General features: G+C 44.2%; 2 protein-coding genes and 3 long non-coding RNA genes across 9 annotated transcripts; 3 read left to right on the top strand and 2 right to left on the bottom strand.

Annotated features, from left to right (window-relative positions):
• Positions 1 to 600: 600 nt before the first annotated feature.
• Positions 601 to 22,635, bottom strand: KLF9 (Kruppel like factor 9). 2 transcript variants are annotated; one of them, XM_042912556.1, is made up of 2 exons: positions 21,909 to 22,622; positions 601 to 901 (listed from the first exon to the last, which is right to left on the bottom strand). In XM_042912556.1, exons 1-2 carry the CDS (start codon positions 22,411 to 22,413, stop codon positions 672 to 674), a joined length of 735 nt encoding a protein of 244 aa, XP_042768490.1. In that variant the 5' UTR covers positions 22,414 to 22,622; the 3' UTR covers positions 601 to 671. The 2 variants fall into 2 exon arrangements, with proteins under 2 accessions (XP_042768490.1, XP_042768491.1); XM_042912557.1 differs by lacking the exon at positions 601 to 901 and adding an exon at positions 18,693 to 19,490 and having other exon boundaries at positions 21,909 to 22,635.
• Positions 22,636 to 23,332: 697 nt separating this feature from the next.
• LOC122204830 lies at positions 23,333 to 54,432 on the top strand. Of its 2 annotated transcripts, none has more exons than XR_006195795.1 (3): positions 23,333 to 23,463; positions 44,284 to 44,442; positions 54,211 to 54,432. It is a non-coding gene; the product is annotated as an uncharacterized LOC122204830 (long non-coding RNA). The 2 variants fall into 2 exon arrangements; XR_006195794.1 differs by lacking the exon at positions 54,211 to 54,432 and adding an exon at positions 49,036 to 49,338.
• Positions 54,433 to 69,814: 15,382 nt separating this feature from the next.
• Positions 69,815 to 97,747, top strand: LOC122204460. Its single transcript, XR_006195678.1, has 4 exons — positions 69,815 to 69,910; positions 76,834 to 76,945; positions 97,024 to 97,113; positions 97,584 to 97,747. It is a non-coding gene; the product is annotated as an uncharacterized LOC122204460 (long non-coding RNA).
• A 10-nt stretch (positions 97,748 to 97,757) lies between these two features.
• Positions 97,758 to 122,741, top strand: LOC122204459. Of its 3 annotated transcripts, XR_006195677.1 has the most exons (5): positions 114,335 to 115,288; positions 118,372 to 118,514; positions 119,391 to 119,516; positions 121,533 to 121,670; positions 122,151 to 122,741. It is a non-coding gene; the product is annotated as an uncharacterized LOC122204459 (long non-coding RNA). The 3 variants fall into 3 exon arrangements; XR_006195676.1 differs by lacking the exon at positions 114,335 to 115,288 and adding an exon at positions 97,758 to 97,922 and having other exon boundaries at positions 121,533 to 122,741; XR_006195675.1 differs by having other exon boundaries at positions 121,533 to 122,741.
• LOC122204457 (transient receptor potential cation channel subfamily M member 3) lies at positions 116,137 to 205,460 on the bottom strand. The gene is made up of 16 exons (XM_042911958.1): positions 205,188 to 205,460; positions 203,433 to 203,567; positions 199,992 to 200,042; positions 191,438 to 191,578; positions 188,195 to 188,224; positions 187,037 to 187,326; positions 185,905 to 186,133; positions 183,337 to 183,504; positions 178,585 to 178,725; positions 171,241 to 171,369; positions 166,539 to 166,790; positions 160,234 to 160,408; positions 128,079 to 128,229; positions 127,753 to 127,952; positions 125,732 to 125,864; positions 116,137 to 117,672 (listed from the first exon to the last, which is right to left on the bottom strand). Exons 2-16 carry the CDS (start codon positions 203,544 to 203,546, stop codon positions 116,220 to 116,222), a joined length of 3,657 nt encoding a protein of 1,218 aa, XP_042767892.1. The 5' UTR covers positions 203,547 to 203,567; positions 205,188 to 205,460; the 3' UTR covers positions 116,137 to 116,219.
• Between the last annotated feature and the right edge of the window lie 34,535 nt (positions 205,461 to 239,995).

The following is a 239,995-nucleotide window of genomic DNA, read 5'->3' on the forward strand; positions in this document are numbered from 1 at the left end:
ACAGATCATGCTGGAATAGGTGCGCTCTTGCTTGCGTAAAGACAGCTGTGCTATGGCGTGGTGGGTGGGTGGGTGGGTGGGCGGCTGGTTGTTCTTTGTCTCAAAGGTTAACGTGATTCAAGAGAGTGGTTTTGCTAAAGAAACCGAAGCACACTCGTCATTACATCGAAGAGGGTAAGAAAACAACTCTGAGAGACAGCAAGCAGGAAGGGCCCAGGATCACTGTGTGATGCCACAGGTCAGCTCACCCAGTCCGACATATGTACACCAGTGTTGAATCTTTAAAAGTCTACCCCGCTCCTGGCCTTATCCCCCCTCCCCCCGCCCCCCTCCGCCCCCCACCCCACCCCCCCAAAAAATAAAGGAGAGAGAGAGAGAGAGAGAGAGAGAGAGAAAGAAAAAAAAGCATTTGCCTTCCCTCCAACAGTCAGAGACGGTCAGAGTGCCTCTGCTTGGGGACCAAGTGTGGACTTTGATCTCAGGCTACGCTGTGCTTTTTAGAAAACCAGGCGGGGGACAGGGGGCGGAGGGTGTGACCGCGGGGCGGTGACTGGGGGGGGGGGGGCGGGCGCGCCCCTCCCGGGGTGGAAGGGCGGGGTGGTGGTGGCGGGGTTGGGAGGGTGCTGGGGGGAGGGGAGGTGACAGTCCTGTCCGGCGGGCGCGCCCGGCCCTCACAAGGGGTTGGCCAGCGCCTTTTTGGAGCGCTTGATCATACTGGGGTGGAACTCGGTGTGGCGCCGGGCGTGCTTGGTGAGGTGGTCGCTCCTCATGAAGCGCTTCTCGCACAGGGGACAGCGGAACTGCTTCTCGCCCGTGTGCGTCCGGTAGTGGCGCGTCAGCTCGTCCGAGCGCGAGAACTTTTTAAGGCAGTCTGGCCACGTGCAGGGGAAGGGCCGCTCACCTGCGAGAAGGGAGGCAAGACAGGGCGCGGTGACACAGCACATCCCAGGAGTGCGCGCTCCCAGCCGCCCCTCCCCACCCCCGGGACGCGCAGGGGGGACCCCCGGGACCTCAGACAGTGACTGCCTTGGGACGGGCATTAAGCCGCCCGCCCCGGGGGGCACCGAGCAGACGGTTCCGAGAAGGTTCCGAGAAGCGTCTTCTCGGAGCACGTGAACTTGCTATTTTATGCCCCAGGGATCCCTGAGAGCCTTGGACATTCTTATTCGGTTGCTCAGGTTCTCTCCCAGAATCAAAACCCTCAGCTCTTGGCACTGTGCCAAGCACTATGGACCTCAGGCCCGCACTGTGGACCTCAGGCCGCACGTCCAACCAGCCCCCCACCCGGAGCTGCGACCCCCCTCCAGCTGCTGAGTGCCCTGGCCACCCAGCGTCTATGTCCCCAAGCCTGGTGACAGCCCCCTCCCCGCCCCCAACAGGAAAGCTGGCTTGCTCCTGAGCACCTCGGCCAGGAACACTTTCAGGGACATGAAATCTGCTTCCGTGCAAAAGGCCTCGCTTTAAGTCCTATTGCTTTAACACAAAACAGCTGTGTGTTCCCTCCTTTGGGTGTCCGAAGACAGCTATCATGTCTTTTTCTGATCTCTTGTTTAGACTCAACAATCCCAGTTTCTTCCATAGAACAATGAACCTCATTCTAAACTGTTAAAAGAGAAGGGCTCTGCGTGAGTTAACTCACTGAATGCTCACAGGACTCCCCGCGGAGGTGGCCCATTTCACAGATGGGGAAACAGGCTTTTAACACCTGCCAGGTGTTTCCAGGGCGCCCCTCCCACCCCCCTTGTGGTCGCTTTCCTCAGATTCAGCATATTGTCGCACCAAAAATGCAGCGAAGCCTCACCCTCCAGACGTGAGCAGGCCACCTCCTGGCCCCGGAATGGCAGGAGAGGGCCTGTGCCCACATTTGCCCGGGTTGCGCGCAAGCACAAAGGCGGAATGAGCTGTTTAAGAGGAGAGTGTTGTGTGCTCCTCTTGTGAGCGCGCCTGCGTGCCTGCTTCTCACCTCCTTCTAGCAGAGCCCAAAGTGGATGCTTCACAGACCCAGGGCTACAGGCTCCTGCCCTCCACAGAACTCTCCAGAAGAGTACATGTTTTCTCACTCCCGTCCCCACCTTCCTGGCTGAGAGCTGTCCAGAGTGGTGCATCTGAGTCATCCAAATATTATTCATCCTTCCCCTCCCCCCGGGCCAGCTTCTCCTACCCGGTGCCAGAGATGTAGACATACTGATAATAACCACAAAACCAAACCTCTGTCAGCTTTGTGACAATTTCCACATGGCTAAGGTTTTATTTGCTAGTCTCCCCGCAGAACAATGGTCCTCACACCCTGTGCGACCTCCTTGTTCTTATGGGAAGCCCGGCATGGGCACAACGAATCTGTGTAAGTAGATTCGTTATATGTGGGTCTGTGTGTAAATCCCCACGGAGCCGGGGGCTGAAAAGCCACAGCAGCACAAGGCAAGAGCAAACCAGCGAATGCCGAACCAAGGTGGATACGGGTGCTGGGGTGAATGAGGCATGAGGATGCTCGAAGTCTCCAGGAGGGCCCCCAGCCCCCCAAAACAAAACAAAAAGAAACCTCGCTTCAAACCCAAACCCTCTGAAACACTCAACGACGTGGAATCCAAAACTACACTTTCGCGTCTTCTGCTGGACCCAACGGCATCCTACCCGGTTCAGAACTTTGGAACAAAAGGTGGAATGCAGTTTGCCACAGCCCAGCAAGGTTGAGCCTCCTAGGACAAGGACAACATCATGTGTGGTCGTGTGCTGTTTATACTGCCGTGCATTGAGTAACTGCCCATGCGCATGCTACGTATGTGTGTGCATGTGTGTGTGCAGAGCTGAGTCTGTTCATCCTCCAGATCGCTCACATGACCAAAGCCTGCTCAGAAGTTCCCGGATCGCTGGGGGGAGACAACTTCTGCCTGTTGCAGAATGAGACGGCCACCAAGTCCTCTTAATCCCGTGAGGGGTCTATGGGAGAGATGTTCTCTTAAATATGTTCTGTTAACATATACAACAAAGGGTCAGAATTCACACAGCAATGAATTTTATAACTATAAAAGCAAACCAACCGAGACCGAAGTGAACAACCCTCTCTTATCTCTCCGTCCGGGAGCTGTTCTCTCCACTGCTTTATGATTTGGTGGTGAGGGAAGCGACCGAAAGGAAAAGCTCAGTGTTTTCTCAGTGCTTGTTAGGACAAAAACTCATTGGAGGGATTTTCTCGGAGGAGTGGTAATGTGGGTTAGCTTACTCACTGGCACATGTTTCTTTCAAGTGAGTCAGGAGAGGAGGTTAATTTATTGGAAAGGATCTGTGTCCACTGTGGGGAAAAATGGATCAGAAGACGTCTCTGCTGTGGGCTGGATTGGAAAAGAAAGAAGGCACTCCTCCTGTTTTAGGAAGATGGCTTTGTGGAAGCGATACTCAACGGAAAATTGTCATGAAGCCTGAATCGGCTGTAAGTACAGAACTTACAAGCATTTATGCTTACAATTCACAATTCACGTATGTTTCAAGTGTAATCAGAGTCCCTTCCCATTGAATTCACCTTTGGTCTAGCTTATGCCTACCCTGTCTTCACTGCCCTCCATGGTTGTCACCACGTGACTGCTCTCTTCCTTCTAACCCAGATGCTGCCATTGACCTAGCATCTTTATCCCTGTTGCAGAGAAGAGGGGACCACCTAGTGAGCCCAGAGCAAATCAGAGCCAACAGCAGCGTTTGTTAGACTCATATTACTTGTACAATTCAACCTTACAGTTTCTAAGCATTTAAAAAAAGATCTACTTGTCAGTGACTTCCTAGTGTAAAGGCTCCAGGATCATTTTGATTCTTCTTGGATCCCTTGGAAAAACATTAGGAGATTTTTGGTCAGTGATCTAAATCAGGGGTTTAGCAAACTACAGCCCACAGGCCAAATCTGACCTACCATCTATTTTTGTAAAATTCCATGAGCTAAAAATGGTATAAACACCATTCTTCTATTTGGTTTTTACCAAATAGTTGGGAGGAAAAAATCAAAAGAATAATAATATTCTGGGATAGGAGAAACTTTGATGGGATTCAAATTTTCGCGTCCATATACAAAGTTTATTAGGCCAGAACCATGCTCATTTGTTTCTGTATTATTATCTCCGGCTGCTTTTTCACTATAACAGCAGTCTCACATGATTGCAACTGAGACTGTATGGCCCATGAAGTCTAAAATATTTGCTATCTGGTCACTCGTAGACAGTGGGTGGACACATGATCTCAGTCTGAAAATCTGAACTTGTAGCTGGTGTGCACCAGAGTTTGCAAATCCAAACATCTTCAGGAGTCAGACACATAATAAAAATGGGTGTGGCGCGCGCCTGGGTGGCTCAGTCGGTTAAGTGTCTGACTTCAGCTCAGGGCATGATCTCATGGTTCATGAGTTCGAGCCCGCGTTGGGCTCTGTGCTGACAGCTCAGAGCCTGGAGCCTGCTTTGGATTCTGTATCTCCCTCTCTCTCTGCCCCTCCTCTGCTCATACTCTGTCTCTCTCAAGAATAAATAAACATTTTTAAAAAATTAAAAAAATAAAAATGGGTGAAATGCCAGGTGTATTAGAACATGGATTGTAGTGGAATCCATGGCCGACTGGACGGCTCTTTGTCCCCTCAAAGGCATTCACATTCAACACTTTATAAAACACTGTGCCAGTCAAACAATGCTTGCGTGCAGGAAGCCTGGATTCTTCTTGGAGACTTACAATTTGTATCCCTTTGAAACCACCTACCTCTTTAACCCAGTGAAGAGTTTGCACACAACCTACTTTGGGATACATTTCAGCCTGTTAGCTAATAATAGACACATAATAAGGTATCATCCAGAAAATGATACACGTTTTGCACCTAAGAAAGTATGGAATGGAGAAATCGTAGGTAGAGAAGGAACAGAATTTAAGGCTGCATGGGACCAGAGATGGTGGGCAGAGAAGAGAGGCCTGCCTGTCATCTTGCAGCCAAGGGGAAATCAAATCAGGCCTTTCTTTCAGCTCAGCGCTAAGGCCCACAAAGAACAGGTAGCCTTCTTCACACAGAACGAATCATATGGCAAAGCAACTATCAATTAAAGAATCTTTAAACTTGTCTTTAGTATTAATGAGCGAGCTACCATCCTCCAGGGGGGTTGTGGAAAAGGAACAGACATGTACTAGTGTTTTATTTCTGGCCTTTACAGGAAAACATAGCCAAAGGCAGTGACACAATAAACTCTTGCTTTACTGGAGCAGAGCTGTTAACAGCACAAGTTCCTCTGCGTTCTCATTATTTATACACCACTCCCCTCCCCTTTCAGCAACGCGCTAAGCACCTCTCGCTGACAGACTCCGCTCAGAGTATAAAATAAACTTGATCAGAACGGCTACTGAATACTGCACCTGGTGTGTAAAAGACTTCCTTTGCAGAGGCAGGTCAGGCCTCCAGAAGGCTCCTGGGCCTCCAATGGGTTCAAGAGAAGTGGAGTAGAGCCTGCTGGCTACGTGCTTGCCTGCTTAGCACAAAGGACAGAGCCTCCACCCCGCTTCATGATTAGTCGACAAGCCAAGTGGGGAGTTCTCCATACAGAGGGAGAAAGACTACAGTGGGAGGACTGCTAACTGGCTATACTCAACCCCCCTCCAGGCTCCCCTGAGTTCAGACAGGCTGCCCCTGGGGTACTGGCCTGGGGTCCAGGAGACCCCTGCTCTCAACGCACTGCTTTCCCACCTGGTTCTCCTTCCCTTCCACAATGCCACAGAAGGACCTAAAATGGGCTAAAGCAGGAAGGTTAAAAGTACAAACTCTGAACCTCCCAATTGCTTCTGACAAACGTAACTCCATCTAGTAAAACCAGAAGGGATCTCTAAAAATGCCAATGAAGAAACACAGCTTCTCGCGGATATACAAAATCAGGGCCACTTCTTCAGGAAAAAGTAGTGTTTTTTGATCGAAAAAAGCAAGTAGGATTCCAGAGATAAAAGGATAATTTGATATTAGAAAATCATATTGATATGGTTCCCTGTTTGAACGGACTAATACATCCGCTCCTACCCTCACACACAGAATCTCTTGAAAAATGCAAAATGGCGTTTGATAAAATTCAACATCCATCCCTAATAAAAAGCTTTTAGGAAAATAGAATGATTCCTTAACAGGATAAAAAATATAGATCTGAAACCTTTTCCTAGCAAGGTCAATAGTAAAATAAAGGTAGCATTCTATTAAAGTCAAGCTCAAGGCATGGATGGACACTGCCCCATCATTATAGCTACTTAATGTTGTTTAGGAAAAGTGAGTGAGCACAATTAGATAACAAAATAAGACGTAAATCACTGGAAAGAGAAGGTCGAATCAGAATTATTTATAGCTGATACAACTTTCTATCTGGGAAGTCTCAGAACAATAACCAAAAAACTAATATAAATTAAAAATGCATTCACAGGTGTAAGTATACGAAAGAACAATGGTTTTCTTACATGCTAACCACAGCCAATCAGGATAAGCCTACGCTAAAAGTTCAGGACCTGCATGAAGAAAATCATAAAACTCTGATATAAAGGAAAATGAATATTGGAACATTTCTCATGTTCTTCGATGGTAGGACTCAATGGCGTGAATGTGGCAATTCTGTGCAGATTCATCTATGAATGTAACACGTACCATAGAAATTCTTTTCTCGTGAACCTGACAAAATTATTCTAAAGTTAATTTGGAAGACTAAATACACTCAACTCGCCAAGAAAATTTTGCAATAGAACAACAATAAGTGAGCACTTGCAATACCAGTGATTAAAATGTATGATTAAAGCTGCAATAATTAAGATAGCACGAGACCAGCACAGGAAAAGACGAATCAGTGGAACAGAGTCAAGTCTGAAAATAAACCCAAGACTCGACAGGGATGGGGGTCTTTCAAATTAGTGGAGAAATGAATGTTTAATTCAATAAATGGAATAGACATCTGGTTAAAAACATTAAATCTGGATCCCTGCCTCATACCTTTCCCTTCAATAAATTCCAAACGAGCTCTATACATAAATGTAAAAAATAAAACTGCAGAGGTGAGAGAAAATATAGGCGACTATTTTTAGAATCCTGAAGTGGGGAGAAGACTGTATAAATACGAAACCAAAGGCAAAATCCTATTTGAAGCACAGTTTTGAGATACAATAAAAAATTTTAAACTTCTGCATAGTAAAAATATATATAGGTGAAAAATTTTAAGAGCCAGAACACTGAACTAGTAAAGGAAATTCCAGCATAAGACAAAAAGTTAAAATCCGTAATATGAAATGGACACTGAGAAATCAAAATTAATAACCCAATTTAATAAAATTGGGCAAAGATGCAAACAAGTAATTAATAAAATAAGACCTACCAATGGCCAATAAGTAAATATATGGCAATATATTCAATCTCACAAGTAACCAAAACATGCCAATTAAGACTCCAATGAAATACACATCAGGCTGGTGAAAATGTAAAGAAGTGTGTTCACAGACCTATTGCTGATGGAGGCATCAGGAAACTGACCTTTTACTGCATGAGTGGGACTTATAACTGATCTAGTGCTATTTGGCAATGTATTCATCTAGGAATTATTTTTGGTAATAATAAAGAACACGGAAGTATACAGGGATACCAGCATTGTTCATAAAAGCTAAAACTTGGTAACAACTTAAATGTCTGACAATAAAGAATGGGTTTGATACATTATAGTGTATCCATAAGGTGGGATAATATGTACTTGTTACAAAGATACTAGATCATTACAGAATGAAATGGAAAAATGTTAGCAATACCCCACTAAGTGAAAAGGACAGAGTATTATCTGCTGTATAGGTATATGGAACATCTATGGAGAGAAAAAATCCTCGAAGACTATACACAAAATAGGAGCAGTAGCTATCTACAGGTGGGGCGGGGAGGGGAGGATAAAGAATAACATTTTCTTTCTGTAATTTTCCAGTATTTTCTGATTATTTTTGTAAACAGTTAAGTACAAATTTATGAGACAAAGTCAGAAAAAAGTCAACAGAAAACAAAGGAAGCATGCATTTGAGTTTAAATGTTTCCACAAATGGGTGGATCTTTGATCAAGAATATATTCTACCTGGAGAAGTGGGGGCCGGGTATTTATTTTCTATTGAGAAATTAACACTCCCGTGTCCGAGACCAAAGTAAGAAGGATCATTGTTTCCTTCTCAAATTGTTAGAAAGTGAGAAACTTTCAGAACGTACTTCGTGTGTTTTTTCTCACTCTTCCTTCATCCCCTCCTCTCCTCCCTTTTCTATATATGAAGGGAAAACTGCCCTCCAAGGACAGACGAGAAGGCCCCTCCAGATGCAGTGTTAATAGGACAGTAATGGTAAGGCTGCCCCACAGAGGGGTGAGTTTGTTGGGAAGCAGGGCAGTGAGCGTGTGCAGAGGTACAAATCCCGGGGTCCAATACAGGGTTCATGGGTGAGACTGGCTGGCCGCATACCCACACAGACCTGCCCAGATCCCAGGCCTTCGGCACCCCCATCCAGTTGTCCACTATCATCTGTCCTCATTCCCCACGGGAGAGTCAAGTTGACTTGTGGGTATAAGATGGGAGCCTTTGCTCTATTGTTTTTCTTGTGTGCTACCACCAAGGGTGGAAGTGCCCATGGACTTGACAGAGGAGGTATGTAGGCCATCTTTGGGAGTAGACAATTCTATGCTTCCCTGCGTAAATCGTTCCAATTAATTATGACCTCAAAAATCAAGAAACCAAAAGCCTCTTGTTTGCTCCAGAAAATATTGCTACCTACATATGCATATGTAGATGTTCTGAAAACACAAAAGCACTTGACCAGGCCTAGAAGCATGATCCTGCCCGAATGCCACCCCATCATACTGCCATTTGCTCTCGGCCCCTCTTTGAATCCCTCTTGTGATCTGGTTTCTTTTTATATTTTATTTGTTGCTACCACAGAGTCATTTTAGAGTCTGAATGTGAGATTTTACTTCCCGGCCCCTGTGTTTTTCTGTGGAGGGAAGCTTGCCTCATTCTTTAGGTTCTGAACTGGGAAGTGTGTCTGTAACATCTGTCACATGGCACTTCTTCAATGCAATGTGTTGGCGTCCAGGAAGCAAGCCCGTCCGAATATTGTGTGTGTGTCCCCAGCCTCAACTGATCTGTCAGACAGCTCACGCGCTGGGACCTCAGACGTGGAGACGGCACACAACAGATTCGGGACTCTAGGCAAAAGGTATGTCCCGGCATCTCGGTGATACAGTCCCGATCTCAGCAACTCTGCATCGGCACAGGTGGAGTGACCTCCCCACAACCACATACACCGAGGTCCAGGCCCAGATCTGCTGGTTCCCATGCCCACATCCTTCCTGCCATCCCAGAGCACACCGCTTCTGCCCAGTTGTTTGTGGGAAAGAGAACTAATAAATGAACCCACTAAACATCGAACAGGATGGAAGTGTTTAATGGCAAAACTATCCTGAGAACACAGATCCTTGAATCTTTGCATTCTGGGTGCCTTTTGTAACCATCGAATTCAAACCTGTCATGTTTCAGATCATACTGACTCAGGGCAGATTACTTGCCCAGAGATGAGAACCGGTTTTCTTTTTCTTTTTCTTTTTCTTTTCTTTTCTTTTCTTTTCTTTTCTTTTCTTTTCTTCCCTTTCCTTTTCTTTCTTTTTTAAATGTTTATTTTTATTTTTGACAGAGAGAGAGACAGAGCATGAGCAGGGGAGGGGCAGAGAGAGAGGGAGACACAGAACCCGAAGCAGGCTCCAGGCTCTGAGCTGTCAGCACAGAGCCCGACACGGGGCTCAAACTCACGGACCGTGAGATCATGACCCGAGCCGAAGTCGGACACTCAACTGACTGAGCCACCCAGGGGCCCTGAGAACCGGTTTTCAAATTCCTCCTTCGGTTTGGAGCACAAGACAAGATTGGATGCAACACAAGAGCAAAGGCGCTAACTCAAGGCAGAGAGAGCCTTCTAGTACGTGATTCTCTCATTCTCTTATTCCTGGGCTCTTCCTTCCAGCTGGATTGGCTTGAGGGGCAGGGGTGGGGGTGGGGGGGGCAGGCATTTCGGGTTTAAAACAAGTAAGTGCTGCTGAGCTTTAAGTTTCAAAATAGGGTCTGAAAAATGGAAAGCAGACCTTGAAGTCCTTAAATTTAAAGTCTCTTGATTGGCCAGTGCTTCCTACCAAGACCTGAGCTATACAGAGAGGCTGGAGGGGCTGAGTTTGGAGAACAGAAGTAGAGGTCTCTAAGAAGTGCCCCGCATTCTCTATTCTGCTAATAACAGGGGTGGGCAGTCCCAAGGGGGCTAACCACTGCTGCCCACACCAGCCCCTCTGGAAGGTCCCCACAGGCCAGGACACCTGAGGGATCAGGCCCACGACCCCACAGTTGGGAGAAGGCCACAGGGGTCCTTAGTCACAGAATGCAAGGATCTATCACCTGCAGCCATTGTACAGCGATCCTCTTCAGCAGAGGATGCCCGTGCATGAGGACCAAGACCCAAGCTAGAGCATGACACCCCAGGGGAGACCACCCAGGTCAAAGGACGGTGCTCAGCGGACGGTGTGCAACATCGACAGCCCTTTCCTGATGCCAAGATGCCAAAAAAAGAGGTGGGCCTCTTACCGACCAAATGCTAGATCACTCCCAGGAGAAAGAAAGGCAAAGGGAGAGGGAGAGACAACTCTGATTTTGCAAACACTTACCCAAAGAAGAACACCATTCAATAGAGAAGTGATGGGGACACGCTGAATAGGATCAAGAGGAAATTTCTCAACCAACAGCACAGATGGGTGGGGGTGAGGGTGGGCTCGAGAACCCAGTTCTGACTGCGGACAGTTACACTGTGCACACCCCGGGTTTTAGTGGGGAATTCGTGCCCAGTGCACACAGGCACTTTGGAAGGGCCCCTGAGACTTTCGGCATCCTTAGCGGACACAAAGATAACCTTTCCGTTTGTGCACTTAGGTGAAATCATGTGGCATCCACAGTTTCCGGTCTGGAGTGGCCGCTATCCAGAGGGCCGGATCTCGGAGAATACCATGGGCCGGCGACAAAAAATACAGGAGATGAGACTGCCGTCTTGTTAGAAAACTGTCTGGTCTACCTGCCAGCCAGGCTGTGGCACTCGCCACGACTCAGGGGGCCTAGTGATGCTGTGGCACTGTTGTCAGCCTCTTGTCCCTGGGCTCAACCACTGTAGGACACTGCCGGCCCCACAGGAGGGCTGCGATGACCACAGGCCATGTGGGCCACTGTCAAATCATTTTTCAAGCTTTAATGGAGTGAGCCATTAATTCATATTGCCTGGGTCCCTGGGTGGCTCAGTCAGTTAAGAGTCTGACACTTGAATGTGGCTCAGGTCATAATCTCACGGTTCTGTGGGTTCGAGCGCTCCACTGGGCTCTGTGCTGACAGCATGAAGCCTGCCAGGGATTCTCTCTCTCTCCCTCTCTCTCTGCCCCTCCCCTGCTCATGCTCTCTCTCTCTCTCTCTCAAAATAAAAAAAAATCATATTGCTTGGTGTTTGGTGACCACAAAGCTTGGAGGGACTCAGCCATCCGAACTTCCCCAAGGAGTCCCCCTGCCCGACTCCCCCCACATCTTCCTCGGGAAGAAATAACTCAGGTTAGAGGGGGAGAGCCCACGTTTCTGTATGCTGGGGACCCCCTCCTGCCCCCCACCACCCTGCCGTCAGAGGGATAATGCACACCAGACAAGCCTCTGGTGGCTGGCCACTGGTAAGATTTATGACACGAAAGAGAGGAAGCCAGCTCTTTCTGCTTATTTTCGTTAGAACAGCAGTGGTACAAAACTACCGTAGAATTATGGCAGCATAGGGATTTAAGTCATTTTTATGTGTTTTTTGTAAGTTATTTTTAAGAGCTAATTTTTGCCTCTTACAATTTATTATGGTGTTTTTGTTGGGCATCACACGCTGAATAGACTCCTGAATCCCAACGGGAACTGTCGTATAAACAGCCCATCTTTGTAAAGATGGGGCCTTTATCTATTAACACACAGGGTGACAAACGTTCACGTAAGCACAACTCATTTCTCTGGGCATTAAAACAGACAGACGGCTGGAAATCAGACCAAGCAAATGGCTCTGCTTATCACACTGCTGCTGTTAACCTTATTCCACGAGAGGCTTTGGGTACTGGCTTCTAGAATATCCAGAGAAGAGGACATACAGGTATGAGCCTGAGCACGTGAAATAACATGTTGAAATAACCTATTTCCTGCAAAGACCATTTAGTACATGCACTGGTGGCCTTTTAGGATGAATTCCAGAGACAGTTCAGAGTCCTTTCTATTCAAAGAGGAGGGGAAAAAAGTGCTGTCATACTAATCTGTCCCTCATTTTGTCAAACTTCTGCTCTTTGGACCATCCTGTCTATAGTTCTACGTGGGCAGACAGAGTGGGTATCTGTTGGTTTTGCCTGTCTGGCATGCATTGCCTCTTTTGGGTACTAAATAGCACACCTTGAATTTCCTTTTGGAAACCACCCCTTCCCCACTCTAAGTCTATGTGATTTCGGGGTGGGGAGTAACCCCACACCCCAAAGCTTGATTGAGTTCAGGGACAGACACAAGGTTCTGACTCCACTGTGAAGATTGAAGCCTGTGACTTTTGCTGGAATCATTCGGGAAGGAGAACTTTCCTTCCACAGGGCTTGCTGAATTGGCAGGATGGGAGTCTGCTGATGGCCACCTTACCGCCGTCCAGAGACAGGCTGCACACGGATGAAGCCAAAGCAGAGGACAGCAGGGCTGAGCCAGGGAGGGAGCTAGACACTGAGTAGTCGAATCCAGAGATACCAGAAACTAGAGCTACCCCAGATGTGTTGGCAATTTGAACCCGTCAAATTTTATTTTTTATCGAGCCAGACCAAGATTGGATTCTGTTGTTTGTGACCAAGAGTCCTAAGACAGCTGCAGACCCAGGACGAGGTTCTTTTTCCATTGGAAGGAAGAAGGCTCTGAATAACTACTGGAAAGTATAGGATAGGTCTGGTCAGAGTCCAAGATTTCTACAGATATTTCTAACCAACGTTCACAAATATCATCCATGAGCCAGAGTCAGAACACAAGAGTAGAGAGCTAACCACTGGTAGCTTTGGAGCCAAGTTCAGGAGAGCCATGCAAAACACAGGGTTGCTTCCCACCGGTGGAAGGAAGCCCCAGGGGTCCAAATGAACAATTCGGGCGTGACTCCAGCAGCTAGAAACATGCTAGGAAAATTCCAGAGTAACCTTGGGGCTAAGGTAACTAACTCCAACTCTAATTCCTCCTATAAAATGGGAGTAAGAGTACTTTCCTATCTCATAGGACTTCTGTGAGTTTATACAGGACAATGCATGTAAACTATTTGGCTTAGAAGTTGGTATATAATAAATGCTGGATGTTACTGCTATTACTGATATTATTACTAATAGGACTACTACTAATATTAATAATTTTCTACTATTGCTGTTATTCACAACATTGGCAGTGCCTGCTTTCTGCATGTAGCCCAGCTCTACGGGTGGAGCGGTCGCTCAAGAAATAAGTATTATTCAAATAAATGACCTGCTGCTGGACAGATCTGGAATTGTAAACAAAAATTCTAGGAACATCCAGGGCTTCTGGGCAATACCTGTAACTTATTTTTTTACTTTTTCAATACATTTTATTTTTATTAAGTTTATTTTGAGAGAGGGGGAGAGAGAGAGAGAGAGAATGTGTGGGGAGGGTTGAGAGGGGCAGAGAGAGAGAGGGAGACAGAGAGAATGCCAAAGAATCCCAAAGAATCTGTGCAGTCAGCACGGAGCCTCCCACGGGGTTAGATCTCACAAACCACAATATTATGGCCAGAGCTGAAACCAAAGGTCAGACACTTAACTGACTGAGCCACCCAGGTGCCCCCTAAATTATTTTTTAATTATAATTCTTGATGTGTGGAGACAGTGTCTGAAATGTTTTAAATACCTCATGTGATTTAACTTGCAGAGCAATTTCATGAGGCTAGAATCACTGAAACCCATTTTATAGATGGGAAAACTGAGGCTCAGAGAGTTTTCGCTGTACCAGAGTGGCAGAGGCGGGACTCAAGCCCAGGTCTAAAGGCCCCGAAGCCCATGCTCTGCTCTCCCTACTGCAGGAGAGCCCCCTCCTGGAGCTGCCCTGCATGCTAACTCTCTAGGATGGACTGGTCTCCCACCTACTCTTCTGACTACCTCCATCCCATCGGAGCTGGCCCCCTGAAGGGAGGGGGTGAAACCTTCTTTTCTCTTTCTTTGAACCAAGATGATCCATACAGTTCTTTCTAGTCTTTCTAGTTCTGAAATGTCCATAAAGCTTTTTTTTTTTTTTTTTTTTTTTTTTTTGTCCGTTGCCTGCCCCTGGGACTCTGGGAGGCACTCACTTCCAAAACAACAGAGACTTGCCTTGGAAAAATGTTCACACTTTGTTTCAAACAAAACACTGCTGCCTGCATTTCAAATCCCTGTCATTAATTTTGCATGGCTTAAGCTCCTGTCTCTTTATTTTCATCTATGTAAAGAATGTCCTCATTTTTTAAAAAGGCTCAATCAGAGACGAATTCCATTCTCCTGTTCAAATCTGTGATCATTCTCAATTTTATATTTAAAAAAAAAAAAAAAAAAAAACAAGCAAAGACCCACTGGCCCCAGGCATAGATAGCTAGTGAGCTAGCTGGGTCTTGCAGTTCTAGAATCTTTAGATTTCAGATTCAGACGTTCATTTCCAGGATCCCAGAGGCTCACATACCTCACGATGAACCGAGACCCAAAGAGAAGCCTGTAGGTAGACCCTCGTGGACATGGGTTCTGAGCACAAATGGAAATGAACGGCTGGTAAGATCCCACGCCTAAAAAATGGATGCACCTGACTCCCTTAGAGGGGAAAGCATTCTCTATGAATAATAATGCGAGTCCTATTATTTGCTGAGGGGACTGCTTGAGGCCAGGATAAGACAAATGTTTACTCTTGGCCTTAATGCACCAAAAAGGTATTAAAGTTTCAGGAGGGCTCCGGGAAGGGCGGAGTAGGAAATCTCACTGGCACTTGGCCGTCAGCTGGTTCACACTGCGCGGCTCCCATAATAAAAGGGCAGAGGTCCCCAGGCTGACTCCACCTCTGCCCTTTCGCTGGGTTAATTTGGCTAATGCGAAGCAGCTCTTTAAACCAAGATTTAAAAAATGTTAACCGCAGATTGAAATTCTCAGGAGACCGTGGTGGGGGTGGGGGTGGGAAGAATCAAATCAAAGCACTGCAAAGAATTCACAGCGAGGGAAGGTCTCCACGTGGGCCATGCTCTGGCCTTCCGCACTCGTCTTAAACAGCCCTTCAGAGTACGTGGCGCCCTCTTGTGTTGCTGAGGAAACCGAGGTTCCCGGAGACCTGGCCGGCCGTGAGCCCAAAGTCACGTGCCTGTCAAGGCAGCCGGCTAGCCTCCCAACAACCGTGGGCTGAGCTTCCAACCCCCTCAAGGGCCCCAACATGCTGGCATGGAACAATCCCCGTATCTGAGAGGGTGGCCATACCCTCTTACACAGGCCACACGATGGATGTGATGCCCTCTCAAGGTCACTTCCAACCTCCAAGTTCTATTCTTTTGATACAGACAACTGCTGCCGTCAAGTGCTCTGAGCTAGGCCTTGGCCTGTGACTAACTTCCCAGCAAAGAGTGGGGCGGAGCCAGAGAAAGGACTGCTCAGAGACCACTGCAGAAGATCCCATTTCTTTTCTTTTAACCATCTGTGGGTTTTTTTTTTTTAATTTCCCCTTCCTGTTGCCCCTCCTTTTTGCGTGTGTTGCATGGAAACAGAAAGTGCCTTTGTACCAATTACTAGGCACTAATTTACGTTGTTCAGTGGGCGCTGGGCTTGCTGGAGAAACACTAGGATAAGGTGGGAGGGTCGGATGTGGGGGAGGACGGAAGCAGCAGAGGCCTGGAATGTTGCTAGCTTTCCCTCCGAGCTGGAGAACCGGCAAGGGGAGGGGGGAAAAAAAAAAAACCCTGAAAATTTGGAAGTCAGGACTAACGAAAATGATAAAGCTGTTTTTTTGTGGGTTTTTGTTGTTTTTTAAATCAAGGACGCTAGTGATCATAAGGCATTCAGAAGTCCAAATAGAGGGGCTAGAAAGCCAACTCTAAGCAGGGCACACCAGCTTGCTTCAGGGGCTCTTGGAAACGTGAATACTGGAACCCACCCGCCCACTTTTCTTCTCCATGGACTTATTAAGGAAGACCACGGTCAGCCACTTTCCCAGTGTCATAGATGGTTGTCCCTGGGAAGTTGCATCTGGGAATTTCCCACAGACGTTGGCAGGATGAGTAGTTCTTGGGATACGCGGCGACAACTGAGACAAGAGTGTTAAATCTGACCCATAGGTTCAGAATCCAAGGATTCACTTCCCTCAGGTCTTTACATCTGAAGGTAATGGGGTGTGGCCATCCAAACGTCTCTGGGCTTGCTCTGCTGTCTTCCCCCGACCAGCCCAGCTGCTTGTCCCCTCCCCTCTCCTCCCTGCTCATGGAAGATCCCACAGGAAAATAGGAAAACAGGGGAATGGGGTTTTCACCCTGTAATTGTACTCCATGTGTATTTGCTGTGGTGAAACAGTAACCCTGCCAGCAGCAGCAGGTTTTTAAGGCAACCCCACTTTGCTTTGGTTAGGACAGCTAGAGGAGGGTGCCTGAGGACATGGGGTGTGAGGAGGAACAGCCTCTGGTCCTTCCCAGCTCGGGGACTGGCAAGGAAGAGCTGTTGGGTCCCCCAAAAGGCCTCAGTCCCCAGGGTGAGGTCTCAGCAGCGGGCTGGGGTTTGGGCAGCCTTCCGGGCCATCCTTCCTTGGAATCGAGGAAGTTTCAGCCTCTCATCTGCAAAACCCAGAAGCAAAGTCTCTACTGCCTCCTAGGAATCCTCAGAAATCTATCATCCTCTGCAGCTAGAGGCCATTTGCAGCTTTTTGCCCTCTTCTCGAATGTGGACTGTCACTTTTTTCCCCGACAGGATACATGAGATTGTGTCTAGACAGTCTCACTGGGAAGCAGGGTGGATATCGCCCCAAGGGGGCAAAAATTGGACCTTTGGCAGGTGAAAAAAGTCTTAGCTATGACAGTGGTCTGTGGCCTTCTAAAGGGGCACGATATGCGGACAGCTCTGTAGTACACCTGAGGCGCTAAAATGTCACGGGAGGGGAGGACAGTTATGGGGGAAAAATGTCTAAAGCTCCTTAGGAGAGAGAAAATGGGGGGGCGGCGGGTAGAAAAACAATGACCTGCAAGCTCCCACTCAGGCGCAGCTGTGAAAGTATTTTGGATGCAGCATGTCAGGTTGTGAAATACCAACAATCCACATCACTGGGGGAGCCCTGTGGAAAGAACGTGACTGAGAGAATGTCCCCTCAAGGACCAACACACACAGGGCCTCCCTTCTATTTATGAAGAGAAGAGCAAGAGGCAAAGACTGGACAGGGGCTCAAATTAACAGCCGGGCCGGCCCGGCCCAGAGGCCACTTCTGAGCTAAGGCCCCTAGTCTAGGGCCTGTGGGGCCTGTGGCCAAAGCGAGACCTTGCCCTGTCCCTGAACGCCTGCCTGTCTCCTGGGTCACGGAAATAGGTCCTTTCTCATACCTCTGATGGCATTAGACTCTCCTGAACCAAACAGTTGACTCTAAACCTTTTGCAGTAATTATAGGAGAAGCTCCAAGCAGGCTCAGAACAGGCCAGGGCACCTGTATAAGCACAATTTTAAAACTTTGGTCTCAGGGAAGGAACACCCTGGCTCAGGGAAGGGACATTCCTAAAGAGGCCAGAAAATCTATTTCCAGTGTTGGAGGAGACCTTCTACAGTGGGGCTCTTCGGATGCCTTCTGCCAGATATTCTCAAGTATCCTGGGAAGACGTTCAAACGGGATAAGGAGAAAGAGAAGCAACCACTCTTGGGAAAAGTTTTGTTAAGTCTCGTGTCTCGTTGTTATACATGAATGTTGTTATGCTCTATTAAAAAAAAAAAAAAAAAAAAAAAAAAAAGTACTGTTTTTAAAACTCTTTCTGTAGAACCGAAGTGTGATGATTGGAACTTTGGCCCTTCTGGTTTTCAGAATCCCATAAACAGTGTCCTCAAGTCAACCCACTGTCACCATTTGGGAAGAGTCGACTTAAGTCTTTCCAAAAAGAAAGTAAAATTGCGCTTGGTGTGAAGTAAATAGAACCTAAGGTTTCTATCACTGAGATGTCAACGGAGCATGAGTCTGATTACATCAGCTGGTTCTAAAGACTTTGATCTGGAATTTGGATGTGGTTGTTTCCTTCCCCCAAAGATATCCCACCGTCCATAACTGTTCAAGGTGACCGAAAAGTCAGGAAACTTAGGATAAACTTGTTTTTTTGTTTTTTGTTTTTAGTGTTCATGGAAGGGTTGGGGACGCGTGGGTGTGGCAAGAGTGTCTGGGGGGTCAGTGGGTATTTGTGGAGCCAGTTGGGGGTGTGTGCTCAGAGGTGGTGGGAGTGTTGGTGTGAGGGCTGTAAGGGGACGTTCGTGTGTGTGCCTGTGCACGTAGGGGAGGGCAGTGATGTGGGTGTGGGTCTGTGGGGGGTGTGCCAGGACAAACTTAAAATTGGTTGCATTAAAAAAAAAAATGCTCCATACATTTTCAGGCCAAGAACTCTAATGGATCTAATTGTTAAGCTGAAACATGACCATAAATACCTTCTAAAGTGTATTTAGATCCAAAAGTCTTGAAACCAAAAGGAATGTATTTGTGGCATTTTCCAGATTAACCATGGAGGTACTGCTTACACTTTAGAGGCACACTGCGTGAGAAGGATATCAGACCTAAAGACTGAAGAAAAGCAAATTGAGCAGAGTATCATAAAATGGGAACTGAAATGTGAACTGACTGACATACTACTTAAAAATATGTTTATTCTGGGTTCCTGATTTTTGAGGATGCCCTCTCTGTTACACACAAACAATAAGAGCCAGAATTTCTTGAGGGCTTTCTGTACATGGAATCCTATTAGCTGCTTTGTCTATGTTATTTAATCTTTGTTCAAGAACCTCTGGGTTCAGAGGTAATACCCTAGCCAGTGGATTAAGAAACTGAGGGTCACAGAAGGGGTAGTAAACTCGAATGCCAACAGAGATGATGTAAATGATTAAAATAAAGGTCACTGCCCTCTAAAGAATGATCAGTTCAAGCCAGTTGTTGCTGGGTAGGAATTCAGGCCTAGTTTTGCCAGATTGATCCATTTTTCCAGAGAAGCCAGAACTCTGGATTTGTGCCGAATCTTCTGATTTTTAGATGTTAGTAACTGATTCCATTTTTATTAACTCTGTGTTGGCCAAGCCAAACAGATCTGCAAAGCACATTCGGCAGCAGGCCTCTAGTTTGAAAAATTTTGAATTCCAGTAACCTACTGAAGTTTTCTTTCTTTCTTTCTTTCTTTCTTTCTTTCTTTGGTAACTTGCTGAAGTTTCTCACACCTGGGAAACAATCGGACAAGTGAGAACCCAACTCCAAATCGAGTTCCTCTCTTAGGACCCTACGGAGGTAGCAGCCCTGGATCAAATGCAATTTCCTTTAAATGATTCAACTTCTCAAGCCCCTGGTTCTATGGAAGTCGTGGCCCTGGGAGGGGAGCAAGCAGCAAGCAGGAAGGACTCTTACTGGGCCACGCTGAGCAAGGGGGTGTGGCCGGAATTTTAGCTGTTAAAACCTTCACAGAATGCAGACTTTCCAAGGGCTACCTCCTGTCCACCTCCTGGACTGAATACCAGCCAAAGCAAACCAGGAAGGTCCTTCCCTCGTTTCTCCCCCCCTCCCCGAGACAATCTAACTAGAAGCCGTATCAGAAACTTCCAAATGCGCAAGACCTACACATCTCTTAGTTAGAGTATCCTTTCCACATGCCTTCTTTCGTGGGAGTATGCTTCCCACCATATTTACAGAGGCCGAGGTTTTTGTTCGACCATGTCCTGGTATTACAGAGCCCCCAAAACATAAATAAGACACCTGCTATCACCATATCACTAGTTCCAAAGGACTGACTGTAGCATTTAAAATGGGATTAACATTTCACTTGGTTTTCCACTCCTGACTGTGTAAAAGGTTCTCCTGGAACAGCTGAGCCGACGTGCCTTATGGAGAATTAAAGAGCACCACGCATGCACGCACACATAAGCAGCCATTTCTATAAATGCCTGACAAGATCACTCAGCTGAATGGTTCAGAACTCCGGGATTCTTTTTTTCTAAGTCGCAAAGAGTCGGGTAGCTCACACAGAAACACTGCAGGTTCCCCAGCTACCCGCCTGGGCAGCTCCCTGAAGGAGAAAGTGCCTTTGCTCAAGGTGGCAGGCAGTGAGTGTCCCTGTGAACAACTGAACTCCGGGAACATGGCTGACGAGGCCAGGCCCGCCCAACAGCTGTTGGTGAGTAACACCCTCGGGTTAATATACCCCTACTTGACCCTGGGGAAGTCACGCTAAAGGTCGCATCCCCCAGCTCAGGCACACATCTGCCTCTCAACAACCTTACAGATACAAACTTGAAACTGCTGTTTTGTGGCAACTTGGGGATGACAACCCCAAACAAAGCCTGATTTTGTATTAACCATGGAGGAAATTCAGCTTTACTCCTTTGCCAGCAGCCACCTCCACAAGAAACACGTCCAGAGGAAATAAAATCTGAAATGCAGTTACGTGGCCTTTCTTTTAAGAAGCAAAACCAAAGCAGACCAACCAAGGATCATTTTAAAACCACAGGCCCAGGGCCTCATCTTAAAAGTACCAACAATTACACCCCAAAATGACAATACTTTTCTAAATAACTCCAACAGCCTCTTAAATATGGTGTCCTAGGATAGAAGGAAAAGAAGTTCCACGGAACGAATGAAGCCCTGTGCTTCCTTATCAGAACAGCAGTTGTAAAAAGAACCTTACTAAAGATGGTGAGATAGCAAGGCCCAACCCTTCCCAACTTTTTCCGAGTGTGTTAAACAGAACCAGCAGAATCGGCTGACCGAGGTTCCCCCCTTAAGCCTCCAAGCCCCGTTCCGTACTGCATATGGCTTTCTGGCCACATTCCTTGGGTCAGCCCTTGCCTTCTGCTGTCCCTGGGAGACACCCTTGCACGAGGCCTCCAGGCGTGTTCTTTACAGAGCCTTGACCTCAGACAAGGGCCACACCTCCTCCCTAACTATTCAGGGGAAGGGTGCCACCAATCATGTGGAAACGAAAAATCAGCCCTCAAACCTCATTACAAAGGCCAACTAATCATGAAGTTAACCCACCGACCCATCACTTGATCAAACTCCGGTGCTGCCTGAAGCGGTGTTATTTTAAACCTCCCCGGGGACTCTTGGCCAAATTTAAAACCACCTTGGCAAGCCCGGAAAAGTAGCAAGCATACGGCTAAATGAGTCCTTAGTCATCCCTAAAAGGCTCCATGTAAAGTGTGCCCTTCTCCCCAGGTTTTGGCCATTCCGCTGCAATCCCTCCACAGAACCAAATAAGAGATACGCCACTCGACCTCCCCAGTGCCAGCGTCTGCCCGGGTGGGGGTGGCCCCACCGTCGCGGGGTGCGGGAGTCCTGGGGGGGCGGGGCGGGAAGGGCGGCACCACACTCCCCGCGAAGCCACGCACAGGGGCTGGCCCTCGACACTCACTCTGCCCGCCAGGTTAATGCCCTCCATGGCTTCCAGAGGCTGGAGACAATTAAGGAGAGAGCGAGCTTTCCGTCTCTCTACACGGTTCAATTATTTAAAGAGTTAAACAGCATCTCATCCAAAATGTTGGCACCCTTGAGGCCGAGCGTGGTGTCCTTAACGCCCAGGAAGGCCGCCCGGCCAAAGGTTAACTAACCCCAGAGCTGGGTGGGAGAGAGAGGGAGACGCCGCTAACCTGTATGCACTCTGTAATGGGCTTTGAGATGGGAGGATTTTCCATAGACTTTCCCACAGCCACTGTAGGGGCACTTGTGCCTCTTTTCGGAGGCGTGTTTCCCCTTCGCAGCCACTCCAGGGTGGAGGAGGGAGAGCGGGCTGGGCGCGCTGCCAGGATCCTGTCTCTCCTCCGGGCTGTGAGAAGGACTCGACCCAGATTCGGTGGTCACGTCGCTGTCGGATCCCATATCCTCATCCGGACTCTCCAGACTGTCGCTGCACACCGAGGGGGTCTGGATGGGTCGGTACTTGTTCAGGTCCAACAAGCTCTTGGCGATGGTGACCAGAGTGCAGTAATCCTTCCAGGTGTCCCCCGGGTCACCGTGCTCCTTGGTCACCTCGCGCTCAGGTAGTCGCAGTCGCTCGGCGTCCGGAGCGCCCCCATGCTCCGGCACCGCAGCGCGGTTCGAAATGGAAACCAGACACTGGGCAGCCACGAAGTCCATGTAGGCGGCCGCGGACATGGTGCGGGCGACAGCAGCCCCGGCGGCGCGGCCGGACTTGGCGGTGGCTGCGGAGGTTCGGCTCGCCCTGCCCTGGCCTCGGACGACGAGCGCGGCGCGGCGCGGCGGCCAAGGGGGCGGGGGCGCGGGGCGCTTCCGACTCGCAGGAGCGCGAGGCGACCTCAGCCCCTCATCTTTACGTAACCGGCAGCGCCTCCGCACGCAGCATCCACGGCCCCGGGCTCCGCCGCGCTGCCGCCGCTCGCTCGCCGCCGCCCGCGCCCCGCGCCCGGCGCGATCCCCCCGACGGGCGCGCCGGCCGCTCCGAGCCGGCTCCCTTGGAAAGGTGCCACACGTGGCGGCCGCAAGTTTATGCGCTTGAAAACGCCCCCGAGGCGCTGGGAGAGGAAACTGCAAGAGAGGTACACGCCCTCGGCCGCCTCTCCGTCGAACCGAAGCCGCGGGACATTCAGCCGACCACCCGGGCGCGCGCGGCAAGGGCCGGACCGAGCGCGGGGTCTAAGAGACACTTTTCCCCCAGTCCGCGGACGCCTTCTGAGCCCCTGCTCTGGCCGGTCCGCACCGTTCCGGCATTCTCTTGCTCAGTAACAATTTCGCAGAATCCCATCACGTCACAATCCAAACCCCCTCCAATTGGCCAGCGGGGAGGGTGATTCAACTCTGTTTACTTTCTCCCCCTGCCAGTCAGAACGGCCTTTCGGTGGAGAGGTGCGTCTAGAACTGAGGCGTGCGGCCAATCCGACTGTTCCGTTCCGCTGCCTCGTGCTACCCCTCCAGCCTCGAACGCTGACATTTAAAAGGGTAACAGCCGGGAGGCTGGAAGGGGGCCGCCGCTCCTCCTCGGGAGCGCCTCTCGGTCCCGGTGGCCTCCCCGGGCCTCCCGGCTCGAGGTCCAGCTGGCGGGGCCGGGGCCGTGGCGCACACCTTCCCTAGTCACTGGCGCTCGTCCTCGTGACAAAAGAAAACTTCAGGCTCGGTTTTCCAGCTCGCAAACAGTTAAGTGACTTCCTGCAAACGCTAGAGTCCCAGCAACCAGCCTTCCAATCAAAAGTAAGTTGGTTGATGTCACTGACATGGGCCCAGCCAATCAGAAGGGCGTTCCGAAAGCTAGCGCTCCACACTTGTGAACGCGGGAGCCGTAGTGGAAGTGGACAACATCCCTGTTATTTTGTGCTGCTGGTAGTAAAAGTGTGATATGTATGGGAAGGCAGGGGTGACGAATAAATGCAAGGTGAATCAATATATTTTTTTAAATCTAAGTATGTCAGGACAAGTTGCCCAAGAAGAAACGCAAATGAGAAAGGATCATTTCTCTTTTTTCTTTTCTTTTCTTTTTTTTTTTTTTTCAGTTTTGAGATGCAGCATACTTTTGGGCAGATTTTTTAATACTCCTTCTATCCAGTGCATTAATGATGACTAATTCATTTTTAAAATGCTGAGCTGACAAAAGTTCCGTTTAAACCAGTCTTTTTCCGTCTCACTATTCTTACACTGAAACACCCCCAACTTTGCTTTTGTGATACCTACCATTCCTCTCCTTCCCTAGCGCAATTTATTCTAGGTGAGCTATTTTGGTTTGTTCTGAAGCTACTGTAACCCACCTTCAATTAAATGGAGACCAAAACAAAACAAAAAAATCCTTCATTTGTATAATTTTTAAAAACATCATTCTTAGCTCATTTTCTTTCCTCAGACCCCTGAACGGTTTTCGGGGCTTCTCTCTCTTCCCTCACTTTACAAATGTGGAGACGGAAACACAGAGAAGTGACCTGTCTACCTTATCAGGTAGATAGTGACAGAGCTCAACTGAAACAATAAATCTAATGATTCCAAGCCCTTTGGGCTTTCCAACATCTGAGCTCTTCGATTTTGTGAAATATTAACTGTGCTAAACAGATTCTTAAGAACTGGAACAAGCCAGAGATCCTTAGCCATTGAAAACTGTGGCATTACTTGATCAATGATTAGCATGGGTCTTGGAGTCTGATTAACTCAGTTTGCCTCTCCCTCTGAATGGTTGACAGTTGTTTTCCATCTTGATAGGTGAGAAAGGAATCTAGGACTCATGGCTCTTCAGGAGGCTTGCCATCAGCACAACTGGTTAAAAACACATTGATTGTCCTCACTGGGTGTGAAAGGTGCCTGCCTCTCTGTGATGCAGATCCACTGAAGTCCAACCATGGCCCCACTGTCTGGTAGCCTTGGTGAAGGGTTGGGAAAAACTAACACCAGTTTTGTGGTCTCTAAAGGCAGAGTCCCAAATTAACCCTCCCAGCTTGAAGGCCAGTGTAGTTTACTTTGACTTTGCTTTTGAAGCGGTACAGAAGATATTGGTTGACTATATGGAAAAGGAAGTATGGAAAGGGGGTGGCGGTCAACCAAGGCTATCATCATCACCATCTTGGTAAAGTAGGTGCATCATGGTGTGTAAAAGTGAAGCCGTCTTAGAGTTCTTGAATTCCAATTCCCTTAATTTTAGAAAAGAATTCACTGAAGCACAGGGGAGTTTGCCTACTTCATAATTTTTCTGGGACAAACTCTGTCCCCAAGGATACATGATCATTTAGTAATTGCACCTTTGCTTGCTTCTTTAAGGTCCGGCACAAATACCAGTGGGATCTCTCCACGGTCTCCATGATGACTGCCTGTACAGTCTCTTGGATTTGCATGAACTGACATTGCACTGGGCACCTTCAGATAGCCCTAGAGTTAACACTGGGATTATTCTAGATACGAAGGAAAACCTGCATCTTTCCTTGGACATTGTAATCAAGGAACTTGAATGAATCAACCATCATAGTTTTTTTAAAAATACAAACCTTCCCCTCCCTTACTTCTGGTCTTCTTCTCTTTAATTAATTATCTTTAATTTAATTTTGTTTGGACTGGACATAACCCCTGAATTCTTCCAACTCAGTCATTTCAGAGTTATAAAAGAAAGTAATGAAAGAAAATCGAGATTTCGCACACATGACTTTCTCTCAGATATTTATAAGTGTATCTGCTGCTTTGCTTTAGAATAGCTTTTTTAACCCAGAAATTCTAGAATTATAGAATGCTTTCCCCTTTATCTCTTTTCCCACTCATTTCTGCTCCAGATCCCTATGTTTCTTTCAGGGAGCTAGGTATGGAGGAATACAGAAATGAAAAGACAGTCTAGCCTCACTGAGGCTTATATGTTAAAAACAAACACATATATATCACAAAATAATATATATTACAGGTAATAATTCCAACATCAGGATGTGTGTGTGTGTAATTTAACAACAAGGTCTCCTTGCCGTATTGGGATGTGTATTATAATAGTTTTATGATTAAAATCAGCTTACACGGTTTTGCCAGCATGTGGTTGTCCCAATTAAATTCTGGGAAAGTAAATTATCCCAAATTAATATGAATCATTCCTAATTACAATGAATAATTTACCAGGAAAATATATATTATGCCACATAAATATGAGAGGTCTGTTTTCCCCCAATTTAATCTTTGTAAATACACATTTCAAATCCACACAAACCAATGGGGAGGAGCACGGGAATTCAAAGACTGTAACTGTGCTTCTAGTTTATAAGTATGTGTTTTCCTCTCTATATTCTGTCTAAGGCTTGGATTTATTATTCAAGTTCTTGAGAACAGTGGTTTATGGGCCTGTAGCTCAGTCTTTATTTTCTGTGCATCCTGAAATAATTATCATTATCACCTCTAGAAGAGATAGTGCCTACAGAGAACTGATTATTTGAGCACGTGTTTAGGCCAGTTTGGGGCAGAGAACCCACCTCCCAGGGCCTGAGATGAGCTGTGTGACCCCAGGCAACCTCTTAGAGCTCTTTCCTCATCTGTGAATTCACGGGATTAGATGCATACATCTCCATAGTCCCTTACAAACTCCAAATTCTGTAGGGACCCCCCCCCCCCCCCAAATAATGAGAAAAGCTGGGCAAGACTTGGGTTCTTTAAACAGCGTTTCTGCTGTGCATCTACAAACAGGTCTTTATGGCAATCAATATTTAAATTAAATCAATATTTAATGGGATAGCAGGCACAAATATCAATTTGTCCGAATCCCTTATAGTCTTTATTCCTTAATTGCATAGTCTCTCCTTTTCTTTCTGCAAGCTGGTTTGTGCAAATTTTCCACCCTAGCGCCAACTGAGGTATTTCCAGGGGGAACACAGCCCATTCCGTCACCTCCCCAGGAGATTTTTAATCCAAACTTAGCCCTGGGTAGAGTTTCCCCCGCTCACCGGGTGGAGCTAATCACCTGGGGCTTAATCTAAAATTCATTCTGCCTAGTCTCATCTCTGTCCAAGGCCCAGGGAGGTTTAGGTTAAAGAACTGTACTCGGTATGTAGTGGGTTCCGCCAACTCTGGCTTTTCTCACTCTTTCCTGCTGGGAGGCGTGGAAGGTGCTGGGCAGAGCTGCCTGCCTCCAGGCGGGGAGGAAGGAGAACAGATGGCCCGCTGGGGGTAGGGGGATCACGTGTCGGACCTCACTCTGGGCTGGATCCAGACCTCTTTCAGGACCCAGGCCCTTAGGCTTTCAGCGACTCCACCTAGGCACACGGCACGGCACGTATCTGGGGCAAAGCCGTGTTCATTTTAGTGAAAGCTGGGGAATCAGGGGAAGGCGGCTGAAGGTTTGGGGAGGGGGAGACGGTTTGGGGAGGGGGAGGCGGGGCTGAAGGGATCTGGCTTCGAGCAAAGGCAGTGTTCTGAAATTGAAATACAATTAGGTGAAGACCTGTCTGCCCAGACGCCTGAGGCCCTAACGTGGGTTAACTCCCAGGGGCTGGAGAGGGAGGCGGGGGTGGGGGGTGGAGGGGGCTCAGGCCCGCGCGAAAACTTGCACGACGTCCTACTTTGCTCTCGCTCCACTTAGCAGCCTTCCGCAAAACTCCAGGCCTCTCCTTTGCCGAGCAGAAAGGCCACACGTTCATACATATGCAGGAGGATAAGTTTAGCTTGCAGCCCCCCGCGCGCCGAGAGGCCCTGCGCGGCGCACCGTGCATCACCCGCGCTCGGGGGCGGGCTCTCGGCTCCGGCCGCAGACTGGCGGGCGGCTCAGCCACTTGCGGGCTGCGCGCCCCGGCCTGGCATCGCCCTTTTAAAAAGTCTTCCGCAGGCGGCCGCCGCAGCGGCAGCCGGAGGAGCCGAGTTCATCTGAGGACAGCCCCAGTTCTCAGAAATCCCTTCCCTGCTGGAACATCAAGCTCCCTTTACTGCAGTTGAACAAACTGCCCTAGATTGGGGGATGAGGAACCCGCCCCAAACTCGTGCAAGGAGCTCCGGGCGCCCGCGCCCACGTGAGCTAACCTTGAAATTAGCCCCCGCACCCAGGCGGGAGGTGGGGAAGGCTGGAGGGGGCGGGGGCCGGCTGTCGGCCCCTCGAGGCCCAAGCCCTTGGGTTTGCGCCCTCCGCTGGCGCGCACCGCCCCCACCACCCTGTTTTATAACTTATGGGGTTGCATTTTTTCTTTTTAACTCTTCGGGGTTGGGTAGGTGCGTATGTGTGTGTGTTGGCGGGGGTGGGGCGGGTAGAGGCACCTTCCCCATCCCCCACGCCCGCGAAGAAGGGGAAAACCTGCCCTGCGGGCTCCCCTGGGAGCACTGCAGAGTAGGGTGTCGGGATGACATAAGCTTCTAAACATAGCCGCACCGCACCCCAACTCTGCGCGCCGCGAGCAGGGCTGGGGCGGGAGCGAGGGGAGAGCAGGGAGGCGGGTGCTGCTGTCCGCGGGCGGGGCGGGCCGGCCCGCCCGGCTGTGCGGGAGGAGATGACTTTGCAGGAATCGTGTTCGCAGAGTTTGCAGGCAGTCTCTCCCGCGACGGTCGGGCCACGGGGTTAGGAAGCATTCCTGCCATTCCGCGCTCTCTCCTGCCTCACAAAAGCCACACACACACACACACACACACACACACGTGCGCACGCACGCACGCAACCCTGGGATCTAAGGTGTCTTTTTTATGTAAATCAACCCAAACCCCCAGCCTTAGCGCCCCGGGTGGATTTGCCCGGGGGCATCCGCGCTCTCCAGCCTCCCAGCCTCGCGCCTGCCTCGGGGCTAAGCCCGCGAGGGGGTCGGAGCGGCCCTCCCGGTGAGTCAGATGGGCTGTGTTTCCTGTGGTTGTTGTGGAACAGTTTGTCCTTTTTACCAACCCCCCCCCCCCCCCCGCCCGGTCTCCACCCCCTTGGTAAATATAGCGCTCACGTTTCATCATCTCTTTGTCCAACGAGCGCCAGACACCCCGGCCCGCGGCCCCCGCCGCCTCCCTCCTCCTCCCGGCTCGCAGTTACCTCGTGTAACCCCGCGCGGGCAGGAGGCGGGCAGCAGCTCGCCCCGCGCCGGCTCTGCACCCCCTCGCTTCCCGCGGCCGTACACTCCTGTCCCCTCCCCTGCTGCCAATTCCAGCTTAAGTTGTGCCCCCAAGCCACCGTCCCACCCCCTCTGGCCCGGTGTCCCGGGGGCCGGGTCGGGATGTGTGCAGGTGCTGGTGGAGGTAGCCCTTCTTCCCAGCCCCGGGCGTCACCCGGCGCTCAGGCCAGTAGTGGCTCTTCCACTTACCCAACCTCCCCTCTCCCAAGTCCCAAGGCCGCCCCCCTGTTCCCCTCCTGAGCGCAGGTGACGAGCTGCTGAGACAGTGTCTGATTCACAGAATGCTGAACCAGCGACGCGCACTTGGGGGTGGGCGCTCCGTGAACGTCCCCCTCCCACCCCCTCACCCCAGAGGGGAGTGGGCTGGAGGGGCGGGAAAAAGCGAGGTGGGTGGATAACAGCTTACCCTTCCCTCTCTCCCTTCCCCTCCCGGTTTCATTTCCACACATACAACCACCCACCGGGGACCGGAGGCGGCTGGTGTTCTCTGAACACAGGGAACTGGCTCTCTCTCTAGTCGCCTGTTTACTTCCCTGCTCCTCTTCGCCCTCCCTCCTCCTCGCCCCCACCGCCCCACGCTGCCTCCCGCCCCGGAGCAGCTGGGAAACCTGCAGGAAAACACTGCAGTCATGAGACTTCCCTGGACCCGCCGAGCTGTGGCCTGGGTTTGCCCTGCCTGGCCCTGCCTTGCCTTGCCTTGACCTGGGTCCACTTGGGGCACTCGGCCCTGGAAAGAAAGGCTTTTGGGGCTCCCCATCCAGGAATGTGGAAGAGGTGACAGCCTCTATCCTTGCCGCCCTTTTCCTCTCTCCTCTTGGCACCAGATATCATCCTGTGGGGGCCCTGCCTGGCTGCCCTTTTGGCTAGGGCTCTGGGCCACCCCCATGAGTGGCCACCTGTCCAGAGATGGCTAGTGAGAGAACTGACAGTGTGTAAGAACTCGGCATCCAGGATGCTGCGGGGCTGTCTTATCTGCCATCACAGCCTGTCCTGGTCAGAACGGGGCACCCAAAGTTCCCTGCTGACCAAGGTTTTCAGGCAGAGCCCCTAAAGCCCGCTCCCAGGGACACACCCTCTCTTTATGGAGTCCAGGCCAACAAAACCTTCTCTTTCAAAGCTTGTTTCCCAGCAGCGAAGAATTCATCCTGTCTTCCTAAGTGAGCTGAGTGAACAAAGAGCTCCAGGAGGCCATGAGGGTGAGCTGTGGGTGCCGCCTGCCTGAAGTTCACCCCCCGTTTAAAAGCCACCTCTTCACCACAGCTCTCTGCTTCACTGCCATGGTTACCAGTTCCCTGTCCTCCGCAGCACCAACGCTGTACAGAGGCAGAAACAAACATGGGCATTTTAAATGTTCTTTTAAATATCCGAGACACAGCTTTGGTATTTTGGTAGAAGGGAAGGGGGAATGCACGCCCTGGAGGTTTGGTGGTTTCCTTCCGACCCCATGACCCTGAATAAATCTCTCACCCTGACTGGCCTCTCAGCTGCTCAAGGAGGGAAAGAGGCTTACTGAGATACTAGAGAGTGGAATTCACAACAGAACAGGTGCACCCACGCTGGCGAATCTTACTCAAGGCAGACTAGCTCTCCCCTGTCCACACAGCCTCAACCCCCAGCTGCTGGGACTATCCCACCCATCAGACTACGCCATCTGCTGCTTATTCTGTACCTGACTCAGGGCAGTCCCCCTCCACCCCACCCCTGTTAACATTTTTGGGGAATTTAGCAGCCTGGTGGAATAAGGACCTGAGACCCCAGTACATACACTGTAACCATTTGCCCCCTCCGCCCTGCCTTGGGCCTTTGTCCTACAGGTTCCCTGGACCTTTTTCACCTCTAAGTAACAGCACCACCGCTGCTATTTTCATTTCACGTGTCATGTTCCCTGACCAACACGTCTTTCCTTGCCACCTTATTTAGTCTAATAACCCCATTTAAGCCATTCTTTCACCTTAGTTTGACCTTCAACCTACTTTTTCACCGTTCTTCATTGCCCTTAGATTCTCACATCCCTCCTATCCAGCTTAGATCTCATGGTCTATCCTCTATCACTGTATCATCCACACCCCTCACTTTCTTCTTCTTGGGGCTACCCATCCGGCAAAACCCTGAGTCTGTCCGGCTTAACACACTGGACAAAGACAACTGTGCTGTCTGTTGTCACTAGCTCTCTGATCCTAAATCTCAGGTGGGCTCTCAACACGGCCCTTCTGCATTTCCCTAGTCGGCTTCCTGTCCCACACTCTGAAATGACACCTTCTATCCTCAAACACCCCCCCCCCCCCCCAACCCACCTCTCCCCTTCCTCACCCGGAGCTGAAAACCTTGCTTCTTAATCACTGGGAAAATAAAAAATACAAGCAATTTCACAAGAACTGCCTCATCTTCCCATGGCCATGGCTTCCACCCTACCTGCCTCTGACTCTGCCTTCCTTCCTGTCACATGAGAGGAGTGTCCCTGCCCTTCTACTTGGCACCATGATCCCTTCCCCTCTTGACTATTTAAGTGGTCTCTCCTGAAATTATCTCCTCATCTTCTCCTCATTGGTTGTCCCCCTCTCCTAAATAATTCACGTTGATACAGAAACATGATATACTCCTTCTTTCCTTTATATGTAGAAGTATGTAAATATATGTATCTCCTTAGCCCCCAGTTCCCCCTCCAATATTACCCTTTTGCCATTTTTTTCTTGGCAACAAACATCTCAAAGTTGCCTGTATGTCTATGCTTCTTATTCTCTCTTGATCTCATGCCAATCCAACTTTCACTGTCCTTGGGCCACCAAAATCGCTCTTGGCAAGGTCTCAAATGACCCCTATCCTACTGCATCTATTAGGTATTTCCCTTCATGCAGCTGGAAGCAAAGAAGTCTAAGGAGTGGGCCAGGAAAGTACGAGGGAAACAGAAAAATATGGCATCTGAGAAGCAAAGAGAAGAAACTGTTTAAGGAGGGGAAAGGAGTTTAATTCTCTCTTCATCTCCTTTGCTGTTTTCAGTTCTTCTCCTGGCTCTCTAAACATTGGGGTGCCCCACGGCCCTGTTCTTTGGCTCTTGTCTCCACCTATGCTCATTCTCTTGATGATGGAATCCTTAACTTATGTCTGCCAATAACTTCCATTTTTGTTTGCTTAAGTAGGCTTCATACCCTGCACGGGGCTCGAGCTCATGACCCTGAGATCAAGGCCTGAGCTGAGATCAAGAGTTGGAGGCTTAATTGACTGAGCCACCCAGGCCTCCATGACTTCAAATTTTTATCTTCTGTCCAAACCTCGCTCTTGAATCCCACACTTGACTCTCCAGCCGTCTACTCATCATTTCCACTTGAGTTATCTAACAGGCATTTCAAACTTAACATATTAGGATTGGACTATTGATTATTTCTCCCCTCAAGGGCTCCATAACAAAGCCCTCCTATCTTAGAGAAGGGCATTCCAGTGCTTCTGCTTGCTCAGGCCAAAAACCGAGGAGTTATCCTTAATTATGCTCTTTATGTATACCCCACAGCTAATCCATCAGGAACTCCCCTCAGCTATATTTTCCAGACGTATCCAGAATCTGGCCCCTGTCATCACTTCCTCCACCACCTTCCTCTCTTGTGTTGCTAACTGCAGTAGCCTTCTAGCTCCCACCTTGCCCTCCTTCTTTTCTCAGCACAACTGCTAGAGTGCTCTTCCTGCTGTACATATCAAGTCACATCACTGCTCTGCTCAAAACTCCCCAGAGACCCCCGTCTCCCTAGGAGTAACTGTCCAAGTGCTTGCAATGGGGATGGGGACGAGGCCCATTCCATCTGCCTGAAAAGTGACTCTCTGATTTCCTCTCTTGTTTGCACCCCACCCCTGCTCTGCTGCGGCCACTCTGCCCACCTTGCTTATTAGGGAACTTACGAGCCACACTTCCACTTTATTTGTCACGGCTCTTTCTTCCACCTGGAACCTCTTCTCCAAGAGGGGTCTGCATGGTTCACTCCCTCACCTGCTCCAAGCCTTTGCTCAGCTCTCCCCCTCTAAAAGTGGTCCGCACTGGGCACCTGGGTGGCTCACTCAGTTGAGCGAGCGACTCTTGATTTCGGCTCCAGCCATGAGCTCATGCTTCATGGGTTCGAGCCTCATGAGGGGTCTCTGTGCTGACAGTGGTAAGCCTGCTTGTGATTTTCTCTCTCTCTCTCTTTCTCTGATCCTCCCCGACTTGTGCATACACACACTCTCTCTGAAAATAAATAAACATTAAAAAAAAAAGTGACCTGCCCTGGCTCTTCTACTACTCCTGTGATTGCCTTTGTCTACATTTTCTTTTTTTTCTGTGTCACTTATCATATGCTGATCTGCTACACATTTTGCTTATTTATTATATTTGCTGTTTCTTCCCTGTCTCCTGCTAAATACAAACTGTTTTGCTGGCTGATGTATTCTGTTTTAAATTTTTATTCTTTTTTATTTTTTGGCTGGAGTATTCTTAGTGTCTAGAATAGGGCCTGGCAGTTAATACGCTTTCAGTAAAATTTGCTGAGTGTTGACTAAACACAGGATAAGCAGCCCAAAAAAATTTGTTTTGAACTCTGGCTAACTATATGTCAGGTACCCCAAAATGCACTGTGTGGTCTTAGCACTCCTGGTTTATAGGTGAGGAAGTTAACGTTCAGAGAGGGTAAGTGGAAAAGCCAAGCTCCCACCGTGGCAAAGCTAGGATTTGAGCTCAGGACTCTTGAGTCCAGAGCTCGTGTTCCTACTCTCTCCATTACTGTGTCCCTGTAAATAAGCTGTCAGGCCAAGAGTGAGTTCTTTCTGCTGTGGCGGCAGGTAAGCTGTGGAGATGCACGGTGGCTTGTGACATCTCCAGATGGCACCTGAGTTTGTGTGTGGGAGTAAGAGGGGACACATAGGTCCCTTTCCCTACTCTAGACTGGTGCTGAAGAAAGGGTGAGGGTGATAGGCAAGGACATAGTCAAGGCTTGCCCCGGGGTATTTTGGCCACTTGTGAAGATGCTGGGCATATTTGTATAAAAGAGGCAGCATGGTGCGATAGATTTGTTTCTTGCATTTTAAATTCAATGCATTTTAAACAAGGATTGGCTGGGGTCTCTATTAATTTGGGACCCAGGTTGATGGCACAGCCACCCTTTGGAGCACTCAAGTCATAATTTCTACTTACATCTCATGTCACCATCCCAGCTGTAAGGGGAGCTGGAAGCACGCTCTTCCCAGGCACCCAGAAAGTAGAGAGCCAGCAATCTTTCTTGGGCCCACGTCCAGTGGGTAGCTTGAGGAAGCTCTTGCTGCAGCAATCCTTACAGATGGCAGCCATAGACTCTGGACAAAATATAAACAACAATCACCTGAGGCCCCTGAAGGGTGAACCAAAGCACACAGATAGTTGGCATTTGGAAGATGGGAATGACCTGAGAATTTCCTGTCTATTATGGATTTTGACGTGGGGGTCCTAATTTGACGTCCTAATTTGTGCCATTTAAAAGAGTTAAAAATATTCATAGAAAGCCGACAGCATTATTGGCTTGAAGGGCCACAGGATACGTTTTAGAGTGACCACAAGGGCTGGAAAGTAAGGGAAGAAACTCGAGAAAAGAGCGCGGGAGGAAAAGTCCCAAATTCTGGGAGTAAAGTCTGTCCACATCTCAGGCGGATCCCAAATGGATGCCTAAGACGGCATAAGTGAACTCAAGTACACACATCTCTACATTTTATTTTGTCTATTTATGTTTTTAATGTTTTATTTATTTTTGAAAGAGATAGATGGAGTGTGAGTGAGGGAGGGGCAGAGAGAGAGAGACAGACAGACAGACAGACAGACAGACATAGAATCCCCAGCAGGCTCCAGGCTTCAAGCTGTCCACACAGAGTCCAATGTGGTGCTTAAACCCATGAACCATTAGATCATGAACTGAACCGGTTGGATGCTTCACCAACTGAGCCACCAGGCACCTCCACACATCTCTACATTTTAAACAAATAAAAGTGAGATCAGGCTCTACTTTTTAAATCTCATTTTCAGCTAGCAATTTTCTGTGGATGTTTTCCATATTCCTCATTATGTTCTTCTACGGTATTGAAAACGAGAATATATCTTTTGAATGAGTAAGCATTCACGTGGTTCAATTAAAAAAATATAAAAGGCTATATAATGAAAAATCTCTTTCCCAACCCTGTCCCTTAGCTATCAGAAACAACTATGTATTACTCCCCACCTTTTTTTGGGGGGGGTAAATCCTTCCTATTTTATGTATATCCAAGCAAATACATGTATCTTGCTCACATTGTACACAAATGGTTAATATCCTAACAGTGCTCTGTACCTTATTAGCTTAATATATCTGGAGGATCACTACAAATCAATACATATAGGTTCTTCATGTTTAAGGGCTGCCATAGAATTCTGATATAAATGTACCTTTATTTAACAAGTTCCCTGCTGCTCAGTTTTTTGGTTACTTTGAGTCTTTTGGAATTCAAAAACTTATTACCATAAATAACCCTCTTTTGCATTGGGGCAATGCGGCTGTGGGATGAGGTTCTTGAAATGAAATGCCGGATTAAAAGATAACCTGTTCTTGTAATTCTGAAAGATGTCAAATTGCTGTCCCCAACGTTTGTACCAATTTCTACATGCCTATGAGTGAGTGCATAGAAGTACCCGTTTCCCCACATTCTTATCAATGAGTGGGTTAAAAACGTTTCTGATCTTTTATCAATCAATCTGATTGATAAAAATAATACTTCAGGGTGCTTTTTAAAATTATTCTTTTGAGAAAGAGAGAGTGTGAGTGGGGGAGGGGCAGAGAGAGAAGGGGAGAGAGAATCTCAAGCAGGTTCTATGCCATCAGTGCAGAGCCCAATGAGGGGCTCAAACCCATGAAACTGTGAGATCATGACCTGAGCCGAAATTTAGAGTCAGACGCTCAACTGACTGAGCCACCCAGGAGTCCCTTTCAGGGTGCTTTTAATTTTCAACCTCTCTCATTATAGGTGAGGTTGAATATCTTTTCATATGTTTGATAGCTTTTGCTATTTCTATTTTTAATCCATAGCCATTACCCTTTTTCATTCAGACTGTAAGCTTTTCCCCTATAGAGTCTTTCTATATTAGGACATTAGCCTTTTATCTGTGAGTAAGGATCCAAATATTTTCCCCAACCCATCATCTGCTTTTTAACTTTGCTTATTGTTTGTGCTATGCAGAAATTTTTTTTGTGGTTGTTGTATTTTTCAGTTTTCTATACTTCTAGATGTCATTTTCATAATTAGAAAGGCCTTCCATATTCTTATTATTAATTATCTCACGGCTTTCTCTAGAGCCCTTTATGATTTTATTGATCTATTTAAAATTTTTTCCTGGTGTAATTTGTGAAGTGTGTACCCCATTTAACTTTTCTCCGAGTGATATTCAGTTATTCCCACCCCAGGTGTTGATCTCATTTTTTTACATGTGTAGTCATGTTATCTCTGAATAATGACAGGTTTTTTTCTTCTTTTCTGAGCTTTATGCCTTCTCTTTCTTCTTCTTACCTCACTGTACTAAGCAAAAGTTCTAGTAAAATGTTGTCTAAAGTAGGGGTGGTCATGGGGGGTGCCTGGTGGCTCAGCTGGTTAAGTGTCCGACTTCGGCTCAGGTCATGATCTCGCGGTTTGTGAGTTCGAGCCCGCATGGGGCTCTGCACTGACAGCTCAGCGCCTGGAGCCTGATTCTGACAGATTCTGTGTCTCCCTCTCTCTCCGCCCCTCCCCTGCTCGTGCTCTGTCTCTCTCTCAAAAATAAGTAAACATTAAAAAAGATTTAAAGTAGGGGCTGTGGGCATCTCTTTGCCTTGTTCTTAATCTTACCCACCAGCAAATGGGTAAACAATCAGCTGGCTGTGCCTTGCCACGTTCCTCTCCACAAAGTTGATGCCAATTTGAACTACTCTGTAGTGCATGGAGTTGCCTAGGAAACTATAACCATTAAGTCTGATATTAGCTGTAGGTTGTAGATGCCCATTATCACATTTAGAAAGTACCCTTCTATTCCTAGTGGGGTGAGACTTTTTATCCTAAATTTTGACAAATGCTTTTTCTATATCTACGGGGATGGTCATATGCTTCTTTAGGGCCTTTATTCTATTAATGTAGTGAATTACATTAATTTATTTTTGAACGTGAAATCAACCTTGCATTTCTGGAGTCCACCACCCTTGGTCGTGATTTATTATCGTTTTTATATATCTCTTGATTCTATTTGCTAATAGTTCGTAAAGAAATTTTACATTATGTTCATGAGGGATATTGGTCTGTAACTATCTTTCTTGTACTGCCCTTGCTATGTATTGATTTGAGATACCACTTTAGCCATACACGAAATTTCTGTTTATATTTGAGTCCTTTTTTGGATTTTATATTACATTCTGCTCCATTAATATTTGTCTTTCTTATTTCATTATTGTTAATGGGCGCATTGTTGGCTATTTCGGAATTAGGTTATTTCCGGCTTCTTGCCACCACAGACAACACTGTAATAAACAGTATTTTGGCTAGATCTTTTCCAACTCCTTGGTTATACCCTGAGTATAAATCCTTAGAAGCTGAATAACTGGGTCAATGGGTAGATGTAATTTTTAGAATTTGGCTACTCTGTTAACTGGTATCCCATCAGGAGAATAGAAACCATGCTAATTGTTTCAATCAGGGGACCTAATTTAGGGAATGATTATTATTGTTGGAAGGGCTAAAGGAACAGAAAGGGGAAGTTGAGATAACCCCTAGATTAGTAACTGTAGGAAGCCACTACCAACCTTCGGATTGTGGAGCAAAGAGGAGAAGGTGGGGGTGTTGCCAGAGCCCAGGACACATTCACTGCTGACAGTGCTGATGACTGTGCTTGCGGTTGAGAGCACTGAGGTCACTACCGGAGTCCCTGCAGAACGGTGGAACCATAGTCATCCCGCTGTTGCAACTTCTGGAGAAAACAAAGGGTGCCCCACTGCTTCAGCAGATGTAGCTGGAAGCAAGAGAAGTATACAAATGCTTTCTTCCTTCCTGCCTTCCAGTCGCCCCTCCCATCCACCAATGCCTCCCAGACTGAACCTAATCAGAACTAAGATGCCAAAGAAGTCTGGAAAAGTCGTTTGCAGAATCCAGCTCCAACTGAGAGAAGCAAGGCCAGTATCAGGGACACTGGATCTGTATGGTTGCACAAAGCCCCATCCCTCGAAAAACCCCGTGCTGTCACTGTCTTGAAATTCTTCATACTTTCCGAGCAAGGGGTCTTGTATTTTTATTTTTGCATCGGCCCTGCAAATTATGTGGTTGGGCCTGCCCAGCCGAGCTTCAAGGGAGGAGAATGGAGCTGAGAGCGAAGAGGAAAATGCCAGGGCCGCTATGTTGCCAGAATGCTCTACCACAAAGTTTACAACAGTTTGAATTACTTACCAATGAGGGAGTTGCCTGGGAAACCACAAATTAGTTATGGTGCTGATAGGGAAGTTCTTAAGAGTTCCCCTAAACAGTCCAGTGGTTCCAAAAACAAGAGCAGAGAAATCAACAGATTGGTGTTCTGCTCTCCCAACTTAGGGAGTCTGATTAGAAACCCCCCACCCCCGCCTGGCCCTGAGCTCGGATTTGTAATGTCCCTCCCTCACTCCTAAAGGGGGAAACAGATCTGACCGGTGAGTGTATTGGTTGTCATAAAATTGACATATTATTGCTTTGCTTTTGTACATCTGGCCTATCCATCATTAAATTAATCTTCCATTGTTCTTTCTAGAACTTATTGGTGCAGGGGAAATTTACTCAGCATTAGGTGGGTCAGGCTCCTGGATCTATCTGCTCCTGGAAGCAGACACCGGTCCTCACATTGGCCCTGAAGAGCCCAGCAACACAAAGGGAATGGAGAAGATGTTCAGAGAAGGGCCTTCAGATTTGGGGAGGGTAGTTATATTATAGCCAGGATCAGAATGTGGCCCTGTCATTGCAGGAGTTAGGGTGGCCATGTGGAGAGGAAGCAGAGGGACCTCAGAGGGAGCCCAGACTTGTGCTCCAGCCCTTTAGGGACCAAGAAGGGCCCACTTTCGGATGAGGCACTTTCAGATATACCTCCCCACCTGCCTGCCACTGTTGTCTACAATGTCCTTCTTAAGGATCCATTTCCTGAGTAAAGTTACCCGTAGGTAACTTCCTATAGTTATTCATAAAGGAAGTCATTCATTCATTCATTCATTCACTTGTTCATTCTTCAATAGACTGGGCCTCCACCCTATGCTAGCACTGGACTTGGTAGCAGGGTTATAGTGATGAGTAGGACACCCATGACACCTGCCTCCCCAGTCCTATGGTCTAAAAGGGGAGGAAACTAATCAGTTGCAATACCCTGTGATCTAAGCTCTGACAGGAGAATTAAAAGGTGCTTCAAAAGCAAATGAAACAGGGGTCCCTCACCGTGTCGGAGCATCAGGGAGAGATAGAACAAAGCTGAGGAGAAGTGAGGTAAGCAAGGAGGGGAAAAGGGTGGAGGGATGTTCCAGGAAGGGGGGATAGCAAGTACCAAGTCCAGAGGTGCGAGAACAAGCTCCTGTAAGAAACCGAAAGAAGAGCAGCTTGGGGGAGAGCTGAGGTCATGTCGGAAAGGGCTGTGGATATCCATATGGCCTTGATCCTGAGGGCAGTGGCAAGCCCTTCAGATTTTTAGCCTGGAAGGAGACAGAGATTTATACTTTAGGATACCACTCTGTCTGCTTTCTGAAGAATGAACGGAAGGGAGTCATGCTTAGAGGAAGAGGAGAAGAGCCCAGGGGAAGAAGGGAAGAAAGTAGCTTGGAATAGGATGGTCGTAGAAGGATGGAGAGAAGTAGGCAGATTCTGAAGTTTAAGATGAAAAACTGACAGGGCTTGGGAATCAGATTGGGTGGAGAAGGGCAAAGGAGGGGCTAAGCAGGTCCCCTAGGTTTCTGGCTCGGACAACCGTGGGACAGACCTGTAGGCGAGGACAAAGAATTGGCTTTTGGGTGAGCTGAGCTGAGGTGTCTGTGGAGCTGCCTAGCAGACAGTTAGTTGGATGGCTCCTCACCTTGAATTACTTTATTATAGATTAACAACCAACCTTGCAAAGTACTAAGGGGATAAGACACAAGAATCTTTGTTTTGCTGAAGGAAGGAAGACTAAGCAAAAGCCCTGAACTGTCTCCCACCTTGAAATCATAGATCCATTGAGAGCTCCCCCTCTCCTCCTGGTTGCACTAAATATCCTGCACTTCTGCTAGAACATTCCTCTTACTGCTCAGTTGCCTGCTTACCCATCAGTATCTCTTATTAGATTATGAGCTGGTGGCAGGATGTGGGTTCAATTCATCTTTGGCTTTCCAGTGCCTTCTAGAATGCCCTGAACATAGTATACTCATATCCCAATAAGTGACTTCAAAATGTACTGAAAATTCTGCAATTAACTGAAAAGCTGTTACATGGAAAAAAACCAAACAAACCTCTATTCATTTTAGTGGGAAAAACCATGTTGTGTGCCATCCCAAGATACCAAACAACTTTCACAGATAGAACACTGTATCAATTGAATAATGGCAACAAATGAAGTTAAAGAATAAGCACAATTTGGGGCACCTGGCTGCCTCAGTCCATAGAGCATGTGACTCTTGATCTCGGGGTCGTGAGTTCGAGCCCCATGTTGGGCATAGAGATTACCTAATTAAAAAAAAAAAAAAAGAATAAGCACAATTTCAAAGTTAAATCAATACAGTGTATACAGAAAAGGTAATGTAGTACAACTTTATTGTACTTACTCTTTTTTCTTCTTGCTCAGTATTTTAACCTTTTGATGACTTCTGTATCCACACAGGGTTAAAAATAAATTCATAGCCCAGAACAACATTTCTAGGGTAAAATAAATTTAAACATGGGAGTGCTTGGAAATAGTTCAGGCGCACAACAGGTCACAGAGTCACAGATGCTGTTGTTTTTCAATCCTCTCATGGGGCATATGTATACAAAACAAAATGTTTTGGGTTTACACAAACATGGCTTATGATTTAAATTTGTTCCAAATAAGGGGCGCCTGGGTGGCTCAGTCGGTTAAGCGGCCGACTTCGGCTCAGGTCGCGATCTCGCGGTCCGTGAGTTCGAGCCCCGCGTCGGGCTCTGTGCTGACAGCTCAGAGCCTGGAGCCTGTTTCAGATTCTGTGTCTCCCTCTCTCTCTCTGCCCCTCCCCTGTTCATGCTCTGTCTCTCTCTGTCTCAAAAATAAATAAACGTTAAAAATATAATTAAAAAAAATAAATTTGTTCCAAATAATATTCTCTACAATAAACTGCTGTGTCAAGAAAGTTGGTGAATGGTCTTTGTTTGAAACCCCGATGAAGAAATATGACTTCTTGTTTATTATCTCTGTGGTGAGTTTTTGAGTCCAAGAGTTGTCATTTATATTTATATTTATAAAGAAAGAAGTCACAAAGTGGTATAACTTTCAAGAGGTGTAATGGTGCAAAGTTGCTAATGCATAAAAGGAAGATAGATGAATGAAGGATGGATGGATGGATGAATGAATGAACGAATGGATACCTAGCAAGGCCCTCTGGTAAGGTCAGAAGGAACCCTTGTTGTATGACAGAGGTCTAAGAACACTGAGGAGCATACAGTGATGGAGAAAGTGATGAGAAACCCAAGGAGGAGCTGAGGCAGAAAACAGAATATGGAAGAATTCTAGCTACCCCTTCGTGATCATTCAGTATGTGCTATGTGTAATGACGAAATTATCTCTGCTGGACACTTGGGCTCTGTAGGGAGCCAAGCATACAGTCTAATTTTCCCACCCTGAGGACCTTGCCCTGCATACCAGCCCTGAAGGCCTTCATTTCGTCTGGGTTGCAAACTTGAGGGTGGCTCCTTCAAGTTTCTAGTCCACTCGGTGGAAAGACCCTCACTTGTTTTGCCCAGTGGGCCTTCTCTCTCCTCCTACAAACCGGCCTGGGTTCTGCCATCGCCTGTATTCCCTATGGACTTGGAAACTAGGATGTCAGATACTTTGTGTGCAGCTGGGCCGCCATGTTGAAGCTAGTCTGTCAGGTTGGCCTGACTTCACCTGGGCCTGGAGCCTACAGCCTTGTTGGTCCAGGGTTGTGTTGGGCAGTTAGCACACGGCAGTCATGACTTTACTCTTCCTCCCAGTCAGCAAAAGCATCACCCCTCACCTCCACTCCTACTGCCTCAACTTAAAACAATCTGGAATGGAGAACTGTTTCTTGCATTTACCATCTACCTGGCATATGCATTCTTTGACATGTAGGTATCTTCTTCCCCATCCCTTCTCCATCCCCATTGTCTATTTTTGCATTTGTTTCTCTGGTTTCCATACACGACTTTATTGTTTTACTGTGTGTCCACTTTGCTCCTTCTGCTCTGTCCCAGTGCTCCATTTTTTCCTGATCTCTCTTTCTTTCCCCTATATTTCTGCATACTTGTTCTGTCTGTGGCTTCGCACTAATGTATGTGAAGATCAGTGAGAGCTTTTCATCCCACAGACCAATGGAAAAACTGGAGAGCTCCGAGTGTGAGCATTACGTGGATAGAAGCGGAAGAACATACTACATTGCAAAAACAACTTCAACATGATTGGATCTTAAGTCTCAGGAGATGGTAGCCATTGAAATCCTGTACATCTATGTTAAGTTTTATCCAAGGTTTTCTTAAGCTTTCAGTTCTACTGCAAGGCATTCTACTAAACAAGCCTGTGTTTCCCATTAGCTCATAGATGAGCAGGGGTTTGGGACAAAGGTGGTGTAGAAAGCTAATGCGGTGGTTCTGCAAGGGGTCTGCAATAATTATAGGAACCTTCTTTGCATCACTAAGCAATTGTCTTCAGCCAACTCTCAGTTTCCAGCTTCTTGCATCTGGTGTTTATAGTTGAAAAGGTTTGTGACTTTTCCCACGGAGGCACCTGCCACGTTGGAAGGTCTATAATGGAGTTTTGGCTTTGACTGGAGACGGAGAGAAATGAACTGACATGAGAAAGTCGTATCTTGGTGTTAGGCTGATTTCAATAAATTATAAATTGAAGTGGCCACACTGAGTGAGGCCACCCATTCAGCCCAAGTTATATGAACAGGGGTTTAAGATGTCAGTGCTCTCATAGTTCATATTACCATGCTGGATCTAGATGGAAATTTTACTCGACACAACCACTTAAGGGGGAATATCGTGTCTGAGTTATTTTAAAAAGGCAGTCTGTCTTCTCTTAACACTTTTATACTTTCAGTGTTTTATAAGCATCTCTGTCACCTGAAATGGAGGCAAAGCATTATCGCTCTCATGTCATGGGCGAAGAGATGATGCACAGACATTAATCGACTTTCACCTTGCAGGGCAATGGCTGAGTCATTCAGGGTCACAGGTCTCCTTTTTGCTGCTTATTCTATAGGACAGCATCACCTCGTGGTCAGCAAGTTAAAAGTCCTGCTCTCCTACTGATGGAGGCAGTCTGTTGGTGACCTTGAGTGACTTTCATATTCTCTCTGGATGCCTGTTTTCTTGCTGGAAGTCTAGATAACACACCCACACTTCTGACTGTATCTTTTTTTTTTTTTTTAATTTTAACTAGGAATGATGGAATCACACATGAGGGATTTCATATTATACATAAGCAGAGAATCTCCAGGTTAGAAAGGACCTAGAAAGGGCAGCTGGCGTAGGGGTCCTAAAAATTTGCCTTACAAGAAATAGTGAAAGTTTAAAAACTACAGTTTCTCAAGGCCCATCCTACTGAAATGGAAAACCTCAATATGAGGACCAGGATTCTGTGTTTTAAAAAAATCACTCCAGGGGCGCCTGGGTGGCTCAGTCGGTTGAGCGTCCGACTTAGGCTCAGGTCATGATCTCAAGATTCGTGTGTTCGAGCCCCACATCAGGCTCTGTGCTGACAGCTCAGAGCCTGGAGCCTGCTTCTGATTCTGTGTCTCCCTCTCTCTCTGCCCCTCCCCCGCTCATATTCTGTCTCTCTCTGTCTCAAATATAAACATTTAAAAAAAAGAATCACTCCAGGTAGTCTGGCGCAGGTTTAGAAATCATGGCTTAAGTGGAACCACTCCATGGGCACGGGGGCAGGACACATGCTCCTTAGGTCTGGTAAGGGGTGAGATGTGCACTTTAAATACGTAGGCCACGGGATCAGAATCCAACCCCCTTAAAAGCAAGGGGACTGAGAGGGGATGGGAGATGAGTTGGGAGGAGGTGTTGGGGAACCCTGGACTCTGCTTTTGCCACTAAATCCTTGAGCTTAAATATGGAAGCTGGTAAAATCCCTGAATGGAGCCAGCCTCGGCATTATGCAGCTGTGTGACCTTGGACAAGCCACTCCCCATCTCTGGGCCCTGGTTTCCTGTCTGTAAAATGGGAGTGTGGGCTTATTGATCTCTAAGTTGCTCCTATGACACTTTGACACTAACCTACTATCCTTTTTGATGTGGGCATGCTATGATAATAAATGCTCTCCATTATCTTAATTTTTTAATAGAATGCCTTATGGACCCAGCACTTGTCCCACTGAATCTGTTTTCAGTCACAGGCTCCCCTGAACAGTATGAAGGCCGTGCCCGGTCCCTGAGACGGTGCGACTAAAGCATTCCAAGATGTTTCTTTGCCCTCTTCGGCTGGAAAAGCGACCTCCAAGAAGGTGAGATCTAGAGAAGGGAGACAGAAATCTAGATTGCAAAGGTATATGGAAGAAAATATGATTTGGTCTGCAGGGAGGTAAGTATCCTAGCAGACAGCTCTGCGGCAGGTGAGGGTAATTCTACCTGCTGTGTGCTGCTTCAGAAGGTGACCAGAGAAGGCTCCATCAACTGGCAACGACTGAATGTTCTCCAGTGACCATGCTCACCTTGCCCCGGGTCATGGCCGCTGTTGGCGGGAGATGCGCTTAATGGTTATAGTAGCTGGCACCAGTATTGGCTCCTCAGGCTCAAGTCTGGCCAACTGCAGAAGCTCAGCAAGGAAGGCTGTGGAAGCAGCAACGTCTTGCAGGCCAGAAATGATCAAGTGTTCACCACGACTGGAAAGGAACCAAAGGAGAACAGTTTTGGTGAGAGAGCCAAAGCCGAGGAGCCAAGTAGTAGGTTTTATTGGGCTTTTGTTAGAGTCAAGGAAATTCAACGGAGGGACATTTATTGAGTACCTCCCGTGTGTCAGAAACTGTACAGGGCTTTAGGAATTCACAGACAAGCAAGGCACAGTACCTTTCTTTAGGGGTTTATAATCTGGGGAAGTAGTTCTCCCTAAGAACAAATATCATGTCATTCTAGTGGTGACAGCATCGTGGGGGAGGGGCTTACAGGGTCTTGGGCAGCAGGAGAGGAAGGCAGGTGAGGTGACATCTGAGTAGGAGTTTGCCAGGAGAAGGGGGTAGATAGGCCAGCAAGGCAGAGAAGACAAAATTAGCAAAGACAAGCATGGTGCCCTTGGGAAGGGAGAGCAGGTTGGAGGTGTGGGGGCGATAGTGACACACAGGGGAGAGGAGAATGGGGAGGTACAGCTTTGGACTGAGCTATAGAGTTGGGCTTAGTGCGTGTGTGCGTGCGTGTGTGCGTGTGTGTGTGTGTGTGTGTGTGTGTGTGTGTGTTTGCATAAGGGCTTTAGCAAAGGGAGTCTCTTGTTAAATAGTTGCACTGGTGTTTAAAAATATTGAAAAATATTGAAAAGAATATGGAGGATGAATGGGTGGAGAGCAGGGTGGAGCCAGGGGCCATATTCAGAAGTGAGCTGGGAGAAAGACAGTGGGGCACTGGGTCCTGTTGTGTCTGGGTGTGAGCAGTATGTGAAAGAAAGGTGCAAAGAACCCTTCTTGGTTTCCTGGCTTGGTCCAGGGCTCCAGAGATGCCACCTCCCTCTCCCCACTCCCTCCTGCTCCAAGTCTGTATCAGTTGGGCTGGTGGCCTCCTGCTCTCTGTTTCTAGAACAGTCTTGCCAATCTTCCTCATTTTCCTATTTCCAGTCTCAGTTAATCTTTCTTCATCTGCACCTGATTGACTTTAGGGGTCCTGAAATCATCACGTGGTTCGATACCTACAGTAGTAACAAAACTGCAATCTGGGCTGCCCCTTTCTCCGTGTCTATATAAGCTAAGTTGCCGCCTTCATCCATTAATCACCTCTGTAACTTTTTGTAGCTTATACAGCTGTGAGCTTACAGAAAGTCCATTCATCTTGACAGAGGCATTTGCTCTTGTGTAAACAGTGGTGAATACAGCCGGCACCATTTAAAGGAAGGGAGGAGAAGAAAATAGGATGAGTTGTTGTGTGCCTGGAATCTTAACATTTACTTATTTTAGGTTCTGGGTGTCTTTTATGGGCTCGAGGAGCTATATCCAACCCCCTTTCTAGAGCTGCTGTTTCTTCCACAGGCTGTTAGGTTTGCACGCTCCAGGCACCTCGTTATATACGTATATACGCTTCCATTCACGGCAGGAGGGAGTTTTGTGTGGGAGGAAGGTCTACCTAGAGAAAGGAGCGGATGGCCCAGATGTTTGATCCACTGGGGTGAGCCCCTTCAGGACAGGCGTGGGCAATGGGGCAAGGCGCTAGGGACATCTGGAAAGACCTGAGAACTGGCCAGGAGGCAAGAGCCTCCCTCCCTCCTTTGCCATTCCGAAGGCAGGGTGGGCCAACCTCTCTCCAAGTTCACCTCAAGGTTTACAAGGGTCAGCGTGTTTGTGCTGGCCTTGACATTTTCACAAATTGCTCTGTAGTTGTTTTCATTAGTTTTATTCCAGCTGCTGCTCCAGGGTCCTTCTGGCAGCCTGGCCGTCCAAGCCGGCTTGGAAACCCTCCTTAATTGACTCAAGTCATGAAAAGGTGCCATCTGCTTCGAACTCTTGCCTGTTCCAATGCCGGACAAATCCCAGGCATGCACCATAGGAAAAGCAGTAATGAGGTTCACACCTCCAAGTTTACAGTGCCTAACTCTGTCTGGTCAGGTGTTAAGTGCAGAGGTGAAGTGCAAGCCCGGGGGAGGGTCTAAAGAGTAAACAGGCCTGGAGAATGTGCTTCCTCCTGGGTCCTAAGTGACGCCAGCTTGGGGAGGAGATTTCACAGCCATCCTGTCAAAACCCTGCGGTTAATAACATCATGATGACCTAAATAAATTCACAGATATCAGTTACTCCCTGTGTTTTCACTTCACACCAGCCCTCCACAGATGCGCCTCAGCTTGGGAAATACTGGGGAAAAGGCCTTAGGGAGAACTGCCCTGTGAAGCTATTAGTTTTATCCCACTTCATAGAAAGAAAATAAGAAACTTAAGGAGGTTTAGGAAGAAGAGCCACTGTCGCCATGATGCAGCCGATGAGTGTTGCCGTCCAAACACTTTCTCGTTTCCTATTTATTATTTAAAAGAGATACCAAGGGCAGTGTCCGTGGAGCAAAATATTTATTGACTTTCGTGGAACATCCCCCAACAGCGACTTTTTTTTAAAAAGTTGTTATACCAACTGTAGTGTGAAATTGACTTCTATCTCCTCCAGTACTTCTATCTCCTGCAGTCAGAGTGCCTTTCTTTGACACATTCCGAGACATTAATATGGACCCAAGTTCAAGCATGCCTCAGAAAGTTACATGCTAAAGAGGGGCTCTAGTACACTGCTGTTTGTTTATCAGGAGAGATGAGTCCCTACTGGAAATCAGGAAGCAGCAGGATGGTCTAAAATGTACTGCTAGTGTAGGGCATGGGAGGTGGGGGCCAGTGGCAGAAGGGGAAGCAGTAAATGAAACCCAATTTAAGATCTGGATCAACCAAGAGCTACGTGTAGACCTTGTTTGGATACTGACTTGAACACACAGAGTAACTATAAAACAAACAAACAAAACCTGAGGGGTGTCTGGGTGGCTCAGTTGGTTATCTGTTGGACTTAAGGTCAGGTCATGATCTCATGGTTCATGGTTCCTGAGTTTGAGCTCTGCATCAGGCTTTCTGCTCTTAGCCCAGAGCTGGCTTCAAATCCTCTGTCCCCTCTTGTCTGCCCTGCCCCCACTCATGCACACATGCTTTCTCTCTCAAAAATAAATACACATTGAAAAAACCTGAGATGATGGTGGGGGGGAGGGGGGGTAAGATACTGATTGGATATTTGGTGACATTAAGAGTGTATTTTTTTTATGTCATTGTGATTATGTTTTTTTAAAAAGAATTCTCATCTTCCTATCTTTTGGAGCTATGTACTGAAGTATTTACAGATGAAATGATATAATGTCTGAAAATTGTTTCAAAATAACCCAAAGGGTCAGGGTGGGGGTTAAGTGTATGGCAAGGGAGGGGGGGCAGGAGATGAAAAAAAGAAACTGGCCTTGAACTGGTAATTGTTGAAGATAAGAGATGCTTACAAGAGTTATGGGTTTTGCATATTATTTTCTCTACTTTTCTATGATGAACATTTCCATGATGCAAAGTTAAAAATGAAAGCCCTCAATGGCTCTGATCTCTGCTAGCTTTTCTTTGGAGGGGAGGGAAAAGGTATTAAGGATCCCATCTCCAACCCAGCATGGAATTCTTACTTTTTTGAAATTTATAATCAAAGAAATCTCAATGGGCTCTTCCTAATGTTATGAATCTTTGATTATATGATTCTGTAAAACTCTGTTCAATTGATATAGTAGTCACAGCAATCATCAGTGCTGTCCCCCACTGGGATTGGGGAGAGGCAGAAAAGAAAGGGACTGCTTCCCACTGGGATGTGGTTGATTTTTTTTTTTTTTAATGTTTATTTTTAACAGAGAGAGAGAGAGAAAGAGAGAGACAGAGACAGAGAGAGAGAGAGAGTGAGTGTGTGTGTGTGCACGAGTGGAGGAGGGACAGAGGGAGACAGGGACAGAGGGTCTGAAGCAAGCTCTGTGCTAACAGCCGAGAGCCGAATGTGGAGCTCAAACTCACGAACTGTATCGTGAGATCAGGACCTAAGTCAAAGTTGGACACTTAAACCGACTGAGCCACCCAGGTGTCCTGGAAGTGTTGGTTTTTTGCTTCCACAAAGTCAGGACCTGGTCTGAATGGCCATGATGGGGTGGGGTGATGTGGGCTATGCTTTTGGGAACTCATATAAATGATGTAGGGAGAATAGTTATGGTTTAGGTGATAAAGCTCATTTTAAAGAAACTGCATCCTAGGTTCAAAAATAACTTATACCTTAGCCTGGATTTCTGATGCCATCACACCTGTATTAGTTATCTGTGCTGTGTAACAAATTCCCCCCAAACCATTAACCTTTATTATCTTACAGTTTCTTTGCAAGGTGGTTCTGGCTCAGAGTCTCTCTCTCTGTCAAAGCTGCAGTCAGGCATCGTCTGGGGCTGTAGTCATCTGAAGGCCGAAGGGAGGATCTGCTTCTGATTGCATTCACGTGGCTGTCGGCACACTTCAAATCTGTTTCCAGATTCACGCCCATGGGCCTGTCTGCAAGGCTGCCCCATGACATGGCGGCCGGCTTCTCCTAGAGCAAGTGAACCGAGAGAGCATGAGAGAGAGCATGTGACAAGGAAGCCACAGTCTTTGTATATCATAATCTTGGAACCAATCACTCATCCTTTCTGCTGTATTCTATTTTTTTTTTAAGTGAGTCACTAAATCCATCGAGGGGGAGCGATTCATCCTCATTTGCCCGGGACTTTCCTACGTTAACGCTGAAAGTCCTGCATCTTGGGAATCCCCTCAGTCCGGGGCAAACCACAGTGACCGGTCACCCTGAATCAAGGCTACACTCAAGGGGAGGGAATTACACAAGGGTGTGAATACCGAGTGTGGGGGATCGCTGAGGGTCACCTTGGAGGCTGCCTGCCACAGCAACCTTTCTAAGATTTGCTTTTCTTCATTACTGAAAAAATCAGGCCTGTGAGCCACTTTGTGATTTATAAAATACACGTCTCAGTTTTTAAACGATATAATGAATCATGTTAAAGTGAATTGAATAAATAGACAAAGCAACTTTAGAAACAGAATTTTATTTGAGGTGGGTTCATGAGATTTATTATATCCATTGTATTTTTTATTCTCCTATCTAGTCATTATTTCAAAGCAAATATTGAAGTTGGCACAAACCAGTTCTGTCTTTTGCTTTGATTTCCAGAATTTCTGGTTAGATTTATGACCTAATTTTTAAGAAAAGTTAACTTCTGAACTATAAAAGTATCATGTTTCATTATAGGCTGTGTGGAATCTAGAGGAGTGATATGAAGCAAAAAGAAAAACATCTGAAGATTTTTGCTAATTTCTGTACTTTGTGTGTAACCTGAATAGTACATTTTCTATCTTTTCAAAAATTCTTCATCCATGTGCTCCTTAGGGTTCATATTTTTCCAATTAAGAGGATGTACCCTGATTTTCTTCACATTTTCTCTGTGGCTAGATATTTTAATAATTATTATTTTTTGATAGTTTAGTTATTTTGAATTTCAGAACATGTTTTAAAAATTTTAACCCATGTTTGACCATTCTGACTCTGACGTAGAAGTCAATTCATTCATTCATTCATTCATTCAGTCAGTCAGTGACCCTTATTTGTGAAGCTCTGTGCCTCCAGGAGAGGAGTGGTTGCATAATAGAATGAGGAATTTGAAAGAGGGGATTGAGTTCTGGCTCAGTTTTTCCCTCTTTCGGGACTGACCTGCCAGCAGAGAGCTCCCGTTCTGCTCTCCCAAGGCATCCTCTATATAGAGCAGACTTTGCCTCTGTTGAGGGCCTTGTAATCATTCAGTGCTGCCCATCACTGGGTGGGTAAGTTGGCCTAATTCTGGAATCCGGCATGAGAAAGCTCATTTTTGCTACATCCCTAAGCCACATCTTCCCACCCAACCTTTTGGGTGATGTCTTAGTCAGTGAAGGCTTCTATAACAAAAATATCATAAACTGGATGGCTTAAACAACAAGCATTTACTTCTTACAGGTCTGGAGGCTGGGAAAGCCCAAAATCAGGGTCCAGCATGGTTGGCTTCTGATGGGGGCCCTCTTCCTGGCTTGTAGCTGGCCGTCTGCTCGCTGTGTCCTCACATAGTGGAGGGCAGAGAGCTCTCTTGTGTCTCTTCTTACAAAGGCACCAACCAACCCATCATGAGGGCTCCGCCTCACCTCCCAAAGGTCTCATCTCCAAATACCATCACGCCAGGGATAAGAGTTTCAACATGTGAATTTGGGGGAAACACATTCAATTTACAGAAGCAATAAGGTTGTTACCTTCATCTCCTTCTGTCTGACTCCTGTGACTTTCTCTCAGTCGGTTCCAAACTTGGGTGAGGAAGGGACACCCTCAAATATCAACAGCTGAGGTCTAGTGTTTGGGTGTGTGTGTGGGGGGGTGGGAGGGGGAGTGGGGCTGATTTGGCTGAAAGGCCAAAGCACTAGGCCATGTCTGAATACATATATGCCTATATATAATATATACATATGTATATAAAATATATACATACATATATAAAATATATACACATATATGCATATCTATGCCAAATAAATACAACAATGCTATATATAATATATATAATAATATACAATAATGCTGTGCACACTCGCCTTAGGATTTAATGCTGCAGAGGGATACATATATGCACATAGAAACGTGTGTATACACATACATTTGCTACATATAATAGAACAAATTTTCCCCAGTAGCCTTTAAATTCAAAGTCAGTAAAGACAAGGAAGGGACTGTTTCCATATTTCTGCTGTCCTCACTCAAGGTTAGCTTTTTTTTTTAATTTTTATTTATTTTGAGAGAGAGATAGAGAGTGTGCTCATGCGGGTGTGGGGGAGGGCAGTGAAAGAGGGAAAGAGAGAATCTCAAGCTGGCAAGCAGGCTCCGTGCTATAAGCCCTGAGCCCCAGGTGGGGCTCGATCTCATGAACTGAACCGTGAGATCATGACCTGAGCCCAAACCAAGAGTTGGACGCTGAAACGACTGAGCTACCCAGGAGTCCCAAGGTTAGCTCTTTGAATCACGCCTCTCTTCCAACTGGGGATTTAAATTCCTTGGAAAGACAGTATGTGGATGGCAAGAAGTTTAGGACCTGGTCCTTCTTCTGACCACATCACTGGCTGTGTGACCTGGAATGGTGTGGTCCCGCTTCACTGCCTGAGTTTCACTGCAGCTAGTAGGGTAGAGGCTGTGCTGTACTGGCTCTCTCAGTCCTTCCATAGGTGTGTGCTCTGAACAAACAGCCTATGATGTGTAGGTAGCCAGAGGGAGATATGATGGGAGGGAGAAGGTGGGAACGTTTGAAGACACAGGAGATAGGGTAGCCCCCACCCCCTGGAGAGTGGTAAACTATGCAACTGGCAAAGGATAGAGATCCAGACATTTCAACTGAATGCATTGCCTACCTCATCAAATAAAAGAATGATAGCGGTAACTGTAGTCGATTTTTGCACCCTTTAAAAGAAAGGTAGCTATAGGTGTAACCGTGCTTGGCACTCCCATTGGGTGATGTGACGGACACACACAGTGGTGCACCAGCCACGGACCCTTCTCCATGGCTTGCCAGCTTTGGCAAGAGAATTCACTTGTGAGCTCCAGAGAAACTGCTGCCTAAGGGTGGGACGGGTCAAATGCTATGGAACTGGATAAACCAGAAAATGACATCTGAGCCTTTCTGTTTAAGTTGTCAAGTATTTACCAGATGAATTCCATCCGGAGAGCTCCCCTATGATTCATGTTTGGTTCTCTCACCTGGCCTCTCCTACAGAAGGCATGATAAATATTTATTGAATGTACTGGCACATATTATTTATAAACCCCTGTGCTTGGGTTGTGGTTAGGTAGGGACACATTTAGAGAAGATTTTGTGTTCGCTACAACTCTGTGCTAGAAAGATCTGACTCAAGATGCTTAATATGGGTTGCTTAAGTATTTACCTTGTTCCCTTGTATTTTCTGCTTTTCAGTTCCTACTCATTCAAGCACTTCCCCTCCCTTCCCTCCACCCCCACCTGTAGGCTGTCACCTGCTTTGGAGGACAATTTTCCTTTTTTAAGCTTATTTATCTATTTGGAGAGAGAGTGAGCAAGTATGGGTGTATGAATAGGGGAGGGAGAGAGAGGATCCAAAGCAGGCTCTGCAGTCAGCGTGGAGCACAGTGTGGGGCTCGATCTCACGAACTCTGAGATCATGACCTGAGCTGCAATCAAGAGTCGGACGCTTAACCACTGAGGCAGGCTTAACGGATAGAGCTTACCAGGCGCCCCTGGAGGACAACTCTTTTGGAGAGTTCCTAAAGCCTTGGATTTTCCAGACTGTTCCATTGCCTCTCAGACACCAGCTCACCAGAGTTTGCCCTGAAATGCACACAGTGATTTCTGTGCTAGATACTGACTTTTTGGTATTTCCTGCTGGAGCTTTGTTTGGGTGGAGTCCCCTTTGGAAGTGCCAGGGTTTTCCTGTTTGTGCAGTTGCTTTGCAAAACCTTAAATAAACTCTGTTGTGGTGTGTTCAGAATCATAACCACTCAACAACTATTTATTAAGTAAGCACCTACTAGGAGCCTGGGCACTGTTCAAGCAGCTGGGTATACAGTGGTGACCTCAGGGGACACCGCTTTCAAAGAGCTTTCAGTCAGGCCCAGGACACAGACTGGTAAACAGGCATTTGCCCTCTCCACGTGGTGAGAGCCGCGAAGGATAAAGTCCAGGGTGCGGGAGGAGAGGCGAGGTGCAGAGAGCAGAGACAGCGGACCCAGGGTCGGGACGGGCAGGGCTTGGGAGTGTGGGTGTGTCAGCACAGCCTTCCTGGGGCCAAATCCAGCTAGGCTGCACCCCAAATCCAAGAAACTAATTTTCATAGAACCTTTTCTCATTTATCTGCGAGGAGGTGACTCAGCTTGATTTGCAAGAACACTTTTTCAAGTCTTTTTTTTATTAACTTGTTTTATTTTCTATTTTTTAAAATTTACATCCAAATTAGTTAGCATATGGTGCAACAATGATCTCAGGAGTAGATTCCTTAGTGCCCCTTACCCATTTAGCCCATCCCCCCTGCCACCATCCCTCCCTTGACCCTCAGTTTGTTCTCCCTATTTATGAGTCTTTTTTTCAATAGCTTGAGCATCTCAACTCCCTCTGTTTACGCTGAGCTGCTTGTTAGCACGGAGGCACCAAATCTCCTAGGGGCAGAAGCAGGGACCAAGACCGCCCGCTGGAGGGAAGGTCTGGGACAGGGGAAGCATTGCATTTCCTGCTTGGAAGGAGAAGGGAGAGGTGGGGTCAGGCGGGGGCGGGTGTGGGGTTGTGGGGAGGGAAGTGAAGTGCTCCCAAGATTCCAACAATTCAGGTCTTTGTAGGGAACTTCATGATTTCATTTGTAGTGAATTTTAGGGATGTCAAGCAGGCACATCTCTCTTCAAATACCAGATAGGCAACCAAACCCTGTTCCAGAGCCCCCGGATGTAAATGACTTCTGCATTTTCTCTTTTTAGATCATCCAGACCATTGTTCCCCTCCATTCGTGCAAATGATAAAGACCAACTTCTTGCCAAAAGAAAAAAAAATAGGGTGTGTGAGATGCGGAACGGTACAAAGGATTCTGTGCGTCTCGCCAGAGGGATGGAGTGGCCTGCAATTAGTCTTGGATCTGCTTTTGATCTCTTGGTTGGGCAATAAAATACCTATTTACTTAATTTTAAAATGTGTTTCTTCAGGAATGATTTACACGCGATAAAATGCACTCGTTTTAAGCATACCATTCTACGAGTTCTGACAACTGTGTATACAGATGCCGCTACCTACCCATCCAAGACACGAACATTTGCAACCCCCAAAGCTCCCTTAGGGCTTTTTGTAGTTACCCCAGCCCCAGCCCCAGGCAACCACTGACCCACTTTCTGTCACCAGAGATTCAGGTTGCCTGTTTCAGAATTTCCAATAAATGGAATCACACCATAGTGTTCTTCTGTGTCTGGCTATTTCACCCAGGATAATGCTTTTGAGATTCACTCTTGTTCATATGTCCTTAGCTCATTCCTTTTTTATTTAAAATGCCGATTTTTGGAGCAGCAAGTAATCGTGCGGCATATCACTCAGTGAGATGAGCAGATCGAGGAAGTCCCTCTGGTCTAAAAATTCTATCAACGTGCCCAGGAAGGGTAGGCCTGGGAACTGCATCAGGTTAGTCCAGATCACGTTGGAGAAGCAGCCAGGCACACGAATTTCTGAGCGGCAGGAGCCCAGGAGAATGGGGAGTGAAGCCCTCGGTGAACGACAAGACGTATTAACAGAGGATGGCAGGGCTATTTGTTCGGTTCTGTTATGAGCTCAGCAAAATGTGACAATCCCGGGAAACATAAACATCTATTGCTGTGTTTCTATGTGTGCTTGCCTCAGGAGACCCAGCAGGGAGTGGCAGGTGGCAGGACTGGAGTCAGGCAGAGATTACCGGGTAAAGTGGAATCGCTACTAAGCTATGTCAGTTGCGTAGCCTATAAATACGAATTATAATGAGAGTTAATATTCATTGAGCTCTCACTATGCACCTAGCTCCGTTCCTTATACCCACCATATCCTACGAAGCCAACGCCTTTAGTTCTGCCCGCATCCATTCTGTCCCTTTTCCATATCCCTGCACACTTATCGCTGCAAGCTGTGTGTCCCCAGCAGCCGGTGTGGCGGTGGCTCCACGTTGGGCAATAGCCCTCGAGCTACGCAAACCACTCCCTCGAGCTACGCAAACCACTTTGCATCCCAGCCCGGAGAGCAGAAGTGCCTGGGACTTCCAGGTAACCAAACAGGGCAGGGACAAGCGCCCCAGATTCCCATGTCACCTGCTTTGTCTCCCTACTTCACGGTATTTTGCGTGACTCAGTGTTGCTGGGCCTCCCTCCCTTCGTCGTCCCACACTCCTCAGCTTCTGGAGCTGTGCTTTCTGGGCCACTTCCTAGTACATCATGTCCACCTGAGTCTGTTTCTGGGGACCCCAAACTTAGACAAAGCACTGTTACTACAGTTGTTTTACAAATAAGGAAACTGAGTGTCTCTTTTTCTCTCTCTCTCTCTCTCCCCCTTCTCTCTCTCTCTGTCTCTCTCTCTCTCTCTCACACACACACATGCACACATGCACACACACACACACACACACACACACACACACACCTCCAGTTAGCTCCTACTCATCCTTCAGATGAGAACCTGAACTTCACGATCTCAGGCAGCCTTTCTGGACTCCCCAGCCATGGGAAGTCCTCTGCTAATGTTCTCAGAATCATCCTATATAGTACAAATCTCCATGGTCACTTTGTCTGACTATTTCACCAACGACCATCTCCTCTGCTGCCTCCAGGAGGTCAGGGGCCCCATCTCTTAGCGCCCTCACCTGTATCCCCAGCACTCGAGCAAAGTTTCTAGAACATAGTAATTGCTCAATAAATTTTTTCTGAACGAATGATTTGAAGTTCCTTCAATTTTCTCACAGGCACTCACTGGCCTTCCAGATACATCTCAGCCTCTGCATGGGCAAGAAATGCATAATGTATAACCCCCAGGGGTGATACAAGACCTCTCACCCACATCTATTCTTCTGGGTATTTAGGGAAGCACAATATCCAGGGCAAGGTGACATTACTTTGCTCCGGGGGACCGAAATTTAGCATCAACTGTAGAGTTGAATCCAGAGGTGAGCCTCGAAGCCTGGGTAAAATTTGAATGGATTATTAGGAGGAAATTTGAATACTATTTTAATGAACTATAATGCCATTTAAATACACACACATTGTGAATAAAATACACATTCTTGGATCCCTGTACTTCTCCTCCAAAGTACACTTAGTCCCAAGTCCTCATTAGGAAGCTGATAAGGTTCTATTTCCCTTCTATTCCGGCAATGCTGATTCGCCAGCTATATAAAATTTACAAACTGCTTTGGAAGCATTTGTGGAGAAAGGTGCTATATGAATGTATGAGATTATTGAAATGAATGCCGATTTAGAGATGTCCCAGGTGGATAGTTAAAATATACCTGGGCACACACATACACTCATACCCACGCTCAGGGTACTTTCTGCTCTGATCAGCGAGGATAGATTTTCCTACCTGACAGGTGACTGTAAGTCAAGAAGTGTGTTTTAATAGTTGCCAGCTTTCTGCTGCTGTGGGCTGCTGTCTCAGGCAATCCTTCACTTCCCGGGACACAGGACCTGAAGGATCTTGACACGTTCTCTCCAGTGTGCATGGAGAGGTGGTGTTCAGCAGAAAGGTAAATATTGGCATGCTGTACATGAGTGATGAGTATAAATAAGGCAGGATATCCTTGGACAAGTTCACCACTGGACCCGTCAGGTTTCTTATCAATAGGCAATAAAATAAGAAATCACGAGTTTCCCAGGTTTTTGCCAAATCAGAACAAGTTACTTTTGTAAAAGCTGGCAGGTATTTGAGAGTCAGTAAATGCTGAGTAAATAATTCTGAAGGTAAACACATGTCCTTACTTCTACAAACCCTGATTACTGGATTAGATTACTGAACTTGCTCCTTTTGACTTTATCCCTCATAATCCTGCCCATCAATGTTTGCTCAGAGGAGCTCAAATAAACCAGGCTGCTCTATACCCCAGTGCCTTTACACGTGCTTTCCTTCGTGCTTGGCCTGCAATGCTTTCCATTAATCCAGGTGGGCTGGGGGCACTTTTAGATATTTTAATACCCAGTACTAGGAAAACTTGTAATTTCCTTTATGAAGCTTTTCTCGACAAATTGTCCTTCTCCTAAAACTGCCATTTTTGGGCCCATACAAATGCAACTGCACATATCTATTTAACATAAACAGGTCTGGGCTCTCTTGGGAAGTCCCTGCTCACACTCTGTACCCTCTGAGGCCATAATCAATACTTCATTGCCATCCAGTTGCCCCCTTGTGACCTCTCAAGTCTCTTCCCAGAGCATTTTGAGTAATGTGTATTTTACTCAAATGTTCAAAAGGGAGAAAAGGAGAGACATTGAACAGAATGCGGCCAAACTTCATAAAAATCGCCACCATTCCCAAAGCCTTTCTCGTTTTTTTTTAAATGTTTACTTATTTTTGAGAGAGAGAGCGAGCGCACGTGCATTGGGGAGGAGCAGAGACAGAGGGAGAGAGAATCCCAAGTAGTCTCTGTGCTGTCAGCATAGAGCCCGACACAGGGCTCAATCTCACAAACAGTGAGATCATGACCTAAGTCAAAGTCAAGAATCAGATGCTTAACCCACTGAGCCATCAGGTGCCTCCAAAGCCTTTCCTCTTATTACCAGTGGCCTTCTCTCCTCTCTCTCCTCCATTCTCCACTGTCTTCTGACCTCCTTCCACCCTGGATGCCTCACTGTCACCTCTATTCCATTTAGCAATTTAGCCCTTATAACCCTTTCTCCTGCATAAAGGAGGAATCCTCAAAATCCTTTGCATCCTTGAAATTTTAGTTCCTCTCAACAGACTAGCTCTTCGAGATCTCTCTTAAAAGGCAAAGGTAAAAAAATATATATATTTCTTCTCTTTCTGCTAAAACCTGGCACAACTTGATGGTAGGAATCGAGCCGTATACACTTCTGTGTCTCCCATGTAAAGTATTTAAAGTATTTTGTGAATGAAAGAATAAAAGAATATAGCCACAGATTAAAATCCCTCAAGATCCATTGTGATCATGACTTTCTTCTGCTCAAACTTTCTTCTACTTTCTCAACTCATGCTCTGGCCAACTGTCACTTCTCTCTGACTCTAGAACTCCGCTCAGCTGGATGGGCCCTCTCTCCTCAAGGCCCCCATGCGTACACAATAACCTTGCCTTCAGGTGTTCATTTGGGTTGTGTCTCCAAGGCCTGGAATAGCCTATGTCATTGATGAGAGCGGTTGGTGGTGGGGTACCTTCACCATATTGAAGGCCAAGGTGAATGCAGTTGGTCTAGTCTTGTAGGTCCATTCAAGTCCTTCCTACTCCTAAAGGCTCAATACCCAGCCTTCCTCAGGACATTTCACTGATGTCTTCCGGCCAGGTATAATTCACTCTCTTGAGTCCTCAGGATATAAACCTTGAATGCAACCACTCTGATGCACTTAATCATCCAGACGTACATTATCGTGGAATTTTGAAGTGGGAGGTTTTGAGATCATTCTTCTTCCCAGAATGTGGTCATGATTAGATCTATTTACTAAAATTTCAAGGGTTTCCTCCCCTGCCCCAGTTCCAGGCTTGGGGTAGGTGTGTGCTTATCTAACCCCTTCAAGTTATGTGGTTATGTGAGCGTATTTAATTTGCTTTGCCCAATGAAATGTAAGCAGAATTGACATGAGCCCCCTTTGTGGAGGAAGCTTTCAGAGGAAGAAGCGTTAAGAGCTGGTGAGTGATCAATCACTCTGTCTTTCTCCTGACATAGTGACTGGCAGTGTTAGAGATATCTGGTGGATTGTTTATCAGCATGGGTTCTTGAGTAAGGAAGCGTCCAGCAGATTCATAATGGAAACACGACGTGAGCGAGAAGTAGACCTTTGTTGTGTTATATCACAACATTAGCTTTAGAGGTGATTTGAATAATTAATAACATAAAGTATTATTATAGCACAACCCACCCTATCCAGACAGACTGTAAGTTCCTTGAAGGCAGCACCCATGCATAACTGACCCTTCTATCCCCCAGAGAACATAGCACAATGTCCCCTGGAAGCTCAATAACCATTGCTGATTGAGTATACATACTGAGAGGAGGTAAATACATGAGACTGGAAGGTGGGGCTTGATGTCAAGACTTCTACTTGAGACTTTGCCCTCTGTAAATCCTAAATAAATGTGCAACATGATTCCAACAGTATTCTAATAAGATCCTTACACGCGAGGAGGCAGAATAGCGCAATGATAGGAACCTGGGCTCCTATGCTGGAGAGGCTTGGGTTTAAGTACTCTGCCAGGTACTTGGCTGCATGACGGTGGGCTCATTACTGAAGCTGTGTGAGTCCGAAATAACACCACTAGCTGCTGTATAGAATTATTGTGGGGATTAAATGAGAGAATGTATGTAAAGTGCCTGGCACATAATGAATGGGCGACCAACGTCATTCTCTTAGGCTCTTCTCCCATCAAATGTGTGTGGGTTGTATGAAATCTTGCCTAATTCTCTGGGAACAACTTCCCTTCATTTCCTCCCTCTGAGATCTTGGTCAATTGCCTAGTCCTCGAATTTATTTAGCTTGGTCTACCTCAGATCCCTAGGGTTTTGCTTTTACTGCCCCATGCACACTCTGGTATTCTGAGAAATTCCATTTGCAACTGGCTAGAGTTGGCAGTTGCTTTTGGCAAAGGACTCCAATGGAGGCGGGGGTGGGGGGGTAGCACTTTTGCGACAGGTTGCCTGCTGCCGAAATTTTAAACAGGGCCCTCCATGTGGTGGGTCTAGTCAGGGAGGTGATCTTCATGGGGGAGAAAGAATGTAGGATGTCACGGTGACCAGCTCCAGGAGAGCCCCACCTCAGCCTGGGCCCTGGCTCTAAAGGCAGATGATTCTTCCACTGAACTCTGGGATCGTATCTGTGATGGTAGCAGGGATGTCTGTGAATTTATCAATGGCTGACTCCTTCCACAGGTTGGGGCTTGGTGTGGTACCTGAGGGCTTGTGTTTCCTGAAATCCTAGCCTGGCGAGCCTTGTGTTTTTAGGTTTATGTATTGCCCCTGAGTTCCATGGGGCTACCTCTGTCTACACTGTCTACACTACACCCCCCTCCCCCCGCCTCCCCACATAGCAGCCGCCGTGATGTAGCATGTCCAACCTCTCCAAAGGTGCTTGTGTAACTTGTTTTTCAAAGTCTTGGCAGGAGCTCCAGTCCTGAAGTGAGAAAGGCTGTTTACATTCTAGAAGGGCAGTCCCGAGAAATGTCTTGCATCAGGGCTGTTCCCGGCCAATCCCTACTCCCCAGAAGCTTCTTTCTCTCTGGGATGGCTTGGGACAGCCAGAGAGATGGTGTGGAACCCAAGGAAGGCGCTTGAGCATGAAAAAGGGAGGCTACGAGGAAGCATTCATCCAACCCCAGGGCTCTGCCACAGCCCTGTGTAAACTATGCTCCGTTGAAAGGTGGGCAAGTATCTCCAAGGCTCTTGTTGCCTCATTGTCTGGTGCAGTGCCTCGCACAGAGCACAGTGCTAGGTGTTGGTGCTCAACAGACGTTACTAAGTCAATAACTGTGCAAACGCGTGAGCAAGAAAGTCCGAGAGGGCACACTGGTGGAAGTTCTCAGCTGACACCAGTTAATAGCTTTCTCTCAACAGGACTTGCATTAAGAATCACAATCATTGCTATCTATTATCTAGTCTATGCCATGCAAAGGCATAGATAGTTTCCTTAAATTCTACAGTAGGCAGTAGTTCTACAAAGCCGGTGGTCCTGGTTCTAGTTAATAGCTGAGGAGGGCGCAGAGACTCGTGGGCACAAGGTCAGGGGATCTTGCCTGAGGTTTCCCAGGATTCAAAGCCTCTGGCAAGCACCGGAGTCCGGGTTTTTCTACTTGCCATCTCTCTACCCTGCCGCTCAGCCCTGCTGGTCTCTGCATCCTGTAACAGCACAGAAGGGGACCTCAAGGGGCACAGAGGCCACACTTTCCTGCCCTGCTGTGGGCAGCTACTCATTCTCGTTGTCATTCCTTCCTGCAGCAGCTGGGCCTGGATTCAGCAGGAAAGAACACTGGGAAGCAGTTTCATTCCAGGCTTCTGTGTTTCGTACTGAAAAACACCCACCTGTATTCAGGCCTTCTGGTACCTCAGTCTCCAGACCTTCCCCAGAAAACATCCTATCCCTCTCCCTGACACCTTCCCTCTTCTGATGGGCTTCATGGCCAGGTTTTCTCTTCACTGGAAAAAATCTTGCCATGAATATTATTCTACGGACAGTGCCTGACACCGTATATACCCTCCATAAATATTTACCGAACTGCACGCTAACCTCCAGACAAAAGAAGAAAAAAACAAAACAAAACAGGGATCCAGAAGGAAATGGAAAAGCTTAGAGGGTGGGTGAGGGGGCCCAGCAAGCAGCCAGCTCTCCTCTTTCCCGGCCTCTCCCTGCCTGAATAAAGAAGCGGGGGCAGATTCAGAGTTAATGCTGTCGTTTGATTACAGTAACATCAAAACCGGCAGCAAAGCTCCAGTCAACGCCAGAGCACAAGCGAACACGCAGGGGCTTGTTTCCTTGGAAATGTTTCAGCGGTAATTACTCTCCCCAAAGAAAGACCCAAACGACTTCCTTGACCCGCTGGGGAGAAGAAGTAACAATGGGGCAGAAAGTCGTTTCTGCGGCCTCTGGCTCCGGGCGGGTGTGAATGTGCGCGCGGGGAGCCTGCGGTGCGCATGTGCGCGCGGCTGCACCTCCGGGGACCGTCCGCGGGGCGCCTTTGACAGCCGCTCTATTCAAACGCCGGGGCCGTGGGTTGGCGGCGCGGTGCCTGCCGCCGCCGCGGCTGAGATCATGCTGTTGATTTTGTTTTACAGAGAGCAGCCCAGCCTGTTGTGCAGAGTACAGAATGTTCTCTTCTGTGAACTGAGCTTGAACTTCTCCAACCCACTTTGTCTGAGGAATCACACAGACACAGAGGGGAAAAGGCAGGGAAGATAACCCCCAAATTGTTGAAATCCTTGTGTTCTCTCTGGTTTTGGCTCACATCGTTGGCTTTGCACTGTGCAAAATGACAAATCCCAAGCATTGCAGCTCTTGGATGAACAAAATGCCTGTGATGTCCTTTGTCTTAAGTCAGGACTCTGGGCTTCAACTCTGGAAATTAACAAGTCTGTCATTATCTCTCCTTGATGTTTTTCTTTCTTTTTTTCCTTCTTTTTCCCTTCCTTCTCTCTCTTCCCTTCCCTTCTGCACCCTCCCTCCTTCTCACCATCTCCCCCCTACCCTTTCTTTCTTCCCTTTAAGGCATTAAAGGGACAAGGACAACAAAAGCCATTTTCCTGTAAGGGAAAGAAAGACTCCCCCCCCCCCCCGCCCCCCCCCCCCCCCCCCATGATGCCTGTGACTTCTCTTTCAGTTGTTCAGTTATCATGTTGTTACAAATAGTGCTCCCTAATGTGTTGTATGGTCTGAGAGAATTGATAGCGAAGGCTTTGGGTTGATGGCCTTCATTAAATCACCAGCTTGAGAAGCTGCCAGGGGTTGGTAAGGTGGTTTGAAATTTCTCTTTGATACAATCTTTGCCTGGTCTTTAGGGCTGAGTCTCCAGTTGTGGGGCACACCGATAAATGGTTTAGGGGTCCACTTGGAGGATCTGAGCATGAGACCTCTATAGGACAGGCAGCAGTACTTCCCAAAATATTGTTATTTTTAATAGTGGGGGATTCCTCTCTCTATACTAAAATTTACCCCAAACTCATTGGTGATGCAAAAGAGCACAACTTTATGTGAGTCATGGATTTGAAGTGTGAGTCTGTCTCCTACTTGTGAGCGCACATATGATATTGGGTAAGTCGTATCTTCTACAACTCAGATGGTGAAAGGGGCACAAGGCTTGTCTTGTGGGCACGTGCAGCCTTTTGTAAGTGTTGAGTGCCATACCGCTACCCCACAGAAAGAGATTCTTCTCTTGAATTTGCAGCTGTACCGCCTACCTCAGAGCCAGGGGGCTGCTGTCTTCTGGATCACTGATGGAAACTGGGAGATTCCCACAAGAGTGTCTATTTCTGAGAGGATTCCAGTTCCCTGGATATTCCATGTGACTTTCTGACTATTACGCCATCAGAATATTAGTTAATTAATTCTTAGTTAATCAGTTCTTATATCCCCTAAAATGCTATTGAATATTTGCGATGTCTAAGTTAGTGGATGGGATCTAGGGGTTGGGAGATAAGTAAGATATGTTCATTGCCTTCAAAGAGTTTTTCGTCCAGTGGGAAAGGCAGAAATACACGCATACATATACACACATACATAGACACACATATAATACTTATGTGTTACTATAATACAAATGAGGTTGATACATATTCAATGGAGGGATAAGTTATAAAATGTGAAGGTAGAGTATTACAGGAATAAGGTGAGGATTCTAATGAGTGGAAGTTGAGCCAAGTGACGTCTAGACAGCAGAAGATAGGAATCATGAAAATAGATGGTCTTTGTGGTTAATAGGATTAGATAGTGTAGTTGAGTATCAATGAGTACTTTGTTTTGACTGAGCAGTTGATGCTAGAGGATGTAGGAAAAAGCAAAAAAAGTGCATTGAGCCTAGATTGAAGATGTCTACTTCCCCCTCTTATGCCCATTGCTAACCTTTCTTCCTGAGTTTGTATGAAGTCTCAGAATACTGCTCAACACAATTCTCTAAGAAGCCACCACTGATCAGGTGGTGTTGACCCTTGAAATAAAACCATTTGCCAGAGTCAGGGAAGATGGTGGAGTAGGAGGATCCTGAGCTTATGACCTCTTGTAGATACACTGAGCCAATAACTACATGTATTAGAACTCATTCTAAAAACCACCTGAAGACAAGAAGAACACATCTTCTACAGCTAAAGTCGTATAAAGAGAAGGTCACATTGAAAAGGTCAGTAGGGAAAAGATGCAGTTGGAAACCAAACACCCAGCATGACTACCTACCAGTGGGAGCAAGATCACAAACATGGAGGAGTGAGTGAGGGGACCAAGCCCCACACTGGGCACCCGCAGCTCTGGGGTCCTGGACTAGGAAGATGAGAACCCATAACATCTGGCTTTGAAAATCAGTAGGGCTAAACTCTGGGAAGACAGAGGACTATGGGAAACTGAGTCCCTATCCTTAAAGAGCCAGCAGGCTTTATCACTCAGCCTGGGATGCAGCACGGAAGCAACAGTTTGAAAAGTGCCTGGGTTATACATGAAAGAGATTTGTTGACTAATTTAAGGATATGTGCCAGAGGGGCAGGGATCTGTAGAGCTTTCTACAGGAACACAAGTGTTGGTGAGAGCCATTTTCTTGCCCTCCTTCAGTATAGATAGCTGAAAATTTGCACGAGCCAGTCCTGACACTCTCCATCTACCTCACTAGCATTGTTTCCCCAGCCCTGGTGTTCCCCGGCAGACCCACCCTGGCAGGCTCCCCTCCAAAGAAGCTCCCACCTTGCCATATCTGGTGGGCAGCCTCAGTGGGGTCTGATGGCCTCTCCAAAGCAGAATACACATTCCTTTCAAGTGCATCCTGGAACATTCTCCAGGATAGATCACATGTCAGGCCACAGAACAAGTCTCAATACATTTAAGAAGACTGAAATCATGTCAAGCATCTTTCCTGACTGCAACAGTATGAAACTAGAAATCAGTTACAAGAAAAAAACTGGAAATGCAGAAACACGTGGGTGTTCAACAACACAGTTACTAAACAACCAGTGTGTCAACAGCGAAATCAAAGAGGAAACAAGTAATACCAGGAGACAAATCACAATGCAAACACTGCAGTTCAAAATCTTTGGGACGCAGCAAAAGCAGTTCTAAGAGGGAAGTTTATAGTGATAGAAGCCTACCTCAAGAAACAAGAAAAGTCTCAAATAAATAATCTAATAATATACCTAAAGAAACAACAAAACAACAAAAGAATAAACAAAGTCCAAAGTTAGTAGAAGGAAGGAAAAGTAGAGGTGAGAGGGGAAATAAACCAAATAGAGGGTAAAAAAAAATAATAATAAAAATAAATGAAACTAAGAGCTGGTTCCTGGAAAAGATAAATAAAATTGATAAACCTTCAGACATATTCATCAAGAAAAAAAGAGAGGCCTCAAATAAAGAAAATCACGAATGAAAGAGAAGTTACAACTGACCCAAAGAAATACAAATATATTGTATATATATATAATATATAATATAACATAATATAATACAAGGATTATAAGAGACTACTACAGAAAATAATATGCCCCAAAATTGGACAATTTGAAGAAATAGAAATTTCTAAAAGCATATAATCTTCCAAGACTGAGTTTTGAAGAAAAAAAATCTGAACAGACAAAATTGAATCAGTAAATAAAAAACTCCCAACAAACAGATATCCAGGACCAAATGGTTTCATGGGTAAATTCTGTTTTTAAAGTTTAATTATTTATTTTGAGAGAGAGGGTGGGGAGTGGAGGGGAAGAGAGAAAGAGGGAGAGAGAAAATCCCAAGTAGGCTCTGCACTATTGGTGCAGAACCCTATGTGGGTCTTGAACTCATAAACTGTGAGATCATGACCTGAGCCGAAATCGAGTTGGACACTTAACCAAGTGAGCCACCCAGGCACCCCTCTACCAAACATTTAAAGGAAAGTTAGCATCTATCTTTCTCAAACTATTCCAAAAATAGAAGGAGAAGAATGCTTTTGAAGTCATTCCATGGGGCCAGCATTACCCTGATACTGATATCCAAGGCACTCCAAAATTAAAAAAAAAAAGAAAAGAAAAAAAAGAAAAGAAAAAAGAAAAGAAAATCACAGACCAACATCCCTAATGAATAAACATACAAAAATCCTCAACAAAATATTAGCAAGCCAAATTAGAATGTACATTAAAAAGATTATTCACCATGATCAAATGGGATTATTCCAGGAATACAAGGATGGTTCGTACCCACAAACCAATCAATGTGATACACCACATTAACAAAATGAAGGATAAAAATCATACGATAATCTCAACAGGTGCAGAAAAATCATTTGAAAAAATTCAACATCCATGAGTTTTTATTCATGATAAAAACTCTCAACAAAGTGGTACAGAAGGAACATGCCTCAACATAATAAAGGCCATATATGACAAACCCACATCTGGCATCATACTCAATGGTGAAAAGCTGAACTCTTTTCTTTTAAGATCAGGAAGAAGACCTAGATATCCACTCTCACTACTTTTATTTAACAGAGAGTACGGAGGTCCTAGCCACAGCAATGAAACAAACAAAGACAAATAAAAGTTACCCAGATGGGTAAGAAAGAAGTAAACTGACACTATTTGCAGACAACAAATGGTTCTAGATATACTTGGAAAACCCTAAAGATTCCACCAAAAAGTATTAGAACTAATAAATGAATTCAGTAAATTATAGGATATAAAATTAATATACAGAAACCTGTTGTGTTTCTATGCACTAGCAATGAAATAGCAGAAAGGGAAACGAGAAAACAAGCATCAAAAAGAATAAAATACTCGACATAAATTTAACCAAAGAGGTGAAAGATCTCTACTCTGAAAACTATAAGGCATTGATGAAAGACATTAAATATGACACAAATACATGGAAAGATACACCATGCTTATGGATTGGAAGAATTAATATTGTTAAAATGTCCATACTACCCAAAGGAACCTACAGATTCAGTGCAATCCTGGTTGGGTTTGCACCAGAACAAACAAACAAACAAAAACATCTAAAATCTCTATGGAACCACAAAAAAGCTTGGATAGCTGATGCAATCTTGAGAAAGAAGAACAAAGCTGGAGGCAGCACGCTTCCAGATTTCAAGCCACACTACAAAGCTATGGTAATCAAAACAGCATGGTACGGGTACAAAAAGACACACAGATCAATGGGACAGAGCTGAGAGCCCAGAAACAAACCCGTGTTTATCTGGTCAATTAATCTCTGACAAAGGAGGCAAGAACACACAATGGGGAAAAGACAGTCTCTTCAACAAATGATGTTGGGACAACTGGACAGCTATATGGAAAAGCATGACATTGGATCACTTTCTTACACCAGACACAAAAATAACCTCAAATAATAATAATAATAATAATCCTCAAAATGGATTATATAATCCTCAAAATGGATTAAAGACCTAACGGTGAGACCTGAAACCATAAACCTCCTAAAAGAAAACACAGAGAGTAAGCTCATGGACATTGGCTTTAGCAATATTTTTCTGACTATGTCTCCTCAGAAAGGGAAACAAAAGCCAAAATTAATAACTGGGAGTACATGAAAATAAAAGGCTTTCAAGGGGCGCCTGGGTGGCTCAGTCAGTTAAGCGTCTTGCTCTTGATTTTGGCTCAGGTCATGATATCGAGGCTTGTGAGTTTGAGCCCTGCATTGGGCTCAGTGCTAACAGTACAGAGCCTGCTTGGGATTCTCTTTCTCTCCCTCTCTGCTGTTCCCATGTGCACTCTTCCTCCAAATAAATAAACTTAAAAAAAAAAAAAAGAAGAATATGTTAAAAAAAAAAAAAAGTCTTTTGAACAGTGAAGGAAACCATCAACAAAATGAAAAGACAGCCAGTGAATGGGAGAAGATATTTGCAAATGATATATCCAATAAGGGGTTAATATCCAAAATATATATTTAAAAAACCTCATGCAACTCAACACCAAAAAACCCCAAATAATCTGATTGAAAATGGGCAGAGGACCTGAATAGACATCTTTCCAAACAAGACATGCAGATAGCCAGGAGATACATGAAAAGATGCCCAGCATCAGCAATCATGCGGGAAATGTAAGTCAAAATCACAGTGAAGTATCACCTCACCCCAGCAGAATGGCTAAAAATAAAAAGACAAACAAAATAACAAATGTTGGTAAGGATGCGGAGAAAAGAGAACACTTGTGCACCGTTGGTGGGAATGTAAATTGGTGCAGCCACTGTGGAAAGCAGTATGGAGGTTCCCCCCAAAAACTAAAAATAGTACTGCCATATGCTCCAGTAATTCTACTTCTGGGTATTTACCCAAAGAAAATGCAAACACTAACTCGAAAGGATATCTGCACTCCTATGCTCACCGCGGCATTATTTACAATAGCCATGATATGGCAGCAACCTACGTGTCCATCTGTAGATGGATGGATAAAGAAAGAAGATGTGGTTTATATATACAACGGAATGCTGCTCAGCCATAAAAAAAAAAAAAAAAAAAAAAAAAAAAAAGAGTGAGATTTTCCTGTTCATGACAACATGGATGGAGCGTGAGGGTATTATGCTAACTGAAATCAGTCAGAGAACGACAAATACCCTATGGTCTCACTTATGTGTGGCCTCTAAAAAACAAAAGAAACAAACCGCAACAAAATAGAAACACACTCAAAAATACAGAGAACAAAGTGGTGGTTGCAAGAGGGGAGGTGGGCAAAGGAGTAGGCAGAATAGCTAAAGAGGATTAGGGGGGATAGACTTCCAGGTATTGACAATTAAGTCACAGACATGAAAAGTACAGCATAGAGAACAGAGTCAATAATATTGTAATAACTGTGTATGGTAACGTGGTAATTACACGTATTGTGGTGGGCCTATCGTATGTAATGTATGTAACTGTTGAATCACTGTGTTGTACACCTGAAACTAATATAATATTACATGTCAACTATACTTCAACTAAAAAAAAAAAGATTAAAAAAAAGACAAAAGGCTACTTGTCATTCTGTGCTTGGGCTTTAAGTCTCACGCTTACAATTTTTTAATGTTTATTTATTTATTTTTGAGAGAGGGGCGGGGAGGGAGGAGAACAGGACGAGGAAGTGGCAGAGAGAGAGGGAGGCAAAGAATCCAAAGTGGGCTGCACACTGTCGGTGCAGAGCCCGATGTGGGGCTCAAACTCACGAACTGTGAGATCATGACCTGAGCCGAAATCAGACGCTTAACCAAATGAGCCACCCAGGCGCCCCTTGTGCTTACAAATGTCATTTGCATGTTCTTGGGGGGAGTTATTGCATGTTTTTAAGAATGGAATGATGTGAGTCAATGTTATGATTCAACCGGTGCTTCTGTAAGGTTGCTGCTGGCCAGGAGAGGGGTCCCTGGGAAAGGTGGGAGACTGGGGACAGAGAGAGAAGATGACTACACAAATCACCCTGAACAGTGTGAGTAGGAGGGACAAATGTGTTGGACAGATGGGGCACTGGGAAGGTAGGTTACGTGATCATAGAGGAGGGTAAGGACACTTGACTTAACTGAGTTTTCTCATCTGGGTTTTACTGAGAGGCAAGAAGGGTTGCTCTCGTCTGAATGTGTCCCTCCCAAATTCATATACTGAGAAATCCTAACCCTCAAAAATGATGGCATTAGGGGGTGGAGCCTTTAGGGGGTGGAGCCTTCACAATGGAATTATTTCCTTATATAATAAGAGACTCCACAGAGCTTCCCAACCCCTTCCACCTGTAAGGACACAGCAAGAAGTCTCAGACCTGGAAGAGGTCCCTCATCCGACCATGCTGGCACCATGATCTTGGACTTCCAGCTCCCAGAACTGTGAGAAATATATTTCTATGGTTTATTAGCTACCCAGTCCGTGCTATTTAAAAAAAATTTTTTTAATACTTAGTTTTTTGAGAGACAGAGCGAGAGTGAGCAGGGGAGGGGCAGAGAGAGAGGGAGACACCAAATCTGAAGCAGGCTCTGAACAATCAGTGCAAAGTCCGACGTGGGGCTCAAACCCACAAACCGTGAGATCATGACCTGAGCCGAAATTGGATGCTTAACCGACTGTGCCACCCGGGCGCCCCCAGTCTGTGATATTTTATTATAGCAGCCTGCACAGATGAAGACAGGCCAAGAGAAGGAACACAGGAAGAGATTTTAACTTTTCTCTTTATAATTTTTTTTTTTCAACGTTTTTTATTTATTTTTGGGACAGAGAGAGACAGAGCATGAACGGGGGAGGGGCAGAGAGAGAGGGAGACCAGAATCGGAAACAGGCTCCAGGCTCCGAGCCATCAGCCCAGAGCCTGACGCGGGGCTCGAACTCACGGACCGCGAGATCGTGACCTGGCTGAAGTCGGACGCTTAACCGACTGCGCCACCCAGGCGCCCCACTTTTCTCTTTATAAAGGGAAGATTGTGCACTGAGTTTCAAACAGACTGAATTTTAAGGGAAAGAGAATGGAGAGAATTCCAGCCATCATTTGGAAATACAGATATGGAGGTAAGAGCTAAAAAAGTAATTCAGAATCAGCCACACAGAGGAACCAATAAACGTCCTGAGAGTGGATGTTATCACCTGGAAAGAGCTACGCAGGTCATTCATAGGCCTGTGAGAAAAAGGGGCCGAGTTAGACCTTGAGAGGTGCTTATATTAGTGAACACCAGAGGAAGAGCATTCTAGAAATAATTCAAATTCCTAACAATATGGGGCACCATCTAGTCCTCCACTCCTGTATCTGATTTTTCTTTAATAGAGAACAATGACTGGGGCGCCTGGCTGGCTCAGTGGAGCACGTGACTCTTCACCTTGGGCTCATGAGTTCGAGCCTCACATTGGGCATAGAGTTTACTCAAAAAAAAAAAAAAAAAGAATAATGACTCATCTGTTTTTTAAAATTCTTTAAATGTTTATTCTTGAGAGAGAGACAGAGCATGAGCGGGGAGGGGCAGAGAGAGAGAGAAGGAGACACAGAATCTGAAGCAGGTTTCAGACTCTGAGCTGTCAGCACAGAGTCCAATGTGGGGCTCCAACTCACGAGCCATAATCATGACCTGAGCTGAAGTCAGACGCTTAATTGACTGAGCCACCCAGGGCCGGGACTCATCTTCTTTAATACAGAATCTGTTTGGTGTCTGTCTGAGAATTAAAGAAAATAGGTAGCTTTTTCCTGCATAAGGATACTTCTTTGCAAAGGCAGTATTTTGCAAACTCTTTGCTGGTTGACCGTGACCCACAGTGAGAAATTCAAGTTATATATGCATAGATATATATGCATAAAGACAAAAGGCTTTATGAAACAATATCTACCTGTAGCTTCTACAATTAATGCTATTTTCTATTTTATTCTATTCCTGTAAGGAAAACAAAACAAAACAAAACAAAACAAAACCATGCCTGCTGGGTCCCAGTGAGTTGACATCACAAAAGACAGTGGGATTTAGGGCTGTGGTTTCTGGAAGTCTACTCTCCCTCTAGTGGTTGACATCTTTCAGGAGAGATCAGAGCTTGAGGCTCAAGCTGGAGACCCACAGAGAAGAGCATCACTCCATCTCCAAAGGCCCCCCGCCCCCTTTCCTGGAGGAATTTTTAGCTTTGGGAGGAAGTCTAGGCAGGTTTGACCCGCAGTTGCTCGGATTGTTTCCAGATGCAAATAATAATGACAGGCATTGAATCAGGCACTTTCTGTACATTATTAACAATTCTCATAATAAGCCTCTGAGGGAAATGTAATTATTACCTCCATGTTACAGAGGGGAAACATAAGGCTAAGAGAGAATTTGCCCATGATCGTACTGCCCGCGAACAGTGACACGCAGATCCAAGCTCAGTCGGCTTGCAGGACAGTGATGGTGAGCTGCAGCTTCTTGGCTTTACTGTGCCTCATCCCCATTAGTCCCCTAGCAAGTGTCCCTCAGCAAGACTTGGTCTTGACTCAGAGCAGTTTTTATTCCTTCTCTTACGGAGACTCTGTGCATTTACAAGTTTCTTGAATATAATCGAGGATCTGAAATGTGTTCTGGAAGCCCAGGCGGAAAGAGAAGGAGCGGGAGAGAAAGAGAAAGGGTGGGGTAGGTCGAGGAAGGCCCTTTTGAGGCTGGGCTGGAAAAGGCGATCTGGAGGGGGAGAGGCCGGGTTCTCATCACCTTGACCTCCCTGCCTCTGTCTTTGCCCTGACGATCAGCCACCTCCACGTCTCCACCAGGCTTATCTCTCCAAAACAGCTCTGTCCTCATCACTTTCCTACCTCGTGCTTCTTGCTGACATGGCCCACGCACCTGTCCGGAACTGAAAGCCTCCTTCTCTCCCTTCAATGCCAACTCAGTGTCTCCTCCCCAGACGGCCATTCCAGACTTGTAACTGGCCCTGCCCGACCATCCCCAATCCTCGCCCACTCGCTCACGACGTCTGCACATGAAGCCTGGCAGGCTTTCCCTGTCCCTGAATGCACGCGGCTTGTCTGATCTCAGTGCCTGCGCTCATGTTGGGCCCTTGCCTGGAATGCCCTGCTTCCTCTCTCCCTGTCTATACCCACCCATCCTTTAAGACTCCATTCGGGCCTTGCCTCTTCTTTAATGCCTTCCCCTGATTCTTCTGTTACCTTTGCATCTCTGCTCTTGTATCATCCACGGAGGGATATTACCAAATACTGTAGAATATTTATGTATTTTTTAAAATTTGCTTAATGTTTATTTTTGAGAGACAGAGCATGAGTGGGGGTGGGGCAGACACACACACACACACACACACACACACACAGAATCGGAAGCAGGCTCCAGGCTCTGAGCTGTCTGTCAGCCCAGAGCTGGACGTGAGATCATGACCCGAGCCGAAAACGGGTGCTTAACCGACGGAGCCACCCAGGCGCCCCCAAATACTGTAGAATATTTAAATGGTTCATGTTTATGCCTTCAGCCAGATACACTTATTCATTAATTTTAAAGTTATTGATCGAATTGCTTATTATTCAGACACGGGAAATTCTAGGACAAGGAAGGTAAGAGGAGCTCTCAAGACGCGAGGATTCGCAGACAGGGGCCGGCACGGTGCAGCACAGAGCTGCTGCTTTTTTTCCTTACTTCTGGGAAAGTACCCCAATTTTCTTCTGGGCAGCCCCTGAAATCTAAGCCTGTGTTGCAGGAGCAGGGCCAGACTCCACACCTTAAAAGAGGAGCGGGCATGTGACAGAGGGCTGGCCACTGAGAACTGCACTCCCCTGGTCGCAGAGATGGGGTGCGATGGGCTAGGCCGGTGGGAAATTAGTCCCAGGTGCCCGCTAGAACTAGGGGGGGTGTTCAGCTGGCGGAACACGAGCCCGGAGTCACTGGCAATTATTACTGCCACCACTTTGAGGGGGTCTGTCTGAAGGGGAAGCCAACATGGGGGACATCAGAGTTGGGGGATTCTGGAGAACACCGTTTAAGCACCTGGATCCAGCCTCTACCGTACCAGAAAGCCATTGCATTCTTTCCTGCTCAGGCCAGTTTCTGTTAAGATTCCGTAACGTGCAACTAAACGAGCCCTCACCATTGTGGTGCATCCGTTGCGATCCGTGCTCCGTGGTTACCTGTAAGCGGATAACAGCTCAAGGCACAGCCCCCTGGCATCCGGCCTGGAACTGCTCACCGGCCCTAAGTAGCCTAGCTAGGTTCCCAATCCAGCTCAGGTTGGTCCGATTAAAGCGAGTCAATTGATTTCTCATGGCTCTGGTCACGGAGGAGCACTGCCTTTTCCCCTGAATGAAATCCTTCCCGTGGCACCTTGCCCGGCACTGCTATGCTTTAACTGCTCAGCGTGTTCCTGGAGCTTCTGTGCTGCCTCACGTCGGCCCACAGGTGCATACAGTTGGTTCTGTGTCTCTGCAAATGGTCTACACGATCCTCTATCATTTGATAAGATAGGCATATCTCAAAATGAGATGGGGTCCTCATGTTGAGCAAGCGTTAGAGGAATGAGTTTATAAGTCTACAGTGGGCTTATCAAACTGTAAGTGGTGGTGATGTAGTGAGAACAGGGCAAGAAAGAGAGTAGTCACCACAGTAATGCCTGTGGGTGAGTGGTGGCTACTGAGTGTGTGCTTTGTCCATTCTCTGGTAAGTTCTTATCAATCAATTGGCATGTATTTAATAAGTGCCGGCTAGAAATTAGAGTCAAACCCTTTCAGTCGTGTTCCACAGCCCTCAGCCAGTACCCGCCTAATAATTACCTTTGGTGATTGATAATGCTTTACACCCTTGACGTTAGTTAGAGACAAAGTCTGAATGCAAAGAGAACAAATTCTTGGTTCCCAATACAGTGTTCATCTCCAACCCTGGGTCAAACAATGACCAAATATTCCTGAGCTCGTTATCAGAAGTAGTTTCCTTTCCTCTAACGTTTCGCTCTGGATTCTTGGAAGACTGTCACTCCCCAAAGTCAGAGGCGGCGGAACATTTGAAAATGCTTTTAACAGAATAGGTTATGCCTTGAACTAAATCGCTGCCTTACCTTCAAAGTCCTGAGGCTGCCCGAGTGGACTTCCTGTGCCTGTGTCTAGTCTCCGGCCAAGGCCACATGCGGACACACCCTTGGCTCGGGCCCGAGTTGGAGCTTCTCCAGCTGAAGGTGTCCCTCTTGCTTCCGTGCTTCTGCCTGGCAAATATTTGGAATATTTGAATATTTGGAACATTCCAGGTACCCTCTCTGGCCCCTTTTAGTTAAATCCTTTGTAAAGTCACAATAAAATAATTACGGTGACCTTCTACTAGGGAGCCCAGTAAATAGCTCCTGTTAGAAGTTCATCCAGAAGTAAGACTGGCCTCTGGTCTGCGTGGGAGATGGTGGGTCATGGGCAATCCTACAGAGCATGATTTAATTAGAACCTGTTGGGAGCCAGACTTTCAATGGAGCTAGTTCCTATTAAGAAAGCTCAGAACCCTTTCTGAGAGACAACAACACTCCCCTCCTCCAAATATCCCAGGAACCAGTAGACTGTAAAGATCTGGTAACAAGTTTATTTTTCCCTGTAGCCAAGAGTTGGGAAGTACATAACTTACCTTTCTTCCTTCACTGAAGTTGGGTGGCCATTGCTAAGACCAATGGCAGACGCTAAGGCAGTGTCTCCTGGGCAGTGGTTCTCAGCTTTGAGGGCACGTTAGAAAGCTGGGGATTTTAGGGGGTGCCTGGCTAGCTCGATCAGTAGAGCATGTGACTCTTGATCTCAGGGTTCTAAGTTCAAACCCCACCTTGGTTGTAGAGATTATTTAAAAATAAAATCTTAAAAAAGAGAAGAAACCTGAGGATTTTAACAACTGTTGATGTGTGCTGTGCTACCCACTGCCCCCCCCCCCCCCCCCCAGGGTCTGAGTTATGTGGTCGGGGGTACACCTGGCATCAGGATTGAAAAATCATGCCAGCTATTTATAATAGTGCTATAGTTGTATGATTTGACCGGGCCCAGAAGAAAAAAGAAAAGGCAAAACCCAGCCTTTGTTTATAAAGGTTATCGTTGCTTAGAATTTATTGTTATATGCCACAGAATATGACTTTGTACTAAAGAAGTTTGGAAAAACCTTTTGCTTTTTTTTTTTTTTTTTTTTGTAGTCGGGAGGAGTAAGTCTCCACCTTGCAGGCTCCACGGGACTGACTGTCCCAAAGCCTAAATGAGATTAGGCAGTAGTGGGACACGTGTGTGTGTGTGTGGGGGGGGGGCAGTGCTTAGTAAACCAGGATTTGCACACCTGCCCAAGGTGGGGTGGGGATGGGTGAGGCCAGGAAATGCTGAAGGAGATGAACAGGGCATAGGACCACGAGGAGTGATAGGCCTGCAGTGAGGCAGGAGTCTCATTTCAAGGTGAGACATTGACTCAGCTGGGGCCGATCCTTTTTTTTTTTTTCTTTTAAAGACATACGTTAAAATTTGTATATCAAATCTCTCAATTTTGAGAACACTCAGTGCCAAAAAGCGCATTTGGGAAGTAGACACATGGATCCCACACTTTCTTTGAAAGTCACCTTAGTTCCCTTCCATACTCATTTATAAGACAGCTTGCAATGCTCTCTCAAGTGTGGGGACACATTGGACTTCTTCAAATACAAAGCAAACATCAAAAAATTCGAGGAGTAATCAGTGTCCTGATTCTGTTCCCTTCAGTTTGCAGACAAGCACACAGAGGCTCAAAGAGTTGGAGGCATATGCCCAGGGTCACAAGGTCAAGTAGTGGCTATAATGACATTCTTGATCTAACCCAAACATCTAGTCTGTACTTCTTACTTTTCAACAGAATTCCAGTTTGGGGATCTATCCCTCCCAGAGTGACTCAAGGATACCCAGTGCAACACCATTTCCAGCTCTAGGGTAGATCCTGGTCAGTCTAAGCCAATCAATGCATGGCATTCTCCTGGTAACTGCTTTGATCCAGTGGTGGGTACATGACCAAAGGTGGCCCAGGCAGATTGAAGGAGAGGACTTATGTCCCATGCTGGAGGGAGAAGACTCCCTTTCCTGCCTGTAGCCTCCATTACCAATGGGAGCCATTTTTTCACCATTAGGGATCTATCCTATGCAGGTGTCCAAGCACAGAGCACAGCTGAACCTCTAAGTGAAGTGTACTTCTCATTATACCAGGCAATTGCCTCACAATTCCCAGTAGGCTAGGCTGCTCCAGTGGGTATCTGGGCAACGGGAACACTTTTAGCTTTTCCAGGCTGCTGCGTAGAGCTGGTGAGTAGCCACAGAATGGAACTGAGAGAATTTCTGTGGCTCTGTCTTTAGCAGGTGAACCTTGGCTGGTCCCCACTGCTGTGAATGACGTTGCCTGTATCTGCACATGGCTGTTGAGACTGAAGAGGAAGAAACTACCCAAACCAGCCAAGATATTTTAATGGTAAGAAATAGATGATGCAATTCAAGCTGCCTAAATAATAAAAGAAATGTATATTCTCAAGTAAATAAAAAGTACTTCGGTGTGTGTGACTCAATCTATAGGCTCAAGTGCTATCACTAGGACCCTGCCTCTGGTCATCTCTTGGCTGTCCTATCACCCACTTTGTCTTTATTTATTTTTATATTCCACCTGGGCTGAGTTGACAGCCAGAAACTCTAGACACACCTTCTTTCCTGCTCAAGACCAATGGAAAGCAGGTGGGTGTCCTTCCTGTGTCAGGCAAGGCAAAGGTCTTTCTTGCTTCTCATTGGCTCTGGTGGATCACATGGCCATTCCTGCACCAATCACTGTGCCACGGCCCAAAGGGTGGGGCCTGAGCTGCATGTCTCTCCCTAGAAAGAAGAATGTCTACTGAGAATGGCAGCAGATCCTCAGAGGAAAATTACTGTTCTGTCACCCAGGAGACTGGCAAATTGGTGCTGGCTGTCCAACTCAATAACTAGAAGCTTTTCCAAATGTGTAGGTTTTTTGGGAGGGGGGGGGGTTATATTGTGCAAAGAGCAGAGAATGTGAAATCAAAGGAGTGAGATTTCAGTCCTGGATCTCTGAGCCTCATCTCAGTCCACAGATGTTCAGTGGGGAAGAACACCTTCCTGTGGCTTGACTCCAGTGTCGTTCTGAAGATTGAATGCGATCCTGTGTGGCAAAGCACTTTTTAAAGTGTTAAAGGCTAAACCCAAATGAGGGACTGTTGTTGTTTGTCATTACTATTATCGTCTTTTCTGAATTTCTCCCACTCATGCTCTGATTATAATTCAGTGCTATTTCAGGCAAGATCTGAGTTGTAAATGCATCAGTAGCAGCTAGAATGAATTTGGCCAAGGTGGCCATAAGCATACATGGCTTTTTTGTGAGAATCAAAAATAGACCCGTCCTGCCTCCTCTGGGTGGTGCAGTTCCCAGGGAACATGGCTTGGCAAGTGGAAAGCATACTGGATTTCAGCTGTTGTTGCCCCCTTGGCAGGAAGGGGAGCAGGCAGGGGTGGAGGGTTCTGTGCAGTGCACAACCTGCACGGCTTTACTTTGTGGCCCTGACTTTGATGATGAACCACCAAGCAGGATGAACTCTGGAAGCCCAGCTCCTCCTTTTCCTGGCAAAGTTCATTTAAGCCTCTAAGATCATTTATCTTTTTCCTCTCTTCTGAGCATTTTCACTCAGGCTGAATGCAGCAGCCTGTGCTGTCTCTTTTAGTTAACTGCCCACTGGTGATCCAGATTCTGCCGGCCTTTTCAGAGGCTCATTGCACACCGTTCCAACTGCAAGGAAGAGAAGCCTTCCTTTTTAGTGACGCTGATGAGTGATGTTGCAGACAGTGGCTAACCCTTTAAAATGAACACAACACATTGGTGGCCCACAGCGGGCTGTTGCTGGAAAGTCAGATGCTGATTTCCCCAAAATGCCCAGGAAGGAAGGTTGAAAGACACAGGCAGCTTCACCTAGATTGACCACCACTGTTTGCTGTTCTAAATCCTCCTGGCAACAGCAACTCCGGAAAGAAATTATTTGAATTGGATCCAGCCAGCCTCCAGGGAGCCAGGGATGCAATACAGTAGCCTTTGTGTTACTGTGACTGAAAGTCTTCCTCCTCTTAAAAGATTATCCTTCTCTTGTGTGACAGATGGATAGTTGGAGCCAACAGGAACTCGCAGTGTTGTTGAGTTGTGAATGTGTTGCCCCATTCACTGCATCCTTGGTATCTTCTGGGGCACCTGAAATGGCAGAGCCTTTTCAGCGTGTTGTGAGCCAGGATTAACCCATCGCCATGACACCAGTGGTGTGGTGTAGGTGAACTGAGTCTCAGCGTAAAGCATGCCCAGGTCTCTTTTGTCTAGAATGCTCCCTTGATTGACACCACTGTTCTTCCCTCATCCCTCTCCTGGGACCTAGAGAAAAGTCTGCCACCTTCGCTACAGTTTCCTCACTGCCTCCCTGTTTTACTTCCTCCTTCCTCCAAGATGGCGGCTTTTCTGTTTGTTCTCCTCTCCCCATACATGCATTCTCTGCCCTTTCCTGCCCCTGCTGAGCTCTTTACCCCCAGGTTTCTAGTTGGTTCACCCAGTGGGAGGCACGGCAGGAGACTAGAAGGTGTGAGGGACGTGTCATGAGGTGTTGGCTGGCCCCGCCTCTCCATTGAAGCATCAGGCTCTCCTGTCCCTTGAGGCACAGGGATGCAAACAGCTTCCAGCAATCGTGAGTCTCCAGGTGCCTTATTAACTCCAGGCGTTTCTGGCTCCTTTCATCCTGCCTACACCTTACAGAGTCCCTTCATTAAATTCTTTTTTTTGAAAACTGTATCTTTATTTTTTTAAGTTTATTTTTTATTTTTAAAAATTTACATCCAAATTAGTTAGCATATAGTGCAACAATGATTTCAGGAGTAGATTCCTTAGTGCCCCTTACCCAATTAGCCCATCTGCCCTCCCACAACCCCTCCGGTAACCCTCAGTTTGTTCTCCATATTTACGAGTCTTTTCTGTTTTGTCTCCCTCCCTGTTTTTATTTTATTTTTGTTTCCCTTCCCTTATGTTCATCTGTTTTGTCTCTTAAAGTCCTCTTATGAGTGAAGTCATATGATTTTTGTCTTTCTCTGACTAATTTCATTTAGCATAATACCCTCCAGTTCCATCCACGTAGTTGCAAACGGCAAGATTTCATTCTTTTTGATTGCTGAGTAATACTCCATTGTATATGTATATACCACATTTTCTTTATCCATTCATCCATCGATGGACATTTGGGCTCTTTCCGTACTTTGGCTATTGTTGATAGTGCTGCTATAAACACGGGGGTGCATGTGTCCCTTCGAAACAGCACACCTGTATCCCATGGGTAAATGCCTAGTAGTGCAATTGCTGGGTCGTAGGGTAGTTCTATTTTTAGTTTTTTGAGGAACCTCCAAACTGTTTTCCAGAGTGGCTGCACCAGCTTGCATTCCCACCCTTCATTAAATTCTTTACAGTGCAGGGGTGCTTGGGTGGCTCAGTCAGTCCGACTTTGGCTCCGGTCATGATCTCATGGTTCATGAGTTTAAGCCCCATGTTGGGCTCCTCCTGGGCTCCTCCCCGCTCCCTACCCCCACCCCACCCCCCCAACGTTCTCTGCCTCTCCTCTGCTTGCACTCGCTCTCTTTCCTTCAAAAATAAACATTAAAAAAAATAAGTTCTTTACAATTCAACCCTTTGAGTGTCCATCCATTTCCTGCGGGATGCTAACCAATTCAGACTTCATCCTTGCCACTCTTCTGGGGTATCTCCCTGGATGGTCACCAGGGACACCAAGAAAACTCCCAGCCCTTCTCTTCAGCCACCTGTACTTGGGTTAATTCTTCTTCTTGATCCTCTTCTTTGGTCTCCTGGATGCTATTCCACCCTCCTTTCCTTCTACCTTTCCATTCGCTGTCTGACAAGAACCATCATAGTTGTTTCTTAAGTGGTCCTCTTATGTCCATTCCATCCTGCCCCATCTGGAACATCGGTGATAAAAAATAATCTCCCTAGATACGGGCCTCCAGTTATGATGCAAATAACTCATGGGGGTGAAAGGTACAGCTTAGGAAGTACAGACAATGGTATTGTGATCCCGTTATGTGGTGACAGACCGTAGCTACACTTGTGATGAGCATAGCATGACACCTGGATATACAGCACTGCCTTACACCCGAAACTAATGTAACATTGTGTTACATTAGTAACATACAACTACACACACACACACACACATATATGTATACATATATATATATGTACATATATATATGTCTATTTATTTTGAGAGAGAGAGAGAGCAAGCACATGTGTACAAGCAAGGGAGGGGCAGAGAGACAGGGAGAGAGAGAGGGAGAGGGGGAGAATCCCAAGCAGGCTCCATGCTGTCAGTGCAGAGCCTGATGTGGGACTTGAACTCATTAACAGTGAGATCATGACCCGAGTCAAAATCAAGAGTTGGATGCTTAACCGACTGAGCCACCCAGGCATCCCAACATACAGCTATATTTAAAAAAAAAAAAATCTCTCCCAAACACCTAGAACAAATTTAGTGAGCACTTTCACTCAGGATATGGAGCTTCTTGATAGCCTCTGTTTTCCCCTTTTGATTAATCCCCCACCCTGCTCCCTCCTGCTTTGAGCCTGGAGACAATCTGTCACGGATGTGTCAAAGGGCTCCCTTGACCGCTAGTGTCCTGTTGGGTTCAGCCAGTTAGAAAGCGCTGGCAGGAGACCAGAGGGCAGGAGGAAGATGAGGTTGGGGTATTTAACTCCCAGACTGCCTCCCAGATGGGTAGAGGGTTGGCAGTGGCTGTGTATCTCTCACATAAATCACAGCTGCTGTCACATGACCCCTCACTAAGTTCCAGATACATCCTCCCTTTAGGGCTTAGGGAGGATAACATCTCCCTAGGCTGCTAGCCTTAACATGTGCACCACTTTGTACATAGTCCTGTCCCATTAAACTGTCCTAGATGACCTCCATTTGAGGGTGCCTTCTGCTTCCTGCTGGGACCCTGACTGGCGGGTCCTGGGAGCCCAATCATTGCCTTCAGTCAAGTTCTGTAGACTCTCCCTTTCTTGTCCCATAGGGCGCTCGCCCTGTGTTCTGGTCGTTCCAGTTTATCACAGCTTAGTCCAGCCTGGCTCAAAATTTCATCTCCTGATTGAGTTCTCATTTCTTCTTCTCCCCTCAAGGATAGGGATGTGAGGAGGAAGGCATGGTCTAGTCTTTCACATCTTGTCCTTCTATCAGGCAACTTGTGTGTGTTGGGGGAAGAGGGAAAGGGACAAATGTCTCTTTTCCCATCCAGCTACTGAGACAGTATCGTATTTCTTGTCCACGAATGTCTCTGGCTGACACCGAGGGCCTGGTGATGGGGCAGGAGTCCCAGTGCCAATTCCGCCAGGATGGACAAGGTTATGCTGTGGTAACAAACCACCTCTGGATTTGAATAACTCGGATCAGCAAAGCCTTACTTCTCTTTAGGCTACATATCCACTGCAGGTCAGCAGAAGCTCTGCTCACCAGGTCAGTCAGGGACTCAGGCTGATGGGACAGCCCTGGTCTCCATCATTGCTACTCTACCGGGAGGACGAGCGCTCACAGAAGATCTCGCATCAGGACTGAAATGTCGTCGCCAGGAAAGACTTACCCTTGCATGCATTTCATTGGCCAGAACTAGTCACCTGGGTCCACTCAGTTGGAAAGGGGCCAGGAAGTACAATCTTTCCATGTACCCAGAGGGAATGGCCTGAAATATTTGGGAACAGGACAGCGCACATGTGTGTGAGTTCTTCAGAAGATTCCACATGGCCTTACTCTTTGGATGGGGAGAGCAGACTCCAGCCTGAAAATCACTGATGCTCCCACTGCCCCTGCCCTGCGCCACCCCTCCTCCCCCACTCCCCACCACTGTCTCTTATCACTGAAAGTCTACTCCGTGGCACATTGCTTCTGGGTCCTACTCCTCACAGGGAGTCCCTGGGTGTGATGATAACTGACAAGATGTTTGAAGCTCAGATGCCATTTTTTTTTTTTTTAAAGAAGATTATTGTGGTCAGATGCACTTAACACGAAATTTACCAATCCAATCCTTTTAAAGTGTACAATTTAGTGGTACTTATTACATTCACAGTGTCATGCAACCATCACCACTGCCTAGTTCCAGAACATTTCCTGTCACCCCCAAAAGAAACCCCAGACCCAGTAAGCAGTTACTCCCCATTTCTACCCCCCTCTTCAGGTCCTGGCAACCACTAGTCTATCAAACTGCCTCTTCTGGATATTACCTATAAATGGAACCATATGATATAGGTCTTTGAGCACATCTACTGTCTGAGGTGTCCTTGTGGCCCACGGGAGGCTCACTCACTGTCGTACAAAACGCTGGCCAAACAGGTGCTCCACAGATGCCTTCTCTCTCCACCTGCTGTCAGGCCAATTTCCTTCTTCCTGGCTCAGAGAGGGAGAAGCACCCTGCTGTCTAAGCAGGGAATGGATCGCCCACCTTTCCTCAGCCTCTGTGGGTGCATCACTATGGGAATCCCCCCACCCCCACCCCGAGGTTGGGGTGGGCTGGAGAAGAAGGCGCATCCCTGATGCACAGAGAAAAAGCCACTGTCTTCCCTGGCCAGCTCTCCTGATTCCCACCGCCTCCCCGGCAGAAATGCTTACATGGCTTGAAGTGGGCTGATTGCAGTGGAACCGCAGCTAATAAGCCCTGGGGGAGTGTGGCATCTGGTCCCGTTTTCCCCCCCGTATTCTTTACCATGCGTGTTATTTAGCTGGTGTTGTTTTCAGCCGCGGGCCCCACTGCCAACCTGCCACAAGAAAGGTCCTATTTGACGTCTTCTGAGACACCGTTTTGATAATGTTCCTTCCCCACCCAGCAACTTGCCACGTCTCTGGCTCACGAATGGATAAATTCCAAACTCTCGACTTTGCGTTCAAAACCCGCTCCGAACTAGCTCCAACGTAGCTTTTTTGCTCACTGCGCCCCGCACAAACTCTCTGTTCCTTTCAGGCTGGCCTGCTCAACCCACCCCCCACCCCCCACCCTCCACCCTCCACCCTCCACCCTCTGAGATGGCCATGCTCGGTTTGGGGTGGGGCCCTTTACTCTGCCGGTCCCACCTGGAATGTGCTGTCTCTCTTCCTGGATGGGAGGCTCTTTGCCACCGCCTCCTTGTGGTCCTCCTGGGCCTCCAGTCTCTTCTCTCCGAACTCCTGTCACCTGCTCAGCAGCTCAGCACCTGCTGGGCGAGTGTGCTGCTGCTTTGTGTGGCTAGTGACCTCCTATGCGTTTCCGTCTCCTTCTGTGCTGGGGGCGGGGTGAGTTGAATGACCACCTGATTGCAGGCAGCACCCATCCCCTCACCCCATGTGTCTTCAATAAGGAAAACTAGCAGAGCCAGACAGAAGGGGGTTGGCCAAGGCCACGGGACCCAATCCTTTTCCAGGCTGGCTAGTGGGAGGTTAGGAATGCGTGAGGAAGGTGGCTCTGGATAGCTTTGCCATCTTCCAGGGACACCTGCCCGGGTCACGCTGGGACTGGGCATCGGGAGGCGATGGCCATACATGTTCTGCTTGGGGTACTTGCGGGTTGAGCCAGAAGTACATGCCGTTGTGGCCAGGTTTAGGTGGAGGGATGAGAAAAAGAGAGAGCAGAGAGGCAGCAAGAAAGGCAAATTGGGGAGGGGCGATGAGGCAGAAACAGAGAGAAAGGGCAAGTCAATGTTGGGGAGGAGGGGGAGAGGGGAGGGGAATCGATTTAGGACCCCCAAACCTTGGCGGGAAGAAGCAGGATCTTTCTGATCTTGCCAGAGCGAGGAAGCCCTGCTCAGTGGCTCCTACTGTTTTTATGCTTTTCCCCACTCTTCCCCCTCCCGTCCCCTCCCCCCAGGGTGTACCATCATTCCATTATCCTCAAGTCACCTGCCTGAACAGTCAAGAGCAGCCCCAGCCTGGAGTGTGTGCCTCCTTGGCAAACCTCCTCTCTGTGCTGTGCCCAGCTTTGTTTTTGTGTTTCTGGTTTAGCTCATTTCAGTGGGGGAAGCTGACTTATGCCTTGGAGGAATGATTCCGAGACCTGGAGGAAAACCCAGAGGGATGGAGCCAGGCTGCATCCTCAGTGCAGCCTGACCTTTGTCAGGATGGCCTCGAGCCACCCAGATACCACAAGGTTCCCTCTGCCTTGTGGGCGCCGGGAAGTGGGCATATGCCCAGTGCCCGCTGCTCTAGGCCCGCTGGTTATTCCTCTCTTCCTTTTAGGGTCCCCAGCCAGGCCCTCCCTAGCCCAGGCCCCACTGGCGGTACTCTGTTTTGAGGCACCCTGACTTTTGCAAATCCTTGCTTCCTTCAAAGCGAAGGCAGAGGCTACAGGCACGGAGAGTTATCAAGAAAGTTTGTCCTAGTCGGGCTTCTGCGAGGCCTGTGGCGTGGCGAGCAGTCAGGGGAGGGTGGCCTTAGGCTCTCTTCTGTTGTCTCAGTTATCACGCCTGCATTCATGCCCACTCGTGCAGGCTTCTCACACGGACTGCCGCAGCAACTCTGGAAAGACGCCTCCGTCTGTGGCTGCTGGATTCGTCTTGTTAAAGACCCTCTCCTATGTTGTCATTCTCCGCTCAAACACCATCAGTGGCTCCCACTGACCACGGAATAAATAACCAATTTGCTCCATAAGACTTTGTGTGCTTACTCCAGAGGGCGCAGATCCAGAAGGCCCACCACTCTCCCCGAGGGCAGGCCTGGGAGCTGGGGGAACAGTGAGGACCACTGTGCTGGGGTCCTATAACCTGCCTGTCTCTGAGTCCCAGGCCCCGGCGATGCCACTTGGAATGTTGGTCCTGGGATGATCCTGCCTCCTCGCCAAACATCCTTTATACTTGGGGTTCCTTCTTATCCTAGGCTTTCTGTCAGGCCTTCTGATACCATTTGCTTATCCAATCTGGAAGAGGAAGGTTCCAGAGGAATCTCCAAGTTTGCAGATGACAAGAAGTGATGGCTAGTTCTTGGCATTCCTGCTCTCCCATTTTTCCTCCCTCACCCAAGGCAGATGCAACTAACCCACTTTTGCCTAGCAAGCCCAGATGAGGCTTTAGAACATCTCTGAACATGATTCGGGCCACCGTTACCAATCAATTGAACTTGGCAAAGGAGATGAAACCTATTTGTAACCCTACGCACAGTTCTGCTGCTGAATGACAATTTAAACCTTGTCAGGACTGGATATAAGAAACCACGAAAGTGGACCCACAAGTGGCATGGGGGGAGGGGCCTCACTGTTGTGGGGTAAGTACCTTTTGAGATTTCACCAAAGATTTTTTCCTCATTCTCCTGTCCTCCTAGCCCTTCCCTGAATTCAGGCTAAGACCTTCTGCTTTTATTCTCTTAGTGAGTGAATGACTCAGCAAAAATGCAGAGGGAAAGCTAAGAGTCTAAACAGACTTTTGAAACTCCTGGCAGAGATGGTAATTCGGGGGGGGGGGGGGGAAGAAAAGAAAAAGAAAAGCATTTGACGTTCAAAAGCTTAAGTTTTGGAGTTTCAAAAGGATGGCTCCAAAGGGGAGCTCAGGGCATAGGGAATATAGGATGAGTAGAAAAAGAAATGAGAGCAGGCAAACAGGAAAAAGAGGTCCTAGAGTGGAGGCTGGGGGCAGGGGAGGAGAAATTCTGGGGACGAATGAGTCTTTGAGAAGGATTCCTGTTCCCCTCCAAGTTCCTGGGTCAAGTCTGGGTGAGGAATGATGGCTGTCCAGGTAGATTTGGGAAACTGAGGCAAGAGGGGACCTGTACCTCTCTTTCCTGGGGTGAGCCCAAGAGGGGGCCCAGCATGGTGTGGAATATGGAGATCCTCAGACAAACCCTCTGGGGTTCTTGAAGCCCACGGTGGTGTCAGAGGCACAGGCATCAGAGAGGCAAGGATGTGGCACAGAGAGACAGTGGACACAAGAAAGAACCAGAACAGCATGGCAGAAGGCAGTGAGGGTGGGGGCCCCTCTGACACCAGCACGGTAGATGATGACGGGGGCGGGGTGGGGTGGGTGCTGGCCCGGGGACCCCTTCCCCTGACATCTTGGGAGACCTGAGGAAATGATAATCTATAGTTTACGGAGTTTATGGAGATAAAATGTCTGCCATTGAGCAGAAGGGGAGCCGAAAAGGAAACTTAAATTGAATCACAGAAAAGGGGAGAAAGTTACATCGTGGGCACATTTTAGCTGACATTTGCATGCACTACACACACAAAGGTGTTCCCCAGATAATTCGGAGGTGACATTTTCTGGCTCTTGACTGGCCTGGGAAGTGTACTGGTCGTCTCTCTTCGGAAGCATCCAGTTCCCTGCCAGGCTCCCCCATATTTGGGGTACGGGGTGGGGATGTGGTCACTGCACTCCAGGAAGGACCTACTGTCTGCAAGAAGATTCAGGATGGGTGGTCCTGAGAAGAGGAAGTTGGCAGGGACAGCGCTGACATGCATTGTAGCTGTGTGATTATGACTGAGGCCTGGAAGGCACATGGCTCACGGGAGATTTCACCAGAGTCGTCGAGGGTGAGGGCTGAGCCCCCTGGATTGTGTGTTAAGTCCTGGAGCACCACACAGTTTAAGCCAGGCCAGGTACACGGAACTGGAGGGAAGAAACTGTGGAATCACAGAAGAGAGTTTATCTCTGGGCCTGTTAACCCTGTGAGAATATAAATAATTAATAAAAATAGAAATAATTTCAAAGAAGGATTAGTTAGGGCTTAGTTTCTTAACCTCAGCATTACTGGCATTTGGGTCGGGTAAGTCTTCGAAGTCCTGTGTATTATAAGATGCCTAGCAGCATCTCTACCCCTAGATGACAGGACCACCTTGATCCCTGCCCCGCCACCAGTCATCGAGATAATCAATAGTATGTTCAGACGTTGCCATAGGTCTTGGGGCAAAATCACCGCCCCCCCCCCCCGCCATTGAGAACACTGGGTTAGTTGGTTTTTTGTTTTTCTTTTTTTTAGTTTTTCTATTACATTTATTTATTTTTGCGAGACAGAGTGAGACAAAGTGAGAGTGGGGGAGGGGCAGAGAGAGAGGGAGACACAGAACACGAAGCAGGCTCCAGGCTCTGAGCTGTCAGCACAGACCCCGACACGGAGCTCGAACCCACAAACTGTGAGATCATGACCTGAGCCGAAGTCAGACGCCTAACCGACTGAGCCACCCAGGCACCCTGAGAACACTGGGTTGGTTTAATGTTTCCAAAAGATGCATCGTAGATTGGGGTCACGCAAAAGGGAAGTGAGGTCATAAGTAGTCAAATAAGTCTGGAAATGCTGAGTGAAAATGAGCTAAAAAGAACATTTTGTTTGTAGGACTTCCCGGGCCTGCAATAGGCCAGTGGACACATTAGAGCTCCAAGAGGGAACACGTAAGATTAGCATGTATCTGTACACGTTGGGCATTGCTATGTTAGACACATTCGTGACCTGTAAAACATGAGGGTTAATAACAAACACATCATTAGTGCTTTACAGATGAAGTGTCTGCCCAATAGATTGTTTTCCTCTTCACAATCGTCCGAGGTCAGTCTAATTATTCCTTCTTACCAGGACTCAGAATTAAAATACTTGCCCATGGCCACACGACCAACACATGGGGAGACTGAGACTCGAACGGATTTTAGATTCTCAGTTCTGTGTTCTTAATAGGGTTCCATGTTGCCTAATGGGCTCTGCTCTAAGCTTCTGAAATTCATGTCCTGCCACAAAGTTTATCCTCGCTCTTGGGGACACTGACCATCTTAGTTCTCTCCAGAGACATTGTCCACTGGATCCACATTTACATAGGAAAATGGAAGGCTCAATGGAAAAACATTAGCGCGACGCAGTTTCTTTTAATTGCAATTCTTTTTTGAAGTTTATTTATTTATTTTGAGAGAGAAAGAGAGAGAGAGAGCCAGGGCACAAGCGGGGGAGAGACAGAGAGAGAGGGAGAGAGAGAATCAGAGAATTCTAAGCAGACTCCATGCCATCAGTGCAGAGCCTGATGCGGGGCTCAATCTCACAAATTGTGAGACCATGACCTGAGTCAAAATCAAGCGTCAGACGTTTAACCGACGGAGCCACCCAGGCTCCCCTTGGTTACAATTTTTAAGTAACGTTTCTTTCTGAAAATGAAAATTATGTAATTGCATTGTTTCATGTTTTCCTGGGTTGCCAGGAAGCTCAGATTTAAAATTTCTATCTTGTCTGACAGTGCTCTTTCCTCTTGGTTCTATTATTATTTATTGCATATACTTTTATACAGTTTGTATGTAGCCTCCAGCCCTTGGTGGATAAGAGGAAATATATAAACACATACAATTAATAAATGGCAACTCTGCAACATATTCATCCCTTAAAAAAGCCCCACAGTGCTTCAAAAACCGTTCCATCTGATTTCATTTCCTAATCACGGTGAAATGGCCATGTGTGGCTTGCAGCCAGGAGTGGTTACATTAGGGTGAAAGATACGCAGTCATCTATACAGGTTTCATCCGGGTGATGTGCCATCCAACTGATGTTTGGGTTTACAAAGCCTTTGCATAATCATTATCTCATTTGAGCTCATCGAATGGCCTCTCAGAGCTGGAGCAGGTATCACTAATGACTATTCTCATTAGACTGCTGCACGGTAAACCCAGGCTCAAATAATTTTAGAGGACTAATTTTTTTGCTTTCTAATGTTTCTGACGCAGGCTAGCTAGTGGGAGAATTTAGAGGTAGAGCTGGGTCTTCAGCCCCCACACAGGATGTTGAACCTGAGCGGGGGTGGGGGGGTGCACATCAGCCATACCTGTAACTGACACATCCCCTCCCTTGCCCGCCTCCTCCCACCCTGCCCCACAAGCTCCAAGGTCCAAGAGGGGCAGTAGAGCCCTGACTGATCTACGCTCTCTTCCCAGTGAGCTCAACCTTTGCCAGAGTCATCCACACAATGCCCCAGACATGCATCGCCAGTGACACAACCCAAGATTGCCCAAGACTGGACATTTTTAAGAATTCTGTTAAACTCAGGAATCCTCACATTGTATGACTGCGTACAAGATTAGAAACCTGAGGTTAGAACACATGATGGATTTAGTCCGTAGCGTCTGCACGGCAATTTTATTTTATATAGTTTTTTAATGTTCATTTATTTTTGAGGCAGAGACAGAGCAGGAACCGAGGAGGGGCAGAGAAAGAGGGAGACTGAAGACAGAATCTGAAGCAGGCTCCAGGCTGTCAGCACAGAGCCCGATGCGGGGCTTGAACTCATGGACCGTGAGATCATGACCTGAGCCAAAGTCGGATGCTTAACCGACTGAGCCACCCAGGCGCCCCATGCACGGCAATTTTAAACGTAGCAGTACACGAGTCAGCTCCGGCTGCATAATAAAACACCACACACTCGGCGGTTTGAACAAGAGAAACTTAATTCTCACCATTCTGGAGGCCAAATGTCCAAGTTCAAGTTGCTGACTGGTTAGGTTTCTGGTGAGGACCCTCTTCCTGGCTTGCAGATGGGTCACCTTGCTGTGTCCTCACGTGGCCTTTCCTCCGTGTGTGCCCCAAGAGCACGAGAAAGTGAGGACGCGAGAATGAGAAAGCAAGAGGCCTCTTTTCCTCTTTTGTAACGCCACAGTCCTCCTGAATTAGGGTCCTATCTTTATGAGCTAATTTAGCCTTAATTACCTCCTCAAGGCCCTATGTCCAAATACAGTCACAAAAGGGGTTAGGCCATTAGCATGTGAATTTTGTGAGGGGACACACTTCAGTCTACAGCAAGCAGATATGGCATTTGGGAGTGAACTTTATTCCCAAGGGTTATTCCAGTTTGGATGGTGTGAACTTTTTTTTTTTTAAGTTTATTTATTTTGAGAGAGAGAGAGAGAGAGAGAAAGATAGAGACAGAGCATGAGTTGGGGAGGGGCAGGGAGAGAGGGAGAGAGGTAGAGAGAGAAAAATCCCAAGCAGGCTCCGCACTATCAGCACAGAGCCCGATGCGGGCTCGAACCCAAGACTTGTGAGATCGTGACCTGAGCTGAAACCAGGGGGTGGGACGCTTCACCGACTGAGTCACCCAGGCGCCCTTGGATGGTGCTAACTTCTAAATCAGCCATTACTAAAGGGCTAAAAATAGCATACACAGAACACCTGGAGCAAATACTCTACCTTTAAAAAGGTTTGGTGGCTTCAGCTCTATTCCCTCCTTAGCTGATGTTTGGGATCCTGCACTCACGGTCATTTCAAATCATGCTCTAGGTCCCCAATTTTAACATGGGCCAGCACCACAGGACAGTAGGTACAGTTAGCTGCTTCAGGGAAGAGGGGAAAGGGTCTTCCTTCAGTTTTCGAGAAAGGCTCATGCAGAGCCCGCTTCCCTATCTTGATGGACACCATGATCTCAGGGCTTTTGGTTTAAAACAATCATTACTTTCTCTGAAGTGTTGTTGCCTTGTGTCTGACTTGCAGTATAAATTCAGGGGAATTAAAATCAACGTCACGCTCCTTGCAAGGTATTGTTTATCAGTAAATTTGCTTCCCTTGCTATCTGGTCACAGATGACGTGAGATCTCTGTCATCATGGGTGAGTTAAGATGGTGGCATGGCCGTCTGGCATTCTTCCTCTAAGGGTTCTGTGTAATTTGAGGCCATGCTCCTATTCTTTCTGATTGCATTTCCTTAATTTCATACGCACGTGCTAGAAAAATGGCCCAACGATCAAGGAATCTTTGGACCATCGATTGACAGTCATGGACCACCCTACTTGCGATCTCTCTCCCTCTCTCAAGTCTAAGGGATCCTGAGCCTGGCATGATAAAGCCACAAAAGGAATCAAATTATGCTGAGCCAAAATAAATTCTTTTACTGAGAATTTCCCAGGAGTTTTGGTATTTTTGACTCTTGCTCGCTAAATATGGAAAGATTGAGACACCATGAGAAGCAGGGGAGCTGTTCTGCTTTTTTTAGTCTTCTGTCAAGAAATCATTTCATCTCTTTCATGCTATGTTTACAACATATCAGAAGTCCCCTCCCTGTAGAAAAGTCACAGCCCTCTGCATGGTAACAGTCTCTGGAGATGTTCTCTAGCTTTTATTTTTGTATAAAGAACAAAGCTCTGTGAATCCTAATTTATATTTCCTGGTGGTCTGATTGCTGCCCAACCTATGGGAATGGGGAAAATGGCCATTCCACAGCATCTTTTATCTTGAAGGAATCTTCTCTTTGTCCTCCATTCAACACAGGACCACAGCGTTCTCCAAATTCCGTGGGCATGTCCGTGGTACTGTGGTGTGAACTTGTGTACAAGCACAGGGGAAGGGAGCTTGTACTTCCTTCTGAATGCGTAGGATGCCTTTTTATGAAGGAACGGATGTGATCAGGAACTTCAGTGAATGGGGTTTATTTGAAGGTTATCACTGTGGAAGTCAAGAGAGGTGGAATAATCCGAGCAGTCTGGTGGCTCAGGTTCTCCGGAAGTGAGCGAATTATTCCACGATCATTAAGACTCATTAAGAGCGTTAGTACGTTGATAGTGGTATTGGTCCAAGAGCAACCTGCTAACTTGCAATACTGCTGACTCTGTCTTACACCTTTGCCTGCTGTCATTTAATGTATTTCTCTCTCTCTCTCTCTTTCTTTTCTTTTCTCTTTTCTTTTTTTTTTTTTTTTGGTGGCACGTGCAAATTGGTATTTAGAAGTAGGGGTTTGGTCAGATTCTTCTTTTTTGTTAAGAGCTCAGAATTGGTATTGTATGTTCTGTCTGGGTATCTCTCCCTGAGGACTGCTTGCAGCCACTGCTATTCATTGCCCGGATACGTTAATTCACTGCTGTTGAAAAATGGTGGTCTTCTGATTCCATCATCCTTTATTGGCTGGAAGACAGCTATGAAGAGAAACTTTCCATGTCAACTATTTGCTTGCCTTGACATACAGTTCCTTTGGAAAGCAGAAGAGATGCTGGTTTCTTTTGTTGCCTGGTTTTCAAGATAATGAGGTGGTTCTCTGAGTAGCATTTGGAGATTTTCTGCGTTCCTATAAAGTCATATTTTTAACTGTGTTCATGGGCTATCCAGACCTTAACAGTGTTCAGGACAGCCCAGGGCAACACAGACCGTTTTATTTATTTATTTTTTTTATAGTTTTTTAAGTTTATTTATTTATTTTGAGAGCTAGAGCAGGGGAAGGACAGAGAGAGAGAGAGAGAAGTAGAGAGAGGGAATCCCAAGCAGGCTCCGCACTGTGAGCACAGAGCCTGATGTGGGTCTCGAGCTCAAGAAATGAAAAATCATGACCTGAGCTGAAAGCAAGAGTTTGACGCTTAACAAACTAAGCCACCCAGCTGCCCTCAAATAAGACCATTTTAGAAGAACTTCTCATGCACTGTTAGCGGAAATATCAATTGCTGCAACCACTTTGAAAGGCAGTTTGGCAAAATCTAGAAAAGATAAGAGTGTCTTCTACAACCCAGCAACTCTTTTTCTAGAGGAAATCTTACTGTTGAAGGCATACAATATCAGTTATAATAGTGAGAATAAAAAATAAACCCAAAATGTCCATCGAAAGGAGCATGGCTAAATTAAATCATTATATGTTGAAGTGATAGTGTTCTACACAGCTGTTAAAAGGAATTAATTCGATCCATATATAGCATCGATTTCAAAATAATAATATCGAGTAAAAAACAAACCATAGAATGAATATAGTAACATCGTTTATGTAAAATGAAAATCTACCAAACGGCGTTGGGTGCTGTTTATGGCTACGTAAATAAGACAGTAGTTAAAACATGAACAGAATGCTCCTTTCTAAGGAGCTCCCTAGGAAGAGAGAATTGTACTGTGTAAATAGAAGTGTTTCTGTAGTTATTTTCCTCTGTTTCCCTACCCTTTGCTCTGCCTTGCCTTCCGGTTTTCCTCTAGGATTTAGGTTTGATTGACCGATTGATATTTCTACTTGGACTTCTCCTTGCCAAGGCATCCCGAGGAAAAGGCATTGTCCATGTTGGGTCCCCACCTTAGGGGACCAGGGTAGAGGAAGCAACGGTACTGCAGTAAGAGACAACCCCAAGATTATACTTACTCGGTGATCCCTGAAACCTTCCAGAAGGAGGAATATTATTGTGTAGACACGTCAGATCTGTAAAAAAGCACAGGAAATCAGCTCCTGAGATTGCGAAATATTAGTTATAGGGCTGCGTGGTCTGTGGCAGTGTGAAGTACAGATTTGCATCATCAGAGAAGACAAAAACAGAGAAAAACTGAGCCCTGGGCAATGTGAGGCAGGACCCACAGTGTCCGGGGTTGGCAGAAACAGTCTTGCACTATGAGCAATGAGACCGTGGCTTACAGGACCCAAACTGGCAGCCCACAGACATTTTTGTTGAAATTGTTTTGGAAAAATTGTCCTGTTGAATTTTTTGTTGGAAAAAAATTCAATTGTTTAAAAATGTGGAAACATTTAAGGGGCGCCTGGGTGGCTCAGTCAGTTAAGCGACCGGCTTTGGCTCAGGTCATGGTCACGTTCGTGAGTTTGAGCCCAGAGTCAGGCTCTCTGCTGTCAACAGGGAACCTGCTTTGGATCCTCTGTCCCCCTCTCTATCTGCCCCTCCCCAGCTTGCTCTCCCTCAAAATAAATAAATTAAAAAAAATTTTTTTTAAATAAAGATGTGTAAACATTTAAATATTGGGAGATTTCACATTAAAAAAAAAAAAATCCTGATTCTGGATTCCCTGGAAAAATCAGAAGCTTTGGCATGGCTGGGCTCACCGTGTAGTGCGGAAGGCAGCAGTCAGCTGGAGGTGCTGCCCCCTATAGGTGGAGCATGTGCTCTGCCACAGAGTCCCCACCTGACAGGCCCCTTGACTGTCCCTGCCTGCTCCATTATCAGATTGGTAATGCCTGCCGGAGGGCAGGGTAATACAGATAATGGCATCTGTTTTCCTCCCCTTGCCGCATTTCCCTCCCTGCAAACATTTTAGTCACGTGTTTCCAACTATATTCAAATCGAAACTAAGAGCACTTGAAAATCAGGCCTGCTAGGGCCACACCGGCCTTCCTCAGAGCTTCCTTTTATTTGGGGTGGGGCAATGTGATTCAATTAAAGTGCAAGTCCTGGAAAGCCTGGTTCCTCACTGGCAGGACTATGACCTTAGTGCTCGTTCTTGGTCCTACGTGGCTGTGAAAGATGGCAGAGTGCACCAGGCAGCCAAAAATAAATCTTACAGTTCTGAATGCAGACCGTTCTCTATTATTTATAACACCCACAGCAACAATTCCCAAAGAACTAAGTCTAATTAAGAATTCCTTCTCATTATCTCGTGAGAAAATAGATTGAGATGGGTCCCAGACTCCATGCATGCCTGTGGGTTGGGGTGGGGGTGGGAGGGCAAGGGCTCCCCAGATGGGGAGAAAGAAAGGCCCAGGTTCAAATCAAAAGGTCATTCAATCAAAGGACTCATCTCCAGGGGGCAGCCTCCCACAAGACTTCCTGTTCAGGGCGGTGGGCAGAGGTGGTTTCAGATGAGTCAGTGTGGATTGAGACTCAGATACAATAGCTTCTGCTGGACGAAATAGAACAATGTGGCCATAGCTCAAATTTTTCCATAAAGTGGGCACATGCATGAGCCCAGGACCAGGGGATGTCGGGAACAGGTGACCTAAGCGATACCCACCACCACCACCACTTTCCAAAATTCACTCTATCTCTGCTTCCTTACCTGTCTGATAGTTCACCATTAGAGGGTCGTTCCTTTGTATTCAGACACCATCCCTAGGCATGATCTCTTTTCATATCAATATCTTTGGGAGAAGCTTAAAAAAAAAAAAGCTTTTTAAAGTCCATTTGCTGTCTGTGTCAGGCTCTTTCTTATGCATGAATTCATCCCCAAGGTCACATAGCTAGTAAGGGGTCACAGGAATGGGGCTCCTCTCAAGCGCCAAGTTTATTGCTCCGTGTAGTTTTCAGTGTATGTTCCCGGGACACCTGCGGGTCCTGAGGTCGGTCTGTGAAGTCAGAACTATTTTCATAGTAATACTAAGAGAGTATTTGCCTTTTTAACTCTCGTTGCCTCCTGGACGTATGGTGGAGTTTTCCAGACGCTTCACGACGTGTGATATCACAACAGATTAAATGCAGAAGCAGATATGAGAACCCAGCTGTCTTCTAATAAGCCCGACACTAAAGAGGTTTGCAAACACAAAACAATGTTGTCTTACTCGCTAATTTTGTCTGTGTGTTTATTTTGGAGCTTTTTGGAATTGTCAATAATTTGAGGAGTGCAAAGCCTTCTGAGATCAAAATATTTGAGAACCACTGTTCTGTGGGTTCTAGCGGGGTGCCTAGCCATCTTCATCTGAGTGTGGGCCGAGTTGCTTTTTCTCTGAGATAGCTAGTTAAGAAAGGCAGTGGGGCAGGGGCGCCTGGGTGACTTTGTCCGTTGAGCACCTGACTCTTGATTTCAGCTCAGGTCGTCATCTCACAGTTCCTGGGGTCGAGCCCCGCATCGGGCTCTGTGCTGACAGTGTGGAGCCTGCTTGGGATTCTCTCTTTCCCACTCTCTCTCTGCCCCTCCCCTGCTCACATTCTCTTTCTCAAAATAAAAAATAAATAAATAAAATAAAATAAGAAAAGAAAGAAAGGCAACAGGGCACGGAAGTCAGGGGAGGAGAAAGTTGGACTCTACCCAAGGAGGACAGACTTAGACCTGAGAAGGTAGCAGGAGGGTCTTCAGGGAGAGAAGAGGGCATGGAGAGGGGAGCCTGGAAGCGCTAGGAACAAGACTGTCCTTGCCCAGGGACTGGTAGTCAGCAATTATGGTGTAGTGGTAGGAAGCAAGACCTGGTTCAGAAGACTTGTTTTGGCCAAACCAGTTAGAAATGGTGTGACCTGGGCAGATCACTTCACAGAGCTTTACTCTCCTTGGCTGTTGGTTGGACTAAATCAAGATTTTCAACCCAGTATTGAGACAAAATGACAGATAATAAAACATATGGCAGTAATGAAAGATAACAGCCAAAATATCAGAGTTTGTAAATATTGATTTTATAAAAAATTAAGGCATATTTAGCATTGTCTCCTATCATAATGCTGCTCTACTTATTTGAGTTCTGATGTGTTTTCTTGAATGGGACCCCAGCTAGCGCAGAATGGCTTTGCCCAGGAAGCATAAGTCACCATGGCAGAGGAGAGAGGCTAGGGGCCATTGAAAATAGATGACTTAGGGACGCCTGGTGGCTCAGTGGGTTAAGTGTCTGACTTCAGCTCAGGTCATGATCTAGAGGTCCGTGGGTTTGAGCCCTGCATCAGATTCTGTGCTGACGGCTAAGAGCCTGGAGCCTACTTTACATTCTGTGTCTCCCTCTCTGTCTGCCCCTCTCCTGCTCATGCTCTGTCTGTCTGTCTCTCTCAAAAATAAATAAACATTAAAAAATTTATGAGGATTGATGACTTAGTAAGGTTCTCTTTCAGCTCAAAATCTAGAGGTCTAAAACAGTGTTTGGTGCCTATCCTGTTGACATGTGTCCTCAGAGAACAGAAGAGAGAACCCGTGGAAGAAGAATCAAGAGTTACTAGACTTTCTGGCCACATGGACCTGGGATTTCCCAACTCTGTCACCTGGTATTTGTGTATTCTTTTTTTTATTAATTTTTTAAAAATGTTTTATTTATTCTTGAGAGACAGTCAGAGCATGAGCGAGGGAGGGGCAGACACAGAATCCAAAGCAGGCTCCAGGCTCTGAGCTGTCAGCACAGAGCCCAACTCGAGCCAGTGAGATCATGACCTGAGCTGAAGTCAGATGCTCAACTGGTTGAGCCACGTAGGCGCCCCATATTTGTGTATTCTTGAGTAAGACATAGAATCTCTTTGTAAAAAAAAAATCTCTTTGTAAAAATGTAAAAAACGTATTCTTGAGTAAGACATAGAATCTCTTTGTAAAAATCTCTTGAGTAAGACATAGAATCTCTTTGTAAAAAATAATAAAGCTCACCTTCTAGGGCTGTTGTAGCTGTTCAATGAAAAAACATATCAAATTGGCTGGCTCAGAGCCAGCAGTGGATAAACATTGGCTTTCTTCTCTTTTCTCAAAGTGCATAAACAGAGAACTGAGAGACGACACGGATGGTTGGTCTTTTTTGGATGGCTCTTGATGACAGACAGGGAGGGCTGCTTCAGAGGAGTGAATTTCAAGCACTTAGATGTTGAATAACAGAGGAAGCAATTTGGTAATTGTGTACATGAAGCTGAGAAGATGCCATCTTGGTTTCCTGTTCCTTCCTGGTGGCCACAGGGAATGTGTATCTTCATTCATGTCTCCTCCTCTGGTCCTACTTCCTGGGAGCCATGATGGATGAACCACAGCCAGTGAAGATTTTGCTCCCCATTTATCATGTTCTGGCTTGTTCTTGGAGCCATTTGCTTTCCAACAGGTGAGTTGGAAGATATGGATTACATGTTGTTAATATAGTAAGTAGTGGGATGTTGTGGTCATTTTCTTTGGGATGTACAAGTGGGACTTAGCATAACAAAAGCTCAGGAAACAGAAATTTGTGCTTCCCAATCATCCCTCCTTGATTCTACTTACTGACTTTAAAACTCCCACAAAAAGTACCTTATTTAGATTAAAAAAAAAAAAAAAAACCTATTTCCTTGGTGCAAATGTATTTGCAAAAGATAAATGCTGGTTAGAATTAAACACTGTTTGACAGTACTTTGCACAAATAAATATGATAGGCAGACATCTGAGAAGATGTCAAGACTCATCGGTTAGCACCATCAAATGAGCTCCAGTAGAAGAACTTCTCTTTAGCATCCAGGAACATGAAGAGTTATAGAAATCCAAGCACATGGTTTGCACACCATCTGAGGAGTAAGGGAATGGAAAAAGCACAGGCCTTGGAGTCTGAAAGATCTGGGTTTGAAGTAGGGCTCCCTATCTCCTAGGTGTGTGACTTTGGAAATATCTTTTAACCATACTGAACCTCAATCTTCTTATCCGTAAGTTGGACATAATAAAATCTACCTTGTAGAGCTGTTTTGAAGATTAGACGTAAAGCGTCTTATAATAACAGATGTCTAATAAATAGTAGCTCTGATGACAATGTTGTCTTTAGCGTGTGCTGATAAACCTAGGACACCTACTTTAACTGGAGCTATTTGCTCCATAGAGTTGCCTCCAAACATTCCTTTATATACCACATACTTTACAGTTCTGCCTGACAGTTTGGCTGCAAATGACTAGGTGTTGAGAGAGGTTAATTCATCAATGGCCTGGCTTCACATATATAGTTATAAGCTGTAAAAATAACCTTATGAAGGAAGCACATTGACTTCTATAAAAGCACACGAATATATGTACATTGTGTAAGTACACAATCAATTGCAGGTACTTGTGGATAGAGAGTAGGTAGGAGGCATCATCAGGTCCACTCTTTATAGTTAGAGTGGAAGAACCATTTGCTTCCTAGTGGGGGTCTTTGGGAAAGGAACGGAGCCAGTTCCATCACGGGGTCGGTGAGGGGGAGGGTGACAGAATCATTTGTGAATCAGCCATCCTGGGGTGGGCTGACGTGCCGAAGTGAGACTGTGTGTGGACCCCAGAACTGGAGGCCTACGGAGAGGAGCGCCCATAACTTCATTTAGCACTGATGCGCAAAGGTTGGCTTCCTCTGCAGATGCAGGAGTCTGCTCAGGGATCTGGACTGGAGTGGCACAGTCTCAGGGTGGACCCAAACCATTAGGACTGTTAGGGCCAGGCCTCAACAGTGACACTGTGTGACAGCAAGAAGCAATGGCATTGGCAGGTTGATCAGACTTAATGTCACCTCACTTGGTGAGAAAGTAGGATTGATCGTTTGGATTGAGTAATTCTAGAAGGGAGGGTAGAGCGTTGTGCAATGCAACGACCGATTCAGTCAAGGACTGTAGCAGTGGATATTAAAGCCATTAGGTGAAAGGTTGCAGGGGACCCCACAGGTTGCTCACAAATTGTAAAGTTAAAATGTATCTTTACCTTTCCTAGTGGAAACACGTGGCATTGTGCGCCCCTTGGTGTGAGGCAAAAGCATGTAAGATACTTGTGAAGTATTCTTGCCAAATATGTTTAGGCTGAATCTGATAAAGCCTTTAGACTGAACTTCCAGTTTCTAGGAAGTAAAGGGGAGAGAAAATCATGAATAGGACAAGAGGAAACAATCACACAAATTCAGAATGTGGCACATTCTGCAGGACAATTAGCCTGGACTCCTTGAAATCAATGTCGTGAAAAATCAGTGTGCGTGCTGGGGGATTGCTCTAGACTAAAAGGCTAAAGAGATCTGTCAACTGAATGCAGTGGTTTGGAAAATAAAAATTAGCTACAGAAGTAAATTTGGAAACATTTGGGGAAATGTGAATACGACCTGGATATTAGATGACATTTAGGATCATTGCTATTTTTCTTAGGCATGATAATGGTATTGTGGTTACCAATGAGAGGAGAATATCATTTTTCTTAGGAGATAAATTTTGTAGTATGTGTAAGTGAAGTGTTTTGAATATTGCGACTTACTTTCATGTAGTTTGGGGAAAAATATAGACAATAAAGCAAACAGCAAAATAATTGGTGAAGGTAGGCAGAGGGAATAGAAGTGTTTATCATCCTATTCTTTCAATGGTTCTGTATATTTGAACATTTTTGGGGTGCCTGGATGGCTCAGTTCAAGGTTCGTGGGTTCAAGCCCCACATCAGGTTCTGTGCTGACAGCTCAGAGCCTGGAGCCTGCTTCACATTCTGTGTCTCCCTCTCTCTGCCCCTCTCCCCGCCTCAAGAATAAATAAACATAAAAAAAAAACTGTTAAAAATTTTTCATAATTCGGAGGGCAAAAAGAGAAAGGGGGACTCAAGGGTTGGTACTAGACTTTCCGCTAACATACAGGAGGATTTAAGAAGTCACTGGAAAAACTAAGGGATGGCACAACCATTGTACTACCCGCTTATGGAACAGCAGCCCTTACTGGTTAAAAAAAAAAAAAAAAAAAAAAAGGAGACAAAGCCTGCTCACTTAGACTCTCCAGTGTGACAGAGAGGAAATCTAGTTGTATGTCAATCTTTTAAAGTCAGGATGAGAAATCCCCGTGCTTAGATGTGGGTGACTTTCGTTCTCATCCGCAGATAGTCCTTCATGTTGGGAAGGCGGGGAGCCTGCTCCGAAGACAAATTGAGGTAATTGACAAGACTATTAGTTAACCTTCATTTGTCGGAAGAGCTTATCGTTGGAGGAGCTTTGGCTTGGAGGAGACTTGGAGGTGTACAGGCTGTTTGCATTGCCTTTATCAGAAATAGTTTGGTTTACTTAATTCAGGGTCTTACTGTCTCGACTTCAGTGCCTTTGCTCAGCAGCTGTGGAGGAGGACAGGTGAGAGCCGGCCGCTCGCATCATAGCTCATCCAGCTGTCAGCTTGATTTCTTCCGCCGGTCCATGTTTCAGAATGACTGTGTATGCTTTTTGCTTTGCCAGCCTGCATGGAGTCTCAGAGCTTTAGACCTGGAGAGACATTCGGTTCTTAATCTTAATCTAGATTCTTCCCTTCGTGACTGTGGAGGGGCTTTGGGGATTCTGTGAACCCCTTTAAATGGTCTCCGGGATCTAAGCTTTCTTCCCTAGGAAGGGTTCCTATCTTTCAACAGATTCCAATAAGTGGTCATACGTCAAGAAATTTAAGAGCCACTGATCTGGTCCAACCTCCAAAGCCCATGTAGCAGACAGAAAAACCGGGAGAACAAATTAGGGAAAAAGCAGTTATTGAAATTTTTGGAATGTCTGTATACTTTAAAGAACTGACCTGGTTTCCTGCTACTGCAGACTGAGCTAATGGGCCAGTAAAAGCGGTTGAATGAAATAGAGCCACTGGGGAGCTTTTGCTGTCAGCATAGAAACCCCAAATAGCAGAGACACGTCTGGTTGAAATCCCCAAGAATGTAACATAATTTGGGAGCAGGCTCTGCAGTCTAGAAGCCAGGGTCATGGGGGAGACCAGTTGGATTCTTTTGCATGGATTACATCTGAGCTCTGACAAAGAAAATACTGTTGAGAAATATTAATGCCAACAAATTCTATTGCCCCACCCACTTTCCCCTCCAACCCATATAAAAACATGTGGGTTCCTTGGAAGAACTGAGACCTGAGAAAGCTCAGTTTTCTTTCTGCAACAGAGAAAGCACTCTATTTGATGAAGCATTGTGGTGCTTATCTGGTGAGCAAGATAAAGACAGAAAAGACTCTTTAAATTGGACCCTGAGAGCAATAGGGGTAGATCAAGGGGTTGGAGGGTAATTATAATCAAGCCAACTAGGTACTTTTATTTTATTATTTTTTTTAAATTTTAAATTCAAGGGTAATTAGCATACAGTTTTAAATTAGTTTTAGGTATACAATAGGATGGTTCAGCAATTCTATACATGACTCAGTGTTCATCGTGATAAGCGATCCCCTTCCCCTATGTCTTCCATCTCCCAACCCACTTCCCCTCTGGCAACCACCAGTTTGTTCTCTATACCATTTAAGTAATTTTTGAAAGGCTCTAAACTTCTGGGTGCCTGGTGGAGGGTCTAGTGCATCCTGAAGCTGCCTCTGTCCCCACTGGGAGCGGTTCATGATCAGGCAGGAAGCTTTGCTCTGCCTCCAATTTCCTTTCTGCCACCTTTTCTTGCTGTTAGCTCCTCCTCAGCATCCAATGACCCAGGGGTTATGGCGGACCTCTCTGTTAGTAGCATCTTTCCACGACTGTACCGACTTTCATGCCAAGTTCTAAATTTTCCTTACGGGACATCTGTTGGACTTTGTATATGTTTCTGCTAAATTGAAACGTCACTGAGGGCATACTCAGACATACCACAATGGGGAACACTACCTTGGTAGGTCAAGTGTCTATGACCACGGTCTCCAAAATACCTTTCAGCCCAGATCCAGCATTCTGTAAAAGGCCCCATCTGTCTTCTACCTCAACCTTATTCCCACTTGCACTTTGCACTAGGCAAGGAACCATCATTCATTAGTTCAATTTGTTTTGCCATTAACTTATGTGTTTACTCAGGTATTTGATGAATGCTGATTGGCTTACAACTGGAATATACAGTGGCTCTCCCCCACCCACCGGAATATTTCTAGGATCCACATTGGAGAATCAAAATGTCAGAGTCATCTTCAATGTTCCCCTTTCCATGGGGTTGTTTCCATCATCACCCTATCATGTATGCCCTACATGATGCCCTCCTGTTGCATTTAACCCTGTCCTTGGCCCTTTTACCCCATTGGCAAGTCCTGCCCCTTTTCCACTTTGGCTTCTATCATTTCCCCTTTCAGGTCATCTTAATCTCTCACCCAGATCAAATTTTCTGGGCTCACTTCTGTCCTTTTATGACACGCTGGTATATGCTATAGCCTTAGTGAATTACTTACCAGTTTTCTGGTGCTTTATTGTATCTTCATTCCATTGTATCTTTTCTTGATCATGCTATACTTTTTGCCTAGAATTCATCCCCCCTCCCCTTTTCTGTCTTTAAAAATCCCACCCATTCAAGGCTGAGATATTTGAGCTGAAATGTCTATCACCTCTTCAGAGAAGCCTTCTCAAACTTTCCTTCAACTCTACCCTCCAGTTATTGCAAATTTTATTGCATATATAAAGAGCACGCTCTGTGCTCCAGAATGTTTGGTTCATGTAATTTATTCATGGGGCTTTGAAAACTCTGATTTGTAGAGTGGCATATCGGTTTCTGTTGGATTGGAAGCTTGCTGAGGTCAGAGACTGTCTATTCATCCATTTCCTTATTCATTTTATGTGCAGGCACACCAGACACTCTGCCAAGGTGCTCATGGTTTATCTGGAGAAACAAGTAAACCTCCCACTATCAAGTAGGGTGACAATTGCTACAACAAAGGATCCATGTAAGGCTTGACACATGGTCAATAAAGGAGAGTTTATTACGGTAAATTAGAGAAGTCTTCACAGAGGTGGAGCTGGTTGAGTTGTGACTTGAAGGATATATCGCCTTATTTTGTTAATTCTGAGTGACACATTTTTTTTCTTTTTGTTTCATTTCATTCCATTTTCATTTTTTTCCAAATCAGAACGTGTCTTTTGGTCAAAGTATACATATAATGTGGCAGTGTGTCTTATAGTTTGTGGCCTCCAAGTATTAAGATATGGTACTTAGGTATTGCGGTTGTGCTTAAAAGACACCAATTTAATTTTAAGCAAAAGTGTGTGTAAGGGAGGTGTATTAGCTCCCTATTGCTGCTGTAATAAATCACCACAAATTCAGTGGCTTTAAACAACACAAATCTATTCGCTTACAGTTCTAGCGGTCAGAAGTAAAAATGAGTCTTGAGGGGCTAGCATCAAGATGTCAGCAGGTGTGGTTCCTTCTGGAGACTAGGGGAGGAATCTCTGCCTTGTCTTCTCCAGCTTTTAGAGGCCTCCTTGGCTCGTGGCCCCTTCCTTTATCTTCAGCATGTGCCACTTCCATCTCTGCTTCCATTGTCACGCTAACCCCTCCACTCTCTTACAAAGACGTCTGTGATTACACTGGGCCCAACTGGATGATCCAAGATTATCTGCCTATCTTGACGTTCCTAATTTATCGCATCTGCAAAGCCCCTTTTGCCGTGTAAGGTAACGTGCGGGGTTAGGATGTGGGCATCTTTGGGAGGTCATTACTTAGCTTACCACGTGGGGAATCTGTTTTAAGGATACTGATGTGCTTTTAGAGTCCAAAGTTGGTTATGGAATTTTTCTGCTTCCTATGTCAGCTCCTGTCTCTGTATCAATATTCCTTCTCTCTCTTTTTTGTGGCAGACTGATTTTCTCTGCAACTCAGCCATATGCAGGAACATGATTGTCAAGAATTCCTGAGTCTGTAAGTTACGGTTTCACTGTCTAGAGATTGCTATCTGCATTTTGTTCCATATTCCCAAGGAAAGAGCTCCAGTTGGCGCTCTTGAGTCGATGTCACCCTTTGCCAAAGATCTAGCCAAAATTAAGGCTGTTTGAAGGGTACAGCTCTTTCACAAGTACAGAATGACTGCCACGGAGGAAGCATCTCCAGGGGTGCTCAGCTGGGCAATACACTAAAACACAGTCTTCTGTAAAGGACAGCTAGTTGTTCACCAGGGAAGTAAGAGGGTGACATTTCAAATAGAGTATGCTGGCACTTGGTCAAGCATTCCTCAAAAAGTGAGTCTCCATGAAATATTTGTGGAATTAGGTTGAGCTGTAAAACTTCTTTAGTGTCTCCTTCCATGGGGTTTTATCACCTCTTGCCTGGAATCCTGTGGTCAGGCCAACCACACCTCCTCCTCCCCTGCCGCTTCACATTTTTGCCTGGAATTCTTCAGTCGCTTTCTTCTTATCACAGAATAAAGTCCAAACTCTAGTCTGGCATTCATGTATAAGATGATGAATAATTTCCGCCCCCCTCCCCTCTGGGACAGAAGAAGAAGAATGTTGATTTCATAGATGTGTTGAGAAGATTAAATGAACATAAGGGATTGTGATACTTTCCCACAAACCTCCAATGTGAGTCTTCTGCCCTGATCAGGATGGCTCCTGACTGTTCCCTGAGCAGGACTTCATTGTTCTCATGGCTATGTCTTTATTTTCCAACAGCCTTGGAAATGCCTGGTTCTCACCTCCTGTCTCCCCTAGTCCCCTCTATTCCTTTAGGCCCTGCCAGGCTACAGATGTTCATTCTTTCCTCTCTTTAAAAAATGTTTATTTTGTGAGAGAGAGAGTGAGAGACAGTGAGCAGAGGAGGGGCAGAGAGAGAATCCCAAGTGAGATCTGCACTGTCAGCACTGAGCTCGACATGGGGCTTGATGTCACGAACCATGAGATCATGACCTGAGCCAAAATCAAAAGTTGGACACTCAATGGACTGAGCCACCCAGGCACCCCCATTCTTTCCTCTTAACCTAAAAGCATCTCTAGTTTGTGCTATGCAGTCTCAGAGTAGATTATGTAGTCCAATTTCCTACACAAATTGTGGGAAACCGTCCACACATCGCTTTCCTGGTGGCCATTTTGCTGCATGTGAATACTTTCAGTGTTGATGAGCTAAATTTGGGCTGCTCATCCCCATTTCTTCAACAGCTCTAATTAAATAACTACACCATGTAATTATCTTTTTAGTCATGACAGTCTTGCCTTTTTAATAAAATTTTCAGTTCTTCCAGAAGAACAAAGTAGCTCCTCGAAAGATATTGGTTGTATTTATGCCTAAAATGACAATTTCGTGACATTAGTAGTTAAAACATTGCTACCACTTTTCTTTGCTTTTATTTCAAATTTGCTATTCCTCGCAGAAGCCAAGTTGCCATTCCAGGCCTTGTGGTTATTGTCATGACGTCTAGAACAGGTGTCTGAACAGAAAGAAGGCAAAGATGTCGGTTGATCGTCAAACCAACTTTTCTTGGGCCACTTTAAGTTACTCTTCAACAGGACTTGAATATTTGGGGGGGGGGGGTGTTCTGCTGCAGAACTCTCTCCTTTCTGGAGCATTCTTTCAGTCTTTTCACTCTTCACATACAGATATCTGTATAATCGTATCTAAACACCTGGTTTAATTTTTACAAAAATTGGGATTAGACCCGACATGTTGCTCTGCATTTCCTTTTAAGAAGGACTTGACAACATACCAGTGGCATATTTTTATGTAAATATACAAAGACTTAATTGTTGTTAATGGCTCCATGGTATAGCATGATCTATTTTTTTCTCCTATTGCTCAATACATATGTTGTTCCCAATTGATTCCTCAATTCTGATTTCTCTACTTTAAAAGATATTAAAAAGATAACTCACCACCACACTGTTACTCACAAATTCACCCAGTGATCAGGGTTGAATTTTGTCTCTGCCACTGTTTCTTGAAATCCTAGCCCCTTGTACCACAGATTGTGACCATTTTTGGTGAATGGCCTCATTCCAGATATAACTAGTTCAGCTGAAGTTGTACTGGAGAGTAAAGTGGGTGCCATAGTCGTGTGATTACAAAAAGAGTAAATTTGGATACATGATAACACACAGGGAGAGTGTCATGTGAAGATGAGGCAAAGATTGGGGTGATGCTTCTATAAACCAAGAAATGCCAAAGATTGCCAAAAAATCACTAGAAGCTAGGAAGGAGAGGTGTTGAATAGATTCTCACAGCCCTCAGGAGAAACCAGCCTTGCCAACATTTTGATCTTTGAACCCTGGCTTCCGGAACCATGAGACAGTAAGTATTGTTTAAGCCACCTAATTTGTGGTATTTTGTTAAGGCAGCCCTACAAACTAACACACCCAGTCTTAAATAAAAATGAATGTTTAGTGCTTGAGACAAAGAATATTGGGGCAACAGTTCATGATTTTCTAGGGTGACTGTGTTATGTCATAAGATAATGACTGTGATACAGCCCACGGCTTCTGAGAAATGGCTAAAACTGTAAGAAAGTAGTGTCCCGAATGTTAGGCTGAGACCAGGTTAACAACCATAGACCGGGAGGGGTAGAAAAGAAAGAGTTGCTGCGAACTTTCCATGTCTAAGGATATGGTACTCTAGGGCTTTATACAACAAGCCACGTTCTGGCTTTTAATCAAATAGGGTAATGTAAACAAGTAAGTAATGACAGATTGCTTTTAAATTAAAATTAGAATTAAAATTTAGCTCTAGGGAATTTAGTCTTCTTCAACCTTCATCAATTATCTTCTTCAAGGAAGCTCTATGTTGCTCTAAATCTGAGATGTTGGTAGCAAATGATGGTTGACCTGGTTTTCCAGGAAATCTGAGGGCACATGGTTGAATCTTGTGTGTGTTACATAAATGTGCATATTTATAAACAGACAAATTCCTATGCCAACCATTCCATTTTCAAAAAATTGACTAGACAGGGCCAACGGGAAAGGTACAGATGAAGATACTAGTTGGAGCAAAGCTCCATTCTCAAAAGTGGGGTCAATTCTGGAGATGCCATGAAACTGCCCAGAAGTTCTAACCAAGATGAAGCACTGTAGCATTTGAAGGTTTATCAAATGAGTGTTCCCCTTACTTGGAGTGTCCTCCTCGTGCTTATTAAACCCTCCCTGTTCTTCAGGACACATCCCAAGGTAGCCTCTTCCACAGAGACTTCCTTGCCCTGAGTCACAGAGCGTTGTGACTTCTCTGAACCTCTAGACTTTGTTCCTTAAGCAACTGAATGGTAATTTCAAGACTGTGTATGATTACATTTCATTACAGCTAGATTCAAAGCTCCACAGGGGAAGGGATTTCACCCACTTTATTCACCTGGGCACACCAACTGGGACATAGTAGGTACTCAACGAGTATTATTTTTGAATAAAAGATTGCACGTATGTATGTTCTACAATTTCTCCTCTTTGCGGCAGAAGCTGCAACCAGAGTTACTTAATGGGGGTGGGATGGATACCCTTTCTCCCATCCCTCAGCACTCTCAGAGCTAACCCAATTATAGATCATAATATGCTTTACAATGGGTCATGAAAGCATGCCTGCCAGACCTTTAGTGTGAAGACAAGTCTGTCATGTGTCTCTCATGCAGCCAGATTGCTACCCTCAAGCCTTTCCTACTTAGAGATGCTAAGGCTGCCACTGCTTTTTTACATCCTTTAAGATAGGGTCCAACACTCCAGCGCACATAGGAGCTTTCCATGTTACTGAGGGAAGGGGACCATATGTAAGGTGCAGAACAGAGTGCTGGGGACTGTGGTGTGTTGAGGAGTACATTCTCCTTTTATTCACTTATTTTTTAAGGTTCACTTCTTTTGGAGACAGAGAGAGAGAGAGAGAGAGAGATGGGGAGGGGGAGAGAGAGGGAGAGAGAATCCCAAGCAGGCTCCATGCTATCACTGCAAAGACTGATGGAGGACTTGAACTCATGAACTGTGAGATCATGACTTGAGCCAAAACAGGATGCTTAACTGACAGACCCACCCAGGTGCTCTGAACGCATGCTCCTTTTAAAGGGGCAGCCAATGCCTGGGTGGCTCAATCAGTTAAGTGTCTGACTCTTGATTTTGGCTCGGGTCATGATCTTGCAGTTTGTGAGTTCGGGCTCCACACTGACAGGGTGGATTCTCTTTCTCTCTCCCTCTGACAGGGATTCTCTTTCTCTCTCCCTCTGCCCCTCCCATGTGCTCTCACACGTTCTTCTTTCTCAAAACAAATAAATAAACTTAAAAAAAAATGAAGGGGCAGCCAAGATGCCATAAGTCAGGTGACTCTTTTCATGTGGGAATGCAGGTCTTGTTTTAGCAGATCTTCAGATTTTTCAAGGGAAGCCAGAAATATGAAATTAGATGTGAAATCTATCAATTTTTAAATGTTTCACACTTTTATTTTTTTAAATGTTTATTTTTGAGAGAGAGCGAGCAAGCACAAGTGGGGGAGGGGCAGTGCATGAGAGAAACACAGAATCCAAAGCAGGCTTCAGGCTCCCAGCTGTCAGCACAGAGCCCAACGCGGGGTTTGAACCCATAGACCACAACATCATGACCTGAGCTGAAGTTGGACACTTAACCGACTGAGCCACCCAGGTGCCCAGAACGTTTTACATTTTTTAAAAAACACCTCTTCTCTGCTGGCTAGATGTGACCCACAGACTACCAGTTTGCAACTTATGCTTTACAAGTAGCTTATGGGGCCCTGGGCAATTATCTCCACGTACCCCACTGTTCTTGGCATGAAGATGGTGGAAATCAAGTGACGGCAAATAAATGCACAAGGAAGTCCAAGTCATGTTTTAAACTACTAAGTTTTTTTTTTTTTTATTGCAAAACATTTGTTACAGAAATTTCAGAAAGTTTTTCCCATGGTATCTGCCAACTTCTGCTTCGAATTATGTATCTAAACAAACAAGCCAAAGTGCATTGTGAATCCAATAATAGACCTTTAAAAAAGAACAATTCCTCTAAGGATTTATATATATTTATAATGTCGATAGATATGCAAACCGCTGTCTATCCATACACAAAGAAGGAAAAGATGTATATATATTTAACAAACCCAATTTCAAAATTGTTGTATTTATAGGAATTCATTTAAAAAGGATATTTGAAGAATTTCCCCCATTATAAACTATGGTTAGAATGTTTACAAATGAGAGCCTAAGTTCTAGATTATGAAATGATTATGAATACAGTATACTGCATGTACTGTTTTGCACAGCAGAAACAGCAATATAAACTCAAGTTAGACGCTGTAGTGACAGGAAGCAGATAAGCCTCGATACAATGCTACGGTACTCTTCTTCTGAATCTCCCTCACAAAGATCCTACGTTTGGGTCCAGAAAGATGCAGCTAAGCAAATACACACACATACGTCATTCGGGAGAACGGGAATAACCCTGAATAGGGTGAGTTCCTCTCCGCCCCTGCCTCAGTTCTCGCTGTATTTCTTGTATACACTAAGTCAGGATCAAGAATATGATCCTGGTTGGCCCTAAATCAGAGGTCCCAAACTAGTGCTGTTGGGACTGAATGCTGCTGGCAGACACATTTGTTTGGCTAGCAGAGTGTTTACAAGTCTGAATGTGAATGTTTTTGTAGCGGGACACGTGTTCTCTCATGCCCTACAAACCCCACTTCTTCCTGTTGTCTTTCAACATCCAACGGGCACATTTGCGTCCTGGCTCCAGCCCCTGCGTGTATTTGAGGTTGCAGCCCGCAGTCTAGATGCAGATGGCTGGTTCTGATGATCTGGGGAGAGCCGGGGTGAAGACAGGAGGGACTCTTTTTGGGATTCAGGCAGGCAAAGAACTGGAAGGGGCTGATTCAAACGCCAGCTGAGTCAGGGGCATGGGGGAGAGTACGGGGAGCAGCCTCGGTTAGCGGGAAGATTAGGGCGGGACAAAGTCTGAAAGCTGGACTTTCTCCAAGTAGCCACTGTTTCAGCTTATTGTGCCAGGCTCCATGGGGTACTGAGGTACTAGGAGCAAGGGTCTGTTGGTCTGGCAAAAAAGCGTGTTGTGCTGGGCGAAGAGAAAGGAAAGTTAAGGGGGTGACGAAGGATGCATATTCAGGCGTGAAGCTGAACTTCCCTCTGTGACCCAATGCTCTCAGCAGGCTGCCTGTTCCTGAGGAAGGCCTGGGTCAAGGTTGGTTCCGATGCTCTGCAGATAGCCCGTGGACTCGTGGCCATGTGTGCCCTTTTCGCTTTCCAGCTCACAAACATTGTGCAAATAGGCAAGGGCCTGGAGGCTTATGGGGACCCGCAGACAAGGTGAATTAGGGAAGGGGAAATTCACCTCACTCTGACTGCCATGTGGATTATGTGGCCACTGAAATCCTTCCTTAGACGACATGTAGAAATCGTCATGTTTTGATTTCATTAGCAGCGATCAGTGCAAGGAACTCAGAGAAAAGGCAACGCAGGGACCTTCTCAAGTGCATTAAAAAAGAAAATAAAAGAAAAATCTTGTTTTCCTTAAATCAGAACCAACGCCTCTTTGGCTGACCCCAATCTGGGAAAGAGAATGTTTGACATGTAAAAGGAAGAGAAAGCTTAGGCCAGTGCAGGCTGAGAGAAAAGTTTTCTCTACCCGTTTGAGGAACAGTCATTTATAAGACTGTGCAAACTGGCTCCTCTCTTTTCCAGATGTGGAATGGCTTCTGATAATGACATGGTGATTTCTTTAAAGGGCAAACTCTTCAGACTCACCTAGTTCTTGATCAGACACGGAGTCACCCACCCCTCGCTCTCCCCCCAGCCCAGGCTCATACACAGGTAAGAAAAGCCACCAAGTAGGAGGGAGGGCACCAGCATCACTGGACCACTCATTCACCATGACCTGTGGATTTCTGCATTGTCACCAATGGACTTCTCACTCTCATGTCTCATTTAACAATCTGTACCCAGTGGCCCTAAAGAATCAGAAATGGGTCTTTCCTATATCACAGACGCGCCAACACCTGGACTGCTGTTGGCTAGCCATCTCTGGGTCCCCTAGCTATACACCCTGTGGTTAATACTTTCTTTCATATTATTTGTTCAGAGCTTAAAAAAAGATTAAAAAAAACCCTTGGTTACTTTTTTGTTTTTAATTTTGAAAAATTGAACATAATCCCCAAACAGTGTAAGCAGCCCAACAGCGTGAGCAAGTTCCTAGCTGGTTTTTAAGTGCTACAGCAGGCAATAGTAAAATGTTAAGTGCCCTTAAAAAGTCAAAAGAAACGCATAAAGCAGTGCATGCATTTTGTTGCCACAAAATTAAGACTGGATTTGGGGGAGGGTTACTTCATTTCAGTTACATTGCTATTGTTAAAGAATAGTGAGTAATAATGCAATATCTAGAACATATATAACCACCTACACACTAGCATCACTTCATCTAGAAACAAACGTATCAGTGTTACTAAATGAACATATTTATAAAATACTGTACCCTGCTTCCACATGGGGTTAGCAGATGTAAACAAACAGCTAATTCAACTGGAGTTTAAAATATTATTTTAAGTTCATTTGTCATATAGTCTTTTGCATAACATGCCAGCTCGTCTTTCGCAAAACACAATTCACCTACCAAGGCTCACAGGGCTGGTTAGAGGGTGTACATCAGCTTATACACGTATTTCCTAGTGGCCTACAGGATTGTGAAAAACAGAAAGCAGCTCGGGAACAAAAGTGCTCATTTTACGAGGAGGCTAAATAACATGGAATTGGGAACATACTTAATCCCGGCAACATGTGCTTCTTTATTGAATGTTACAGATTTGTCAATGATTAGCAAAGCTGTCCTGTAACGTTCATTAATACAACCACATGCTACAACTATGCTGGGTTAAAAACATGGGTTACATATACATGTGCATGTGTTTTATAATACAGCATTGCCTGACACGTTGAATGGTATAGCCTATAGATACAGCATGATGGATGACTGGATAATATTGATTACCATTACAGAAGTTAAACAGCCCAAACATTCAGGAAGATTAGACTGTAGAGCCTCAGGAAGTAGAATAAATGTACTATCCAGTTATCTACCATAATATTATCTATAGAAACCATCTTTTAGAGTATCTTAGAAACATTCAGAAGAAACACACTTTGTGTTTTTAGAAGTACAGTTTTCCCACTGGGTTATTCATATATATATATATATATTTCTTTTTTTTTTTTCTTTTTTTAAAGGGGAAGTTTCAAAGTGCTAAATAGATATCCTAGACCTGGAAGCTCAGACTTAAAAAGAAATCCAGCTCCGTAAAGTGCTGCATTCTGCCTGCTAACACACCTTCTGGCTTGGAGAAATATATAACGTAGCCATGACAATTGTGCCCAAGTTTTCCAGCTTCTCGTTCAAATCCATCAAGGAGGAAGTTTCTAACTATAAGCATGTGGGTCAATCAGGGAATTTCCATGGCTATTTTCATAAAACAATTGTTTTTCAAATGGAACAAGCAATTTAGAACGAATCATTACATATAGTAGTATATAAAATTGGCACCTCAAAAGCAGAAATGAAGCCAGAGCTATTAATTCTGTGAGCTCTCTATGACTTTATTTATGTTCCTCAATGATGTGCTGCCCACAAGCTACTTAATTCACAGAGACAGGTAATTAACGTCCCCTTGATCGGGGACATGATGGGATAAATGATCTGAACACAAGCTGACTGTACAAGGCCACAGAATCGATGCCACATTGGTGTGCAGAGAACCCAGAAATGGGAAGAAATGGGTTGAAACAGGACACACATGTAGGCGCACAGGAAAGAAATGGCTCATGAGAATTGCACAGCTGAAGTCTAAAGATTGAAATTTGGCTCGTATATTTTGCACACTTCACAGAAGATGTAAGAACTTCATTTTCCTGCACAACAAAAGAACCAGGCAGTCACAAGGTCAGGACTGTTAAGTACTGTGCTTCCCAGGTCCTGTTCTGTTCTCTCCAGAAATCACGGTGAAGGGAAACACTTGTGCACATAATTTCTCTCCCTCACTTTCAGTCTGGTCCAGAATGGGGCCCTGGAGGTACAGTGATGTCCTGCTCTGTGGTCAAAGATTAATGGTTTCGCCTCCTTCTTGGATTCCTCTACAGACTCTCTCGGAGAGCCTTCCGGCTTTTTAAAGTGTGCTCCATACTTAAAATCATCAAACATTAGGATACAAGTATATCACGCTAGCAAAATAGAATCTAAGGGACAAAAAGAACGAAATCTTGGTTCAAACTCTGGTGTTGAGACTTAGCCTTCCTGAGAATCACAGAGAAATGGTCTCAAATGTAAAGTGCCTGTTACAACTATTGATTATGAGCAACCACGATTCCTCTTCCTCGTTATCACTCAAGATGGAACCAGGGGTCCGTGGGCCCTTGCAGGTTATATTGCAACTTTGCACCTATGTACATTCTTTTCTGGAGGGCCCAAAGATTTCACCAGATTCTCACTGAGATTCATGACTCAAGGAAGTTTAAGGGCAACTGATTTATTCTCAGACCAAATACATGTTTGCTGAAAGGGAAACAGCCAATGTGGGGCTCAGTAAAAATGTAAGCCTTTCTAGAGCAATTGCATCCGAGGGAGGCTGGTTGCTTGTTTTCGATTCACCCACATACCAAAGAGTGAAAAGGAATTATTTAATTCTTTGTATGTGTCCTCATAACTATTTCCATAACCAAAAGACTGGTTCAGAGGGTTAAAAAAATTTGAAGGCTAGAGGTTCTGTCCATGTGTTTACTTGATTTCACATAATGAGAAAATCTGGAGCTCATAACAACAACTAAACAGGAGAACCACATAGTGTTGGGGGGGCCAAGAACATTAGATCATTTTCCTTAAAGATTTTATTCTTTTTAAAAATCAGTGACACAAGTAGGAATCTGAAGATTTGAGGGTCAATATTTATTTATCTCCCTTCAAATCCAGATTCTGATCTAGTAGTAGCCTGTATTAAAGAGTCCGTAATACTATCCGGCTAATAATTGCATGTCTAATTTGGGTTGTACTTGGCGTAATCACTTTGTGCAGAAGAAACCAGACTAAATAAGATGTCATCACAGCATGTGCTTCTGGACAGAAAAGCAGAGGGCGGGTCGCCAGTCATTTTGGCCAGTCTAGTTTGGTACAAGGAGGAACTAAGGTCATAGGGATTTAAAAAGTCATAATTTTAACACCTGTCAAAATCCAACACAATATAATGAACTCTTTCAGTGGAACTCTTGGATATTAAAAAATCCTGGTTATATCTCAAGGTGATAGAAAAGGTCCAAGCCTCTTAAGAAAGCTCCATATGCCTGTTTATATACTATATATAAACATGTCTGTGTAAATGCATATATATGTATATAAGCAGCATATACTATAGAAGTCTTTATGTGGTTTATTTGCTTTCCATTTTAGTCTATTGTATCATTTTTATAGCTCTGTATATAAGAAAAATATTCATGGTATGCCTGCAACTGATGGCTTTGGGTTGATACCAGATTTGCAGTCAATTCTAAGGTTATTTACGATTTGAAACTTCCTTAAAAAGTACTTTGGAACATTTCCATAAAAAAGATACCAGCCCTTGGAAAATCTCCAATTAAATTTATGCTGAGCTCAGATTAAATGGCAAAACTCTAGGTATGAAAATATCCACGTGTGATCAGGTCTTCATATACAAAATGGTCATGTGATGAGTAGTGTGAAGAATTTCCAGGTACATCTTGGAGATGTTCAGAAGACATGGCAGAGTCATGCAAATGATGACAGCCACACAGCAGCATGGCACATGACACTAATGGCGAGAATACAACAGTATACCATATGGCAATTTTAGGTGAGTTCTGCCCACTATTTTTGTTTTCCTTTGAGTTCACTATCACATATTCAGTGAGTGGCTTCCTTGACGATGGGTGAGGTACAAAATAAATTAAAAAATATAAAGTTATTTAATTACATTCATCCTGAGCTTGCTTGACTATACTCGAATGCTCACTGCATATAATAAACCACTTGACACTTGTGTTTAGCCTCAATTCTTCTTTCATTTTGATTGCAATACAAAAAGGCATTTCTTTTCCCTTTATTTGCTTCAAAAAAGATAAACAGTTGTGGCACCAGAAGTGAATATATAAGAGACAGGCGAACTATGACTGTTACCTTGTGTTTTCTTTATAATGATCAATTACAGAAGTGTTGGCATGAGAAGGAGTTGGGACGTTAGGTAGAACTGCTTGCTGCCGGCTTATACTGAATAAAAAGGATGCTCTTCATCAGTCACCAGTGATGGAGCCAATGTGAAAAGAAAACAGAATTGAAGTTTAGAATATCTCATTTGTATGCTGGCTACTTTATTTTATCTTAGTTTGCAACTTAGCCCTGTATCCTAAAACTCTTGATCATGGTCAGAATTGGAAAGATGCCTCCTGGCATGGAGAATGCTTGAAGCCCCTTCATTCCCAGAGCTCATGGCTTTCAGAAGTGACTACTGACACACATTCATCTCAACCCTGCTCCTCCCTCTGTCCCCTCCCTGCCCATCAAGTGGGAGCATGACTTAAAGCCCCTGTGTTTGGCGCTGGGCCAGACCAAAGGCTTTCTCGATCAGTGGCCCCGAAGTCACCTTTGAGTTAACACCTCCCGAGGCATTGCTTGTTTTGCTCAGCTAAGAATAAAGCAGGGATGTGTCAAGGAAGGGGAACAGGTAGAGTTCGGGGAGGATTTTAGGGCTGGATTTTTGAGCCTCCTGCAATGCGTATTAGGAAGGTTTAGTTGTGCTTGCTTTCAAAGCTGTGGAAGGCGGACGTTCTGGACAGTCTCCTCATGGACAGGCTGTCCCCTCGTCCTTCTGGCTTGGAGGACTTACTCCTCTGGAAGGGATTGCGCAGGCTTGCTGTGTTCCGCTGCCTGTCGAGTTTGTCACTGATGGAGAAGCTCTTCCTGGTGTGTGCATATGGCGCGCTTGGCTCCTCTGCCGAGTAGCTGTTGGCGCGCTCTATCTTGGGAACTGTGATGTTATTGGACACGGTTCTGTCTGAGTTATCACCCTCCTGGGAAGGTATCGCGATGGTGGCTCTCCGGCCTCTGGCCTCGTTCTCCTCACTGTCAGAGCTGGGGTGGCTCAGTTCTGCTTCTCGCTCAGGATGGCAGCAAGATGAATCCTCTACTTTGCCTCCAAGACCTCCGGGGAAGGTGGCCCTGTCAGCAATCGCTTGAGGGGCATTGACACATCTTGTGTCAATACAGTCTGTAATACTTGTGTATTCCGCTGTTTTCATGGGTACCCCGAAGTTGGCATAATAGCTCCTCGAAGGAGAAAACATAAAGCTATGAGATTTCACCATGGGGGCCTCTTCTAGAAGAAAGGGTGTGGTGGCTATGTAGCGGCTACTTTTGGAACGCTCGATGCTCTGGTACATTGGAGGGTCAGTGTCCCAGGGGTTTTGGCATTCTGGGAGGTGGGTATAGTCTGAAGAAAAAGATCTAGTGTCCATGGAGGTGATGTCCTCAAAATCAATGCTCCGGCTCGGGGGTCTGTCTGTGGGTGCAAGGGTTGCATAGGCACTGGTTGAAGGAGCCGTGGAAGGTGCCGTAGCCGAAAAGCTTGGCTCGCCTAGCCCGAGGATGTTCATGGAATTGTCCAGAGGGTCTATATCACAGTGGAGTTCATCCATGGCAGAGACATAGATGTCTATACATGAGGACGGTCTTCTGGAGTCTGGAACAATGGCCAAGGTGTTTGCAGGGGCTGCAGGAGCTTTGGGTTCTTTTGCTACAGAGTGGGAACTAGTAGCCCGGTGGAGGCTCAGGGACCTTTCTTTAAAAAGACTTTCCAACTTTTCTATACCACCTTTGTCTTTCATATTGACTGAATAGAAAGAATGGCTTCGCATACGGGGCATTAGGGTTGGAGAAGTTGGGGACATGGTCTCCTCACCTGCAGGGTCGATACTCTCTTGGAGCTTGAAGGTATTTCCTTCCTGGCTGTTGAAGCTGCTTTGGCGCACGATGTAGGCGGCATCCGTACAGTCCGACGAGGTCCGGGAGCGGATTTTGTTGGACTCAGCCCGCTCCAGACCCGTCAGGCGCTCCAGGGCCGTGGCCATGCGCCCAATAAGGTCCTCGAGCTGCGCCAGCCGGATGTCCACGGTCTGGAGTGAGGCCTTCATGCAGTGCTCTCTCTCGTTGACTTCCTCCAGCCGCATGGACATGTTCTCCACCCTGGGCAAGAAACAGAATGAGGGTCACTCAAGGCCGGGTTCCTCTCTAGAGAATCTAAATCTCTTTGAGCTGGAAGAGGCTTTAGAGATGATCTAAGCTAGTGGTATTTATCTAGCAAACCTCTTTTCCCTCAGTAAAATTTAACGCACGATCCCAATAAACACCAAAGCTGAGCAGTTCTTATTGGAGTGGAGTGGGGCCAAAGCGCCTCATGACTTAGTTGTGACTTGGGGCAGGGTTTAATAACCTAAGCAAGGCTTAGGGCGTTGGCTTAGTCAGCACCGAAATGAGAATGGTGCGTCTTGATGACTTTGCTCAGAACCGTGCAATACGGTTTGAGAATGCAGCTATTCTCACTGCAGAGCATGCCTAAGGCTTATAGCATGGACTGGGATTATTTTTATTTTGCATTACAAACGATTTTTAACATCTATTTATTTTTGAGAGAGAGAGAGAGAGAAAGAGAGCACGAGCGGGGGAAGGGCAGAGAGAGGGAGGGAGACCCAATCTGAAGCAGGCTCCAGGCTCTGAGCTGTCAGCACAGAGCCTGACATGGGGCTCGAACCCACAAACTGAGATCATGACCTGAGCCAAAGTCGGACGCTTAACTGACTGAACCACCCAGGCACCCCTTATTTTGCATTTATATGATAATCTCTTCTTGTTGCTGCTGTTCACAATAATCTTTTCAAAATTTAGGGCCTCCATAGGAATTGATACGGTCCTGTCACTGAGGCACCTGGCGTTGATCTAACCCAATCCTTTCTTTAATAAAGGGAAAGCAAACATCAAGAAATTTAACCAAGATTATGTAATTTGTAGTAAACCTGGAGCATCTATCCGTAAGTCAATTACCCAACTCCTCTCTCTCTCTCTCCGTGTCTCTCTGGAGAGCTGATCATAGATACCTTATATTACAGTTATTTCTAGATGTCTTGACCTTCCCCACTGGAAATTCCTAAGGGCATGATCTGTCTCATATTCCTTTTTCCATTCCTGGGCTGCCAGGTGTCAATAAAGGTTCACTGAGTCAATCATGGTTATGAACTCGATTTCGTTTGTTTAATAGGCTGCCTGGACATTTTTTTACAAAGACAGAGGCCACGTATTTAAAATAAAATTGTGCCATATTTTTCTGGGATTGACGGGAAAAGGGCAAACCAGAGCCAAGCTTTGGTTTGAGCTCCAACTTTCACTTGTAAATGCCCAAAGGCAAAACTTTTGGAGACTCGAAATGAGATCCACTCACAACTTTTCTGGAGAGGATAAAGATAAAGATACTTTTCCAAAACTCCCAATGTGCACAGTAAACCACGTGACCGCTGACCCTTAAAGAAACATGTCTGCATGTATAAGATGTGCTTTACAGACAGTGGTGGCAATTGGAGCTGGGTCCCCCCAGCTGTTGTGATGGTGGCGAAGGGGGATGGGGATGGTAGCAGGGGTGGCATGTTACTAGTAGTGACACCTCAATCAGAGAAGAATACATTTCAGTGCCATGAGGTACAAGAGGCACGTGGCTTCCCTTTCTGAGGATCTGTAGGCTTGCAAAACCAACCAACCGACGAACCAGTCAAACAAACAAACAAACAAAACCCTCTTCTGGCCAGAGTGGGGGTGTGTGTGATTCTCCTGCCTTGGGTCACATCTCTGCCTCTTTCAGCAACAGCTGGCCCCACTCCAACTCACCTCACCCATTCTGCTCTCTTATCTTTCAGGTTGCCTTCACCCAGCCCAAGGCTCTGGACTGCCCCCCTGAGCCCTGCTTTAGAGACATCCTCCTGATGCTCCATACCCAACCCAGCACTTCCCGGGGCCCAGGAACAGTCTGCCACCATGCCCAGGTGTCTGCCTTAAAAGACTTGAAAATCTAGCGATTGCGAAGCTGGCAAACTCAATGCTAATCACTCAGTTAACACAGCTGATTCAGAAGGAAACTACCACTTTACCCTGTATCACTTCATTTTGTGATATAAACACAGCTTGAGAAACAAACTTACTTACAATAACAAGTTTGTGTGTCTTATAGACTTCCAATTCACTTGGTCACCATCTAGCCTATGCAGTTTGATTTTGCAAGTACTGCGATTTCCTGTTTTGCAATGCAATAAGCTTTGAGCGAGTGGATAAAATACTTCCTCATTAAAGTCAGGAGCAGGAGACATGCACTTTTTTGGTAGAACGGGACTTTCCATTTTGGATACTCTAGGTACTGGAGTGTTTTAGTGTTGGCAGAGTAACAAAAGACAGGACCGTTTCCCTCCTCCTCCTTGTTTCCCTGGAGCCTGGTATATACAACAAGGCGGGTATGGAAAGAGATAAAGATGCTCTTTTAGCCTAACTGCTTGGGATCACTGGGCTGAGCCCTGTGAAGGGTCTCCCTGCCCTGTGGGGAGCTCCCTCCCTGTATCCCACCTCTCTTCAGCCCGAGGATCCAACACTGCAGAGAGAAGTATCAGATAAGAGGCAGAGCTAAGGCACCATGAAGCAATGGAAGAGTCAGGAGCTGGCTGTGGACAGTAAACCGGACACAGAAACTAAGGAGCCCAAGGGGATGGGAAGAAGAGAGGTGGTAGGAGGAAGGGGGAAGAAGGCAAGCAGAGAGGTGCCTGGGGGAACCTCGAGAGTCAAGAAAAAGAAGCATGGCCCCAGGAATGGAATAGTTGGAGGTAGTGAGGAAGACAGCTAGAACAGGGCCAAGGAGCTATTCTTCACCAAAGTTCTCCTTCGTAGGCTCTCCTGTGGGCTCTGAGGTGTTTTGGAATGTAGTACTTGGTGGGGTGGGGGTGGGGAGAATGGACGGTTTCATCCATTTTCTTCCAGATTTCTGGATGTGTTTAACCACATAACTGTATGATCATTTAAGTCATGAATATAACTGTAGGGGTGGAGTGTAGGAGTTATAAAAGAATAAAAGATCTTAGAGTTAAACTCCTATATGTTTGTTCCATAAACAGAGTGCTTCCCTTAATCTTAAAAAACAAATTTTTTTTTTTGAAAAGTAATTGTAAATGGGTGTGCATCACAGATATAAATACGTTTGAGGACCAAGCCAAGAGTTTTGGGTCATGATTGTAGTCACTAGTTGCTGACCCTGGTCAAACCACTCAGGAGAGAAAAAGGAGGTAACAATGGTAAGAATTTATGGATCAAGAGGAACGCTTAAGACAGACACAGGAAGTGATAAGCAAGAGAAAAAAGTTGGGGAAGGAAGATGCTGTGTGGGGAGAACACTTTATTTTTCTTTCCTTCTTTTGCATCGCTGGGCCTTTCATGGCTTCTTCAGAGTAACTTGGGAGGCAAGCACATTAGCAACACGATGTGGTCCTGGAAAGATGTTAGGTCACTCCTGCCTCTGGATGCCCAAGAAAGTGACAGCCAGGATCCCACCAGAGGAAATTCCTAACTCGATAGGTTGGGGGAAATCCCAGCTAAGAGGACAACTAGGCTCTAACGGCCAGTATGATGAAGAAAAGAAAGGACATTCCAAAGAAGATCCTAATGGCGCAGAAAATTTCAGCCTCAATACGCAATTTCTTAAGAACTGTTATTTTCTACAAATTCATTTTCCTTCCTGATAACCTCAAAATGTGGCTAAAGGAAAAGTAGTGAAAGGAAAAAAGAGGCTTGGCAGGCCATGCCTGTTTTAAATCTCAAATATTCCCTGGATAGCTAGCAGCAGGATGGCTATAGGATGGAGGGCAAAAGCAATCCCATTATCACAGGAACCAATCACAGGGCCTCTTGTCGGGGAAAGGGCAGACTTGTACAGGGTTTCAAATGCAAGGGGATGACACAGAACAGATAAAGTGAACTCTTGCTTATCCACAGACTGACATCTAATTTGTGACTTATTTAAGTCTTTTAGAGTCACCTCCCCTTCCCTTTGGTCCAATTATCCTTCTCATCATCCTGGGAAGAAAAAAGGGGAGAAATTGAAATCCAGCTCAATCATGGAGACACCAAAGATCAGCACTGGAAAAAGATAGGGCTGGGAGGTGAGTGAGGCTCATCTTTTTTGGCTTACCCTGTTTTTTGATTATTCATATATCCTAAGTTATTCTTGTCTTCCTTTGTTATGAAAATCAGAAGTGGAATACACTATTCATAGTCACATGACTATTCCTGTTTTTGGATCTAGGCGAAGTGACGAAAGGGCACAAACCCTTTGGTTGGGGAAAGATAAAGTTAGATAAATGACACCAGCGACCATGTATATTCTAGTTTGCTTCAACTGTTACTGGAGAGAAATTCAAATGCAACTTCTTCTGACAAGTGGAACTTGAGGGAGGGGAGGAAGGCGTTGGGGAGGATGATCTGGAAGCTGGAAGTCAGGGGTCGGAGAACTCAATGCCTATGGCATTGTATGAGGACAGAAGCTGGGACTCAGTGGCAGCAGAGAGCATGCCCAGTCCAGGGCATTCAGCATGGATTTTCACAATCACTGTAAGCCTTACCCAACAACCCTCTGCGTGCAGGTGTGTACAAGTCACCAGTTTGCAAGCCCTGCTTTAAATGAGTGAAAGGAACCAGAAAAAAAAAAAGTTCCAGCTGTGATCACCAGAAAACGTAGGTAACTCTTAAGAACCAAGGGGAAATTAACAAGAAAAGCCAGGATACTGGAGATGGCAAAATGTTTTTCTGATATTAAAAGTTCCCAAATTCTAGGAATTATGAAAGCTTGACATAAATTCTAGGCAGTACTTATGGAATAGCTCAGGAGTATGTAATTAAGCAGATGTTTTGAGTACTTTGAAAAGATAGGGCTCATTTACAGGTGACTTTATGGGCTCAATATTAATCTTGTCTTGATAATCTAGACCAATACAGTAACACAGATGCATAATGTTAGTGATGGGGTATGTTGTGATTTTAGCAGGGAGGTTGACATGCTGGGCTGACTGGAGAAATGTGGGTACCTGGCTGGTTTTTAACCAAACGAAAGATGGGTCAATATTGTGAAACATGGTATTTTTGGAGTCTTGGTTCTTTCTGTCTTGGTTTACCTGATGTGTGCTGGCCGGCATCTGACGAGCTATACTGAAGGCATAGCAAGTACATTTATCAAGCCAACAATGAGATAAAATGAATAGAATTATATATATATTACGTGTATATACATGTATATACATGTGTATATATTATATATATATGGAAAAACAAGGTTTTTTTTTTCAGGAATCAGTTCCTATGAGGTGTTAATTTTCAGAATCGGTTCCCGTAAAGGTGTTAATGATCTCCTGAATATTGTATTGCTCTCTTTAGATACCATTTGGGTACAAAAATATGACTTCAGAATGATGTATTTAAATTGACAATTATGGAAGGATCTTTGTATTTCTAAAAAAATTCATGCAAGTAAAACTTATATAAGTAAGTTATAGTTTACAGGCAGTGGCAGGGTGAGTGGTATGGGGCTCAGAACATGAAGAAACCCTTTCCCCAAGTCTTTGATCCCAGCAGAACCAGCTCTGAGTTTTTCTGATTTCAAATCTCTGTATTGGGGCTGTCGAACATAACAGGAGAATTATATAATATCCTATATAGTTAACAGAATGTATGTAGTTAATTTATATAAATTAAACATATGTACCTATCTGAATGTGTGTATATTATCTTCTTATTTTTATATATTATCTATAGATAATAGATTATTTATTATCTATTATCTATCTATCTATTGAATGTAAATAGGACAGGAGATTTCACCTGCCACTCCACTCAGAAACGATATGTCCCAGGGAATGTGTGAGACGGGTAATACAGATCCTCTATTTCCTTGGTTGATATCTGTTCTCTCATGTTTGTAGTGTTTCTGTTGTGCTGAGCGCAATTCTAGTGTTAAAGATTTATTCTCCGGTACACTTACAAATGCAAAACAGCCACTGCCACCGCCACCACCACCAAAAACCAAACCCCAAACAAACACAGACAGAAGCAACAGAAGGAGAATGAGGCCTGGGCTTAGATTCACTTCTCTGGCACCTGGGCTTGGTCGTGAGGTTGTCCTGGTCCTCCAGGCCCCCCTTATTCCAGAAGGCCAGCTAATGCCTAAGACACAGGGAGGGGGTGCCTATGATCTGTCCTGGATTTCTGGGGATTGCTCACCTCGGTCATCGTCCTTGAGGGCTGGGCTTTGAAGCCACTCAGAGAGGAACAGGGTCTTGGGGAAGGAGTCTCCTGGAAATGCTTATAGCTGTGGGGTGAGGGGCTCAGGTGAAGATGCTGTATAGTTCCTTCCTATTTTCATTGAAAGGAATTGGTGACATGGTTCCCAACATGTTCACATGTGCTGGCATCTGTACCCCTCATTCTAGTTCCCCAGAGAGGCAAAAGCTTCCTTGCATCTTAACCCTCCTTCCTCCTACCTTTCTGTGCCCCCAGGTCTGTTGCTTTTTGAGTTCAAAAAGCATTTCAAAATCTCCTCTACATACGCTTTGGAAATATGTTTGAGTAATGGGGAACGTGTCCCCACAGCACAATTTTCTGGAAACCACGTGGCTACATGTCCATCAATAAAGTGTTTTCAAGGCCTTTGAATGACAGAGATTTCTAGATTTGCAGGTCCTTCCTCTGTTTGCCAGCATATCACTTCACATCATATCATCACAAAATGCTCTATTTTGCAATGACAGATGAGCATAAAATATGCTCACAGCTTTAAGCTTTGCTAATATTGGCTGAGTACCAATGGATACAATCACTCAGTGGCATGTGTATATATACCTACTTAGGTAGACTGCATTCTTTAAAGACATGAAGAGCCAGAAACAGAAAAATGCCACTTATGTAATTTCCACAGAGCCACTAGAGAGTGTATGAAGTGGGTAAGCAGACAGAATGTCATTTCTCGAAAACTTGAGGTCACTGACTCATATCTTAGAAGTCTGAATCATGTCAACTAAAATCATCAATATATTATGCCCTTTCCCACTATTTATAATAGTTGCATCTTCATATTTCAATGCTTACAATCTAAAGTTACACCATACTTCGTAACAGTCTGCACGTTCTTTATAACAGTGGCTCCCAAATGCTGTGTATTTAAGTTTATTTATTTACTGAGAGAGAGAGAGAGAGAGACAGTGAGAGAGAGAGAATGAGCAGGGGAGGGGGAGAGAGAGGAGAGAGAGAATCCCATGCAGGCTCCATGCTGTCAGTGTGGAGCTCGATGTGGGGCTTGATCTCACAAACCACGAGATCATGACCTGAGCTGAAAATCAAGAGTCAGATGCTTCACCGACTGAGTCACCCAGGTGCCCACCCCAAATTCTGGGTTTTGAACGTGCTAGCCCAGAATGAAGTTTTTATTAGTCCACAGCAAAATGAGAAAAAGAAGGAACTATAAATGCATTTGCATGAAGCTAGGTTTATTAAACTTCATGGACTCTCCTCTTTGTATTTGGGGATTTTTTTTTTCTTTATAGTCTTACTGGTCCACAAAACTGGCCAGTGAGATCTAAAAGTATATCACCCCTGGGTAGAAGAATCTGCTTTTACTCCTTTGCTTTTATCTTGTTCTATAAAAAGAATAAAACAAAAATAATTCTGAAAAAAAAAAAAAAACCCTCATCCATTATTGTAACTAATTGGCAGATCTCTCATTGCCGTTGATTCGGAAGGTGCTGAATACCCATATGTGCCAGATGCCAGGACTGTTCTCCTTCTCCCCAAAAGATGCCCACTGATCTACATGAAACATCAACCTGCTGGAAGCCCTCGAGTTGGCCTGGGTCTCACTTGGTTTGCATCTGGGCTGGAACGTTCCAATTCCTGGTCTGAGCCAACAAGCCCTGCCCTGTCCTAGCCTCAACAATCTCGTCTCCAGGAGGGCGGGTGCTACTGCCCCCTGGGGAAGTCCAGGAAGGGTCTGGAAGTCTGGAAGTTTGCTCTGTAGTTGCTTCCGACAATGTTCCACCCTCTCGTAAGCTTGACGATTTCTTGGACAATACAAATAAACACAAAGGGGTCTGTTTTGGGGGCTGGGCAAGGAAACACAGTGGATAAGTCACAGCATGACACAAAGCACCCCCAAGAGGCATGTGCCCATGGAACAGACCTTTCTGAAGTCACGCGTATCCTCTCATCATTGGACGAGTTGAATCGATCATCCTTTTCTCTGAAATACTCCTCTATGCACTGCTCTTCGAAATCATGTACTTTCTTGAGCTCATCATCAGTTATGAACAGTTCTGTGGAAAAAAGTGACAACAGGAGGATCAGCAATGACATCTAATCTGCGGGCCTAATGACTACTCTTCATTTCATCAAGGTTAAGAAAAGGAGCCTAGATTCTTCACTAAGTCTCAGGCTAAAGCCAAATCCAATCGGGCGACTCATATCATTGTCCTGTTTCTGTGCATTAGAGTCACGATGGAGCCCTAAAGTTCACCTGGGTATATCTGGTTTACTGCAGTGGCTGGTTAGAATTATACCCATTGTGAGGTTCAGAAAGTAGCTAAATCAAAGAAAATGGAGCTATGCAGGGAATGGAGGTTACTTACAAGTTCAGTTACTGGTCTGAGGAGTGTGGCAGACAAAGAATGTTCACTGGTCTTACTACAAGCCCATGGCAACCCCATTCCCTCTTTCCATCTGCCCACAACTGAGGCTGGAAAGCCAAACCCATACATTTCTCTGCTGCAGGGAGGGGTGGTGGATTGGGAAGAGGTTCCACTTTCCTGAGAAACTTTTCAGGTGTAGCTCCTTCTTTCTATATTTTCTCACCTTCCCTCCTCTTCCTGCCTTGAACATGAATGTGATGGCTGGAAGTACAGCAGCTATTCTGTAACCATGAGATAAGACAGGGCAAGAAGGAGTTGCTGAACTTAAAAGACAAGACTTGGGGTCTTTGACTTCAGGGAGCTATTGCTGAGTGATGGGCTATTACCTCTTTGCTTTGAGTTATGTCAGAAAAATAAAGCTTTATTGATTTGTGTTGTTAGCCTGGTTCTCTGTTAATATCAGGTAGGCTGATTCATAACTGATACAGCTGTATAAAGAGCCCAGTGGAAATTTGAACTTTTTCCCTCTAAGCTTTCTATGTGCCTAAATTTGTGTTTCTGGTAGAAATAGTGAATTCTGGAATTTTCACTTCCCTTCAACTCTGTAATTTTAATGTCTAGAAAGGAGTTGGGCATTGTTTTGTCAGAGAAGTTGTTAAAGGCTCCAGACTTAGAGAGAGTCAGTTGATGAGGTGGCTTTGGTTTAAACTTTAGAGCACTAACTAGTGTCACTGAGAGGTAATTCCTGGGTCACAATCCTAGAGGCTCTGGCTCAGTAGATTTAGTATAGGTAGTCTAATTGACACACTTTGAGAAACCACAGAAACTTGCTTGAATGGGGCTGGATTCCCAATAGTAATTAACTCTGGGTCGTACTAAGGGGGCATTTAGGAAATCTGCAGGAGCTATTATATTCAATGTATGGAGGCCGGAAGTGCTAAATTTTCTGCCATGTGTAGGACAATCCCATACACTGAAGAATTATTCTACCCCAAAGCCAACAGAACCTCCTTCTAGAAACACTGGGTAGTAGGTGGATGGTGAGGGGTTTTCTGTTATTCCTTTGACTAATAGAAAGCAGAGCAAACGGCCATAACCTCTAAGGCCTGAGGAATGTTTAAGCCCTGAAAAAAAAAAAAGATAGGTCCAGAAATGATAATGAAAAAAATCAGACTTAGTCAACTACAACCCAACTGAACCCATGTAATGATTCTTACATTATACCTAATGTAGCATTGGGAGCATATCACTATGGTGCATATATTTTGTGGTGGGACCTCTGGCCAGTAAGAAGCTTAGAATCTATGGAGGTGCTAGAACAGCCCTGCCAGAGACTGGTTTTGTTCACTAAGAAAGATGGGAGGCTAAGATTGCTCCATTTCAGCCTCTAGTGTCCTCACACATCACTGTTTCCCATAGAAACAGACCCTCCCACGCCTTCCCAAGTGTTCAGAGCTGCCCACAGTCTACTGGACGCAGAAGGAACCAGGTGGGCACATGGTCCTACATGACCGTCTGCAGGATGTAGTAGGAGTTCCTGCTTTGAGGCTGCCCAGGGCTGTCCCCCGAAGCTTACTCAAGCCATAGTCCCTCTCATCTGGGTCGCTCTCATGTTTTCTCCATCGGCAACACAGATGCTGGAATATCATGGTCATGTGGCTAAAGATGATCAGAGGTGGGGGCAGAACTGGCCTCTCATGGAAGGTCATGATGAGCTGATACCTCTGAAACTTCCACACTTGGTTGGATATTGACTTCACCTCAAAAAATGTATTGCTGAAATAGAGATGGGAGAGAATCAAGAGAGAAACCCCACTCCTTTCTGAAGCCCCAGTGCCTGCCCCCCCCCCACCCCCCTGCTTCTCCCTCCACCCCATGTCCTCTAGGGAAGGACCCACTTACTTAAAGACGGCGATGAGCAGGTTGACCAGCAGGATGTTCGCCACTAACAGGTAGCAGGCCATGATGGCCGGTACAATCCAGGCTCCTGTCTTGCAGGGAGGCAGCTGGATTATTTTGCCATCCTCCCGTGTCTCATTCTGTCCACAGGGAGCTAAAGAAAGCAGCACAGGCAAGAAATGAGAAGCCGTGGCTATGTGATTTAAAAAAAAAAAAGACTGATTTGAATGAGAGAAGTTTTTTTGTTTTTGTTTTTTTTTTTTAGATGGAGGAAAAATACAGCCATCTCAAAACAAACAGAAAAAAAATAAAAGAACTCTAAAAAAGCCAAAAGAGAGAAATGAAAGCGTGGTGAATATCTCAAGGGATACCAGACAGGAGCTGCTTCTGCCATCTGTCAAGTTGTCACGGGACCTGAAAGAGGTGACGCACCCCTGCTCGCCCACTCTGGCCCTTGCCCCCGACGGACACTTAGTAAAGGGCACTTGCTGTCGTGAGGAAGCCTGGGGAGGGCTTTTCTGGGGACTGGCCGGGGGGTGCAGAGTCTCACTGCCCCATCAAGTTACTTCCAAAATGTGCTGTGCAGGCTGCCGCCTACAGCTGTAACAACAGCAGCAGAAGGGCTATTGATTGGGAATTAACACACGGGTGGCAGTTAATCGCTGCAGGCAACAACTCCGGGGCTCTGAGCTAAGGATCTGCAGTCTCAGTGTGGTAGGAATAAAACAGGGCAGAGACGTGGGAAGTATTCCCTGGGCTGGTCGCTCAGTGCTTCTGATGGATGGTATTTCACCCAGGGTGGGGGTGGGAGGGCTGATGACAGGTGATGGGCTGGGACTCTGGAGCTCTTAGCTCCCTACTTTCTTCCAGGAGCATTTCCTTTCCAAAAATGTGCTTTTCAGGGCCCAGGGCACAGAACCCAACTGCACTGAATAAATGGGCAAATGGACAAAAAGTTCTGGAGTTGGGGGTGATGGGGAAGGTGACGTGTGGGGTTGGATGAGCGTGAGTAACGTGCTAATGAAGCCTGCTTGGGGTTTCCAGTTAAATTCAGGGGAAAAGCAAATCCCTGACAGAGCTCCTTAGTGCTGCACAGACAACATGGCCTGGGAGTGAGACCATGCCCTTAGGTGCCAAGGGGTAGGGGAGGTCCCCCTCCCTCTTTAGCTGCCATATGTTGGCTTTAGAACAGGGTCTATCTGGGGGCGCCTGGGTGGCTTAGTCAGTTAAGCATCAGACTGTTGATTTCAACTCAGGTCATGATCTCACAGTTCATGAGATCAAGCCCTGATTCGGGCTCTGAGCTGACAGCAGGGAGCCTGCTTGGGATTCTCTCTCTCTCTCTCTCTCTCTCTCTCTCTCTTCTCTGTCCCTCCTGTGCACATGCACTCTTTCTCTGTCTTGAAATAAATAAATAAACATTAAAAAAAAAAAAAAGAACACAGTCTATTTGTAAAGAGGGGCAGGGCGTGCAGTAGTCTCCGTTGCCACAGGCAGCTTCTGAAGATCTGCTAGGAAGGTTTGCAAAGTTGACCCAGAATCTCAGCTGGAGTATCTGGCAAGGGGAGTCCTTTTCCTTCTCAAGAGCTACCGTTGCTACACTGTGTGCTCCATAGTGGTTCTCAACCCTGGCTGCACAGAGGAGCTTTAAAATATGCCAGTGCCCTGCTCCACCCCAGACACTTGAATCTGAATCTCCGAGGGGGGGTCCAGGTGTTGATATTTCTTATAAAGTTTCCCAGGAAATTCTCCAGTGCCCCTAAAGTGAGTCCAATGAGCTAGAATTAGGCTAGAAAGATTATATGATTTTTGACATGCCATCAAGTCCAAAATGCATGCTCTTAGCCTAAGAGGGTTTTACTAATGTTGAGACACCAAGACCCTGTTTTTAGGGCTGGAAAAGATGGCCAAAGTGCTTCATTCAGATCTGCCTGCAAGGTGATCATGTGTGGGAGTCAGGTGTGTTCAAACAGCCGGCATCATTATTATTATTGGTAGTTGTGGCACTAACCACCCAGGAGAGCCCTGCAGAAGGTCCTGTTCATTTACTCCCTTGGGAGGAGAACCCAGTGATGGAGGCCCCCACTGGCTCCACGAAGAAGTCCAAATTCTGAGAGTGGCTGGCCCAGGGTCGTCTCTTGCCACTTCCTGCCCTTCCCTCACAGCACAAACTGGCATGAGTCTGTTGCAGTTCCTAGAAATGTCATGCTCTCCCTTCCTGTCAGCCATGCTTCTTTTGCTTTCAGAAGGCCCCTCTGAAACCTCCCTCTCTGTCCCATGCTCCACCTGGGTGAATCCTGTTTGGTTTTCAATGTTCACTTGGCCTTCTGGAGCCCACCCCAGCTCACTTTCTGCCCCCTTTCCAGCCAGGACTGGGGTAGGTATTGACAGGGACTCTGCCTGGCCAAACTCCACTCAGGCTGGTCTGGGTTCTTCATCAGCTAGCCCCCGACCTCTGTACCTTCCAGGCTTGTCTCTTCATTGCCACTTTCAGCAAGAATCCCGCTGAGTCAGTTCAGCCAGAATTCCCACCCCTCAATATCTCATGACCGTCACTCTCTGATGAGTTTTCTCATCCTCCACCATCCCCCGGCTGATGTCTTGACCACCTAGCAGCCTGGTATGGCCAGAACCCCCTTAGCCTGGTATTTCCTGTTTGTGATTTTCCATCTTCTGACCCACACCCTGCTCCCAGCTATAGATTTCTAGTCTCCCTTGCTGCATTCAGAGTTGGGCACGATCTCTTTCCTATCACAAAACTGCATCGTAGTAGCCCTCCACTCCCTCGAATAAAGTCTTTCTTGCCATCTTCCTCAGGAAACGCTGACCCTAGTTCTTCATCTGGGATCCTCCAAAGTGAAGGGTGGTAGAGACTGGGGATATATATACATGCGGGGAAGAGCACAGCGTGTGTCAGCCTCGGTGCTGGGCACTTCACATCGGCCACTGCATTTAAGCTTCCCCACAGCTCCATAAAAAATGTATTCTCTTGCCTTCATGGTTGGGAAAACATGTGCCAAGGGGTGACATATCTTACCCAAGATCAAATAGCTAACAAGCCGTAATACCAGAACCCTTCAAACATTCATCCAAAAAATAGTGACTTCTTGTTACATGCCAGTGGACCTGCTACAGGAGAGGCAGTTACGGATGAAGCAGAAGTGAGTCCTGTCTTCTCTCCGACCCCAGAGCCTGTATGTACTCTGATGGATCTCATGTGGCCTTTCCAATGTAGTAATGCATAATGATAAGAGTGACCACCTATTACATGCTTAAATATAAGGCCCTGGGGCACCTGGGTGGCTCAGTTGGTTAAGCGTCCAACTCTTGATATGGGCTCAGGTCACGATCTCACGGTTTGTGAGATCGAGTCCTGCATAGGGCTCTTTGTTGGTGCTCAGTGCCTGCTTGGGATTCTCTCTCTGTTCCTCCCCTGCTTACTGGCTCTCTCTCTCTCTCTCCAAATTAAAAAAAAAAAAGGCCCTGTGCTATGAGCTTTACTTATATTGCCTTATTTTAATATTGACAATATCTTGACACAATAGATATTCTTATCCCCATTTTACAGAACTGAGGTTCAGAAAACTTTAGTACCTCCATCAGGATCTCAAAGACAGAACAGTCAGGAGGTCCATGAAAGCCTTCTTACTACAAAGTTTCCTCTGTGCCTCTGAAGAAAGAGCCAACACAAGGTTGAGGGGAATCTTTCATTTATGAGCAAATGTAGGGGCAAGCTGATAGGCATCTAAATTTTTCTTGTTTCCATCAACATGAATAATGGCTTGAGCTGTTCAGATGAGGTAACAAATGTACAGAACACTAAAATTCAGAATGTGGAGAAAGAGATTTGATTCATACTATGGGTATCAGGTGTAGGCACCCATGTCACAAAGATTAAGATGCATGCCCTTTTGATTTCCTCCTATAATATATGGGGAAGAGAAACATCTTTTTAAAGGCACATAACACCTTTTCCCCAAAGAGTAAGAGAAATTTAAAATGAAACACTAGGCAGTGTTTGATATAATCAGCATCTTCCTTAAAAATATGTTGAAGAAGAATATTTCTTGAAGATTGTCCCTTCCCCTCCTGTCTGAAGAAGCGTCTCAAAAGCTTATTCCAGATCATAGGCAATGGAATAAAGAGCTTAGTTGAGTATATGACTACATTTATCCTATTTTTTTTTTAAAGCAAGGATTTTCAACTAAAAATCCATTTTGAAAAGATAACAGGACAAAGAGGATTTCTCCACCTTCTTTTGAAAATCCATATAGTTTGCTGGAGGATTTAGAATTCCATTAGCACAGCCCCTGTGGCTTACTCCAAGAATGAACTAGATTTAGATGGCTGTGCTCTTGGCCTTTTCTGACACAACGGGTTTTTGTTTGTTTGTTTGTTTTGTTTTGTTTTGTTTCAGAAGGACAACTGGAGATGCCTCCCTTCCCTTCGTATGGCTACATCTTTCTAGAAGGTTCCTGATCTAAAAGTCTTTGACGGTGGTGGAGGCAGGCAGAGGTTTTCTTCATGGGAGTGTGAGGCACTTTCCATGCCTTCCAGTAGGCTACCATCTATGTCTTCTAGAAGCGGAGGACCGCAAGAGCAGAGGTCATTGAAAACCAGGGAAGCTCCAGCATTGTGGCGTCCAAATACCATCCTCCAGCTCTGCCCTTTACTTCTTTTGTGGTTCATTTCTTTTCCTTCCCCCTAACCCAGCTGGTAGGTAAGAGGCAAAGCAGTAGTGACCAGGCACTGAGGCCCCCACCGGGGAGAAGGGAGAGGCCTCAGCTCCTCCATCTGTGAAAGGAGGGACCAGGACCACTGATATTCCCTACAGCGTGGTGCCCACACCCCAACGCAGGAAGTCCGAGATGATTTTAGAATACAGGAACTGGGCACTAAATAACACTGGACAGTGAGAAACTGGTGACCTTTTCAAATCCCTTCCGATCTTCCTGACTCCATCAGGGAGAATACGTCACTTTGAGGATCATATTTCTTTAACACTTCCTTCACGTTTGCTGAACTCCCTTATTAGTGAAAACTGGGCAGGCCTGAGGCTCAAACATCTGGAGAGAATTTCCTAACAATGTGGTTGTCATTGTGTTTATTTTACGGTTATCTTTTATTTATGTCAAATCATACTGGTTTTTCAATTTATGGCTGTGATAAATTTTTAAAAATAATTTAGGTTTTAAAAATAAGCCAATTTCACTAAAACCATTAAAGAGTAGAGCACATTTTTACAAAACAATGAGTGGTTTATGTGACTAACAGTTGGAAAATGCTGGGCTAGATGATCTCCAAGCCCATCTAGTCCTGATCTTCTACTACGTTATGGTTCTGTGACAGGGAAGAAAAGACCAGAATAACTTCTAGACCAGATCATCTATCCCTGGATAGTGACCCTGGAGGTCACTTGAAGAAACCTTATTCTTTTCACTCCTGGCACAAAAGCAATCAAATAATTAGCCCCCACTGCCATACATGGAAACCAGTCACCATGGGGGAGGAGGGATACAGATGACAAAGCCTTTAACTCCTTAGGGCTTCTGGTCTACTTGCTATTTGCACACAAGTTCAACCTTGAGCTACCTAAAAAGCACTATTAAACTGAATATGCCTCATTTTTTGATCCAGTGAACTAGAAAGCAGGATGTCACAAGCCTAGGCATGTTGTGTGTGAGATGTGGGTGGGGGAGGGGCAGGAATTATGGGGGAAAAGGGAGAAAAATTCAATTCCCTCTGCTATCCTGGTTCTGTGGCTTTGCAACTCTATACATGTAGCTTTATCTGGAGACAAAATTGTCATTTTGTTGCTATTATTTGAGAGGCTTCAAAACTCCAACCTTGGTGGTTCATTATTTGGAATCAGGAACTAATATCAGAAAAATTCTGCACACCTCTTGCTGGGGAAGGGCACAGCCTGTTGCACACGTCACTGAGTTTATTGCCGTGACACACTGGATTGACTCCAATTTAGCTCCAATTTCTCTCCTCCCCCCATATCCAAGCTCCTTATGATGTGACAGTTTCTCTTACTAAACTAAGTCTTTGCTCCTGGATTCTGAGTTTGGCCATGTGAGTTCCTCTGGCCAATGGGATGTCAGCAAATGTGTTCCATACAGAACCTAGAAAAACGAAAAACAGAACCTCGAGTGTTTCTGTTTCTGCTCTTCTGCCCCAGTCAGAACCATGAGGAACATGCCCGAGCTAGCCTGCTGGAGGAGGAAACACACGGGCCTCTGATTCCAGTCACTTCTGTTGTTGGAGCTCAGGCTCTTCTGGATCAGCTGAAAGCCAGCTGATTCCCTGGCATGTGACCGAGCCCAGCTAAGACCAGAAGAACCTTCCAGCCAACCCACATCCACCTGAGCTCAGGACATGCTTATCGCTTCAAGCCACTGCCTTTTGGGGTGGCTGGTCCTACAGCATTATCAATAGGTAATGTCCATATCGATGGCCAATAGATAATGTCAGTACATATATACATGCTCAGCTTCCTCTGTGCTGCTCACAGCTAGGAGAGGCAGACTAAGTCTTTCATTCAGGTGGACAAAGCCCCAGGTTCTTCACCCTCCCCCTCCCAATCCCCAGTTCAGGGCCATTCCCATCATTACCCAAGGAGGAGCAAATTCATTGAATGGACAATGACTAATCAGACTCTGTCTTTAGAACTTACACTTCAGGGAGATGATGCCGGGAACTTAACTGTCACATCGAGTCAGACCATGTTAGGTATGTGAAGCAGGCCATCTGAGAGAGGGAGCAGAGAATGAGGGGAGGAAGGAAAGGGGAGAAATGGAGATAAATGGATCGAGACTGGAGGGACGTGGTGAGAAAAGCAGACGAGAGTGGCCGTGTCTTTGGACTCTGGCTTCCCCAACCACTTCCAGTTTTATTTTCAGTCAGCTCACGTCATGCTTTGTTTCCTGTCTTTGAATGTCTCTGAGGTTTCCTCTTACACACTTACAGCCAGTCTTTCTTGATTTAATCTGGCTTGAGTGGTTTTGTTTTCTTGAAGTTAAACATTTTTCTCTAGTTGAGGATAGTCGTTAGCACCTTAGAGAGAATCAGCATCTCAGGCTAGTAGTTTCATCAGGGGAGGCCATGATCCAGAGTGCCGGGAATTCATGGCAGTTGGGGAGGGAGCTCAGGGAAAGGTTGGAAGGACAGAAATAAAAAGAATTTAACCTAAAATTTTACTGAGGGAGCACCTCATTCCTTTTGATATTTGCCTACACAAACTACGATTAGATGAGCTTTTTTCCTCTTCAAACCAACAACAGTAAAAAAAAATTCCAGAAAAAAATCAAATAAATGATTTATTCGCCCAAATCTTTGTGCCACTGTCTACCTCCACTGTAATGCTTGACTGTGAGGCTTTTTTTTTTTTTTTAAATTTTTTTTTTAACGTTTATTTTTGAGACAGAGAGAGACAAAGCATGAACGGGGGAGGGTCAGAGAGATAGAGACACAGAATCTGAAACAGGCTCCAGGCTCTGAGCTGTCAGCACAGAGCCCAACGCGGGGCTCGAACCCACGGACCGCGAGATCATGACCTGAGCCGAAGTCGGCCGCTTAACCGACTGAGCCACCCAGGCACCCCGACTGTGAGGCTTTTAAAAAAATGTTTATTTATTTACTTTTAGAGAGAGAGAGAGAGAGAGAGGAGAGAGAGAGCGCCTGTGAGTGGGGGAGGGGCAGAGAGACAGGGAGAGAGAGAATCGCAAGCAGGCTCCATGTTGACAACGTGGAGCCCAATGCGGGGCTCAATCTCACGAACCGTGAGATCAAGACCGGAGCCGAAATCAAGAGTTGGATGCCTAACTGAGCCACCCACATGCCCCTTGGCTGTGAGGTTCTTGTCACAGCTTCTCATGTTGCAACAATACACCCTCTAGGAGCACACAGGCCAGAACAGGTGTTCCTTCCATTACAGGTGCAGGGAGCTTGACTCCATTCTCACTGCCTTAACAGTGCAAGGTCTCCCCATTGGGTCCACCCCACCTTAGCTATCATGCCACATGTTAAAGAATACGCTTCTTGTTTTTGTTTAAAAACAGATTGTGTGATTTTTCAGAAACCCGCACATCTGTTCTGTACGGTATCTGAAGGGGGAAGATCCAGGGACTTCTTCAAGAGGGAGTGTTTTATAAAAAGAACCAGCAGCCTCACATCGGGGATTTCTGTGCTGAGAAGGATTAGTCCAGTGAGCTGGACTGTGCCTATCTCTGTGTGGACATACATCATGGACACTAACTGCTACCAGCTCCACAAAAATGATCCATGGTTCCTGCCGATTCCCATTGGATTGTGCCCCCAGAGTTATATGACATCAAGGCAAACAATCAATGTGGCCCCTAATATTTAGTAATGCATTTCTAAGCAAACACAAGTTCCTGCTGACATTATTTATGAATTCCCCGGTAAGCGACAATGCAAGAAATCCATTTATACTCACAGCTCCTGCTGGCCCTGCCTGCTGGCACGCTTCCCTCTCAGGGCCCCCAGATGCTTAGTGCCCAGGTGCTGATCTCCCTGCCCCCTCTCCTATCACTTTAGGGCCAGGCTTCCCACTTGTCTCTGTTTACTGTTAAAACCTGAGCTTTTCACACTTCAACGGATGCTCCTCAAACAGCAAAGAATCTGGATCGTAGTCCGTCCACCTTCTGCTCAAACCTAAACTCCTGTGGGCGAGCTCACTGGTTCCCATCACTTACTGCATGGCAGTGAGTCTAACTGTAGGCTGAATGTAAGCATCACTATGATTCTAATACGTGGTGGGGTGGGAGCACATCTCCATGGAGTGGATTAACAACTTTTTTCTCTCCCAGGCCGACACTGACACACGCCTCATAGGCGTGTTAAAAATAAGACACTCAGAAGTGGATCAAATGGAGAGGCAAGGTGGGGGGCACAGAACAGGGCAGGATGGCAAAACCAGTTTGCTCTTGATCATGGTTTCCATATTTTAAATAATCACATTACCGTACATTTCCCACTAGGGGATCTACCCATAACGGATCCATCTTATTGACTTGTTCTTTGAAGTCACCGAACACAAGGCACTAACCAAGGGTGGGTGCAGTGTGAGTCCTAGATCTGATATTTTGCCATCTGGGTACTACTGACTAGGTCAATTAATGTATCTGAGCCCCAGTTTCCTCGTGTCTAAGCCTGACATCAGAATAACAGAAATAATATTAATGATGATGATGAAGATACATGTCCAGCTTCTCCCATCATTCAAGCATTTATAGAGCCCCTACTATGTGCCAGGGCAGTGTTCTAAGTGCTTGGGATACACCAGTGACGACTCACCAGAGATCCCTGCCCTTCCGCAGACTGTGCTGGGAGAGCAGTGGTGGTGGTGGGTGGGCAGAAAATAAACCATGGCATAATAAATGAGTAAAACAGGTGCTATGCTAGTAGGTGATAAGTGGTATGGAGGAAGAGAGAAAGTAAGGCAGGGCAAGAAGGGTCAGGGGGGCATGTGGGTGGCTGGGAGCCACACTGAGAAGGTACGGGGGAGCAGGTGAGGGTGTGGGTCAGGAGGTTCTCTGAGGACAGGGTGCTCCAGGCAGCAGGCACTGCCAGGGCAAAGGCCCTGGGGTAGATGCGTGCTGCTGCATTCTGTGAGCCACAGGCAAATTCTTGTGTCTGAAGCAGTGCAGGGCACAGTATCTGGAGAAGAGGAAAGAACATTAAGGGGGGGCGGGGCGCAACACACGGGGCCTTGGCCGAGACTTCCAAGGATCTAATCAGATAATGATGAGTGCAACTATTTACCGTAATCCTTACTGGCTCTACTAAAGAAACAGTAATTCCCCTTCACCCATTTTTAGCTCCTGCTTGACGGTTTCTTGTTCTACTAAGTAACGCCTCTCTTTGTGATTTGTTTTTTTTTTTTCTTAATTGATCCCCAATGTCCTGAAATGAAATAGGGACCAAACCCCTGTCCCCAGGTGGGAGGACTGAAGCCAGCTGAATTTTGGTCCCCCACATTCTGCAGCAGAGACTCTCAGACTCCCCTTTGCACCCACCCGTCTGAAAGAAATGGGTGATCATGAAAGCAGGTGCCTGGGCTCACAAGTTTTCTCTCAATCCCACCCACGTGAAGAGTTGTCCTGCCTTTATGGGCCAAACAGCAGTCTGCTTAGGGAAAGCTGATTCTAATCTGACTTGAGCAAAACCACCTTTTTTAGACAGAAGCAATGCTCACAGTGTGAGGCTGGGGGGAAGGGAGCAGGGTTCTCACTGATGGCTTCAGAACACAATCCTACGTTTTCCCATTACCACTACACTGTTCCATGGCTGCTTCCTTGTGCAAACTGCTGGACCCACTGTGTCAAAGGACAGGAAGCTCAGATATGGGAAAATCACCTCTGTTCCTTAAGTATCTTAACCTTTTCTGGCTCAGGACACCCAACCAAAAGCTGTAGCTGGCAGTCTGAAAGATGTGTAGACAGTTTTACTGAGCAGTGGTAGATTTAAATTCACATTTCCTTTCTTTGTGAAGATAGGAAGGTTCTTTCTTTTTTTTCTTTTTTTTTCCCTTAGGTGAAATAGATGGTTTATTTATTTTTTTTATTTTGAGAGATGTGGGGGGAATCCCAAGCAGGCTCCGCACATCAGGGCAGAGTTTGTGAACTCACAAACTGTGAGATCATAACCTGAGCCAAAACCAAGAGTTGGACGATTAAATGACTGAGCCACCCAGGTGCCCCAAAATAGATGGTTTATATCACATCCACATTTTCCTCTTAGACTTGGATGCTCCCTTCCCCCTACCCCTCAACCAAGATGCTGCTGTTTTCCCAAACAACTGAATTGACTATGTTGGTCAGAGTGCTGGAAAATAAGATGACTTCACTTGGTCATTGCACAAAATGCAAACTAGTGATGAGACAGCTCATATATATATATATATATATATATATATATATATACACACACACACACACACACACACACACTAACACACAGATATTTTATATATATACACACATACACACACACACACACACACACACATATATTTTTAAAACACACAGTCATCATTTTTTTTAACAAGCTTATGTTTCATGAAGTTCCACTCTCAGTAATGCTGTGTGGTGGCATTTCCTTGGGCCATGCTGGTCTGAATAGACCTTCAGGGACATCTGAACACTAAACTACAAACAGTATAAAACTGGCTAGTTTCTGAGTCCTACGTACAAAAGGAACACGTTGGGCTCTCCCCACTCTCTCCCTTGTCTGATTGTGAAACAAAGGCTGTTCTCCGGGCTCTGGTGGACCAGCTTGTGGGCTACAAGCTTGGAGAATTTGTAACTGAATGTTCTGTCTCTGTGTCCCTGTATCTTGTACAGCCGATTAGTCAAAAGAGGATGATTAATACACAGGCTCTGTGCTGCATGCTCAGTGATGACACATCTACATGTGTGTGTGAGCACAGCCACACCTGAGAAGACAGAAGAGAGAGGTGAGCTAAAAGAAAGTTGTGGGGTCAAGTGGATTGCTTAATTGCTAAGTTAGCTATATATGGATATAGAGGAGTAGCCTCCTGTGTGCATTTAACATCTGACCTGTGATCAAATCCCAGTGTAAGATGCAATGCTACTTAAGTGACATAAAACCAATGTCCGGTGGGGTGAGTGATGACAGTGATCTTTGTTCCTTGAGGCCACGCCAACGTGGACATACATAAGGCGGATGGTCAAGTGTTTATCTATGACCTTTCAAAGAACAGGGTTGATATGGGTCTGATGAAACAAGTTTGAAACTCAAGTACGGCAAGGATTTAGAATTATATCTCGAGAAAATTGTAGTTCAATCCCTCTTGGAGACGGGTGTGTCAGATTCTATGCCAGATGCTCTCACATATATCAGCTCATATATTTCACATATATGAGTTAATACTTTTAAATGTACGTTTAAAAATATGTGTTTTTTAAAAAGGTAGTAAGGGTATAGAGAGGCTGATGGCTAAGACAAAATAGTGAAAGTCCTGTAAGAAGCACTTGAGGATTTCTTATCTATTCATTTACTTTTAAGATTTCATTTGACAATTGGGGCGCCTGGGTGGCTTGGTTGGTTGAGCATCCGACTTCAGCTCAAGTCATGATCTCATGGTTCATGGGTTCAAGCCCCGCATCGGACTCTGTGCTGACAGCTCAGAGCCTGGAGCCTGCTACGGATTCTGTGTCTCACTCTTTGTCTCCCCGTCCCCTGCTTATGCTCTCTCTCTCTCTCTCTCTCTCTCTCAAAGGTAAGTAAACATTAAAAATTTAAAAAAAAAAAAAAAAAAAAGATTTCATTTGACAATAAAATTGCAGGGACTATTCTGCATGTTTTATAAATTTCAGCTCATGAAAAATAAGACAAAAAAAAAAATATGAGGTAGTGTCTTAGTGAGCTCAAAGTGTCCCAACAAAAAGCAATAGACATTAATTTCTCCCAATTCTGGCGGCTGGGAAGTCTAAGACCTAGGTATCAGTGGAATTGGTTCCCCAGTGAAAGCCCTCTCTCTGGCTTGCAAATGGCTGTCTTCTCCCTGTGTCCTCCTACAGCAGAGAGAGAGGAAGCAAGCCTTCCACTGTCTCTTATTATATGGGCACTAATCCCATCTTGAGAGTCCTCATCTCCTCTAAATCTAATCACGTTCCAAAGCCCTCATCACAGTCACAGTGGGGGTTAGGAATTCAACACATGATTTTGGGGGAAATACTTTAGCCCATAACAGGTACTATTATGTCAATTTTATGGATAAGTAAACTGAGGCACAAATAGGCAGTAACTGTCTCAATGACACATGGCTAGTAAGAGGCCTCAGAGCCTGAATTCAAACCTAAGATATTCCATCATTTTAGCTACCACATTGTCCCCTTTCTCATGATGAGGGAGTTGACAGCTATGTTAAAGTTGAATGTCCAGACATCTGCATATAGACTTCGCTTGTGTTTCATTCTTTTGTTTGGGTCAGTGGCTCCCAGACGGTGATGTCCACAGGTAATACTGTGTATAAAGACTCTGGAGAGTAAGTTTGACCATAAGTAATTTTTGGCCAACATGCTTACTTTAAGCTCCGCATCTGTGTGGATAATATACTCAGTGTAAATGGAAGATGTGTATTTATCACCACAAATATGGTGAAAGAAATGACAAAGCCCAGTTTTCATTTTATTGATTACCCAGTGTTGTTTATGGAAATGAACAAACCGATATTCTTTGGAAGGGGCATGAACAATTAATTCCAGGTCAGGAAGGACAATTCATGGGGCATTGGACAAGATACTTCATCACACAGGCTCGAAGACTCAGTTTAAGTCCTCTTCAATTTAAGAGGCTGTTTTTTAAGACATGGAAACAGAGATTTCCCATTTCCTCCGAGTGTGTCGATGGGCCCAAGAATAAGCTGTTTGCTCAGACATCGCTGTTTGCACCCACTGGGACTGATGGCTTCATTTAGCAACATAGTGTTAGGTTTGGGATCTCTGTTGAGAAGAGGTTGAGGACAGGCCTAATATAATGCATAATCCAGGGAAAAAGCCAAATCTTGTTTTGCTGTGTGTCATGAACAATTAGCCTGTTGTTTCACGTTACTAGGTGAGTAAAAGAACTGGTTATATCGACGGTTGCCATGGATATGCCCGGCTGCAAATGGTCCCAGATTACAATATGGTGTTGAGTTGAGGAATAGCAGGCAAAGGGATTTGGCTGTACCAACTGGTGGAAGTGTGTCAGCATCTGAGACCGAGTGAGATGTTCACAGTCATGCTCATGTGCTTCAGAATCAGAAAGAATTGCCATTGTTATGAGCCATATACAGGGCCAAGTGGGCAGAATGGGGCCAACAATATATTCATTATGGTACCCTTTCCATTTAACTAATTAAATTTTCATATTAATGAATTAATTTTGGGGATACCTATACCTTGTTTATGTCTGTCCCAAGTCTAAGCTATATTTCCATGGAACTGACCCAAAATGTTGATCCATGAACAATGGTACTTAAGTTGCTCCATTTTGAGATTTAAAGAGATAAAGAGGTTTCCATTGTTGTGTGGAATTGGTGGCCTGAATTACTTAGTGCTCAAGATTGGAGATATTTAAAAATCTTTTTTAATGTTTATTGATTTTTGAGAGAGAGAGAGAGAGAGAGAGAGAGAGAGACAGAGCATGAGTGGGGGAGGGACAGGGAGAGAGGGAGACAGAATCTGAAGCAGGCTCCAGGCTGAGCTGTCAACACAGAGCCTGACGCGGGTTGGAACTCACGGACTGCGAGATCATGACTTGAGCTGAAGTCGGACACTTAACCGACTGAGCCACCCAGGTGCCCCAAGATTGGAGTTATTTTAGATTCTGAAACTCTTTACTTGTATAGAATCTTCTTGCCAGCCAATCCACAGCTAGCTCAAGATGTTGTATACATGTAACGATAATGGCATTGCATTTCTTAAAATGATGTAGTATAGATTTTTTTTTTTTTTTTTTTTGCTAATTTGGGTTCATTGGACATTAACATTAGTAAAGGTTTAGGTCATATTATGAAATGGAATTGTAAAAAGTTAACTCACCAGACAAACAACCTTTGACTATTTTTTCTTTTCTGCCTAAGAGAATCCTGGTGCACATTAAGTAGATTAAGTATAGGGCCATTCTGACATGACCACAACACTGTTGGATGTGGTAAATCTGAGCACCAAATTCCATGGGATGTTCCGCATGTCATTTAGATGTTGACAGAAGCCAGCCAATTGCAACTACAGTACTGGATTCCAAATACCTCCATCATTGGAATGCTTCTTCCAATCTCTCAACATTCTTTCTCTTCTTTTGCTCCCTTTTATTCTCTTTTATTTCCTTGCTTATTTTTTGAAGAGATTCTGAGGTCAATTTTCTCTTCCCCCAGAACAACAATGTCATTCCCTCTGAGCTGGCCAGAAGATACAACATCCCCCTCCTGCATGTCCCAACAAATGTAAAGCCCTGGGCATCTGCTTTGAGGTTTGACAGGGAAAGCCTCTTCTCTCCAGACTATCAAACTGCTGTGAAAGCTTGTCTCAGTCAATTCTGCCATACCACACCCGTAAACACGGGAGAGGCAGAGAGCACTGGACCAATGCTCTGGAGCCACCAGCTTGGGTTTAAATCCCAGCTCTGCCATTTGTTAGCTGTGCAACCTCCGGCAGGCCACTGAAGCTCTCTGGGCCTCAGTTGGCTCAACTGTAAATTGGGTGATATTCATACCACCTCAAGAGTGTTGCTGCAGAGGGAAATGAGTTGTCGAGACACGTAAAGCTTTAGATAGTTCCTGATATGTAGTGAGTACTCAATATATGCCAGTCATTTGTGTAAGAGGCCCTCTAGCTCAGAGGCCCCCAGCCCAGGCTGCTGAGCCAGCTACCAGGTTTCAAAGTCCGGGTCCATCTTCCAAATAGCTGTGCATCTGAGGCCAGTTACTTATTAGGTCAAACCATATGACCTTTCTACAAAAGTGGAGACGTCATAGCACTTAATCTAATATATACATTAGGACATTAGTTCTCCGTGCCTCAGTCTACTTGTCCATTAAAAACAGGGGCCATAGGGGTGCCTGGGTGGCTCAGTTGGTTGGGCATCTGACTTCGGCTCAGGTCATGATCTCGCAGTCCGTGAGTTCGAGCCCCGTGTCAGGCTCTGTGCTGACAGCTCAGAGCCTGGAGCCTGCTTTGGATTCTGTGTGTCTCTCTCTGCCCCTCCCCTGCTCATGCTCTGTATCTCTGTCTCAAAAATAAATAAAAACATTAAAAAAATTAATTTAAAAACAGGGGCCATAATCCTACCTCATAGGATTGTTACAGGGAGCAAATGAGGGAGCATCTGCGAACATGGGAGACAATGCTTGATATATAGATTCTATTTAAGTATTTGCTATTATTATTTTTGTTACCCTCACATCTCATTACTGCTTGACACAAACTGTCCCCAAGAATAGCCTGCTTATTAATCTCTCTTTTTGCTTCTGTCAGTCAGCTTTTCAGTCTTGCCAGCAATGCCCCTCTTCTTCAAAGCTTGGTCTCAGTTCACCTGATTGACCCGCCCACTGCATTCTCTCCATTTCTACCATGTCTCCTGGCATTTGTATATTCACTGAAGACACGATGTTTTACATTAGTTTCCCGTGGTTCCCATGGCATCTTTGTCTTTTTCATATATTGACCCTGGAGTGTGAGGGTCCAGGGACATTGTGACATTTGTTTTGTGTCCTTTCATGTGATGATTATTTTATATCTTTAGAAAAAATCCTTAAGTTATAACTAAATGTGGGACCCCTAATGTCTTCCTATGTTTTTTTTTAAACAAGTTTATAAAAAACTTGAATACTTTTAGACTTACATAAAAGTTGCAAAGCTAGTACAGAGAATTCCTGGATGCCCTTACCCAGTCTCCTCTAATGTTAAAATTGTATACAACCATTTTACAATTGCCCAAACAGAGAAATCTGCATTGGTCCATTACTATGAACTAAACTTCAGATTTGATTCAACACTTCACCTGTTTTCCAGTGATGTCCTTTCTTTCCTGCAGGATCCCATCCAGGATGCTATGGTGCATTTAGTCATTATGTCCCCTTAGTCTCCTGTGGTTTGTGACAGTTCTCAGTCTTCCTTGCTTTTCATGACCTTAAAGGTTTTGAGGAATACCAGTCTGGCATCTTGTAGAGTGTCACTTGATTTGACACTGATTCTGATATCATTTGATATCTGATTCTCCCTTCCACCTCTCCCCCCCTCCCCAGAATGATTAGACTGGGGTTGTGGACTTTTGGGGAGGAACACCAGAAAGGTCAAGTGTCTTCTCATCATATCATCTTGGGGGCATATGATACCAACATGGCTTCTCACTGGGGATGTCAGCCTTGACACCTCTGGTCTACAATTTTTACACAGAATTCTCTGCATGTTAAAGTTACCGAGAGACCATCCAAACATGGGAAGTAGGTACACTGTTAAAAGCACAGCATTTTGGAGCAATGAACGGGCTTGCTCAGTTGTTCCCAACCTTATCAGATGCAATGCCTTTTTTTTTTTTTTTAATAATAAATATCTTCAAACGCTTGTTTACTATTCTGAGAAAAAATGTATGGGTGGTATAATTTATCAGTACTCACAATCACAGAAAAATCAATAGAATGTCCTAATTTTAATATAAAGGGGAAATAAAAGGACAGTAACATGTAATAATATTATAAATGTTCCCAAATATAAGTGCTCCAGTCTAACTATTCTGCAAGCTATAGTGCCAGGGTCAGATGCTTACATCTATATGAAGACTTCACGAATGACATAGCCACAAACGTACAGGCTGATCAAGGACTCAAGTACAATGAGTGGCACTGTCCTTGGTGAGCTGGTTTCTCAATGGTGAACCACCTGTGGGAAAGTTCCAACAAAATACCATTGCCCTCAATTTTCATGGTGTTTCATTCCTGGAAGAAATTCACTACTTACTAAAAACATGCAAAAATATTGTGCTTTTAAAGGTAAAATGGAGTTAGGCTCAGATAATTGGAACCGGGTTTTTCACTGACATGGAAGCGTGTGGGAATGGGGCAGAGAAAAACACTTCATTGTAGAAATGTCCTGTGCATTGTAGGACATGTACCCTCCTTGGGCTCCACTTACTAACTGCCAGTGGTACCCCCGAAACAGAGAGGGCAAAAAGAAACACTCTTTGCATTTCAAGATGAAATTTCCAAACGATGGGGGCCACACTGCCCCAGTAGGGACCACTAGTGGTCTAGTTTAAGTCCATGTCCTTCCTTTCACACCTAGGAGCTGGGCTTGGGTCCATGTAGCCAGCACAGGAAGGTAAAACTTCGCCTGGAAGTCAGGTCTGCTAGCTCCTAATGTGCATGATCTGGTGCTTGCTGAGCTCTCAACAGGACCCATTGGTAACCGTGGTATTGATGCTGATTGATCAAATCATACAACTCACGTCACCTACACACATGCCTACACACACCACCACCATCACCACAACTCAATTCCTGCACCAAACCCTTCACAGATTTTCCATTGAATGTAGGAGAATATTCATATCTTTACATTGGCCTAAAAGGCCCTGTACAACGTCACCCTCATTTGCCCCTTCAGCTTTATTTCATACGTTTTTGCCCCCTTGCACATTATGCTTCTACAATGCTGGGCTTCTCTCAGTTACTGGTTAAGCGTTACCTCCTTCCTGCCACAGGGCCTTGACACATGCTATTCCCCCCTCCCTGGCTTTTTTCCTACTTGTTGCCTGGCAAAATCCTACTTATTGTGCATAGCATAGCTTAAAAGTCACTTATTCAGAAAGCCTTTTCCTGAGTCTCCTTGTTCAGATGTTCTAACAGCATCCTGTATTTCTTGAACATACACTTATCAGAGCTTATGATTCAGTAATTGCATGATTCTGTGTTTGATATCTGCTGCCTCCACTAGGCTCCTCAGGAGGCAGGAGCTTCACTGGCTTTACTCATTATTGTGCTCCCAGTACACAGCCCAGGGCCTGGAGCGGAGTAGGTTCTAAATCTCTGCTGAGCACATGAATGGATGAATAGCTGGGTTAGCTGTCTAGAATGGTTTTCAGGTTGGCTCAAAGGCAGGCGCAATGGGGCAAACAAAATCATGCTTTTTCACGACAGGCAGGAGCAACAGAACCTTGGTTCTAGTTTGCTGTGATGATAGAGAGCCATGCTATTTGAGACCATTGGTTTTGGCTTGTTTCAACAGGCTGGTTTTCAAAAGAACATAGTAGAATAGAGGAGGCTGGAAGGTACCTCTCTGTTTAGACAATGCTGAGCTCCTGCATCTATCTGGAGCCAGCTTCCCTGCTGGAAGAAACTGGAGGCTTAAGTAACATCTCTGCAAGCTTTGGCTTTAGAAGATTCAACCCTACAAGTACCCCCCACTTCGTCCTTCCCCTGGTATTACCAATATCATCTTATCTCCAAGTAGCCCTTGGTATGGTGCCTTTAAAACTTTTTTTATTTATTTATTTTGAGAGAGAGAGAGCGCACAAGCAGGGGAGGGGCAGAGAGAAGGAGAGACAAAATCCCAAGCAGGCTCCGTGCCATCAGCACAGAGCCTGAGGTGGGGCTTGAACTCATGAACTGTGAGAGCTGATATCAAGAGTCGGACACATAACCAACTGCACTGCCCAGGCACCCCGATATTGTGCCTTTTAAAGTGCAAATTTTGTTTTCTTTCTTTCCCAAACTTCAGTCCTCTGGGTATCTATCCCTTTCCTTAATTTGGCACATCTGCACATCACCAGTGCTATTATTTATTAATGTTTTTCTTTGAACACATCACACCCTGACATTGACGCAGATTTTAGCTTCAAAACACACACTAATATGCATGAACTCCTGTATTTCTGGGGCTTGTTGTATTCATTTGGGAAAGACTGCTCTTTTTCTTAACAGTGTTCCAAGGCAGACCTCCTTACTGTCCTTAATTTGTTAAGAATGCTGATGAACAGAGAGGTTTGCTGACTTGCTCAAGGTCATAGAGTTATTAGCAGCGACAGAACTGGGATTCAGAGTGTCTGGCTCCTGGCTCTGTCCTGGGCTGTCCCTGTCACGCTAACTCAAACGATTCTTAACTGAGTTCTCCACCCACACCAGGCACTCCGTAAATGTGAACCGCTATGGGACTAATGATCACTCCTCAAAGCAGACTCTTCTGTAAGGTTTCTCCCCCTTCTCCCCAGAGAATGTCATATCCAGTCTCTGCCACTGGTATCTGGGAGGCTAACACCTTTTAGATGGCTCTTCCCAATTTGTAATATTCTGAGCTGTCTGTGAGCCATGTCTCATTTACAAATGCTGCATCCTTATTGTTTACATCACTAAGATGTTCACAGTTTTGATGATGAAGGCTATTCTGACATCCTCACAGAGATAGGTAAATCTCCTCTCGGGAGGTACGATGTATTTTCCATGTGAGTGTCTAAGTCATCCGTGATGATGCTTCTAAGAGTAGCAAAGGCATCACTGTCCCAGGGAGATAGGAAACCTTCAGTGAGGCCTCAGGATGGCTCCAACACTGGAGGCAGCTCCCTTCCTGATTCTGGAAGGCACTGTTTTCGGGAAGATTCCCTGCCCTCCTGATTTTCAGCATATGGTGGTTTCCTGAACTCCTGCAGAGTTGCTGATCCTGATTTTAAATTCAGTCCCTAACTTGGAACTAAGTCACTCATGGATCCCAGGCACTCCACCATGACATGTCATACCAACTCCAGCTGCTGGAAGATCTTAAAGTCCGATCCCACTGGCATTCTTTCTGATCCTGGCTGAACACACCTAGATCATTCCAAACACATGGCTTTTGTCCTTGTTGTTCCCTCTGACTGGAGCGTTCTGTCCCCAGTTTTTGCCACACCTGTTTTCATCATTTACATTTCAACTCAATATTCTCTCTTCAAGGCCATTCCCTGACCATCCTATGCAAAACTGCACTCCTAACTCCTCACCCCAATGACCCCCAAGTCTATTACTTTGATCTACTTTCTTTATGAGACTTATTATGACCCCAAAGTATCTTATTTGGTTACTAATGGTCTATCTCCCTCTTGTCCCCAGTAGGATGTAACTCTCGCAAAAGAAAAGGTGAGGACTCTCTTGTTTACTACTTTCCCTCCAGTGCCAAGCAGGGCACTTGAGAAGTAGCTACGTAAGTAAATGCATGACTGTGGTCCGGTCCCCACAGTGAGGGGCAGGGGGAAAAGGACGACTGCGGAATCAGATGGATGCAACCTTTTGTTATCATGGAGAAATCAGAACATGGGCTTAGGAGTTAGATAGGCTTGGGTTCCAGTTCCACCTCTGCTTCCCTGGCTGTGTGCCACAAGCAAGTTATCTCATCTCTGTTCTTTCGGCACATCAACAGTAAACGGGGACTGAACGCGCTGTAGTATATCATGTGTCTGGCCCCGTGCCAACCACTGTACTAGGATCTCAACAAATGTTAACTAACTTCCCTTCTCTTAGAAATGCCAGAAGAAACCCATGAAACTCTTGACAGCCTTTATAACACACTTGACAGCTAATAAAGAACTCCGGTCTCCTTATATTTGGTACAATCTGCTTAAGTACAACTGCCATACATTTTTCAAAAAGCAGTGACATTTTCAAAACTTGGTTATCTTATGTAGACTCCTGAGAGGGTGTACAGTCTTAAATCCACTGAAAAGAATCTAGTCTTTTAGTGCGTGACCTATTTGATAGAGGTGTCCCTCCCCTGTATATTCAATTACTTGCTGTATAATAGAACCATGCACACCACATATAGTTCCGTAGTTGAACACTATGTTCCTCAGGTGGCATAAGGGACTTTGAAGTACTTGTCAGCAACTGGCTTTCCTGGAACCATACTCTAACCACTCAGTTCACAGTGGCATTTTACTTCTGAAGTCCTTGTTCAGAATATTAAAAAGGGCACGCAGCAGACTTCATTCCTTTGCTTCAAGGACTGTGATTTTGTAAAGCTGGACCCCGTGATCTACTCAGGAGAGAGTCAAGGGCTCCAGCAAATGCTTAAAAATGGTTTTGAATGTGGCCTGGAGGTGTTAAGTTGGTCAGTAACTGTAACTATGGAGCCTGATTGTGGGGAATATAGTTCTCCTTCCCACTTCGTCCCAGATGGTGAGCTGGAATGATTGAACAGGACAATTTCACAGGACTTCGGAGGTCGCTCAAACTACTTTTTGTTAGTGCACGATGGTGCTTTCCTAGTTAAAAAAAAAAAAAAAATGCTGCTGACTTTTCTCAGCTATAAACTTGGCAAGGGAAGTATTGAAGTTTGCTAGACTTCACCTAGATCAGCTACACTTTTGCTGAATTCTGAATGGTCAGGCCTCTGGGGTCCCTCATCTTTCACTGTAATGACAGCTAGATTTATTCTATCCAAAATTGGTGCTCAAGAGCAGGAGATGGGACCTACTCGTTTGTCATGTTGGCCATTGTGACACCATGATTGTGTGATGTCCAACTTGGTCTTTGGTCTGAAGAGAGTGAACAGAGACGAGAGAGATGTGAAACCCGTTAAGGGGTGGCGGTGGGGGGCAGGGGCAGTGCACTTTGTTCCTGGCTTCAGGTTATGAGGACTTGGGATCTTTTCAGATCTGTTTTTCAGGACCTTGCAGATGTTAAAAGCAACTATGTTATGACATTTCTCTTTGAGAGGCGACAAGTTGAATTTCGGATTCTGATAGATAAGAGTTACTCAACCTCAGTACTATTGACATTTTGGGTTGGCTAATTCTTTTTTTTTTTTTTTTTTAGTTTTTTATTTTGAGAGAGAGAGAGAGAGAGCGCACAAGCAGAGGAGGGACAGAGAGACAGGGAGAGGGAGAGAGTGAATCCCAAGCAGGCCCCGCACTGTCAGCACAGAGCCCAATGTGGGGCTCGATCTCATGAACCCTGAGATCATGACTAGAGCTGAAATGAAGAGTTGGATGCTTAACCGACTGAGCCACTCAGGTGTCTCTGGGTTGGCTAATTCTTTGGGGGGCTGTCCTGTGCTTCCTAAAATGGGTAGTAGCATACCTGGCCTCTATCAGTAGATGCCAGTAGACGTCCTCCAAGTTTGACAACCCAAACTACTAGGCATTGTCAAATGTCTCCCGGGGACAGGGGGTGGGGCAGAATTGCCTCTGGTGGAGAACCAGTGGAGAATCTCACTGAGGGAGATTTCGTGGGCACAGGAAAACTTGGAGTGTTCCAGCTTCTCTTGGTTGTCCTGGGCTTTTAGAGCTTTGAGTTCCCTGAAAAAATGGATTTTTGATGGATTTGCAGACAGGTAAAGGATGAACTGCAGGAAAAGGTGAGAGAGGGTGGTACCCGAATGCACTTAATTCCCGCCCCCCTTCCTCCCTCTCTTCTGCACCTCTGCTAGTCTTCTAGCAGTGAATCGGGGGGTGGCATAGATGTGGAGAAGCCTGGCTGAACCGGAGAAGCTGGAGCTGGGAAGCCCAGTGCCTGCAGACTGAACTGGGAGAGCCTGAGGCTTTTAGAACTTCAAGCAATCTCGATATTTAAATTCAGGCATCAGCAATTTACTGCAGGCAGCATGGAAGATGGTTTTTGGAGGCAGCCGGGCATCGGCTGGGGCCTTTGGCAAAACTGCACTGTAGGCAAAGCTGTTTTTTGCCACCTCTCTCCTTGTGAACCTCCCCCACGCCCTGTCTCACTCTCTGCCCTCCGGGCACACAGTCGCCTCGTGCTGTCCTCTGGCTGCTCAAAGTCGGCCTCGCCCAGTCTGAGCCATCTGCTTCATTACCTGCCCCCATTTTAACTCTCCTTCCCCGAATGCTGATTTCAGCTCTTTTGGGGGTTAAGATTAAAGATTCAAATACCTCACACTAAGGGGAGAAGAGTCAGTAGGTTTAACCTATTCAGGGGATGTTTAGATTCTTTGAAGCTTGCTACTTCTCCTTCAGAAGACATTTGGGAACAAAGGGCTCTTCTCTGGTTTTTCTAGTTTTCCTGAAATGAGCCCCCTGGTTGTATATTTTCCAGTCACAGTCTCCCCACTCGGCAATCACAACCCACGAAGTCCATAAACCAGACTTAACTTAGAAAGGGGCTCCATACAAGGTGAGCTGTGAATTTCCCAGAAGAGAAAAAAAAAAAAAAAAAAAGAGAGAGAGAGAGATCCAAATTCTGTTGCTTGGCCTACAAAGCCCTTTGCAACCTCCTCTCCATTCATTCACTCAAATGTGGTAAAAAAAAAAAAAAGATGGACACCGACCCTGGCACCTACTCTCCAAAAATGCATACTGTCCAGTGGGGGATATACATCCAATGCCACGTGTTGGCCCAGGGTAGGTCAAGAAGGCTTGGGAGCACCTTGTAGGGGGTACTAACCACAACGGCTGGTCCAGGGAGGGAATCTCTCTGCTATCTCCATATGTCTCTACCTGGCACACCTTGTCACCCCTCTCTAGCTGTGTACCTGACAGTCCCTCTGTCTAAATGCTTTCCCATCATCTGTCTGCAAAACTCTTAACATCTTTCGTGATCCAGCTTACCTGTTACCCCCAGGAGAATTTTTCTGACTGTACTTTGTCCTCTCTTGTTTTGCTTTGGCACATCTCCCCTTCCTCACCCCCAAATAAGTGTGTTCTTTTCTTCAGGCTTTATATATCCATTCTATGGAAATATGTGTCACGGTGATTTGCAATGATCTGTTTACTTGTCAATCTTCTCCATTAAACTTTTTTCAAAGCCGAGGCAATGAAGCGTGTCTCTTTCTAGCTCCCAGTTCGTAGCCCAGTGCCAGGCACACAGAAGTGCTCAGTAAAAGTCACTGTATGAATGAACTCATTCCAATCAGAATCTGGAAAATGTGATAGCAGGCTGTCTGCTTTATTCCCTTTTATATTACATTGTGAGACATATATACAGAAGAGTCCATAAAACATATATGTCTGGTATAAAATGAAAATCCGTGTAACCATAGCCCAGGTCAAGAAATCACTCCCTCTATCCTTAACTCATCAGTGGATGTCATCAACTTGAATTGAGTGTGTCAGTAAGCCGAGGACTCAAAATTCTGTATCTGACCTGAAGTTATTGGGGTCTCCTGCGAAGCATGTCCTCAGCTTGAACCTCAGGCCTGATACTTCAGATACCACCAACTTGGCCGGAAGCCAAGCAATTCAGTCAAACATCACTTGGCAGACGTGGTCTGCAATCTAGCTACAGGAAGCTCTTCGCTCCACTGGACAGTATCTTGTTCGAGATCTTGAGCACTTTGCTCCCCCCGTCCCCCAATATTGAGGCTGCAGGTGTATCTGGACTTTGTCACATTTGAGAAAAAAAAAAAAATTAGCATGTGAGCCTATTTGCTAACAGTTAACCTGTGTGGAGATCAGCCTTTATTTTTTGGTTGCTGTTAATACAAGCAGCTGAAATCTTGCCATGTTATCAGAAGGGGGGTGCTCTGCTCTTCTCTGAGTGGAAATCAGCCATCTGCCTCACTGCGTTCGGTCAGAACACTGTGCCTCTGGAAAAGCCTGTAGTTACAGGATGCATGGTAACAACCTTCAGCGCAGCCCAGCTCTGAGCTCGCAGGGCCGTGTGCACAGGTCTTATCCAGTCCCACTGTCAGGCCCCAAAGCTCCCTCTTCCTTCCCTAGTTGTCCTCAACAAGGCAGCACCTGCCTGTCTTTCTTCCTCCCTCCCTCCCTTCCCTCTTTCTTCCGTTCCTCCTCTTTTCCTTATCCCTCCCTCTCTCCTTCCCTTTTCTTTCCTCTCTTCCTTGTAGCTGTCCAACAATACTCTCTGTACACAGACTACGATGATGATTTGTTCAGTACATAGTTCTTCAACCTGGCTGTAGTTCTTTTCTCGATTGAAAATTCAGCTAAGTTTCAGCAGGCTATCAATTCTAGGATCCCCTGATTTCACCCTTCTTTCTGTGTGTGTGATGCATGAATCCATAGTCACCTGTATTTAACTTAACTCGAATTAAAAAAAAATTGTGTAGATGCTTGTGTAAAACAGATAACAACCTGATTCTCTTTCTGTTACTTGCTTCAAAGTGTTTCATTCACATACTATCTCTCTCTTTTCTCCCTTTCCCCAGAGCCTTCTGGAACACCTTTGTCATTGAACACATACTCCTCTGCTTTCTCATACTTTTATAAGCCCACCCCCACCCCCATCTTCATTTTCTTGCCTTCACTAAATCTCATTTTTCAGAAAGACACCCTGAAACCTTCTCGAATGAAAATTGCACACTCTTGTACATCCACCATTGTGGTCCCCATAAGTAATGTCTGCATTGTCACTGATACTTTGCCTCTTCCAAACCACTGCTTTTCACTCTTGCTCAAAAAGCCCTTCTCCTTTGAGTTTCAGGTCATTCTGATTAAAGTCTTCCTGTCCACTCCCTCTTCTGTCACTATGGACACTTCAGTATCTGCATTGACAAACACAGAAGAACCTAGCTTCAAGATGCTTGGCCTGAATTCCAAAATATCCTAGAACTTATTCTGGACATTATCATTATCCTAAATTGTCCTAGCTCTGGACTCTGAATACCAGTTTACCATTCTCTGGCCACAACATCTTATCACCACATGTCTCAGGATCCTTAGTTCTCAAAGCACTTAGTTCTCTAGTCTTTTGTTGTCCATTCTTTTTCCTCCTAGGTACTTAGCAACATTATACCTTTATTTTCTTCTCCTTGCATCTTAGACCTCATAATGTGTAACTTTAAGGACCCTTGCAACCATCTTCAAAACACGTAGTCTCCTTTCTTTCTGCCATACTGGCATAGCAAAGCTTCAATCTTGGATTAACCCAACTATTTGTTTTTCTTGATCTGGGCTGCTGAGTCTTGACTGAGAAAACAGACAACCTAACTATGCAAATAGGTGGCCCTAAGCAATCCTTTGATGTGTACTTAGTGGCTTTCCTAAGTGGTGATTACAAAACATTACTCTTCTTCTCAAAGCCCCACTTCATTGATCTTCCTCCTCCCCTTGCCACCTCCACACAGACACAACACTTCTCCCTCTCTCTTCCCTAGTAAATGCTTTGCCTTGCTGCTCGTTTGCTCTTAAATCACTGTAATTTGTTTTTGCATGCACTCTTGAAATAAAAATCCTCTGGCCAAAATTATCAGTGACTTCCTAAAGGTCTAACTGTATGGACTTTTTTCTAAATATTCACCTAATTGTTGTCCTCTCTTGCACTGGATACTGTCCTCCATTCCACTGCTCTACTCTGGCTTTCTCTCTCTACCTGTGCTCCCTGGCAAGCTCACCCACTTCCTTGGCTTTAACTGGAATTATATTCTTGATCTCCAGATCTGTACCACCAGGCCACCTCTTTCTACTTAGCTCCAGAGACCTAGACACAAAATAACCTTCTTCATGGTTTTCCTGGAATTCCTAGGGGAACCTCGAACTCAATCCAACTCCAACTGAACAAATCCCCCTTCCTTCATAGTTCTTACTGCTAGGTTCTCTATCTCACTAAATGATGTCATTCTTGAGACTAAGCCAGAAACCCTAGAGTGACCTGTTAGCTTCTCCGTCTTAAATCCTCTTCCACTTCCCCACCACCATCCTCTGCCCCACCTGACTTCTGCCCAAGTTCTTCTGATTTTACCTTTTTAAAGTCTCATGCTGCCTATATTCTCCATTCCAACTGCTACTGTATTAGCTAGTGTGCTCTCACCTCCCATCTTTATATTTTTGCTTGAGAGCTCTGACTAAAACATGTCAGATCATGGTACCACCCTGAACATGGAGTATAAGTCCTCCAAGATCTATACTACTGTCTCTCTCTTTAGACCCATCTGTTCTGCTTCTTGCCTCCTGCCTCTCACCCTACGGTCAGCCATATTAAACTACCTGCTGTGCCTGGAACTGTCCACGCTGAGTCTCCGTTTCGAGTGCCATTCTTCTCCTTCACAGCCCCCTGCTCCCATCTGCCCAGCAAATATCTGCTCACATTTCAGGTCTCAGTTCAACCTTCCCATTCTTTGCAAGGCTTCATCTGTTGTGGCCCCCACGCTCACACTAGGAAGAACCGACCACTTTTCTTTTGGGACTCCATCTCCACATACATAGTGTCAATGTCAGTTTGCCTTTCTTGGCCTGTAAATTCCTTAAAGACAATATCTCTGCCATGTGCATCTCTTTACCTTGGTGTCCAGCTCATAGTAGGATCGAAAATAAACATCCATTGAATGGATTAAAAATGGGGCCCAACCTGTGGGCAAAGGCTAAATGAATATTATGATAGAGGAGCAAATGTTGATCGCTATAGCGTACTGAATCATCACAAAGGCCTGTCTGCTGTTTGTAAACTCACTAAGTCTCAGTTTGCATTAGCAAACAAGTCGGGTGGATATTCTCTAGAATGTAAGCTGACTTTCAGGGGCAGAGAAAGGGGGGTGGTGCCTCCGATTGGCTTGCTTCCTTAGCAATCTGCGAAAACAAAACCCAGCAAAACAATTCCCCCTTTCCCAAAAGTTGGCATTGGCTCAAGTTTTTCTTTTCCGAAATACTTTCTTTGGTCAGGCAGCACTCCCCACGCTATAGCTGTTAGGCATTAGTGTGCTCTGAATCCATTAGAGAAGGTCAGTCCTGAATACCAAACAGATGCAGAGCCCTGAGTTTCCAAAACTGGAGTCCAAGGATCGAAATGCATAACAATAGCCATGTTCTCTGTTCATGCTGTTCTAAGATTTGCCACAAGCAGGCATTTTTCCACACTGGAAGTGAGGAACACATCATTTGAGACAGAAAAGTAATACAAAGAAGTGTTTTAGAAAAAATGACGCCATGCATTAAATAGATTGGATAGTTAATTTAGGCCAAGAGGAACAGCCAAATAATATTAAGTTGTTACGGTAAAAAGTAAGTTTTGGACATTTTGCTTTCACGTTACTACCCAAACTTATAAAAATACTCAGAGCAGCAGAAAGAAGGGCTAAATTTAGACCCTGATTTAATGCATTCAAGAGCATGATTCATTTTCCCCCTGCCCTGGTACAGTCTGGGAAATCTGTGTGTGTGGTAGGCAACACAAGGATGCCTTGTAAATAAAGGGAAATCTCATTCATCCAGAGGCTCAAGGAAGCTAGAGACACCCCATCTTCTCTGCCAACAAAGGTATATTTCTAGGTACTTCACACCATGGAACCAGATATCACAACTGGTGAGAATCCACCTAATTTTAGCTTTGCCCTGGCCTTGGCATGAATGTGCTGTTGCTTCTTTTCTCTAAGTGGCTTTTCCCCCCTGTCAGGCTCCAGGGGGGTCCTGACCAGCTCTCAGATGCCATGCAACATGGGTCACCTTAATGAGACACTTATAAGGATGTCATCGTTTGGTAGCAATACCTTTAGCAAGCTGGGGCCCGAGTCACTGAATGGTAGCCCATACATTGGGTCTTACAGAGCTAGTACTATATATAACGTCAACATCTAAGATGATCTGGGGTCGTTTGAAAAATAACCACAAGCCCAAACTAAACCAAGCCAACAACAGTGAGTTCAATTCTTATCAGTTCATCAGGGTGCAGGGCAAAACGTCCAGAGAGAGCAGACCATCACTGTCCCTTCCCCAGTTTGTTTCATTATCTGCTGCTGCCAATCACGATCTTGCATTTGCATCTGCTCCTGACACAAAGCAAATATTTTAGCCTCTACAGATAATCGAGATTAATGCCAGACTGTCATTTGTGTTAATCTAACCTAGTTTAGAGGCGAAAACCACCTAAATTATTTTGTGATTTTACAGTGACTCCATTCTTTCTTATTTCTTTTGCTTTTAGTCTTTGAGCACATTTGGAAAGTAACCTTAGAAGTCTCATCTCAGCTGTTTTCACCTTATTGAAAGTTTCTGGGCTTAGGATAAACTATAAGAAAAATAAAAGGAATGCATGTAAAAAAATCTGTAGTTCAGTAACTTTGCCTCCCGGAAGTGAGGGCATTAAAGCTGTCCTCCCTTCTGAGATATAAGACAGACAGTAATAACCCGCCCCTTGGGGCCCATTATACATCCATATACAATTATGCCAAGAAAGATCATTTCCCCAAACATGAAATGGGCTCAGCAGTTTTGCAGTTAAAAACAGAGTTAGATATGGAACACGTGCATCACATTAGAAATGAGTCGCTCTGAGAAGGTGTGTGTGTGTGTGAATGAGCAGCGCGGGAGAGGCCCACACAGGGGCACATTTGCAGGATGGGATTGGCAGACCCTGGGCAGGGCCGTGGGTCCAGGTGGATATGAGACCCAATCAGCCTGAACACATGCTTCACAAACCAGCCTGGACACCGCACAAAAAAGAGGCAAGACACCGTAGGGCAGCATAAATGATTTGTACCTTTCTCAAATGGCTTGGTTCTTAGGTCTCCTGGGCAATTCTGAATGACCAGGTGGGGCAGTCACCCAATGCCCCTTGGGCTTGTCCAGTACCATAACATGAAAATCAAATTATTTTAAAAATAGGGATGTTCTGTGACCTTGGCCACATGGAATGACCAATTTGGGGGTCATTTGAGAAAGGACAAATACTCGTTAGCACTCTAAACAGCAAACTGGCTGATTTAGCTTAGAACAGTTGGCTACCATTGCAGCCAATTTTGGAATGTCAAAAAAGAAGGTAAGTCAGGGAAGGGTGTCATGAAGTTTGCATCCATCCAAGGCTGGGTCACTTAGATATTGAGATTTGGGGTAGAAATTGATTCTCACACATGTAGAGCACCACAGATCTAATGAACAACGAGGGACATCTATTTTCATACTTCACTCACACAAAACACCTCTCTTTCATCTCTGGGGTGGGGTGGGGGTGTTCCAGTTCTAAACTACAATCAGCCCTTCTTTTAGAATAACAATAATAAATCCTCTTATTCAGCCAGATGGTGGTGTCTGTTGCACTAGGTTGGGCTCATAGTACAACATCAATAAATGGCCACTTGTAGAGGGACAGACAGAATCCCATTTATAAAACATACCCACACTTCCTTCCTTCTCCCATCCCAAAATGTTGCATTGTCAAAACAGCCATGGGGGATTAATCTCATTTTGGGGAAGAAAGGAAAACTAAGGAAGGCAAAATAACATATGTGGAAAGCAATTTTTTTGGGGGGGAAATAATACATTTAATCTCTGAGGAAAATGATCGTCGATGGGCTTTTAGTCGTTTTGCCCTTAGGGACCAGCTGAAAGGATCCCGAAAGGGTTTTCCCCAGACCCTGGAAAGCTGTCGTGGTGAAGGTTGCACATTGCCAACTAGGAGATGGAGTTAAAAATTCTTCCTCAGTGAGCTTGGCTAAGTCTCCTGAAATGAATATTTGTTCCAATGAGGTGTTCCCAAAAGCTTTCTGGCCTCAGATAACTCATTTTAAGAAAGGTATTTGTTCAAAATCCATCACAGGAGGGAAAATGACATATTAATGTATCCTGTTGCCAATGTACACATGCTCTACATGGGCCCAGAGGGCTCAGACTCTTTGCTGCTTGCTCCTTATTTACTTGGTCTCAGCCCTACCTGGGATTGGCGGGGGTGGAGGGGGATGCTGACTAGTCTCTGCTCCTGCTCTTAATAAACTATACTACCTGGTTATGTAACCCTAATCCATGTCCACAGTCCAGGGCTCAGATGGCTGGCTTGTCAGCAAAAAATGTTTCAAAAATGTTAATTCGACAGTGTTGGAGGGATGTTATTTCTAGAGCCAAACTCCTTAGGGAAAATGGGAAGTAGGTGCTCCAGGGATCCAGTTCCTCCATACTGAAAGATACTTCTTTCCTGATGCCTTCTTCCCAAATAATGTCCCAATGCCTGGTGTGCCCTGACATTTGGTCCAAATAAAATGCTGGAACATATTCATAGGATACAACTATCTCCAAACTCTATATAAGAGGGTGTTTATTATAGAGAATCAGCCTCTATTAGGGCATGAAACATCAAAGCCTGCGGGCACTTGCTCCTCACACTGAATCATTTCATGATATAGATACTATTTTTTTACCCCTGGCATTTACAGCAAGCAACTCAGTTTACAACCTAAGGCATTTTCCATACTTCCAGGCAATGACTACTAGCTTCTTTTGAGTCTCAATAGCACATAATTTAAGACAGTGGGAAAAGGAGCTAGAGAATAGTTTCCATTGCAAGGAAAACACCATGCAGATGTTTGCCCTCTTGAATTCTGATGGCAAAATAGAGACTTGTTTATTTGTTCTGAAGTCAGATCCAAGGAATTTAGTTTTTACAGGCTGGGGGTTGGGGTAGGGGTGGGAAGTAATGACATAATATATTAATAATATTGAAATGTTCAACACATGGCCCTAGGATTTTCAATCCCCAAATAATTTAGGGGGAACCATTTTTATAATGGCTCTTCATTAAATTTGGTACACCTGATGTCAATCTGTGTCACAGTGATGACATACCAGAAAAAACACCCAAGGACTACTTTGTTAAAATTGTATATTCACCTTCTATAATTGTTTTTTACCTCCAAGATAGCAAGCTAGGAATTGGTCCTCTATCTTGAGCCATTTATTGAGAACAAACAAATGAACTCAGAAAAGACATGACCCAATTGAAGTTCAATACCTGACTTTGGTGTATGAGAATCATAAACTTGCTTACGGTCTATCTGGTCCGCAAACACTTCCCCATAAATCATCCAATAGGGCATGTAGAAGATGTTCTTGGCCAATTTCCATGATGGTTCTTCATTGGGAAAGAGAATGGCTTGCCTGGCGACCCCAAAACTCATCAGTACCACCAGCATAATGATGACAAAGTACATCATGTCTATCATCTGGAAGGGTGTGGAAGCAGAGGGAGAAAAAAAAGAAAATCCACATGATTGAGTGTTCCTATGATATCAACACTGATGGAAACCTTTGGAGGAGGTTCATTTTCAACACTTCTGACAAGGGATATATAGATAGACAGCTGTGTCCAAGTAAGAAAGAGAACACTTGGTCTATTGAAACAACGTCCACAGAATTTTATCAGTAACTCAAAAGCATTTAAAAAAAAGGCATGCATAGAAAGGAAGCCCCTCACTTTCCACTGTTGTCTGTGCTACCTAGTTAAGACTAGGCATGGGAGTCACATGAAGCTCGGGTCTCTTTATGAATCCAGCTCTGTTCCTGGGAGCCGGTGTCCTCCCTGGGTCACTTTCTTCTTAGCAAAATTGAACTTGGGATGATCGAACTATTTCAAGAACTACTGCAATGTTGTAAATTCCCTAAGTTTGAGAGTTGGAATGCTCAAGAAAGTAATTACTTGCAAGCAAAGCTAGGACAGCCCACATACCCACCATCCACCTTCTTATTCTTGTGGCCCCACCTCACTGCCTGATATTCTACCACAAACCAGTCTCTCAGAGAATCACTCTTTCTGTACTTAATTCTCTTGCAGCATATCCTATCAGTTATAGAGGGTGTTTTTGTCGGCAATAGAATCAGGTTGCCTAATGGCCCATTTCTGTGTCTGCTGTTGAAATGTTGGACTTTCATCTTGACATGTTTATAAAATTCTCTTGACTGCATTCAAGCACAATGTTATCTCTCGTTCCTCTTTGTTCCTTTCTTTTTTGCTTGTTTTCGTGATACATATTATCAAGGATCTGTTTCTCATATGCCAAATTACTTTCCTTTTATCACCAAAAATAGATGAGGATGTAATAACTATTATTTTGTCTGGCCAGAACCCATTGCCTCCTTCTTTTAGAAGCAGTTCCCACCCATTTTGGCCACAAATATGGTGTCTTTTCCAGGCTAGGTTAATGATGGTACCTCACCCTCTGGCAACAGTGATAGGAGGTAGGCATGTGACACAAGATGGGCCAACCAATATCCTCTCTTTGGATTTTTTCAACTGAAGCTGGGATAGAGAAGCTCCCTTTCTTTCTCTGTAATGATATAAATTCAGAGTGTCTGAGGCTGAGTCCCCCACCAGTAAAACTGATCGAGAGTGAATGAAGCAGATATTCCAGACAGAGAGAGACAGCATGTTCTGAAAGTGGTTGAGAGCCTGACTGCAGTAACCCTTAAGGCCAGTTTCATCATGCCCTGCCATAAGTCAGTATATCCCTCCTGGGCTTAAGCTAGTTGGAGATTGGTTTCTATCCCTTGCACCAAACCATCTAACACAAAAGACAACCTTCTCTGGGATATCAAACTTCCTGAAGGGATACCCACCCACAAAGAAAGAGTAATGAAAATTTTATCGTTGATAATGAAGGCTTTAAATTAGCTTTAAAATTTTATTTTAAAACAATATTCCATGGTGCCTGTTATTAGAATTAAAACACAATAGCCTTCTGCTTTGCCTTAGGACACTGAGGGCTCAAAATATTTTTGGCCAATTAATCAACTGTCAAGGCAACTTCTGAATCCATCTTTCAAGTATCATCTGACTTTGAAACTAAATAAGAATTTCTCAAAAGTTGATGTTCATTCATATTTGTTCACTGTTTTTAAAGATACGTGCTACTTAATTAGTTATTCCTTTCACAGCTTAGTGGCCTCAGGACTCTCTTACAAGTGAACAAGCCAGCTGTGTCGAAACAGTTTTATAGGAAACATAGGCCTGTTTCCCATCCTCTATTTTGTAAAATTATTTCATCATTTATTTACCAAACGTTCCATCAATGAAAAAACACTAATGGCTCCACTAATGGGTGGGGAGAGGAAGGTGGGTACTCATGAGATTTAGGAGCTAGTCTGACCCAAGAAAACTCAGCCAGTACACACAGCAACTGTTCTAATTCAATTTCTCAGGACTGTTTTCATTCAAATTGACTGTGCTACCTACCTGAAGGGCCAAAACAATCTAAGACAAGAAACATTCTTCCCACTCAACTTCATCTATTTCACAAAAGTCTTCCACACAAATACTGAAATCTGATAGAGCAGAATGCAGAAGTAGAACATTATTAGTAAAAACCAGGGCTGGGTACCTCTGTTTTTACAGTTAAATTGTCCAGTCAGTTCAATATTAAGAGAGCTGATTCTGTCCCACTCTTGTATATATCTGTAGGTTGTGTTCTATACAGGTGAGTACATATGGTGGTGGTTATGCACATGTTTTCAGGTGTTTGACCACCTGAGTTTTCATCTTGCCTCTGCTAGTAAAAATAGCTTAGGTGGACATGTGCAAGTTGCTCAATCTTGGTTTTCTTTTCCTTTTTTTTTTTTTCAAAATGGGGATAATGACAATCACCATGCATATTAATTTCATAAGGCTTAAATGAGATAATATGTGAAACAATGTGGGTAGGTCTCAGTAAATGTTAATGGATTGCTGTTAGAATTGGAAGGTCAGGTTGTGAAGTCTGATTGGGTAAGAGCTGGTATCCTGCCTTTGTTTTTTGCCTGGTTTCTGGTTATTCTGTTGCTAAACAAAGATACTAAAACCCATTTCATGGGGTTGTAGTGATGATATGTCTGACATGGTATTTGGCACAGAGTAAATGATAGTTATTATAATTCTTGTTTTTATTCTGCATTATACAAGTGAGTTTAGTACTAGGTTTAGAGAATTGCATTGAGAAGTGGAATATAAAGAAAAGGGGTCAGGATTCCAGTAAGAGATCCTGGATTTAAAGATCAGTTGGGATCTTACTTTTTTAATTTTTTTGGTCGAGAGAGAGAGAGAGAGCGTGCGCAAACAGGGGCAGAGAGAGAGGGAGAGAGAATCCTAAGCAGGCTCCACACTCAGCACACAGCCTGCTGCAGGCTTGATTCCATGACCCTGGGATCATGACCTGAGCCAAAAATCAAGAGTTGGACTTTCAACCGACTGAGCCACCCAGGTGCCTGAATCATACTTGATCTATGTATTGTGTCCAGGTATCTTATCAGATGTCTGTCCCTAGACCACAGGGTATAGTGAGTTCCTTGGTTGTTTAGTACTGAAGAGGGCCTCTGTAATGTTGAGGGGTTTTCAGAATAATCACATGCGGGCATATTTTATTAAGCTTCCCACCTAGCAGTCCATCTAACTCACTGATAAATTCTATAGGCATATTTCACCTACCTTCTGGATCAGAGACTCAATTATTTAACTAATTATCTTAAAAGCCCCATAAAAGAGAACAAAGCCACCAAATATACTCATTTTCTACTTATTTTTGACTTATAAGTGGAATCATTCATAAGTTGGAAGGCAGAGAAAATGCAGTCCATCTCGCTCACTCGCTCCATAATAAGGTTTCATTCTAGTCAAAATTGGGGATAATTATGCCATTATTAAAATAACAGACGTAGATTTTAAAATAAGGTTGCTGGTTTAGTGTGACTTTAGTTATTTCAACTATTTAAATGCCATCCAATCTTTTAAAGTGATATATTTGGTTTGTTTGAGACTTCAGATCTTATTTAATGAAACAAAACAACAAGGCAACGATCAATTAGAAAAACAAGCAATCAGATTACATAACCGTCTGCTGTGGTGCTTCTCAACAGAGGGCAATTGTGTCCCCAGGGGACATGTGGCAATGTCTGGAGATGTTTTTGTTGTCATAAGCATATGTGTGTGTGCGTGTGTGTCCGCACGCACACGTGCACGCCTACACTACTGGCATTAGTGGGTAGAAGCCAGTGACGCTGCTAAATATTGTGTGATGCACAGCATGGCCCCCACAACAAAGAATTATCTAGTCTGAAATATCAATGGTATCAAGGTTGAGAAAACTTGGCCTAATTTTGTGGCTGTTGTAACTCTTCACTTTCATTGGGTCCATTTGAGTATACATTTGAGAATCTCATGGAAGCTTGTCTTCTCTGTCCAGAAAATTCATACACCCACAAATTTTTATATACAAATTAGGTGGAGGGTCCACTGATCCTTTCTCTTAAATCTTTCCCACTGGCTCTAAATTGAGATTCTCTGCTTTTAGACATAAGAATCTTTACCACAATCTCAAATTCATTACTAAAAGAACAGAGAAGATTATAGAACAGGTTGTGCAATAGAGTAAGATACACATCCCCCCCCCCCCAGTCAAAAATCCCAATTGAACTGGGATTCAGTTTTGGGTAAATAATTCAAGCTTGTTGAATTCAAGTTCTTCCTCTCTAGAATGGGCTTGGTGATATCTCCCCTAAGCAATACTGGTGTTATAGGTCTCAAGCTTTTGTATAAAAGGGTTAGGAATAGAGTGGAATAACCGTGCTCACCAATATCTCACCCCCTCCCCACTTTTTATTGTACTTTCATAAACAGAAGGCACACATAAACATAACAGATGCAATTTTATCAACTACCTGCTATGAGCCAGACCCTATCAGCTACTTGGCATGTGTTATTTGTAATCATCACAAAAGCCCTGCAAGATATAACCTTGCATTTATTATAATTACTTTAAATGAGTAAACTGGGTCTTAAGGAGGTTAAATACATTTCTCAAGGTCTCATAACTCCTACCTTTTGGATTCAAATTCTCCTTCCCTTTACTTGTGTTTCTCAGTGCTTTTGTAGGAAGAGTCTTGGTTATTTAAGATTCATTTCAGTAGAGTGACACATGCACCCACACACTAATAATAATGATAAACACAGATCTGCTGACTGAAAGGTCAGCTGTGATGATGTATATAGTGAAATTTGAGGGAGGATGATAAAGGACAGCTATTGACCAATTGTTAGTTTTTGACAGCCCACAAGTGGAAGTAGACGGGAGGTTATTAGAACAGAGTTTTTCAGGAAGAGGCGTTTACCATGGTAGGATGGAGGTATTTGGGTTTTTCCACATATGCGCTGTGAAGGTGAAGTAAGGGTCACACTTTGAAAAGTGGGGTAATTGATAAGAAGCACCTAGGTTCTGAGCAGAGGGCTCTAATTCTTTTTCTAGTGAGTCTGGAGCAGGAGCTGATATATTTGTGCACCCCTAGGGTTCACACTACTGCTGTCCTCCTAGGGCTGAGTCTTTATGGAGAGAGTCCGGAAACCAGGGTGGTCAAGGAACAAGTCCACAGCCATTTGTGGGAAAGCATATTAGTTTGCCACTTGGGATTCTTTTTTTTTAAATTTTTTAAGTTTTTTTTTTTTTTAAATGTTTATTCATTTTTGAGAAAGAGAGAGCACAAGTGGGGGAGGGGCAGAGAGAGAGGGAGACACAGAATCCGAAGCAGGCTCCAGGCTCCGAGCTGTCAGCACTGAGCCTGACTCGGGGCTTGAACGCATGAACCATATCATGACCTGAGCCAAAGTCAGATGCTTAACTGACTGAGCCACCCAGGTGCCCTCTGGGATTCTTTTTTAAAGAATAGGTAGGGGCATCATTCTGGAACCCAGTTCTTAACTCTCCATTTTCCAGTAGTGTAACAAAATACATGATATATGGATAGAACGTAATATCCAAATAAAATTCAACCTAACTCAACTAAAATAGACTGTACTTCCTTCCCTTTGTGTAGGGAAAGGCATTTTTCAAGGACTTTATTAGGAAAAAAAAAATAAGAAATGTTAAAATTTAAAAATCTTCTAAAGATTTGGAGTGGAGACCCACTCTTCCTCCAAGATCCAGCTAAAATGTAACCTCCACACGAAGCCGTCCCTGACCTACATTGTCTTTTCTATGCTCCTTTATACACATCTCTCTAACAGCATTCGCACACTGTATGGTAATTACTTCTCTCTCATCTTCAATCTCACGGAATGAGCACCTTTAAATACCCAACTCCTACTCCGGTGCTTAGCCCAAAAGAGATGATCTGTGTATGTTTTTCAGTAAGTAAATGGGTGAATGATCGTTAATTTTCCAGTGATGTATACAGATGTAGTCAAACTCCCAAACGCTCAAAAGGAATTAAAAATCCAAACACCCCCAGGGCCATCTCAGACCATCACAGCAGGCCCAAATGAATGATTTTCCTCTTCCTATTACTGCCACTTCTCCTCTGCATATTTATAACACGGAATCAGAGAACCCTGCTTACCATTTTTCCAATCATCATTACGTATGGGCCCAAATACTTGTTCACGCCGAAGATGTCTAGTAGACGGATGTACCAATAAATGATGTTCACACAATAGATGACCCTCCCATCACTCCTGAAGGGCTGGTCTTGGAGACGAAGGATCATTCCCACAGAGAACAAAAGGATGGCTATTAGGTCTGTGACATTCCAGTACTCCTGCAGCCACACCTTTACTTTCTGTAGCAACTTCCCTGGCTCTGACATCAGGATCTAAAAGACAGGAAAAGAGGGTGGGGTTAGGTCTGGTTTCAGTCCATGTTTTAGGTCCAGTTGGAAAACGCTTGGTCTGTTAGTTGACATCAGTAGCTTGTTTTGTTTACCTGTGTTTACTTGAATATTTGCATGCTATGAATATACCACTGAGCTAAGCTCAGACCAGGAAGATACAAGCATTCCAGAGGCAAACAGAAGCAAGAAGTTTGATCCTTTGGGTTGCCTTACAATCCTAAGATACCCATTAGGGTTTTGCTATAAAATGACAGATTCCTGACACACTGCAAATCTCTGAAATTCCACTCCATCTCAGTAAAGAGTGCCACCATATTGAGTTACTCAGACCACCAGGGAGGACTCCTTCATTCTTCTCGTCACATCCATATAATCTGTATCAATATCACCTCTATTTCTAAATACAATCTGATCCAACCACTGCTCACCACCACCCACTGTTGCCATTGTATTCTCAGTCCTACCACATCACCTAGATGATTGCAACAGCCTTCTGACTGGTATTCCTGCCACCATCGGTGTCTACTCTCCCTCAACCCATTCTCTAACTAGCACACAGAATGATCTTTAAAAACTGAAGCCGTGATCTGGGTGGTGATTACACACGGTTGTATGGGTAAACAGAATGAGTTTATTTATTTTCTTATAAATAAGAATGAGTTTATTATTTTCCTATGAGTTGTTTATTTTCTTCCAGGTAAATTATACCACAATCTAAAAAAGAGAGTGATTTGAGAGATGTATGAACAACAACAAAAACTAAAGCAAATTGTGATAAATGAATATTTCAATCTCCCGATGGCTTCCAACACACACAGAGAAAGACCCAAACTCCTTACGGTGGCTTCATTTCACAGCCCACCACATTCCCCCCATTCAACACCTACGGACATAGCGGCTCATTATATGCTCGGGACATTTGCACTTGTTCCTTCTGTTGGGCATTTTCTTCTCCCAGAATTTTACATGTTTTGCTCCTCCTCATCCTCAAGGTCTCTGCTCTAATTTCCCTTTCTTAAGAAGATCTTTGACTATCCTACCTGCAGGGGCCTCCACATCCCTGTCACTTGCTAATATATTACCCTATCTTCGGTTTTGAAGAGTTTGTCACTCTATGAAGTTTTCTGTATGCAGGTAAACATGTTGTCTGTGTTGGTCTACCCACCTATCATCTCCACTGTAAACTCTGAGGCAGACCCTTTGGTCCCCAGGGCCGGTTACATAACAGATTCTCAATTAAATGTTTGTTGACTGACTGCTACATATCATTAGGTACTGGGTAGGGCTCTGACTTACCTCAAATCTAGAGGGGCCTTTTTGCTGCCACACAGAGGCTCTATGAAACGCATAGTTGGAGAGTGAGTCCCACTGGTCCGACACCACAGCTTGTCCCCGGATGTGAGGAGCCAGGGAGGCTGGCCTATAGAGGCTGAGTAGCTGGGCCTTTGGGTTTACCCGGAGACTTCAGTCTCTTTGAGCCATCACCCAACTCGGAATCTCCTCTCAAAAGAGAGGAAAGCAAAGACAGGGGACAGGGTCTAATCTGCAGCTGTTTATTTGCATCCTCTGGTCCCCTTTAATGGTTTGCCGTGACCTGAAATACTTAAGGAAGGGAGGTCTTAGTAAGTCAGGACGAGGGCTTGGAATGCTGTGCGAGATGCCAGAGCCAGCTGGTAGCCTCATTCTTCCTCCTCTGTAGGGCTACATTCACCCCTAAACCCCAGGCCAGGGTTTCTTGAGCGGGCATCAGAATCACCTAGGGGCTGGTGAAAACACGATGGCCGCGCCCTACGCCTGGAGTTTCTGCTTCAGTGATGCCTGGTGTGTGAGGCTGGAGAGTTTACATTCATAACAAGTTCTCAGGGCAAGCTGGGGTCCACAGGTTGAGGGAAGCACTGTCCTCCCCATCAGGGATTCCTGCAGCTGTCGTCGTCCTGGCGGTTTCTCACACCCCTGCATCTTAGCTAGGGAAAACTCCCTGCGTGTGGGTAGGGGGGCGGAGGGGAAATGCCTTGGAGTTTTTCTACCCCTGCGTCCACGCTTTCCTACAATTGGTCAACAGAGATTGATAGCATCAGTTTCTAAACTGTGGAAATATTTCTGTGAAATCCCAACATAAGAAAAAAAAAGGGGGGGGGGGAGGTCAAGGCTGAGAGGCTAGGGTGAAGCAGGAACGCAGGTACCCCGGCCCTAAAGCTTCTCCCACCGGCTCTGGGCCAGCCGCGACCCCCTGCTCCGAGGGGGCGTGGCCGCAGAGTGGGCGCGACCGCAGGAGTGGGCGTGCCCTCGCGCCGCGGCCAGGTCTGGCCCTCGCGGGGTTGCCGGGAGGAGGGTCCGGGGGGAGAACGTCCGCCCACGCACGGTGTAAACAGTTCCGGTCGCTTGAGGGATCCCCGCGGCTTGTTTTGGTGACTGCGCGCGGAAGTATGTGGTGCTGGGAATGGGTGGGCCGTCTGTGAAACCACAAAGCCCCGCTCGTATATCCCTGAAGGCCGGGAAGCCTACGGAGATTTCCACGTGTCCGGGATCTTGCGTGCCTGCGCCCTGCGGACGACGCGGAGGCGGGACCTGTGGGGTCCGCAGCCCCTGGGCGGTTGAGCATCCTCAGCGGGTCCGGGACCTGGGGCGGGGTGCGGCCCCGCCAGGCTGACAAGGAAAAGATCGCCCACGAAGGCGGTGGGGGCCTCCCCGAGCGGCCTCCTCAGGAGCCAGGACTCCTGGGATGACCCCCTGCTGACCCGACCCTGCAGAGCCCGGGCCACTGTTACATGCCGCCTCAGGAGAAATGGATATCCAGGCCGGGAGGTTCCTGGCAGCCCGCCTGCTTGGCAGCCTCTTCCAGAACAGTCCACGGAGTACAGGCTGCTCCCTGTCTTCTTCCAGCCTCGTCCCTGGAGGGATTCCAGTCTCCCTGCGCGAGTCTTTCCCTTTTCTGCTTATCACGGGGAAGTAATATGCATCTGGGCGTTAAATCACGGGAGAGGAGCTAGCACTGAACAGCACCAGAGCCCTTGGCGGTAGCAGGCCTCCGTTGTCAGAGCGCTACACAAAGAGCACTGCAAATTTATTACAGCTTTTTCAGTTTACCAATGGGAAATCCACGGCCGTGCTCAGGAAGTAGAAGGCATTGTGAATGGGGAGGCCGAACAGTACACAACTAGTTAGAACGAGGCCAGGCAGGGCATCCATTAAAAAGAATATCCAGCTTTTTATAAAATGGGACTAGTGCACACCTCCAAACTCTCAGCATGGGGACATGCTGATTAGAATTTAAGTGTCCCCGAAGCAGTTTAAAAACCCCAAAGAAGGGCTCTGAATGTATTTTAAGAGATTTTTAAAAATGATCCCATATGACGGCATCTAATAGATACTGCATCCTTTTCTCTGAAAGAGAACTAAAACCTAAGAGACTAAGGGTATTTTAACCGGTTGGTAATGAAGGCAAGGGTGAATTTGTGGATTTGTAGGAATCCATTTTTGTATGGATCCCGATGTATTTTCTCACTCACTGTAGCTTTGGGAGTAGGATTGCTCGAGAGCTCTTGAACGTGCAGTGGACTTGACAGAGAGTAATTCTTCCAGAAAAGACCTGCCCTGATGACTGTAGTTCCAGGGGGAAATGCAGAAGAATCATCACACAAGCGTGCCTTCCCTACAGCGTAGGGAATGGGTTGGTGGAGCGCGTTGAGCAGAGTTGCAGAGCCCTCTGGTGGACGTTTGCTTGACCACATTCATTTTAGCAGCTCAGATTGGGAAGGCCCCTGACTCTGGCTTTGAACTTCAAGCAAGTCATATGGGGGGTGGGGTTATGATGGCTCCTTTAACAAGGTGGGGATGTGGGGAGTACAGAGGGGCCCACACCCTCAACCCGAAGGACAAGAAATATATTCAGCCCACTTCAGTGATTCCTAGGGTTGGTGGAGAGGCTGGTGCTCAGCAGGTGCATAATAAATGTTGAGAAGGAATAAAGTAGAGGATAGATTAATGAATGGAAGCGTAGTTCCTTCTACAGCTGCTGAAATGCATTTGGAGAATCATAGGTATTGGATGATAGTGCCAAAGAGACCCAGAGTAAGGGGTTGCAATGGGAGTTAAAAGTGGAAAAATGGGAAAATTTGAAAACTCTCGTTTATAGGGTCGAGGAAAGAGACGTGTAAACAGTGTCGACGACAACTCTTCTTGGACAAGAGATCTGTTGGCAAAAGCTAGAGCAAACCCTGAGCAGGCGTGAAGTGATGACCCTATAAAACCCACACTATGACGCCTCCCCAGGTTTGCTACCGGCCCTCGAGGCCGAGTCCATTATTTCTGTGCAGCATAGAGAAAACGGTTTCTGGCTTAATTTGGATCCCTAGCATCGCCCCTCCCTTCCACTCACAAAGGTAACCGACCACTGTTTTTCTCCTATGTTCTCCTTTATGAAAGCAGTTACCTCTCTCATCTTCTCTATCCCCAGGGTGAATATGTACGAAATGACGATCCATTCCTGCGTGGAAGGCCAGCGCTCCATCTTCACTAACACGATATAGTTGAAGAGCATCAAGTATCCAATGTACGCCAGCTGTAAGGAAACACAATACAGGGTTCTGGCTACAGAGACCCGGGAGCCCGGCCCTTGGGCAAGGCCGCCGCATGGCAGAACAGAGCAAGGTCAGCAAGCAGGACTCAGAATTCACAACAAAATGAACTTCAAGGCTTTAAGCTATTCAAAGAATTTAAGGAAATGACTATAATGTTTGAAATAATGTGATGTGCTATCTTCCTTTTGTCCCTTACATGTGTCCCTGGGTCCAGTACTTTGCCTTTACTTCTGTGCCATGATGCATCCTTTTTGTTTGGCTATTACCGTTTCTTGTGTCTTTCTGGCTAAAAAGGGGATCTCTTCTCTCAGTGCTACTCTTGTTCATGCATAAGCCTCAGGTTCTTTTTTTTTCTTTTTAAGTTTATTTGTTTATTTTGGGAGAGAGAGAGAAAATGAGTAGGGGATGGGCAGAGACAGAAGGAGAGAGAGAATCCCAAAGAGGCGGGGCTGGATCCGAGGACTGTGAAATCACAACCGGAGCTGAAATCAAGTGTCAGACACTCAACCGACTGAGCCACCCAGGCGCCCGGAGCCTCAGGTTCTTGAACTAGGGCACACGGTGGATTTGTGCCTAATGAATGCCAGGTAGGTGAAATGTCTGTAGGAAGGAAAGGAAGGCACATACTATACTTGTAAACTGGTCAAACCAACATAAAAATAGACTGGATTTTATCTTGAAGTCCCACTTGAATTGTTTTCTGAGTTAATGTCTTCTTTTTTTCTCCTCCTCCTCCCTTAATGTGCTTGGCTTAGCAGTGCCCTGGGAGGATTTTATCCATTTTCTATAGCAACACCTCCCCACCCTATCCAAGTTGGGATAGTCCTCCCTGGTTTCTGCTTCTTTGAAAGAAAACAAGAGAAGATAAAGCAATTTATAGAAAGGAATGGGTCTGTGTAGCCAACTGTGGCTTGGAGGGGGGCGTAAGCCTCATGGGGCTCTGGCCCGGAGGCTGAATCCCGATAGCACTGGCTGAGGTGCTGGGTGTCCGCCGAAAACCCCTGGGGGCTCAGGTTTAGTGACTGTCACTGGAGGACTCGGTTATGTCTAGATGAGTGCGTGGAGTGTAGGAGGGCTGGTGGGGTTCTTGTGTCAGGGCCTGCGGAACCTCTGGAGAAAAACTCCTCCTCGGGGAAATGGCGTACGAGCTCAACCTTCTCTAGGCAACGCTTCAAGCTGAGTAAGGCGCTCGCTGGCTTTCGGGGCCCCGGGGGCTGTGAGCAGGAAGTGAGAGCGGGTTTATTCCTGTCTGCACTCTTCAGAGCCCGCAGAGCAAAGAATAGGACACAGTGTGGGCAAAAGGGTGGAGGCCTTGGAGATACAGTGCGACTCTGGAGCCCTGCAGGCACCTTAGCAGGTGGGGAAAGGTACAGCCTGACTGCGAGACAGAAAGGGGAACTGGCGGCCCCACAGAGCTCGAGAAACGTTCCTTTCTCTGCTAATGGGGCCGCTCGCTGTCTTTCTTCCTTCCTTTCCTTTTTTAATAAAATGGATACATAGATTCTGAATAGGAGTCAAAGGTATTTTTAAAGCCCCTATGATGACGCATTTACAGACACAACCATATAATTTCTGGTCTCTTGCGTGGTGAACATATGTCAGAGTTCAGTGAGATCAGGAGTGGAAGCATGAGGACAGCTGTGGAGAGGCTGTTCCTTCTCCACCTTGCGCTCTTGTCTGCTCACCCCTTCAGGGACTGTCACTTAACAAAATTTTAAGGTGTTTTTTTTTTTTTTGTTTTTTTGTTTTTTTTTTGAGAGAAAGACAAGGTGTGAGTGGGGGAGGGGCAGAGAGAGGGAGACACAGAATCCAAAGGAGGTTCCAGGCTCTGAGCTGTCCGCACAGAGCCCGACCCGGGGCTCAGACTCACGAGCCTCGAGATCATGACCTGAGCTGAAGTCAGACGCTTAATTGACGGAGCCACCCAGGTGCCCCTCACGGACTGTCACTTTAATCCACACCTCGGCCCCCGCTCCTTCCCTCTGGGGCTGTTAGCACAGTGTGGAAACCTCACCTGAGGCTTCTGCTCTACTTGAAATCATGTGGGATACTGTTTAAAATGCAATTTGGTTCATATGGTTCCTGTTTACCGTTATACACGGGCATCCACTCTCGGTCCCCACGAGTACTGTATTTCACAAGACACAGCGGACTTCAATAGCGAAACTCTAAAACATATTCTCAGCCTCCTTCTGGCCTGAAATCCTTCTTTCTGGTTGCTTCCTTTTGTTTGTTGGGTCATATTTATTGCTTCTAGGGGAAATGAGTCTCTCTAACTGCCCTGGTTTTTATTATTTCACCCAATTCATTGTGACACATTCCAAAGAACTATCTTCTCTTGTCACACGCAGGCCCAGTGACACCCACACAATTCTTCCAGAACCTCTGCATTTTAGTATTTAAGCATCTCTTCCAACCTGCCTCTGTCCTCCGAATACAGGTCTAGTGTATTGGTTTGGCTGAAGGAATGTAGATGCAGTCAGGGAAACTTGGATTTAAATCCTAGCTCGAGTATTTCCAAGCTGTATCATTTCGTGTACATCAATGCACCTGCCTGGGCCTCCATCCTGTGAAATGGAGACGATGGCTACTGACCTTACAGAGCTTTTGGAAGGATTGGGGGGGGGTGAGTTTGGGGGGGGGGGAGAATATATATCTATCTCCCTTTTTAAAAAATGTTTATTTATTTTTGAGAGAGAGGTGGGGGAGGAGCAGAGAGCGAGGGAGACAGAGGATCTGAAGTGGGCTCTGCGCTGACAGGAGACAGCCCGATGCAGGGCTCGAACTCATGAACCGTGAGTTCACCACCTGAGCCGGAGTCAGACACTTAACCGACTGAGCCACCCAGGCACCCCTGTATCTAGTTCCTAACAGTTGTAGAGGCCAAATGAATGGTGGCTAAAATAATTATTTGCTTCTTTTTTCAAGCAACTTCCATTCCTCGTCTCCTCTTACCTCAGTACTTGTTTCCTTTTGGTCTGGTTAACTAGCCATACCTCTCCTTTTTTAAATTGCCCTCCTTACTGCTTATGCTTCTTCCACGATCAGCCTGTTATTTGTTATTATTATTATTATTTTTTTTGAGAGAGCCAGCGAGTGGGGGAAGGACAGAGGGAGAGAAAGAGAGAGAATCTTAAGCAGGCTCCAGGCCCAGCACGGAGCTCGACGCAGGGCTTGATCTCACAACCTTGGGATCATGACCTGAGCCACTATCACGAGTTGGACCCTCAGCCCCTTGAGCCACTCAAATGCCCCTCAGCCTCTTCTTTAAATCCAGTTACTCTATAATGCTTTTCTTTCCATGTTCAAGCTATAATATAACATTTTGGGACAACTCTCAAAATATAGACTTCCAAAAATATGACTTTAAACATGTTTAAATGGCACAACAGAGGACTGTCTGCTGTCTGAGAAGCAACCTATCTTAGAACTCACCAACATTCATGGGGTCTAGCTACAGATTACCTTAACATGACATGCTTTAAAATTGTGTGTGTCTACACACATATATTCTGTGAGCTTTAACAAGTTGTGTGTAGAATGTCAAAACTTTGAACAGAAACATAACCTCATGATGCTTATTTAAGTCAGTAGGCATCCTCTAAGGATTTGCATTTTATTTGCTCATATATTCTTTTTATGCATTTTCCATTAACCAAGATGCTCAACTCCCAAACTATGCAATGAAAGCACCAGAGCTTTCTTCAGGTTGTGTGGATCCCTGGTGAGCTTTCTCCTCCTGCCCTTGGAGAGGGGAGGGGGCACAGTGGTGTTCAAACAGAGGCAGGAGTCTGTCCATGCTGGAGAAGCCCAGAGCTTATCCCTTGCCCTCTGACTTGGTTCCTCTTTTATAACTTGCAACGGTGTCCTTTCCAGCTGGGCACTTGAAATGACTCTCATCACAGACCAGATCTGTGATGGTCTCATCACAGACCAGCTGGATCCCTGCCTCCTTTCTTCTTAGAACAGAAGAGGACCCAACCTGGCCTTCTGGAAACTTGCTAAGATATGGAAGTGAACTTATGTGGAAATGAGGTGTGTTCCCTCTTTCAGAAACTTGGGAGTGTACACAGAAGGAGATATTTTTGGAAACCAGAGTGGGAAATACTCTTATAGGAAGGAACACATCCGAAAGCAAATGGGAGGTTTGATCTAAAGCGAATTTTACTGTTAAGCATCTCTGGGGAGGGGACTTAAAAATCTGGCATTCCTCATCTCCATGCACTTCCTCGAGGCCTAGGCTTTGTAAACACACAGCTATGGATTTCTGGAAGTCATTATGTAAACACTAACAACATGACTGGGGTGTCCAGTCCAATGGGTTTGCTGAGTCTACCGTCAGCCGCGCAGAAGGGAGCCGGACACACAGGCTCCACTTCTCGGAGGCATCTGATACAAGGAGAGCAGTGTGTCCCAAGCTTCCTGGACTATAAGACTCACTTGGGGAGCTTGTTAAACATATAGCCTCTTCAGCAACTCCTTGGAGATTAGATTTCATGGGTCTGTGATAGGGCCACGATGTGCATTTCTAACAAAATTCTTTATCATCAAAGAAGTTTTGGAAAAAAATACTGGGCCTTCTGTCTGGGGCAGTGGTTCTTAACCCTCGCTACTCATTACAAACACCTGGGTCCTTTGAAATAGTCTGAAGCTTTGGTTGTGCCCAGACCAATGATGTCAGAATCTCTGAGAATAGAGAACCCAGGTACCTTAAAATTTTTTTTTTAATAGATAAATAGGTGGATTAAATAGAACCCAGGTGTTGTTGTTTTTTAAAGCACTCCAGGCAATCCCAATATGTAGTCAAGACTGAAAACCACTGTCCAAGGCATTTGTGACTTAAAAGTCTCTTGGCCAACAAATTGTCACAGCTGAATAAATGGGGACTAAGGGAATCAAGGAAATAAAGTTAATGCTGAACAATGATCAAGAAAAGAGAGAGAGAGAGAGAGAGATGTCTTAGATAGGACAAATGAGTCTTGTATTTGTAAAGGTGATAGGTAATTCTTTATACTATTATTTCTATTAGTTCTTTTATGCTCTAGATAAGGAGTTAGCAAATTTCTTCTGTAAAGGACCACAGAGTTCATTTTTAAGGCTTTCAGAGCCTGACAGTCTTTCTATAGCAAGTAATTGACTCAACAGTTGTTAGTACAAAAGCAGTCAGATTATTGGTAAATGAATGAGTTTGGTTGTGTTCCAATAAAACCTGATTTATGGACACTGAAGTGTGAGTTTCATATAATTTTCACGTATGATAAAGTATTCTTCCTTTGATTTTATTTCAATTTTAAAAATGTAAAAAGCATTCTTAGCTCACAGTCCACAATAATAGGCCTGGATCTGGGACTTGATTTGGCCTGTGGGAATATAGTTTGCCAAGCCCTGTTCTAGGCTGGGGTAATTGAGGCATCCTGGTATAAAAGGAAGGACAGAAGTGGGTGTAAAATGTAGTAAAATTATCTTTTTTTTTTTTGGTAAAATTATTACCTTGATAAACTATTAAATTAGGGAAAATATATGTAAAGAATTTATAACAGTGCCTCACAGTAGGTGTTCAAAAAATGATATCATAACTATTGGGTGGATGGATGAATAAAAACACGGACTATTGCCATGCAATGTGACTAGCCTAGGAATAAAAACAGTTACATTTATATTGTGCTTACACGTTCCAAGCACTGTTCTAAGTGCTTTACATATTTTAACACATTTAATCTTTACTAAACCCTACAAAGTAGGTACTATTATTATCCCCATCTTAAGGAATCTTGGCACAGAGCGCTAAAGTAACTTGTTTGAGGTCACACAGTAATACTAAGGGGCCCAGACAGGATCTCTGCTCAGCCTGTCTTACCCCAAAGTCCATGCTTGTCACCCACTAAGTTGTTTCCTGCAAGGTAAATTTAATATCTGCATAAAATATATAAATGGAAATTATTTTTGTACGTCTTAATTTTTTCGGGGGAGAATTATTTTCTATTTTTAGTATTCACAAACCTGAATTTTTACTTCACTAAAAAAATCTAATATTTATATTTCAATTATATCTTCTTTCAAGACCATAGTTTACAACAGTAGTTTTCAGCTGGTAGCAAAGTAAGTCCATAAAGGGACATTTGGCGATGTCCAGAGACATTGTGGTTGTCATAGGTGGAGGCTGGAGAGTGCTCCTGGCATCTAGTGAACTGAGGCCAGAGGTGCTCCTGGACATGGTACAGTACACAGGACAGTCCTCCTAAGCAGAGAATTTTTCTGCGCCCCATGCGAACAGTGCTGAGACTCAGAAAGCCTCACTGAAAGGCAGCGTTAAGTGCTGGCATACGGGACCACACGCATGCACAGAAACACCTCATCTGGTCATTTGAGTCATCTTGGCCTCAGACTAGGATTTTCCTTTGCTGACTCAGGTGCCTGGTGGGTAGCTGGTTGTGAGAAAGGCCAAAAATACAGACACCTGTCCCTCATCTGGCACAGTGCCACTGTGACTGGAGAGAACCAGAGATGACCTGGGGGAAGCTCATCTTCATGAAAAACAGAAGTAGGAAACCAAGAGTCTAGCCATTTCTATCATATCAAGAGGCTATTTCAGGGACAAGATTTCATCCTGTGGACACAAAATATTTGCAGGGTGTGCACGGAACAATCTCCACTGTGACTGTAGTTACTTCAAGTAGTTTTTGCTGCTTTGGTTGGCATGTTGTTTCATCATGTCTGAACAAGAAAGGCTGTTTGATGACACTAGCAGATTGGGAGTAGTTACACACTTAGGCTACCAACCTTTAGTGGCGTTACTTTGAAAACTCTGCTCAGCCCTTACCCTTCAAATGTTCCCTACCCCCAGGATTGGCATCTAAAATGGGCAACTCCGATCCAGCGCTCATCCATCCAGAACACACAAGTGTTTTATAAAATGACATCTATTTTTTTGCTAGACTCATACTCGTCCCACCTCTATTTCTGTTAGTTCTCACTTTTACCATTTCCTTTATTTTCTGCAAGGAGGAGAAATGCAGAAGCTGTAGAAGCCGCCTCACAAACTCCACACGTCTTACAGAACTCTTGGGGAAAGCTTTCATCCCTGCCTGTGTGATCCTTATATTATGACTCACAGAGGAAACCACAAGGGTGCACGTGAAATTGACATTGGCTCTTTGTGGTCACCCATTAGGAAAAAGAAAAAGGAAAATGCTTACAGTGTAGAACCAGAACTTCACGATGGGTGCGTTGTAGAATTCATAGATTTTTCTGCCCAGGGGGATTAACCGGTGTCTGCTCTGAACTTCCTCTTCATCCTTCTTTCTGGAAGACTCCCCATTGTTTCGTCCCAACATCGCCTACAGTGGAAGAGAATCGACACCATCATGGCAGGGCTCTAGAGAGCATGCGATTCAGTGTACTCATTTTACACATCAGGAATGCATGCTCATAGAACCTAAGGGTTTTATCCAAGGTCCCCAGAGATTCACAGGTTGTGCCTTCCCTAGGTGTGCATTTGTGTCATATATAGAATCAAAGGTATTTGCCTGGGATGGAAGGTCTTAGGGATATCTGTTACCATTATCTTCTCTTCTGCCATGGGAGCTCTGGAAGATTCCATAATGGAAGATACCAGAGTTCTGAGAGGAGAAAGAGCATAGCCTCAGAAGGCCAGGAATCTCTTTTCTTTCCACCCCCTCCCCATAGTAGTGAGACAGGCAGATCTGGGTTTGAATTCTGTCTACTCATGCTAATGACTCTTAAGTAAAAACAAACAAATAAACAAACAAACACACTGGACCAGTAATATCTAACTTACCCAAAGGTTACGAGTATTAGGTTATCTGAAGTGCCTGGAGCTTAGGTTAGAAACCTCTCCTTGACCCTTAGGCATAAACCTTGGTTCCCTGATCTCAAACTTCATAAAACCCAAATTACTGCTGGGATTAGTTTCATGGCGACTTCTAAGCACAATGCCTTCCTCTGCATGGGAGATTCTGCTGGGTGGGACTAGAAGTCAGGCCTGACCTGGAGAGGCCTCATCGCCAAGCTGTTGGAAGTTTCCTTATGAATCGAATTATTTCCTTCTCACCCATGTCAACAGCAGTGGCAAAAATGACAATAAAACATCACAAAAAAGGCAGACTTTGAGAAAAGGCAGATGCATGCCTGTCTGGGTAGCAAGTGGCAGGATGAGTCAAATATGGCTGAAGATCCTACTGGTGAAGAGTTCCAGACTTTGAGTCATTCAGAAGGAGGACCGAATCCTCTCTTGGATGCTCAGAATCCATGGCACCCGGGGTAAATCTTTTAATGGCTCTGAATCTTAGTTTCTTTATCTTTAAATTGGAGGTAATAATGGCACCTGCTATAGGATTGGTCTACAAATAAATAAGCATTTGGCACTTAATAAGTGCTCTGTGTATACTAGCTAGTGTTTAGTTACAATGAACTGAGACTTTTCTTGGATAGTCTTGACGAAAATAATCTGGTTGGGAATTTCTAGCCAGGAAAAAGAAAAGTGTTATTAGGGCTCTATTATAGCATAATTTCTTGATTTTAATTGTTTTGGTATTATTCTAAGACAAGGTTAGTTCTACCATGTTTGGGAAATGAGATTTTTATTAAGTGTAAGAACAGGGCAAATCCTTCTAACTACTCAGTGACTGACAAGGATTTAGGATAGGAAAAAGGAGTGGGATACAGGTTTAGAGTTGAGAGATCTAATTAGAGAAATCATTTGTTTATCTTGAATTTGAGAGCAGATAATTCTGGTTTCAAACCACCTTACTCAAGATATACAAATAGTTCCAACTACTTTTGTCATTGCCTCAACTTTCCACCTTCTCAAATATGTAACAATCGCAAATGATGAACCTGTAACCAATAGGATTTCTGGAGAAGGTAACAAGGCAACTTCCACTCCTTTAAAGCCTCTATGGCTAGGAAATTACCTTGACTTAATGAATAGGTAAGATCGCATTCGATGGCCTATCCAAGCCTTTATTTTGATCAGTGAGCTGGGTCAATCTCCATGATAGATATGGCACGTTTGACTTCTATCAATATTGACCGCTGACCTCAAGAAACTCTGAGCTACCTCCTTCTATAATTTATAATTTATGTAACATAATTACCCTGCTTCTGTTCTGCTTCTTTATTTGCTCAATAGTACAATACAATTTGGGGACATAATGGGATGTTAGTAAAGGCAGCTTGGGGAGTTGTAGGCATCTTGGACAGTGACATCTTGGGGTAAACTCTAGAAAGAGTGGCTTCCCCAACAGAGTTGAGACAATGCCCTGGGTCTCTGGACATGTTGGAGCTTTATTAGGCAGAGTGCAAAAACACGTATCTGGCAATGCAGGTGAAAAAAAACAAAAACAACACAGCCTATCTTGCTTTCATTATTCAGATACGTTCCCAAATGAATGCATTTTTTTAAAAGCTTTTCTTTTGTGGGTTTAAGTAAAGCATTTTCGAAATTTCATTAATTCCAGCCTAAGCAGCTTAACTGACCGATTTTCTTAATTTCTCTTCCCAGTAGTCAAACATTTCCTTTGACTACATTCCTTAAGCAGAATGTAATAGGGTCAAATACAGGCAACACTACATAATATGGATTTGAGAATTTTTGCTGGCTGGACACAGATGTCAAGTCTGGGAAAGATCCATTGAAGTCAACTAGGCCACTAAAGGCTACTGATAATGAAACTGAAGCTCATATTTTGTATATAATTTTGGAGGGGCCAGGGGAAAATGCTCCCATCCAAGAAAGGATATGTTGGTTTAGCACCGAACTTCAAATATCTTTCCTATGAAAGGAGTGGAGGTGTCAGCACGTGCATTCTCCAATCTTCTCCAGGGTAAGGAACACCAGTGCTCCAGCAGGGACAGAATTTGTCATTAGGGTCAAAAGAGGCTCCACCTTAAAGATATCTGCTATCCAGCCCTAACTTTACCAGTCCACAAAATCCCTTCTTCCTTTCCTTCTAGCTGTTTCTGCCTGTGGGGAAGAAGCCCAGGCAGTAGAACTAGTGTGAGGTCTTTCCCTCAGGTTCTCAGTAAACAACAGCAGGGTCTATTCTCTGGGAAGCAGACTTTGCTCTCAGTCGAGAGATGCATCCTTTAGTGTGATTTCATGAAGGATCGGGTTCTCAAAGCTCCACACGGCGCAGGAGAAGGGAGCTGCCTTCTTTGTTTTCTTCCTTGAGACCCACCCAGAGAGAACTGTGATTCAGCTTGTGGCTGCCTTCATAGGGTCCTTCCTTGAGGCTTCAAGGCCAAGTCATACTTGACGTAGGAGGCCCGTGCATTATTTTTGGATTCTTTCTGCTATGAGGTAGACCAAACCAAGTGAATGCCTACATTTGAGACTAAGAAGAAATTCTCTGCCTCCCTGAGGCTATAGGCTAAAAGCATGGGCAATGGGATCTCTACGTCTGGGTTCTAATCCTGGCCTTGCAATTAATTAGCTAGGTAACCTTGGGCAATTTAACTTCTCTGAGTCTCAGCTTCCTCACCTGTAAAATGGATAATAACAGTACCTACCCCATGGGATTTTTGTGAGGATTCCATGAGTATGGGCACGCCAAACATTTAGTGCCATCCTAACAATATTCGCAAACATTTATCAAGGTTCACAATATGCCAGGCCCCAGTCTACAGAAGTGACGTGTACACTTTTTAAACTGCAAAACTGCCTGTGAGCGAGACAATGTTATCATTCCCATGTTAGAGGTTAAGAAACGGTGTCCAAGGTCTCACAGTGAGTAGGTGTTGGGGCAGGATTCTGGCTCCAGAATGAACACTCTTTACCCCTCTAATAAAGATTTGGTATTATTAGTACTACTGTTTCTGTTAATGGTTAAAATATCATTCTCTATCCTTGAAGGACTCAGAGGCCAAAATTATAGTAAGATCTTTAGGGAAGACAGTCATCTGATCCTGTCACAGAGGCGAGCAGGCGCCTCCACTAGTTTTTATAAGAATCCTGAAATGGAAAACCAACACTGGCTTTTAACCCTGTGAGTCAAAAATTGTGAATAATTGGTCAATCAAAAGAGTGGCCAGATGCTTATACCCTGCTGTACTCGGGGCTGGGATTGTTTCCTTTTGGAAGGAAATACTGTTGATCTGGAGGAAAAACAATTCACAGGGTGCTCCCACTAGTATACTAATGGAAAGGGCCTTTTGTCACCTGAGCAAAACCAATTCTGGTTTTCTCTCCTTACAGGTTTTTTGAGTCATCACAGTCATTGCTCAGGGTGGTGGGGAGGGTGGGGGATATCAGGGAAGTCCTATGGAGCTGTCGCGCGATGTCTCCAAAGCTCCGAAGCCCTGTTTGTCTCTTTAACAGCATGTGACATTTTTAGACTTTGGACATGATCCAGGAGCGGTCACACTGCTCAGGCGGGGGTTGCAGGAAGCTGTCCCATGCCCAGCTGCCCCTTCTCGCTGCAGAATAAAGCATCCATGTTCTATAATTATACCAGAAGAGCTAATAAAAGCCTTCCATACAAACCTCAAAATTCAATTAGTCCTGCATGTGTGAGCCTGACCCTGAAGACAGATAAAGGCATAGCATCTGATCACCAGAAGGGCTGCAGCCCAGTGTGGCTCGGCTGGCTGCCCCCACATACATTCCTTTGCCTTCTTCGTATGCTAAGACTGCCCCAGCACCTGCTCCTTTATAAAGCGCGGCTTGTTTGGACAACTGGGGGTGCCTGGCTTTTGGATTCCACTGGGTTGTCCTGTGACCCTGGCTGAAGGATTTTGCACAGAAATAGTCCCTATTGTTATGTTATCTGTGCCTAGAGAAGACACTTTTGTAATACTCTGGTCTCACACTTAAATGAAAGCACCTGGTTGGAGGGTGACCTTGGGAGTCACTGAGTCTTAAATTGTATCAACAGGAAAGGTGGAGTAGGCTTGCCGCCCACGGACAAGGACGGGATAGTTTTCCTTACTGTCAGTTCCATATCCTCCTCATCTTTTTCCTTTGTGGGCTTCTCTGGCTCTTCTGGTTCCTTTTCTTGGAGGTGGATTTCCTGGGCCTGAGACATATACGGCATGTCGTCTTTGTTCTTGAACTCCAAGCTGAGAATTGAAGGAGGAAGTAGAATTCCCAGAATTACCTAAAGTAATAATAATGATAATAATAATAATCACATTTAAAGGATTAAGATGAGGGTGGTTTTTTTTTTTTTCTTAGAATCAGAGGGCCTAGGGTGGTGGGGTGTGTGTGTGAGTGCACACGTGCGTGTGGGCACACGTGTATGCCCTGAGTGAGGCACCTGCACATGTTAACACGCAGAGGGTCACTCGTGCCCATCCGGGAACTGTTATGCACAGTAGTAGCTGTGCATAACAGCACATAGTAGTTTTTGGAGAAAAGGAGCATCTTGCCCAAATCCACCCAATTAACACCCACTTTGCATGGGGGAAGCTGAGGAGAATGAGGGGCCCTGCTCAAGGCAAAAGTGGGAAAGAATTCAGACTTTCATTTAGCCATTAGTGCTTGGCTTTGTGAAATCAATTCAAATGCATGTCCACTGGCATTTGTTTGCTAACACATCAAGTGGAGTCATCTGGGTATCTCCGTGTCCTAAGTTGACCTTGAGAAAATCCAAGTGGGAAAGCATGTTTTCATTTCGGAGTATTCCCCTGGCACTTGCTACTGCACAACAGAAACACACACACACACACACACACACACACACACACACACACACACACACATGGGCTTTGTATTCACCATGAGAATCCCCTACACAAACACTCCAGGAAGCCCAGCACTGTGTTTCTATCATGTGTAAACAATATGCTTCAGCCTCCATGTGATGGTAATAAGTACATGGACCCTTCTCACAAGAGGGCAATCTCATTCTCCATTTGTTTTTCATTTTTTTAACGTTTATTTATTTTTGAGAGAGAGAGAGAGAGCGAGAGAGAGAGCACGTGCGCGTGAGTGGGGGAGGGGCAGAGAGAAAGGGAGACACAGAATTGGAAGCAGGCTCCAGGCTCTAAGTGGGCAGCACAGAGCCCCATGTGGGCTCGAACTCACAAACTGTGAGATCATGACCTGAGCCGAAGTTGGACGCTTAACCGATTGAGCCACCCCGTGCCCCTCATTCTCCATTTGAATGATAATCCCACACTTGATTTGTCTTCCCCAGATCTTCTCCCGCCTCTTCACCCAATCACTAAACTGGTTCTGCTCTATAAGTCTTCTGAATATGAACTTCCTTGAAGGAACTGCACCAAGGTGAGGGCTCAGAGAGATCCTGAACAGTGAGTGAAAATGAACCGCAAGTAATGAGGCAGGGGCGGCCTGTGCTTGAATGTCCACAAGGACTCTGGAGCCGCTAAGGGAAAAGGGAGGGTGGTGACCCTGAACTCAGGGTGACTGGCAGGCCTGAGAAGGCTCGGGTGGCATGCTGGCAGTCTCGAGGGGACATGACACCCTGTCCTCGTATCTGAGAGCCGGGCTTGGCGGTCACTGGTAGTGCAGCTATAGGGTGCCCATGACCCACTTCATGGAGCTCTTCTGAGACTCTGGGGCCAAGAACCTGCAGGGAGGATGGCATGGGGGAGGGGTGCTGGTTCCATCAGGGTGGCCTTAGCCGATTGCTCTGGCCTTTTTGCCTTGGGCTGATCTCAGAGTTGCCTAGACCAGGAATTTCCCAGGTAAAATATGAGCCTGGCTTCAGTTGTAACAGCCACAAACTCTAAACAGAGAAAGCATTTGAAAACTCCTTTCAGTCTTTTCTCTCCCATTTTCTCTTTCTTTTGCTTCTTCCAATTAAATGTCTTCCTTGTAAAACACTGAGGAAAACATGAAGAAGCAAAGCCACACATCATCCCATGTCTTGTACCTTCAGCCCCCAAGGCAACCACTACAAACACTTGGCTCTGTATCCTCCCTGGTTTCTTAAAAAAATTAAAACTTATACAGATACAACTGTGCATGTACAGGCTTAGAGAAACCTAAAATGGACTCAGGCTCTACATAACTGGTCTGCAACGTGTTTTTCATCAGTTAAGAACAGACCAAGATGATCTAGCAACATCTTTACACATAAACCCATCTCATTTTTATTTCAGGTGAAAACATTTCTCAAGCATAGCTGGGGGGAGCCAAGGTGTCTATGACAAGGTACAAAGGAGGGCCAAGGCATTGAGGTTTGCATGGCCACACAAGGTTGCCCGGTACGCAGTTCCTGGTGCAGCATGGCTTATACCAGAGCAAATGGTACCTCTTATGGTACCTGTGTGTGACCATCCCCTTTGGATCTTTTGCAAAATACTAATGTTTAGGCATGCCATCTCCAGAGGTTCTGACTTAGCAGAACTTGGGGTAGGCTGTAGTCTCTGTATGAAAAAAATAAAACAAAACTATATAGAAGATTTTGAGTCACGGTTGGGGCTTAAAACCACCCTCCTGAGATAAGAAAATGCCTAGTTCCACCAGCTCGGAAAGCTCCAAACCAACCCTCTGGTCCTCACAGCCAACAGGGCCTTCTGGGCGCGCTGACCTTGAGGCCCGAGTTCTTGCGCATGCGCAGCCGGCCCATCCACATGTCGGTGAGCAGCATCTGGCTGCACGTGTGTGCGATGAAGTCGCGGTGCTTGGCAGCCACAGCAAGCTGCAGGCAGGTGGCGTTGCTCCAGTTCTTGAGCTCATACGTCAGCAGTTTCATGGCCAGCTGTTCGTCCTGCTTATAGGACTGGTCGAGGAGCTCCACCGCCAGCTGGCCGAAGTCCCTGAAAGACAGAATGTGAGGGGTTGTCCTTTGGCCATCTTGGAGACTTGGATGATGAAAGTGGGGGCCCACTGGCCAGGCCACAAAAGGGGGTTACTGTGTGGCTCCATTGTTGCTCATAGGGTATAGTCTGTTCACTCGTTCATCTAGCCAACACCCATGAAGCATCCACCATGTGCTAGGTACTGTGTTTAGAACTGGGGGGTATAAGCCGAACAGGACATGCTCCTGGTACCCAAGGCCCCCAATTCAAGGCGACGGATGGGGGAGGCAGATCAAACCAAATCAACGAGTAGAGTGTGGTAGGTCTTCTTACACGTGAGAGACCTCAGTTCATAGCTGAGCCTTATCAACCACAAGCTTGTGATCCTGGACAAGTTAATTAAATTCTCTGAGTTTCACTTTCTTCAGCTTTAAAATATGCATAACAGGGGCACCTGGGTGACTTAGTCGGTTAAGAGTCTGACTTCAGCTCAGGTCAGGAGTTCGAGCCCCACTTCAGGCTCGGTGCTGACATCTCAGAGCCTGGAGCCTGCTTCAGATTCTGTGTCTTCCCCTCTCTCTCTGCCTCTCGCCTGCTCGTGCTCTGTCTCTGTCTCTGTCTCTCTCTCTCAAAATAAATAAATAAATATTGAAAAAAAATTTAAATATAAAATATGCATAATAAGAGGATGTACCTCTTGAGGCAGTTGAGAGGCTGAAATAAAATCTACATATCTGTGAGGACTTCCGTATCTAGCACTGTTTGCCATAAATGTTAACTATTGGTGTCCACCCTCTGTGTGTACCACTGAGGTGACCCTACCTCTGCCGAATGGTTTGGGTAGCTCAGACCCTCCAGTATTTGGGGCCTGCCTCCTCTTCTTGCCCCCTCTTGACCACCCCATTTGCTGGGCTGGCCCACCTGGAGTTGTGGTTCAGTTCCTGGGAGATGTCATCAACCATGTCATTCTCAGATGCCTCGTGAGCCATGGCTTTGCAGAGCTTGCAGGCCACCAGGGCCTTGGCCATGGCCTCCTCGCCGTGCTGCCAGAAGAACAGGGCCATCTTCTGCCTCTTCATCAGGACGGCCCACACCATCAGCTCATGGAAAGGGAAAGGGAAATGGTTGATCTCAGGGTCGTCCAAGTCAATGTCAACCTCTTCTTCTCGCTTCTTGGTTGTCTTTCTTCCTCGCCTCAAGGGAACATCATCCTGTCATTTTAGGGAAAAAAACAGAGGTGGAGTGAGAAATGAGTCAACTAAATATATCAGATGGTTGTTTACTGTATATGTACTATGGACCCTGCTCTGGGATTCATACAGAATGAACTAGCCTTTCCCAGCACCTATCCCAGAAGCACTCACTCCTAACTTTAAAATAAGATCAGCCCTATTGGAACATGTCAGTGTTGTACTTCAACTTTTAGTATTTTTCAGTGGGTATTTTTCAATTTCCCTTCCTTCCTTCCTTTACTTTTGTCCGCTTTTTTTTTTTTTCCCCTACGTGTAAGGTTATTTGTGCCTCATGATGGACAGCACTACCCTTTTCTCCGAAAGGACAAAGACATCCTATACTTGCAGGTGCCTAAGCCACAATACCCACATGAACAAAAGCTGGGAAACAGATAATCTATCTCGAGTTTCTACATACCTCTCAGGTGCATTTGTGAAGTATTTCTGGCCTTTGGATCAGTTGCCATTTGTAAACACCCATGAATAGATTTCACTTACTGGAATTTATATGCTTCCTTGGTTATCGAGTTAGTATTTCAAATACGATTTATTTTCTTGCTAATGTAACCTCAGGGTGGAATTTTCAAAGCTACTGTGACTTGCCCTCTCAACACTGGGAAAAAGTCCACTTCCTTATTTTAGAATCATGTACTAAGCCTTACCAATTGAATGAATATATATGTCAATTATTTATATATATGTATATATATATAGTATATGAGTGAATATATATGAATGAATATATATAAAGAACATATGAATGAATATTTATGAATATATTAATGAATAATGAATATATATACATATATATAAATAATTGACATTAATAATTTGGGCAAATACTCACCTCCATTCCCAGTAGTTTCAAGGCTTTGGGCTGTTTAAAAAAATGTTATACATAAAGTTAGATCTTTCTTTATAGAGGTAAGAAAAGAATCCTATTATATCTTAACCAGGTAACAGAACATCTCTATGGTACCACATAGCATTTATTCATTTCACTAAATAAAATGCTACAAGAGGAACCTATTTATAGAAATTCTAGAATTAGGGATTTAGTGATTTTAGTGAATCATAGAAAATTAGATATCTAGAGGGGCACAATGAGATTGCCCCAGGGTAGAGCCTGCAGATTTATAATCTGTTTCATGGACCAAAATTTCTTCCATCTTCCTAGAACCATCTTATTTAGTTGACATCTCCATGATCTCAGGCACTTGGGTAAGCCATGAAATGTTCACTCAAACCATGAGATGTTTCTCAAACCTCTGAAATACCTCTGTTACCTGGAGACTTGGAATATTACTCAGAATATATGTTCAGATACTTCACGTCGCCTATGCAGCTGTCCAGTAGAGCAAAGGGTCATGGGGCCACAAGGGCATGTGCCGATGGTAGCAAAAGGTGCTCAGTGGTGTGGAAAGTGCCAGCACATACTGTAGCATCAATGGTCACGCTGGGAATGTGCAAAATAGCCACAGGCCAAGACGGAGAGAGAAGACAGCTCAGCAGATTACAGCCCTTGATTTATATCTAATGAGTGGAGGCACAAAATTACATCTCAGGGGTCAGGGATTCCCATTCTGTGTTAAATGTTACAGAATGGTTGAGTGCTCTCTTGAAAGTTGAGTAAAATAGTAAGGTTGCAGCCCTTACCATTCCTCCAAATTTGATTTGACCACTCAAGTAGGAATAGCTTGGACCTTGCCTCTCTCCGTTTCTTTCCTTTTAGCTTCTGAAGTGCCCAGCAGTTTGAAATTTGTGTGATTTTTTTTTTCATATTTATACTTCCTGGTGTTTTCAAAGTGGCCTTGTAGCACCACAAAATACTTTCAAAATCAGAAGACAAGCCTCATTAAAAATAAAAATCATGCCAACCACCAGCTAGTGTAACAGCTCTCCAAATGCGGTCCAGGAACCCTGTGATGTCTGGGTCTCTGTGAAGTCAAGGTGTTTTCCTAATAATACTAAGATGTTACTTGTCTTTGACACTGTGTTAACATTTGCAATGATGGCATAAAAGAATGGTGACTAAAACGGTAGGGTGGGGGGGTGGCAGGAATGAAGGCAGTGGCACCAAACTTTACTAGCGGTCATTAGGTCCCATTGTTATGCACTTGAAATTTAAAAACAAACAAAAATCCAGTTTTTACTTAAGAAGCCCTTGATGAGGCCTAAAAAAATATTAACTTTATTAAATCTCTATCTTCGATGCTAAAGAAATGTCTTTTCAGGGTTTTGAGGGACGAAATGGCAAGTATGTGTTAAGCGCTTTCCTTACATACTGAGCTATGATGGGTTGTCCTGAGGACAAACACGCAGTTCCTTGGCTTGTGGCCACATTGTTTCATGCACTGTCTGCTAGAAGGAATGACTGCCAGACAAACTATGTTTATTTAGTCTTGGACATTTGGCAGATATTTTTGGAAATGGCCGAAGTGGGGCTATTGTTTTAAGGAAAGTAACTGATGGTATTTGTTGCCAATGGCAAAATTCAAAATTTTCCAAGCAGCAATTAGAAAAAAAGGAGAATTTTTGAAAACTTGTATATCCTTTCCCCCATGACCTTGACAGTTTTTCAGAAGTTAAAGACTTTTCTGACAAGATTGGAAGGGATATTAATGAATGTGAGTTTTTGAAATTGTTTAACGAAATGTGTCAACAGTGAGATCTGTATAACTCAGCAAACCAATATTTTACAATGACCAATCCTTAATGTTACAAGATCCATGCACAGTGTAAGATCAACCAATGAATTTTTTTTTTAATTTTTTTTTAACGTTTTATTTATTTTTGAGACAGAGACAGAGCATGAACAGGGAGGGGGCAGAGAGAGAGGGAGACACAGAATCTGAAACAGGCTCCAGGCTCTGAGCTGTCAGCACAGAGCCCGACGCGGGGCTCGAACTCATGGACCGCGAGATCATGACCTGAGTTGAAGTCGGACGCTTAACCGACTGAGCCACCCAGGCGCCCCATCAACCAATGAATTTTAAAGTAACAGAGTATAAAAAGTTCACTGAAGCTATTTCAGATTTCGTGTTGCAACTAATCATTAAGAAACTGCCACTTGTGGGGTGCCTGGGTGCCTCAGTCAGTTAAGCGTCTGGCTTTGGGTCAGGTCATGATCTCATGGTTCATAAGTTCAAGCCCAGTGTCTGTGCTGACAGCTGGATCCTGCTTCAGATTCTGTGTCTTCCTCTATCTCTGCCCTCCCCTGCTTGAGCTCTCTTTCTGTCTTTTAAAAGTAAATAAACATTAAAAAAAAAACAAAACCTGCCACTTGTTGAATTTTGATGTATGTAACTTCAAAAAAGAATATAATTATCTGTAAAGATTATTAAAATGCTCCTTCTCTCTCTCTATATATATATATGTATATACTTGTCATATTTGTTACATGTCTGTATGAAGTCAGCTTTTCTTTGTATATTTCAACCAAAACATCTGGCAACAGACTGAATGCAAAGGTAGATATGAGAATGTAGCTGTCTTCTATTAGCTAGATATTACAGAAATATGAAAAAAGGGTACAACAATGCTACTCTTATCACAAAAGTCGTTATTTTTCATAAATACATTATTTATGCTAACATCTAATGGGCTTCTTATGGTTAACTTAAAATGAATTAATATTCACTATTAATGAATAAATATTTTTAAGTCTTTACTTTCTAACATGATAATACCCATAGATAGAACTCCCATACATAAGAGCTTTTGGGGGTCCAGGGGTCCTCAATAATTTTTAAAGGTATAAATAGACCCCAAGACCAAAAACCTTGAAAACCACTGAGGTAGATAAGATTAATTTGACTTTCATTATTATTCCCTGATCATTAAGGCTCACTCCAAGTTGCCAGTTTCTTATTTTAATTGGACCTACTGGGGAAGAGAAAGGAGTGTATCAACCAATACATTGCCTTTTTTTCTTTCCTCCTTTTGAAGGATTTGGGAGGGAGGAAGAGGTGGGTAGACCAGTTGCCTTCTTATCTGAGATGCTCCTTGGAGATAACGAAGCCGCATCCCACATGTGTTGTGCCCTAGTCCTCCCAGGAGTCCAGAAGAGGAAACTTGCTGCAAAACTCACCCTCTTGGGGCCAAAGAGATTGTGGTAGAGCGTCCGGAAGCGCTTGCGCGTGTAGTTGCAGCGATAAGCCCCGCCCATCAGGTACTCGATCACCAGGCCGATGTCAATCAGGCTGATTCTATAGTCTGGGGGCAGGTTCCCCTATCAGGGAAGAAGGAAAACACACACACAAACACATCCAAAAGACAGCGTGGTTTACTAGGGATTCTATGCCATGTGTTCTGTAACTATTTTAGAGTAAAAAAAAATAATTAAAAAAGAAACATATGAATGTATTATTATGCTGGTTAATTAATTCACCTTAAAATAGATCCAACCGAAACCTGGATATTCTCGCTTGGAAAGAAGACATAAGTTAAATAAGAAGATGCAGTAATCGTCGGCAATAACAGAAAATCAAAATATTTATTCAAGTCTTCAGCTGGGGAGAAAAAAACACCAGTGTAGCAGAAAGAAACACAAGACTTGACATGGCAAATGCTACGAGTCCTAGTCGCTAGCAACTCCTTTCCCCCAGATGTTCTCCGGGCCCCCTGCACTGCTCTGCCTCTGGCCCAGGCTTGTTACCTCTCTCTTGCTGACCTCTTCATGCTCACTAAATGAAGACTCCTTCCAGAAGATGGTTGTTATTACCAGGGCCTGCATCAGGTGGGCTCTGCTCAGAGTTCAGATCTCCCTTGGGAAGACCTCTATTAACAATGAAACAAATTTGGCACCTTTTTCACAGGAGGAGAGCAGATGGATGTCAGGATGAAGTCATTTAGGAGCACCCCTGGTGGTTATTAAGAGAAACGCGGTGGCATCAGAAGAGATTCTATCAAGGGAATATTTATTTTCCCAGAATTAAGCAGATTTTGGATATTTTCTTTCAAAGAGTGCTTCTTATGGGGTAAGTTTCAGCTGCTTGCATATATAGGTGCGAAAACACAAGAGGTTTTACCGTTGTCTAGTCATTACTGGCTTCTACACCTAAAAGGTGCTCTATAGGGTCTAAGGAAAGATACTGGCTCTGCTAGGTCAAGGAAGGATTAATTCCATTTGTGGGAAGTTCTGAGCACACAGTGAGTTTCAAAGGGTGTGATTAATTAATTCACTGTCTGGTTTATTTCCTTGATGCAAAAGTATGCCCTGTACCATGAATGGCAAGGGTACCACACTGTGTAGGGAGCCGTTGCACTATGCCCTTGGATATATATAGGAGAAGCACGAGGGCTTTGTCTACTTTTGTCCTTAATGGAGGACTCACTCCAGATGCTGTGTGAGACTTGGTGGTGGTTATTCAATTTCGGTGGCATCAGAACCACCTGGGAAACTTGGTGACAGTACAAAGGCCTGGCCCCTGTCCTGCTTCAATATATGGGCCTCTACATGATTTATTAGCTCTCCAGGTGATTCTGATATACGCCAAAGTTTGTGGAATCGCTGTTCTAGTAACAAAGGTTCGGGTGGGCTCACGTGACAAAATCGGAAAATTTACAGTGTAGAGTCATCATTAGGAAATCAGTTTAAATTGTTTTGCTAACGGAGGGTAGCAAAATGTATGCTTCCTCGGCTTTGCTATGGTCAACAGCATACATTTGTAAGGGGTTCAGGGTTAGAGGTGGCCCACTGTATCCTCCCTATCAAACCCATAGCCTTAATTGCTTTATTGATCTTTGTATCCCCAGTGCCTTTTATAGTGGCTGGTGTGTGGTAGGCATTCAGAAAGTTTGCTGGTAAGAATGTGAATGAGTAAAACAGTGAAATTAATGGATGTGGTTGGGATCAAGTCTCAGTTTCAGGTTTTTCAGTACTGTGTTCTTGTCAGTATTGGAACTAACTGGCCACAGTCTGTGAGTCATCCTGTTTGGGATAGCCCCGTATCACCGTGGAAACTGACTTGAAATACGCCTATTGCTCCTTTGGTGTTCTCAGTGGAGTAGGAACGAGAAGGAATGAACGGAGAGCAAATGAAGCAGCAGCCTGAGCACAGGAGATCCTGGTGCTGCTCTTTAGACTCCCTTGCCGCCCCCGACCCTTCCTAGCCCTGCCCATCAAGCTCCACCTCTCCCTTGGCTTGGGGCACAAAGCAGGCTTGGGGACCCAATCTGAGGCAGCTGAGCAAAGCCATCACACTTGGGGTGGAAGCACTTTGTGTTACAGAACCCCTCTCATCCTTGACCTTGGCTCATCATTATCCCAACCAAAATGTCCCTTCCTAAAGATGGTCTTATTCTCCTCCCCAACCATTCTCAGAATTTTGGAATCTCCTCTGAGGACTCTCTCATGAATCTGCCTGTGTTGGCAAGTTAAGCTATCCTCAGGTGGTCAGACAAGACCAAGTGTCTGACTTCTTTATGCAAAGCATGGCAAAAACAGAGAAAAGGGAACTTTGAGGAAGTCTTTAGATAGTAACTTTTCATGCACTGCCCTTTCCATAAACATGAAACTGAGTTTACAAATATTACTCATGCAATCACTTTTCTCCATTGTTTTGGGACTGCTTAACAAGGCTGTGGGTTTCTGGATCGTCAGCTGTACCTGACAGTTAGACAGGCCTGTTATTTCAAGAGTCAAAGAACCCTGAAGTCTGGACCCTTCTGGGTCTGCCTCATCTCATCTGCGTCTACAAGGATGACCCACAGAAGAGACTCCACATTTGTGTTATTTTCCTGGGCACTGTGAGGCAGGCAGAGTGGAGAACCCTGGCTGTGAATCAACTGCCCTGGGCTTCTTTCTGTCTGTCCTTCGTAAATCAACTGGTTTCCCTCAAGGCTTCCCTGTAAAATGGGTGCAAATCTATGGCTCCTATGGTCTCTATATAATGCTTGAGTCCCAGGGTTCAGAAAATTCCCTAAAAGATTTTGTGTGATGCTACTGAAGAGCAATCATACCAAGTCGATGAATTTGTGCCTTATTTTTAATCCTGTAAGAATTCTCTAAATTTGAATCATGAGTAACAGCAAACCTAACACCTATGTATATTTTCTTTTGAGAAACCTATGTGTGAACATCAGTTTGAATTCTAAGAACGAGACACCAATATTGCCTGAAGTGAGTGGCAATAATTATGCTTTTGAATTGTCTAGAAGAGTGGGGGGTTATCAGGAAAGGGATCGTGGTAAAATTCAATAAAAATTTGAGACGGGCCAGTAAAATATTTTTGGCAAATGATTTTATTCACAAAGGGCTACTAGGTTTATATACAACAAGAGAAAGTGCTGGAGTCTTTTTTTTTGTAGGCACTTCTCATATAAAGCTTTATTATTTTCAAGTGATTTAAATGTGATCTGGGCTGAAGTAGGAGAAAGGATTTAGTGAGCGTTCTGAGTTCTGCTTAGCTTTGAGCCAACGCCTTAAAGGAACTGGCCTGCCTTTCTGTTTGACCACAAGGGGGCGATGTTCACCTAACCGAAGCCGGTGAGGGTTCCACCAGCATTTAGGTGTCTGTTCTGTTTTATATGAGTAATAAGGCGATGCAAATGAAAACAGCAGATTGGAGGATTTAGAAATAAGGAGAGTCAGATGCCCTTGTTAAAGTGATATCTGGAGGAGGGAGAGCTTACTTTACCAAGTAATGTGTCTGAAAGCCTGCAAGACTGATTGCATCTGTCCTCATTGCCCCCTCCCCCACCAGCACCGAGGCCTGGAAAGCAGAGAAATTAAGGGAAATTAGTTTCACAATTTTCACTAGGAAGAATGGAAACCTTTTTGGGGAAGAAGAAATAGGTTTCACATAATTTGTAGAATCGGGTGCAATTTCGGCCTCTTGCGACATATCTGTGCTGGGTGAACTTTGAGGGGGCTGGTAACATTGGGGCATGTCTGAGGTGCTGTGCCGACGGCCGTGGCCACCAGTGACCTCAGATGTCACAGATGCAGAGAACACCCAGCGTATGACCCGGCAGTGGAAATAGCGCTGGGCCAGCACGGTGGCCCTAGCTCTGCCTCTCTGTGAACGTGAGGAGATCACTTCCTTCCTCTGTTCCTCAGTTTACACTCTGAAAACAGGCACTTGGGACAGAGTTACTTCTAAGGTCCCGTCTATTTCTAGAGGTCCGATTGTCTGACCACTGCCTGGCAGGCTGCTCTTTTTTTTCTATGCTGCTAGGTCACCGCGCAAAGATTCTTGTCCAGAACTCGCACCGTTGATAGGGTTTCCACTAATCGCCCCTGAAATCTGGTTAGTGGAACTGGGAGCCCAGAGACAGGCATGGTGTTGTGCTCATCACATCCACCTCCTCTTGAAAAAGCAGAGAACGTGAACGGCACCTCATATACCACAGGTAATGTCCAAAAACCTTCTGGAGGAGTCTTCCTATGCTTGGATGCTTTTCAAATAGGAATTCAAGAATGACACTGGAATAATGCCCCTTTGGTCTGTTGTTTCTATTAGTCTCTCCTCCCTTTTTTGGTATTTACTTTGGCAATTGGTAATGCCTGCACACTTATGTCCCATTTCATGCCTTACCAGCACGCGGCAAGCTGTGTGACTCAAATACTTTGATTCACAGAGTGAAACAGAGAAGCTTGGCTCCATTGGTAGGTACCATCTGACAACCTGAAACGTTGTCTCTTTTTCTCAAGCCATGAGCCGCTACTCTGAAATTTTCATCCATGCCCTCCTAAAGGTGACTTTTAATTAAAAGAATAGTTTAAATGCATGTATTAGATCGGCTCTTGTAAATAAAATCTTTTTCAGAAGTCAGCTCATGACGTTCACCATCAGATTTCAGCTGTTTGGGAAACACATTTCGTGGAAACTTATAACAAGCCTTCAAAACGGGCTTGTTTCATTCTAATGTATGTCGGGTATAAAATGGTTGCTGGTTGTCAGGTTTGCCAAGGAAGAGGGGAGAAAAGACTACTCTGGCAAAAGTTCATGGACAAAGAGGACATTCCCACAATAGTTGGCATGGTTATAGACCGAGCAACCTTTTATTTTATTTTTTTAAGTCTTATTTATTTAAGTAGTCTCTATACTGAGTGTGGGGCTTGAACTCACAACCCTGAGATCAAGAGTTGCATGCTCTCCCAACTGAGCCAGCCAGGTGCCCCTAGAGCAGGCAGCCTTTAAAAAAATAAAAATGCTTTTGGAAATCTGCATGAATTTGGCTGATGGGATTATGAAAATGTCCTTTCTTTACCTAACGAGGGTCTGAAATACTTTTCTCCCACCTCTCCATTCTGCAAAGCCCTGTCTTAATTCCCATGTGAATGAATTTTAAGCTATCATAATTTCACAACTACTTCTATATAATACTCAGATATCTCCCCCCCCCCCCCCCCCGCCGCCCCTTGGTGGGGAATGAGAGTCCAGCTAATCTGAAGTCTTAGGACATGTAAGTTAAGAAGGAAAAACTAGTACTTGAAAACATACAGAGGCACAAATTGAGCAGACAGTTAGCTTCTAAAAATGGCAAGTTAGATTTCACGGAAAAGCAGACAGACTCGGGCCACTCTGCTGTAATGTAGCATTGGTGAGTCCCATGGATTTATGCAGGAAAACAGGGGACTGGGTTGGCCTTTATCATTTCAAATTTCTGATTGTTGCTGAATAACAAACTGTTGACCTCATTGCTCCCCTGGTATAAATAATGTGAGATTTTTGAAACTAGCTTGGGAGCATTTCTCCGAATTCAGTTCTGTTGATGTCAAAGGAGAATTCGACTTGGAGAGGCCATACTGATAAACGTAGGACCAGCTGATTATTCTTAAATGCACTCCCTGGGTCCGTAAGAGCTCTTTGCATTTTATCTCATAGACATAGCATCAAACACTGTGTTTACGGTTCAGAATAGCATTTTTTATCAGGGCTTAGCACTTACTGGTTCACTTTTTTTTTCTTTTTGTCACAGATCATATCAATTAACATGTAATATAAAGTCTTGTAATCTTAAAGCACAAAGCGCATGCTAACTATCAAGTTCTTTAATTTTGAAAATTGCTTCCACTGCCCAAGGTTTTCTTAGCATTTTAAAGCCTGTCTCCTTTCCCACATAAAAGGATGAATTGTTCCTATAAGCCAGTTCAGAACTATCCTGGACCATTTGTAATCATTTTTTTCCACTTAATAAATCAGTACCTAAATGAATCTTTATGTATTTTTGCTCCAATATTTGGATCACACTTAAAAATAAAGCTGCTCCTAATACTCCTTCCTCCCGAACCCTAACCATCATGGTCTTTCTTGTTAGTTTCTATTACTTTTGGAGTCCATCTTTAGCTGAGATGTTTTAAAAAACCCTTCCCTTAAATATACATGCAAGTATAATTCTAATGCAAGTGACAGGGGCAAATGTAGGCAGCTAATGAGATTTCAGAAGGGAGAAAATGATATTGTAAAGCAGAGTCCTACAAAGAAGAGAACCTAATAGGAGGGGTTTTGATCATTTATACTCAGTATAATCTAACTGCAAAAATCCCTTTGGAAATCAGTGAAGATATCGAAAAACTAGGAGTTGGAGGTGAATCAGTGACTTTATTTGAAGGCTTAAATTGGCCGATGGCTGGGATTGAGGGACAAAGGCATAGCTGTCGCCCTAGAAAGACTCACAATTCCTGCAGCGACACAGATTAGCTCAAGGTGAGGGGGACAATGTCTTATTTATTATTAAAAAACCCTCAGGACATTTTTTTTTTTTTTTTTTTTTAAGTTTTTTTTTTTTTTTTTTCCAACGTTTTTTTATTTATTTTTGGGACAGAGAGAGACAGAGCATGAACGGGGGAGGGGCAGAGAGAGAGGGAGACACAGAATCGGAAACAGGCTCCAGGCTCCGAGCCATCAGCCCAGAGCCTGACGCGGGGCTCGAACTCACGGACCGCGAGATCGTGACCTGGCTGAAGTCGGACGCTTAACCGACTGCGCCATCCAGGCGCCCCCTCAGGACATTTTATTGAATGTGAGCAACATATATCTTGGCAAAGAATATGTGTTAAATGTGTACATTGAATCTTTTGAGACACTTCCCCCTCTTTAGTTGCCAGGCAGTTTTAAGCCAGGATAAATTACACAAAATTGGAAGACTTGAGGGTAAGAGAAATGGCTCTGTTGAGGGCGGGTGTGATTACGGCTCGCAATGCGTCAGATCAAGGGAAGATGTGATCTTGGTAGAATGGTGGTTGCGTTGGATGTACAGATTGCACAGCGACTGTTCTCTTGCTTTCAAAGAACAACAGGCTTCACTCACTCACAACAGATGAAGTATCCTTCAGTAAAGTCATGTGGGGATGAGAGGAAAGCTTCCAAGAGCCAACAGAAGGGGTTTTTGGTTTTTGTTTTGTTTTGTTTTTTGTCCCCTTTACTCATTACTAGCAAAGGTCCAGCTGGTTAATAGGTACATTCTAAGCAGCCCCAGGACCTTTACTTGGCCTTTCAAGGGAAAAATTAAAAAGTGGCTACTTTTCCTAAGGGAAGTTCTAGACAGTGACTCCATATATTTTTTACCTTACTTTGTAGCTTTCTCTGACTATGTCCTTTGGGCTTTGGTGAAGAATTGCTACAAACTAGTGGGTGGCTGTGCGTGTGTATGTGTGTGTGTGTGTGTGTGTGTGTGTGTGTTGGGGGTGGGAAAAGCGCCCCCATCTAGTCCATCCTTTGGAGTTGAAACATTAGTTTCAACTGGGAATGGCTGTCAAGGATTCAGAATTAAAGTTATCTCTGGGAGAGCTTGTACGGGGCAAAAGAACACGCACTGGCTAAGATCAAACACAGCTTTCCTTGTACCTCACTCTTCTTACCTACAAATGGGAATCATACTATATAATAATAAAATAATAATTCACTTCATTGAATTGTCATGAAGATGAAGTGAGCTGAAGCATATAGGAAGCGTAGATTAGTGCCATGCTTCTGGTCGTCACTAAAGGTTTGGTATATTCTTGTTCATCGAAGGACCTGAGTTTGAATTCTACCTCTTTCCTAACCACCTACTACAGTTCTCACCTCCTTACATTTCAGCCTCTATCTCTGTAATATGGGAATCATTCTGCTTCATCCAAACCTACTGCCTTTTTCTTTTCTTTTTTTTAACCTCCCCTCAAGTTAGATGGTCAACGTGAAAATATATCCTGGAAAAAATAAAGTGTTAGAAGAACGGAATGCACGTATGCATTTTAGTTTCTGATTCTCTGAGACTTTTTGAGCTATGTTTCCTGAGCTCCGTATAGTGTTAGGAGTGACAGTGATGCATCGCATCAGGAGCTGGTATGTGCAGATACCTCCTACGGTTGGTCACACAACATGGAAACCAGCTCCCCGAACAGTGAGGGGCGCAGGGAAGAAAACAGGCAATGGCATAAATCCACACAGCATGGGGCAAAGCCTAGCGTTCTGCTACCTAAAAACATTATGTCCAAAGAAAGCATCTAAAACCACGGAGACTGGAGGTAAAACCGCAGCTGCATTGTAAGCAAAGATGTCATAGTTAAAAGGCAACACACACAACAGTGTCCTGAAATGAGGCGTCTCGCAGGGACAGGAGCGCTCTGGCAGTGCATGCAAAACACAGGCGCTTTCTAATCACAGGAAGCAGTCAAGACAGGGCCTCCGACCTGCAGTCGAGAGGGTTCTTACCTTTTTGACATCCCTGACCAAGTGGTACAATGTATTTGAGGGCCCATGTCTCTGAAAACAATAAAGAACAATCAGATGGTTTTGCTAGTCAGGGGCTCTCATTGGCAAGGCAAGAAGGATCTGGAAGGAAGGGTTCTGGCGGAGGAGGGGGTCGTTCTTCATGATGAGCCTTGTTCTAGTTGCTCAGCTGTACCTGGCTCTTCCAAACACACACACTGGAAGAATTTGGGATTGTGGTTCCTCAAGAAAGAGCATTTGAGTTCTAGGTTCAGTCTTCGTAAAGGAGGTTGTCAACCGTTTTGTTGTTGTTATGATAAGAACATTAAAGCCTAATATCATAGCAACTTTCAATTATACAATACAGTGTTGTTAACTATAGTCACCATGCTATACATATGACCCCTGGAATTTATTTGTCCTATAACTGAAAGTTAATACCCTTTAGCTAACATCTCCCATTTTCCCCACCCCTCAGCCCCAAATATTTTGAGGATCCTCTACACTGTGTTTAAATATCTGGCTCCCTTTTCAAATATTAATTGACCACATGTGCATGTATCTATTGCTGGGCTTTTAACTCTGTTCTGTTGGTCTATGTGTCTGTTTTAATGACAATACTATACTGTCTTGATTCCTATAGCTTCGTGAAATAGTTTGAAATCAGGAAATGTGATGCCTCTACTTTGTTCCTCTCTCTCAAGATTGCTTTGGATATTCAGGGTCCTTTGTAGTTCCATGTGAATTTTAAGACAGTTTCTTCTATTTCTATGAAAAAATGCCATTGGAATTTTGAAAGGGATTGCACTGAACTTATAAAAGGCTTTGGGTGGTATGGACATTTTAATATTAACACTTCTAATCCATGGCTATGGGATATCTTTCCATTTACTTGTGTCGTCTTCAATTTCTTTAATCAGTGTCTTACAATTTTTACTTTATAGATCTTTTACTTCTTGGTTAAATTTATCCCGAAGTATTTTACAGTTTTTGATGATATTGTGAAGTAAATGGGATTGTTTTATTCTATTTTCATAGAGTTCTGTGTTAGTGTATAGACATGCAACTGATTTTTGTATATTGATTTTGTGTCATGAAACTCTATTGGATTCATTTATTATTTCTAACAGTTGTGTGTGTGTGTGAAGTCTTTAGGAATTTCTATATATAAGATCACGTTATCAGCAAAGACAGTTTTACTTCTTCCTTTCCACATTGGATTCCTTTTTCCCACTCCCTCTGTTCTTTCTTCTCCCTTTCTTCCCTTCCTTCCTTCCTTCCTTCCTTTGTCTGACTGCTTTGGCTAGGACTTCCAGTACCATGTTTAATAGGAGTGGAGAGAGTGGGCACTATTAACTTATTCCTGATCTCTGAGAGAAAACCTTCAACCTTTTTACCATTGAGTATGATATTAGTTGTGAATTTATCACAAGTAGCCTTTGTTATATTGAAGTGTGTTCCTTCTATATCCAATTTAGTGAGAGATTTTACCATGAAAGGATGTTGAACATTGCAAATGCTTTTTCTGCACCTATTGAGAGATTTGATTTTTATCTTTCATTCTATTAATGTGGTATGCCTTTATTGATCTGCGTTTATTGAACCATCCTTGCATTTAGGAATGGAATCCCATTTGATCATGGTGCATGAACTTTTTAATGTGCTGTTGAATTTGGATTATTAGTATTTTGTTGAGAATTTTTCCATGTATATTCATTAGGGATATTGGTCTATAGTTTTCTTTTCTTGTAGTGTCCTTATCTGGCTTTGGTGTGAGGGTAATTAGTGCTGGCCTCCTAAAATAAGTTTGTAAGTACTGCCTCCTCTTTAATGTTTTTGAAAAGTTGGAAAAGAATTGGGGTTAATTCTTTAAATGTTTTGTAGAATTCACCAAATTCCCCTGTGAAGCCACCTGCTCCTGGGCTTTTCTTTGTTGGGAGGTTTCTGATTACTAACTCAATCTCCTTACTTGTTATTGATTGGTCTGTTCAAATTTTTCTATTTCTTCATGATTCAGACTTGGTCGGTTGTACATTTCTAGGAATTTATCCATTTCTCCTATGGCTAATTATTGATCTTTACTATGGGGATGGAAGCTGGGGCCTCCTAGTCTTTCTTTTAATTCAGTCTGTTATTCTTACTGGAAGTTTTACTATCCAGAACTAAGAAAACTCTGCAGAGGACACAGAAACCTGGAGCCACTCTGCTAACCTGTTTTCTAGTTCCAGCATCAGGAATGAGATAGAGCCAGTGTGGCAGCATCTCACACCCACCACTGGCTGGAGAATAGGTCAATAAGTTCCATCTTATTAGTGCTGTGGGTGGTGGAACAGAGGAGCATTATGACCAATGAGGAGAAGAATAACCTCTGAGACAGAAGTGTTGGTTCAGTACTGGCTTTCTTTTTAACTTAGGAGTTTTGTGGTCTTGGATAAACCAATTCCCTTCTTGGCCTCAGTTTTCTTATCTGTAAAATGGAGGAAAACAATGTCTACTCTTTTTAAAAAAAAATTCCAAGTAAAAATTTATTGACCTTGATTAAGAATACTTATATATTTAATACTGCTTCTGATTTATCATAGGAATTACCTCCCCAACATGTTAATCACAGATGGATTGAAAGAGTATTTGGGAAATGGAGCAATGTAGTTTATGTAAGGATACCACATTAGAAGTCTACTGGAGAGCCAAAGGAGTTTGTCCTGGTAGAATGTGAAATTAAAAGAACAAATAGCAAAAACTATTGAGTAGGTCCAGAGCCTTTGGGAAGAAAGTTTTTCTTAACCTTCCTCATTTGTACTCTCCAAATACCTTGTTCTCCTCTTGAAGGTTCCAATATCTACTCTTTAAACTTCATTGGGTTTTAATGAGTCTCAGCTCAGAGCCAATGTACTTAACTCACTGAATAGTATAAAAAACTTCATAAATAGTAGTTTTTCTTTATGGTTACTCCTTGGTATTCCTAGTAAACGAATTGGCAAATTATTACATGATACAAAAAATATTTTGGGGCAACTCCAAATAAGGAGTATTTTACATTTTATTCCATTTTGGTGGCAAGGGGATGAATGATGGTAGCTCTGAGAATAACAAGATGATGCAGGATAGTTAATCGGTCTCCTTTTGATGCGTTGAGTTAAATCAATTCTCCTCTGCTTGCCTCAAACACCCTCTGGGCTTATAGTATAAACTGTGTTCTAATTCCCAGAATCTTGTGGTTTTGTGTAAGAATCTGAGAATGTTAGCTTTCCACTGACAACTGAGCAGTTAAAACAAGTGGGATCTTGGTGACTTGGCGTTGTCGTCTACAGGTCTAAGGGAGTATTTGTGGAAAATGATCCATGCATTTGGTGGGGAGGGGAGAGACTCACAGGCATGTCGGGGGCAGGAGAAGGTAAAACAAAAAACACAGAGAAAATAAAAAGCGCCTTAGCTTGGTCCTACCGTATTGTACAATTCCTCTAGTCTGGAGATGGTGAGAAAACGGTGCATGCTTACTCCATTCTCTATGAGTAATTTCACAAAATCCACTCTGTCCAGAACTAGGGCATCCAACATGGCTTGCTCCAAAGACCCCACCTGCAAATCAAGTCACTGAGTTAGTCTGCCCCAGGGTCCAGGGATGCAGTTGCTTGGTACTGTTCACCTGAACAGTTTAGAAATGGATGCCTTTGACATCTGGTAAACCTTCAGCACATCCAAGAACATGCTGGCAAGACTGTTCCCACCTCCACTTTTGGGACAGCCACAATCTCTCTTGTGTTTTGGGGTCTGTCTTTGCAAATAAAATTCAAGGTTTCTAGTTCCAAAAGCTATTTCCTCCTTGACTCTCTTTTTTCTTCTGGATCCCAAGAACATGCAAGGGTGTACAAGGTTTTCCTTTCCCAATTCTCTGACCAAACTTCTGCAACACTAGTGAAATGCCAAACTGGCTACTTTGCTGCCCTCATTTCCCTCTTTCTGAGGCTCTGAATTAGATCCTTGGCCACCTTGAAAAAAGGGACCCTAGCAAAGAGATCAAAAAGTAGGCTCAGGGCACCTGGGTGGCTCCGTCGGTTAAGCGTCCAACTTTGCCTCAGGGTCATGATCTCACAGTCTGTGAGTTCGAGCCCTGCGTTGGGCTCTGTGCTGACAGCTCAGAGCCTGGAGCCTGCTTCGGATTCTATGTCTCCCTCTCTCTCTGCCCCTCCCCTGCTCACATTCTGCCTCTCTCTCTCTCTCTCTCAAAAATAAACATTAAAAAAAAGTAGGCTCTTCTGTCTTTTCATTGTTAGACTACCTTGACTCTGTCTCACCCATTTCAGTGCAGAGACCCTCAATTACGTAGGCTCTTTGGTCTGTTTACTGGGGTTTTATTTAATTCCTTTCACAAAAATTTCCCAGTGTCCAGACTCCTTGACCACTCTTTCCACACTAGCAATCCATTAGCAGCACTATAAATAAAGACAGGGGCTCAACCGGAGGCAGAAGCTCTCTGGGAGAAAGGAAGGGTTAAATAAGACCTGCCCATGAGGGCATTGCCCTTCAGTTATTCCGGGCACAGAGATCAAATTTCAGACTGCTGGCCGCCTCTTGGGGACACATGCATAAGCCGCCCAATAGCCAATTTTCCAAGTTTTTATTTTTGGTAGTGTCAATTGAGGGAAACACACCAAGAACAGTTATATAAAGCTTTGGTTGCCTCTGTGTGGTTGTTGGGGATGGGGAGGGCCTGTGCTCAGCCACCAGGACCAGATGGCACCTGCTAATTCTGCATCCCGAGGTGCGACTCAGCCATGTGCTAGCCTGGGGTGGCCACGACTCAGAAGCGGCGACCTCCAAGACAACCAGAAGCAAACTGCTAATTCCACTCCTTCCTTAATTTTAATTGATACCATTTTTTGTCTTATACGGGTTTTTTTTTTTTTTTTTTTAGACGTGTAAAAGAAATGGCATCGGTTGCAGCTGAAAATTGCCATCAAAGTCCACTCAGAGATGGGAATGTCTGGAATGTTTGCAGTTGTGCTTTGTGGCGTCTTCAACCAGGTGGCAGTGTTTTCCTAAATATGAGAAAGGGGCTGAGGCTGAGGATGGCTGCAAGGGAACATTTCCATCCTAGAGAAGAGGCAGCAGTTTCTCAAGCTGCTCTCAGAGACTTCTTAAACAAATACACTTGCCCACGCGAGTGGGCTTTCCAGGGGGTGATGACATATACTCTACCGGCCACTGCTGCCCATAAATAAAGATCTGGCTGCGAGCGATGTCCACTCTGTTCCAGGCTAGAGCTAAGCTCAGCTGGTCCGGGGCCGAGGCATTGGCTCCTGTGTGTAGACAAGTAGGGGAAAAGAGTGGGAGAGAGAAAACAATGATCAGTTATTATGCCGAGAAGACCTACTCCATTACTCTCTGGTCAGTCCCCCTCTTCCTGGGGAGTAGACTCAGCTGTACAGCAGGGATTCCCAGACTCGGTACTGTTGGTATTTGGGGCAGGATAATTGTTTACCGTGGGGGCCATTTTGTACATTGTAGACTATTTAGCAGCATCCCTGAATTCAATCCAGTGGATGCCAGTGACACCCCCAACCTCCACCCAAGTCACGACAATCCAAAGTGTCTCCACATGCCACCAAATGCATCCAGGAGGAAGGAGACAAAATCAGCTCATTGAAGACTACTGCGCAAGTGTTGCTGTTCAAAGTATGGCCCACGGAGCCAAGCAGCAGCAGAAGCAGCATCACCCGGGGAACTTTTTAGAAATGCAGACCCTCTGGGGTGCCTGGGTGGCTCAGTGGGTTGGGCATCTGATGCTTGGTTTTGGCTCAGGTCATGATCTCAAAGTTCATGGGTTTGAGCCCCGTACCGGGCTTCACCCTGCCAGCGCGGAACCTGCTTGGGATTCTCTCTCTCTCCTTCTCTCTCTGCCCCCTCCCCTGCTGATGCATGTGCTGGCTCCCTCTCTAAATAAATAAATAAATAAATAAACTATATATATGCAGACCCTCAGGCCCTACCCTAGATCAGAATCTATATTTTAACAAGATCTCAGATGATTCATGCACACATTAAAGTTTGAGAAGCGTTGCCCTGCGACATATTTTGTTTCTACTGGCCAATCTTTGGTGCAACGCATCATTCAAATTGTAAGTCGCATGGTAACAGTGTCCTCGTATCTTAGTGAGCCAGCTTTGCCACTCTACTGAAAAAGAGTTAAGAAGATCTTTTAAGAGAATAAAAAGAAATGACTTAGGTTTTCTTAGATTTGTGGGTAGAAGCCACCGGAATAGATTTTTAAGTTCTCCTTTCATTCTCCAGACTCGGTGGCTAGATCTGTGCTGTCCACCTGTGGCTGTTTAAAACTAAATTATTTAAAATTAAATAAACTTTAATGCTTCAGTCACACCAGCCACATGTCAAATGCTCCATAGCCGTATGTGGCTGGTGGCCTATGAACTGGAGAGTGTTGATTCAGAACAATTCCATCATCACAGAATGTTCTATTGGAATAGAGCTGGTCTAGATCGACGCATCCTGTCAATACACGTAACCTGCCAAGCAGCTGGGTGTGAAGCCGAGAATGGTAGGCGGAGATAATGCTGGGCTGCCGTCAGGGGACCAATGTCTGCTATTTTGCAGTTATGTGACAGCGGACCTCTCTGTGCCACTATTTTATCATCTTGTGAAACGGGGACCATAAGAATTATCCTGTTTACTGACTAGAATGTGAGACTAAAATGAAACTATATAGTGAACGTGCACATGTAAACAGGGTTTTTGCAATTGACATCCTTAGTACCCTGAACAGGAGACGTCCCTAAATATTTGCCTGACTCCATGTTGCTAGAGGTCCCACCAGCAGGGGAGCACAGTACAGAGACAGCACTCTTAACATGGCTCAGATTTTTTGGGCATCTAATATGTGTTAGGCAAAATATTAGGCACTTCCATGTATTATCATATACAATGTCCCCCCACATCCTGAGAAATGGGTCTTATTATCTCCATTTGATAGACAAAGATACTGAGGTCCAGAGAGGTAAAAAATCATGTAGCTACTAACAGAAGGTAAACAGAAGAAGCATTTATCATGCCAGAGGTGAGATTCAGCCCCAGTGAGTTTTTCCTTCATTCCATGTCTGTGGATTCTGATGTTTGTGAGGGAAGGAGGGACAGCAAATGCTAGTCCTGCCCATTTTCCTGAATTCTTCAGCACTGGAGTGCTGTAGATAGGGCTGCTGGTGATCAGACTGTATCGGTGATTCCCAAAGTCTATTGCACAGTAGAATCACCTGGGAAACTTCTAAAACATCTGTACACCCAGAGTGCACCCCAAAACAATTACATCACATTGTTTGGGGTGGGGGCCAGGCTCTGATAGTTTTAAAGATCTCCAGGTGTTTTCAGTGCGCTCCAGGGCTTGGGAACCACTGTGCTACATGTCTCTTCTGCTGCCTCCCTTTGCCTCTTCCCTCTTGGCTCTGAGATGTTGAAGTTAAGAATTAGGGGAGCAAAATGTTCTCTAGAGGAGTGCTTCTCTAATTTGAGCATGCAAAAGAATAAGCTGGAGATCTTTTTAAAACAGATTCTTGGGCCCCACTTCTAGAGATTAAGATTTAGCAGATCTGGGGTGGAGCCTGAGTTTCTGCATTTCTAAAAAGCTCCCAGGTGGTGCTGGTGCTGATGATCTGAGACCTCCCTTTGGATAACAAAGGCCCCAGAGAGCTGTGTGCCACATTCTCTTCACAGGTCAAAGGGCATTTTTGATTCTGGTGCCCACGCATTGATGGATTTGGTATACTTGTAGTAAATTAATTAGCATTTGGAATGATGAATTCAGTTCATACAGGGATTTTTCTATTAAAATTATTTATCACCTCAGGGGGTAACATCAGAAACTGCAAACTAATACTAGGGTAACTGGTGTAAATAAGTGATAAATAGGAACGTGTCAAAATGTACTATCATCACTTTTAAGGAAAAAAAGTGAAGGCTCACTGGGGCTGCATTTGGAAAGGTAGCACTCTATACTTTCCTTTGCTTCCTTAGCTGCTCTGCTGGTCGTGGGTGACCTGCTGTAATGGTTTAATCATTCCCTTTGCCATCTGTATGCCACAGATTTGTATGTCACCCAGTCAATGGTCGCAGCACAGTCTGAACAGGAACACATAGGAGGAAGCAAAGTCATTGACATTACATTAAAGTCAATGTGAGTTACCTGAATGTAATTACCTAAGTGTCAAGTGAAAGCAGGAAGCCAATGAGTCTTGACTTCTCAAAAATTGAAAGTACATCAAGAATGATCCTGGGTGACAGTTTGGATCAGAGGTTCTCAGCCAGGGTGACCAACCAGCCCAGTTGCCTAGGAGAGTCACGGTGTTAGCACTGAAATTTCCACCTCCTGAGAGAACCCTCAGTCCCGCACAAACCTGGATGGGTGGTCACCCTATGCTCAACTGCGTCTATATTTTGGAATTGCCTGAAAAGCTTAAAACAGACTGATACTTGGGAGCCATCCCAGAGATTCTGGTTTCATTGGTCCTGGGCACTGCAGTTTTTAAAAGCTCCCCAAAAGCTTTTAAGAATAAGAGGTCTTTAACCTTCCCTTGACATTAAAATCATGAAGGCAAGGTTAAGAACCTTGAGTCTAGACTAGATAATATATTTTCATTCACTTATTCATCTGTTTATTTATTAATTGATTTACACATTAAAAACTACAGATTTCATGCCTTCTCATATGGCAGTTATGATGTCAGTATGAGGACCAAGATGAGTAATGCAGAGTCCTTTGTCTTGAGAGCTTACATTCTAGAGGACGGGTTAGGTCTGTAATTAAATACATCATCTCGTGCTCAACAGATACTGAATACCTTCTGTGCCAGGAACTGTTTTAACACTGAACATCCCATGTTGAAGAAGGTAGCTGAGATCACTCTTTGCACAGAACTTACTACTTACTTCTACTAGAAGAGCAGCACTCAGAAAATAAATGAACAAACTAAGAAACAGTATACTTTCTGATTGTGTAAATGCCATGAAGGAGCAGTGCCATTCCCAGGAGTGGGACCTGTGTCTATAGGAACAATTTGAGTCACTCCAAATCAATGTGGCAGCACCGTTCTGGCTACGCAGTCTCACATGATGCAGGCAGCTGGCCAGGCTGTCCTTCTGAAACCAGAGCTGGATATGAAACCATTGGATATCTTTGTAGGTACAAGTCTGGGTGTCCTGTGGGGCATCTGGTTGACCCTGTGTGGGAACTAGAGGGTTGGAAGGTGCCTTGAAATATTGAAATGGGTCTGGGGTCCATGAAGATCCTGGTTTGAGCTAAGGGTTATGCCACCCATATGACACTGCCACCCTGGCTCATGCCAGATCCTAGGAGGGCATGAAGAAGGCCCTTGAAAGCACTGGTTTAATGGTGGTACTGAGAATGACCAAGGTGGTGGTAGAGGGTTGAATGGACAGGAGACCTCCCTGAGAATAACATTTGAACTGGACTGAAATAATTAGAAAATGCCACCATGTGAAGGACTTGTGGTGGTTGGGGTGGGGAGAGCACTCCAGGTAAAGGCAATATCGAGTATAAAGGTCCTGATGTGGGAATGAATACAAGTAGGTATAAGACATAAAAAATACAGTTTTATTATTTCCTCTTTCTGCAGGAGGCTGAAGAATATTTAAGTGCATACATAATGGTCTTAAGCAAGGGATTAATTCACTAGATGGATGAGATGAAGAAAGGCATTGTACGAAAAGAAACAGCCTAGGAAAGGATTGGGAGAGTTCAATACCCCTGCAAATTTAGGCAATTCGTGGGAAGACACTGAGGAAGATTCAAAGCTTAAGGTATATGTGAGTTAGCAGAGAGAGCTGAAGCCAGAATGGAAGGACTTATAAATGATATTGGAGGAGTCTCCCTTTATCCTGGAGACACAGAGAAACCACTGGAAACACTTGTTTCAGAAATGTGTCAGATGTACATCTTAGAGAAATTCCTTTGGCACCAGTGTGAAGGGTGGATTGGAAGGGACATTGGACTGGAGGGAGAAAGAGTAATAAGGAAAGTATTGCAATATTCTAGGAAAGGGATAATGATCTGAAGGAGCAGTTTGGATGGAGGGATATTTATAAAGCACAATGGATAGCTGTGGATGAGAGTTTTAAAGTGGGGAGCAAGAGAAGTCAAAAGTGGTCTCCTTGGGGGCCCGGGTCCATGATGGCCAACTGAGATTGGCAATGTAAGATAAAAACACGCTTTGAGGGGCAGCAAAATTGCAATCTTGAATATAATGAGCTTGAAATGCCTGTGGTATAGCCATCCAGGTGGGAATGACCAGAGGCCATTGGATATTGAGATGTGGGGCAGGGGAGGGATTAGGTCTGGAGACAGAGATTTGGAAAACATTGCGTGAAGGTGATAGGAAGAGAGAAGAGGATTGGTCATGGAATAACACCAACATTTAAAGGCTATGAAAGTAAAGCAAATCTTTAGAAAGAAATCACACACTCACACACACACATTCAACAGAGATATAGGAAGAGAACGTGGAGATCATGGTGCCTTACACTATAGGAAGAGAGGTTTTTAAGAAAGAAGAGGTGATCATTAGGTCAAAATCTGCAAAGAGGGTAAGTAAAAAAGACTGACTTTCCTTCTCTATAACTTTTTTTTATTACAAGGCACCAGCTATATGTCTATTAGTTTATTATTTATTTCTGTCCCCAGAGCGTAAACCTCAAGAGGCCAGGGAGTTAGTCTACCTTATTCACTGGGGTATTCTTAGAGTCCAGAGCAGTGCTTGGCACATAACAGGTGTTCAATAACCATTTGTTGAATGAATGAATGAATGAATGAATGAACCTCAAAATGTGCATTAGATTTGGCAGTTAAGAAGTCTTTGATGATGGGGTGCCTGGGTGGCTCAGTAGGTTGAACATCTGATTGCTGATTTCTGCTCAGCTCATGATCTCATGCTTGGTCTGTTTGAGCCTGGCATTGATCTCCATGCTGACAGTGAAGAGCCTGCTTGGGATTCTCTTTCTCCCTCTCCCTCTGCCTCTTCCCCAGCCCTCCCTCTCTCTCTCAAAATAAATACACATTAAAAAAAGAAGTCTTTGACAATGTTAGTGTGTGCACCTTTAAAGAATATGGGAATGGAAGCATATCTGCAATCTCTTCCTTTAAGGAAATTGCAATTGAACCAGAATGGAGGTGAGTTGGGATAAAAAGAGAGCTATGACAAGTGTATAAATCACTGTATCAATGAACAAAGTGGTAAATGTTGTAGAAGCTGTACATATAAGCCCAGAGCACTGCCTCAGCAGTTGAGTACTTGAAGGAGGAAGTAGAATTTGATTATAGTATGGAAGGATGGTGGAGATTTGAACAAATGGAGTGTGTGTTAGGCTGAATGATGCCCCTGCATCTCAAAGATGTGCACGTCCTGATCCTGGGAACCAGTGATGTTACTTTATAGGGCAGAGACTTTACAGATGCAATTAAGAATTTTGAGTTGAGGAGGTTATACTAGCTTATCTGGTGGGCCCAATGCAATATAATCACAAGTGTCCTTATAAAAGGGAGGCAAGGAACTCAAAGTAGTGGTAAGACGTGTGAAGATGAAAGCAACGGGTTGGACTGATAGAGGCAATGAGCTCAAGTCAAGAAATGCGGGCAACCTCCAGAAGCTGAAAAAGACAAGGAAATGATTCTCTCCTGAAGCTTTCAGAAGGAACATAACCCTGCTGATCCCTTAATTTCAGATTTCCAGCCTCCAGAATCATAAGAGAATAAATTTTTATCATTTTAAGCCACTAAGTTTGTGGCAATTTGTTATGGGTAGTAAAAGAAAACTAACACTATTGGTGATTAAAAATATTCTTGTAGGTAGACCATCAAGATAGGAAGGTACAATAGAGATGAGAAAGCAAGAGTATTTTACACCTTGGCTGTGTGCACAGCAGGGTTCTCAAACTTTAACATGCATATGATTCATCTGGGTTTCTTGTTTAAATGCTGCTTCTGTTGGGGCGCCTGGGTGGCTCAGATGGTTAAGTGGCCGACTTCAGCTCTGGTCATGATCTCATGGTTCATGAGTTTGAGCCTCGCGTCAGGCTCTGTGCTGAAAGCTCGGAGCCTGGAGCCTGCTTCGGATTCTGTGTCTCCCTCTCTCTCTGTTCCTCCCCCGCTCGCACTCTGTCTCTCTCTCTCAAAAGTAAATACAGATTAAAAAAGAAAAAGTTTTAAATGCTGATTCTGTTTCTGTAGGTCTGGTGTGGGACTCCTAATTCTATTTCTTTACACAACACTCATTAGTTTTCTACTGTGAACAATGATTAATCTTGTTCATGCACCCTTTCTCCCTTTTCTCTCTTCCACCATTCCATTTTAGAACATACCATATTTTTAGTGTTTTAACTGGTTCTGTTCAATATGCTTACATTTCTATTACTAATATTTGAATTGTCAGTCTTATGTTATATTCCTTATTTTAGTAGGCAAAGATCCAGATATTATAATGAGTCAAAATGTCTACTACCTCTATCTCTATCCTTCTTCCTCTTAATTTCTTTTTGTTGTTGCATTATTTCTACTGTGGAAGGCAGGTGACACTTACATTCCTTTCTGTTACTCAAAGTGCCGTTTTTGTTTTTATCTTAGTGCTGTTAGATTCTAGTATCAATGGTTACAATTAATGATTTTGCCAGAGTGTACCCAAGGATCTCTTAGTTGGTAGGCTGCATCTTCTCTAGGAGTTTTCCCAAGAGAAAGTCATGGGGACAATCTAGAGTTCTAGAATGTTTTAAACTGTTTGTTTTTTCTCTCAATAGTCTTGATAGTTGAATGACACTGACTTGATATCAAAATCTGTTGCTCTATTGTCTGCCGGCATTGAATGTTAATATAAAAAGGTTTGTAGCCAACCTGATTTTTTAATCTCGTGAAAGACTTGATCATTTTGCCTGGTGGCCTAAAGTCATCTTTATTTTCTTTGAGGCTCAGTAACTTTAGTAGGCTGTGTCTAGTTGTTGGGGATTCTGAATCAGTCTTTCCTGGTTCAAGGTGGCCCTTTCAATATCTAGATCAAAGTTTCAAAATTTATTTAAGGAAAAAATTCTGAAATTGTATTTTAAAATATTTTCTCTGATCCATTACTTTGATTTTCTTCTTTGGAGATAGCAGTTATGCTTATGTTGGATCTCCATTTTCTGTCTCCTATAAATATAATTTCTCTTTAATCTTAATTAACTCTTTATTTCCATTGGTTTTCATTTCCATTCCCTTCCTTCATTTCTATACGTTGTGTCCTGTACTGTTTTCTTTTTCACAATGTATATTTGATCTTGCAGCCTTTCTCAATTCTTCTGCAATTCTGTGATAATTTCATGTCCTCCCTTCTACTTCATTCCCGAATGCTACTCACATTATATCTCCTCCTGTTGCCTCAACTACTCTTACCTGAATTTTGGTATTCCAACTTCGAAGTATTTCTTCATAGATAAAGTGCTTTGTTGCAATTTAATTTTTTTAAAGCTCATGGTAAAATATTTATTCATAAGGTTCATCTGTTCTCTGGACACATTTTTACAGATATTCTTCTGTGCATACATTTTTCCCTTTTGTTATTTTTTATAGAGTGTATCTATATGCTAACTGCTTTTTTATTATTTATCATCTAGTGAGTTGGGTTATAATGGGCCCAGAGTAGCATTCCAGGCTACTTATTATTCACAACCGGAAGGCTTTCTTCTCAGCTACCACAAAGACAAGCTCCCTGCTGCAGACATTACTTATCTACATAATTCCATGTGTAGCCCACCACCCCTGTTTCTACGGGCTAAGTCAGGCTCAAGAGTCACCATTGAACTCACTCTAGTTCTTGCACATGCTGCTACAGAGAAAGGAGAGAACTTTGCACCTTAGAGCATTTCTCACTTCGAGGAATTACATTCTGGTACTTCCTGAAGATTGCCACTGCTAGTTTCTCTCTCCCCAGCTTTTACTCTTTCCTCCCACAGAGCTCTTGCATTTACAAATATTTTGGAATATTTCCCAGTTTTACCAAAAATAGAGTTAGCTTGCTTTTTTTCTTCCCTTTTCATTATTGGTTTTTGAAGCTTTCTAGAAGAAGAGACCGATGAATTTGTGTTGTCAAGTTTGCACTGGATATCCTGAAAGATTCTGTAGGTAGAAGATTGTTTTGGTCAGATCTTTACAATAGTAGTGTTCCTGTAATTGACGTATAGAGAACAAGCAGGGATATATATGCTCAGTAAGAAGCAGGCAAAAACCATAAGAAGCCATTGAAATAAATAAGGTCAAAGGTCCTGAAGGCCTAATGATGATGAACAAGGAAGGAAAAGAAGGGATAGACCTACAAGATATTGTGGTGGCAAAAATGCCCAGAGTTAGTAAGAATTTGCTTGGATAAAGGGAGAAAAAAGTGTGATGGAGGCTTTGAGCCTGGATAGCTCCAAGGATGGGGGCTGTGTGAACATAAATGGGGAAGTCAGGAAGAGATCAACTGTTTGGGAAAAGACAATTTTTTAAAGAATATGTGTATATTTAAAGACAATTAATTGCATTGGATTTGGGGTGCATAGTGACACCCAAGGGAGCTGTCCAGTAGGCAAATAGAAAAAGGGGCAGGGAGAGAAGCTGGAGCTGGAGAAAAATCTGGAGGTCATTCATGCAGACATGATATTAAAGCCATGGCGCCTGGGGGGCTCAATTGGGTAAGTGTCTGACTTCAGCTCAGATCATGAATTCACAGTCCATGAGTGTGAGCCCTGTGTTGGGCCCTGTGCTGACAGCTCAGAGCCTGGAGCCTGCTTCAGATTCTGTGTCTCCCTCTCTCTCTGCCCCCCCCACTTGCATGCTGTCTCTCTCTCCCTCAAAAGTAAAGAAACATTAAAAAAAATTAAAGCCATGGTACTTTATAATTTTGACAGAAGGCAGAGTGAGAAGTAAGAGGGTCTGAGAAGGAGACAAAGGAGTGCTCAGACATGTAGACCACCCACTTGGTGTCTCTGACACCAAGGAAAGGTAAAAATCAGTATAATTACCACCATATATTGAAAGCCAATCACATACTAGGCGTTTTACATTTATCATCTCATTTAATACTCACAAAAACCCTGTATAGCAAGTATATTAATCCCCACTTGGAAGATCAGAAAACAGAGGCTTAGAGAGATGGAGTGAATTGTAGAACAGGCTTTAAATGGAGGCCTTCCCTCAGGGTAAAAAAGAGTTGCATAAGAAATAGGCAAAGTCAACACTGTGAAAAGTTGCTGAATGTTTCAGAAGATAATTGTTGGGGTTTAGAAGAGTATCTGGGGTCTTCATGGGTACTGAAAGCTGTGTGAGAAAAAAATCTGCAGAGTGAGCCAGTGAGCTCAGAAAACAGAGTAAGTGGAGGGTAAAGACTGTTGGTGGAAAGGCAGGCCAGCTTTCAGAGCTGGATGGTCAAGAGGAGAAAACTAGGATGCTTCCTTGAGGGTCTTGGTGGAGAGGGCCAGGGTCGTCTCAGGTGACAGAGAGCCTGAATGTGCTGATGGGAGAAGGGAAAGAGCCACTGGAGAGGGAGACAAGAGCAAGCACATGATGGATGAGATCTTCAGCATGGAGGCCAGGGAGTAGTTGGTCAGCAAAGAAGAGAGGTCATTGGGGTGAGGAGGGAATGCAATGAGGCTGAGTGGAGATACTGACATTCACGAGTGGGAAAAAGGGAGCCGGGATGAAACCAAATATTTTAAGTGAAGTAAGAGGGGATGCCCTCTGAAGAGAGTGAGAAGGAGTGAGGAGCTGAAGAGAATGGAGAAACATGGCGGATGTGCCACAGGCTGACAACTGAAGAATAAGGGGCTTTCAGAGCAGAGTTAGGGCCCACTGAAGCAAAACATCCCAAATATGTCATGGCACCGAAGGCACATATTGCAGAGAATGTTTATTTAGGGACCTGAGATTCAGTGTTTGAGGAAAGTTTTGTTTTTGTCTTTGTTTTTGTTTTAAGTACCCTGAGGGTCACTAAATACTTCAGTGGGTTGGAAATGGAGATGTGGACTCCCTTTGGGAGAGTTGTTAAACAAAAATGTCAGGTGTGTCATCTGACCTTGATAGCTCAAGTGTGGTCCTGTTTGATGGACTGGGGTGGTGGAGGAGCCAGGATTTGCAGCCCTTGTAATGTCCTTAGTGGCACCATGATGTTGTGATGTGTAGGATGGTACCACTCATCTCTATATTAGTTGAGAAACATTTCTTCTTGTTGGGGTCTTTGGACCTTTCTGTGTTTTATCTGCAGAATCTTGTCTGGTTTAAATATGCATCTTCCGGGGGCGCCTGGGTGGCGCAGTCGGTTAAGCGTCCGACTTCAGCCAGGTCACGATCTCGCGGTCCGTGAGTTCGAGCCCCGCGTCGGGCTCTGGGCTGATGGCTCGGAGCCTGGAGCCTGTTTCCGATTCTGTGTCTCCCTCTCTCTCTGCCCCTCCCCCGTTCATGCTCTGTCTCTCTCTGTCCCAAAAATAAATTAAAAAAAAAAAAAAAAAAAAAAATGCATCTTCGGATTCTATTCATTTCCATCAATCTCTTTGTAAATGTTGCACCAAAATGCGATAGGGTCTCAGTCCGTGAAAACATAACCATCCGTTCATTTAAAGACATCACATTCTCTACCAATATGAGAACCACAAAAGCGAAAGGAGACTAGCTGAAAGACCCTGTCATGTGACTGGGTTGCTAGGATACACCTTCAATGATCTCCCAGAGCAGAACTGCCTACCTACCCCCGTGGGCCTCTCTTAAGAATGTGGCTGCTACCTGGAGAAAAAAACAAATTAAAGGCTTGAAACATGCACATAAAGAAGTAGATGAGGTCTGTGTATAACTTATTCTTTGCTCTATTTTCTTGCCCTCCATGATAACTATCTCCTTTTGGTAAAAATAACTCTAGGTAGACTCCCAGGAGAACGTTAAAAGGAATCAGGAAAAATTGGATTAACTTTAGCTGGAAGAAATCCACATTTGGCTTGTAAGAGACAAAACAGACAGCTGAGTTAAAGAGCCCTTTGCAGGAAGATAGGGGTTTTCTTTCTCAGTTTATCTTTAGTAAATAAGACAATAAAACTGATATTTCTTTCATGCTTAGCTCATGCCAGGCACTGCTTCTAAGTGTTAATGTGTTAAAGTGTCACAACAAACTATGTGCCACTATCCCCATTTTACAGACAAGGAAAATGAGGCACAGAAACTTGTCAAAGGTGAAGTAGCCAGGAAGTGCCAGAGGCAAGCTTCAAACCCAGGCAGTCTGATTTTAGAGCCGATTTTTTCTTTTTTAATTCATAGGAACTTAGAAAATTTTACTGAACTCATGATACTCACAAAAAGAAGTTGGCAAACAGGCTTTTGTGTTCATATCATAAAACAACCCACAGGGTGTGAATGAAGGAAGTCAGAATATTCTCTGATGCTCTATCATTAGGGTCAAAATTGGTCACATGGTACCCAAAATTCACTTGTCAGCTTCTTTAAAATTTTTGTATCTTTATTTTTTGTTTGTCAAGCCCTTTGGGGTTGGAGATTTATTTATTTACTTATCTGGCTTTATTATTAAAAAAATGTATAGGTGCATCAAAAATATGCAATTCAAAAGATACAGTTTGTGAATACACTTTAAGGATGTTATCGATTGGATACAATGATGTACATGTGTGTGGGCAAAATGAACCAGGTCTGGAGATTTTTATATCCTGTTTATTCTGAAGGCTTTGATTTTCAGGATTAATAAAATTTAATTCAGTTTTTAAACTTTTGGTGGGAGTGCAAACTGGTACAGCCACTGTGGGAAAACACAGTATGGAGGTTCCTCAAAAAACTGTTGGTTTGATTTCAGAGCTAGGGGGCGCAACTTTTATGGACCAACACTATATAAAAACCTTGCAAAGTCAGGTTGTCTGTGTGATGATATTTGCTGGGAGTACGTACAGTAAATTTTGCTACTATTTCTTTGTGTCCTAATAACATATGCAGTCAAAGAGGACAAATGAAATTATATGGCTTCTGATTAATAACATTGTGAAACACTGTTCCATTTCCTTCTTTTTGCCAACCTAGCTCAATGGATGAGTCCTCTTTATTGTGCCCTTTCTGCAATAAAAGAAGCCAGTAGGTCACGAGGTCTCCCATTAACACGTTAAAAAAATTTTGTAAAAGTGTTCCCGTATGACACACAATATGCAGGACTGAGAAACATTATCGACTTAAGACAGAGGGAATAAAAGAAAAAAAATTCTACTGGGTTATACTGCTTGCTCGCGATATGACAAAAATGAATTCATTTGCATGGATGAGTAAATAAAATATCTGCATCTTCCATAGTGTGATTTTTAGCAGCGTTCTACAGAAATGCCTGCCCTGGAGTTCTGGCACATTTTCTGGAATTATTGCAGTGATGATTTCCTAACTTCTGTTTGCCCTTCCTTTGTCTTTTACTTGTTCTGTCCCTTTCACTGAGAACCAGGTAATCCATTTTGTATCTCATTTTTACTAAGGTTAAACATGCACAGCGTTAAGAGTCATCTATTCCTACAAGATTTGTTATAAAATCCCAAATCTCGTCACTCCCTGCCTCTTTACCCAGAGGCAACCACTTCAGTTCTCATGGCTGATTATTTTGGTTCTCCATGGCAGATAGTCTTTGAAGATAGCTTCTTTTTTTTTTTTTCCTAAACATGTCAAGGGGAGGTCAATTTTTTTTTAATGTTTGTTTACTTTGAGAGAGAGAGTGAAGGGGAGGGGCAGAGAGAGAGAGAGAGAGAGAGAGAGAGAATCCCAAGCAGGCTCTGCACTGTCAGTGCAGAGCCCGACCTGGGGCCCCATCTCATGAACCGACAGATCATGGCCGAAGCCAAAATCAGGAGTCAGATGCTTCACAGACTGAGCCACCCAGGCATCCCTGAAGACAGTTTCTAAGGAACTATATATCACCCAGCGTTCACACTGAACCTGGGCTGGTCTTGTGACTCGCTTCTGCCAATGGAATGCAGCAGAAAAGACACTATGCGGATTCCAGGCTTGAGTCCTCGGGAGGGATGGCAGCTTCTCCTTTGTCTCTTGTGGCCAGTGCAGAACTGTGTCCCTTCCTCTTCAGCCAGGGATTGCCAACACGTTTCTCCTGGGTTACAGCTCCTGCGTTCCAGGTTCTGTGTTTTCTGTTTCTGTTGTTGTTTGTTTTTGGTTTCCTCTTTCATTTCAGTGGTGCATATCCTCCAGTAATTTCTGAAGAAATGGTTCATGGGTAGTAAATGTTTTGGTAACTCACGTGTGACAACGTCTATTCTACCTTCACAAGTGGCTGGTAGATTAGGCATAGAATTCTAGATTGCACATAAATGTTCTTCAGAATTGTTAAGGCATTGCACAATAGCTTTCTATGCTGTTGTCTGGAAGTCTAAAGCATTCTGGCTCCTTTGCATTTGAGCTGTTTTTTTTCTTTGGAAGCTCATAGGAGAATGTATATACATATATAGTATTTATGTATTTAGTATATTATATAGTATTTATGTATTTAGTACATTATATAGTATTTATATATGTATATAAATTATGTATATATAAATACCATATAATTTCTATTTACATAATTTATGAGTTTTATGATTAAATATAATTTATAAACATAATATTTATAATATAACATAGTAAAACATATAATATATAACATATATTATATAATATATATTTGGCTTCCCATGTTCTGCAGTTTTTATAATATAACTTGATATGGGTTTATTTTTGCCCATTGTACTGGGCACTCAGTGGGTCCTTATAATCTAGAAATGTGTGTTCTGGAGTTCTGGGACATTTTCTGGAATTATTGCAATGATGATTATATATCATCATATATATTCATATACATATATATGAATATATATATATAAAACATCTACTGTATGTTAAACATTTTTCTGTGTGTTTGGATACAAAGTCAAAGAAGACATAATCCTTATCCTCCAGAAACTTCCTGTGGGAGGTGGGTTTATAATCAGGATGATCCACTTCCCCAGTTTACCTGGATATTCTTGGTTTATTCTAGTTTTTCTGGCATAATTATCAGTATTTCTCACTTCCATGCCCAAGAAAGTCTCCGTTTGGAGATAAATCATCTGCTAACCATTCCACAGAGTTGTTGCAAAGATTAGATGATGAAATTATGTGAAGATGCTTTGTGAATTGTAAAACATACAAATAACAGGATGAAAAGATTTAAGGTCTTTTATTGCATTCTCCTACTGAGACAAACAAGTGTCTAAAATTGCTATCTACCTTACTCTCTGTTATTGCTTTAAGATCTGCTTGGATTTATAAGAAAATAAATTTGCCAGCAAATTAATTTCATTTTAAGGCAGTTTAGCATATTCTCAATCATTTTCAAGATTAAAGTCCTTTTGTGTGTGTGTGTGTGTGTGTGTGTGTGTGTACCTGTTTTGGATCATTACATGTATGCTTGAAATTTATTTATCATTTGCTATTGTTTTCAGATTTATGGGTCTTCCTTTCAAATTTAACATTTTATGATTCTGTTGGATTTTGGACATAGGGGATATGCCAATTCCCTAGGAAATTTTTTTTAAGTTTATTGATTTATTTTGAGAGAGACAGACAGACAGACAGACAGACACAGAGACAGAGACAGAGAGAGAGAGAGCAGGGGCCAGGCATAGAGAGAGAGGGAGAGAGAGAGAATCCCAAGCAGGCTCTGCACTGTCAGCACAGAGCCCAATGCATGGCTTGAACTCACGAACTGTGAGATCATGACCTGAGTGGAAGTCAAGAGCCAGATACTTAACTGACTGAGCCACCCAGGCACCCCACTTCCCTAGGACTTTTTAAAGCCTATTGAAAAGGGAAAAGGTATAAACATAGTAGATGTAAGGTAGTTACCATAAAGAAGGCAGAGTGTCTGCGCAGGAGCTTCCAATGTCACTGTTTCATGTGTTCCTTACGTGCCTCCATGTGAGAGCTATGATTTTTTTTTCACACAGAGAAGGGAACTGAGGCATATATACAGAGGTTAAGCAACCTAGTTAATACCACAGCCAGTAAAGCGCTAAGATCTAAATATATATCCAATCTGATCTTAATGTCTATTGATCATTCATTCATGAGGTTAACAAATAATGTTTGAATCACTGATGTCATCCTAGGTTCTGTGTATGTGCGGATGTGGTGGGGAGTAAAACAGAGGTGGTTTTCGTCCTTATTTCTCATTTGGCATCGTCCTCATCAGTCAGACCATCATGTATGAAACAGATTTTTCCAGTATTGGGTTAAATGCTTGACTTGCATTATCAATTAATATGGTTACAACAGCTGTGGGAGAGGTATTATAATTATCTGGGTTTTATAGATAAGGAAACTGAGTCTCAGGGAGGGTAAGCAGTATGATCAACAGGGAGTAGTGATGCTCTTATGGGCATCATTGTCACTATTATCAGGAACTTGCTGGGCAGTCCCACTGTGGCAAGTACTACCCTGAGGGGCTGGGGCAACAGTGCAGGATGGCATGGAGGGAGCCCAGAGGCGAAAGTCTGGGGCCACTGGCCTTCACAGAACCATTTTTTTCCTAAAGAACAGTTTTCGGTCTTGGGGGAAAAAGGGGGGTAAGAATGTGATTTCCTTTAATATTTTTGGCAGAAATACTCAAGGACAGACCATTAAAATTTAAAAAGGTAATATTGACTATAATAATGCATAATCATTAATATGCATTAATATGCATATTAATAATTATTAATATGCATTAATAATCTTAATCATAATTAAGAAGTTACGTATTTATGTCCACCTGAAGTAAACTTTATGAGTGTGATTTGGGTGAATGTCTGGGCCTTAATTAGTATTCATGTGACTTAGTTTCTGTTTTTGTCTATGGAATGAAGAATTTATTCCTGGTATATAGATATTGAGGCATTTGCATTTGAGACAAGTCTGACGCTCTTTGACCCTCAGTACTTCAGAGAAGTATGTGTGTGTGTGTGTGTGTATGTGTGTGTGTGTGTGTGTGTGTGTGTGTGTGTATTTTTCAAGTTGCTTCTGGTCTTACCAGCATTCTTTCCTTCTCTACTTCCTGGCTACAGAATCGTTTGTGTGTGTGTGTGTGTGTGTTGGGGTGGGGGGACCCACAACTGTGTGACTTGGTAGAGCTGATCCCATCTCTCATGTCATGGATCACAGGGATTCTCCCATCTCCTTTGCTGTGGTGATGAATTCAGGGGTGGGTGCTGATTTTAAGGCAAGCATATGCAAGTTCTCCCTGGGCCCCTTCTGCTGTAATTGCCAGGAATTTAATGGATTTACTCAGCTGGTTTTGGGTCTGAGCCTAGCACTGCTGATGGCTGTTGTGTGTGACAGGTGTACAGACTAATGTTGAGAGAGAGAGGACAGTCCCCGATGATGTCATTGGAACCCTGGATCCCGCCTGGCCTGAACTCGGTTTACCCTTCAACTTCCTGGTCATGTGAATCCACAAAACTATCTTACTTATTTTTGCTTGAGCTAATTTGAATTGTGTTTCTGTCACCTGTAAGCAAAAAAAAATCCTGGTTGAAATCAAATTCCACTGGTGATCTAATCTTTAAACATAAAACAAGTGTCCGATTACACTGATTCTTGCCGTTACATTAAGAGAAGTTGTGGGCATTCTAGTTTTATCACATCACTAAGATACTGGGTGTGCAGCCAAGGTCATCTGGTAGCTAAGTGCCCTGGTAAGAGCTCTGAGAGTTTTAAGGAAGCAGATATCTTGATCTATATAGGTTTTGGGGGCCCATGCCAGGACTCTAACTGCTCATGGTCAATCAGCTCTGTGACTTCTACATTAAAGATTTGACTAAAGGGCTAAAATGAGCCATCTGGCAACAAGTGCACAGAGGAAGCCTGATTTACAAATCAAAGGACAGAAGGAAGACTAAAGATGGCCTCAAGCAGAGAAGGATTTAATATTTTTGTAAAGAGTCTTCATTGTAAAAATAAGCTAGTGAATTTGGTCTCTAACTGAAATATTTCACTATTCTCCCACAGTTTAGCCCCCATGCCCTTATTTTTTTGAATTTGAGAGAGAGAGAGAGAGAGAGAGAGAGAGAGAGAGCACAAGTTGGGGAGAGGGGCTGAGGGGGAGAGAAAAGAGACAGACAGAGAGAGAGAGAGAGAGAGAGAGAGAATCTTAAGCAGAGTGCAGAGCCCCATGTGGGGATCGATCTCATAACCCTGGGATCATGACCTAAGCTGAAATCAAGAGTTGGACGCTCATTTGACTGAGCCACTCAGGTGCCTCTTAAGGTTAAAATGAAGTGATAATGCCACGCATTTTGACCTTGTTGATCTCTTTTGGATAAATTTCATTTACTTCCATTTGTATAATATTTAGTAACTATGGTATCTGCATCTCACATATGTGATGAATGTATCAACATGAATGTCTCTCTTTTTTTGGCTTGAGTAAGTCTATGTAAACAATTCCGAGTTAAAAAAATACTATTAAAAGAAAAACAATTCAAAAAAGGAAAACAATCATGCATGTGTTCTATTAAACTGCCTATACATAGGAAAGAGGGATGGGAAAGATTGAACATATAATCAGAAATATTTTTTTATCTTCAAAGCAAGGCCATAATTAATTTCGTTAAGTCTATTTATGAATCATCTGAGATCAAGCAAGTAGTTTCTCAATAAACACTCCTGGATGCTAATTGCTTATGAGACCTGGTGCATAGGATTATTGGACGTACACTACATCAGGATGATGCCACAATTTTTATTTTACTAGGGATTAATTAAGCCATTTAAAAACCAAGATGAGTTATTTAGCAAGACTAATTATCTACTGATGTCAGTACTAGTTTGTGATAATAACTACATTTTCTAGTTAATAAAGTTGGAGGGGCATGCAGCGTAGCTTCAAAACACTAAAACATATATACACTTTATCCTTTTGTATACATTTTTTTTCAAGTTTAGTTGCTTGTAAAGATATACTTTTAAAAAGGAAAATGGTTCAGAACACAGCAATTTTCATTGTTCTATGTGACCTAATCAGTAGCTTTCTTGAGAATGTGCGAAATTTAGAACAGCCTGGCTCTTCTTTTGACATTTCAATTTTTATTTCAAACTTCTTTCCTCATTGTTTCAAGAAAACTACAAATGCATTCTGTTAGAAAGAAGTTGCCATCCTCCACTTATATCTGTACATAATTCATTAGTTTATTACTTATCGATAGCATTAATTTTGTCCGAGGAAACAAGACATAAAATTAAGTGGGAGGAACGGGATAATTTTCTCTGAAATGACTGTGAAAGTCCACAGGAAAATTGGATTTTATACAAATTGTTTCCTATTAGTCCTGGGTTCAAATAATCTGCTTAGATTCCTCAGCGTATTTCTAATCGTTTCTTAGAGTGACCAGCTGCCATCCATGCCTACCTGATTTGCACAGACACTTCAAATACTGCCTGCACATAGTACAGTATTTTTCTTCCATATGCACTTGACTTTTGCAGCTAACTCCATAAGATGCTGTCTCCTTTTTTGTCATTCTGACATGAAACAAGGATGGTTTTCTTGGCGACACTATGTCTTCTGCTCAGATCCAAAATATATGATAGCATAGCTCTCCCATTTTTCCCTTAAAACTTTTAAAAATGAAAGCCCATACTTTATTCAGATTTTTCTCAGTCTTCTTTTTTCTGCTTGGGGATCCTATCCAGGAAACCACATTACATTTAATCCTCATGTGTCCTTAGGCGTCTCCAGGCTGTTACAATTTCTCAAGCTACTCTTGTTTTGGATGACCTTGACAGTTTTGAGGAGGAACACAGCGTTTTGCACCCTCTTTTAGCTTTTAGAAAATGCTTTCCAGAAAAAAAGAAGTAAGCAATAAAGGTCTTTTCCCATGCCATGCAAGAGCTTCTTTACCAATGAAGATTAAACCCAAAGGCAATGAATTTCTCGCTGATGGAGGACAGTGATGACCACATACTATACTTCAGTGCATACATAGAAACGGAAGGGTACACACCCATGTGATTTGACTTCTGAGGTGTACAAGAAAAGATTGTTAAAAATTGGAAGTAATTTTATCCACAGAGAGGGTCAAGGGACCCTGCTGTGAGCAGATGTTTTCTGGCTTTATTGAGCCTGGAGCAGAGGGACCAGAGCAAGAGGCATGAACAAGTCAGCCAGGATAAGGTGACTGACAGGAGGCTGGTCAACACTGGATAGTTTACTAACAGAAGTTTGGGGTCGTTTCCAGTGAGTCTCTGGTTGCTGTGATTTAGGCAGGGCCAGGCTGAGAGGGAGGCAGACGGAGAGGGACTAGGTTACTTGCCTAAATTTTTGAGTCCTTTTCCCATAGAACCACTCAAGGTGTCTGAAGTCCAGAGATATTAATGGCATCAGATCTCCTCTGTCTGAGTAGGGAAGCCTGATTTTAGCAAATAAAAATACAGGACTCCCAGTTAAGGTTGAATTTCAGATAAATAATAAACAGCTTTTTTAGGATATGTATGTCCCAGACAATATTTGGGACATTGCCTATGCTAAACATTTATTTGTTGTTTATCTGAATAGTCAGTGTCCTGCATTTTCGCTGCATTTTCCTTGGCTTCCCTTGGGTAGGTGTAATGGGGTGAGGAGAGAGCTGAAGAGGAGGAGAAGGGTGTAGGGTGTATAGTTTCTAGCCTCAGACCACCACTCTTGGAGAGTGATTATCTTGCTGTGAAAGACAAATGCGACATCACTTATTCTCAAAAGCCACCCCAGGCCAGCATTTGAAACAACTTTGGGTGTCAAAGGCATCTCTGGAACAACATTCTTTTTGTCCCCTTCTTTCGTCAGTTTTGAATAGATTTGTCATTATTCTGTGTCCTATAAAAGTATCCTTTAATATATACTGATACTGAAGAAATGAAACCCAGTGGGTTCAGAAACAAGGGATCAGCAAAGGTAGACTTTCCCTAGGGCCACCTGGTTCCTATCCATCCTTCCCCCTCCCCACCTCCGGACTCTGGGCTTATGGACTAGTGTTTAGTTTCATGGCTTTCTCCTCCTTCTCCTATCTACTTTCTGGTTTTCTCAGATGATGGAGGGAATAAAAACCTGACTATAAAAAATTCCTCATGCATGGGATAATTGAAAGAGAAGTACAATTATAAAATTAAGTGTTAAACCAGGTTTCATGCCCAGGCATAATTTAAAAAAATACATAAGAAGAATAATTTAACAAACTAAGGAAATCATAACTGATATAAATATGCTCTTGGCCTCCAAGAAAGTCAGCAGAAAGTATTATGCTTGACATCCTTCACAGATCAACTGGGTCAAAATCAGAAAGCATTTAAAAGCCTTTGCAAAATAGAGTTGACACATCACAATCTTTTAATGGCATAAATTCCCATTAGCATCAACTGTTGCATAAATAGTGTTCATTATGGTGATTAGAAATGTTAATTTCTTAGAGCAATCATAATTTCCTTTAATCTACTATGGCAGTGTTTTTTAAACTGCAGGTTATGACCCATTAGTGGGTCATGAAATCAAGTTAGTGGGATATAATCAGCATTAAAGAGAATAGAACAGAATGGAATAGAAAATATCCAATTTCATTGCACACAGTCAATGTAAATATTATTTCATGTACTTTAACCTGAGTTCTAAAAACATATGTAGGTACTTGGTTATAATATAAAATGTATTCCATATGGTCTGTCATGCACAATCAGAAAACAACTATTCTATATGATAACAAATAAATTCTAAGACTGATCTAAAAGTGAAACACAAATTGAAGTGACAGATTGGTGAACATGGAAGAAAATATTTTCAGTAGAAGATACTATGATGGCTAATATGTTTTTAACCAATGACTGGCCCACTTCTCCATTTGCTGAGTTCTGTTTCAAGGTGGTAAATGTGGCATTCCACTTCTTATTATCAATGCAATAGAGATGTTTTGGTGGTAAACGTAAGTGAGGGCTGTGGGGTCAGCCTGTCTGTACTACTTATCTTGAGTATGTTACTGAATTGTTCTGTGTCTTGATTTCCTTATTTCAAGATGGGCCTGGTAATAGTCTGGCCACCAGACTTGGAAAGATTAAATGGATTTATGCATAGAATGTGTTTAACATGGTGTTTGGCACTTAGCAAGTCTTCAGTACATGTTAGTTACTGGCTTTATTACTTTTAATTATTTTTCTTTAAGAATAGCAAATATCAGAGAATTTCTTACCTCAAACTTTTAATTTTATCTCTAACAAATGGAGAATGGAGGCCAGAGTATGCTCTGTGATTCAGCCCATGCATGGTCCCTGAATTCTTCTTCTCCTGAACATGCATTTATTAGTTCATTGGAATGAAGTACTTTAGAGCAAAGGTTCTCAACCTGGGACACATGACCCACTTTACAGGATGGTGAACTTCTGAAATGCGATTGGGATTTTGAATGAATGTGCAAATACACCTTTGGGGAATACATGGAGGGGATCCATGGCTTCTAGTGTCAGTGGAGTCATAGGTGGTGCAGTGAAGAGTTAGACAGACTTGGGTCTAAGTTCAGCCTTATTAATTAGCCTGGTAACCCTGAGAAAGTTTCTTACATCTTGTAGCTCCACTTACCTGTCTGTAGAATGTGGATTAAATATAGCTGCTACATAATACAGTTGTTGCGATAATTAATGTTTACAGCATTTATAAAAAACTCGGCACTAGGCATAACGGCTGCCACATTATGGGTATTCAAGAGAATATTAATAGTGGAAAAGGGTAGGTAGACTGGAAATTAGAATACAGTGGGTTCCTATTCTGAATTTCAATTGTGGAATGTTAATTGTAATCACTGAGTAATCATTCATTGAGCAATCGCTAAGTGAGTAATCACTGAGTAATCATTCATTCAGTAATCCATTCCCTAATTTATTCAACAAGAATTGACTGAATGCTGCCATGTGTGAGGGATTATGTGAGGTGCTGAGGAAGCACTAATGGATAAGACACATTATCTGTCTTCACAGGCTTATGATCAAGGAAGGCTCACAAACAGGCAGTCACCAACCTTGTGATAAATGGGGCAGCAGGCAAAGTATGGGGCTTGGGGAGAACGAGGGAGACATCTCAAATTCGGAACAACATTCAATGAGGTTTGTGGTTTTGTTTCATCTTATGGTTCTAGTTTTCATTTCAGGGCTGAACAACTTCCTCTTGTTTATTTTAATGCTGAACATTATTGGCCAAGTGTAATATTCCTAACTAAGGGACATTAAGGGCAGACTTTGATCTGTGGAGCCTGGAGGAAACCACTCTTCTCTTGGATATGGCTCCAAATATGAGCACACATAGTGAGGCCGCTTGGTAACATGGGGCGAGAGAAGAGGACAAGCATCCACCTTCTAAAGGGAAAATCGTAGAATCCAGGGCTTTTCTATTTTTGCCTTGACTTCAAGGAAACTTACAGTTAAATTTAACGTCCCATTACAAGTTTATTTTATTTTTTGTTTATTTCTTCATCTCCCTCAATGATTTTGATTTTCCATTTTAATGCATTATGACACCTCTGTATCTGTCTAGCATCTCTGCCATATTACACGGTTTTTGCAAGTAGATGGGGTAATAATTATTAAATAATCTCAGTCATGTAGTGTCTTAAATACTATATTGGCCTCTTTATGTATTTTTATGATTCAGTGGACACGATTGAATGGTAATTTCTTTAAACTTTATGAAACTGAGTCACACTTTGACAGCTCTATCATAGAAGAATTTCATAGCAGGAACAATGTCTTCCAGGAGAAGTCCTTATGTTGTCAATAATTGGATGTGTCATGGTATCATTTGGGTTTATATCCACTATTAGGAGACAAAGTTGCTGTGTTAATCCATTTAAATTATTTTTGTACTCTCTGGACACAGAAACTCTTACCTTTGAGCAAAGCTGTAAGGATAGCTAAATCAATGTCCTGGTGTCCTTCTGATCCCATCCGAAACACCGTAATCTGCAATTTGAGACAAGGTGATCATTAGCAATGCATGTTTTTGCCCAACAGAAATTAAATCAGTGAGACCACACCTGAACATAGACTATCTTAATATCTACCAGGTAGATTTTTAACCACGGGGAAAGCAGACATAGCAAGAATTCAACTCAAGGGTTCTGCAATTCATTAAGAGGAAGATGTCTCAGTAGCCTCCTAACGGAGACCACCTTACATAATGATGTTTACAATGAAGAGAAACCAGAGACAAAGGAAATGTCCTTTTCTATCATTTCAGTTTTAAAATTAAAACTGGCTGGATTTATAAAAATGTGTAAACTATGAGTTGAGAAATTAAGTGTTTAAAAGTAGCTAGTTTGGTATGCCCTTTGGTAAATGGTCTTATTATGTGTGTGTGTGTGTGTGTGTGTGTGTGTGTGTGCACGCACATGTGTGTGTATATGCATGTATGCAATGTAGCCATCAGTACACTTACTCCTCAGCACTAGTTTTGAATGGTTTCAACACTGTGATGGCTCTAGATCCTTCAGCCCTCTTGATAACCTTGAACCACCTTGAGAATAACTTAGCAATTATTTCCAGGTTGTGAGAAGGAGAAAGCACACAGTACAATAACATCTTTCCTTGCAGTAATCCAGGGGACAAAAGTATTCTCCAGGAATGGAACACAGGAAGGAGAGTAAAGAGAGAGCAATGAAGGATTAAAACCTGTTGGATTAATACAAAGTTCCACAATAATGCTGAACAGTAACAGTGATCTTTTTTCCAAGTCAGAGGGAGGCTAGGTAAGGAAGCCAAAAGGTTATTTGTATATGTATACTGAATTACTATTTTTTCAGCTACTTTAGGCTTCAAGTTTCTCTATCTGTAAAATGGGAAAATAATAGTGCTTGCTTGTTTCCAACTGCATGGGAAGTAAACTTTGTAGGACTTGCTAATATATAATTAATTTTTTTTAAATGTTTGTTTATTTTGAGAGAGAGAGAGACGGAGGGAGAGAATGAGCAGGGGAGTGTCAGAGAGAGAGGGAGAGAGAGAGAATCCATGCTGTCAGTGCAGAGCCAGATGTGGGGCTTGAACTCACGAACCGTGAGATCATGACCTGAACCAAAGTCAAGAGTCAGATGCTCAAAAACAACTGAGCGATCCACACACCCCGCTAATATATAATTCTAAGTTTTGCCACTATGAGGGAGAGAACAGACACAGAGACTCATCCACTGTTAAACTATCAGTTGCCTTAGAAATCTAGTCCAGAACCCAGAGACAGAGTAACTTGCTTCAGGTCACAAAATGAGTTAGAAGGATAGTTGTGATTAGAACTCAGCAGCCCTGCAATGAGAAAGAATGAAATATGGCCTTTTGTAGCAACGTGGATGGAACTGGAGAGTGTTACGCTAAGTGAAATAAGTCATACAGAGAAAGATACCATATGTTTTCACTCTTATGTGGATGCTGAGAAACTTAACAGAAGACCAGGGGGGAGGGGAAGGAAAAAAAAAGAGGTTAGAGAGGGAGGGAGCCAAAACATAAGAGACTCTTAAAAACTGAGAACAATCTGAGGGTTGATGGGGGGTGGGAGGGAGGGGAAAGTGGGTGATGGGCGTTGAGGAGGGCACCTGTTGGGATGAGCGCTGGGTGTTGTATGGAAACCAATTTGACAATAAATTTCATATTTAAAAAAAATAAAAAAAGAACTGAGCAGCCCTCGGGGCAAGAGGAACTCAGGAACAGGTGCCTGAATTGGAAAGAAAACTTGAGATCCACGGGATTAGGATTCAGGGGGCAGAAGTGGAATCTCACCAGCCCTTTAAATTAACTCTTTCCGCCAGTCCAGCTGCGGTCTGAAAGGTATTATTGTGTACTTAGCTGGTAACAAGTTGAGACAACCAGGATCATATTAGAGTTCATTGTTTTAGAAAAATTTCAAAATTAGGCACCAAACAGAATTCCTTAAACATGGGACCTACTTGCTCTGCAGATGCCTACATTTTATTGCCTAATTAGAGATCACACTTCAGATGTAATTTTTTTCTGGGGCAGCAGACAGATAAATTTACTCCGAAATAGAACATTAACAGGACTTCCTAGGAACAGATTTGAGGAGAGGGAAAGGAAGGTACATAGTGTAGGGTTTCTAAAGAATTTGGGAAAGGGGCACCGGAGACACAGATACATGTGCTGTTGTTTGTCAGTTGTATGCCAGGGCTTTGCAGGTTTTCTAGAAAACTGATGTGGGAGGAGTGGCTGTCCACCTGTCCATGCCCTCATTCAAGAGGAAAAGGAAGCACTAAGGAGAGGCTGGAGGATCCAAAGATGAAGTTTGTTTCATAATTTTGCCTTTAGCTGACCTGAAATACTCTAAAACTCTTTTTATTTGAAATTAAAACAAAATTTAAAATATTAATTACACAATGTATATATACAACACCAGGGGGAAAAAACGTCCAACAAAAAAGTCAGAGCCATTTGACCAACCCCAAGTGTTGACAGAGATGAAGAGAATCAAGTATTGTTAAATATTCTTTGTGGGAATATGAATCAAGATAGCACTTTTAGAGTATGATAAGCTAATATAAAATTCCTTGGTATTGATGTATGATTCTTTAACAACACTAAGATTTTATTTAGGATCTTTACAACTGTGTTTGGAAATGAGGTTGGTACATGTAACCCATTCTGCCTCATTTTGGTATTAGAGTTGTACTAACTGTTCAGTATAACTTGGAAAACTTTTTTTTTTTTTTTATTTACTTATTGCCCCAGAACGGTTTCCATAACAAAGGAATTCTCCTGCTTCTGGCAGGTTTAGTAAGATGTTTATAAACTATCTAGCACTGAAGTGTTTTTAGGCATAGATCGCTGATCACCTTTATACATTTTCCAACAATTATTGATCAATTTAGATTTTCTGCCTTTCCCTGTGTTTCATATATTTTCCTATGTAATTAAACATTTCATCAAGACTCTCTAGTTCATGGGTATACAGTTGCATGCAGAATTTTCTTATTATATGGGACGCCTGGGTGGCTCAGTTGGTTCAGCGTCTGATTCCTGATTTTGGCTCAGGTCATGGTCTTGTGGTTGTGAGATCAAGAGTTGGGCTCAGCGCTGGGTGTGGAGTCTGCATTAGATTCTCTCTTGCCCTTGCCCGCTGCCCCTCCCCCACTTACACTATCTCTTGCTCTCTCAGGCTCTTTCTCAAAAAAAAAAATTAAAAAAATTTCTTATTATTTAAAAAATCTCCTTTATATCTAGAATTATATGGATTTTTTTAGTCTTCTCTATTTCTAACTTATCAAAATCATGGTCATTTCAAAGAATCAGATTTTCTTGATCAATTATTATTTGACCAATTATTATCTTGATCAATTTATTGATCAATATTATTATTTACAATTTGAAGTGATTATTTTCTGCTTTTATCATTATCCATTCATTTCTTCAGTTTTGCTTCTTTGGCCATTCTTCTAGAATTTTGAGTTGACATCACGGTCACTTTGTTTTTATTCTTTTTTTTTTTTAATAAATGTGTTTAAGATTATGCATCTCACATACTTTTCTATGCATTATGTCATTTTCATTCATTTTTAAATATATGCCATTTTGCCTTAAAATTGTTGTTAATGTTAAAAGAGTGTATGTGTGTATCTGTAACATTTTGCAAACATGCTATTTTGCTTGAAAAAAAAAGTGTGTCTTCTCTATCTTCTGGGTACAGAATTTTAGGTAGATAGGTTGCTATAGATACAGATTACATTTAGTTTTTATTCAAATATTCTATTTGACTTATTTCTTATTTCTGAGAGGCATGTTAAAATCTTCTATTATGAGTACATACTTCACAATTATTCCTTGAAAGTACAGAATCTTTGCTTTATATGTTTTGAAGGTTTTAAAAAAACGTATAAAAGGTTCATGACAGTCTGTTCTTGGCATATTGCAGTTTTTATCAACACAAAATATCTCTATTTCCTATTTAATGTTGTTGCTTTGCATATTTTGTTTTATATTAACATTTTATTTGCCATATATACTCTCATGGGGGATTACAATGTGTCTGATAGATTATTCCATCTGTTTTTGTTTTTGTTTTTTTGGTCACTTTTGTGTGGTCATTTTGTTGAAGGTCTGTACCTTGTAAACAGCAAGGCTAGATTTTTTTTTTTTTAACTGAATCAGAATATCATTAGGAATCCAAGGGAGAAAAGAAGCCAGCTATGTCTAATATGATTACTGGTTTCTTTTATCTTATTTATTCCCTATTACTTTATGTTTTCTATTTTCTAGACTTTATCATTTCCCTTCCACCTTTCTTTTCCTTTGAAAAAGTATCATATTTTCCTAGATAATATATGTACATGGCAAAAAAAAATCCATAGCATAAAGAAATATATGGTGAAAATGAAAGGTATCATTTCTGTCCCCCATTTTGCAGCACCTCTAACAAAGTCAACCACTATTCCTGGTTTGGGAGATGTTCTCCACAAAAACAAAGAGAATTAGACACATCTTTTACACAGGTGGTCGTGAGCTTTATACATTATTATGCATCACTTTTTTCGTGTGACTACCTATCCTGGAGACCATTCTACTCAGCTTCATTATTTGTTGGCTGCCTAATGTTTCCTTATATGCATGTATTATGATTTATGATTTAGTTTTCTATTAATGAACTTTGGGGTGGTTCTTGATCTTTGGTGATTATAAACACCATTGCAGGGAATAACCTTGTATGTGCATGGCTGAGTCTGTCTGTAGAATACAATTCGGTGATAGGGAATTTGTGGGGCCATTTACTCTGAGAGAAGGTCCTGAATTCATTGTTCTGATTCTGCTCCCAGGGCCTCTCCTATTTCCTGCCTTTATTTGTTTTGGTCCTTAATGGTAACTGAAATGATCTTCAACTTCACAGTATATATTTTTCTCCTGAAATGATTTCCAAACTCTACTTTCTATACCTGCTTTTAATATTCTAGAAGTTACTCAAAATTTCTTGCCTTCTAGCATAGTAACCTTTTTCATCTCCTTCCATGCTAAGTACTGATAGGGATTTGTTTCAAAACTGTATATATTTATTATTTTAGCCTTTTATGTCATTTGAGGGGCAGGAGGGAGATAGACACATATATGCTCCTTCTATAAAATCTCATCAATGTACATTTAATAGAAAAATGTAAATCAGGTAGAAGTTACTTAGCTATTTTATTGGTGATTTAGTAAATAAAGCCTGATTTTCCTCTATAATAAAATTGGTATTTTCAACATGTACCCTAAAAGTAATTCTTGGATTTGTTTGACATGGTTGGTTATTTTGTCAAAACGTTATGAAATATAGGAAGATTAAAGTGTTCTTCAAGATTTGAAAGAAAAAAAATCACACATTTTGTTAAAAACCCCACAACATCCCCCAAATTCAGTTTGACATTTTCTGTCTTCAGCTCACTTGTGGACAAATTGCCTTAGCCTGGATGCAATTCTGATTCTCAGATTGAAGGGAAGCTGTCTTTCAAAATGACATGATTCCCGTATTCTCCACTCCTTGAACTTGTCTGCAAACCAGCTCCTCTGCTTATGTTCTTACTGTCATTTGTACCCCTGTTCAAAGTCAGGAAATGGGGTGTCATATCTGTTCCCTCTGACCCCCTGCATACAGGGGAGTCATGCACAGATTCATTGAGCATCTCTGTGCTAGGCACCTTTGAGGTGCTGGGATAGAGCAGTGAACAAAGCTGACAGACAATTCCTGCCTTCATGGAGCCTATTTCTAGTGCATTCTAGACAGGAGAGACAGAGAAGCGAGTACATATATGGTATGTCCGGGTGCTTCTCACTGCCTCCTTCCCTCTCTGTCCTCAGTGTCACAGCCATTGTTCAGCCAGCAGCCTCATAACTATTCAGAAGTTTCTTTACTGGTCTTCCTGATTCTGGTCCTTCCATTCTATTCCCCATGCAGCTACCCAAGCAATCTTCCTGATTATATCACCCTCCTTACTAAAATTTTTTAGAGGCTTCCATTACTAATAACTCTTAGCAAGGCATTCAAGGAATGCCAATCTCACACTCCTGGCTACTTCTTTAGTTTTATCTCTTGGTGATACATGGTCACTGCCACACCCTTGGTGTCACCCACCCTCCCACCACAGCCGCGACCCCACACCTCATGCCCCAGTCATGCTGAGCAACTTGCTCCTTTATTTTTTTTTAATTTTTATATTAAAAAATTTTTTTTAATGTTTGTATTTATTTTTGAGAGAGAGACAGAGTGCAAGCTGGGGAGGGGTAGAGAGAGAGAGGGAGACACAGAATCTGAAGCAGGCTCCAGGCTCCAAGCTGTCAGCACAGAGCCTGTGGGGCTTGAACTCACAAACTGTGAGATTATGATCTGAGCTGAAGTCAAACGCTTATAACCAACTGAGCCACCCAGGTGTCCCTCCTTTATTTTTTAAAAATGTTTACATATTTGAGAGAGAGAGAGAGAGAAAGAGACAGAGAGAGAGACAGAGAGACAGAGAGAGAGAGAATGCGTGCAAGAGCAGGGGAGGGACAGAGAGAGAGGGAGACGGAAGATCTGAAGATGGCTTTGCACTGACAGCATTAAGCTCGATGTGGGGCTTGAACTCAGGAACCGTGAGATCATGACCTGAGCCGACGTCAGATGCTTAATCAGCTGAGCCACCCAGATACCCCACAACTTGCTCCTTTAAGGGCCCCTGAAGTTGTTTCTGAACTTGTAGCCTTTGTTTATTCAGTTCCCTTAAATTTGTTTTAAATGTTTATTTATTTTTGAGAGAGAAAGAGCGTGAGTGGAGAGGGGCAGAGAGAGAGAGCGGGACATAGAATCTGAAGCAGGCTCCAGGCTCTGAGCTGTCAGCACAGAGCCTGACGTGGGGCTCAAACCCACAAGCAGTGACATCACGACCTGAGCTGAAGTCAGATGCTTAACTGACTGAGCCACCCAGGTGCCCCTATTCAGTTCCTTTAAAAGAAAATGTTTATTTTTGAGAGAGAGAGGCAGAAAGAGGTGGGGACAGGGGATCTGAAGCAGGCTCTGCGCTGAGAATGGAGACTCCACTACGGGGCTTGAACCCACCAGCTGCGAGATCATGACCTGAGCAGAAGTAGGGTGCTTAACTGACTGAGCCAGCCAGGCACCCCTCAGTTCCCTTTTTTGGGGGTTCCCTCTGCTTGCAGAATCAACCACAAGCCTTTCACTTGATGTGTGGCACTGAGGAAGCCTTCCTGTATAACCAGGACGGAGTCCTCACTTCTCCTTGTGTCTCTCGCATACTCTGTGTGGCTGCCCAGCACACTGCTTCAGTCCCTCCTTCCCCTTATGGGTACACGTCTCTTTGTATGAAACAGAAGTTCATTTGCAGTGGGGATCGCTAGCTAGCTAGTCCTTGCTCAGTATTGTTCGATGAGTGGATGAATTATTACCAAATTGCTGTGTTAAGGAAATAAGGAAACTGGTTTGGAGAAACCAAAAATGAAAAAGCAGCACGTTCCACACAGAGCGGTAACATTAGGCTCTAAACCAGGAGCATGTTTCAAGAGTTAATCATCAATTTTAAACAAGAATCTACTGGACACTGTATTATTACTAAGCACTTAGTCAAGCATTAGGTGATAGAAACTGGGCTGCCGGAGTTTTAGAAACTGTTTGAGACTTAGTATGAACGTGACATTTTTGAGATATAGGTAGCATCGACTAACCCAGAAGTATGCTTCACCCAAGTGCCTGACATTTTGGTGCCATGTAGATTAAACTGTAGTATAGAAAAAGAATATATTCTTTTTCTATATAGAATATATAGAAAAAGAATATATACTTTTTCGGGAATATATTATAGAAAAATAACAAAACCCCGGAGGTACAAAAATGATTTGGGAGAAGTACTTTTATGTTTGAACACAGTTTGATTCATCTCCTGGGCAACAAACAAGTATATTCACCACTTAAATAATAAAATACAGTTTATGTGGCTGAATTAATCACGGACTTTCCACTTCTAAAACCCACCAGGTCCTGTAGTTGAACAAGCTGAGGGTACAGAAAAACATACTGGAAAAATTAAATGGAGTCCTTTTCAAAGTGTCTGTTAGTTAGCCTAATTTGTGATTTATATTTATGTCCAAGCAAGCAATGGGTCTGTGAAAAGCCACACGGAGATTGAGGCAAGCTTTTGAAAATGAAAATAACCATGATATTAAATTGAAATACATCTGTAAGTTGCAAGGGCACTTTGGCTCCATCTATCAAAGACAGAAAAGACCATTCTGCAATCATTTCATGCTTGTTAGATATGTGAGAGACGATACCTGAGTTTGACAAGAAGTTTGTAACACGTCAGAGAATTTTAGAGAAACACCATAGCAACCCAATGGATAATCAGGAAAATTCTTACGATTTTGTAAGTATTTAGAAAAGTCCACCTATAATAATGTTAACCAATAAGTTTGAGGACATTAACACACTACATCTGAAACTTTCCTTAAAGAAACATCTCTGAAACTTCCTATTTACTCATTCAATTTCTTTATAGGATCTGTGGATGTGTTTCCTGAGAACAAGGGCAGGGAGAGATGGAAAGATTAGACCCAGAAGTCATTCAGTCAACACAACACAACGACTTTACAAAATCACCAGCTAAGCAGCATATTTCCCTGATGAGTTGTTGATATTCGAAATAATTTGAAACAACTGAGTGATTAATAGGAAATGCAAAAATCCATGTTCATCAAGATGCAGAACGATAACAAGACCCCTAATCAGGATCTAAACAGGGATGGTGGCTGGTCATCAAAGGACTTTAAGCAGATACTGGGTTCAGTTTTCACTTTGGCACAACCCAAGGTCACCCGGCACTGGGAAGAGAAAAATGCAACTTGATGAATAGAATCCTATGCACCTAAAACATACTCCTATTTTATTTCCAGCATCTGAGAAAATAAAGTCCCTTTGGTTGACAAAATTCTTAAGAGTAACATTTTGCTAAAGGTACTGGTTTAGAAATGGACATGCTGATTTATACGGAGGAGGGGAGGAAATCAGAGGAAATTCAAACGCACCTGGAAATGAGCAAACCAAAGATCAGCAGAAAGTGGTATTCAAATTTTTTTTGTGAGAAAATTAATATCAAATAAGTGTAATTATTTGTTATGGAGTTCCATATAAACTATATATTGACTTTCTATGTAATCTTCTTGAGCAAGACTCATAGTCTCATATTGAAGCGTGTGAATAAGAAATGATGCTCTGGAGATAGAAATCAGATGAAATTAATATAAGTCTAATGGGTCTTACTTTTAAAAGACTCAGATGTATGAGTTGTCACATTAGATAAAATACACGATTATTTGACTGTGAAAGGATATTTTATTATACATTGGATTTGCCAGTGGATCGACTGATCCAATTTGCTGGTTTATTTTATTCATTTCATTTCATTTCATTTCATATTTTTAATGTTTATTTATTTTTGAGAGAGAAAGAGAGGGGCACAGAGTCCAAAGCAGGCTCCAGACTCTGAGCCGACAACACAGAACCCAGTGCAGGGCTCGAACTGCAAGATCATGACCTGAGCTGAAGTTGGATGCTTAATTGACTGAGCCACCCAGGCATCCCTGCTGATTTATTTTAAAGGAGTCTTCTCTAGTCTTGGGACACAATTCAGTTCAGGTTGCTTTCAGTAGTTTAAAGCACACCGACAGTACCATAACCTCATGCTTTCTCAAGGGACCTTCATGCACAACTGGGCAATTACCAGGGTGCCAGAAAATGGAGGAGGTTTTGCTTTTTTGACTCTAATCTTTGACTCTCCTTTCTCTTTTTCCCAGTGTAATTAAGAACACTAGGGTTTTTTTCTCCCTTCAAGAAATGCAAATCAGAGGTCAGAAGCCTTCTGGTTCCAACATAAGAAATATTTTTTTCTTATTATAAAAGCAGTGCATGACTGATATGAAAAAAATCATAAAAAGTTTAGAAACAGTCAAATGAGAAATAATTTCCAAAGTCCCAAATCCTAGCCAAAGACAACTACTAATAATATCTTGGCATATTTCCTTTGAGACTCTCTCTCTTTTTTTCTCTTCTTTCTTTTTAAAAAAAATTTCATAGGCATAGTGTAGATGTGTGTGTGTGGGGGGGGTGGGCATATTTGTGAAGTACAATTTTTGTGTTCTCATTTTCTTTTCCATTAGCATTATAACTATTATAAGCATTTTCCTGTATTATTGGGAGCTCTTCAAAAGCATAACGCTCAGTATCTACAGAATATTGCGTCCAAGAGATGTGAATAGCTCACTCAATACCTCCATTGTTGGACATTCATATTGTGTCTAAACATCTGATATAAATAACGATGTGATGAATATCTTTGCATTTAAATCCTGTTCTGTATTTGGCATTCTGTCCTTAGGGGAGATTCCCCAAAGTTGGGGCCTCTTGTCACAAATTGTCTCATAGCTAGAAATGCATATTTTAGTACATAATACGTTAGTTAAAGTTTAAAAACAAAACAAAACAAAACAAGAAAGCTTGTGCTGTCCTTGAACTATATTTGCATAATGGCCTCCAACCTGGTTAGTGAAAGTGCTAGAAAGGGGGAGGCAGCTCTCTTTAAGCTGGTTGTACCAAAATGGCAGTGGAAAACAGGCACACAGAATGGTCGGAGGGCAGCTCTCACTGCTGGAGACATGGGAGCATAGAGCAGGATCAGCTGTTTCCACCACCACCAACAACGAGGACGAGTTTAGGCTCTTGTTTTTGGCAAAAGGGGTCTTGATAAACAGGCCAACCTCCTCACTTTCTCCTACTTTCACTGTCTGATTTTTCTTTTTAGCCCTTGGCATGCTGCATAGGTCCCAGGGCAGTGCTGACTTAAATACCTGGAAAGGGCAAATGAAATCATTTGGTGAACCTGAGCTTAGGAGACTTTTGTTTTGTTTTGTTTTTTTGTTTTTTGCTTTTTAGCATGTTAAGTCA

The sequence above is a fragment of the Panthera leo genome, chromosome D4 (genome assembly GCF_018350215.1).
Source record: "Panthera leo isolate Ple1 chromosome D4, P.leo_Ple1_pat1.1, whole genome shotgun sequence".
Taxonomy (NCBI): domain Eukaryota; kingdom Metazoa; phylum Chordata; class Mammalia; order Carnivora; family Felidae; genus Panthera; species Panthera leo.

Excerpts from the sequence above, each read along its gene's own strand:
- KLF9 (XM_042912556.1), bottom strand. The coding sequence starts at position 22,413 with ATGTCCGCGGCCGCCTACATGGACTTCGTGGCTGCCCAGTGTCTGGTT. Across the intron at positions 902-21,908 it reads CCATTACAGAGTGCATACAG|GTGAGCGGCCCTTCCCCTGC; the intron begins GTTAGCGGCGTC and ends CCCTTCTCGCAG.
- LOC122204457 (XM_042911958.1), bottom strand. The coding sequence starts at position 203,546 with ATGTTGGATGCCCTAGTTCTGGACAGAGTGGATTTTGTGAAATTACTC. Across the intron at positions 200,043-203,432 it reads TAGAGGAATTGTACAATACG|AGACATGGGCCCTCAAATAC; the intron begins GTAGGACCAAGC and ends TATTGTTTTCAG. Across the intron at positions 171,370-178,584 it reads TGAAGTTCTGGTTCTACACT|CTGGCGTACATTGGATACTT; the intron begins GTAAGCATTTTC and ends GTTTCCTTACAG.